General features: G+C 40.5%; 4 protein-coding genes and 1 long non-coding RNA gene across 6 annotated transcripts; 2 read left to right on the forward strand and 3 right to left on the reverse strand.

Moving 5' to 3' along the window:
• Positions 1 to 21,905: 21,905 nt before the first annotated feature.
• LOC120765085 (uncharacterized) lies at positions 21,906 to 38,643 on the reverse strand. Of its 2 annotated transcripts, none has more exons than XR_009208604.1 (5): positions 38,512 to 38,643; positions 36,332 to 36,507; positions 36,115 to 36,212; positions 28,171 to 28,271; positions 21,906 to 22,699 (listed from the first exon to the last, which is right to left on the reverse strand). It is a non-coding gene; the product is annotated as an uncharacterized LOC120765085 (long non-coding RNA). The 2 variants fall into 2 exon arrangements; XR_005704377.2 differs by lacking the exon at positions 21,906 to 22,699 and adding an exon at positions 27,288 to 28,128 and having other exon boundaries at positions 28,228 to 28,271.
• MAP1B (microtubule associated protein 1B) lies at positions 38,341 to 109,278 on the forward strand. Its single transcript, XM_040089376.2, has 7 exons — positions 38,341 to 38,581; positions 43,329 to 43,430; positions 82,354 to 82,436; positions 86,015 to 86,155; positions 93,031 to 99,577; positions 101,700 to 101,938; positions 104,397 to 109,278. The coding sequence occupies exons 1-7, from the start codon at positions 38,404 to 38,406 to the stop codon at positions 104,550 to 104,552; spliced, it is 7,446 nt and encodes a 2,481-aa protein (XP_039945310.1). The 5' UTR covers positions 38,341 to 38,403; the 3' UTR covers positions 104,553 to 109,278.
• An 8,475-nt stretch (positions 109,279 to 117,753) lies between these two features.
• MRPS27 (mitochondrial ribosomal protein S27) lies at positions 117,754 to 160,708 on the reverse strand. Its single transcript, XM_040090285.2, has 11 exons — positions 160,607 to 160,708; positions 158,664 to 158,741; positions 153,078 to 153,148; positions 151,139 to 151,197; positions 129,757 to 129,871; positions 129,177 to 129,255; positions 127,805 to 127,920; positions 126,261 to 126,363; positions 123,920 to 124,062; positions 122,298 to 122,453; positions 117,754 to 118,168 (listed from the first exon to the last, which is right to left on the reverse strand). Exons 1-11 carry the CDS (start codon positions 160,668 to 160,670, stop codon positions 117,929 to 117,931), a joined length of 1,224 nt encoding a protein of 407 aa, XP_039946219.1. The 5' UTR covers positions 160,671 to 160,708; the 3' UTR covers positions 117,754 to 117,928.
• Positions 160,609 to 177,450, forward strand: PTCD2 (pentatricopeptide repeat domain 2). The gene is made up of 10 exons (XM_040090286.2): positions 160,609 to 160,852; positions 163,225 to 163,317; positions 165,368 to 165,497; positions 166,289 to 166,406; positions 166,707 to 166,785; positions 167,906 to 167,997; positions 170,611 to 170,724; positions 172,934 to 173,008; positions 173,724 to 173,837; positions 175,193 to 177,450. The coding sequence occupies exons 1-10, from the start codon at positions 160,669 to 160,671 to the stop codon at positions 175,415 to 175,417; spliced, it is 1,224 nt and encodes a 407-aa protein (XP_039946220.1). The 5' UTR covers positions 160,609 to 160,668; the 3' UTR covers positions 175,418 to 177,450.
• A 28,732-nt stretch (positions 177,451 to 206,182) lies between these two features.
• Positions 206,183 to 224,812, reverse strand: ZNF366 (zinc finger protein 366). Its single transcript, XM_040090256.2, has 5 exons — positions 224,691 to 224,812; positions 222,228 to 223,554; positions 219,937 to 220,128; positions 214,116 to 214,290; positions 206,183 to 212,119 (listed from the first exon to the last, which is right to left on the reverse strand). Exons 2-5 carry the CDS (start codon positions 223,524 to 223,526, stop codon positions 211,584 to 211,586), a joined length of 2,202 nt encoding a protein of 733 aa, XP_039946190.1. The 5' UTR covers positions 223,527 to 223,554; positions 224,691 to 224,812; the 3' UTR covers positions 206,183 to 211,583.
• Positions 224,813 to 240,757: the final 15,945 nt, after the last annotated feature.

Here is a 240,757-nt window from a genome sequence, read left to right on the forward strand (position 1 = left end):
AGAGGGTGCAGAGGACAACCTGCAGCTTTGGGTGAAAGTAAAGTCTTGGTAGCTCTTGCAGAATGAAGCAGATAAAAGCTTGATTTTATCAAGCGCAAGAAGGGCAGCTGGCATCCTGGAGGATGAGGATGCTTTGAGGATGAAGAGGAGCAGGAAAAGATGAACAACCAGCAATACACATGGTGACAGTACTGTTTGTGGATCAGCAAGGATGCTTGAGCCTGTGTGGTGGATCAGGGAGACATGGAGCTGAGGGAGCAGGCTGGATTTGTGGAACAGGTTGTTTTGAGATGGACGCTGGTGTTGAAGGAGTGGAAAACGTCCTGAAAATCTCAAGAAATAATCCTCAAGAAATAATGCTGAATACGTAATTCTATATTCATGCAAATGTCCTAAGAAACACTTGACCAAAAAAAAAAGGCTTTCGCTGTGGGAAAAGAGGGAGCCCAGACAGTGTATCAGAAACTTCTGAAAGAAGTCCTCCATTCCTTTCAGCAGAGAGAAATAAAAGAAAAACCAGGCTCAGGAAGTGGGAGGTGAAAATTTGAACAGAGACGAAGTTCAGTGGGTTTGTGCCATTGAATGATTTGTATCTTCTCAGTTCTATCATGGTGAGGATAATAAAATAGCAATAGGTCACCATTGATTACAGGGAAATGATCGCTGGAAGGTTACATGCACTGTGTTTTTCTTAATGTATCTACTGAGAGCTTGACTGACTCAAGGGATTTTACACATATCAGCATTTTTATGATGTTTTACCTTTTATGTGACAGCTCCATTTCCTATAAAGTCAATGCAAGCAGTTAGTGCTTTTTTCTCTGTAGACACTGAGTTTTGAATCACTGGCCGTCAAACTGGGGCCTGCTGGACTTTTATGTCTTCACCTCTCCTTCCCAATGAGCTGTGGATTGACAGCTGGTTTTGCACTCAGTTTTACTATACCCATCCTTCCTATGCCTGTCCAGTGTGAATTATTCCACAGCCATAAGATGTGGCTACTGAAAATGAAGCTCAAACAGACTGAAGTGGCTTGTGGAAACAAACAGACTGATTTCTCACTTGTGGAAATCAGTTTCTGAATGAGCCCTACCCTTGCACTCCATTCAATGGTGGCAGAACAAATAATAATAAATTTTTAAAAAGAAAAACAAAACAAAACAAAACAAACGAACAAAAAAACCCCCCACACAAAAAAACACCCTAACCAAATGAGCAAACAAAACCCAAACCAACCAAACAAAAAACCCATCAAAATCCCAAACAAACCCCGCCCAACAAAACAAACCCACAACACCAAACAAAGAACCCCAACAAAACAACAAAACAAACAAAAATATAAAAAAGAAAACAAAACAAACCAAACAAAAACAAAACCCAACAAAACAAAACATCTTCCCCCCCAAAAAAAACCCAAGTAAGCAAAAAAACCCAGAAAACCCACACACCCACACACAACAAAACCCAGCTATTTATTGTACAGTGTATTCTAAAAGCAGGAAAAAATATAAATGTCTTATTAAAAGGTATTCTGTGTCTCAGAGGCAATACAAACAGCCATAAGATGTGGTAGTTTCTATAGTGACTGCTTGCTTTCCTTTGAAAGTTTGCTAAGCAATCAGAGAAAACCAGAGCAAGTGGCTGTGCTGCTGTGTAATTATTTCCCCTCATCATCCCCCCCAAAGTACTGAACACACAGCTTTTCTGCCCTCGAATTGGAAATGCCCCTCCCTTATGAAACAGCCTTTGTTGCATGAGAGAAGGGAGGGGTGTCAGGAAGAGCTCAGCGGTGCTGTGGAGAGCAGAATTACTCCTGTTGCTGCCCTGGCCCCTGGCTGGGACCCTCGGTGGGAGCGCTGCCTGTCAGGGATGCCCGGCAGGAATGCCATCCCTTCCCACCACAGCCAGCCAAGGCACTTTACAGAGCTCGGTGATGTAAACAGCACTAGCAGAAGAGCAGAGTTGCACTTGGGCTCCCCCAAAACCTCCGGGCTGTGCCATGAGCTGGTGCAGAGCGCTGTTACAGACCTTGAGAGAGGCATGCATTCTGGTAGTTTCGAGGAAAAAAAAATATTTTTTTTCTATTTCGTTTTTTTTTTTTTTTTCTTTGTTTTCCCCAAGCCCTTTGTTCTCTTCCAGTGTGTTTGCCCTAGTTTAATTTGATGGGCGCTTAACAGCGGCACTTCTCTCTGCTTTGCGGTACGAGCACTGAGTGAAATCATATCCTCGACTCCTCCTGTAAGATTTCAGATTGACTTTTACGAATGCCTGGCTGTAATTCCTAGAGAACGGGGAATCAGAGGCAGGCTCAGCAGAAGTTTAATTCTTTTTCCCCCACAGTGGCTGCTCCTTTATTAGTAGTGTTCCCCTTGATGTCGTCACTCTACACTTCAAGAGCCACCAGACAATTCCCCGTGGCTGATTGACAAGAGGCGAATATAAGCACTTTAGTCATCAGGAAAAAACCCAGACTACTTGGTCTCCAAAGAAATATGACTCACCTGACAGCACAGACTGCAGTAGCACTGGGTTTTACCTCCCTTCTAAAGCAATACTGTTCCAAATATGCCCTGCGTAGTAGAGTAAATAATTCACCAGTGCATGATTTATTTTATTTTTTTCAGCGCTCCTACTTCTTCTGAAATGGTAGTGAGACAATCCTTATTTCCTATCCTTGAGCTTCTCAGTAAAATTCCCCCCTTCTTCCTGAACTCTGGATTTATGGCAAACCTTTTGAGAATTCAGTGCTTAAGACTGAGGCCTGTTGACGAGACCATCAGTCGTGTGACCCTGTTCTCTTGTGTTTAGGGCTTCGTGGCTTTTCTGGGTGAATGCAGTTCATAATTAAAAGCTTGGGAGTTGATTTCATTTGGAGAAGGGCGCTCTGGGTATCAAATCTGTGAATTTGACACGGCTTCTCTTCAAGAACCATAAAAACAAAATGAAATTGCACCAATAATCACAGATAATTAGCACAAAGGTAAAGAATATACTCCAAGGAGCACTCAGAGAAAAACATCTTCATACCTTTGTTAGTGGTTCTTTAAAAAATAAGTTGGCACACTGACTATGAACTGTTCTTGTGATAATTAGTTTCGTTTTTGCTGAATAATGTTCTGGTACTGAAATGGAGTCACAATTATGCTGTGACTTTGGAAGGACAATCATGGTTTTGATGTATTAATATTCTAATATTGAGTAAGACAAAAGCTTTGCAAAGGAAAAAGTGTTATTTCAGGATGAGTTTTTGGCAAAAGAAATACCATCCACATTGTTGTTCTTAACAGATACTGAACTTAGATAATGTTTTAGTTAAAAGAAAAAACATGTGCTAGCAAAGTAGACCTTAACTGCCTTTAAGTTGAGGAGGTTGAGTTTGTGAATGAGATTATGGTCTCAGTAATTCACCTTCAGTCTGACGTGATATTTTGCTTCTGCACCTGTGACAAACCCAGTAGTTCTAGACACACTTCGTAAAGAAACACCATAAATGAACATGGTGTCCACACACAAATACTGAAGAATCAGTGACAAGCTGATAAGAATAGTGGTTGCAGCAGTGCTCCAGAAATTAGGAAAGCCAGTTTTAATGTCTCATTCTGCTATGGGCTGTCTCTGAGACCTTGAACAGACCCTTCAAGCTGGGTCAACATGGAGCGATCTGTGGTACACGGCCTGAGCTGCAGCACTCTCACTGATGTAGCCATCCACATGGAAAGGTCCAAAGTTAGTCTGGCACTAGGTAATTTATATTTGAATGACTTATCACCTTCTCAGTGAGAAATATACCTCGTGGTTAAGAACAATAGTGTTCCATGGCTGAGATTCTCGGTGTTTGTCAAAGGTGACCTCATTTCCTTCTGCGGGATCAGAATCGAGGTAATGCAAGCTGGCTTTGAAAGTCTAGATTTACAATGTCCTTTGAACGTTACTGCTAGCATCAACCGGTTTGTCTGCAACAGCAACAGTAAATGCCATCCACCTTATTTCTCTGATTCCTATATTGTTGTTGTAAGAATGTTGGGGGAATAGAAATAAATAATTTCGTAGAAAAGTTTATCAGTTTACTACCTGGTAGGATTCGTTTACAGACTGTAAGTGGATATGTTAAAGAAGATGTCAGCTGTGTGATTTATTGAAATGTTTATCACCTCAGCTGACTTCACCTGAGCACAGATGTGCTTCTGAGATTTCCATACAGGCTGGAGAGGAGCTTGGAGAAATATTGCAATTTTTTCTTTTTTCTTTTTTTTTTTTTTTTAATGCACAGGCAGGGGTTTTTTTGTGAAATAGCATATTGGTTTTGGAGATTCCCTTTCTGATACATTTGGAGTCTTCTCAGGAGACAAGAGCAGTGGCAGACCTCGCTGCTGTGACTCATGTGACAGCTCTGTAACCCCATGCTTTCCACAACCTGGGAGCGAGCTGCCACTCCAGCATTTTCTGTGCTTGCAAGGAGTTGGATTTCCTGGGTCCTTTCCTCCCAAGCTGCAGCCTGAGTCCCTCTCATGTAGTGTAGTGCTGTCACCCACTAGTCCCAGGCAAATGGTGGGTGGGGTTAGTTTTTCTCTTGCTATTTCACCCTGCCTGTGCTGATTATAAATGCATCTACTTCTACACATAAGGGTGGGGATTCTCCCAAGGTCAAGGGTCTGTTTCATTCCACCCCAGGGTAATGACTCTCCCATTGCATTTTCACCTCTTTTGTGCTTCAATTTTGCACATACAAGTGCTCACTTCCAGTGGAAACTCAGTTACTTCCCTGGAGTAGAACTGAATTTTAAATTGCCTGCAAGATCTTTTCGTCATCTAGAATCCGAAGAAAGATGAATTATAGCAGTATTTTTCAACTTACTGAATACACCTCTGTGTGTCACCCAGTGCAAGTATGGCCTTTCACCAGGGCCAATAAGTCTGCAGCGACCTCACCAGAAGTTCAGATGGGATGCAAAACAGGCAGCACTTTCTTCAGGCAAGGGCAGATGAAGGTTGTATACACTCCCCTGACTGATTTATATCTGACAGCAGGGTGGAGGATTCATTATAAGAGTGCGTTCCTGGGATGCAGGTGAGCTGCTGGGGCCCCTCTGAGGTAATTGCTGTGCCATGTTGTATGTGACTAGAAGAAACCCGAGGGCTAAGAGTCATCAAATGATAAACTGGTAAGAGATAGGAGGCATTGCCACTGCTGTGAATGTGTAGGTTGTAGGATATGGGACCCCCCTGCAGGTGCAAGTACCCACAGGTATCACGTCCCAGAGCTCTCCTTTTTGAAGTATCACAAGAAAATCTGATATTAAAAGAAAAGAAGACAGATAAGAAAAAGAAAATATAAAAAAAAATACGTTATGAAAGAGACACCCAGGATTATAAGATACTCCGGTTGCAAGGACATTTTTCCTCATGCAAGTGGTTAAAATGCCCCATCGAGAAAACAAATTAATTCTTAGGGTCAGAAGACAGGAGAGCAGTAGGAATTTTCTTAGATTAGATGGAAAAATACAACTGAAAACATTCTGGAAACAGAAAAGTAAGTTCCCAAATTCTTAATGAGACATTATTGTCTCAGATGATAATACTGGCAAAAATAGTTGACACAGTGGATTATACTGAATACTGAAGAGTATTTTATAGCTAACTGTTGCTCTCTGTTGATACTTAAATTTTCTTGTCAACAATGCATACTGTTAGGTGTTTGTTTGGAGATATTAAAAGTTCACCCAGACATGCTCCAGGGAAACCTGCTGCCCCTGACCCTGCTGGGATCAGGACAAGGGGGCCTCCAGAGGTGCCAGCCAGTACATAGAATTTCGTGATTTCTTTTTGCCTAATGCTAAAGCTGCTGTTAACTACTCCCATTCCCCCCCTTTCCTTGTCCCCCCCTTCCCAAAATAAACAAATTTGATAGTCACATCTATCTTCTGGGTTTAGTGATCAATTATAAATTAAATAGCAATTTTGAAGAGGGATAAATAGCATTTTAAACTTAACAAAATATAGGGCCTGGAAAGAAAACCAAGGCTGAAAACAGTAGGTTAAAGCAAAAAGACTCAAAATGAGATTACACATTTGTTGAAAAATACATCAGAACATTACAGCACAAAGTCAGGGGAAAGTGACACAGTCCGAGATGGGCCCAGCTGGTAAAGCTGAGGCCAGAGGTTTGGGATTTTAAAGAAAGGCAATGTTCCTGTGTAGACAGAGGGCACCCACTGAGCCCCAGCCATCTGCCTTGTTTGTTGCTACCCCAGCCTTTGAGATGCTGACCTAACTGCTTTGCTCTTTTGATACCTTGGGAAGGCTGAGCTGAAACAGAGACTGGACAGAGCTAGAGAATAAAGCAGGTATTTATTGAAAGGCCTCCAGCATCCACCTTGGGCAGGACAAGAGCCTGACCAGGGCTACACCCAAGGTGGACTAAGGATGGTCACAATGGCTGGGAGGTCATGAGATCTTATATTTTTATAAGTTTTGGTCCATTTGTATTTTGGAGTTTAATTGTCCAGTTACAGCTTCAGGTTTTGAGGTCCCATCCTTCTTGTTCCTGCCTTCAGCCACCATTGTTTGTGCTTTTGGGCCTGAAATCTGTCCTTGGTCTTCAGCAGGAAAAGGATTTGTTTTGCCTCCCTACTCTGTGAAGAGAGCTGACCAGCACTTAATATAAGGCTCAGAGCTGCACCCCTGGGCAGCCCAGAATCTGAAACACAGGAAAGCTGAAACTTACGGCATCACTTTCTCATCAGCTTGTCGGACTGGCCACATCCAGGTGTGGGGAAAAACCCTGATGGCTTGGCACCAAAGATCCAGTACAGGATGACCTGGTTGGTCCTTGAAGCAACAAAACTGCTGTTGGGTGCAGGGGTCTTCCCTCCAGTAAAGGCATCGTTGGCACGGCTGGAGAAAGGAAGGATGAGTCCTTCCATGCCATCCGTTAATGTGAGTTAATTGTACTGCTGCCAACGCTCACTTAGGATTTGTTGTGACTGTATTGTGCCAGATCCTAACCCAGGTGATAAAGGCAACCATGGGTAAAATCAAACATTGCCTTTATTTCAGCATTTTCAGCTGTCAAAAAAAAAAAAAAAAATTGTATGATTCCTCATGGGTAGGTGCTGATTACAGAACGTGCAAAGGGACGGATTGCACAGGATTTCTAAGGAATTTCCTTATTGCTATAGAGGCAAATCCTCATGGAACCATTTCTGAAGTTACTGGAACCAAAGGAGTTGGGGTTAAATATTTAACTTCTTGCTGATGTACTAGTAGTATGTGAGATCTGTCATTTTCCTTGTGCTAAGAATAAAATACAACTGTTGAGGTGGTGAACAGTCTTGATTAAAATCCCACCCTGAAGCAAGTTCCCACACTTGAATTTGGGATTTCTCCCTGTCCAGCCTCTGAAATGTTGCCTGTCCTTTTATCTTTTCTCAGTTTTCCAGGATATTTTGGCTATGTTGGCCAAATGAGAAATGTCTTTGCATGAATCTTATGTATACTAAAAAGAGGCAGAACTGAAGTTCCACTCATTGGAAATAGACCTGGAATAAGTGCTACACAGAATAAAATTTCTGTGATAAGCTGTCCACAGCAATAAATCTAGTGTAGCAGCGTTCCTTGCAATGAGGTTTTGTTGTGACCAGATGTCCATGATAGTGATTTTACAATGAAGAACATGCAGGAAGAGGACAAAAATCAAAAATGGCATTCTGTTATTCTAGATATTTACAAGATATTGTCAAGGAAAAATTATTTGTGGGAATTAAAATCGGAAACACTGAAGCGCATCATTAAATTTTAAAAATCAACGCTAATAAACAGAGGAATGCTAAAAGGGATCGTGCAGGTGATTGATGCAGGCCTGGCACCCCTCAGTTCTATTAATAGAGCAAGATGACTGGTAGACCTGAAACACTCTGCCAATGCCACTTTACGTAACTTGCCAAATCCAGCCCTTCTCTTGCTCTGGCATCTGTGCTTAGTCCAGTAGCCAGAGAGTGGATGCTGCTGCCATGGGAAGAGCAGTGCCAGAGGGTACTCTGAGGACTTGGTGACCACTCCTCCTGCACAGCAAAATGCCCTGCTTCCCCCTGAAGTGGTGGCTGGAAAGTGGAGGGGATGCAGTAAAAGCCCTCGTCCGTTCTGATAGCAAGATTTATTGATCCTCGAGAACATTCCATTTTACAGTGATCTGCCTTTTCCAGTCAATGCAACTTGAATTTGAACCTGGAAACCTTTTCTAGATCGATACAAGCCTGCCCAGAAGTACATCATTTACACAGTAACCAAAAAATAGAGAAAATACAACTTAGGTATTTCAGCTGCAGAGCAAGGAATAATAAATATGCTTTGGAGATGAAGCCCAGTTTTGCTTTGGAGCTGTTTGAGACATCAAGAGGAGATCACAAAACATGCTATAGGCTGCAAATAATCTTGTGTAAGTGCAGACAAAAATTTTGAATGAGAACACCACTGAAAAAAACATCCTTTAAAAAATAATCTACATTGTTCCGGGGGGAAGACAAGCGTTGGTGCTAACAGCACAGCTGAGTTCTGAGAAAGAAATTTCCGCATAAGCGTAAAACATACAAGAAATCCTGCCTGCTACTTACACCTGAACTGCTCTGTGCTAGTGGGCCTGTGTAGGTCACTTGCCAAGTCTCTACCATAAATCCCTTCATGCTCAAGGCTGTAGCTCAGGGTATGAGAGGTAAGGATTCCTGTCCCTTCAAGACAAGTTGTATCATAATGCTTATCATGTTTTGTGGTGTTTTGGTTTTTTTTAGGGAGCGGGGTTTAGATGAGAGTGTTGCCTGAGATGTCACGCAGATTGTGTGCAGTTTTGGTCACCACAATAAAAGAAAGATATTAAGCTCTTGGAGAGCATCCAAAGGAGCATCCTTGTCGGGGGCTCCTTTTGCAGGAGTTTAAATTCCCCGGCATTCAGGTGGTTTTAGAGTCTTTTTTGCCCTCTGCAAAGCTCTGTGCCAAACCGAAGGAAGAGATGGAGTCTTCAGGTTTAGATTTTTCAAGGTTGCATGCTTCATTTATTAGTTCTTATCTTACAATTTTCTCAGTCCAACAAGATGTTTGCCACGGCTTGGACTTCTGACGTCTTCCCCCGAGCTGGGTTGTCCTTATCTTTTATACTAATTGCTACGTATTTATTATTTACTATTTCTCGCCAATGTCTATCACTAATACTAAAAAGGTCATCTCTACTCTGACCCAATCCTCACTAACTACTTTGTGCCAACATCTTGCCCCATTCACTTCAATGCCAAAAATCCCAAACTCACTGTTTTTTCACCCTGTGATATACTAAACTACTATTTTTCACACTCTTGTGGCCTGCAATGCTTCCTGCAGTGCAAGAAGCCTCTCCCATGGACTGAAATCAAATCCAGTGTCTCTCTGAGCTCTGGGCTCTGGGCTGGGGTCCCAGACCCCCCTGCCCAGGTCCCTGACCCTCCAGGGCAACCAAAGGAATGCCCTGGACTCCAACACATCCTGACGATGGTGAAGGGCCTTGGGGGGAACTTGTATGAGGGGCAGGTGAGATCACCTGTCTTTTTCAGCCTGGAGGACACTGAGGGGAGACCTCACTGCAATTACAACCTCCTCACGAGGGGAAGAGCAGGGGCAGGCACTGATCTCTTCTCCGTGGTGACAGTGCCAGGACCCAAGGAAATGGACCAAAGTTGTACCATGGGAGGTTTAGGTTGGATATTAGGAGAAGGCTCTGCACCCAGAGGGTGGCTGAGCACTGGAAGAGGCTCCCCAGGGAAGCAGTAACAGCACCAAGCCTGACTGAGTTCAAGGAGCATTTGGACAGTGCTCTCAGGTACGTGGTGTGGTTCTTGGGGATGGTGCTCTGCAGAACCGAGAGCTGGCCTCGCCAATCCTTGTCAGTCCCTTCCAGTTCAACATATTCTGTGATTCTGTGAAGAATTGTGTAGATTCAACCCTTCAGCACTTAAAGTGGGTTTTATAAAAGAGATGGAGAGGTCTTTGGGTTTTTTTACATGGGCAGATTGTTACAATACAAAGAGGAAATATTTCAAACTAAAATGTTGGAGATTTGGATTAGTTGTTAGGAAATTCTTTACGGTGAATATGGTGAAGCATGGCAACAGGTTGCCCAGAGACATTGTGAGTGCTGCATCCCTGGCAGTGTTCAAGGCCAGGCTGGATGGAGCTCTGAGCACTCTGATCTGCTGGAAGGTGGCCCTTCCCTTGCAGGGCTACTGGGACTAGATGATCTTTAAGGTCCATTCTAACCCAAACCATTCTAAAAATCCCGAGGGCTCCATACTTTAAGTTCAATTCTTTTGTTTCAGCAGGGTTTCCTCTGTCTCCCCACCCCTGCTTAACCTCAATCAGCTGGGTTGCTCAGGGCATCCAGTAAACTCTGGTGAGCATGGATTGTATGTTTTCCCATGGTGCAGCTCTGAGTTGTATGGATGACACATAAATGCCACTTCCTTCCCTGTGATTCTTGATTTTCTTTTCTCCAGAAATGTGTTCCAAACATACTTTCAAGCCCTCAAAACCTTCTAGCTTCAGGTTCAGTAAAGATGCTGTTCTTCTGACCAGTGCCAAGATCATTAGGACTTGTATGGATGACCAGTAATTGGCATACAGCTAGCAGGACAACCTAAGAGCCAATTCGGTAGCCAGGTGTATATAATAAGGCCTGTGCCACTGAATTCTGGCCCATTTTTCATTACCAGCCTTGAAAGATATGCCCACGTAGGGGAAGCCACCTCAAGGTTCCCATTCTGTTGCACCCAGAGGAATGAAGATATCCATCTGTGGTCTGTGATGGGGCAAACTGCACATGACCTTGCCAGGACACACTTGCAGAGCATTTCCAGTGGGGTAGTGGGTAGTAGGCAGAAGATCTGCTTAAGATCTGTGGTTGCCTCCCACAATTTACTTAATCCAGTTTCAGGTTCCACCTAAAACCCTGGAAAACTGTGGAGTCCCCTGAGTGGTGCTCTCAGGTAGAACTTCCTTAGCTCCAAGTCTGGGTGTAAAGAGGCCCTCTTAGGAATATCTGCTGCAATACCTGCAGCAGCAGCATACAAGTAGTCTCATTTTCATCCCATCCTCCCCATGATAAATCCTTCCCTTTGTCAGAGGCGCTGGTGCAAAGCTCTTCCTGCTCCCCTCTGAGCACAAGATGCATGCATTTTTTTGACTAGCGTTCTTCAGGCTGCTGGAAAACAATGCAGATGTAAGATCCTGATTGGCTGGTGTTTAATGAATTGTTGAAATTAGAGCAAAATGGGGTTTTGCTTCTGTTTTGTAACATGCCATGTCCCAGCACTGCAGTGTGGACCTTGCTGCCAAACACTGCTGAGTTCTGGAACTCACCCAGTCCCCATCTGGCTTCTGAAGCACTTCATGCAAGTACCTAGGGCCCACTGAGGAGAACTGTGAGATACTGAGAGCAGTACAGATATGACAAAAATGACAGAAATGCTCAAAAACAGACAACAAAAAAGAAGTATTAGGGAAGCACTGTGAGAGTAATTCCTAACACCTTTTGTTTGTTTGTCTGTTTTTAATTTTGCTGAGCAATCTAAAGGAAAGTTAGGGTCCCCCAGAATAAACTTCTAATCTCAGGCATTTTATAGTTTTCCATCACTACTTTCCCAATACAGCTGCAATGGATTGCAAAGCATTTCACAGATGCCAAGCTCCTGTGATTCAATCCTTTCGTCTGACATCCTGCAAACAAATGGTTCATTTTCAGTAAAGGTCATAAGTTAAAGAGAAACAGCAGAGCTATAAAATGAAAATGTATGCTATCTGAAACACTGTGACAGAAGCAATATAGAGCAGATATTGGTAATGCAATGTAAACATTGGATACAAGTCCAGTAACAAAACCAGAAAAACAGCATTTCAGCCAGAAAAAGCCTGAATGAACTGGAAGTCTGAAAAAGGGTTTTAAGCTTGTCAGCCTCTGTTTTGCCCCAATGGTTTGAAATTGCAGCAGCAGGGGTTCTTGTTTACAAAGGACATCTTTCATCTCCATGCTGCCAGAGACAGTGAAAGGCACCACACACTCTTCTTTTTTTTTTTTTTTTTTTTTTTTTTTTGTCACTTTGAACAGTGAGACAAATCAGAAGGGAAGGTGTAGCAAGTCCCTTTGTGAAAGTAAGGGGGGAATGCTATGGGATAATAGGTAGTGAGCTGAAAATGAGCTTGCAGGCCGCTCTTGACAGAGCCAGACCTGCTGCATTTGTTGCTGCTTTGTGATGGAGCGGCATTTCCCCAGGGAATATCACACGTATGTGTACGCGTGTGTGTGCCCTTGCTTCTCTTATTCAGCTTTCTCAGGAGTAGCCCGCAGACGACAGCTGAAAGGCCCCGGTGAAGATCCTGATTTGTGTCCCAATTTTAATAGGGGGTGCTCACTTGCCAAGGCTAGAGTTTATTTAGGATTTGATCGAGAGGTTACTTGCTGTTTATTAGAAGTTATTTACTGTTTTCTAAAGGTTAGACACGATGATGTGTGCGTTTAGACTCAGCTGAAAAAGTTGAGTGTAGAATTATTAGTTGTCCTTGGTTTGTAGAAGAATGTTGGCAAATCCTCAGTATAACTTCTCCAAATGAATGGTAATTGTGTTTGCTGTGTTTCAGTTGGGATTAGCAATACTTTGTGTTTTCATCCCAAATCAATCTGAATTAGCTTCATTCTCTCAGTGATTAAACAATTGCCTCATTTCAATAGTGCCACTTATTGCGTACATATTGGATGATAACAGAGGCTCTCCCTCATCTCATTTTTGCACATTTCTGCCTCTGAGCCTGTGAGTGGAAAAGGTGGAAAAGACAGCAAGACTCAAACTGGTGTTTGAATCCACGTGTACATTTGCTGAACCTTCCTTTATATCTGTTTTCAGAATTAGCATTTCTGCACGTATGCAAAGGCCAGCCAGGGAGTGTCTGACAATGAACACATGAACCGGAATGGATGAATGAATGAATACCCACTTACATGCAAAAAACCACATCTGTATGTTTCACTTACAGTTTTAAAGGCAGGAGTCTAAAAACCAGTAGTGAAAATAGCATCTTAAGGTAGACAGGAGCAGCAAGAGGATGGAGACAGCCTAATGTGATGACTAAAAAGAGCTGCAGAGCTGTCACAAAACAATAACCACGGTACCAAAGCTGACTTGCACCAGAGTGAGTGATAGCAAAATTGGCATGGGTGGTTCAGTGTGTAATGAATTTCAGGTTTTTAATGCTGCATCAGTGATGGAGTATATTATTACATGGCCAAAGGGGGTTGATGTGAACACTTATTAAGTCTTATGACCCTTCAAGAAAATTCAGTATTAGAGCTGCAACATGCCAAATCTGTCACTGAGGGTTCTGCTAATCTCCCATTGACTTTTGTGGCAGTTTCCCTTTCAAAGCGATGGCAAAAGGCCAAGGGCTCTGAAGAAGGTGGCAATGCCCCAAAAACAATGCAAAAGGAAAAATAAGAAAATTTTGTTACCAGTTGAACTTTAGGCATGTTGGGATTCAAACTGTTCTGCTATCTCTTAATGTGTCTTTGTGAGGCATACTCTTTGAAATACCCCAGCTGTAAGACTCCCCAGAAATGGAAAGTGAGCAAATCAAAGATTCTGGGAGATGACACAAAATACATTGATGGAAAAAGAAATCAGGGCACCAAAATTTAAGTACAATGCTTCTGAAAGGAGAGGGAGGAACATCTGAGAAAACTGCAGAGGGTAGGGCAGGAAATAGGAATCATCCTCGTGCTGCTGCATCCAGGCACTGAATGAAAACTGCCTGGGCAGTGTCTGCTCTGAACTTCTACAAAATCCCTTACGGTGGAAAAAGCTGCAGCATCGGGCTTAAAATCCTCCCTTTGCATTTATTTTGTCTTTGAAGCTTGTCCTGAGATACTAAAGATCTCTTGGTTTTCCAGCCAGTTTCCTATTTCCTTGCACTGCTTCTGAGGGTGTGGCTGATTATTTAAGTGCCCTCTTATCAGCAAATGTTCTCTTTGTGTTAAGTAAACAGACATCAGCTTTATAAAATACAAATTGCTGTATAAATTTTGGTGATTAGAAAGCCATTAGAAAGCACAGACAGAGAGAAAAAAAGTACTTTAAAAAGCTCATTTAGCAAAATGGAAATATTAAAATAATCATTACAAAAGGAGGAGAAGAGGTTTGATCAGTTTTAAAAGTCCCTGACTGACCAAAAACTAATTCTCCCCAGAGAATTCTCTCTCGTATTCTCCCCAGAGCAAACATGCAAAGAAATAGATAGAGGCTGGAAATTACGGTGAAGACACTTAAAAGCGTCTAGTTAGGAAAGAGAACAGAGGGAATAGAGGAAAGTGGTGCTGAGAGGATATGAAAGATGGATTGAACAAAATTTAAAAATCAAACACCAGCCAGAAGAAAATCAAGTCAGTCAGAAGAAAACAGCAGAAATGAGTAGGGTGGCACTTATACAACCTGAGGCTTTCCTGCAGGCAGAGACCATCCAGGAGGCTGCTGGAGCAGACAGGGTGGCCCCTGCAATACATCACAGAGGTCACCAACTTATTTACATGCAGGGGATGAATTCTGCTCCTCTCTGCGGTTAAGTGATGAACAAGGGGACAAGCTCTCACCTGAAACCCACACAGGCCTGTGAAGATATTGTGTCTCCTGCAGCCTTTCAGTTCGAAATATTTCTCCCACCCAGGATTTTGAAGGAGATTTTTTTTTTTTTTTTAGCAATTTTTGTATTTGGAGGAATGCCTTAGGGAGTGAATAATGTCAGGTGCAGGACACCTTTAATTACTTATAACAGAAAAACTGAAAGCAGTATCTTTGTGACCTTATGTTTTGTGGGACCTTTGTGTAGCCAAAAGGGTTCTTGTGGAGTATAAATTAGCATTGAAACATATAGATGGTGTAATTTCTGAAATGTAATAAAAAATAGGGGGATTGAATTATTCAGCTCTGTGCTTTGCTTTTGAAGCTCATTGCAAAGCATCATGTTTGCTTACAATAACCCTAAAGCTATGAAAATGCAAATGGGGAGCTGATGCTCTTGAAGACTATTTATTTTCACTGCTGATCAGCCCAGGCAATTGGAAAAAAACCTGGGTTACCAGGTGTGGTTATCTGCAGGACCCTGAGATCATAACATGCTTGTGATCCTTCCAGCTCATTAAAGTTTTAGAGTTTAGAGGCTGCTTCTCAGTATAGCCTTTATAAAAGCTTGGTGGGGTGATAGAGGCAGGTGGATTGACAAAGAGCAAACTGTTGAGAGAGGAAAAAGTCCTTTCCTCTGGGAGCCAGCTGCCCAAAAAAGCCAAGAAGGCCTAGCTCCTCCTGGGAGAGCAGTGCGAGTCCAGCTCTGAAGCCTGAAAACGGGAGTTGTAGCAATAAGGAAAAGCGGCATAATCTGTTACACTTTTAGTCACCATTTTATTTTAAGCAGCTACTAGAAAATATAATTTGAGGGGTTAGTCAACGCATCTGTTTTCTTCTAATACAAAGCCAAATGAGTAACTCATGCATTACATATAGTAAGACCTAAATCTTCCATTAATCCTGTGAAAATTCTATTTTCCCTAGGGACAAGCAGTTTACTATAATAATTGATAACAAACATGCTGGAACCTGACACTGGATTTCTATTACTCCCTTTCTCTCATGAATGTCCAGATATACACTTTTAATATACCTCTAAAACACTGTTAGTCCTATGAAACTTCTAGGGGTAGATGAATACCTTTAGAAAAATGTGGGGGGTGTGTGTACATTTGTGCCCACATGTAGAGATAGCACATGCACGCAGATAACACACGTTAGTTTCTCTATGTAGCACATATAAAAAAAAAAATGTACATAAAGAACCACAGTGCAAGCGTACAGTGTTTATTTTTAGCATGGCTAAAGCAAAGGCACCCTGATGGGACAGAAAGAGAACCATGAACAAACCGCTGTACAAGAAGCAGGAATCTCATCCACATGCATCAGGCAAATTCTCACCCCTCTGTGAAATACAGTGCTGTCTTAAACATTGCAGGTTAGGAGGAGGCAGATGGTGTGTTCAAGTGAGATTGAACACAGCTAATCTAAATGAACACCCTCTCAAGTTACCCTTGCTTTCTTCTCTTCCTCATGCATCTATTTGTTTAATTCTATTATTGGTGGAAATATGTTGGCCATGCACAGCTCACGCTTTTGTAGGAAGAGCCAAGACGGAGCCAGAGAAGGACATTTTCATCTATGTGAAGTAGTCACCATTGTCTTTCAGATTTCTGCCACATCCACCACCAAATTGTTCACCCTGGAAGTGAGCTAGTGGGTAATGGAACAACACAAATGAATAATGATAATAATCATAAAGTACACCTGAGTGTAAATAAAGAAAAACTGAGTAATTGAACAAGAACGTATTTTTTCCATGTGCTTCTAGCCAGGTGAAAAGTATACAAAGGCTAGTGACCACTGTGTGAGTTTCCCTGCTCTGTGTAGCATGATGTGCTTTTCTCCTACATTAGTAAACCATATTTTCTTTATCCTGGCAGACTTTCTTGAAGACTGGGAAATTAAGAAGCTCTATGATTTTTGTGTGGTTATGAATGTAGGCTGAGTTCCACAACAATTTTTTTATTCCCGGTTCTTTTGCAATAGACGCAATAGATGAACTTTCCCAGATCATGGGGTGGGCAGCATCCCCACAACATTAGACTAGGAACTGGCCTCACACCCTCAAAAAAGCCCCCAGGAAACGCTGCCTGGAAGTGTTAGACTCTCCAATTCCCCCTGACCCCTGAGAGTCTGCAATATATGATGTATCAGGCATCACTTCATGTCATGCCTGGCACTCTGATTTTCACACTGTTGGGAGCTTCAGCATGGTGGGGGGGGAAAAAGGCTGATGTCCAGCCTGGCTGCAGCTGCAGGATGAGTACAAGGGAGCTGCACAGCCACTGGGGTCTCCTGTGCCCCCAGACTTGTGTGGGGCTTGTGTGTATGGATGTGTGGTAACGCAGAGCGTGTTTCCACACCCTCCCCTGCTCAGTCTGCACAACAAAGGACGGGCCTGACTTCAGACACATAGCGACTCACAGGGTGGGGGAAAAGGGATAATCTTGGAAGGCTGCAGAGTAGAAAGTGTCTGACACAGAGGATGATGTGCAGTTGGGAAAAAAGTGAATATAGGACTGCTATTTTTATCTTTAGAATCACACCGGATCTATTATAACTATGTATACTGCGCATAAGATGCAGGCAAATGATCTCAGTTCTGGAGGGCTGGGGTTTTTTTGTTTGTTTGTTTGGGTTGGGTTTGGTTTCTTTGTAAATGAGATGGTTTCTGTGCTACAGAAGCTCCTTTGAAGTTAATCAAACTGTATATAAAAGGCAGGCACACACGTCATTTTAAAACATTATGCTATCCCATATTTACAACATGGAGCAGGCAGGATGCTGATCTCTTCTCTGCCTGGTCACACCCAGAATAACTCCACCAGCTTTGATGTCAGCACATGGCAATGGCTATCTGACAGCCCAGCATGCTCATTTATTCACCATTAGTAGCCATCACCTCCTAATCATTGGTGATGATTCCAAAACATTGTTTAGCCTTAAGAGCAGCCACCCTAGTCAATCCTGTGTCCTTGGGTTCAGGCTTTGAATGTGTGCAGTGCTGTACACCTCTGATGGGATCTCTGTGCCCTCACAGAGCTGCTCTGGCAGCTTCTCATGGGGAGCTGCTCTTGAGTACCCCCTCAGCCCCAGCTGCTCCACCCACACCAGGCTCCCTGGCCCTGCCTGCTCCGGGAGGTGCAACCATCAACAAAGAAAAAGTAAGCACCTGCTGTAGCTGGAACCTCCAGACTGTTGGGTGGGGTTTGTTTTGGAGGGGAGGTTATGCATGGAAATAAGATGGCACTGAGTAGAAGAGGCTCTTTACCAAAGAAGAGATTTAAACATAGCAGACAGCTAGAAGCACGTTATCTTGGTTCAGAAGGCCATTTATTGTCTGAAGCCCCAAAATACTGAGAAGCAGGGATCAGTCAGCTCTCCAGAAATCTCAGAATCCGTTCCGAGCCTGCAAGACCTCCTTTTTAAAAATTCTGGCAGATGGATTTTCTCTGCCCTGTATCCTAGATTTTTCTGAACCTCTTCTGGCAGCTCGGTGTAGTCTCAGAATAGCATCACAAAGTGGAAACTCAGCACTGTTTCTTGTTTCATGAATAAAGATTTGACAAGTGATGTAGATATATAGGATCAAATCCACTCTCATCATGATTCTTTCATGAATTTTCTGACCCAACTGCTGCTAAACTTTGTCTGAGTATGCAATTAAATGATGCCTGCTCAAGGGATGGGATTAGGAAATAAGTATATGTCAGTGCAATGTCTTTTGAAAGCAGTGCCCAGTCTCACACTGATGTGGTTGGCTGTGGACAATAAGACAGTGGCAGTATTTTTTTCTGACAGAAGAAAGACCGCTCTGTAAATTCATTCTGGTGCGTCCAAATGCTCCCCGCCTCCTCTTGCACCCACTGAAAAGCAAGTTCTTTTACATAACTGAATAAATGAAAGATCTGGCCAGTATTTTGGAATCCAAACATTTCATTTATTTTCTATTACTTTAATCCAAACACATGTCACAGAAGCTGTAGTTGCTGTGAATCAGTGTGTTACTACTGAGATATGAAGCATATGTGCCTGTGCCTTGAAAGAAAGCACCACTTTTCTGGAGATGTTTTCATTCTGTGAGTTAAAGAGCTTAAAAAAAAAAAAAAAAAAGGCATTAAATCTAAAAGGTAAACACCATTTATCGGGAAAACACAATATGATCATCCATTCTGACAGCAAAGTGATGTCTCTTATTTATAGGAAAATCACTGTATGCATCCAACATCCAACTTGGTTTTTTATTATTGCATTTCCAGCACTGCCAGCTGAGGCAGGAATGTGAAATCCAGGGAAATGAAGACCTTTGGGTTTTGGCAAACTACATGAAAGGCTTAACTACATTAGTACTGAATAAGGAATCATACCACTGAAGAATCTCCTAATGGGCTCTTTTTCAGTGAAAGAGAACAAGTCCATAAAATAGTAATTAAAGAAATAAGGAAAAAGGACAAATGCTATGGTCTCATCATGGTTCAAATTTATCATGGAAAATGAACAAATTGTCTGTCTTCTTCCTTAAAAGGAAAGGAAAAAAGGTACCCATGAAGGCAGGAGTATGAAAACATTCCTTTCCAGGATCTCAGTTCATAAGAGCATGACTGTTGGGTATAAAAATCAAAATTGCAAGGAGTGTCATGCCACAAACAAGAAATTCTGCCATCAGCAGATAACATTACACCAATGGAGGACAAAATCAAAATGGTCTGGATAGTTTGTTTCAGAGCTGTACTCATGGCATCCATCCAACAACTTCATCATTAGCCAGGATGCAAATTAAAAGGGAGCTGTCAAATATCTTATGGAATCTTAAAGCATCATTTTGTGTAAAAAGTCTGTATCTATACAAGGTAAACTGTATGTCACCTTATTTTTTTTCAAATGTTGAATACCTTTGTACATGTGTATCAAGTACGCAGAGAGCCTTAATCCACATTTTAGCTCATCCATCACTGCCTTTATTGTTGTTGTTGTTGTTGCTGTTGTTGTTGGTTCATTTGAAAAGACGGAATAATTATGAAGGGCTTAAGTGAAAGCAAAATTATCTCCAGGGCATACATCCCTTGTTTGTAACAAAAGGAGGAACAGACTATTTCTTTTATTTATATTGCCACTGTAACACAAATTCTATATTCTGTTCTATAAACGCATTAACAACAGAAATAGGACTAAGGAGATTTTCCATCCTTTTTTTGGATGTGGTGGGGGAAAAGAGTTACAGCTTGAATCCTGTGTCCAGTTTTGGGCCACTGACTGTGAGAAAAGAGGTGCTGGAGGGTGTCCAGGGAAGGGCAGTGAAGCTGGGGAAGGGTCTGGAGCACAAATCCTGTGAGGAGCAGCTGAGGCAGCCGGGGGTTCAGCCTGGGGAAGAGGAGGCTCAGGGTTGGGGTGGGGTGAGAAATGTGACTCACCACACTCTTCCAACCACCTGGAAGGAGGATTCAGGGATGTGAGGGTCAGTCTCTTCTCCGAAGTAACAAGTGATACCACAAGAAGAAACAGCGTCAAGTTTTACCAGGGGAGGTTTAGGTTGTATAACATGAAATATTCCTGCACTGAAAGGGCCGTCAAGCATTGGAACAGGCTGGTAGTGGAGGAGTCACCATCCCTGAAGGTATTTAAGATGTGTAGATGTGGCATTTAGAGAGGGATTTGGTTTAGCTGAGGTTTTCTCAGCATTGGACTTAATCATCCTAAATGTCTTTTTCAACCTAAACTTCTATGATCATTCTCCATTTTCCAGTTTCAGGTGTATTTTTCAGCACGTAGATGTATACTAGTAAATTGCTACTCTGTACACCATGTGTCTCGATTACCAAACACTCTCCTTGGACATATGCTTGGATTATAGATTTACTGTATTACAGATTACACTGGAAAATACAAGTGAGCAAACATGCATCTAAAACAATCTAGAAACCATCTTCCTCATTTATCTAATAAAAACCCATTTCAGTTAATGTCCCTTTGCAATGCCCCTGCCAAACCATTTCCAGCAAAATAATTGCATTGATCACCATGGCATCACTCTTAACTCTCTAATGGATCTGGAAATAGCTCTGGTCCTCATCTACAGATGTGCTTACTCAAGCCAGCAGTAACTGTTTCAGAAACTCAAATCTGTTACTTCACCAAAGCAGACTCTTCATCAAAAGTTAATTCATGGAAGAGATTGCTGTGCTTTGATTAGGAAAAAATAATACCCAGTAACTGATATAATCCAGGATAAGAGATCAGTGTAGAGATATTTTTCCTTCTCTTTTGGGGATGGAAGAGTCCATGACAACACAAAACAAATAAGCTGTATGGCTCTTACTTTCTTTATGTCTTGCCTCTTTTTCCTGATCAATTTGGTGGAATTTGGCATCTAGTTATCTTTTAAGGTCAAGATGCTGCAAGAATGTTATGAAAAAGAGACATTTGGCCCCAGAGTATTCCCAAGTGAAGGTCTGGGGTTTTATGCACTTATTTTTTGGATGGCAGTGCAGAGATTTGACATTTTTCTAGCATGTTGGGGGGATGTGAGGGTCACATGCTGTTGGGGGGCTGTTCCATTCCAAGACAAATTATATTGATGTGTGCATTGTACAGGCTGTGTGCTTCGTCAAGGAGATGTTGTAATGATTCCTTCTGCTCTAGCTGCAATAATCCAAATAAAAGCATTCAGTCTGAAAGTGCATGTGAGATGTGAAGACACATGATATTGGGTTTCAGGGAGTAATACAACAGCATTGGGCTAGAATATCTAATGTAACTGGGGAGTGTGGAAAATTAGACAGTAAACCATTGCCAGTGTGCAGTAAATTACGAAAACTGTTCTAGCTACAGGGAAAACAAGGAACAAACCTTACGATCAAGTTCTGTGAACATTCTTTGTCTCTGTGAATGTTCTTTGTCAAAACTCACGGTTTGAATTACCAGGCATGACTCTTTTTATGGTGACCTTGATGTCAGGATTGCTTTGATTTTTCCAAGGTGTTGAAATAAACAGATAATATTCCTTTCTGCTAGTAACTACAGGGAAGCTCTTAGCTCCTTATATCAGGCTTCTCAAAAATCCCTTTGTCCAAGTTCTGCCATAGAAAGATGACACCGAATTAAAAAAAAAAAAAAAAAAAAAAATTCAAACAAAAACAAACAAACAAACAAAACCAACACACATTTATTTTAGTTTGGTAATCTTTATTCTTTCTTGAAAACTTATGCTAATTATTTTGCTTTTGTTATTTCTGCATCACTCTGAATAGAGTATTTCTGTTCTCAATTTATTTGTGACCTTACCCTTAGCCTGACTTCTATTTTGCCAGCTTGACACTGCTATGTTCAGAAATAACTGGGGGCTACTGTCCAGTCTCAGATCAATACTCTGGTGGAGGCAATAAAAATTACCACTGTTGTAGCACCTCTAAGAGGTTTTTTTTACCGATGCTGAATTACACTTATAGCACTGAAAAGTTACAACATTTGAAAAATCCAAGGGAAATTGCTAAAGATATTGCCTCTTGCAGGAGAAAATCTGTTACTCATAGCAAAGGCTTTTTGTACACCTAGATGCATTCACCTTAGGAGTTCATTTCACAGGGTTGGATATGTGATCTTTGTATGCACACCGATTTTTACTTGGTTCCCGTGTGAAAAATACAGCACAGGAAAAGGAGCTGGGAGACAATGACAGCCCGTAGCTCATCAAATATTTATATTTTTCAAAACTACAAAACCAGTGATTCAGCCCATGGCACATCAGGAAAGAGCTTTTTACACTTTCCAGGCAGTAAGTGGGTGCCAACAGTAACCAGCAGCCGGCGGGGAGGTTCTGAGCATGCCTGGTGGAGAGGCTTATTGTTTTCAAAGCCCAGTTTCTATCTTGAGAGAAGGAGGGAGCCGAGTTGTGCTGCATCACTCTCCTTGCAATCTGTTCTGGAACAACTCCCTGTGCGGTGTGAGGGAGTTCAGCCATCCTCCAGCACTGCCTTCAGATAAGAGAGAGGACTAACGGAGTCTGAGGATTCAAAGCACTACAGCAGGGAAAAAAAAAAAAGAAGTGAAAATATTGATAAGGTTTTAGAATGTGAAGAAGTGGAATTTTGTAACAGATAGTATTCTGTTTTGTACGAGATGCTGGAATGCAATACTAACCTATTTTCATAACAAGGTACGCATTAGAAGTCTCAAGGCCCCCCATTTCTCTGGTCCAAATAAAATGCAAGATAAACAAACAATTGCAAAGGAAATCTTGAATGCTGCTGTTTGGGAAAAGCAATTTTCCTCACCTACATCAAAGAGACTACCCCCTCAGTCTAGCTGAGCTGATTGTTAGCTTTGCTTTATCATCAGTGCTGAGCCTTCAATTGGATGGGGTCCTAGTGCTAAAAGTCTGAAACTTCCAGAGAAGGAGCACACTTGGCAGCAGTTGCTGATGGTATAGCACCTTTCAAGGCAACTTGCTTATAAGCAATCAAAGTGGAAATTTCTTCAGAGCTGGGTGGCACAGACTGTGCTTGTCTTCTGTAATCACCTGCAGAGCTCTGGTTTTAAACCAGCTTCTAAGCCCACCACAACACCAAGGACAGTAAGAACAGCAGGAAAATCTTCATTTGTCCTTTCCCCCCCCCACCCCGTTCTCATACTCTGTTTCATGGAAAACTTCACGGACAGCATTTTCCCTTAGGGGTACAACAGCAAATTAAAATTTAAAGCAGGGGGTTTTGTCTGTGCCCTCCAGTGTTACACATTGTGGCAAAAAACCCCCCGTTTTGAAAACAAAGAGCAGTCAGGTCAGGCTGGCAACAGTGCAGTTACAGACTGCATTTCATTTAAGCTGTCAGGAAAGCAAGAAGCAACACAGCTATTCATGACAGGTCTAAAGCTGGGAAAAGGAGAGTTGTGATAGCTCCACTTATCTTGTCCAGCTCTGCTCTTGGAAACACGGTTCATGAGCCTCTGGTGACAGTGTTTCTACAGAGCTGATGCCCTTTGCCATTTGCCCTTTCACTTTGCTGTCAGGAACTTCCACGAATGAAGCTTACCCAAAGCTTTCTGGTAAGCGTTTTTTTCTAAGATGGAGAGTTTACACTCATTTAAATATACATCCAGACACCCCCCTTACTAACTGTTGCATGGAAGTCTTCCAGGTTTATGATCTCCTAAATATCTTCTGTAAGTTTTTCTCAAACACAACTGATTTAAACGACAGGCTAATACTGTACACCTCCAACCTGTGTATGAGCTCACAAACTCTGCGCCTGCAGCACTCACCTATTTCTCTTGCAGCCCAGATATTGATCAGTTATCCCTCTTTTTTTATTTATTTATGACAGACCCCATGGTCACAGGTGAGAAATCAAATGGCCTCTTCTGTCACCACTGTGGTCCCTCTGCTGTAATCCACCAGACCAAGGCTTGTGCAAGAGCAAACCATTGTTAGACGTCACCTAAACTGGCCTACAGTAAGCCAGGCAACTGAAATTACCATTGCATGTTACAAGTTCCCTTTTGTGTTACAGAAAACGGCAGACGTGTGGAATTTGAGCTCTTTTTCCAGAGGGGTTTCAAAGAGCATGGGGCTGTCATGATCAAGCTGTCTGAATTTTTTATTAATACATTTTCTGAATTTGCATTCTGAAACACTGAGAATGTAGTGCAGAATGACCAGAGGCAGCACTCAAGGCGAAACTGCCCAAAGGCCCTTCACTTATTAAAAACAGAAAATCAATTTTCCTTCAAACGCCCCATTGGACAGTTAAATTTAAACAGAACTCAGCAATAAAACCACTGAACCAGTGACAAAGTGCTCACGCCCTTCTGTTCAGTCACTGTCCTAGTTCCAGCCAGGACAGGGTTAATTTTTGCAGCAGCCAGGAGGGGGCTCATTTGGGAGTTGGGGGTTATTCTAGACTACATCATTGCTGGGGGCAGGGGGAAAGGGACTCTCTTCTGAGGAGAAGGGGCTCTTTCCTGTTGAGGAAGCATGGCAGAGGAACAGTGCGGTACCCATGGAGCCAGAGGGAATAGAGGGAATAGTTGAGTGGCATGGGATAGGAGCTGGATGGAACAGCTGAGGTGGTGTGGCTGTGGGCAGGTCAAGCTCTGCAGTGAGGATTTTGCAAGTGAATCACTCTCTCTTTTGTACACTTCTATTAGTAATATTGCTGCTGTCGGCGTTTGTTTTCTATGTCATGGCTGTTTCCTATAAATTGTTCTCGCCTCAACCTTTCACCTTCTGTTGCCTCCAATCCTCCTGTCCATCCAGGGCAGGAGGAAGGGGAACAAGCAGGAAGCAAGGTGGTCTGGAGAGTCTCAGTGGAAGCACTGAACGGGGGAGTACCATTCCTAAAGGGTGACATGCAACAATGATACTCAGTACACACTAAGAAACAATGAGATGTCATCAGCTGAACAACCAAAACTGCTTCAGCCTTCATGCAAAACTAGTAACTCTAAACTTTCCATGTACAACACAAAATCTAACATGATGAGTTTAAGTTATTTTTTTCAAGTAACTTTCTTCTTTTTTTTTTTGGGCATTTAATTTAGTCCTGAATAGTTCAGCATCCTCTCTTTCCACCATAACAAGTGGAGGGAAAGGGATGCTCCTGCACTGTGCTTCTCAAAGCACTCCAGCAAGGCCTTTGCTCTGAACACCATCTCCTCCTCTTGTGGCAGCACAGGGAACCAAAATTAAGAAGGAATTATTAGGAGTATATTAAAAAAATATAAAATTTCCTTCCTAATTAGAAACCCAGATTTAGTATCTTTTTTAGAGAGTATGATTGTCCCCAATACTCGTGGTGCATTTCCAAAGCTAATTTTTCATGGCTGTTGTTGGGAAACGCTGATGTGTTTGTTATCTAATGTACATGTATGCAACGTCAAGCTGCAATAAAAAAGGACCAATCATCGTGTTCTTAAGGTTGCAATGAAGACAAGAAATCAAGTTTTTGTGGTCTGGACTACAGAAATACTACAAATTTTAACTTGGCAGTATCTTGAAGCTGCAAAACCACACATGAATTATCATCCCAGTAGAACAACTGTGATTTTTGGCTATGACTTCATCATGCCCCAGGTTAGTCCCAGTATGAGAAAAGGCTTGGAAAGGTACACAAATAAATTTGAAAATCAAGAGAATAATCAACTGGACATCAGAGGATGAAGTATCCAGACTGAGGATATCCCGTTTTATGGAAATGGAACCTTTTAAGATCGTTTAACTCATCTGACTGAAAAAATATTATTAAAAAAACCCCGTAAGACTAGAAGCTACTCAGATAAATTCGCACATATTTACAGCTGTGAAATGTTAAGCACATTTACAACACATGGCTCACGCACACCTTACTCCTCAGGCATATCCTATGCCTACACAAAGATGCTTGCTTTTTTCTTCCCCATCCTCCTGCGACCTGAAACACCTGCAGCCAGTCTTGTCTTATAACAACACCCACAGCTGCATTTGGGGCTCTGCCTGCTGACTACGGGCCTGTTGTTCAGCCTTGGGCCATGTGTTCAGCTCCATCAATCACGGAGGCAGAAGCAATATTCACCCCTGGTCATTATCACTTAACTCAATATCAGTTTAGTTACTCAGGAGATGAAACCTCACCGGCGCGATTAGCGCGTGTTAACCGCAGATCTGCGAGCCCATCGGATCCTTCCCTAACACTATCCGTGATAGGTGTAAGAATAATTCTTCCAGGTGGTTCAAAGCAGTTGGCTGAGCGCCTAACAACCCAAGGAGGCATTGTGGGATTGCATAATAAACTACTACTTGTCATGTAGTGTTTTAATTATTGTTATCAGCTTCCAGAATTTCAGTAAACTGGGCGTACTGCATAATGACTTTACACTAAGCCAGGGGCATTGTCTCACAACTAAAACGAGAACTATGCTGCTGTATTTTACTGGATATACTAATATACCAACAGAGTAAACTTTCTATTCTCTCAGGAAAACTTAAAAAAAACAAACCCTGAGTTTAAGGTAGACTTTTCTTCAGCATGCCTGGATCTCAAATACTGTGCGAATGGTAAACTCTCAATATGATAAACTCATTTTCTTAATATTATCACAGCCTGCTTAGAATTTATCTGGATGGACGATAAGGTGACCCCTTAGGTTAGAAGACTGCAGAAGAGATCATCCTCTCGTGTTACATAATTTCACCTTCACTCCCTTGCACATGGACATCTCCCTGCTTTTTCAATCAATGACAGCAAGAGAATAAATGCTTAAGGTAAAAACACTCAAACAACTGAGTAACACTAACAGAAAATTCCTTAAAATCAAGATATGCATGTAGGAAATTGAGCAGAAGAAAACGAATGTACACGAAAGCCCAGAATAAAGACATTTCTTACTTTCACATTCTTGAAGAATTTATATCCTCCTTTTCAAACAGCCTTCCAAAGCCAAGAAAATCAGTGGTTTATAAATGAGAAAACAGAAGAACAATGAAGGCCAAATATATATGCTTTAATATAAATACATCTTTGTGACAAAGGTAAAATACAAGGTTTCCCTTCGCAGGTGAGCTCCTTTCATTCTTTGAGAATTATTAAAGCTTACACTGCACACTAAAATAATACTTTATTAATTTTTACTGCCAGTAGCAGCAGAGGACAAATTCAGTTCTTGGAAGCATAGCTGGTTTTATTCCGGTTTATTTATCATAAAGAGAATTGTTAATTAAATACTCAGTGCAAAATATCACTATAGATTCATCAACTCAAAACAGCCCAGGCTGGCTTTCATTACTTATTAGATTTTGGTGTATGTTTTACTGCTATGCTCAGAAAAAGAAAAAAAAAAAAAGGCAACAAAACAAACAAATCCTGAAAAACACAACCACTGAATGAACCAACAACAAAAAACCCAAGCAAAACAGAACAAAAGCCCTAGGAAAAACTTGTAAATGGGAATTTATGCTGAAGACACTGAAAGACAATTCTCATGGAATGAAAACATTAGTGGCTACCCTGGTCAGAGAGCAAGGCAGCAGCAATTTGGAGATATGTTGGACACCTGTCATTAGTCCTTCTGCACTTTCTGCTGCCATCGTGGATGTACAGGCTAAGCCAACAACGTCACAATGCAGAGATAAAGGGAGGCAGGGGTCTGCAAGCAGTTTTGAGAAATTTCTCCCCAAAGATGTGCAATTCATGAAGATCACAGTGCACTCAGTCCAGAAATGCTTACTCACAAGAGCATTCCCATTAGCTTTTGGCCTGGGACCCAGAGCAGGTTGGCACTGCTTGAGGAGAAGCTGACGGGCAGCGCGCTGTACAGCAATCCTGCAACATGATTCCCTCGCCCTTGTTTTGGACAACCAGTTCTGCTGGTCACAGCAGGGGCTTCTGTGCCCTTTGTAGGTGCAGGGGAATCTTCAGGCGCTCTCTCAGCGCTGTCTCCACGTGCTCTGCTCCATGGGGAACACAGACAACCATGGCTGCAAGAAATCATTCCATTTGTTGTGCACACCTTGACTTACCCTCTGTGCAACGCCCTGGGTCTTGCAGGGCTGCAGGGGAACTGTGCCAGAACCAACCTTCTTCCTTTTCTCCCCCAGATGATGAGTTCCTACGCTGTTACCTGCAAGAAGAGTGCACAGGAAGAGAAGTGATCATATTTAATGTTTGTTTCAATACCTACTGTATCTGTCCAAGTCTATTCCTACTTCATCTCATCCTTTACTTCTGCAATTACTTTCCAATTTGACAATATCATGGTCCTCTTGCTAGCCACCTCTTTGCTCTTATTCCACTCTTCCTCCAATGCCACCAGCCTGAAAGGAGGTACTAATACGTGTTTTAACATTAGGTTGCACAGCATCTGCAGCATCTTTTTCAGCCAAAATAAACATGACTCTTTCTTAATTTCATGTTTTCCTTATTCTGGAACTTTTTCTCCTAAATATATTCCACAGCCTTGATATTTATCCCTTTTATGTGCTAGATGCAAGCAGAACATGGGCTTTGCCTGCCAGCAATTCCATTTGGAGGCAGACTGCCTGGCTGGCCTCCTAACTAGCAAAGCCAATGGCAAAAAAAATCTTACCATCAACCCTGATCATCCTCAAAAAAAAAAAAAAAAAAAAACCCCAAAACCCAAAAAACCATGGACATAAAACCAAAACCCAGGCTTCACAAAATATTTGGAGGAAGAAAATAGTTCCCTGTCCATTTTATAATAACTTCATCAGTGTTCTTTGCACTCATCTCTGTTAGGTTTCACCCCCAGCTGGCAATAAAGCCCCACACACCTGCTCGATCTCTCCCTCACCAGCACAGAATCACAGAATCACAGAATCACAGAATAATGCACAGAATCACAGCACGATGGGGGAGAGAACTGGAAGGGTAAAGGCAAGAAAACTCATGCATTAAGACAATTTAATAGGAAAAGCAAAAGCCTCATGAACAAGCACAGCAAACCAAAAAATTAATTCACTGCTTTCCCTGGCCATGCTGTCGTCAAGAAAAGCAGGGCTCTGTCATGCATAGCAGTGACTTGGGAAGACAAATGTCATGATTTTGAACACACCCTCTTCCTTCATCTCCCCCCAGCTTTATATCCTGAGCATGGTGCCATATGGCCTGGGATATCCCTGTGGTCAGTTGGGGTCAGCCATTCCAGCTGTGTCCCCTCCCGACTCCTTGTACACCCCAGCCCCCTCACTGGTGTGAGGAGCAGAAAAGGCTTCGGCAGGAAGCACTGCTCAACAACAGTGAAAAATCTCTACATTTTCAACACCGTTTTCAGCACAAATCTAAAACACAGCCCCACAGCAGCCACTGTGAAAAAAAATTAACTCTGTCCCTGCCAAAAGCAGCACAGTCTCCCAGACTTTTCTTCCATGAATTCCTCTTCTCAGTACTTTGCACCTAAGGTGGCTTTAGCAGTTTTCTTCTAGATGGAGATTTACTCGTCCTTCTACCACAGCTTTAATTTAGTTTTCTATAAAAGTGGCTCTGGACAGCTGCTTTATGCTCTCCACTGAGTGTGTTACTATCAAATCAGATTGAGACATTAACTGAACCCAAGGAAAATGACGTGACAAAACCAGAAGACTAAGCCTATAGCCTGAGATGTCAAAAAAGCAAGAGATAATCTGAGACTCCTCTTGGAGATAAGCAAATGTTTTCATTGAATGAATCATCCATAATGACTTTGATGCTGTTAAAAATACAATGCATTAATGCAGGAATATAGCAATGAACAATTTTGTGACCCCTGGGTCACAGGGATTTGTTTGAGTGCTTTCTCTCAGTGATGACAAAATCTACTGTGACTGAACCTACTCAACACAAATCCCCCCCAAAAAACACACAGAGCTTGTGCTAAGGATACCCAGATAAATAAAACTGTTCCCTCAATTTATTAATAACCTTATCTCCTATTACAGAGTTGACTCACTGTAGTTTGTGGAACTGGGATTTTCTCGGGGAAATATGAAAAAAATGTTCCGACCATGTATTGCCAAAATACATTGTATTACTCAAAAATGGAGATTACATTCTATCTATGCAATTTATAGCCATGACTTTGCTTGGAAAGGGTATACTCTTTGATGCCTTTTCACAAAACTGAGTGCAATGGCACTTCGTGTTATCCCAGAAACAGCAACATTTCTGTGCTGCTCTGGAAGAAGATATTCCTGCATGTAAAAAGTAGTATATCCAGTTTTACTGGGAGGAGAAAGAGGTTTTTCTTGTATCATTTTCATGATACACACAAGTGTATACTATTGTTGCACATAATGACGATATAATAGCTGCAATCTCGAAAGTATGCCTGCAGGGTGACTGCAGTAAAGTAAGTCATGCTAATACATATCTTGCCTTCCTTGAGCTTTGAAGAATACTGCACCCTTTCAAATTTGGAATTCAAAATGATTTTGGAACCAGCATAAGGAAAAGCTGGGAAAAAAACCCAAACAACCCACAATAAAAGAAGTTCAAGCTACCTTAGGGAAAACTGAATGGAATATTTAATTAGAATCATAGGATAACCTAACTTGGAGTGGACCCACAAAAATCACTGAATCCAACTCCTGACCTGCACAGGACAACCCCAAAAACCAGAATACGAATACCTGGAAAAGAACATTTGAACAAATGCAAAAAAATTACATTCTTTTGTAATGTACTTGGTCATGGATCTAAATTCTTACATTGGAAATCATACTTTTCAGCAATGGCTCTAACACTGTTGCTCTACTGCCTTTGCAAACAATGAGAAAGAACAAAATTTCTCTGTATTTCAGAAATACACCACCACTCTAGAATTACCCAAAGAGGTTATGATGCAACTTCTGGCAAGAAAGTTGCATTATAACCCGACAAAAAACCAGGACAATTTTTAGGAAGAAATCATGGCAGAACCTCTCTATCCCATAGCATGGCTCCAGCTTCACAAGGACTCTTGGCTCACTGCCACGGCAGGACTAAAAGACACACCCTAAGGCACAAAGCAGACACTGATGGTGGACCCTTATATCAGAATGACCAGTGGTGGTGGTCTCTCCCACTACAGAAAAAGGGGCCCTTTAGCAAAATGCTCAGATTACTGAGCTCTCTGGGCACCCCTGCTGTACACGCTCCACTCAAACCTTTCAGTAAATTCTGCAGTGCAACTCTTAGTCAGCACATCCCATCCTACTGCAAAGTACCAATGACTAGGAATGACATTTTAATTTAAAGAGCATCCCTAAATCATCTTTGTGTCAGCCTAATAGCGTGACTCAGGCGGACAAATGAATAAAAACAGAAAACAAAGGAAAGCAAATAAACAAACAAACATGCCAAAATTATGCAAAATCGTACAAATAGTAACACTGCTTTTAAGCAAAAAACAGCAAAGTCCACAAAAGGGGAAAGGAACCAGATGGTCAGTCATGTAGGTGGTCCGAGTGAACAACTCTGGAATTTGTTCTGAGATACATACAAAATTAAGTTAACCATTTCAACCATTTATGCTGTTCGAGTAGCAAGTCCTATTGAAAAAGTACGAGGCTCTGTGTTAGCTGAAACACTTAAAGGATGGGATGATTGCAACAGTAAGACTAAAGGCTACATCAGTAGAATGGCTAAATGCTCTTCAGGCAGTATCAGAGTCACTAACTGTCCTTTTAGGAATGGGACTCAATGCAACTTTCCACATAGCAAGAGCGCTGGAATGAAAGGTGCCACCAAGATCCTTGCACGCACAAAGAGCCCGGGGCAAAGGTGCAAAATGATGCACCACTCTGGCTGCAGCTATGCAATACATGAAACTGCTACAGCCTTGAAGAGTTGTGATGCCTCCAGTGTAGCACCAGGGTCTGTTGGACCTTTCCAGCAGGAAGATGGAGCAGTTCCCCAGATTCTGTGTTCGGAAGCCTGTCAGTGCACCGTGTGAGATGATGCTTGCCATGATTTCTTGCTTCCTACTCTTTGTGCAGTAGCAATTCGTCATTTTCATTGTTGTGTGCTTGAGAGAACAGGACCCTAATGAAATAATAATAATAAGCAATTCTAAATCCGACAGAGCAAGCAGAGCTAGCAGGTAACCTCTGAAAAGTGTTGTAAGGCATGTCTTAAAACTACATGAAAATATTACGTAAAATATCTACCTGCTGTTTGGCTCCCAGAGGCAGCTTTAAACAATTCAGCCTGGAGACAAAACAACCCACCAAAAACAAAAACAAACAAAGACAAAAAACGACTAACCAACAAACCAAAACAAAAAAACACCAACCAACCAACCAACAAAAAACCACCCCCCCCCAAAACAACAACAACAACAACAAAAAACCCACAAAACAAACCCAAAAAACCAACCCACCCTTTTCTTTAGAGCACCTCCAAGTGCTTTTGCCACCTGAGTATCTAGGATGGAGCAGCATGAGGCCAACAGCCCACTGACATTTTTCTCCTTTGTGCCTGTAGCAAGTTAAGGGACTAAGACCTTGGCTGATGGTCCTCCAGCACGGACAGGCTGTGCTGCCAGGGCAGGCAGGTTTTGGGCAGCCTGTGGCCAGGCTGAACACGGGTTTTTGGCAGCCAACAGCCCAGTGCAGGAACTCTCAGCTTCCAGCTGCCCCCAACCAAGCAGATGGCGGTGTACATTTAGGTATTCTAAACCCGTGGCTTGATTTGTCTCCACTCCTAAGCCAAGAGTGAGCTCTAAAACTGGCTTGAAAGGAAGCACATGTGGGATCTCTTGGCCACAGGGTTCTTCAGGCTGGTGTGATAGGAGATAAACTGTATTTTACCCTAGCACCTGAATGAAATTCTCTAACTTGCAGACCTTCAATAAGGATTTAAACCCTGACAAACTCGTCTCCTGACACCCTAACTATATCCCACGTCAACAGACCGACCATTCTCTCTCTTGGTCAGAAGAGTTGACTACTGAGCCCTGAACTCAAAGGATGATCAAAACTACTGCCTGATGTCAACCACTTTGTCTTACCATTGTTTTTGCAGCTGATGATGTTTAATTATCCATCCAGCTTTGTGGTACAATGGGTACCATTGCCTTCAATGCTTTTATTATCATTTATTGCTGAATTTTAAGCATCGTGCTAATTAGTAAACTTGATCCAATTACTTACAACTGTTGTATCTTCCCTTCAACAGTGGAGAAGCAATCATTTTATTTTCATGAAAAGCTACATGTTCTTTTCATAGCAAATGTCAAGATAAAATTATGCAAAATAATTATTTTTGATTTTTCTTTTTAACAGTCCAGTGGAAAATAATTTTCTCTTCATTTAATTCTCACTGCAGCTAAATAAAGTACCTTTTTCTTTTCTTTTTTTTTTTTTTTTTAAATTCTAATTTTTTTTCCATAAAGAAAAAGAGGGGAATTACTCTGATAAAAAATAATTATTTTTTCCACTGGGAACTAAGGCAAAATGTTGGTGTTATTTTTCTCTCACTTCAAGACAGAAAGCTAAAAGTGAGAGAAAATGTTATTTTTAAAAGCAATAGTGTTGCTTTCTTCACTTTTTTTTTTTTTTTTTAATATATATTTAACTTCTCTTTTCTGTGGAGAAAGTGGCAGGAGTGGGAAAGTGGAAGGAGATGAAATACCAGTTGAAATGGATATTTCACAATAAGCAACTAAAAGCTTTTCTCTCCTTTGCAATTTAAAGGGCAATCATTGAAACAGAAGTCATACTGAATGCAGGTCAAGCAATTTTTATTTTCCACATAGTTAAATATAAAGCCTGCCACCTAAAACATAAAGTATTTCCTGAGAGTCTCTCATGGAGTCCAAGCCTCTGTCTGCTCGTGCAGGCACAGCTCTCTCTGGTGACCCTGGCTATTGCCACCATCTCTGCTGCAGGAAGAGCTCCTCTGGCAGTGCCAGCCTGAGGATGTTAGAAATGAGGAGGCATCCCTGCCTAAAAAGTGGGGTAAGGCAGGAGGAGTTGTCTAACCATGGTAGAAATGGTTAACTTAACTTTATATGTATCTCAGAACAAATTCCAGAGTGGCTTCCTCATGAACCACACATCCAGGTGTCGGCAGGGAAAGGCTCATGACTAATCACCCCATGGCCAGCAGCTGCAGGGTGACACTTCTGCTCTGCTGGGGCTAGGGTGACATGCTGGCTGTCCCTCTGCACCTGTGCTGCTGCTGCTGCATGCTCTGCTGAGTTGCCCCAAAGGAACAACGCAGCAAGGAGACTCTGGGAGGTGAAGGCTGGACCACATGGGGATGGTGGAGCTTCTGATTGCAGGAAATGGGGGGGTGAGGTGGAGCAGGGGAGTTGAGAGTGATGGTCACATTGAGAAGGCACCATGTGAGGTACAAAATGATACAGGTATTACCTGCTGTAGAACTGGTTATGTATTCTTGACTTCATCGTGCATCAGAAGTAGCCCAAAACGGTGGTGGTTTACATTCGTGGAGATATTCAAACCCCACTGAACACAGCTCTCAGAAACCTACTCTAAGGCAGGGGAATTAGACAGAACTACTTTCAGAGGCCCCTTCCAACCAGCCATTCTGTGAATCTGTCACCTCATGTCTAGGCCAGCAAATCTCCATCTCTAGAAGTTAGGTCTTCCTGTCTATCCTTAAGAAATCCTACCCACCTGAGGAGCAACCTTCATGACACATTGTGTGATTCTCAGACTGGCCTTTCTCTCAAAGAAGAGAGCCTTCTGAAACACTTCAGTAAAGTTCTTAAATTTAAAAAGTCACAGCAAATCCTGAGTTGGAAGGGATCCACAAGGATCACTGAATTCCAAATCCTGGCCCTGCACAGGACACCTCAAAAATCACACCATGTGCCTGAGAGCGTTGTCCAAACACTCCTTGAACTCTTTCAAGCTTGACGCTGTAACCACTTCCCTGGGGAGCCTGTCCCAGTGCTCAGCCACACTCTGGGTGAAGAACATTTTCCTAATATCCACCTTAAACCTCCCCTAACACAACTCCAGGCCAATTCCCCCGGGTCTTGTCACTGTCCCCACACAGAAGAGATCAGTGTCCCTGCTCTTCCCCTCACAAGGAAAATGTAACTGCAGTGAGGTCTCCCCTCAGTGTCCTGACAATGGGCCAGCCTAAAGGCATGTAAATCACTGAAATTTCATTTAAAATTTGAAGTTTGGACTTCAATGAAACTTGAATATTAGTGTGTAACAAACAGCACTTAAAAAAACACAACATCAAAAAAATACAGCTCCACACGTAATATTTGACCATATTCAACTGTGGCACCTCAGTTTGGTACTGAACATAAAAAAAACAACAAAATCAAACCAAAATAATCAAACCTGCCAGACAGGTGCAGGTCTCAATCACTGTCTCTTTGAAACAGTAAAATATATTCCATAGTCCATGAATGTTGCTGTTTCTTCTACTGAAGGGGTATACCTACGTGATTTAGCTGCAGGTAGGCAGGTACTATCACTCTCAAACAGTATGGGTCACAGGACACTACGTCAACTTTACGCAGCACATCTCCATGTTTCACTCAGCAGTGGACCTGATGCTCCAAACTGCAGGACATAAATTAGCTTCCAGATAAGGAAAGATGACGACAAACAAATCTACCTGACTGAGATACTGACAGGGCAAGCCACAGTGTGAACAGTGGCTATGGAGCTGGGACCCTGCAGCTTCCTCAGAGATAGGTTCAGGAGGATAAAGCACCTTTCTTGTCTGCCTTCCACCTCAGAGGATGCAGCATACGCTCGTGAACGAATGAGGCCAGAGGTTGGCATCCTTTGAAGTGTTCAGTACAAGACTGTTTTTTAACAACGACAACCTCTTGTCCTTAGGGTTTCAATGTGTGACACATCACCCATCACAAGACAGTCTGACTGTAACAGTTCATCTTTTACCATACCATGTTGTAACTGCATGTTATTTCACAGTGCAGCATAAAATAGAGGACTACCTGAGCAGGCTGTTTCAAATGTAACTGTACGACCTACCTTAATGTAAGCATTTTATTTTTCGATAAAATGCATTCTTCTCAGCTCCTACTTTTCAAATTCACAGGCATCTTTCCAGCTATGGATTGTTTCCACTTCTATTAAAATAAGAAAAAGCACATACAGTGACTGGTGTGCATTTCTCTGACTATCACACTTAACCTTCTGTGCTTGTGAGGCAAGGAATTGTTTTACCTTTATATCCAGGAACCTGTACCTGTCTATTCTGCAACCAGTTGGCAAGTCCCCTTGGCAAGCCCCTTCCATGGCTGAGAGCCTAGCTGCTCTTGTTGGTGATTGAAATAAAGGCATATCCCAAAACTGCAGGCTGCAGTGACGGAAGGCAAAGCTGGCTTTCTCCAGTGGGCACCACCTGGCAAGTCTTCAAAGTATCTATAATTAAAATAAATTATCAGGAAGAGGGTCATATAGGAAAAGGACGCAGGGGATGTACGTTACTTCTAAGTAGGCATCTACACCATCCCATGGAAACTGACAGGATTAGCAAGGGAACAGCAAAGTCACAATGGGGCCCAGATGAACAGGGGTATCCAAAGGGCTACATGCTGCACCTCTGAATGCCTTGCAAACCTTAAAACTGCTGCTAGTTCTTCTGAATCCATGTGATTGTATTTGTTTTACCGGCAGTGTCAGCTGCAGTGAAGAATGAGCACTGCTGCTCCTTACCACTGTGTCGTCTCAGCCACCTGACATGGCTGTGGAAACGTTCACCCTCACTCCAAAGCCTTTAGAATGACAGCAGTTAAGAGAAAGTCTACTTAGGATGCAACATCTGAACACCATGTAAGCCAAGACTCTGAGCGCTGTATTTATGCAGAGGAGCTATTCATATCAAAACCACGAGGTGCTACAGACAGACACAACACAATGGACCAGCGCTTAAAATGATCATGTTCTAAACTTTGAGGGTTGAAAATGCAGCCTCTAGGCCAGTAAGACAAAAAAAAAAAACAACTTAGCAGTGACGACCTGAAATGCATGTGAATTAGTCTGCTGTGCCCTGGAATAAAATACAAAGAAGATGAGGCTGATGTACTGGTTCATCCAGGCAAGCACTCTGCTCCCGAGCATTATCCAGCACTGTAAGAAGCTGCAAACATAGGAAGTGTCTTCTCAGTCAGGGACAGGAAGTTATCTTAAAAAACGAGCTATTGAAGTTTATATCCTTTCCTTATGTCACAGTGAAATTTATCCTACATCACTTGAGCCATACAAATAAGAGGCTTAGTGTAAACGAGTGTCTTGCTTATGTCAGTAAAGTGAGAGGAACATCTCAGATTTGACTTCTTTATCCCACATTAGGAGAGAGTAACACAGTCTTCAGAGTTGGCTATCACTGAGCATTGGGATGCCAATACCTCTGAGAAGAGAAATGAAACCTTCGGTTCTGTCATCATTGTCAGTTTTCTGCTATCATTGATCCCTGGAGGTGCTTGAGCCTGGTCAACACTACCTACCAAAGCCCATTTAACTTCTGCAGCTGTGAAGAAGCCGAGAACACAGGTTTCAGCACATTGTCCAAAACCAGCGTTCTGGTGTCATCCATCCATGGGCACTAAACATGAGCAGAAAGGTTATGCGTGAAGTATCTTATTAAATGAACCGCTTTCAGACTTTAAAAGTTAGAAAGAATATTTAAATCGCAGGGCGAGGGTGTGTGCTTCAAGCATGACTCAAATTTTGCTGCAGTGCTACGGCAAGATGTAGGAGAGGACAACAGGCTTTGGGCAGCGGCACCGCTTTTCCACGCGCGTCTGGAGCGCCGCTGGAGCCCCGGCGCCCGTCTTTCCCACACGAGCCCCCCCGGGCTCGCCAGGCCATCACCTGCGGCTCCTCATCGCCCTGTTTCGAGGCCGGGAGCCGGGACGGGCCTGGGGATGCCCGGCGGGCAGGGAGACGCCCGGAAGCGGGCGCGGGGAGCGAGGGCGGCGAGGGGCGCAGGGGTCCGAGAGCCGGGCGCGGGTCGCACCCCTCGGCGTCCCCTCGGGGCGTTGTTCGCCCCCCGCGTCCTTCCTGCTTCCGGGGGCCGCCGCGGGGAGGTTTTGCCGCAGATGACATCAGCCGTGGATGCTGGAAAGGCGGCGGCGGCGGCAGCGCGGAGGATGCGCCGGCTCCCCCCCTTCCTCCTCCTCCTCCTCACCAGGTCCCTGCCCTGCACCGTCTCCGTATAAAAGCGCCGCCGCCTCCCCACCCGCCCTCACTCCCTCCTCGTCGCCTGCGGAGCCGCCGCCGAGCGCTCAGCGCCCCGGAGCCGCGGGGAGGAGGGCGATGGCCACCGTAGTGGTGGAAGTGGACTCGGAGCCCTCCTGCAGCATCCCCAACCCGACCTCCACCTCGCCCAGCCTCTCCCACCGCTTCCTAGACAGCAAGTTTTACCTGCTGGTGGTCGTCGGCGAGCTGGTGACCGAGGAGCACCTGCGGCGGGCCATCGCCAATATCGAGCGAGGTGAGGCGGCGGGAGCCGGGGCGCCGCAAGCCGCGCCGCCACATCCCCTCGCCGGCTCTCTGCCCCTCCCTGGGCGCGGCCGGGAGCCGGGATTGCCGCCCCCCCCCCTCACCCCCGACACCCATCCCGGCCGAGCCGCGGGCTCCGGCTCTTTATTCCCCGCGGGGTGCCGCCCGCAACCTCCCGCCCGCTGGCCTTTCCCCCGGGGGCCGCGGGCGCTGCGGAGAGCCGCAGCCGGCCCCCTCACGCCGCGGCGGGGCGGAGGGGCCGCCTCGGGAGCGCGGCGCCCGCCGCCGAGCCCGTCTGCCCGGAGACACCGGCGGGTGGGCGTGGCACGGTCCGCACTGCGGTCCCGACGGCAGCCCGGGGCGGACAAAGGGCGGCTGGGGAATGGAGGGGCTGGGCTGGGCTGGGCTGGGGCTGCCGCCCGCAGTCCCCCGCCGTCCCCCGGCGCTGCGCAGAGCCGGCGGGGCTCGGGGCGTTTTCCCTCCGGGCGGCAGAGGCTGCGCGGGAGGGAGCGCAGCCGCGCCTTTGTGTCGAAGTTTGGGACTTCTCTGTCGTCTGGGCAGATTTTTCAGGACCCGGGTTCTGCGTACGCGTGTAGGTTCTGCGTTAAAGAAAAGCCGTGCGAGTAAACGAGGCTGTCACCCCGAGCGCTCCAGCCTCGGTATTGTCCGACTGCGGGCTGCTCTGACTCGGCGTTTATTTGTCCTTCTCTTAGGGCGGCGATGCAGGGTGGTATTGCAAGTGAAAAGACAGTTTTATAAGTTTTCGTTGTGGTTTCTGATACAATAGACTGCAGTATATATGCGGAGAGGGGGAAAAAAAATAAAAAACCCAAACAAACAAACAAAAAAAAACCCCAACAAGCTGTTGCGGTATTAGTGGAATAAAGCACAAAAGAAAATTATTGTCGGACGTTACAATTAATTGAATTTAGTAGATACCCGATTTTATAATACGTATTTTTTGTTCTGGGCTGGCGAAAACAAAGATTTCAGGAACTGCCATTGTTAAGAGTGGAGAAGAGATCCCGGAACGGGGAATTGGTAGCAGCCTTGTCATGTAGGTGTGGTTCAGCAGTCCAGCCAGGACTTCATCGGTCTCTATTGTTGCTTTCTCAACCATTGTTGCTTTAGTTGGTTATTTCTCTGAATTGTTTTTCATTACTGCTCGAGGTTAAAGGCATCCTCATCCCAGCTAACCGGTTTCATCATAACCTGTTCATCTTTATTGCTACCATTGTCTCTTGGGGAGAGCTGCTGAGGCAGGTGCTTTGTCATTCAGAGCTTCTTCAGCATTGCACTTCCTTAACTGTTAGAAGAGAACTGGCTGCATTTTAATTAAATTATCAAAGATTATAAAGCAAATTGGTAAAATTTCTTCCCTCAAGACAGCTAATACCGTTCCTCTGAAGAAATGCTCTTCAGTCTCTTCTCGAATCTCCTATTGTACAGTTAGTTGCTGCTGCATAGCTCAGTTGCTGCTATCTCCTGCCACTAAGCATAACACCCACTTACAGGTTTAGGTGTTCAGAGGGAATGTTTTTGCCTTTTATTTCGTCATTTTGGATTAGAAGTCACCTTGCTGCTTCTAGTATCAGACCATCTGAGTGAGATTTTTGCCTGCTAAGAAAACTCCTGGGTGAAATTTTAAGGTACATTGTTCTGGAGGAATACAGCGGGGGTCTTGACTGCTCTATCTACCTGAGGCAATTATGGGTTCAGATAATGTTTTTCTCTTTGGAAAGTCTTCTGTAGTCTGGAAAAAACCACTTCTCGCTGCCTTTATTCTCAGTAGAGCTTTAAATGCATTTTGGTTCTTGATAACTCTGCCTCACTGCCTTCTCTGGTACATCTCCTGAGTACCATCATTGAAAACTGTGGATTCATGCGCCAAACTGCAGAGCAACGTGTCAAAGAAAACATCTGCTGATAGCACATCAGTGGCGTGATGCTACGCAACCTGGTGGAATGCAGAGTCATTTCTTAATATATTGTGGGGAGGGAATGGTGTGGCAAGGCACACTTTCAGTAATTGCATTTTGGATGTGACTTTGCTAAGGGGGCAATCCTCCAACCCACCGTCTACCAAAAGAGAAGAGGGGAGCGAAGAGAAAGCTTCAAGATTTTTCCACTGGTTCAGCAGATGCTTCTGGGTGTGCCCTGCCTGCTGTCTGATTAGTCCTGTGTCTAATGGCATTGCACTCCTAAGACTGCAGAAAGAAAGAAATAGCTTCAGTTCAGCCATGTTTACAGCAATTGCGTCCACACTGCTGATCCATCATTGGATTGACCTTGGATTTTAGGTCTACATTTACCTTTGTTCCGCCCAAAACCTGATATAGTGATATCATTCATTTAAGACATTTTGCTGCTCTATAATGCACGTACATGGCTTTTGCATCCAGATTGCTGAATCATGCAGTTGCAAATTTTGGGTAGTCTACCCAGATTCCAGCTTCAGCTTCCAGGACTGCTGTGTGCATAGGGCCTGCAGGCTTTTCTCCCCTTGACTTTTTCTTTTTCTTTTTTTTTTCCTTTTTTTTTTTCTGTTTTTTTTTTTTTTTTCCTATTTATTTTGTGGTGAGTTCTGTATTTTGAACATCACCTGTCTCAATCAGGCAATGATTGAGCAATCTTGACTACACCTAATCAGAATCTTATCCCTACAGAAAATTAGGATTGCATCTAAAGCAGCTAGGGATGGTGGATGAGTCCTCTCACCAGCATTGAGTCATAGTCCATGTTGTTTAAATGACCTCCAGAAAATGTTGTAGTTTCTCTGCCCAAGGTTGGTGTCATAGGCCAGGGAGCTGTTTGTCTTCAATCTTCTTGAAGTCCAGCGCTCACTCATTCAGTGTGCTTCGGCTTTGTGAAATATGTCAGTTTAATAGTTATTGTTTTCATATGCGCTCTATGTGTATGGTACTATATCATCTTGGTGTTCTTGCTCTCAAATGTTCCAACACCTGGAAGATATTAAAGCCTCTTTAGATGTATTTGCCTGCCAAAACTTGTCCCAAAAATGTACCATATGGCCAGTAGCTTTCCGAGAAGACAAAGTAAGGAGACTTGCAGAAGAGTCTTGCTGCTCGTCCCTCTGAGCAATGATGCATCAGTCGGGAAGTGGAGGTGGCTGGTTATAGCTCAGTTATTTTTCTCAAGTGGTTATGGAACACACAAGCAATACTGTATTTTCAATTTTTTCTAGAGATTCAAATGGCAGCTGCCTAGTTGTTGGTAGCAGGTTACAGTAAGCTTGCCTTTACTTGGATGCTGACAAGGAAAAGCCCTGGATGCATTCTTCTTGCAGAGGCTTCAGGCTTTTGAAATGCAGATGTTCATATTTGCATGGAGGACCTACTCGGAGCTGCAGTGAGAGACTGGCACTGCAGATCTGGTTTCTCTGCTATTCCCTCTTTTCTCCTCATGCTTCATCCCTGCAACATGGCTTCTGCCAGTCTAAGTTCTGACATTTCTGCTGCCTTGAAACAGAAAACGCATATAGTATGGGAACTGGCATTGACAGTAAGATCCACAGCCTGGAACCCTGATGGAGTGACCAGCAGTGTTAATTCTAGACTCATTCTGAGGGGTTGGACACACACCTCTTCAGGCGTCTTGTTGTCAAACCCCAAAGTGATCTAGCCCAATAATTCCATGCAAAGGCTTGGTCATGTGGGGCGGGGCTACCAGACGCTTCCTCACCAGCAATCCATTTTATGTTTGCCAGTTCATTTGTGTAGATGTAGTGATGGTTTTTTAGGACAAAAAAAAAAAAAAAAAAAAAAAAAAAAAGGGTGCAGTCTTGGTTTTCAAAACTGCAGCAGTGCCTGGACTTACTTGAAGTGTTACTGCCTGCTCATTATTTCAAAACTAGAAGATTTTTTGAGAAGAATTTCAAAGCAAAATTATAGAAAAATCTGAAGTATGTGGTTTTTTTGTTTTTTTTTTTTTTTTTTTCCTTCATATTATTAATCAAATCTTATGGAAGAAAACCAGACACTTGTCTTTTGGTTGCAATGAATTTAATTTTTTTTTTTCCTGGTCTAATTTCAGTTCTTAAAAATCTACTTTGGAATAATATATTTTTGGTCATATAAGTGTCAAGTGCCTCACTTTTTAAGTTGCTCGGGGAAAAACAGTAGGGAACAGAGATGTGTGGTTTGATTTTTTTTTTTTTTTTAAAAAGATCAAGCACAGCATTTTCAAATCTCAAAACTAGAGTTCTGACGCTTCATAAATAAATGATTGCTTAAATTTTAATTTAAAATATGGTATGCTTCAAAGATACTGAATGAAGAAGTCAGCAATTTAATACTTTGTATTTAAATATTAATTAGCAACATGCTAGGTGATGCTTTATTTTTCTTCTCAAAAGGGCAGTGTGGCTGAAATGTCCTCTGGGTGATTTGCTCTTCCATTTTTGTAAACCTATATATCGTGATTTTAAAGCCATGTTAGGGACATTGGTAATTTACTGCGAAGTGGCTACTATTGCAGTTCTCAAGCTGGGCCCTTGAAGAATGGTCACCCTTTGGAAAGGCAGATTATCTTTTTCTGATTCCTGTCAGAATCCTTCTGAATGCATTCTGAAAAAAATAGCTGTGTGCTGTGGAAGGAAGCGAGGCTGGGCTTGGAATTTAGAAATATGCAAATAGCTTGAATACAAGTAGAAAAATACTTGGTTAAAACTTCCAGTGCTCGTATGTCAAGCTAGATGTGTTTTGTATTTTGAATTTTAGGAATCCGGTCATGGGACACAAACTTGGTCGAATGCAACCTGGATCAAGAACTGAAACTTTTTGTGTCTCGCCATTCAGCTCGATTCTCTCCTGAAGTTCGAGGTGAGTTTAAGACCAGATCTGCTAAATTACACTCTGAAATTGCCTGGCCCAGTAGTTTTAGGGCCTTTTTAAAGTGAAGAAAACTCACTTTTTGATTGAACAGTTTCTTCATGTAGCACCAGTCCGGCAGTCCAGTGATGGGAGCTTATTGTGGTAGGTAGAGTACACACAAACCAATAACGGGAAAGGTTGGCTCCGTAGTTTGGCAGAGCCAGAACTGATGTCGGAGCTGTTGTACAACTGCAGCTCAAGCCCTGTGTTTCTTCCCAAAGGACTTGGACTTAGTTGTCTTTCTTGGTATTGAGAACGTGAGCTATGGTGAGTCTGCTTTCTCTCACATGAACTTTCTCTGGCTTGTATGAGGAAATCAGAAACATTCAGGGCACATAAGACTAAATCTCTTCACTGCCTTTTCTTCCAAGCCCATTCTTCCTTAAGAGGATTCATTCAATAAAGTGAAACATTTGTTTACGAGTTTTGTGAAGTCTAAAATTTGGGTTTGTTCTGGTTTCGTGAGGTTCAAGCGTTTGGTAAGTTTTCCAAGATCTCGTTATTCTCGATACCATTGCTGGATGAATATGGATGAATTTAATCAGGTTTCTCGTGTGGACATACGTGACCTTTCCAAAGCAGTAGAGGTTTCTGTCTTTGGTAAAATCATTGTGGCCATGTGCACGTTGAGTGCTGTTGCACGGTACAACCTAGTAATGACAAGTGGTAAAAATTCCAGCGTCTGGAGCATCTCTTGGGTGCGGTGAAAAAGGCCTATGACATTTTGTATCATGCCACTAAATCACCTTCCTAAGGTCAGTTTCTATACATTGTTGACAAAGAGACCCTGATGGCTTGCTAGCAGGACAGCATTGACCTGATGGTTTTGAATAATGTACAAAAATGTCTTGTGTAATTAATTTTTTCTTTTTGCAGCATATGTTAAAGCAGTTTTTGCTATATCTCCCTGTATCTAGAGCGTGTAAAGCACTGTCAGACTTAAGAAAAAATTACATACTTCTGTGATTCTTTCTCTGGTTTTAGAACCGACATAACTAATAAAACCATACACAGCATGAAGATTTTTTGAGTAACGACATGTAGCCCCTTATTTATGTGGGTGTAAACTGGAGCTTAGAATACTTGTCTTTAATTTCATTTTAAATGTCATTAAGCCATTTCAACTTCTCAGTGACATTTGTTGTTTTGCTTTACAGAGTGAGAATTTGTATTTAAGAAATGCAAAATGCAGTTTTTGTCCCGTTTTTGACATATCTGTGTTTTACTTTAAAACTTAAAAGATCCTAGGTTGCTCCTGTAGCAAAAAGTATTACACCATTACCAGTATTGTTACTGTCTCTCTTAGACTATTCTAATACCACTGCGTGAATTAAATTAAAACAGATACTCTGCTTTCATATAATAAATAAGATAAGATTGTGCACCTCTTTTGCAGCAGAAAGAATGTAGAATGGTTTAGGGATTTTTCTGTGGGAATTGTATTTTTGATTGATTTTTTCCCCCCTTGTTTGTCTAGACTTCGCTGTTTAATCTGTCATTGTGTTGAATTCCAGCTTAATTGCATGTGACTGGAATTCATCAACATCTCTGACAAGCAGAAATGAATGTGTTTTTCACTACTGCTCAATCTTTAAACAATAAACTGCCGGAATCTGTGTTTAAAGAGCAATGAGGGAGCCTTGAAACTTGAATAAAGGCAATACCAAGGGATGAAGCTATCTCTTTGGACCAACTTCTTGTCTAAAATTTTGTGGAGAATTTGTACCTTCAGAATCCCACTGTACAGATCAGAGAATTATTTTAGTTTCTCTCTGCTGTTCTCTGATGTTGAATTCTGCACGAGGTTCCTTTGTATTTTCTCTGCTGTTTGGCAGAGAGGGGGGCTTTTTTCTTGCCACATTCTAACAAGATTTCAGAACATTTAATTTCTGTTACAGCACCCAAATACTAAATTTTGGGTGTTCAACCACTGAAATGGTCAATTTTGATACTAAAGAGGTGATTGTAAGGACATATTCCTTTATAGTCCCAAACTCAGAAACGGAATTTAGGTAACTAGGTGACCTTGACTTCCAAGGGAAGTATTTATCCAAGGTGATGGGGTTGCCTGTGGAATGTAATTAAACAACCTTTTCTTTTTTTGCAGCCCTTTGAGTCTGGAGTCTCTGTGCAGCTCACACATAGGGACAGTTTACGCTTGAGGAGGGCTCCTGGCTTTGTCAGGCCCGGCTGCTGGCTGACTGAAGCCTGTTTGATTATCATGTTTAATTATGGTAATTGCAGCGCTGGCTCAGTGTATGCTTGTGTGCTTCTCGGAGCAGCTTGAGGATGTGGGCAGCAGCAAAGTGAAGGGTAGGAATCTTTCTGCAAGAGGAAGCTTGGAGGAAACGGGGCCAGTCCTGTCCCTATGCCACACACCTACGATGTCAAAGGAGAGATGTGCAAGAGATTGCCTGTCAAAGTGTTTGTGTGTCTTCACTTAAAGGATTTAAGGTCTGATCCCCCTCTCCGTGTAGTGAATAGCAGTGTGCATACATACTGGTGTGGCAGGGAGCACGGTTAGACCCCAAGGCGTCCTTTGTGCTCTTTTCAAGGGGATGGGTTGTCCCTGCGGTATTTGTGCACGTTGTATTCAGCTGTTGGGCAATTTGTGAGTGTTTTATGATTCCTGAAAAATAAGGTTCAGAATGGAGATGCCAGCAGATCTTTTCTGCTACCTTGTAAAGCAGCTGAGTTAGCAGACTCCTTAATAATAACAGATCTTGGAGAGGTGATGTTGCCAGGTGCTGGTGAAAAATGAGTAACACAACTAATTAAGTGGTTGCCACGACAACAGGCTGCATGACTTTAAAGGGGTACTCCAGTGGTGCCTCTGTTTTCTTTGTCATGCACTGACAACTTCCATCTTATGGTAATGTGAAAAGGACAAAAAAATGCAAACAGTGTACAAGCTGGAAAAGGAAATGTGCATCTGGTAGTGAGGGAGAACAAGTGGAGAGTCTTAGAAAGAGCTCATTTGAAATTGCAGCTGTACCTACCAATCTTTGCTTAATTAACAAGAAAGTTTCAGCTGCACAAAGCAGCGCCACAAAAGACCATGTTTTTGGGTGGGGGAGGGTGAAGCCGTTGAGGGCCCTTCTGTAAGACTTGTGCACTCATATTTTATCCCTCAGTTTCCATCTGGGGACACTTAACTGTTGCATTGGTGCATATTCAAGCCCTTGTCTAGATAAAATCTGTTTTATTTAAGTAGCTCTTCACCCCCAAACTTCTAATAAATCCTGCTCAAGCTATGCACTGTGGCTACTTTGCCCTGTGCTTATCAAGAACATATATGTGTATTTTATATCTGAATAGTACCAGGAGGCCTCCTGTCGCCCATTAGCCGGTGCAGACACCAGCTCCTGGCTTAAGTGAGTTCTTCCTTTCCTGTGCCCAAAGCTTTTTTTTACTGCCAGCCTGCCTGCAGCCAGAGAGGATCTTGGCAAAGTGTAAGACGTGTTTTACTTCCTCTTGGCGGCCACCTGCATCAGTGGGCTTGCCTCCTTCAGGCTTCTTAACAAGTCTTTGCCCTATGATACTGTTGCTATTCCATAAAACCGTAACAACTTCCCTTCTGACAATTACCACTTTGGGACTGCTCATAACCTGTGGAGAATTTTTGGGTCTGGAAATTTTGGTCGCCAATGTGCACAGCTCCATTCTTTGACAAGGTGGTGTCTAGTCCCATTTCCTCTGTCAAAGCAGACCTAAAAACAGTTAACACCATCACACCTAGTAGCTTGCCGTGTGAGCTTGTGGAGAAACTAATGAAGTCCTGAACAGCATGGGGTTTGTGCTGATTTACTTGAAAACTGCCGTTCATCAAAATTCCCCAAGTCAGGACACAGGTACTTGAGCTAAACCTATCATTTGAAATTAAAGAAAGAGAAAAGGGACAAGAAGTCAAGATCAGATTTTTCAGGTGCTATCAGAGTGCCAATAACTGCCTAGGAGTTAATTTTGCTTAAGATCTCAGACAGCCTGGTAGGCACATTCAGGGACATGCTGATGATTCTTCAGGTATTTAGAGGCTGTGATGACTGCTGGAGTAGCTACTGAGTGGAATCATTTTATCTTGTTGTGTGTTTGGAGGGGTTAATTTTAGCTGGCTGCCAGACTGGCGTTGTGTCTGAAAGTATTTGGGCGTTGAAAGAAAGAAAATGGAGGCAGGCTGGAAAAGGTAATTGAGCTGACTCACGCTGCAGTGGCTGCGAGTGGTGTCCCTGCAGGGTGACCTGCAGCTGACAGTGCTCCAGGGCTGCAGCACAAAGCCAGCAGCCCCTGGTCCTCCTCTTAGAGGATGTTGATGGGAACAACTGTGCTGGACCGCTCCTAAGCTTTTTGTGGGGAGATGCTAGGATTTTGGTGGTCCAGGAGAGGATTACAGTGTAATAGCCTGTGTGTTTGGATGCAAGAATCGTCAAAGCCTTCTTTTCTTAGACTATTTAAAATTCCAGAGGTGTGCTAATAAGTCTCTTTATCATCTTTTTTACACCTTCTAAGGTGTTGCACTTACGTGACAATCATTTTGGTATTGACTTCCATTTCTGCTTTTTTTAGGAAAGACCTCAAAGAGAATTAGCATGAATTTGCACTGCTGCCAAAACACGGGTACCTGCTGATGCTAAGCTGTTAGTGTGAATCAGCAAAATTAGTGAAAGGTTATTTTTAAATGCCTTGCATCAAAATTAAATACAGTAAGTTCAATCATCTCTAGAATATCCTGTTTTATGGGAACAGGTTTTGGCTTGTGTGAGGCAGCTACCAGAGGCACAGGATTAAGTTAGTTATGAATAATGATAGAATTTTAACCTAATTATTTAATAGAATTATGAAATTTGAATCCCCATTCCTCTTTGTTAGAATGAAAATAAGCATACCTAATGTATATTCACAAAGGTTACTTTGTTAAGGGTTATAGGATGGAATTATAATTCTTAATATGTTGCTTGTGAGATTCCTCAATCCTTTTTGTAATATTTTGTCCGTGTGGGATTTCTGAAACTGAAAACTGAATACTTTATTTCTGACCTCTGCCCAGTATCATTTACAGATTACTTACCTCTCATCTCTTCCATCATGGATTTATGATAAATGTGTAACCAGGGTATCATGGCCACTTTTTAAATCTAATTCCTTTTTGTCATGTGCAACATTTTTATCAGATGTTGGTTTTTCTTAATTTTGTTAAGACTTACGTACTTTATTTTTGTGGAATTTTTTACTTTCTCATCTAATTTATCAGTTACTTGAGAGAAACATTAACGGTTTTAATTGGACTTTATAATGAGAAGAGACTTGATCCAAAGGCCTCTGAAATAATTGGATTGGATTTTATCTTAGAGGAAGTACTATCTAGGATTTTGAAGTTAGAACAAAGACAAAAGTACCCCATAATTAGCAAAAAAAAAAAAAAAAAAAGTGAACATTTCATCTTCTTTCTTGAAGATACCTTCCTACCACTGTATTCAGAACTAGAACCAAAGTAAGAAGAGTTGAGACACTCCCTTGTCTCCAGACTGAGGGGAATGGGGAGAGACAGGTACAAGAGATCTGTGTGATCCTGGCTGCCAGGAGTATCTCACAGTACATCACAATCCCAGAGCTAAGCACTGCAGTCAGTAATAGTCACAAACAGAAAGCTGGGTAGTTCAAAAGGTGCATGTTTTTGCATCAACCCCCACCCCAGTTGGCCTCACCAAAAAAGACAAGATGGTTAGTTTGGGTTTGTAGGTGCTAGTGGTAATCTCTTCCTAGAGCTGAGAAGAAAAGCAGTGCTCCTGGTGGCCTGGATTTGCAGGTTTTAATCTGTTTATGATTCAAACCCAGTCGCTGGTAAAATAATTTAAAAAAAAAAAAGTGTAAAAAATTGTATAAAAATAACCAATCCGTAAACAAACTTGTGTGAAATTTGATATTGTTTTGGTGGTACGATTTTATGTATTTTAGTACTTGAAAGCTTGTCTGTAATGGTGAGATGAGTTACTGTCCTGTGTCCCTCTGCCCCTGTCTCTGCATAGCTGTGTGTGGGACATTATGCCCATCTATAGCTCTGGAAAGCTTGGGGTTTCATTCAAAACAAGCCATGAACCCCACAAAAGAACCCCCCAGAGCAAAACAACAACAAAAAGGACAACTCTCTTGCAAAAGATTAGCTATATTCTTAGGCTGTATAATCTTTGAGTGATTCTAAGGAGCTGTGCAGACTTTCACCTGGAAGTCAACTACCTGCTGTCAAAGGCTGCCTTTGGAATCTGGACCAACATTATGACACTTGTGGCTCTTCTGGAGAAAAGACTGATCCCAGCTTTGGCTCCCATGTCCCGAGGCATGAGCAAGATTTCCTGGGTCTTGTGAGCTCTTTTTGGTGGATTAAGTATCTCCCCCTAAACCTGAGAGACTGGAAAGAGCAGAAGTACAAAGACCTCATGAGTCCAGATTAAGCTGAATTAATGGGTGAAGGCAAAACCAAAGAAACTACCAAAACCAAACCAACTAGCACAGTGAAGGAAATTGCTCAGCACCTCACATAAATAATAAAATAATGCAAAATAATGCCCAGCCAGTCTCTGATCAGCCCCCACCTTAGTAACTGAGACCTCCACCTTCCTCCTCTACTCTAATTTTTGTTGAACATCAGCTAAGCATGATGTTGTAGACAGGTATTTCTGTTCTGGTCAGATTGTTCTTTGCTGACACCACTGTTGAACTTCTCGAAGGAAAGGGGTTGAAGTTTAACGGAGCCCTAAGAGAGTCCACCCACAGGAGTCTTGCTTCTGATCTTAAGGCTTAGAAACGTCCTGTCATGGGCATGATGGCCCTCAGCATTCTTTCTTAACCTCAGACCATGTCCTGTAGTTTTCCTGGTCTTCTAGAGCTTGCACAGCATTTAGACAAGCTTAAAAAAATTATTTTGTGTGTGGCCAGTACTTTAAATAGATATAGAAAGCAAGCCTTCAAGAGTATCTTGGGATAGGATTTAATGCTTGTCGTGAACTAATAATTTAATGGCGTTGTGCATAATAATTTATATAGTGCTATTGATTTTTTTCAAACCTATCTACTAGCTGCAAAGCTCAAATTCTAAAAGTTCATTAGACACGGAAGATTTAAATATTTTTCAATGCTAATTAGGCTTTTGTACATTTACCATTTCCAAGCAACTTTACATATTTTAATCTGCTGTTTAATATGTTGGAGCTGACATCTGGCACTTCCACATTTTTCTTATTGATCTTGATTTTGAGCAGATGAACATCTGTCAGTGATTGTTAACTCAGTCTAAGCAATAATAAAATTGTATTTAGACCAAAGTCCTTGCTGAATCCCACCAAATCTTACTCCCACATACTGTCCCATGTTTCTGACTGGTTTGCAAAAATGGGACACTCTCAGAAAACACTAGGGCAATATTAGACCAGTTGTTTTTTGTTAGATAGTTTAGGTAACTTGGTTGGTTTTTGGCTGTGGAACTGGACACACTAAAACACTTCATCAATAATCACTGAAGGGAAAAAAAAAAGAAAAAAAAGAGGAAGAGGAGACATTTTCAAACCAGCAGAGGCAGTTCTGAAACCAGCAGAGATGTGGCTTCTGTGGATCTGCCTTGCTGCAGTCCTGTAACAGTCACTGTTCTGTAAGTGGAGTTATCAGACAGGTATTGTCCACTAGTTGTGGTCAAATTGCAAACTGGCTGCAGAAAGCTTGGAATCACAGTTGCTCTAGGTGGGGGCACAATAACAGATTCACTGCTGAGTTTGGGTGGGTTTGGGGTTTTTTTTCAGTTTTTACTGTAGAGATTTAAACTTTCAATGTTCTCACCAAATAGTTAATATAATCTTGAGAATTACTTTTGAGATCCTGTGAAGTGGGAGAATCGCAGAATCATAGAACTTGATGAGTTGGAAGGGAGCTAAAAGGGTCACTGAGTCCAGCTCTTGGCCCTGCACAGGACACCCGAGGAATCGCACACACCGTGTGCCTGAGAGCATCATCCAAACACACTCTGAACCCTTTGAGGCTGGTGCTGTGGCCATGTCCCTGGGGAGCCTCTTCCACTTCTCATTCACTCTCTGTCTGAAAAACCTTTTTCTCACATTCAACCTGAAACTCAACCAAAACTCATCCAACCCCGGCTCAGCTCCCTGCCACTGCCTTGAGTCCTGTCACTAGTCATGAGTGTAAGGAGATCAATGCCTGCCCTCCTGCTTCCCTGTCACAAGAATGTTGAAGACCACAGTGAGGTCTCCCCTCAGTCTCACCTTCTCCAGGCTGAACAGCCACATGTCCTCAGCTGCTCCTCGTATGGCTTTCCCTCCAGAAGAACAAGAAATTACAAGAAATCTCAGTCTTTCAACTCTCTTTGTATTTCCTTGTTATGTATGATGTCCTTTAAATAGTTACTATTCACAAAAGTTAGTCTTTTCCAGTGCAAAATAAAGGTGTAATACTCTTCTGGTTCAAAATCCATTCCCACCGAAGTTTCTACGCAAAATCCATCATATCATGCAGGCTCCTTCATTGAAAAAAACTTGAAATTAGCAGTTGAACAAAAAAAACCCAAAACAAAACAAACCCAAAGCAAACAACTGACAATCCACATCATGTGTCTTAACCTTTCCAATTTTTGGAGGTTGCCTTTACAAGGAATTGTGCTCCCTCATGCTGCTTTTACCAGCAGATGGCATTCTCAGTGACCATGCTCATTGCTGTGCAGTAAAATGATCACATTCTAAAGTCAGTACAAATACTCCTGTAATGTTTTTAAGTATTAGTTCTTAATGTGAGACATATGTTTCTGTTTTTCTCTGAGATCTTGCTTGGAGTTTAAATTTCAGAGACTTCGGCTCTGTTGCCTGTGAAAGATAAATCCTTCAATGTGAAATGAGCTCAGCAAACTTCAAATCTCTCATTGTCAATGAAGGAAAAGCTCAGTCAGGTAAAGAACTTTCTCAGGCTGAAGACCACAGATACTGATCATTTTATGAAAATGTATAACACTAACTCTGCAGAGCTAGTAGGGGAAAAAACCAAGATCATTACCCGCAGCTAGATTTGTACATAAATTAACACATCTCTAGATACAGGTAAGAGAGTCAGCCTGACAGATCATGTATTCTCTGGATTTTCTGGATGTCTCCAATAATCCTGAGCTTCTCCTGTACAGAAGCTGCCCAAGTAGTGCCTCTCTCTCCCTCAGAGCACAGCATGGAATAAAAGACCTGAGACCTAAGCAAGTAGAGTCTGACTCACTTGTCAAATTTAGTGTATCTCAGGTTTTTCCCTGTCTCAGTCTGTGCTATGACTGTCTGTTAGGAATATAGGAGTACAGTAGCAGGTAGTTTGACAAAGCAAATCTGTATTGTCTGTCTAAAAATACTTGTAAGCCTTTGTACAAGTCAAGTCCCAGTGTGGCATTTTTCCTTTCTCAGAGACAGAAAAGGGAAAAAAAAAAAAAAAAATCACAGCTAAGTAACTGTAGAACACATGGTATATCCTAAACCAAGAGACCTGACATTTACTTCTTAATTTTGCCTCTGAGCTATGTAAGGACTGACTGTACCAGTCATACTCAGATGCTGTGGACAACCCATGTTTTGGATTATTCAATTGCAGTAATGTAATAGCATTTAATTCTTTTTGTCTTGCTTCAGCTCTCCATCAAGGCCAAGTGTGGCAGTAGGGAATCTAATGCCAGTGATTTATGCAGTGTGGTCTTCATTAAAATTCAAAATGAGGCCACCAAGTAAGCTTACTTTCTTCAAGTGAGCTAGTAGGATACTAGCCAGATGTTAATGTAAACTCTAAAGAGATCACTCAAATTGATTTGAAAATAACAGTAATAGAAATGAAGAGCTGAGATTAGCCATTTGTGAAATTGTGTTACTCCTTCAGATTTCTGAGTTGTATTAAAAAAAGGACACGTGGAGACCTTTTTAATAAACAGCACCTGCATACATCTGCATGGGCAAAATCTTTCCATATATGCAGATACTGGTAAATGGACAATCGGATGGTTTTCATCTCATTTAATTGTGGTGGAGTAGCAGGGCTCTCAATGCTTACTGAAAGCAGCTCTTTATTACCACTCATTTAAAAAAAAAGAGACAACCCAAACAACAAAAAACCAGAAAATGCCCCAAACCACAGACAGCAGTTTGTCTTATTGTGATTACTAAAACACACTTTGACAAATTCAGCTTTGAATGAGTGTAAATTAAGAGGACTTTTACTGAAAGAGGTCTCTCCAGGTCTACCCTATTACATGTTAAGGCAGCTGTTGAAGAATTGCAGTTTGTAGATACCATCTTCAGAGAGTTTGAGGGAAATGGGAAATAGGAATTGTGGGAACTATGGTTTGTAACAGGTTTCTTCCACTTAAAATAAAGTACAGCAGTTCTCTTCTGTGGTATCCTTGCATGCCTGCATGGTGGTGGAGCTGGCAAAAATTGACTTCTATTTGACTTAAACCTCTGTAGGCAGCTGAGTGTCTCTAAAAAAGTGCAAGCCAATCTGGTGAAGTGCTGCTTGCCATCTTTAACAAAGCTACTTGTCAAGTGGGAGTGAAATGGTTTCAAGTGCTGCCACGTGTCTGTGGAAGTGTGTGTTTTGTGATGGCTAAAACATTTTTGTCCTAAATGTCCTAAATCCAGGAATGCCTATAGGGTAAAAGTTTAAAATGTCATGAGGAAATTAAGTAAATGACATTTTGATTACCCCTCTGAGTCTGGCTTAATGATTGACACAACCTTCAAATCCCGAGGAAAGAGAAGTGGCAAGGAGTTGTCTTCTGCCTTTTGTCACCTCTGTTGAGCCATCCCCCTCCTCTGCATGGCTGCTTATCTCATGGCTGCGGGTTAATTAGAAGAATTTGAGGCTGAGGATGTGGAAGGGAATTTAAATTGCATTTGTATGGATTACGATCTGGTGGAGTTCATTAGCATGCAGGCACAGTTCCTGTGCCTCTCTGCCTCTCTGCCCAGAGCTTGCAACTTGCTGGCATTTCCACACTCCCTCAGATCTGTTGTGCCTTATGGGCCTGGCCCGAATTTTCATATTAGCACAGTTTAATTAGGTGAGGAGAGATTGCTGTGACTCCAGAATGATGTATGGTTATGATAGATCAATATTTATTACAGAGATTTTTTTTTTTTTTTTTCCTTTCAAATAAATGTCTGCTCCGTTGGATGGGTTTGCTCATTCAGAGGCCCTATAGCCATTTAAGAAACAATTAAATCCTCTTTGGTGTGAAGTGGAATATTAAAAAGGATTAACACTGACCATGTATTCTGGCCAGTTTCATCTGCATTCCTCTGCTTTGCTATTCTCATCTGATACGTGGGTTTTGTGGAGGGAGTTGGGTTCAGGGGCTGCTGCCCTTTGCAGCAGTGCAGAGCCTAGTGGGAGGATGTCAGATTGGCTAAAAATTGTCCAGCCCAAATGAAAATATGTAGATATAGAGCAGCTTGCAAGCACTGTGCTGGGAAGAAGTTTCCATAGCAAAATTCCGTTAAATTTATTATGATTATCCAGGTTTGATGTGAAAGGTGAGTATGATATAACTCTGGTATTCTAAATGCTTACATGAGTGGCCAGGTTTACAGAGGCCATCCAATAGATGCCAAATGAGTAGAGCTTGCATGACCAGGTCATTTTCTTTTCATGATTTTTCTTCTCAAATTAATTTTAGTGTTTTCTACAAGGGAAGCAGTTTTCCTTTTGGGAACAAGTTAGAACAATATGCAAATTGTGTTCATTTATGAGCATTCACAAAGGTCCTGAAACAGAAGCCATAAGTCAAAACTTTTTAGCAAAAAAAATCAAGGTGAAAGATTTACAGTTTAGTGCATTTTCCTTATATATGGCTTTATTTAATGTATGTTTGTAATACTCTGTATTAGAAATACATTTCTAATTTTTAGATTTGCATTTCTTGAGTTATGAACTATACAGTAATGTAACTTAGTGGAAGTGTAGCCATTTCCAAAAAACACAGTAAAGATCATAATCATAAAGTTAAAATTATGCTCAAACTGGCAGATACATCTGATTTGACTAGTACACCATACATGAATCTCACTTTTCTTTGGTTTAGCCTTCACATATAAACTGAATTTATAGTAAGTCTTGTGTGTAAAATTTTTCCTTTTGGAAATCACTCAGAAATTCGCACTTGATCCCAATGAAGGCGGGGTCAACCCTTCCATTGTATATTTCTCTTCTCCATAGGTAAATACTTTTGTCTTAAGCTAAGAAAGAATACTTGCGTACCTCTACAGTTTAGAACTATCATCAGGTCAGTCATAGGTCCATTCACTAACATCTAGTAAGAGTTCTCCTTTTAGTGTAACTCCCTTAGAAAATTAAGTGTGCCAAACTTAAAATGTATCATGGTTCCTACGGAAAAAACAAATATTGCAACTCTGCCTGTAATACACAAAAGCAGAAGCTTCCGGTGAAAATCTAATGGCAACATTTATATTTCTTTAGTCAAGAGAAAATATTAAAAGTCATGAGATTTCTATTGCCCGAGAAGGAGAAAATAAATACTGTGCTGTGTTAATCTTTTGGGGTGAAAATGCAACTATGTTGTTACTGTGTTCCTTAAGCATGCCCCAGAGTCGGGGTTTGGTTTTTTTTGACCGATGATGGTGATTCTAAAAGTGTACTTGAATTGTGTTCATTTAATACGGGGAGGGTTAAATGTCTCACCAGTGCCAACACTTTGTCATTGTAATGAAGTGCAGTTCACAAGTGCCTGTAATTACACAGCCTGTGTGCAATCAGCAAGATTTCTAAAGGGAGTCTATCACATCTAAAATAACACTTTCTTCATTGCACAGTCTTAATTTCACCTGACATTTTGCCAGCCAGGGCACAAACTTCCTGCAGAAAGCAGGAGCAGTATCCCTGCTCTCCTTTAGACTAAAGAAGGTGGAAAATTAAGTTATTTCAAATCTGCCTCTAATTATGTTAACAAATTATTACATCATGTAGACGAACCTGCTGTAGATCTTAGATATTTCTTTTATTGTTTTAGCAATTTGCTCTATTTGTTATGCATGAAAAATGTTTTTGATAACCCATGTTGATCGTACTTGCTAATGAACCAATGCCTACAATTATTGCACTTAAGCATATATCTTCAGAGCATACGATGTTAGAGGGTTGCTAATGAGCTCAACAGTAGTTGAAGACACTAATTAATTTGATCAGGGTTATTTTGCCTGCCAAAGTATAGGAGGATGGATGCTGCCACTGGAAAATGCTGGAACATTTAACCTGTGGCTGTGTATATAAGGAAAACAATTGGTTGTCAGTTTCAGAAACACTGGTAATGCAAAATGTTTTTTCAGTTATAAAGACAGTAGCTATTTAGTACCTTACTCAGATCAATTTATTATGAAACAGCATGACACTTTGTGCTGTGAATCTTAATAATGTCCAGAGGCCTTCACATGAAAATTGCTCATTTAATTTTCACTGGATTACTTTTTTCATTTAAACAACAGTAATAATGTGAAGTTAAGCGCACAGCTCAAATAACTTACAAGGGTCCTTTCCCAATATTCTTAACCTAATTTTGAAATATTAATCTTTTTGAAATGCGGCTTCACATGTCAAAGATTAATTTAGTTTTATTTTTTGTGGACCTTATATGGAGAGCTGATTGTTATTTGTTCCCTTAGTCCAGCCAGAGCAGTGTCCTTAACACCAAAGCATATAGGACGTTTTTTAAAGGAAAACTTCTGTCAACCCAGCAGCTTGAAAGAAAGAGGGCAATAAACACAACTTGCACTTTGTCAGTGATTGCCAATGTCCAAAAAAAAAAAAAAAAAGGAAAAAAGGCACCCAGAATAGCACTTAGATCTGTGCGTCTGGAAACCAGACACGTAAAAGATGTACTTTGTCACTGAGATGGATATTGCTAATGGAATTGCCTGTGAGAGCGTGGTCTGCCAGGAAATGAATAGATCAGCTCCAGCACAGCCTCTCGGGCTGCAGACACCGTCCTCTCAGGCAGAGTAGGGGTGATGTGTTAGTGACAGCAGTTCTCAGGGGAGGAACGGTAGAGACGGAGGAATATATCAAGGGGCAGATCAGTGGTGAACAGACAGGCTATAGATGGCTTTTAACCCACCTTCTATGCAATCTCTGGATGTCCCCTCTGGCTATAAAAGAATAAAATGGCATAAAATGGCAGAAATTTACTGTCACTTCTACATGGGCTGAAAGAATGTCCTTGAGTTCCTTAAGGTTTAATTATGTCCAATTCTTGTGGCTGCTGCTGGAAGAAGCCCTGCAGAGGGGAGGGAGCTTTTTTTTTTTTTTTTTTTTCTTTTCTTTTTCTTTCCCTCCCGTTCATTTTCTGCCCATTAGTGTGCTCTTTCCATCAGAATACACCCAGGCACCAATCCATGGGGCTGGAGCTGTGGTTTGGTTAGACCTCTACCTGCTCATACCTTCTGACAGGCTCAAGCATTGAATGAGAATGGCCAAGCCCCTAAGGTGGGGATGGCCAGAGACCCCCTTGGATTTCACAGATGGCAGCTGCTTTCTTGTTCTCTCAGTCGTAAGTACAGAGCACAGAAGCCAAAATAGACACAGGCATCAAAATGAGAACCAAGTTTGCCCACTACTTTTCTGCATTTTCTGATTGGTAACCGTCAAGGTAAGGCTGCAAGGAAAGAGCTCCAGAATCACCATGGGTGTTGCAAAAAAGGCTTGGATTTGTTTCCTGTGCAACTTTGATTTGAGATGGCTTTTGAAACAAGACCGTCCCAAAGTGCTGGACTTGGTACATTCATCCACGCTTCAGCCAGCCCTGGAAGAGAGTGGGTCTAATGCTGACTGAGGGGAGGAGAAGCAGGTGATGTGGGAGACTAGAGGAAGCTTTATTTTCCCTGGTCTTAGTCAAAGGCTCACTGAATTGGCTTTATTCATTACTAGCAAAGACATTTTATTGGTTATATCAAAGTGCAGGGTAACTTGTATTGCCTTAACTTTAGTTTTCTATTTTTTTTTTTCTTAAGCCAGTAAAAAAATTCAACCTAGACTTTTAAAAAGCCCATTATTTCCTTATATCAGCCCAAAGTAAATCTTGCTATCTCCAAAGTAATATGTTTTTTTCCCCTGCAGACAATTCTTATTAATGGCCTATGCTGAAATTCAGACTTGGAAATAGCTTTTGTGTTCCCGTGGAAAGAAAAGAAATGCATTGTATACTTCATGTTACATGTGCTCTCCAAACTTCATTTTGAGGTTAATCAGTACTAAAGGAGAATTCTTGCAAAGCTGGAACCTTTAAAATTTTACCGGGTTAGTGGCTCTTCACTAGTCCGACAACCTCCTCAGATCAGTCATCAGCAGAAAAATACTTGAGGATGGAGAGAGGTCCATCATTATTGTGTTTCTTTATAATTGGGTTGGGGTTTTTTTGTTATCTTGTTCCTTTTTTAGCAGCTCTCTTCTACGGCATGTACCTGATAACTGGGGATATATTGCAGCAAATCTTGGCGTAGTAATGTACTTCAGAACATTAAATAGTCTGTTTAATTACAAACGTATCTGCATTTTTTAACAAAGTAATGAAATGCACAAATATGGAATCTGTCCCCACGTGGGAGACCATATGTGCACAGGAATTCTTAGTTAGCAGTTTATATATGTATGAATAATTTGCATAAATTATATAGAGGCCAAAGTTGATGCGAGACCACTGTGAAAAATTATTTTAGTATTAAATTTCCTTCCTCTTTAATGAAACACACAAGATGTGGAGCCACGCTTTTGTGCCTTATATCAACAGATTTCCATTCTGAATTTCGGTAGAAAGAAAGCTGAGAAAAATGTCATTAATGTCAGAGGAACTCATAGAAGTCCGTGTGTTATCAAATACGACTAGTCAGTGCTGCTGCAAAGGTAATTCTGCTGCTGCCACATTGGTTCTATGGCCCATGTGGTTTTGTGGGCCACAGTGTAGTGCACACTAAGAGAAATTAAGGCTTAGACAAGAGCTGACTTCCCCCACGGAGCATCCAGGTGTGCCCTTGTTCTGGATTCATGGGTCAGGGAGTCAAAGAGCCCCTGGTGTATGTTTGGCCTGTTGGAAACTCTTGTTCTCTTTGTCACACTTGCTTGGATGTGCTCATGGGTTTCTTATGTTACTCCACATCTTTTGAGGGTAGGAAGTATATAATTGTCATAAAAGACCGCTGGATTACTGTAAACGCCAGAACAGGATGATTCACAGGAAAATTTTAAGCTGAGAGGGATAATTTTAAATGAGACTTTGTGTTTCGTTGTATTTATTGAAGAAACAAAAGCAATTTGTGCACCAGAAATGTGACTGAAAGCCAATGTTTTTGTGAACTTTAATGATTAATTTCAAAATGGTACTATAGACTTTTAAATTTCCATACTTTTTTTCCTAAGGGAAGCAAATTACTGTAGTCAAATGATAAGATGCTCAGAACAAGCTTACGAATAAAAACCCTGAAAATGTCGTATTTGTGTCTGAACTCCTGGGCCATTCCTGTAATACGGGTATGACCTAGCTTTGACAGGTATAATACAAATGATCTTAGAATGTCAGATGAATTCTGATTAGAAATATAACCAGATCCCAGGAGGAAATAAAGGAAAACAAAAGGAAATTATATTTGTATCCATTCTGTTGATTTCCTTTGCTAGACCAGTTCACGTATATCTCCATGGATCCAGATGTTGACTTACACTCGTTCCTGCTCCACACAGAAAGCAGAGATGGCAGCTCATGAGAGGCCTTACGTGCAAGCCTTACTTAAACTATTTAATGTATTGTTACAGAAGATAGCCAGGATTTTTAGAAAAATCATGCAGAGATATGATACTGAGTCAACATGAGATAACAATGTAAGAAACTCAGGTAAAGAACTTCAGACTTGAGCTCCAAACCCTTCATCACCTCTGTTGCTCTTCTCTGGAGCTGCTCCACCACCCCAATGTCCTTCTTATAGTGAAGGGTCCAGAACAGAGCACAGGATTTGAGATGCAGCCTCACCAGTGTCCAGTACAGGGGGACAATCCCTGCCCTGCTCCTGCTGGCCACACCATTGCTGGTACAGCCCAGGATGCCACTGGCCTTCTTGGCCCCCTGGGCACTGCTGGCTCCTGTTCAGTCACTGTCACCAGCACCCCCAGCTCCTCTTCCTGTGGGCAGCTTTCCAGCCACTCTGCCTGTGGAGCTGCCTGGGGTTGTTGTGACTAAAACAGAGTACCTGGAAATTTGTCTCGTTGAATCTCACGGCGTTGGCCTCAGCACATCAATCCAGATGTCCAGATATCAAGCCAAAATCCGGATATCTTTGTAGAGCTTTCACACCCTGCAGTGGAGCAAAACACCCATCCACAAACTGACTGAGGGCATCCTCGATCCCCTTGTCCAGATCAGTTACAAGGATATTAAACAGGGCTGGCCCCGGTACTAAGCCCTGGGGAACACCACAGGATGTAACTCCATGCACCACCACTCCTGGGCCGTGCCATACAACTGGTTCTTTACCCCGTGAACAGTGCACCCATCCAAGCCATGAGCTGTCTGTTTCTCCAGAAGAATTCTGTGGGAAATGGTGTCAGAAGATTTGCTGAAGTCCAGGTAGACAACATCCATGTCCTTTCCCTCATCCACTAGGCGGGACACTTTGGAAGAAGATCAGGTTAGACAAGCACGTTCCTTGGGGCACATTCCTTGGTTGGCTCCTTCACCAGCTGTGCCAGGACATTGTCTTCCACACACTCCAGGAACCTCCTAGGCTATTTTGTCTCTGTTCTGTTGCATTTCCAGCAGACATCCATTAATTTGATGTTCCCCACAAGAACAAAGGTCAGTGATTCTCCTAGCTGCTTATGGAATATTTCATCTAATTCTTAATCCTGGCTGGGTAGTCTCTAACAGGCTCTCACCAGGGTATCTGCTCTGTTGGCCTTTCCCCTGATTCTTGCCCGTAAACACTGAACCCTGTTGTGACCATCATTGAACTCAGGATAATCAAAACGCTTCCTAACTTGCAGGGCTACCCAAAAGCCTCACCTTCCTTGCTTATCCCTTCTGCAGTGTTTATGGCCATCCATTGCAGATTTCCAGTTTTGCAGGTTGATTTCAAGGTAATTTTGTAGGACTTGTTGCCTTTTTTCCCCCTCTATTGGCCCTCAAGGCGTCTGAGAACTAGACTAATCACTGGTTGCCAGTAGCACTTGAGAGGGTATTGCAAGAACTTGAGAGATGTCAGAAGCAGCAGTATTCACCCTTAGGGGTAAGAGTATAAGTCTGACCAGGCAGCTTCTTTATATTTAGCAAATCCCTTTTGTCTGGTCTTGTAAAATATTTGTTAGGCATTTATTTTTGTGTCAGTTGATAAGCTCTGTGCGGTACCAAAGGAGATCACAAAAGACAGGCATGAATAAAATCAGACGTGCTAGGAGGTAAGAGAGGGAAGTGAAATAACTTTCCTTTTCATCTTTCACTTGTCCTTAAGTTGTCACTGGATAAGTATCTGATATGATTGGATCTGTCTTCAACAGAAGAAGAGAGCACGAACTAGAGGGTAGTGTTTGTGGACCAAAAAAGGGTGCAAATCTGGGTTCTGGCTTGCATGTACACTTAGAGGAATAAGCTGTGAGAATTTAGAGGTAGTGTTTTAAAATAATTAGCACCTTCGCAAACGTTTTTCCTCAAAATGCATTTTCAACATTAACCTAAGGCACAGTAAAAAGCTAATGCATGGAATGAATAGGTATGGAATCAAGAGATTGTCTTCTGAAATTTTTATAATAACTTCAGTATTATAAAAATTATAACTTTATTAAAATTCTACTACTACATGGTTTGGTCTACTTCTGAACTTCTTACTCAGGTGACGTTCCACGGTCAGAAATTTGGCTGGATCCTATCATTCAAAGATGCAAGTAAACACTTGCTTGTATTTTCATGTTCAGGCCTTTTTTTTCCTTACAGAAATATAGCTATTTTAAATGTGCAGTTTTTTAAACTTTCCCTCTGTCTTCCAGTTTGTCTTCTTAGTCTGATTTGGTTGAGAAGAGCTTGTGTGAGATGGTTAAAAAGGACATACACGTCAGCAGGTGCCTGGACCTAAATTAGCAGAATTAGACCTAGGCCTTTAATTTAACTGGAGTTTAAGCATTCTGCTGAAAATACTGTTTCTTCTTTCCACTGTTTGCAACAGCTCTTAATCCACCTGGTGGTATAATCAGAGAGTTTGTGCTGGGACCAGCACTGTACTCACAGGTTGTAGAACTCAGTCCACAGGGGCTGTTTAGTTACTAAAGACATTCTCAAGCAGAATTTTTTGGGCCTCTTGCTTAAGTCCAGGCTATACATAGGATGTGAACCTGCTGTTGCTGTGCCAATTTACATGAGATGAATCTGTGCCATAGGAGCAATTTCCATGTGATTTGCAATGGGATATGGAGGTATATGAGAGAGGATGAATAATTAGTGTCTGAATTCACAATATTGGATCAAGAACCAAATCAACCAGTCAATCAATTCTTGAAGTCAAAAGAAAATTCACATTGTAGTGCACAGTGAATATATTAATTCATTTAAAATCTGTCAACATTAAGTTTCTTGGGCCTTGCTAATGAGCAAGTTAAAATAGTTTTGGCAGTGTGAAAAATCTTGTGTTTTTATCTTGTAAGATACATTTTCTAGACTGTTGTTTTTAATTAATCCTGTGAGTTTGTGCAGTTCACTGAAGCCAGTGAACTGGCTGTTCAGGAAATGTCTGTTGTCTGAGGGCCAGTTGGATCTGCCTTTATTCTGCAATTTAGGATGTTTCTTTGGTTTGTGGTGTGTGATAGATGGTGCATGAGAAATGTGCACCATCAAATTGTTCCTGTATAAATATTGAAAGAGGAGATTCTGCCCCTCTGCTCCACTCTGGTGAGAACTCACGTGGAGTGCTGCACCCAGCTCTGACATCCTTGGTACAAGAAGGGCATTTCTGGGCAATTTTTGTTTGAACAGCCTTTTGGAAGCAAGTCCAGGGGTGGTCATCAAGATGAGCAGAGGGATAGAAAACCTCCCTTGTGAGCATATGACGGTGGGGAATGGATTCGAATTAAGAGAGAGTAGGTTTAGATTAAATATTGGCAGGAAGTTCTTTGCTGTGAGAGTGGAACAGGTTGCCCAGAGAAGTTGTGGGTGCCCCATCATTGGAGATATTCGAGGCCAGACTGGATGGAGCCCTGAGCACCTGATCTAGTAAAAGGTGTCCCTGCCCATGGCAGAGGGATTGGGAAGAAGTGATCTCTAAGGTTCTTTCAACCCAAACCATTCTATGATTCAATAATCGTACATTCTTCTGTGGTCCTATCATCTTCTCTCCTGTAGTTCTTCTGTTATTTTTATTGCAAATCATGTACAATAGCTGTAACTGGAACGATGATCCGGTTGCATAGCAAGTTATAAAATGCAATTATTTCCTAAAAGCTCATTAAACAACTTTTCAAACAGAAATGTAAGCAGTGAACAGACATTGCCTTGCTTGAAGTGAAGCTGTTTGACGACTTTTTTTCACAGCACCCAGAAAATGTACCAAAAAACTTGCAAATAAATTAGCCAGGGAGATTCTAAGTAGGCAGAAAAAAGTTGCTTCTGGGTAGGAATTAATTTGTGACACACAGACTATTCTGCAAGATGTCAAGAGATGCTCTGTGGACAGAACCTTGATTTTGTGTCTCGTTGAGTCCAAGACACAGTTCCAAGTGCATCCAGACATCCTTGTAAGAGATCTATAAGGAGATGAGGATCTAGAGATCCTTTGAACTTTTGCTACCAAGGACTGTAAGGTGAAGCAGTAACCTTGGTGCTGCCCCTTTCTGCAAAGATTATTTATCTAGCACTGTGTCAGCTCTGTAGAGGGGAGAAAAAGGGAAGCAGTCAGGGGAAGGACTAATGCTGAACTATTTTGTACTAAGGGTGTGCTGAGGAACCCAGAGGTCCATTAGGAAACAGGGTACTCTTGCAATTAGTGTCCCAGCCATCAGCTTTAGAGCCCTGATGTCATAGCCACAGCATCAGTGTGGCCAATTCAAATCCCAGTGCTGCCTTACTGCCCTGCTCACGGGGGAATAGCTGTGGTTCAGGGCTTTTTGTCAGAAATGTTCTTTCGTATTTAGACAAGATATGTATCATTTGGAGCTACAGCAGGGCATGGATGACAGTGCTTCTTGGAAGTAGGGGAGAATGAACAGGATTAAATGTTAGACACTTGAGACTGTTATGGGGTGTTCCCTCTGACTTTCTTGCCTTTCCCATTTTCCTGCAGATTTATAACTGGGCTTATAACTGCCTGCTGTTTCTCTGTTGTATCTGACGCTAGCCTCCTGAGGAAGTTTTCAAATTGTGGATCAATGCAAGTGAGAAATGACCAAAAGGATATGGCAATAGGGCTGAGATAGTTATTAGTCTGGGAACTACAAATCAAAATTCCAGGCAGGAAATGCAGACTTTTACAGCATGTGAAACACAGAGCAGCATAAGGTATTGGAGGAAGAAAATGGAAAGAGTTATTTAGCCTCAATTTCTTTTCTATGACACAATTTTTGGAACCATATTTCAAAGTATTTAAGCTAGGCTTTAATCACATAGGTGATTACCTGTTAAAAACTAGGTTACCACCAGCTGTAGAAGTTTTTAAATTACAATTTTTGACAGATAAGTACTGTTGATCTCACCTGATATGGTACTCTCTATTAGGGACTGAAAACTTAGTCTTACCAAGTTTTCAGTCTTTCAGTATTCCAGCAGCTGATTCAGAATAAAAAAAAAAAAAAAAAAAAAAAAGGCATTAGTTTTCTCTGCAAAACTTCAGTTTGTTTTGTAGTCCATTGCTTCCATTGATCCTCTTTGAAATGCAAATGATGACAGAAACGATAGGGCAGCAGCTGCAGCTGTGAGACATTCACTCCAAATGTAAATGTGGCGCACACCGGGACTAGCCTCCTGTCCTTGTGGCCTTCAGGGGTTTTGTCAGGAATAAAGCAAACAAGTGCTCCCAAGGAGCCCAGGGAGTGAGCTGGGAGGCACACTTGAAGGAAACCAAAGCGCAGTTTTGACCTTTGTTACTGAAAATAGAGATTGCAAAACTGCTCAAAAAACCATATTTTAATTGAAGATGCCCTTTTGATAGAATTCACATTTTGATAAAATGTCTTATTTTTCTTTATGTGCAGGATTTTTCAGATGCAAGCAAACATGTAAAGTCTTAACCTCTATTTTGTTGTGCCCACCCCCCCAACTTCCAAATTGAAACGGTGTAAAAGAATTAATTCCATTTAAAAGCTTTTATTACCAGAAAAGCAGCTTTTTTTTTTTTTTTTCTTTTTTTTTCTTTTTTTTTCCCCATCTAATGTAAGACTGGCTTTATGGGGGACATCTTCACAAAGGTCTCCTACCTTCCCAGGAGATCTGCTTTCCTATTTTCTTCCAAGCCACCAGGATATATCTGCATATATCCAGCAATGGATTGTCTGACTGGTGTTCCCTTCTTGGGTTTATGAACAGGAAAGATTCAAACACTGGAATTAAGTTGCTCAGAGCCAGAATTAAGATATTTTGTGATTCAGAAGGGTTTAGAATTTACTGCCACACAAACTGTGGAGATGTACTGCAGTCCATAATTTAAATGTAAATGAACCTCTTGTTTAATATACTATCCGATGGTGAGATGAGCAATGAATGTTTTCCTTGGAGATGAAAGTAAGAGAAAGAAGGACACTCTAGAAAGTGTAAATATGCATATGGATGAAGAATGGCACATACAGTAAGTCTGATAATAGTGGAGTAGACAGCACCCAGACACTTGGAACGGGTAGGAAAAGTGTGAGCATATTAATGTTGGCATAGATCAACATTCAGAGAAAATGAGAGTGAAGCACTATCTCATAGGTATGTTAATACACTGGAATGTTAATACACAGGAGTCAGACGAGGGAAAAGAGAACTGTAATTAGAACTTAAGGTCAGACCTACTAATTGAATTTTTGCTCGTGAATATATCCTTGCCATGCACTTGGTGTGGATATACAATTCATGTGACTTGAAAACCAACATAGGCTCTGAAGATATAAATGAGCCCTTAATATTTTAAGAACTCTCATCTGACTCAGCTGAATATTGTAAGGTGTTTCTGAGAGTTTCTTGCATTAAATGAAATATGGCAATGCCAATTGAATTCTCAGTATCCCTGAGTAAATGAAAGCAATTAATAGAATTCAAAGGAGAGTTGCTTGTGATGTTTTATAAATACTTTGAAATATGAGCAAACACACTTTGTCTTGATGACATAAAGTAAAAGTCTCCATGCTTTCACCTTGGTGAACAGCAGGGATTTGTGTAAAGTTGCAGGTCAAGATCCAATACTCACAAACAGCAAATAAACTAAATCTATAAACAATGAGAACTACACTAAAGAACATGTGGTTTTGTTTTATAACAACCAGTCCAAGGAGAGTTTGCAAATAAGCATGCCTGTTTCTTTCGTACTTTTTTTTTAATCTTTGGCATATAAAAGAAGAACTTTTCCCTCAGTTGTAAATATAATTTTGGGGGTTTTATTGATGAACAAATCAAATATTATTGTCAGGGTCTAATACTCGTACCAGACAATATCTTTGCTTAGAATTTGATTGGACTCTACCCCATCTTTCATTGCCACCTAAATTAAAAACAAAAGCACAGGCACTCTTTCACATTATTTGGAGAAAAGAGACCAAAGAAGACCTGTTGAAAATCCAGCAATCTTGCTGAGACCCTTGAAATGTGAATTAAGGGATGCTAGGGAAGAGGTCAGAGACATTGATTTGCAATCTAAATCCGATTCATTCCTACCTTGTTAATGATTTCCTAAAGCACTGGAAAGCATGAGTCTGGCCCACCAGGTTTTTTCTGGAAGCGATAGGGAAGTAAATTTACCTCAGCAAATCTGCTGATTGTTGCTGAGGATGGGTCCCAAAACTGGGGAGCAGCCTCCTTGTGGATTCCCAATGTGAACTATCCTGGAGTACCAAAGCCCTCTCTTGTCTGGGTGGTACCTGCTCTCATCAAGGGTGATCTGAATGTGTATCTAAAATCCCCATAACATGCAGATGAGTAAATGGGTCTTCTTCTGCTTCTGTCTTTCTGACTGGGTGCGCACAAGCAGCTTTAGGACAAGCACTGAATGTTTTCAGCACTGCAGTCCTAGTGGAAGTATAAACTTTTTTTTTTTTTTTTTTTTTTTTTTTTTTTTTTTTTAACTTTATCTTTATTATCTGTGTGCAGAGAATATATAAACCTCTTTAGGGAAATATACAATCTCCTACCCCATGCCTGTCAGCAGTCAAATTCAGTTTTAACTTTAGCATTCATAAAAAAATGAATGAAATTTTGCCGAGTGACCTATTAAAAACTGAGTAGCAGCATATGGGATTTAGCCACATGGCTAGGCTTATTTGGAGACAGGCACTGTAACCAATGGCTCTTTTTACAATCACTGGGGATTTGCTTTTTCTGGGTGTTCAAAAATCAGCTGTTTCAGTGCCAGTTCTTTTGCAAATGAGGAAGGTACAGGTTATCTGGGTAGGGTGAGGTTTTCACCAGCCTAGGTAGGATTGTAGGAGTGGGATGTGGAGCACATCCTGTGGCAGAGTGTGAGCCATAAGCTGAATGACAGTGACTTTATGTATCTGCTAGGGGAAAACACAAAACCTGAATAAAAACCCGTACTTTGAAGAAGAGGTCTCCAGAAATGGTATGGCCATTTGGGTGTGACCTTTGGGGCTACAGGGGCTACAGGTGAGAATTCCAGGAGCACATTTCCAGTCTGTACACAGAGGCAAAGGCAAAGCCTGAAGCTTGCTGGGGAGAGGGGTCAAAAATTATTCTAAATCCTCTGATGTAAATAGAGCCTTTATATCTCCACTATCCACTCTGCATTGCTCAAGACATACCACTTAAGTAAATTGTCAGTGTCCTTATGAAATCCCAAGGTGGTTTATGGATACAAGACATCTTTTAGAACACAAGTGAAAGAACTGTATTTTAATTGCAGTCCTCATTGCTGTATGCCTGTATCAGCACATCAGCCCTATTAGAATACTCTCCCAACACATTTAGAGATTTCAGTTCTGACGCTAGAGATGTGTCATCTTGGCAGTCCTTTGCTGGAGGCTACTTGGTGTCAATTGCCAGATGTAATTAGAAATTGAAATTTGTTTAAAAGGTGGGCGATCACCATTCTTTGTGCTTTAACTGTAAGTTTTCTAGGTTTCAGATACAGAAACATGAGTTGCCAGAGGTAATTTTTTTTCACAGCATGATGTGTCATCTGTGTGATGAAACCAGCTTTAATTATTCAGTTGATGCCTGAAAACAGTTGCTTAGTGATTGTGTCCTTTCTGCTCAAATCTGCAGTAAAACTCATTTGTGTGCTAGGTCACTAGCTGTTTTAAGTCAGCATGACCCTGCTGATTTAATTGGTATACACTAAGAAAACCTAGTTAAAAATACCTTTGTGAATTTAATACTTATCTTCTGTAATATTTACAGACAAGACAATGCTGACCAATAAAAGAGATGTATGATGTGTTTTTCAGTATCCTAGTTTCTCTTTTACAGATGTCTTTATTTTCAGTGATGGTTCTCCTGAAGAGTACTTAAAATCAGCCTTGCAGCAATTTTACTTTTGGAAAGGACAAGGTGAAGCTGATCATGTAATCATTTGGTAACTCAAGAAGACAAGCCTACGGGAAGTTTGCCCTGGAAAGCATCACAATATATTAGTTCATAAGTAAAAACCTTTGTATTTGAACCCAAGAGTCTTTAAAAAAACACCTTTTTTTTTTTTTTTCCTCCTTTTTTTTCCCCTCACAAAGCTCTGTCGTTCACGTAAGAATATTCAGACTGAAAATAAAAACACATGGTCTTCTCAGTGGGAGAGAAAGTGTCAGGAGACTAGAGCTATAGCAGCTCTCAGATCAGTCTCCCAGGAAAAGCCTGGTCAGTGCATGTGTTGTGGGAGCAGCTTTCTAGTTACCAGGCACCAGGTGGTCACCTGTGGTTGATCTAAGGAGCAAACACTGCCACAAATGCTATTAGTAGTGTGTAATGAGATTAACTCCCCATAGTATTTGCAATATCCTTGAGTTGTTTTTGTTTTTTGGTTGGGTTTTTTTTGTTTGTTTTTTTTTTGTTTTTTTTGTTTTTTTTTTTAACTGAAGCAGCACAGGGCTGATAACATCCCTTAGTGAAAGAGTTTAATCTTCCATTATTGAATGCACGTAATTCTCATCTGCATTAAGAGGAGTTAAGCATGCACAAAAAGGGGAGAACAAAACTTGGAAGTCTAAGCAATCATAGTATGCTAGATGTTTCCAAGAGTTTCACAAAGGACCAGGCCAAAATTGTATGACTATTCCTACTGGGGAATAAATATTTTCAGACATATGTGTTTTGGAGGCATAAAGGGTGACTAGGGGTTCCAAAATAACAGGATTTAGTAAAAGGTGAGAAGACTAAGCTGCAAGAGATAGAACCTAAGGGCAGAGCTCATATTTAATTAAATGTTTAATTAAATTATTTCTGTGACAGGGTTAGATTTTGCTTTCTTTCGTTTTAATGTAACAAGTTTTGATATGTGCTGAGCATTTTTGTGGGCTCTCTGGAAGTTTGGTGGATCTTTATCTGGTTAGAGAGGACACATTTCTCCACAGCAGTTCTTGCATTAAGTGTTGCAGCAGGTGTGAGTTCTCTAAAAGGTGTGGCTTTTTAAGCAAAAAAGGATCCTCCCATTGCTGCAGGAGTGGTCATCTCCTCCTCAGCTCAGAGGCTGCCTGAACAATTTCTGGGGGCATCTGCTTCTTCTTAAGAAGATTTAACAAGTTACACATTTGAAGATTAAAATAGGTGTTTTCAGAACTAGACCAGTTCCTCACTCATCCTTCTGTAGAGAAGTTGGTTTAGGGAGGGGATACAGGTCCAGAAAAGAAATAAAATCATCCAAACTGATGCTTGACTGGCCTCTGGAATCACTTTGTCATTTAGAGGGCCCGTTTTTGTTGTCACACTTGCTGGTTCATTGATTTCTGCTTACCAAGCCCTCTGGCCTCTGTTGGTGGTATTTTTTTCTTGAATCACTGTTTCTAGTTTATGCATTGCTTTTTGTTGTTACGGTTTCAACCACTGATAAGGGTAATTGGCTTGTGAAATTTTAGAGGTTAGGTATTGAAAGACATTGTATTTGCGACCTAATATTTGAATATGGGTTTGTATTTCCTGGAGATATGTGCTGGCTTTTTTCCCCTCTCCCTGTTTTTAATTATCTAATTAGGGGATAGTATTGTCTTTTGCTGCTTTATAATATTGGTTGTACTTACGCACATCATCCCAAAATTAAAGGCCAAAGACTGGAGGGACTACTTTATGGCTTGTTTTATCTCCAGAAATGAAACCCAGAAGAACGTTCCCTTTGTGCTGAAACAGGTGTGCCTTCTCATTGTCTTCTCCGTAAAATCTAGCATTAATTAATAGCATTTGCCTGCACTGCACACAGCGGCAATCGATTTCATATTACATTTGCAGTTTGTCTGAAACCATCACGGTGAAGAATTACACACATCCAGTAAAGAGTCAGTGGGGGAAGCTGTTTTGAGGCTTTTAAGAGGCTCTCTCTTGTCTCTGCCTTGGGGTGGAACAGTTGCTCTGCTCTTTCAGACCAGGAAGGAGGTTGCAGCTAGAAAGAGACAATGAATTTAATCCAGGAATTGATTAGCAGCACTGTTTGCATGTAAAGCAGAATATAAGCTTTGGGCATGTTTTGCTATAGAGCCATGAAGCTGGGCAGTTGCCAGGGGAAAAGCTGATACCCAGCTCTCATTAAAGGCTTACAAACAGAGCATCTTGTATTTTGTATTGGCTGCAGAGACTCAGGGATATTCCGCAGCTGGTGAATTAGTTGACAGTAATGCTGCATTCAGTAGAATCCCGGTTTCCCAAAATGCACAAAAGCAATCCCAAGTATTAAAAACAATACAACTTTTGTGCTGTAATACAGGTTTGATGATTCTGTGGTTTATTCGGGGAATAGCAATAAAGCTGTGAGATTACTTGAGAAAGAAGAACTTCACAGTTCTTCAAAGAGCATCACTAGGTAAATTATGTTTAGGAGATATTTTGACAAGCAACATAGGGGTTTTCTGGTACAAAATAAACCTTACAGTACGGGGATCAAGGGTGGATTATTAACTGTGGGTTTTTTTCTTGAGAAAATACACTGATTCCCAGACCACAGGAAGGTTCAAACATAAGTAATTCTAAAATACTGCGAAGTAAAGTGTCTCATCTGCAGTGCAAGGCTCCTGGAACAGCCTTAGTGCTTGCAAACAGCACTTGTCATTCATTATTCATGGGCTGCCAAGATGAGGAAATCCTCTCTGATTTGGACTAGGAGGAAGAATAAAAATTGTATCTAAACTGAGACATTTTAATAAACACATGGCAAAGAAAACGTGCTCTAGGGAAAGAATGGATTCCCTATGTGTGAAGCCCTTATAGGTTGTATTGACTTGTCAGATTTTCAACAGGAATGGCAGATGAACTTAAAACTTAATTGCATGTAAGGTAATGATACCAAGACCAGAAATATCCTCCAGAGGATTTTAATTGGAGCTTTGGGTTTGGCTTCAGCTGCCATAGCGATGAAAACCCATTAGTAAGAAGGCTGCAGCAATTTAGAGACATTAACAGAAACCTTCTGAAGTGATCAAAATTCAGATACTTCTCCCTAAGGAGATATGAAAGACCAAAAATGTATTCAGGGGTAGAGGTGTCTGGGAAGAGGAAAGGCAAACTTCTGAAATAAATTTTTTTCTGAAATACTCATTTCAGTATTTATCCCTTTGCAACGCATTTTAAATTTACGTCATCGTTTCCCTGATGCTGCTGTGCTCCATTTTCCTTATAAAAGTGGGAGTTGCGGTGAAGGGCAAGGAAGCATCTGCAGAGTATGCTGCAGAGGGAAGGAAAAAACTTCCCTCCCCTGGCAGTCAGGATGCTGTGGGCTGAACAGCACAGCCAGGCACTGCAGCACAGAGAGGCCAAGTAAAAGGATGTTAAAAAAAAAAAAAAAAGAAAAAAAAAAAGAAAAGAAAAAAGAAAGAGGTTTTAGCAATAGCAGCATTTGAAAGGAAATAAAATAAATTTAACTGAGGTTGTTGGGCATTCTTTTGAAATACAGGAAGGGTCTTGGTTACTTGGTTAAATACCACTAGGGAGAACCATAATTGCTGGTGTTTCCTATCTTTATTTCAAAACCAGATCTTTATAATCTTTTCCATTCCACATTGACCTCAGTTGCAGTATTCCTATGGAGTACACTTGGATTCGAGGTAGATGCTGATGGAGATTGGCACAACTGTACTTTTTTTTTAAGAAGTAGTTAAAATAAATCTGATCGTTTGGTTGGTTGGGTTTGGTTTTTTTCCCATAAAAAGCAGCCTGGGGAAAAGTGCCAAGCATGTTTGGTGCAAAAATCTGCTTAGCTTTTTTAACAGCTCAGTAAACAGTTTTGTCTGTAATGTGAATATTCTGGTCACTTGGCATAACAAAAGACCACATAAGCTTCTGACCAGTCCTGTGAATTATGAAATATGATGTGTTCAATAAACCATGAAGTATGAGATAGGGATGTTGAGAAAGAAGTAGCATTTTTCCCAAATAAGATTTTATTCGGCTATCTGACAGTGGAGATAAGAGAGATACCTTTTCTGAATAACTGACCAAAGTTAAAATAACACATTGCAGGAACTATTTTAAATAAATTACCCTGGGAAATAGTCTGCTCTGCTCAGGATTATTTTAATTCCTGGGTCAAAGATGTTTTCCAGAAGCAAAAGAAGAAATTTTCTTTTCTTTCTAGACAGAGAGGGTTGTGAAAGATGTCTGATGTTGTGCAGGTCTCCTCCCCTCCCTGGTTAGTAGCCCTCCCAAATGCAGTTTTCAGTAGAGGACTTTGACTGACCTTCAGGAGTCACGAGTCAGCTCTGCATTACTGCAGTCTCCCATCGCAGTGTGTGCTGGCTGCCAGTTTCTGTGCAGTGCTAGGGCACTGTGCTGTGCTGCTGAAAAATAAATCTCCACCTCTAGGACCGGTTCTGCAGTTTTGCATCCTAGAGCAATGCTGTTTTCTGTGTAATTAAGATTTAAGGGCCGGAGGGAGATTAATGAGAGACAATGAAAAAAGCCTAAAAATACAGGTTTGACCGTGGTATATATGCCGTTAATTTACTGTCTTGCTCTTAAGAGCTTCTTAAGATTATTACTTCTGTAATCTAGAGATATATAACTCAAGACAAATGCTTACAGAGAACCTCGCGTTTACCTGCCCGCCTGCCTCAATATTGTGACATGCAGAATCTGTGAGAGGAAAAGGTGAAATTGCTTGGCTTTTGCCTGGGTGGTCCAGGACAAATTCCTCACAGGGTTTCACTGGATGTTGTTTTCTGTTGCTGTTTGAAGGTAGGGTTTCAAGGGGTGCAGTGATAGGATTGTTAGTGTTAAATAATATCGGTATCTTAGCAGTCAGGGAAGTAGTTAATGAAAAATTTCAGCTCTGGGAAGTAGCTAATGGGTTCATTAAAAAAAATCTATTATGCATAGCTTAGCTTTATAAGTATTCAGAACTCTCTAAAACATAAAATTGCGATGTACTTGCAGAAGCAAAAGGATTTTCTAGCTACAACACTCTAGTTGGCTTCTAAAGGTTCATGTTTCTGTTTCTATATGACCTTGGAAATTGTTTCCCTATATGTGTTTTATGGGATTAAAATTCTGTCACACTTATCAGATCTGTTCTAAAGATAAAATAAATCGTAGAAGTGGTTGTTTAGAGAGCAGAGTATCTATAGAGTTATATCTGCAAAACCAGTATGTGGAAATATTCTACAGCACAATTAAGATACCTATTTCAGAAAGCCACTCTGAAGCTCTGAATGTTTTGGAGGAAGATCTTAAATTTTAGTTATCTGGAGCATTAATAAGTGCTATATGTTGCCTTGTAAATAATGGAAAATGCTATATAATTCATATAGAAAGAACCAAAGGGCAAACCGGTTTATGAATTGGGCAGTCCTCTAGCATCTCTGCAACTGTGTGTTTCAAGGTTGGAAGAGTGATGATTCGTGAGGGGGATAGTGGCTTCAGGTAAGTGGATTGTTGGTGAAAGCCCATGTCAGACGCTTGAGCTGGAAAGAGCTGTCTTCTCAAAGCTACACTGACTACAGCCATGACGTTGGTTAAGGCAGTTCTCATGACTAGGAGCATTGCATAGCCCTCTAATAAACACCCATCACTCTTTCTTCTCTCTCTGCCCTGATGTAAAACTACTCTGTTCTCAAAACACTCCTTTTTTACCTCTTTCTGTAGTCACAGAAGATAATTTCTCGGAGTAGAATCATAAAGCTGCATGCTCCTTTTGGAAAGTATAATTCCAGCTGTTCCAGTTCAGATTTATGTCCTGTGCTTGCCATCCTCTTGCTGAAACCACAGAGCTGCTAAATACTGGTGTACAAGGCTTCTGGGGTTTGAGCTTTGCTTGTTATGTGAATTGTAAATGACCCAGGTCAGTGGAAGAGCAGAAATTACAGAATTCAGAGACAGCCATGCAAGCCTCACATAGGGAAGCAAATACTACAGCCAGGGATCTGTTGTCTCTACAACTGGTTGGAATACTGTACAGTTTCCCCAGAAAGATGAAATCTTATATATTGGGAATAATTGGTTGTCATGGGATAGATCAGGAATGTTTCATTTCCTCATCCAAAAAGTACTCCAACAATCAAAGGCTGTCACTCATTTCACAATGAGCGTGAATTTCCCACTGGTAGTGAATTTTAGAGCTCCTTAGCAATAACTTGCAGCTGAAGTCATTGAACAAATTGATGCTGTTAACTGACTATTGAATATATTTTTTCTTAGGCAAAGTCAAGGGTAATCCCATTTATTGTGAGCATTGGGTTTCACTACTGTTGCAAGTTCCGCCTATAAACATCAAGTGGGGGGTTTTGGGGTGGGGGGTTTTTTTGTTGTTTTGTTTTGGGTTTTTTTTTTTTAACTCTTACTTTATTGAGGTCTTCAGAAGTATTGGTTTTAAATTTCACTTCTGTCCAGAGACTCGGTGAAATCAGTAGTGAAATCCCTAGGCTACTTGGTTCAGTTTTTGTAGCATATTCCCACTTTTGGGAGATTAATCTATTTTAGTAGGCATTAAAATTATAATATGTAAGCTTTTCTTGTTATTTTACTTTAGACTGATTTGCTTCAGCTTTATTTTTCAGGGTGGACTTGGATTTCTAATGCTTTAGGAGTCCTTCATAGCATCCTGAAACTGTAAATTATCAAGAATCAAGTGAGAAATACCATTTTCTGAGGGTGAGAAATGAGAGTTGAGAGTACTAATTTGCCCAACACCAGCAGATGGGAGTGAAAGGGCAGCAGTTTGCTTCTACTTGATAAATGGCTGTATTTTGACAGCAGATTAGATGTCACACAAAGTTGGCAAGCATGCAAGGAATCAATATTTAGTGTGAAAAGATGATACAATTAGTCTGATTAGTTGATCAACAGCGTGTGAAAAAGGTGATGTAATGTCTTGAATTAACCTGAAGGATATTTCAGGGTGAGTGGTTGCAGAGCAGTGAGGTCCCTGCAGTCACTGAGAGTTCTTCCAACAGCTCCTAGCACAGCTCTGTTCTTCAGTCTGGAAGTATTCGAGATTACAGCTTGAGGCAGAAAATATGAATCCAGCTATGAAAATTAGTGCAAACAGGTCGACTTGCATACTCTCAGTGCTGTCTAAGAGTCCTGAGCAAGGATTGGTGAGCTGGGTTTGTGTACAGTAACTGCAGGCTGAACCTTGCAATCTCTGTTGAGACTGCATGATCATCTGCTGTCTTGCCTCGCACTTTCAGGGCTCTGTTATCATCTGGAGGTATAAACCCAAATGAGATCTGACAGATAAGGACTTAACCAAAAACAAAAATGAAATTGTATGCAATGGGCTTTTACCTCATTGAATAAATGTGAGCTTAAAAATGAAAAAAATACAGTACAGGAGGATGCAGGACATTGCCTCTGAGGACTTGTAGTTAATAAATTGTTCAAAGTCATATATGGGTAGGAAAAATGTTTAACTATCACCAGGCTGCAGCTGAACCAAATGAAACTCAAATATCAGTTCCATTTATGCAGGGAGAGGGAGGAAATAAACTAGAGATTTATGCTTTCTGGAGAGGCACAACACAGTTCAGTATTCCAGCTGATCAGGTGCCAGAAAGATTAACCTAACTTTGCAGAGATAACACATAAGTAATTCCCTATAAAAAGCATGTAACATTAGATATAAATCTGAATCTAACATCATGTCCAGAGCAAAGAGGTTTAAATGACGGCAAGGAAAATAGTCACAGTTTGCAGTTAGTGTCATTCTTCCAAATCTTTGTCTCCATCAGAGGGCTCAGCAATGTTAACTCATTATTAGGTTTGTCCACAGCTGTCTCATTAGCTCAGTATCCTAGCAGGATTTTATTTTCACCTAGAAATGCATAAAATATTCTGATATGTGTACATATATAGCAGTTATTGCTGGAGAAAAAATGATTATACCTTCCTTGCAGACAGCCTAAATTTAAGAAGCCATTGGGCTGAATTGAGCCCCGGAGGCAGTGACTCCGTCTTCTTTGGCATAAATGAAGTTATGCCTGTGTTATGCACACCCCATTGTGTCAGCTAGTTACAAGGCTGAATGTAACAGTCCTGTCCCTGGCATCACCTGCAGGGCTTTCAGACCTTTCCTGGAAGGAGCTTTCTGAAGTCCTGTTCTTGTAAACCAGTGCCTGGATATTAGACACTTCTCCATCAGGTCTGCGTATCATTTTCTTCTTACTTGCAGTTTCAGAACTCTGGAGTTTTACAACATCAGAATTTGCTTTGGTGGCTCTGTAAAATCACTACCTTGCTCAGTGCTAGACACTTACCTATTTCTCCAGCTTTCAGTTTACTTCAGCAGGAAGCTTTGGTACCCCTTTCTCAACAGAGAAGGGGAAGAGGATGGAGTGCTCCATACCATTTATGCAAGATTTCTTCAGATAATTGTTATTCTGCTATAAAAGAGGATCTTGTTCCTTTCTCTATGGTCTGAAATGGTTGTTGCAATGCAGTACCGCCAGGCAGACAGGATATTTGAGGCTGGTCACAATTACAGTATTATTTGACAATTTATACCCATTGATATTTGTATTCAAAACAAGGGAAAATAGATTTATTCAGTTAGTACAAAACGTAGCAACCGTCAGATCTGTTGATAATATAGAACAAACACAAAGACTCTGAAGTTAACGCATCTGGTTCAAGAGGAAAAATTTAAAGTCCACACTAGAAATAGCAGATGAAATAGTGTGCAGTTTGAGGTTGCTTAAAATGCATGAGTTATTAGATTACTGTTGGCTATGCAAAAAGCTCTTTTTTTCCAAAGGAATTTATTGCTTTCAATGTATCATGTGCAAGGGATATGATAACCTCCCAGTAACCTCCATCAGACATGGTAAATCTGAAACAGATTGTAGTTGAGATGATTCTTGAACACCAGTTTTTGCTTCCCAGCACAGTGGTTGGCACGCTCCAATACTGTCTTTCAAGAGTCTAAGCATCCCTTGGAACTTTAGGGATGGATGATTTATGGTTCATTCTGAAGGATTTCTCCCCTCAGTGTCTGGAAATTCCTCCACAAGACCAGCTGGGGGGACCTGGGTGTTGCAGCTGCTTACAAGTGCAGAGCGCTGAGGGTTTCTAGCTGCAGGAGGTCGTTGCATATTCATGGTGTGTGGGAAGTTTCATTAGCCAGGCTTGCACGCTGTGCCATCTGTAAATACCACCCAGCACGGTGGCTGACGCAAGACGGCCCCGCCACGTCTCCTGGCAGTGAAATGAGACTTTGAAGTACTTTGCGATGAAAAATGAGAGATGTGTTTCAAGTTGCCAGCGGAATGAGTGTGAAATACCAGGTCAGGTGTCAGACAGTTTAGCATTTTCAGAGAGAAGGCATACTTCCAGGGAGAATACTCCTCTCACCCTTTCTGCCAAGAGCGACCACAGGAAGGATTTCCCTGCTTCCTCTGCGTTCCCTTTGTGTAGGAACTGTGTTAAAAGGGAGCAGGTGAATGTTGGTGTCTACCTGGAATGACAGGAGAAGCTGGTGGAAACCCCTCTATTGAGTAGCCTGTTACAGCAGGCACACCTGTGGGCTGAGTTGCACAGGCATGCCCAGGAAAAAGTGTGTCAATGGTGATGCTTGGTTAAACAAAACTTGAATGAGGACTTGATTCTTTCCCTTGCCATTCATTTGCATTTTGTGTTTGCACGAAATTTAACGTATAGTCACTGTTAAAAGGGTCCCTCATGTTCATGCTGCTTGGTTGGCCTGAAAAATCGATTGTGTAAGTTAAGAAAACTGTTCTGACACTTTTCTAGGAAGTGTGACTAACACCATCCCCATCTCAACAATCACACAATAAATGTTGTTGATATTTGGATGAGTAGGGGGGCATTAGGATCCTATGGCCATAGAAACTGGGTTGATGAGTGCAATTTTAAGCAATTTTCACATACTGTTTCTCTCTGTTCTTGTTCTGAATCAAACAGCTGCCAGACTCTCTGTTCATATCAGTTTTTAATTTGAAGAAAAAGATGACCACATACTTGGATTTCTTCCAAACACAAATAATATTTATATATTAAAGCCCTTAGAAAGGGCTTTGACTTGCTTCCTAGGAATTATAAGCAGGTAAAATCTATCTACCCAACCACTTCCATGCAGTGTGGAAATTTCTTCCTTTCTTCCTCTGTCAAATCACAGAAATGATCTGTCACGTGTAGAGAGAGGCTGCAGAAATCCAGTAAAGCAGCCCCAGATGCACACAAGTCTCAGGTTCTCCCACTCCCATCTGTAATTCAGTAAGTCACAGTCTCTTGCCAGTTTATGAGGTGCTGTTGCTGCTTTCTGCTCCCACACTGTGGTAGTTAATTTCTGTCTGATAAAACTGTTCCCATGGGAGACTTTCCTTCGTTCCAGCTGAGCTTCTCAGGATACCAATCTGGGCAGCAAGCCCACGTTTCTCTTAAAAAATTGCAAATAGGTTTTTTTTTTCCCGAAGTCTTTCCCGTTTCTCAAGCGGTGACGCTGGGACCGCGTTACTGACATCAGTGAGTATCTGCAAACATCCCAGGTGTTCCATGGGATGGGAGCCCTCACAGTGACTCACCCCTGCCAGTGCTGGGTCCCCACCCTGTGTGGTAATCACTAACACGTTTATGCCGGGGTGTTGGAGAGGGAGGCAGTCACACGTGCATCTCTGGGTGGCCACCGTGTGTGTACGTGGTAAGGCTTAGTCTAGCCCGAAGCAAAGTATGTCAGTGTCACCTGTGGTGGTGCAGAACTGTTTTATTAGGTCTTTATAAGAAGTTTATGTTATGGTTCATTTCACTGTATCCCCAATTCTGTGTCCCTTTTGTGTTGTCTGTATGATAAGGTGTTTTGCGTCAGTCCTCCCACTCCTCGCCTGACTTGTAACATCCCCTCTGGCGCCCAACGTGGGGCACCACGCTCTGTGTCAGCCTTTCAGCCGCTCAGCTCGGAGCTCTGAGCCTCCCTGCTCCTCAGCTCTTGAGCTAATAAACATCTTTTAACCTGCTACGCTGAGAGCCAGACACAGTCACCAGCTACTAAGCAAGAAGTTTCAGTGTCCACTAAAGGGCGGACACTTTTCATTCATTCCTTTCATTTCCTTAATGATAAGATTCAATAAACCCCTCCTAAACTCTTCATTTAAGGGAAATCTGACAAACAGCTAGAATATCAGAGCACAGAACATCTTCTGAAGGAGTCTGCGGTAACAGAGCCATCTGGATTTTTTTTTAATTGACTCTAGCTTTATATGTGCATTTCTGGTAGGCAAGGAAGCAAAATTTTAAAAAGAAATGGAATTGCAAGGGGTAGTATCAGAAGTGGATGTTGCAGAGGAAGTGAGGCCTGCTTTCTTCCCCTTTCATGATATATAATCTGTATCCTTCTTTGAAGAAAGTATAGCAGAAAGAACACATATTAAGAAAACCAGGTTTCTTCAAACGAAGTAGATATTATCCCTAAGTTTCTAGGCACTGTCATGCACAAAAGAATAGACTACAACCCCATCTCACATTTTACTTGAGAACACTATTTTCCTTCTCCATCGCTTTCCATCATTTGGTTGTAAGCTCACATGCTTATAAATGTGGAGATTCCCCAGAGCAACAGCAGCGGAGGCAGCACGGTGGGAGTCCAGGGGGTGAGGAGGAGGAGCAGGAATGCGGGACTGGTGCAGGCAGGTCAGAGAGGAAGGAAGAGGACATCGCTGGGGCTGATGCCGTAGGAAGGCTGATCTGAAACAGAGACTGGACAGAGCTAGAGAATAAAGCACGTATTTATTGAAAGGTCTCTAGGGTACACCGTAGGCAGGGCAGGGCCGGATCAGGGTTACAACCAAGGTGGAATAAATTGGTCACAAAATGGACAAACGGTCACGAGGTCTTACATTTTTATAAGTTTTGGTCCATTTGCATATTGGGGTTTAATTGTCCAGTTACAGCTTCAGGTTGTGAGGTCTCGTCCTTCTTGTTCCTCCTTTCATCCCACCATTGTTTGTGCTTTTGGGCCTGAACGTTGTCCTTGGTCTTCAGCAGGAAAAGGATTTGTTTTGTGTTCCTGCGCTGTGAAGGGAGCTCGCCAGCACTTAATATAAGGCTCAGAACTGCACCCCTGGGCAGCACAGAATCTGAAACACATGAAAGATAAAACTTAAGGCATCAGGGCAGGTCGGGCAGCACCGAGCCTGCCCCAGCCAGGGACACTGTGGGAATGGCTGGCCGCCCTTCCTCTCACACGATGCTCTCAGGCATGTGGAGCTCCTTTCAGCCTGACTGTCCTCAGCCTTGTTAATTTATGTCTCTTTACAGGGGAGGTTTTTCTGAGTTGGCAAATAGGTCTGTGTCCCGTACTCCCTTTTAAGCCTAATTAATTATTTTAATTGATTAATATTGCGCCAAGAAGTTTGCTCAGAAGGGACAGCTCTTCTGGTTTTTTAGACTAATTACCAGTCTGGGTTTCTGAACGACAATTAATCTCGCTGCTGTTCTCACAGAAAGAGACCCTGATAAGAACTTGCCAATTAACATAAGGGGGGAAAAAAAAAAAATCAACAGTCCTGTTTTGTTTTTCTGGCATTCACTCCCACTCAGATGGATATCACTATTAAATACAGAGACAGACTAAGTATGAAAGCCAGTAACGAGGCTGCTCCAAACTTGCCCAGACTTTACTAATTCAGGATCTAGATGTTGTTTGTATGCCCTGTCACACTTGTTGCTTGACATTGCTTGCTACGGCTTTTGTAAGCAGGAGTGAGATAAAGTAGGGCAGCATGGCAAGTGCCTAACCACCCCCATGGGGAACTTTTTGCAGTGTCCCAGTGTTAATACCAGGGAAGGCTGAAGGGAGTGTTTTGGCAGCGTGGGTTCTAGTTTTCTCTTGGTTTGTCAGGGCCGGATGCTCAGCTGATGATGGTTAGTTACTCCATCACGTGCACCAGCTCTGTGAGGCCAAGGTGAGTTGTGGGTACCCCTTTGGCCAGAGGGCTGCCACACAGAAATATCACACATGAGGCAGCAAACTCATGGAAAGTCCTGGTTTTTACCTGGTGATGGTTGAATTTAGTTTTTCTTTTTTCCTCTCTGCACTTGCAGGTCAGAAGATTCTTCACCACAGAAGTGATGTCTTGGAGACCGTAGTCCTCATCAACCCCTCAGATGAAGCAGTTAGTACTGAGGTAAGTAGGAAATGCTTTGTTGGGCGTGTCGTAAAAGCTCCATTAAGTGGACATGATGAGGGCACTGAAGCAGATGTAGTTGAGGTGATTGTGGAGCATCAGTCGCTGCCTGCCAGCTTAGAGACTGACAAACTAAAATACTATTTTTCAAAGTCTTAGCAGATGCTGAGAGCAGGTCCTGACTGTGAATGAAAGGGTATATTTGGAATAAATATAATGAAAAATGTCACCCATCCCTTGATCTTTTCCCTGGATTCCCAGACTCCTGACAAATTGTCAGAAGCATAGGACAGAAACACGCCTCTGATCCCATCATTCCTTTTCTCATAATGCATCAAATTCTCTTCTTGATGGAGTGGAGGCAGCTGTAGTTACGCTGCCTCCGCTTTTCTTTTGCTTTGCCATGGTTTGGTAGCTCTAAATGCTTATTTTACGTATGAAGAAGGTGTCTGAAGGTGCCTAGGGGCAAATTTGGCTCTGAGAGGAATTGCCAGCTGTGTGGTGGTGACTCTAGATTGATCTCTGTCCTTCAAAAAACATGTGACATGATTAGTGAACCCTGGGGAGTGCCCATGAGAGGACTGCCAATTCCTTGTGAGCTCAGTAGAGTCGAAGAACTGAATGTATTGCTCAAAGACAAAAGTGATTTATTTAGCTAGTGAGACTGAAGGTTGAAATAATAGGGACAATTGCACTGCTGGTCTGTGCTGGGAAGCACTGCCACAGTCTCATTTCTTTTGGGAGATGAAGCGATACTGCTGGTGGTCACTGGTGAAAAAACTATTTTGCTGCCGATTGCTAAATGTTGCCGAACACAAACAGAAGAAGGGACTCCAAAAAAAATGAAATTTCTGAACCTGAAGAAGTTTAAAAACCACCTTAGCCAATGGGAACTTACTAAAATACGGTGCATGAAAATCTCATTACAAGCCATTATAGGTGTTTGGTAAGGACAAGGGAGTCAGCAGGACAGCAGCTCTATGCATTCATTTTGAGTAAAAAGCCATCAAGTGTGTGCATGTGTGAAGAGATGAAAAGCTGACAAATGCAGGGAAGTGCTATTTCTGTTATTTGTCATTCTTTTGATGGATTACTGCATGGAAGAACATGATCATTTGTGATCACTCGTTAATGATTTCTGAATCCTGGGCTTTCTGCTTTGCCTCTGGAAGATGTTTGGCTGTGTTACTGTAAATTTCATCTCACAAGACTGTGGGAGGCGATCTTGACTTCACTTTCATCCTGCCAAACTGGTCACAGTCAGGCAGACGAGATTTAACTTGGCTGGCTGAGCAAGGCTCTGAATAGACACAATTCAGAAAGAGACGATCAGAAAGAGGTGGCAGAATTAAATTAGAGGTCGGAGTACACATTCTCTCTTCACTATGGCAAATAGAAAACTTAATTTCATATATCAGAGATTTCCAGGGTGCATCTGGGGGAGACAGAGATGTATCATGAAGCTCTGACTTCACCAGAGGGGGAACTGGAATCTGTTTACTCAGGGAAGAAAACAAAATGCACAAAGGAACAAAAACGAAACCAAAGTAAAACAACAGCAAAAACAGAAAACCAAGCCAAACAAACAAAGAGAAAGAAATTCAATATACTTGCTAACCTGGCTGTTAATAGCATTACCTGGGTGGCAGTCCACACATGATTGTGCCCAAAACTCCTGTCGTGTTCTGTCAAATGCCAAACACCTCCCATAAGAAAGAGGCCCAAAGGGGGAGAATTGTTTTTTCCAGAAGAGAACTGCTATGAACATTTACTTCCTTTTTGGAAGGCCCCACTCCGTTGCTTTAATGTTCTTGTGACTGCACCATGGGTTAGGGAAGCCACTGACGTGCTGATCAGGTCCCTGTTCACGCTCCACCTTAAAGTCTATTTTGACTGAGCTTACATCTTGCTGTGCACTCCATTCAACCAGTTTTGAACTTACAACCAACAGTTGAACTGAATGGAATCATCACCCTGCAGTATTTATTCTAAAATTGAGTGGTCTTGAAATCGGGAGACAAATTTCTGGTAGTCCCTCAAAAAACCTTATTTGTACCCAGACACAGAATTTGTGTGTCTCTTAAGGTCTTCCATGTGTACACATTATGATCTGTAACCTGCAAATATCTGTTTACTTACTTTCTTGGCGTAGTTTGCTAACTCTACAGAATGCTCTTTGTTGTCAATTAATAAAGTAGGTTGAAGGGGAATTATATGACAGTCACATGTCAATGAATTCACAAGTCAGGAAGTAGTTTTACTGTTGGAAAACCTGATGAGTTTACACACAAGTTGTCAGACTGATGAGCGCTGCTGGCAGCAACAAAAGAAAACTTAGAAGAGGAAGCCAGTTCTGATACGGTTTTAATAGAATGAAAACAGAGAGGATTTGAGCAATGCAAATCAGACAAATGTTTGCGCTTATCTATATTTTTGTCTAGGATAGAAATAGATACACTTCATACATCATATTTCTGAATTTATAATTATTTAGTGCAATTAGTGGCAGACCAGCATTAGTCCTACATTTAATTAAAGGAACTTCCTGCTTCTCTGTATCAGGATCACTTATTTAATTAAATAACAGTGAAGACATGGTAGAGCTGGGATCTTCTTTAACATATATACTCTCCAGTGTGTGTTTTCTGGTTGTACTGGAAACGTGAGTTGTTCAGCAGAGATTCAGGTTAAGCCTTCCTGGCTCAGCCTCTGGGATTCTCAAGAGTTATTTAGAAAAATTGATTGCTTAACAATCAATATAAGCCTTGGAAAGAATGTCTTGCTAGGAGAGCTGAGTTGATTGTGTCATCTCCATGGAGATGGAGCTTGGATGCAGTATCATGTGGAGTTGTCCCAGATGGAGTCTGCTCATTTGCTCAATTAGTTTAGTATGTGGATAGCCTTGTTCTGGAATCACTGTTCTGGTTCGGTTTAATTCTTCCTTAATAGAGGAATTAGTGCTTTTGAAATTCATAGCTTATCATAGACTGGGTTCGTTTTTCAGTGGTGGGGAAGACTTTTGAAGGATTTGCAAAGCATTTATTCAACCGTAAAGAATCTTACACAGGTTTTGTTTAGTTTTGTTCCTAAATTTAGAATATATATGGCTTTCTCTTAGCATGCATCCCCCTAGGGAGTGGTAAACAAGAATAATTACTATCTGTAGTGAGGGTCAAGTAAAGTAACAATCATGTACTCTTAAATAGTTTACCAAGGTTGTCCTGATACAATTCTGTAAAAGTATACCAAGAGCTATACTACAAATAAGTTTGTTGTTAAAAAAAATATTTCCTCGTTCAAGTTGTATTCTGTTCTGCTCCTTGCTGTTTAATCCATGTCATTAGTGTGGGTTGTTCTTCAGACCTTCTTTTTAATTGCATCTTCCCCCTCCTTTTTTTACTCGTGTTTCCTCCTTTCTCAATGTCTTTTGTAAACAGCACTGTAACTCCGTGGTGTCTTGGGAGTCCTGTTCCAGAGACTGGTTTTAAATTAGGAGAGATAACCTGTGTGCTCCCGATGGACCTTTGAAACACATCGTTACTCCCATTATTGATGCGCTTCTCTTTTCTTCATTCTAGGTGCGCTTAATGATCACAGATGCTGCAAGGCACAAGCTCCTCGTTCTAACTGGACAGTGCTTTGAAAACACTGGAGAGCTCATCCTTCAGTCAGGGTCCTTTTCCTTCCAGAACTTCATTGAGATCTTCACGGATCAAGAGGTATGTTTAGAAAAGTGTCTTCCGTGCAGTGTTACGTGCTGGCAGAGATTCCTAGAAGACTAAAAGTGGCTCTCTGTCTTAGAGAGAACTGGTTGGAGTTACCACAGGCAGCCCGGTGTTGCTGATCTTTATTCTTCATTATAGGCTTTCTTGCAAAACATTTATTTCTATCACTTTGGATTTCATGTAAATTGCCTAAGAAAATAAGTATTAATTTGGGAGAATAAATTGCAGCTTTCAGAAAGAGAAAATCAGGGAACCCTCGACAATGGAAGGAGAGAGTGCTATGTTTAAAATACACAGGTTGTTAGTCTAAGGTGCACATACAGAGCAGTGAAAGGGAACTTGACACCATGTTCTTGTCTGCGGCCAATTAGCAAGTGGCATTAATAAGACAGAGGGTGGCTGTTAGAATAACACCATCTACCTGCTTAACTTTTTTATGGTGGTGTCTACAATACGGCCAGTGAATCTGTAAAACTTGTGGTTTTTACATACCAAAAAGATAAGCACAAAATAAACCAGTATTTAATGCCATTTGTTTCACGACTTGTTACTTTGCTCTCTTCCTTAATGCATTGTGTCTGAAAGCTCCCACAGGGCAGAAATCCATAGTAAACAAACTGTCATTCTTAATTTGGCTGCCATGCAAACGATATATTTAAATAAACTGTATGGCTGCATCCATACGAATTTAGTCTCCACTATTAATTAGGAGCATATCAGTAAACTGAGATATGAAAGTTCAGCACTGAAATAGCATAGTTTGCGTGAGCTCCAGTTTGACCTTATTGTATCCGTATGATCTGTCCTCAAAGCCTCTTTCTTCAGCAAATGGTTGGGGAAAGAGCTGGATTCCCGCTCTCTGGGACAGTCCTGGCACTTAAAATTCACTGGCACTTCTCAGAGTTACTTTCCTATGAAATTACAAACTCAAGTTCCTTATGTCTCCGTCTAATTAGCAACACATAATTACTACGTGCAAAACTAGGGGCGAATGCTACCCATTACCATTGGGAAACAAAATTTTTGCTTGGACAGTGGAAGGATGGGGGTTGGCCATGAGTTGCAGGTGCTGTGGGATTGCTGCAGTAGTGGGTGTTCAGGGCACACTCCCGTGGGCTGTGAGTAAGGCTCATTTGGCTCATCTCTGTGGCTGGCAGTGTGGTCACCAGCCAGCTGGCGTGGCTCTCAGCGAGTGTTGGCTCCCAGCCTATTGTTTCTGAAGCCTCGGGGTCTCAGTGTGTCTGCAAGCTTTCACAAAACCAAAGAAAGATCACGTTTGCCATACTGCAGTTCATGCGTGCAGCGTTTTTTAAAAAGTTGGAAAAAAAAGAAAAAATTAGGAAAAAGGGTCTAGAAAAAGTGGTTAGTGGTTTTCTATGTGTTGATGAGATGAAAGAATTACTGTGCTGTCCTGATCCTAGTGGACTTGGCAGTGGCAGGTTTACAGTTGGACTCAATGATCTTAAGGGTCTTTTGCAACCTAAGCAACTCTGTGATTCCATAACCCTGTAAGGTGGGAGTAAGGCTTTCTGGCCTCCGCCCATTTTTACTTCACTGGGCCAAACCTGAACTAAGGTCAAGAAATGTGCTTGCAAATAAGTAAATACACTTTGGGAGATACTTGTATAAAAGTCTAATTCAGAAATCAATCTCTAGCTTGCAGACCTCTCTTCAGGCAAAGCCTGAAAGCAGGATTTTCAATTTCTCCTATTTGGGAAGTTGTAAAATGTCACTTTCCCCTGCTGCTTTCAACAACAGCTAGAACAGGAAAATTTTTCTTTGTACCTTTGTGATTCAGGGTAGGAAGCAATAATTGCATTTTCTCTCAGCAGCCAATTTACTGTTTGTCTTCAATAGCATTGGCACATTTAAAACTTAAGCATTCCTCAACAGATGTCTCTCAATGTTTAAAAAGACATTCAGGTTTACAGGTACATCTCTTTGCTCACACAATGGGTTTGAATTTGGAGAAGAGAAGGAATGGCTACATCTTTGTGTTGTGACACTGTCTGTCCCTAGTGTCACCATTTGAAATTCAAATCCATTGATACTTTTTCTGAGGTATGGCTGAACTTGCTATTCCTAGCAGTTACAATCTGTGCCTGGAACAAACTTTCTTTAATTTTTCATTAGCCTGGGCTTCCAGTGGCTTAAAACTGTCTGCATTATGCATGACAACTTTAAGGAGCAAAAAAGTCAGAATTTAGAAGTATCAAGCAGAAATTCAAATACGGTATAATATAAACTGGAGAGGACTCACCCCAAACCTTGACACAGTATTATCATTAGCCTAGTATGTAATCACATGATTTTTTTTTTTTTTTTTAAATCTAGACAGAAAATCAGCCCTTTATGAGAGACACTCTGTACTCCAGTTTTATTTCCTTATGTATGCAATAGACTTTGATTTATTTATTCAGAGGAAATTATTTTTTATTACATTTGGCTTTTCCTAATAATGTGTTTTCAACCCTGGTCAGAGACATGTCGTGAGGCATATTCGTGAAATTCTAAATCCATTTTAAAGCTGTCATCCCTGCTGCCCCTCTTTTCTTAATTCTGTAATAAATAACAGCAATTGTTCCCCTATTGTCCTTATCTTTCAGCCTTTTCTCCATTTATTCTTTCTGCTTAGTTTTTTCATTTGCTGTCATTCAGACAGGGCCATGTCTGACATATGGGTGAGATTTATTTATATTCCTGTCAAATGGTTTAGATACTTAGTAACAATGATACAGGAAGGTAGAAAATATTTATTTGGGGCTTTATTTATCTCTTGGTTGGACTGTTTTGTTTTGTTTTGTTTTGTTTTTTTATAACAGCCACTTCATCTTTATTGAGTTCTGTGTTTGGTAAATGCTAAAAATAAGTTACATGACACAAAGAAAAAGGCAAGACCTACACACAGAGAGGCCCATAGAGATCTAACACAATCAAACATCATTAATCTTTTATACATTCATTTCCTCTGTTGATACAGCTTGTGGTCCAAGAATTTCCAATTATTCAGCTGCAGTGTTATCTACATCATCCTTATAAAAACTGTTCTTAAAGTTTGAACTGACAGCTGAGTCTTTTCAAAGGAGGTTATGGTATTTTGGATGATGATGTGCGGGCGTGTTTCCCACTCACCTTTTATATCTGAATTTCTTCTTCATAGAATTTTGGTGGTCTCTTTGTTAAGGGCAAATAGAACAGAAATGAGCTACATTTAACTGAATTGTCAGTTAAAAAAATTTAAATCAAAGTACCTGTGGAACTGGGATAAGGTAAAATGTATCATACTTTTTCATGTTTGTGTACTTATCTGGGACCATTAAGTACTGTTTTTTAGTTCAGAACCCTGGAATGGAAAACAGCTCTTCGTACTGTGGCATGGAAATTTGTATTTTCTGTGCCTTTATTGCAGCACTTGGTTTTGGTACTAGAATGTTAACTAATACTGTCAAAATTAATGGAATTACTCTAGTTTTCAAATTTTGTGGTCCATGAATTTTAAATCAAACTAGTGACCAGACCATTTTTATCGCTATATATTTTTTTTGTGATCTTTCTTTGGCTCTGGGCCATGGAATCTCAAAAGTAGAAAACTTAGAATCACAGACTCATGGAATTGTTAAGTTGGAAAAGACAAATTCACAGAATTGTTTGGGTTGGAAAAGATCTCAGAGATCATTGAGTCCAACTCTTACCCAACACTGCCAAATTCAACACCAAACTGTGCCCAGGCACCACCACATCTACACATCTTAAATACCTGTAGGGATGGTGACTCGACCACTTCCCTGGGCAGCCTGCTTCAGTGTTTGACAACCCATCTGGGGAAGAAATTTTCCCTCACACCCAATCTGAGCTTCCTCTGGTGCAATTCGAGACCATTTCTTGTCATCCTGACATTTGTTACTTGTGAGAAGAAACCAAGTCCCCACCTGGCTACAGCCTCCTTTCAGGCAGTTGCAGAGAGCAATAAGATCCCCCTGAGCCTCCTTTTTTCTGGCTAAACCACCTCAGCCACTCCTTGTCAGACTGGTGCTTCAGGCCCTTTACCAGCCCTCTTGCCTTTCACTTGACATGCTCAAGCACCTCAGTGTCTTCCTTGGAGAGAGGAGCCCAAAAACTTACGGCTGTTTCCATTTCTGAAGTATTAACTCATTTCTAAATCACAGATTCACAGAATCGTTAGGGTTAGAAGGGACGTCTGGAGATTATCCAGTCAAAACCCCCTGCCAGGGCAGGGTCACCCAGAGCAGTTGACACAGGAACACATCAAAGTGGATTTTGAATATCTGGGCAGCCTGTTCCCGTGCTCTGCCATCCTCAACATAAAGAAGTTCTTCCTCATTTTGAAGTGGAACTTGTGTTTTAGCTTATGGCCATTGCTCCTTGTCCTGTCACTGGCCACCACCAAAAAGAGTCTGTCACCATCCTCTTGACACCTGCCTTTGAGATATTTAATATGTATTGACAAGAACCCCCTCTCTGGACTAAACAGGCCCAGCTCCCACATTCTCACCTCCTAAGAGAGATGTTCCAGTCCCCTCATCATCTCTGTGGCTTCTGCTGGACCCTCTGTAGCTCTTTGTCTTTCATGATCTGTGGAGACCAGAACTGAACACTGCACCCCAGATGTGGTCTCACTTAAGGCTGAGTAGAGATCATCTCCCTCAACCTGGTGGCTACGCTCTTCCTGATAGAAGGAGTGGTGCTGGCTTTTCAGGGATGGTATCCCCTAGGGATACAATTGACCATCTTGGCCACAGGGCCACATTGCTGGCGTACAGTCAACTTGTCATCCACCAAGATTCTCAGGTCGTTCTCTGCAGAGCTGCTTCCCAGCAGTTCAGCCCCTAGCCTGTTACTGGTACTTGGGGTTACACCTCCACAGGTGCAGAACCCTCTATTTGCCTTTGTTGAACCTTATTCTCTGAACCCAGTTCTCCAGCCTTTTGAGGCCGTGCTGAATGGCAGCCCAGCCTTCGGGTGTATCAGCCACAGTGTCATCAGCAAATTTGCAGGGTCCATTCCATTCCCTCGTTCAGGTTGTTGATAGTTTGACTCTGGCTGGATTCTCCTCAGCTGATCAGAGCTCTCTGAGCTCTGCCATTCAGCCAGTCCTTGGTCCACCTCATTGTCCATTCCCATCTCCTGAGCTTTCTTCTGAGGATGTTATGGGAGATGGTGTCCACAGCCTTGCTGAAGTGGAGGCAGAAAACATCCACTGCTCTCCCCTCACTGACCCAATCTGCCTGGCCATCACAGAAGGCTGTTAGGTTGGTCAGCATGATTTCCCCTTGGGGAGCCTTTGCTGACTGCTCCCAATGAGCTTCATTTCTTTTATTTTCGTGGTGATGACCTCCAGAATGACCTGTTCCATCACCTTTCAAGGGGCAGAAGTGAGGCTCACTGGCCAGTAGTTTCCTGGGTCCCTTTTCTTGCCCTTTTTGGAGACAGGAGTAACACTGACTTTCCTCCAGTCATCAGTCATCATCCACCTCTCCTTTTCTCCTTGAATTTTCGAAGAGTGCTTTAGCAACATCCGCCAGCTACCTCAGCACCTGTGAGTGTGTCTCACCAGGACCATTGGACTTGTGAATGTTAAGTCTGCCCAGCTGATCTCTAATGCAACTCCCTGCAACTGAGAAAACTCTTCCCTTCTCCAGCCTCCCTTATCTCCAAGGTCTGAGGGCTGGCCTCAGCAGTAAAGACTGAGGCAAAGAAGGCATTCAGTAATTTCACCTTCTCTAAGACTCCCTTGACCAGAACACCGGTCTGATTTATCAGTGACCCCACATTTTCCTTAATCTTCTTTTGGCTGCTGATGTACTTGCAGAAGTCCTTCTTGTTGTCCTTGACAGCCTTTACCAGACTCAATTCTAGATGGGCACTTGATCTTCCTTGTTACATCCCCGCGTGTTCTGACAGTGTTCCTATAGTCCTTCCATAGTCCTGTGCCTTTTTCCAAATCCCAGAGATTTCTTTGTTCCATTTGAGATTTGCTAGAAGCTCCCTGGTTCTCCATGCAGGTCTCCTGACCCCTTTGGCTGTTTTGTTGCTCATGGGTATACACTGGTCTTGAGATGGAAGGAAGGATTCTTGAATACTGTATTTTCTAGAACCCTAAACCCTGGGATTCCTCCAAGTAGTCGTTGAAGAGGTCTAAGCTCAAGATTCTAGTCCTGGCTTACTGCTTTACTTCCTCCTCACAGGATTCTGAGTTCCACCATCTCATGGTCACTGTTCTGAAAAAACCTTCCTGCAGCCAATCCTGATAAATCTGGGAGCAATACTGACTTTTCAGGGGACAGCCCACAGAAAGACCTGCACAAACAGTGGTGTGGTGGAATGTATCCCATGAGAGAAGGAGAAAGGACGGCAGCTGCCCATGGGAGGATGCTGGCCTCCTCTGTTGCAGTTGCTCTCTGACTGTTAAGAGCTTGTACTTTGTCCTTTAGATACTTGACTCTCTCTTCTGGATGGACTGGACCCGCAGGGAGACTCATGAGCCCGTGGCAGTCATACGGTGGCAGCTCAGTCTGCAGTATCCCCTCATACCCTCTCAGTGCAATAGTTAGTAACATCCTTAATATAAAGTATGGAGGAAGGAAGGGGAAGCCTTTTATCCTGCTGTCCTTTGGGTAGTACTGGCCAGAAATAAGAATAATAAAAATACTTTTGTATTTTAAAAAGTACGGCAATAAACTAATTGTGATACCAGGTTACTTTAGCGTCTAGGGTGGGGACTGACCAGTGCAGAGCCAAATGAAAAAGGTTTTATCTATCTGATCAGGAAATACTCTGTGTTGACATTACTTGTCATTTAAAAAATGAATTTGTTTGTATCTTCTTGTGTTCTTGTTTTATAACCCTAGATCGGTGAATTGTTGAGCACTACACACCCTGCCAACAAAGCCAGTCTAACTCTTTTCTGCCCTGAGGAAGGGGACTGGAAGAATTCCAACCTTGACAGACACAACCTTCAAGACTTTATTAACATTAAACTCAACTCAGCTTCCATATTGCCCGAGATGGAAGGACTCTCTGAATTCACAGAGTATCTGTCAGAATCAGTAGAAGTGCCATCACCTTTTGACATTTTGGAACCTCCAACCTCAGGAGGTTTCTTGAAGCTCTCCAAACCCTGCTGTTACATTTTCCCAGGGGGAAGAGGAGACTCTGCATTGTTCGCAGTGAATGGATTCAATATGCTTATCAATGGAGGATCTGAAAGAAAATCTTGTTTTTGGAAACTTATCCGGCACTTGGACAGGGTAGATTCCATCCTGCTCACTCACATTGGAGATGACAATCTGCCAGGAATCAATAGCATGCTTCAGAGAAAGATAGCTGAACTAGAAGAGGAACAGTCTCAAGGGTCTACTACCAACAGTGACTGGATGAAAAACCTGATCTCACCTGATTTAGGAGTTGTGTTCCTTAATGTACCTGAGAACCTGAAGAACCTGGATCCTAATTTTAGAGGAAAAAGGAGTGTGGAAGAAGCTTGTTTTACTCTCCAGTATTTAAATAAATTGTCTATGAAACCAGAACCTCTCTTCAGAAATACAGGAAATACCATTGACCCTATCATTTTATTTGAGAAAATGGGAGTAGGCAAACTTGAGATGTATGTGCTTAATCCTGTCAAAAATAGCAAAGAGATGCAATATTTTATGCAGCAGTGGAGCGGTACTAACAGAGATAAAGCTGAATTCCTGCTACCAAATGGCCAAGAACTAGACATTCCATTATCCTACTTCACCTCTGTCTCATCCCTCATCGTGTGGCATCCTGCTAATCCTGCTGAAAAAATAATCCGAGTTCTCTTTCCTGGGAACAGCACACAGTACAATATTCTAGAGGGGCTAGAAAAGCTCAAACACTTAGACTTCCTTAAACAACCAATGGTTACACAAAAAGACCTAACTGGGAACATTGCTAGTCCAGCTGTGAAACAAGCAAAATTGAAACAACGAACAGACAGCAAGGAGAGCCTGAAGCCTGCTGCAAAGACACCACCAAATAAGCCTGTCAGAAAGGAATCTAAAGAAGAAACACCAGAGCCTGTGAAAGCTAGTCCGGTACCAGAAAAGCCTCAGAAGATGGAAAGCAAAGAAAAAGTTCCAGTTAAAAAAGAAAAACCAGCAAAAGTAGAGACCAAGCCAGTAACAGTCGAAAAAGACATGGCAAATAAGGAAGAACAACTAGTGAAATATGAAATTGTTGAAAAACAAAGTACAGATGTAAAACCAAAAATGTCAAAGGAGAAGACAGTGAAAAAGGAAGTCAAAGCAAAACCTGAAGAAAAGAAAGAGGACAAAGAAAAGCCAAAGAAAGAGGTTTCTAAAAGAGAGGAGAAAACACCCATCAAAAAAGAGGAAAAACCAAAAAAAGAAGAGATCAAGAAAGAAGTTAAAAAGGAGGTGAAAAAGGAAGAGAAGAAGGAAACTAAGAAGGAAATCAAGAAAGAAGCTTCAACAAAAGAAGCTAAAAAAGAAGCTAAAAAAGAAGAGAAGAAGGAAATCAAGAAGGAAGACAAAGAAGCCAAAAAGGACATCAAGAAGACACCTAAAGAAACAAAGAAGACAGCTACTCCTTCAAGTGAAGCCAAAAAGCCAGCAGCAAAGCCTAAACCACAAAAGAAGGAGGAACCTGCTAAAAAAGAAGCAGTACCTGCTGGAAAGCCAAAGGAAAAAGGGAAAGTTAAAAGTGTGAAGAAGGACCTCAAAGTAAGTGGAGCACAAGCCGCCCTTGCAGCAGTTGGTGCCACAGCTGTAGCAGCTGCAGAAATTACAGCTGGTGGAAAGGAGCTTGAAGCAGAGAGATCCCTTATGTCTTCACCAGAGGATTTAACAAAGGATTTTGAGGAGTTAAAAGCTGAAGAAGTAGAAACAATAAAAGAAACAAAATCTCAAGTTGCACTTATAACAGATGATCTTAAACTCACTGGCACTGTACAAAAAGATGCCTTTGAAGTACAAAAAGAAAAATTGGATAATGAAGGACCTGCCGAGTCATCCGATGAAGGCATAACTACCACAGAGGCTGAGGGTGAGTGTGAACAGACACCTGAAGAATTGGAACCTGTGGAGAAACACAAGGTTGATGACAATGAAAAGTTTGAAGATGAGGGAACTGGCTTGGAAGAATCATCGGAAGCAGATTATGAAGAAAAGGCAGAGACAGAAGAAGCTGAAGAGCGAGATGAAAATGAAGTAGAGAAAACACGATTGGATGCCACAAAACCATATATGGAAGAATCACAAAAACTTGCAGGTGGCTCAGAAAACATAATGACTCATGTAGATGCCAACATTAAAGATGAAAAGTATATTGAAAAGGCAGATTATGAAGCATCCGATGAACGAGCTGAAGAAGACAGGGAGGAAGCAATAGAAAAGGCAGAAACTGAAGAGACTGAGGAAGATGAAGAAGACAAAGCAGAAGACATCAGAGATGAGGAAGAAACTGAAAAAACAGAAGCTGAAGAAGATTATGTGATGGCGGTGGTTGACAAAGCTGCAGAATCTGGTGAAGCCGAGGATAAGTATGGCTTACTTGCAATTACACCAACTAAATGCTCAGAGTCTCAGTCTCCAGTGATTGAGCCAGCTTCTTCTATCCATGATGAGACACTACCTGGTGGTTCAGAAAGTGAAGCCACTGTTTCTGATGAAGAAAATAGAGAAGATCAGCCTGAGGAGTTCACTGCTACTTCAGGCTACACACAGTCCACCATTGAAATATCCAGTGAACCAACTCCAATGGATGAAATGTCAACACCCCGAGATGTCATGAGTGATGAAACTAACAATGAGGAGAGCGAGTCACCCTCTCAGGAGTATGTGAACATTACCAAGTATGAGACATCGCTGTACTCCCAAGAGTTCAGCAGAGCTAAACTTTCTCCACTTCCAGATGCTTTTAATGGAGTATCTGAAGGATCCAAAACAGATGCCACAGAAGGTAAGGATTATAATGCCTCAGCTTCCACCATCTCACCACCTTCTTCATTAGAGGAAGACAAATTCTGCAAATCTGCATTCCAAGATGTGTACCGGCAAAGAGAAAGTGAAATCCAAGGCACTGACAAACTAGAAATCAAAGAACCCTATCAAGAAGATGGTGGAAAATATAGTTCAGCAAAGAGCCCAGCTGACAGCTTGTCCCCTCCATCACCTGTTGCCAAAACACCACTGAGTGAACGCAGTGTGAACTTTTCGCTCACTCCCAATGAGATCAGGGTTCCTTCTGAGTCTGTCCCCACTGCTAAATTGCCTGATGTACACCAAGAAGTTGCTGAAGAGCACTGTGCAAGCCCTGAAGATAAAACATTAGAAGTAGCATCTCCCTCACAGTCTGCTGCTGGTAGTGCTGGCCACACACCTTATTATCAGTCTCCCACGGATGAGAAGTCCAGTCAGCTTCCCTCCGAAACCAGTGAAAAGTCAACAGAAGGTCCTGTCAGCTTTGAGTTCAGTGAAGTCAAAGATGAGTCTGCAAAATGCAGAATAAGCCCTATGGATGAGCCTGTGCCAGATTCAGAATCTCCCATTGAAAAGGTTCTCTCGCCTCTGCGGAGTCCGCCACTGATAGGTTCAGAGACCACTTACGATACATTTTTGAGTGCTGATTTGAAGTCTCCCACCAGAGATTATGGAAGTCCTTCCAAGGGAAAACCTGGAAAAGACAAATCACCTGTTCAGATGAGCCCAGCTTCTGAAGCAAGCTCTGTAGGCCTCTTCCAAGAAAAACAAGATGAAAAAAGCATGGAATTTATGGCAATTAAGGAAAGCTTCAGCCTGGAACGGAAGATGGAGGATACAGAACCCAGCAGCTCCCAGTCTTCACTGGTCTTGGATGAGCGGAAGTTAGCGAGTGATCTCTCACCGACTCAAATAGACATCAGTCAGTTTGGTTCTTTAAAAGAAGACACCAAAATGTCAATTTCTGAAGGCACCGTCTCTGACAAGTCTGCAACTCCCGTTGATGAGGTTGTTGCAGAAGACACCTATTCCCATATAGAAGGAGTAGCTTCTGTCTCTACAGCATCTGTTGCCACTAGTTCATTTCCAGAACCAACTACTGATGATGTATCTCCTTCTTTGCATGCTGAGGTTGGTTCTCCCCACTCTACTGAAGTCGATGATTCCCTTTCAGTGTCAGTTGTACAAACACCGACAACTTTTCAGGAAACAGAAATGTCTCCATCTAAAGAAGAGTGCCCAAGGCCTATGTCAATTTCTCCACCAGACTTTTCACCTAAAACTGCAAAATCAAGAACACCAGTGCTTGATCACAGATCTCCTGAGCAGTCAGCTATGTCAGTAGAATATGGTCGGGAGTCACCTGAGCAGTCTTTAGCAATGGATTTTAGTAGGCAGTCTCCAGAATATCCTGCTGTAGGCAGTAGCATACATCATATATCTGAAAATGGACCAACGGAAGTAGATTATAGCCCTTCAGATATACAGGAATCTCCTTTTGCACGGAAGATTTCGCCAGTGGAACAGTCATCTTACTCTCAAGAGAAAGATATTTCAGAAATTATTTCAGTTTCTCAAATTGAAGCGTCATCGTCAACTTCATCAGCTCATACACCTTCCCAGGTAGCTTCACCACTGCCAGACGAAACTTTTTCAGGTGGTGTTCCACCCAGAGAGATGTCACTGCATTCTTGTTTTACCTCAGAAAAGGTGCAGAGCCTAGGAGAAAAGCTGTCACCAAAATCTGACCTATCTCCGTTAACTCCAAGGGAATCTTCTCCCCTGTATTCTCCTACTTTTCCAGATTCACCTCCTGCAATCACAGAAGCAGTGTCATCTAGTCACACACCTTTGTTGTCACAGCAAGTGTCTTCTGTCAAAGCCTTTGGTTATCAGGAATCCTTATCAAAGCACAGTCCAGAACCTTTACTTAGCCCAGATAAAGAAGATTCAGAGAAAAGCAGCAGGTCACCAGAAGAACTTAGTTATTCGTATGAGGCCAGAGAGAAAACCACTAGGTCGCCAGAAAATATTAGCTATTCCTATGAGGCAGATGGAAAATCTTCTAGATCACCTCAAGCCATGGATTTTTCCTATGAGACAAGCAGAAAAACTACTAGGTCTCCTGAGACCACAGATTATTCCTATGAGAAAACCAGGAGCACTACCAGGTCACCCGAGGGTACAGACTATTCATATGAGATAATTGCAAAAAACATGAGTTCATCTGAGGTCACAGATTATTCTTATCAGATAACAGGGAAAACTGCCAGGTCACCAGGGGCCACAGATTATTCCTATGAGACAGCTGGGAAAACCACCAAATCGCCTGAAGTCACTGATTATTCCTATGAATTAACTGGGAATGCTACCAGATCACCCGATACTATGGGTTACTCCTATGAGACAACAAGGAAAACCTCTAAGTCACCAGAAGCTGTTGGCTACTGCTATGAGACAATTGGGAGGACCACCAGGTCATCAGAGGCCATGACTTACTCTTATGAGACAACTGGGAAAGCCTCCAGTTCACCTGAAGCCACAGATTACTCATTTGAGACAGCTGGGAGAGCCACCCCTGGGAGGTCACCTGAAGCTGCCAGCTATTCCTATGAAGCAAGTGCACATTTTACTCCAAGTAAATCGTTAGCAGAATCCCGTCAAGATGTTGACTTATGCCTCGTGTCCTCTTGTGAGTACAAACATCCCAAAACTGAACTTTCACCCTCATTTATCAACCCAAATCCCCTTGAGTGGTTTGCAAGTGAAGAACAGTCTCAAGATCAGGAGAAGCCACTGACTCAGTCTGGGGGAGCTCAGCCTCCCTCTGGGGGAAAGCAGCAAGGGCGGCAGTGTGATGAAACCCCTCCCACATCTGTGAGTGAGTCTGCCCCATCTCAAACTGATTCAGATGTTCCCCCGGAGACTGAGGAATGCCCTTCCATCACTGCAGATGCTAACATTGACTCAGAAGATGAATCAGAAACCATTCCAACCGACAAGACAATTACGTACAAACACATTGACCCACCACCTGTCCCGATGCAGGATCGTAGTCCTTCCCCCAGGCACCCTGATGTCACCATGGTTGATCCAGAGGCTCTGCCAGTTGAACAGAATTTAGGCAAGCCTTTGAAGAAGGACCTCAAAGAAAAGACAAAGACAAAAAAGCAGAGTCCAAAGACCAAGTCGTCTTCTCCTGTTAAAAAAAGCGATGGTAAATCGAAGCAAGTGGCTTCACCAAAGCCAGCTACTAAAGAATCTTTAGACAAAATCTCCAGAACAGCTTCTCCAAAAAAGAAGGAATCTGTGGAGAAGGCAACCAAAAATATCTCTAGTCCAGAGGTAAAGTCTCGAGTGGAAGAGAAAGATAAGGATACCAAGAATGCAGCAAATACAACAACATCCAAGTCAGCAAAGACTGCAACCACAGGTAAAGATAAATAGCAATGCCATAAGTGTTACAATTTTCTTAGTTGCTGCACTGTAGTTTGCTGTTACATCAGCTGAGAGTGTGGTTTGTGGCATATCCTCAAAGAAGTTCAGGTTTTTAGTATATATCCAACATGTAAATGCCACATTTAAATGCACAAAATTCACTAGTTTTACTTCTATAATCTGAGATAATTGATGTCAGTTTGCCCAGAGAGTACATAAAATAGAAATAATTTAATACAAGCTGTCTAAACAGTTAAACACCTTATAGAACTGAAAGTATCACTGCTGTAGGTGAAGTAAAATCAATAGCAAAGTGAACCCCTTAATTAATTGTGAAAAATAAGTATATACAATTCTCTTTAACATAAATTAATACAATTCAATATCGTGGGACACAAAGTCACTGTATGATGTTCTTACTACTTTGATGGATTGATTTTAAAAGCAGCATTTAAAATATTTAACATTAGTAAAAGTATTTTGAATGAACTAAGAATGTACATCATATAATCCAGTCTTATGCCGTTAGTGATGACTAAACAAACAGAAAGTTAATGTAATTTTGAATGTCTGTTGTACATTCTAAGTAACAATAAAATGTGAATTAGATTACTGAAGGAAGTATTGCACTAATCTGTTGTTTCTGGCAGACCTTGTTAGGGACTATTTGGGGGATACTTTGATTTTTCTTCTGTGAGGACTGGTGTTTTGTTGAACACTTCTTTACAAGGAGCAGTTCTAGGATTCAGCACAAACCAACCAACATTCAAATGTCCTTAGCTTCCCCATTTTTGCTAGTCCACTGTTCCTTTCTCACTCCATCATTTGCATCTCTCTGTTAAAAGATGCATCTCAAAGCAGCAATGTAGTTATTCGTGCTGCGCATTTCTGCAGCACTTCAGCTGTATATTAAAGTCATTAGACATATTTCTCAAGTATGTGCTGGAATAATTAGTTATGATGTAAAATTGTAAAAATGTAGCAAAAAGTATCTTAGTCAGTGTTGGTGTTCACAATTAAAAAAGAAATCAGAGATTTTTATTTTTTTTTTTATCATCAAAGATGATAAAATATTTTGTAACAAAACCAATAGCAGAAACTCTCTAAATCAGGAAATCTTATCACTTCATTTGGCATTTTGCCCTGTGGTTAAGTGCCAGGAGATGCTAGACAACTGTAAGGGAGTTTGCTGCCCTTACACTGTTTGACCCTAAATTGATCATATTGCTCAGATAATTGTTTACCAAGCTTAATCAACATGAGAAAGTTAATGAATCATAAACGTTGATCATCTGGGTAAAATTACTGGCTGAAGCCAGATTTGTAGTTTATACCATGACTCAGTTTAGAGCAAAAGATGCAAGTTTTTTGTGTAATATTTTTAATGTGCTTACGTGTTGCAATTCATTTTGACTGAAGCTCTTCTTCTTAGAACAAGTATATATACAATGCACAGCAGCAAAGAAACATTTCCCCTTACTTTTTGCAATAAATGGCTCATTTCTGTATGCAAATAAGGATACAGCAGGCAGGCAAATACTTGCCTCTGTTCCCTGAATTGCTTTCCAACTTTCTCCTTCCAAGTTTCTCCTTGACCCTCTTTGTGCTTGCATGTAGTAGCTTCCTGATTCATCTGTAAGGCAGCCTGAGCATATCAATTGCTATCATGACTGTCTAGGTACCTCGGATTTCAGGACTGCTTCAGATTTTCATGGCTTCCTGTGTGATACTAGATTTTATAATAATTCATACATTAGACTTTCAGGAAGCTGCACTTCTTCATCAGGAAAATAATACCACCATTTACTGAATGGTAATTAGTAATCACAGCGCTGCATAGTAATTGTTGGATAATAATAATATATTACTGGAAAAGGTTCAGCCAAATTTTTGTTGCATGGTAGTGATTTTTTTATGGTATTACATAGTTCCAGTTTTTCAGGTTTTTCCTCCCATTACAATCATAATTGGGGTACAACAAAGCTCTAACTTGTCATTATATGTAGGTGGGTAATTCCATAATTAGATACATCTCACCTCAGTGGTTATAACAGTAATTAATAAATGCATGCTTTTAACCAGCCTCTCATATATTCTTTTGTTGTTTGATTTCAAAGGACCTGGGAATACTAAGGTGGCAAAATCTACAGCAGTGCCTCCAGGACCTCCAGTGTATTTGGATCTGGTGTACATTCCCAACCACAGCAATAGCAAGAATGTTGATGCTGAGTTTTTCAAGAGGGTGCGGTCATCCTACTATGTGGTGAGCGGGAATGATGCTGCAGCCGAGGAACCAAGCAGGGCTGTTCTGGACTCCCTGCTGGAGGGCAAGGCACAGTGGGAGAGTAACATGCAGGTAGGCTCTACACTCCTATCTCAACCTGGAAATCTAAACTCTCTTACCTGTGAGAAACTTGAGCACCTCTGGAGTGGATGGTGGCTGCCAGAGCTTGGGGCCCTGTATTGCTCTGAAAGACAGGTGTTCGGCAAGGAAGGCAGAAACTTCCCTTGGAATGGAAAATATGACACCAACCCCGCCTCCAAATTATTATAACTTTGAAATTAAGGGGCTGCCAGGCAAAGATACGGGAAGAGAAATAACAGTTCTTTATTAACATATATAACAAGGCCAGGAAACAACAACAACGGCGACAACAACAAACAGAAGAAAGTAACCCCAGAAAACCCAATGAGCAGTCCCTTCCCTGCTCTTTAAGCACTTTCCCCTTCGGTGCAGTTCCGGTCACAGCCAGCAGGGGTGCTGCTGGCTCCCGGCTGGGCAGGGCGGGTGCAGTGATTCCCCCGCGGCTGCAGGGGGCGCTGTGGGGCGGGCACAGGGAGCACACGGCAATGGCGGCTCGGCCCAGACGGGAAGGGATGGAGGAGAGGCCTTGCTTCACAAACCCCCTGGGGCAGCCTGTGAAAAATGAGGTTCACTTCCTTGGTAAAATTTAAAGTTTAAAATTTAAAAAGTTTAATAAAAAAGACAAGGAGACAGAAGAGCAAAATACTGCTGAGTGCTAGGCATTCAGCCAAGAGCTCAGGGCTAACTCAGAAAACATTTCTTTAAATGCCTCAGCATGTTGTATATTCATAGAAATTTATGCATTATTCAAACATTCCTTTGAGTTTAGACGTTCTCTTGGTTTCAGCCTCCCCTCCCCAGACCTGCCCTCATTCCATCTTGCAGATCAATCATTTTTATTTCTCCTTGTGGCTCCATCCTGCAGATTAAAGCTCCTTGCATCCCACTCCCTGATAACAGAGGATCAACAAATTCTTCCTTTGGGGTTCTGTGGTCTTTCACCATTACCTTCATCCAGATAGGATAATCCAAGAATGTGGGGACATTCCTGATTATCTGTACCATTCTCTGTGTTAGCTACATGAACAAAAAAGCATTTTACACATCACGCTATAGCCCAAGGAATAAATAAATAAATAAATAAATAAATAAATAAATAAATAAATAAATATATCACACTACTATTTCTAGCTCCTGTTAATAGCAGAAATAAAAGAAACTATATTCATACAGCAAAGTTTTCTAACAACATACATCTAACATTCATTTTAACATTTGTGAAAAGCCAGTAATACAATATGTACTTATAAGAAGCCGATCCCGATGCCCCGGCAGGACTCTGAGGAGCACCAAGCTGGAAAGGCAGGAATGAGCAAATGAGATGTACTGCCCTGGCAGCCCAGCTCCCCGAGGCAGCAGAGAGAGACTCCCTTGGAGGGGGAAGGGTCTCAGGGATGCCAGGGTGTCCCTGAGGCACCCCAGGAGATGGCGAAGGGTCCCCTGTCTGGTGAGGTACGGTCTTGATAAGGTCCCAGTGCGATTGCCGCTCTTAGGAGCAGAGCCCCACTCAGGGCAGAAGGCAGCAGGAGACAGAGCCCTGCTGTGGTGGTGAATTCTTCCTGCAGCGACTGCAGACTCTCTCCCTTCCAAACGATGAGAGGAAAGAGAAACCTGGGACCTGAGCCCAACATCTTTTCCCCAGACCAGTTCTCCCAGTATCTCTGCCATTCCCAGAGAGTTCCCCAGGTACTGAGAGTAACTAGCTGTACTATTCCCCTGAGGTGTAGCAACTTCTTTTGCCTCTCTAAAGTACCTGGTCTTTATTGAGTCCTAGCAACACATATGGGAGAAAATTCCCTGAGAGAAAGAAACAAAAGGAAGAATACTAAACCACAGCAGGTGCCGAGGCTGGGCACCAAGGAAACCACTGATGATATGTGTTGCACAGAGCTGCTGCACTCAGCTGCTCCCGTATCTCTGGCCCTTCAAACCAGTTCCTGGTTTTTAAAACAGTTGAGAACTAGCTTATAGGACCAGTTGACTGTTTCATAAATTTACTAGACCACATATATGATCTGAGTTGAGCATTGTTGCTGTTTTAAGTAGGGAAGAAATAACTCACACTTTATAGAGTAATTACACGCATTTGGAAACGTAATGTGCCTTTCTGTTATGATGAATAAGTAAACAAAATATTTACCTATAATCTGAAGAGTTATCAGTGCAGATTACAACCTGATACTTCTCTTGAAAGCAGAATCTCAGCACCATACAAAACCAACTCTTTTTTTTTTTTAATAAACTACTTATTTGCAGTCATTCTACCTTATCTATGTGCTGATTTCCTTTTATCCATCAATTTATTCAAGTATTTAAATTCAAGTATTGCATAGAAATCCACTCTTTCCAAAAGGGAAACATACTTGTTGGCTGGGGCTTCTTGAAATGACATTTTGCATATCAACTGTTTCTGTGGTCCATTCAACGGGACTTTTATTTTGTGTTGCAGGTGACTTTAATCCCAACCCATGACTCAGAAGTGATGAGGGAATGGTATCAAGAGACCCATGAGAAGCAGCAGGATCTCAACATCATGGTTTTGGCAAGCAGCAGCACTGTTGTCATGCAAGATGAATCTTTTCCTGCATGCAAGATTGAACTGTAAGAACGAGACCACGCATCACAAGATTAAACTCTTGTTTCCAGAAATTCTTCAGTTTGAAAACACCTTTTCTGAAAATTCAACTCATCTATTTCAACTGCTGAACTATATATCTGCCAAATGCTATACTGTGTCACAGTGATGCAAGTCACTAATATTTTTCAGTCTTTGTTGGTTGCTAGGGGAAATAACAGTCTTCCCATAGTAGAGTACAACTTACTGCGAAAATACAGATCCAGTTGCATCGCCACTGAACATTTTGAAACCATGCAGTAGCAACCCCAACTGACTTTTGCCAGATAGAGGCATTTGCCCTCTAAAGAAAAAAAAAAAAAAAACAAAAAAAAAAAAAAAAAAAAAGAAAAAAAAAAAAAGAAAGAGAGAGAGGGGTAGGAGGAGAAAGTAGTAAATTATTAGGTCTGCATTAGTCTCATGGCAATAGGTGTATCGCTTACTACAGCCTGCTTATGTTCTCACATGAAAAGAAAGTTTTAAATTTTTATCAATATGAGCTATCACTATGGGGATCCTTTTTTTAAAGAATTAAGTTAGCTCAAAAATAAAAAGAAAGAGAACATGGCTAGGAAGGGATGTATGACCTAATCACTCATCAGCAGCTTTCCACTTTAATTTGAGCTCTGCATACTGACACACTGTAACAATCATAGGCCAGATATGCATGTAGTCTGCACCCCATCCAGAAGTCTAAAACTTTTCTTACAACATGCAGAATTGTTCATCTAAGGAATGCTTCCAGCGAAAGCCCACTCACTCCAGCCAGAACTGACCAGTCCACATGCTTGAACACCCATGTCCACTGTTGATAACTGAAGCAAAATACCAAAGCAGTCGGGAGTACATACAGTAGACAAGTTGCCTTAGAAAGTGACTTGAATGTACAAATAAATTTGATGCACTTATTTTTTAATGCTGAGACAGCAAATTTATAAAACATCTGTGTAGGATCATAGTTACACCGGTAAAGAGGTGTGAGTGTGCATGTGTGGCATTAGGAACTTATCTGACTGGTCAAATGGTTTGGTGCTATGAATTGCATATATTAGTTATGTGAACACTTCATTGATGCACCTGGACAGCTCAACCAGGCAAGATGAGCTTTTTCTTTGAAGGCTCCTTTTGTACTGTGGAAGCAAGATTGAAGTGGTGTCCAGTATCAGAGTTACAAAACTTAGTGAAACATTCAGAATGATGGAAAACACCTGTGAGCCTGTACAGTATTCAGCCTTCCTTTGTCTTACCTGATTTTATTTGTTTAATTTAAGGGTGAACATGGGAACAAATGTACAGAAGCCTTCCTTTTTAGTGCTGCGTGAACTTTTAATACATGATCTTTAACAAACATTTTCATTTACAGGTAAATGCAAAGAAAAATTTTTCAGGTGAAGACTTTTTTTTAGTAGCTTTGTAAGATAAATGAGTAGTGTTGTTTAAGATTCTAGTGAGAATGGATATTGAGGTAAAATTTATTGAAAACAGTCAACTGTCAATATCTTTTTGGCAGAGGGATATGGAAAGATGCTCTCATTGTAAAATTATTCTGTTGATGATGACAAAAAATGGGATTTGAGAAATTGATTGCCCAGTACTTAAAAGGTTGTAACCTACATTCTCAACGCTCATGAGATCTTGAAAAAGGATAGAACAAGCAATAAGCTAAAATAAATCCCTTTTCTTTCCTTTTCCTTCCTGTCCTTTGCCTTTTCTTCCCCTTGCCTTTCATCTTTCCTCCATGTTTTACTGTCCTTTCCTTGCTTTTTCCCTTCCCTTCCCTTCCCTTCCCTTCCCTTCCCTTCCCTTCCCTTCCCTTCCCTTCCCTTCCCTTCCCTTCCCTTCCCTTCCCTTCCCTTCCCTTCCCTTCCCTTCCCTTCCCTTCCCTTCCCTTCCCTTCCCTTCCCTTCCCTTCCCTTCCCTTCCCTTCCCTTCCCTTCCCTTCCCTTCCCTTCCCTTCCCTTCCCTTCCCTTCCCTTCCCTTCCCTTCCCATCCCATCCCATCCCATCCCTTCCCGCACTTTCCTGCACCTTCCCTTCCCGCCCCTTCCCTTCCCGCCCCTTCCCTTCCTGCACCTTCCCGCACCTTCCTTTCCCTAGACTGCTTGCAGAGGAGCAGCACCACTGCTCTGTGATTTAAGACAGTTTGGATTTTTTAGTCTCTGAAGTTTTTCCCCAATTAAAAAAAACCTTGTTGTATTGCAGAAGGTCAGCTAATCTGAATTTAAGAAGGTGTAAAGGCCTCCAGCATGGACTTAACGTGCTGGTTGTACGAATCACCATTATGGCTGGTATTAAGTTTTACAATGTAGTGAACTATGACCTCATTTTATTTTCTCTACTTATAATTTATTTCAATTTTACATTGTTAGGATATTTTTGTTTAATAGGTGTACGATTGCACTCCTAATTTTTATGAGGGTTTTTTAATACTGGTTTAGGGTCTTGTAAATGTGGGCTTCTCGTGCCCATTTAATGCTGTGAATTACTGTTTGTCAGTGGTTGAGGTTTTGAGTTTCTTTTTAATGTCCTCTTTTTTTTTTTTTTTTTTTTTTTTTTTTTAGGTTTCTCTAGCAATGCTGATTTATTTATTGCTATACCTTTTAAGTAGTTGAGAATAACTCAGAGTGACTATGGCACAAAAGACAGATGGAAATGTATTGTGAAAACAAGCATGTTTGCTGGGCTCCTGTCATTCACTTAAAAATGCTTTTGTAATACGTAGTCTATGAAGATATTGGCAAAATTTTTGGCAGAATAGTTGTACTATTTCTACAATTCTTTCTGATTTGTCTACTTTGTTATATAGGTCAGAATTCGAACCTTTTGAGTGGGTGGGAACAGATTTTCTGATTTTCTGACAACACCTGAAATGGTTTGTATCTCTGCTTTGGTAGAAAATTGTTTTAAGTACAGCAGTGGTCTTGTGATTAATCTCACTTATGCCACTTACTCCTTTGAATCAGGAGCAATTTCACTACTGTCAGGGAAGTTACAGTCATCTGATCCTACTGTAAATTAAATTGGAATCAAGCCTTAAATATGCCCAAGCAAGTTTATGATGGCTGAAGCATTTGTTTTACTTCTGAAATAATAATGATAATTAGACAGTTGCAGTTAACCTTAACATGTGCATTTGCTTTTTTTTTTTTTTTTTTTTTTGCTGCTACAAGCATATTAAAACCCTGGTCTGGCTATTCTCAGGTGTTGTAATGCCTGTTCCATCCACTCCCTTCCAAATGGCAATGGCACCTAGATGCAACACAGCGATGAGCTCCTCCATTGGCTCCTCTTGCCCTTAATGACTTTCCTGCCTGTGGAACTAATCTACCTGTGCTAATCCTAGTACTACACAACTAGCTTAGTGTAACAGTCATCAAAATGTACTGTGTACATTAACGATGAGTGCTGTTGATCAGCATAGATTTCTAGGAGCATGGTTTGTTATTGATTACTCTAATTGTAAAGATTCAATATCTGAGTGCAAAGAACACTCCATTTCAATGATGGTATTACCCATAACAGCATTCCCAGTCATGATCTTTATGCTATTAATATAATGCTTCATATAATTAAATGAAGAATTAACTTTGGGGATCCCATCCCACTCTTGAACTTGGATAGGGCCTCTCTTGCATGCCTTTTCAAAGTCCTGAGGTGGGCCTGACTCATTGACCTCTATTTTCACCCCATCTTTCATAGAAATCACTTTTGATTTTTTTTTACTTATTTTACATACTGTGGTGAATGGAGATAACTGTGTATATGAATGTTGGGGTTTTTTTAATTGTCTATGATAGCTTATGCATTTTAGGAGAGTTCTGGTACTCTTTTACTAAGATTTAATAAATTTGTTAATTGAATTTTCAATCCCTCCCAACATAAGCAAATGAGCTCCAAAGAGCACTTGCTGTGCATTTGGAACATTTCTGTCATGCGCTTCTCTTTGTTCATCTGTCGCCAGAGGTTCTTGCTCAGTAATAATGTTTTTGAGAGAAATAGTAATTTTCTTGGTCTGGATTTACTAGAATATGAAGAAATATAATGTTTACACTTGAAAGAAAAGCTTTCATCTTTTCACTTAATAATTGAACAAAATACTAAAATCAACTAGGGGTAAGCATTTCTTAGAATGCAATTATATTACTCACCTAGTTTAAAAATATTTGCTATTTAAAAATTAAAAAAAAAAAACAAAACAACTTGTTTGTTGTGACTTTACAAAAAAAAAAACCTAAAAAAAATGAGTGACTAAATAAAACAACAGCATAAAATCTAGAAAGAAAAGAAAAATTAAGAAGCAGTTTCTCTCTACTAGGCTAAGAGCTCCAGATAGCAGGAGCTACCTCTTCAAGACTGGGCTGTAATCTCAATGTAAAAGACAAAATCTGAAATATGCTTTCACGCATTTGCATGCAGCCATTATCTTCCAAACTATGGAAAGAAAGTCTTGTGGCTGGCTGAGAAGCACCTCACACACCTCCTCTCTCTTGTTCTGAATGGTGTTTGTGTCAGTCTGCAGCTGTGTATGGTATTATGTCTTATAATCCTGCATCACCTTCTATTCTATCCAGTCATATCTAATGTAGAAAATTAGTTTCCAGTGAAAGTAATATGTAGTGCTTTTATGATATTTGTGTGCAATATCCCCTCTTCCATTGAGGATATTTGATGTAAAGGAATCAAACTCAGTTCCACAATAAAATACAAAAGTGATAAAGTGGTGTGGACATGTTTCTTGTCTTTGTGTATGTATGTATTTTTAAGTTCTCCCTTTCTCTTAGTCATGATTACCTAGTATATGGGGTTTTTTTTTTCCCTGAAGATCAGTGATTGTTTGGATGCCAGAAAAAAACCAATCTCTTTAGGAACAGGAAAATAAATGTGGAAGGATACTTTTATATTGTGGTGTAAGATATTACCATGATATACCATGACATGGCTTCTCTTCGTGTTCTCATTTCTGTATTCCTCAGCAGAATGAGAAAACACCTCATTTTCAGTAAGTACGCAGCCAGTGATGATGCCAAATAAAGTTACATCAAAAAGCCCACCCTGAGGTCTTTTCCAAAGCTGTAGCAGTTCAACAAGAGTGTGCAGCTTGTCTCCACATAAGAGACCCTTCCTGGAACATCACTGCCCATTCATCTTGATTAGAGGGAACAGAGCATTTGGGGAAGCTGAGCCCTCAGTTAAGTTTTTTTACTCCATAAATGTTAGAATTCCTCTACTGCTGTTGAGAGATGCTGTAAGATCAGGCTTTCTGCCTTTCTAGTTGCTTGCTGCTGCAATGCCTGCTGTACTGAGGTGCAGCAGTCAATGGTAATGGCATGAAAGCAGGGAAAGGCTAGGGCAGCAAAATGCAAGGGCTGCTCACTCCCAGGAGAAGCAGAGGTCCTGTGAGATTTCCTTCACCCCCAGACAGCACTCTTCTTTTGCAGGCCCTTATTCATCTACGAAGTCCAAGGGGTTTTTTGTAGCTTCTTACGACAGTAAGAAATGCTGTACTTGGCTTGAATGGGGCTGAGCGTGGTGAAATAGAGAAAAATTATTGCTAGATGAGGGAAGTCAAGTGCTGCAAATCTTAGACCCTAAGTATAGTTCTGCATATGTGTACATCAAGGTTTCCTAAGCCATTGTGGTAGAGTAACTGATGCTACTTAAAATATATTAAAATGATTGTGCACAGGAGAGTAGGACAAGCTTCAATCCCAGTTCTTTACTTGTAGCTGCATAGGAAAGTTCTGGATTTGCATAGGTGTAACAGGGGCCAGGCCAACCTGGTGTGTGGTGTTTGGCTTGCTACTTCTAGATGCCACTTGAAAGTTGCTTTCTTCAACACAGCTCAACAAATTCAATCAGCTTATGAGTTATTTCAGATTCCATGGGAGCATGATGCTTCCTCAGATCTTTTCAGTCTGTCAGAAATGGAGGATGTGTCTTCTGGCATCCTAGACCAGTGCACTGTTCATTCTCAATTTCTAGTGTTCTGTGGATGGGAGGAAATTAGCTTTTCATTGTTCCCAGGATGTGGCAAAAAAGAGGTGTTGAGGGGTCTCTGATTAACAGCTAGTGACATGCCATAGATCCAACTTGTGCCCAACATTGCAACACAACTTCTTGGCTTTCTAGAGCATCTCTAGGCCCGTAAGCATTGCCATGTTCTTCATTCAGCAAGCAGTTTTTGACCACTGCTGTTGCAGTCACTGCTCCTCTTCCACAGACATCACTAGCCCACACTAGCATGTACCATCCTCTGTTGTGCTGTGTGTGCTGCCTTTGACACCGTCTCCCACAGCACACTCCTGGAAAGGATGGCAGCCCACAGCTTGGACGGGTGCACCCTTTGCTATGAACTGGCTGGATCCCAGGCCCAGGGAGTGGTGGTGAATGGTGCTGCATCCAGCTGTGCTCTAGTGGTGTCCCACAGGGATCAGTGTTGGGCCCAGTTCTGCTCAGTATTTTTACTGAAGAGGGGATAAAGTCTACCAAGATCAAATTTGCAGATGATACCAAGCTGCGAGTGAGTTGGAGGGTAGGAGGGCTCTGCAGAAGGACCTGGACAGTAGCCAAAAATATGAGGTTTAACAAGACCAAGTTCTGGGTCCTGCACTTTGGCCACAACAACACCAGGCAGAGCTACAGGCTGGGGATGGTGTTGCTGGACAGTGCCCAGGCAGAAAGGGACCTGGGGGTGCTGGTGACAGGGACTGAACATGAGCCAGCAGTGCCCAGGTGGCCAAGAAGGCCAATGGCATCCTGGGCTGTGCCAGCAATGGTGTGGCCAGCAGGAGCAGGGCAGGGATTGTCCCCCTGTACTCAGCACTAGTGAGGCTGCATCTCAAATCTGTGTTCAGTTTTGGGCCCCTCACTCCAAGAAAGACATTGAGGTACTGGAGCACGTCCAGAGAAGGTCAACAAGGCTGGTGAAGGGTCTGGAGCACAAGTCCTGTACGGAGCAGAGTATGTTTGCTCCTGAGGCAGCTGAGGTTTTTTAGCCTGGAGGAGGAGGCGGCTCAGGGGTGACCTGATCCCTCTCTACAACTCCCTGAAAGGAGGCTGCAGCCAGATGGGGGTTGGGCTCTTTTCCCAGGCAACCAGTGACAGGCCAAGAGGACACAGTCCTAAGCTGCATCAGGGAGGTTTAGGTTGGACATTAAAAGGCATTTCTTCACATAAGAGGAATTTCGGCATTGGAATACCGAGTCACTGTCCCTGGAGGTGTTAAAAAAAGACTGGATGTGGCACATAGTGCCATTGTCTAGTGGACAAGGTGGTGTTAAGTCATCTTTAGATTTGCTAATCTCAAAAGCCTATTTCTCAAATCTTTTCCAGCCTAATTAGTTCTGTGATTCTGTGATTCTGTGATTCTGTGATTCTGTGATTCTGTGATTCTGTGATTCTGTGATTCTGTGATTCCGTGATTCTAATTCAGCCCAAAACCTACCAATGCTGACTGCCCTCATGATACCAGATTTGCTGGTTTTTGACTGTTACGTTCAGCATCATTTTTACAAGATAAAACATCCAGAGGAAAACTACAGAACTAAATCAGCAGGCGCTATAGTCTGCACAATCATTTTTTACTGGTCCTCATGGATCCCTACCACCTGATGTAGCTGCTTCTCTGCACTTCAACAGTTCCAGCATTACCAACCCCAGTACAAATTGTTGAAAAGGTGGAGGTTGACTGGCACCTGATGCCAGCTTCACTGCCAAAACAATTGTATGCCGTGATTTACACATCATACTGCAGTTTGGTCCATCACCTATGCTTGTGAATCACACAGAAAAGATAATTGAAATATCTGGAGTTTGTGCCCTAATACAAACAAATAACCTATAACCTAACAAATAACCCTAACCCTAGCAACACCTATATGCACTAGAGTTGCTTCCTCTATACCTGCAAAAGTCCAGAAAATGTTGACTGAACTTTTACAAACCTCATGTTATTTTACCTCAGGTCACCTGTGTTACTTTCTAACAGCTGAAGGTAAACTGAACCCCTGAGCCAATTAATACTTAATATGAACCCTCTTCAAGAGAGCAGGTCAGTATACCCAGAGTTTACTGTTTCCAAAGATGGAATTATACCAGCAGTTACCCTGTGTAAGGATCAGGACAGGCTTAAAATCCCGTATCACTTAAGGGAGGAATTGTCAAGATTGGCAATAAGCAAGGTATATTGAAAGCTGAATTTTGTCCTGTGCTTGTCATTGGGGCTCTAATTCTAAAGTTATTTCTGTACCTGAGCATTTGCCATTTGGAATGGGTAGAGTGGGCTTGAGTTCATCAGAAAGGTTTAAGAGTAGCAAGACTCAGTACTATGCAGTTGCTAGCTGAGTTCAGTGACAATTTTGATTTCTGTGGGGACACTCATCTAGAGTATGTTGCAGTTTTCTACCATGTTTAGCATCTAAAATTACTTTTGAATTAATGCTTTGTCACTAATTTTGACCTATATTTCATTCTCCATGGTTGTCTTTTGAAAGAGTCAGTCCCAAGTTCAGGTTTTCAGTAGTACAGCAGTAGTTTCTCTTCTACAGTTAAAAAGACTTTTCCTCATCTCAACAGTTCATATTATTAAATTTCTGGAAAGGTACATTTAACTTTACTCTCCACAGATGTGCTCAAATATTCAAATATACTTTGCAGGGCTGAACTGTAGTTTGTACATAAACTGACCCAGGAACCTCAGCCAAAGTGGATGCTGTTTAGCGGACCAGATCTTGCAATCAGTAGTGCAATTCCCTTTCGTAACTGCTGACTTCAGCTTCCCGAGGAGGCAGGGAAAGAGAGGACACTTGCTAGTATGTGCCCCAGGCTGTCTTCTGTCTGTCTCAACAGCACAGTTATAACTGCTCAGGTCAGAAATCCCCTCGTACCAGCCAACCTTCACCCAAAGCTGGCAAGCGTCTTTCTCCTAGTCCTACAGTTTAAGGGTGACCAGAGAACCCTGGGATGGGCAGGCAAGCAACTGGGACAGGCCACTTAGGGAGAGAACAGGTGCTTGACACCAGCACTGTGTGTAGGACACAGCATATGACCAGACCTGAAAGCATCTTGTAATCTCATCTTGGTAAGGTCAGGTGTTACCATAAATAAGGCCCATCTGTGCAAGGCTTCTGGCAACATTTACTTGAGCTGCAATGGTATAAATATGTAATTTTCTTCTTGTGAATAATGGATAATGACCTTCAGTGCTTTGCTGGAACTGTTCTGCCAGTAACACTCAAGGGAGGAAGAGTTACGTATTTGCTTGCCTCAGCAGCAGCGTATTTGGTGTGTGCCATGGGTTTGAATTGGCATGCTGCTTTTTCTTCTCTTAAGAGCAGTCAAATTCTTACCAACACACCAAGCAGGCCTTGCCTTTGTATTGGCCTCTGTTTCTTTTGGCTGATATTGTTGAAGGGTCTCTCACAGACTTGGGAAAACATGGGAGAGCTGTTAACACTGTTCGGCATGTACAAGTCTGGGAATGCTGTACCACTCACACTGCCACCGTCAGGTATTATTTGGGCTGCTCTCACAGCTCAGTGACTATGCATGGCAGTGTACTACTGCTTATAGCAGTGGGAGATTTCCCCCTACCTTTAGCTATAAAAACACCAGGAGCGTGAGTAGGGAAATTATTCAAAAACTTGCACAAAGATGCACTCCTGTGATTTAGAAATATACTGACAAAGGAGAAACTGCAATAGCTTTAATCCTAATCACAGCTGTAGCCAAACGAAAACAGGATGTGAAGGAACGTTTCTAGGAGAGGTGTTCCAAAAATATGAGCTAGTGTTACTACTATGAAAGAATTTGGTCTGTCCCATCCAAGATATATTTAGCCAGTCCTATTCACATATAGAAAGGTCTAGACAGCTGTCTGAAGCAGGACAACAAGAACTAGAAATGCTTCAAAAAGCCTGAGAGCATACTAGTGAGAAAGTGCTCATTGGGTTGTGAGCTTGCATCAAACATCAAATCAAAGTAGCACAGAGCAGGGCTGGAAGAACTCAAGAGCTTTTTGTGTTTGTAGAGCACAAAGCTATTTTTTTTAATATGCATATATATATGTATCCGTCCACATTCTTCCCTTAGCACCAGAGCTCTCATTTAAGCAGCAGCAGATCAAAAGCGGCTGTATGACTTCCCTTCCCCTCCTTCTAAATGTGGACAGCTGCATCACAGCAGGCGATGGCGAACACTGCAGAGCACACATGGCTGCAGGCATCTGGACAGAAGGGCTTTTGACTACTTGAGGCCCGGTTTCACTCCTAGGTGCTGCTTCAAACTTCTGTTTTTAAGAGAAATTCAGCACGCAGGTAAAAAACAGGTTCTGTGTGCAATGTGATTTAGGCAAGGGGGCAAATAATCAAGATTTCCTGGAGTGGGGAGGAGAAAAATAGGTAAGTTAGGCCAAGTTAGTTGACATGCTGTTGATTTTTCACACTCTTGCATTCGGTACAGAGCTACTGTATGTGTCTTCCTGGGGAAGATGAGCATATACCTGAACAGCACTGGTCTCTGAATTAGCTTGTCTCCCTATTTATCTTACTGTTGACCTTCCTTAAAGCCAGCAGGTAGGAGAGAGCACCAAAGAGGAGAGTACCTTCCTCTTCTCCCTCAAGCTTCATTTGCTAATACAAGTTTTGAGCATCTTGAGATTCAGCTGTCTCCATGGTCCTCAAACCTCAGGGTTCCCAAGCACTTGATACCCCTAAGCTGCTTGCACTACTGAGATGTGGATGCAGGGCAAAGACATGGCTAGCCTCCTTGGAGAAGGAAAACAAATAAATGTGAGATGATACACAGCAGAACCTTGAAGGGAATCACAGGTGAGATCAAAAAGGAAGCAACGAGGATTGCTGGAGAATTCAGGAGGATGCAGGTACACGTATTGGACATGTAAGGATTTGCTAGGTGTGAGAACAGTTTGGCTAGACAAAACATTAGAAAAGGGTTGCAACTGAGACCATGGTGAAACCTTTGGTGGGGAGCAGCAGGACAGTAGCCACTGGACCATGGAGAAATACTTAGCTAGGGCCTAAGGTGAAGAAGGTCCCTGGTGTGCAGTTGGTCCAGCTGGTCAAAGTGTCAAAAGTGGCTTCTCACTGAGGGCGACACTGAGGAGCCAGATAAATGAGAGGGCTTGGCTTTTGGCGGATGTCACAATCAATCTGGATCCTGTGCTGCAGGTCTTGGGTTTGGTGTCTTTCATCTGGCCCCATGAATCTGATTTGCTGCCTGCAAACCATTTTGCTAAGACACCCCCTTCTCCCAAGGGCAGAGGGGGATATGGGAGGAGACTGGGGGAAAGGCAGAGAAAGGTTGTATCTACTGGTTTAAGTTTATGCTTTGAACTGCGGTCAGAGGATTCCAACCCACATGCCTGGAATAAAACAAAGAAGCAACCTGTAATATTCATTAACAGGCTACTCAGAGCTCACAGGAGGATTTTTCTCACCCCCTTACTCTATAATAGTTAAGTCTAAATAAATTGAAAGGGAGGGTAGTTGCGGGGGAAGGGAAGGCAGCCCTGTGAGACAGCGGGGACACAGCAGCTGGCAGCTTGCTGGAGCTCAATTAGCATTAGCAGCCTGGCGTATCTACCAGCAGGCTCAGGGAGGGAGGGTGGAGGCGCCCCCAGAAACAGGCTCCTTGTGCTGCCAAGAGGCCAACAATAACCAAGGAGAAATGTGTAAAATTTTAGTGTAGTGAAGATCCCAAGAGCTGATGCCTGTAGAAAGAAGCTGATACAGGAATCAGGATGCAGGACTGATTTCAAAACCCTTGGAGCCACAGCCCATGTTCTGAAACTAAAGAACTGAAATGCATGGTCAGGGCACTGCATTCTCCTCTGTCTCAATTAGGAGTGACTATGACCTCTTTAAAGCCACCAGTTTTAAGGAAATTGTTCCTAACAGTGTATTTGGCCTTCCACCCTTCCTTGAGGCTCCCTAACTTCACCTAGTAATCAGAAAGCATTTAGACCAAGAAAGAGAATTCTCAAGTTTTCCAGGAAACTCCACTGCTCCACTTGCTCCACAAGCCACAAAATGATCCACTTACCTGGCGGGAAACAGCACTCTCTTACTGCTCTACAGGAGAAACTACAGGACTTGCTGACAAGATGGGGTTAAGGACCTTAGTATCAAGTTTCTTGGACATGAAAGAGCAATCAGGCTCTGAGTGCGTTTGCTGGGAATTTCATGAAAGGTATCTGGTGTATTTCATATATGCTTTCCTACACTTAAAACAAGTTCACAGGTCTGCAGCATGTTCTCATTGAATTTACAGTGGATTTGTGGTGTGAGTTTTATCACTGCAAACCTAGACAAGATGCACAATAAAACTCGAAATGCTTATTTAGACCCTGTGGTGAAGCACAGTGAGACAACAGTGCTGTTGCCTTAACAAAGACAGGGCTGTTGCTCAGGTCTTCCTATTTTAAAGGACCTTGTCCCACTATGCAGTCCAAAAAGTTGCTGGCTGCAGCTGACAAGATTCAGTGGGAATATATGAAGGGATGGACGCTGATGCATCACAACCACAATAAATGCACTATGATTCTTCCCTCCCTCGCCATCTCCTTGTGCTCTTGTGAATAGCTACATTGTTTTACTGATCTGAAGAATGGGGCATGGGACCGTGAAGGGAATTAGGTCAAAAAAACTCATGAAGCAGTGCCCAGAATATAAAAGGAAAGTGCACTGCAGTATGAGGCTCCTTGGTGTGTGTCGAGGTGATTACACTAGGTAATTTCTCTAGTGACTAGAAATGAAGCAAAGCAGCACCAGTAAATGCAGAAATTTCTAACATCCTTACAGTAAAGACACATCTGAATATTAAGTGCTAACTCACTAGGCTGAAACTCTCCACAGTTTTAAAACAGCCTAAAGTTAGGCTTCCAACTCCATGCATAGTAGCTTGAATTTTCCAAATGGGTTGGGAAAAAGAAAAAAACCCCAATCAATGTATGTTAATCCTCTTAGTGTCTGCAGTTTAGAGTAGCAAAGGCATTCTTTCCTGTGAGAAATCCCTACTGAAACAACTTGTATTTGAAATTCTTCCCTTTTCTTTTGTTCCTTCCACCCTCTAGACCTCTCATCATAGGCAAGCAACTCCTTATGCCTTTGTTTCTTTGTGTTGTCTCTATCCCATCTCTTGCCTGGCCGACGGTAGAAGGAAAACACATCATATATACAGGACAAAGATTTCTAAACCACATGTGCTTTACTTCAGGAATCAGACAGAATGGGATGCTTAATTTTGTCAGCAGTCACACTTGCAGCATGATTGAAGTGAAATATTAATAAAGGTGAGTACTTCAGTTCGCTGACAGAGGAATGCATACCACTGCACTTCTAGTTCCAGTACTAAGCAGATGCTTTAGCTAGCTTCCGAGTTTCCATTTCCTGCTTAGCCTGTTCTCTCATCTCTCTTTCTCTCTCTGTCAGAAGTGCTTGTAGCTCTTCCCACTGCTTCAGGTTCTGCTCATATTTTGCAATGTCTTCTGCTTCACATTCCGGCATTTTTTCCTTGGCAAGTTGGGTGGTCAGGGTTAACAGGCTTTCAGATTCGATCTTGCCAAGTGAATGCAGTTTGGAGTACAGCTCCTGTCAGAAAAACAGATTTGGTAGGGAGTGTCAAGGAGAAAGCCAGTGAATCACAAAACAAACAAAATCAGACACAAAATAGTTCTCTACAACTGACATATCACTGGATAATAATAACAATAATAATAACAACAACAATAATAAATTTATTTATTTGCTTTTTTATTTTTATTATTGCTGCTGCTATACAGGCCAGGTAACTATCACAGAAAACTGTTTCAACTGTGGTAGTTGCTACCATTTCTTGAAATGCTAACCTCTAGAGTATTCATCTTTCTAGCAATAAAACTGAACCAATGAAATTTAATTTTCCTTAACTACTCAGATTCTCTTCTTTTTCCAAGTTCAGTTATCTGGTATTAACAAAGATCAGCTGACCAGTCAACCACAATATATATAATTTAGACACTTTGGGTTTGTGTCTTGCCTCAAAACCAACAGCGTTATTTCATCCACACTGCCTGCATCAGCATCCCTCCCAAGAGGTGCAAGTCACTTCAAATGTTCTAACAGCATACTAAGTAACTCCCATAATTTTTCTTCCCAGCTTGCTGTGTCTGAGGCGTGACTACACTTCCATGGATTATACAACGCTGTTAAAGCAAGGGATATTTCATCATACTAAAACAGAGCAGAGCCTCAGTAAGGAACTCCAGTTTTTTTTCTTAAGCTTTACTTATCTAGATGTCCTACAGCATATAGTGTTAATTCACTTAAAAGGATGAATCATCCAGTGATACTGTTTATGGCTTTCTGTAATCTTTAGCCTGATGGCTCCTTAACATTCTGATTAATTGTCTTGAAAGTGCAGATAGACAACCAAGGAGAAGATGATACAGGACTGGAAAATTCTTTATCCCTTGTTCACTCATTAGGTAAAAACACATTTTCCCAACTCTTCTTTTAAATAAAAGATTTTACTCAGCCCAGCACTTGCAAAATTGTTTAAAGTAAGTGTGTGTTCTAATGAAAGGTACATCCGTATTTTCTTCATTTGAGTGAAAACTTGTTTTGCATTGCAGTACAGTGGAAAGAAGATGTGGGGACTTGTTCTCCAAACCAAATGGCAGTTCTAGAGCCATGTACATAATCCAGACTTCCAGTTATCACTGGAAGTTTATGCACTGTGCTGGTGGCTCACAGTGTTCCTCTTACCTGAGCTCACCCTGGCAATAATCTGCAAATGCATGTCTCCTCAGCTCCTGTCTGGAGGTTCGGCTTTGTTCCTAGGCAGGAAACTATTTAATGTCCCCTCTGAGGCTTCTCCACATTTTATCTCCCTTAGCCTACAGAACTGCAGGCTTTGTTGTACTTTACCTTGGAGGTCTAAACTGGACAGACAGCAAATTAAAGACTCTTTAAAATGCTAGACATGCAGGTCTGAGGGACTAGTGTACTTGGTTCTGGTTTCTGGTGGTTTTTTGTTGGTTTTTTTTTGGGGGGGATAAAGAATGAAGACAAAGTCAATGTTGCTAATGGACTGAAATCAAACTCAATAAATGTATTTAGGTGTATTAGTCTCTATTTTGTTTGAGATGTCAGTAAATACACAAGGCAGCAGTGAGAAAACTGAAGAGACTGTCTAAGCTTGGGTTTGGGGAAGAAATTTGACAACTATGATCGCAGATTACTTACGTATTAGTTTAAATGTAACTAGCTTAGATCATTCACGCTGTTCCTATTAAACTCTACCAAGGATGCGCTCGAGAGGGCTGAACTTAAACACAGGAAACTGAAATACAGAAAGGCAACAAACTGTAAACTAGCAGGTCTTGTCTCCTAAGCCATTACTGGTATCACTGGTATCCTGGAATACTTCCTGCTCTTCTCTTATACACTCAAAATACTATTCAGGAAAGCAACAGGCCATATGTACCACAGGTACCTAAAGGGCATTCTTAAATGATTAAATCAACAATTTTATAAGCAGTCTCCAGGGCTTCTGCACACAGACGGCTTAGGGAAGAAGGTGCATTGCTTTTGGAGAATGTGTTCCCAGCATTTATGTGATAAAATGTTTGCTGTCTACTGATCACTGACACAGATGGAACGAATTGCAAGAACACTATAGTGAGCAGTGAGCCTCAGCATACAGGATCTGAAAACAGGTAATTACAACACAAAAGAGTGTCAGAGTCTAACAGCTTTTTCTGTAAAGAGCCAAATGCCCTCAGGTCCTCTTTGTTTTACTGCAAGCAAAGGATAAGTATCTAGATCTGCTAGACTTTCATGCCTTTTTCAGGTACTTTACAAATGGTTGCTCTGAAGGTTGCTGAGACACAGAGGCCATTCGAAGGACTACCACAGAGGAACATGTGCATCTCTAGAGCAAAACCACATGCTTTTCCTTGCATTCTGAGGTGTATGATTTGTGAAACAGAACTGGGAGTGCAGGAGGCAGAAGCAATTGGTTTTGAGCTCAAGGAGAAAGACGTACCGGCTAATTAGTGCAGGGCTGAACAAAGTGCAATTGAATTGTTTTCAGCAGCAGAAGTGCAAACCCTCTGCTGGGGTTACACAGAAGGGGCAGATGGTCTGTGCTGGGACAGCAGCTGGGAACGCACACATCACCAGGTTGACCCAGAGCTGCCACCTTCCCTCACACTTGTATAGATTTCTAGTGCACTACTCTATCCTGTGAAAAACACCTGTAAGTGTTCCAGGGCTCAGCTGGGAAGAGCTGCTAATGCTGGCCTAATGGACTTGAGAGAAGAATCCAGGAACTCCTTCAGGCTTCACTGAAATGGCATTCTAACTCAAGAGCTCCTTTTCTCATTCACATAACCAGAAATTTTGGCTTATTACTGGTGGATGCCTCGAAGTCACATGGTGGCTATGTCTGTCTCCTATCCAGACTTTTCTGGTCAGATTTTAAACATTGGCACTAGTTTTTGGGCCAAAAATCACTCACTGCCACACCAGAGAATGCCTGAATTGGGATTGATTATGGAATTTGTGGAAAGGTTGAGCTGAGAAGAAAACTACATTCTTGGCACTCATTCCCAATTTGATATTCAGACCTCATTTTGATCACTCTACATTATTTTCTTCAAGACTAGACAATAGATACACAATAAGAGATACATAAAAAGTCTCACTCCCTCCTTCAGAGAACACTTGTGTTTACCTAATTCACTGTAATTCATCCAGGCATTAATTGCCATATGGTGAGCACCCACTGATTCCCAAACACTTCAGTTAAAAAGTTTTAACTCCCTACAACACAAGTTCAGTACTTAAAGACTAGTGGCAAAGTTATGTAAGTAAAAATTAAAGCAAGGAGGAGTGTGTGTGTGTGTGTGTGTGTGTGTGTGAGCTAAAACCACAGAATACTTGTCTTTTAACTTCTGAAATTTCTTTAGAACAGTCTGTATCCAGCACAACTGCCCAAGGTCACAGCCATCTAGCAGAAACAATGGAAACTGATGGGCTATGGAAAGAGCACTGCTCCTGCAACTGTAAGCCAGGTAAGTTTCAACCTGAAGTAGTAGATTTTTACCACAGCACAAATTAGAGATGAAAAAATAATCTCATTTAGCTAATTTATAGCTATGAGATGACCAAATAAAATACACTTACTATAAAGATATGCCCTAAAGAACAGCTTTCTATGTTTCTTAATGTTATCATCAGCATGAAGATCTAAAGGTAAAAGGAAGGTGATGTGAACCTGACTTAATTCTCCAGTCTGAAGGTACAAGATACAATATTCCTACATAATTATAATGTACACAAATGAACAACAAATTCAGGTAGTCTCACACCCATTACAATTTATTTTAATGAGCAAGAACCCACACAAGGTCAGATAATAAGTCTCTAGTGACAGGCCACTTTTGCAAACAGGACTGGAGTTATCATTTTGATGTATGAAAAGTGAAGGTAAAATTCCAGCAGACAGACAAAAGACAAGTGGCCTTGAGCTTTTACGTCTTTGTAGGCCGCTGCTTCCTGTTCGGAGAAGTGAAAATGTAAGGTGACATTAGTTTCAAAAATGCCAGACAGAACTCCTGATGCGCTGAAGGTGTGTCAGTCTACCAGCCACAGTAAGTCAGCATCTGCATTTTCTAGTATGTACCACAGAGATCTACCACAGCTTAGAGTATTTAGGTAAGTTAAACTGTCTTACCTTGAATTGACTGTAGTACTCAGGTACTTTAGACTGCTCTGTTTCTTCTGACTCTGCACCTTGCGACTTCTGTTCTAATTTCTTGCCCTCCTCACCAGATTCTGGATCGGGTTTGGCTTCAAGGACAGACTGCAGAATGGTCTCCAAGGCATCAATCTGAACCATCACATTTGTCATGGTTAGCATCAAGAGTTTGGAAATACAATCTAAGTAACACAGCTGCCATAATTCAAACATCTTCATGAATTTCCTTGTATTTTGAGATGACTTCTGTATATGCTAAAGAGAAAACCAAATTCTAAAAGGAAATGCGACAATCTTGGAAGAATTTTGTACTGTGCTTGGGATCTTGTAGTGTGTGGCTCTCAGTCCATGCATTGCTTTTTGGGCTCCACTAATGGATATATACAGAGATGTAGCATTAGTAAAGAATCAGCAAAAACCTTCTTTTACAAGTTCTTAATTATTCACTGAACGAAGTGAGAGGTACCTCTATACAGACAGCATTTCTAGGTATTTAATAGCATTTACTATTTCTAGAGTATCAAGACAGATGGGATATTCTACGGACCTACTCTACCAGAGAGAGATACAGCCTTGTTTCAACACCAGGATGTCCATCTGCAACCAGAGCAAGATGAGGAGCTCCTTAATTTGTCTAGGGTTTGTGTGCAGAAAAAAAATCACAAGTGTATTAAGCTGAGTTCTTCAGACTTGAAGAAAGAAAGATACTTTCAAAACCACACACCTGAAGATGGTGGAAGTCACAGATGTGACCTGTCTTGATTGTCCAGTATTACAGAGAAGCTTCAGAAAACAGGCAATAGGTAGGAGTCACTGCAGAGCAGTGCCCTGGACTTTTGTTTGTCGGGAGACTGCAAGTTTGGAAGTGACATGAGCAAAAAGGAGGCTCCCATCATCAGGGACACCTTCAGGAAAAGGTATTAAGAGGCGGGAAGACCTCAGTGACTATGCTCCAGCCCATGGGGTTGTGGCACACTAAAGTTACTCCTAAGCTGTCTGATTCCAGGATCAGCCTGATTCCCCACAGCACTCCTAAACCCCAAGTCCCTTAGTTAGTGCCGACCTCATGGACTGAACCTATCCATCCTCCCTGACTGAGGGCAGTACAAACCTTCTAGAAACCACTCTAGACTGTCAGCTTTTTGGACCTGTACCACTCAGGCCATCATCTGGGGGTACAGAACACATACAATTGGCCACGAGAGCAAGAAGATGTGATAGTTTACCCTTACTGCTAAGAAATATGTCCATGAGCGGTTTCAAAACCTTGAGAAACAAAGGTGTTTTCCCTTCCCTGCAGACATGTTTCCCTGTGACACAGACACAGGTGTCTCTAAAGGGAGGGCAAGGCTTAGAAAACATACTTAAATGGTCTGTGGCAGTAACACACTCATTGCCAAGGACATGCCAGTAGACATTATCACCGGCTCATCAACTTAAGCAGTGATTCTGTTCTAAACACTACTTCTCCTGTCTTGTAGAGGCCTCTGAAGTTTGCAAGCATCTTTTCATTAACAGGCGCAGAATTCACAGGCTTTACTCAAGTTCCTTTTACGTGAAATTCCCCTTGTTCAGTGGGTTATAGCCTTAATACTTACAGCCTCTTTACAGATTTTGATGTCCCCCGACAATGAAGCCACATTCTCCATCACTTGCAAGGCTCTGTTCAAATATCCAGGTGTCCACATCAGTGGCATCAGATTGTATACAGCTCTTAATCCTTTTGTCAACTCCACCTTACCTGTGATATAAAAACACTTCACTGTTAGTGCTTCAACATCTGAAAGTAACGGAACATGTACAGGTTGGCTCTGGTTTCTAGCAGTGACAGCAAGTGTCTAGGTTTCCATGGTAAAAACAACACACTTCTACAAAGTTGCTCTGCTAGAACTTCCATTGTCTTATTTTATTAAGGTGCCTTCTTTTTGCTCAACTTCATCTACTTATGTGCATGTTTCTGGTACCTCCCCACTCCCTCACCCAGAAATTTTGCCCAGATGGAAATCAGAGTAAGCAGCCAGGTTTTCTGGCTGTCTGGCTTTTTAACAGCAGCTTGTAGAAGGATGCCTGAAGATCTCAGACAAATGTCTTCTTGGCTTTCAGCTGACTGTGGAGCGTGTGCACTAAATCTGATTCTCCAGATTTACCTCTGTGGCCTCTAGGGTTTATTCACCCGTAACAGCACATGTTATGGCTAAGCTCTCAGCTTACTGCCCCTGTTTCTGCTGTCTCCCCCACATAAGAGAAAATACAGGACACCTGTTAAAAAGGAAGTTTGGTTCTCGATATAAGACAATCTATGCAACAATGCACTCACTGATTTTAGCAGGACCTGTAATGGACTGCATCACTTAACAATGTGGCTTTTCTTCTGACAGCAACTACTTAAATTAATTATTAATGAAACTTAACGAAACTCCTGCATAATAGAGGAAATGCACATCACATGCTAGTTGATGCAATTTTTCAATGATTGTGATTCTTGGGCTTTGATTTTGTTATTGTTAGCATAACAGATAATACCTCTTCAAGAGTAGCTTACAGGAGTTGTCCAAGCTTCAATCCAATTTGCACTCTGGCTATTATGATACAAAACTATGAAAGACACCTTCTTTACATAGAAGAGAACAGTTTAGGAAAATCAAGGTGATAAGAGCACCGACAAAGCCTGTGGACCATGGCTAAATTAAAATAGCTGAGGTGCTTGAGGCCACTCTGTGCCCGTAGACATCTTTTACTCTCTCAGAGGTCAGTTCCATTAGTGTTGGCAAGACTTTGGAATATGTGACATAACAGTAAATGGCTTAACAGTAAATGGCTTTTGATCCACTGAATGTCAATGTCATGGACCAAGCACTATTGCTCTCAGACAAGAGTGAAGTGCATTTTTGAAATACAGCCACTACTCTACCAACCTATATGACATTTAAAACTCTCCAAACTGAATGCCAATTGGACAGCAAAGTCCCTGTTTGTACCAGTATCTCCACTGAATTACAAACTATGGCACTATGAAAAATCCTGCTGTCAAATTAGTTTTCACATTTATCCCCCTTTTTGACTGAAAATGAGTTTTTTGTTTTACAGTCATGATAAATACAAATCAGCATCCTAATTCTGCCACTACACATCACCTTTTGAGGTGACATTTGAAGAACAAATTCACTTTTTATTACCCTCAATAATGCAGTAATGAAACAAAAATTTACTAAAAAATGGTGACTACTTATTTTCTAGTAAATAATAATTTTGTAGAGAAGAACAAAGCCAATCTGCATTATATTGCACTATAGATTCAGAGGACATTACAGAATTGTTTGCCCATTTCCCTTTCCTTCAATTCTGAATGTAGTTTCATCTAGCTTCTCTTTAATACTATACATCAAGTTATTAACAGATTAACTTATTAATAGATACAGGATAAAGGCACTGCTATCTGCTGTTCACAACCCCAACATTCATCTTATAGTGACTAGTAGAAGTTTTAAACATAGTGCTTTCCAGGCTGTGCTCTCCCATCTCATAAGGTTTAAAGATTATCTTAAGATAGTAATTTAGCAAAGGAGCCTGTTGTCTATAACATTACAATGTGTGTCATAGAAATCTGTACTTTAGGGTATTTTTTAAAAGTTGTTGGTCAACCAACAAACCAATCCCACTGTTAAGAATATCTTCTCTCTTTCACCATCTAATCCAAACCTGCAGAGAGCCCCGAAATTGATTCTGAAGCTGTCTGATTAACCAAATTCAAATCAGTTCTACCCTCCAGGCCTACAAAACAGGTTCACTTGTAACTCTGAAATTGTCCTACTACTATTTCTTTTTTTTTTTTTTTTCTTTGCCTTCTCCTTGATTGCATTTTAGTAAAGCAAAGATGCCAATTTAATTCAGCCACTGAAGACAAGAGGGGAAAGCTGACAATGAGGTAGGTGAACTTACCAAGGAATGCATAGCCATAGAGCTGGGAACTGAAACCCACGGTGTTATTTTGCTTTAGACCCGTAAGCAATAGTGATGCTCCAATATTTTTCTCCTCTTCCCACTGTAAATAATGTATCAAAATATAAGTAAGTGTCCCTTAACAAACACAAATATAAAATGGCAGCAAAGACAGCATGCATGACTTTCATCACATCTTAGCAATAAAGAATCATTAAACATGTCCAGTGTTCAGTTACAGTATATCTGTCCGGAGGAACAGTACAAATTGTACTGAGGAACAACCCTCTTTGCAGAAAACTGTAAAATACGAGTGGTTGAAATTTTGCAAGAAAGTTCTCCTTACTATGTCTACCCTCACCCCTTAAACCAAACACAGAAAACTGGTGCTGAGCATTATGAGGTGCTGAATGGTATTTTGAACAGTGTAAACAAATAAAAGTATTAGTTCTTTGTTGTGTTTGAATGGGATCACTTCAAAATGCATATTAAGTCACAGAATACAAATAAGCTTGCCTTAAATATGTCTTATGTTCACACCACCCCTGCTTGCACATTCAGCTTTCACGAAACACTACACATACTGACAAATGCTTATCTCTGCAGCACGGATATGGAAACATGGAAAAACACAATGGAAAAATGAGATGTTTATCCCTTTGCTTTTCACATACAAGTGACTAAGCATACTCGATTTCTAGGGAATTAAGAAAATATCCAGTAGAGTAAAGGCACTTTTCTCTTCTTTGGTGAGAACTCAAATTACAACCCAGCTGGGTAATACCTGAAGGCACCTGTAAATGCATTTTGGAAGATGCTTCATGTAACACAGATGGAGGCTTCAAGCATTTGCCATACAGATGACAACATGCTATTGAAGGCTTGTGCCAAACTACATTAAAAATAGCTTCCTACAGAGATCATGGCAGAGTCCTTTACTGACTGAACTCCTTCTGCAAAGGCAGAATAATGTAAGTTCCAAGACCCTGAAGGTCATTTTCGCCTTAAGCAAGCAAGCTGTAAATAATAAACCCGTAATCCTTGGAGACAGGAGAAATGTAACAAATTTAATCTTAAAACAGATATGTAATAAGAAGCAGTACACCTAAAGCCAAATGGGATACTAAAAAAGCTCGTAAAAATTTATAATTCTGCAACATCACCATTATCAAGCTCTAATGGTGATCAGTATTCAGCACAGATGACACTTCTTTTCTGGTGGTAATTGATAGAGTCTGCTTAGAATTGAAGTATCAATTCACATCCTTCAAAAGGGCATACATTCCATCTGAAAATCCCTACATACCCTCCCTTTCAGAGAAAGGAGCAAATGGGGTGACAATGGTTTTCATACTCGGTTGTTTCCTTTTACCCTTTATTTCTTTCTTCTGCAGTTGCAAAAATAAAGAGAAAATGAAGCATTTTTTTTCCCCCAGGTAAACTTAGGGGAAATAAAATATGTTAATGATTGAATGTCTAACTGACTGCACCACAGCACTTGGAAGCAGAGGCTCTGTGTATTATTCTGAGTGTGGTCAGCTTACCGTATGTTCAGACTTGGCTGCCAGGTACTGGTATAAAACATAGAGAGAAAGAAGCTGTGTTGATAGTTCATCAAAACTTTCTTGGAGCATGATCTCTGTTACTATTGACATAGCATCTGTGGAGGAAAATGATACTTAATCAGCATAGGTTCCAATACGTATCTTCCTTTTGCACCCACTCATGTTCACTGACAGTTAATTGCTGTAGAAGGCTTTGAAATAGTTTAAGAAAAAGTTAAACATTTCTTTAAACTAGAATACACATATAGAAAGTGTATTCCTTATTCCTTTAGGTTGCTCAAACATACTGCAAGAATGAAGAATGGATTGAACAGCACAAAACTACAGCCAAGGAGCTCTCAAAATCATCTTAGTTCTATACACTTCAGTTGGCCCTTCTTTCCTCAGCTCTTCAATCATTTAAAAAAAAAAAATATATATTTCTTTGTTCCTGTGTTTTGATTACAAACAAGAGAAGACTGGCTTAACTTCACTAGCCTTAGGGTGACAGGAGAGTACAAAGGAGCAGAAATGTTGTCACAGATCACCCACAGTGGTCTCTCTATTCAGCAAGCAATGCTCTAGTGGAGCTCTACATGGAATTCCAGTGACACTCCCTGTCAGGAAGAACAGTTTGTAAAAAGGCCTTCGGTTTCACACAGAAAAGAAATACGGATAAAATATGGGGGAATTAAAAAATGGAGAGGGTGTGCCTCAAAATAAAAAAAATACATGTATTAATTTATTGTTTGGCAAAATCTTTCAGTTCCTTTCAGGTATCTGTTTTGTAAGAGCTTTAAGCAAAAGAAAGCTTACTACAAGTTTACAGTACTAGAAAACCTGAAGTGAAATTAAAACCAGTCAACAAAATTAATATCTGTCATCAAACATGAGAGGATTACTCATCCAAACACAGTGAATAATGAAAGGTAGCCCCAGTATGACAATTCAGCATAGCTGGCTTGCTCCACTGACAGGCAGAAAGCCAACGCAAATAGTTTAGATACATAGCTTTCTGAACAGCTAAATGTAGGGAACACAAATACCAACACACATTTTGATTCTGCTAATACTCTAATTAATTGTCCCTAGTAAGTCCTATCTTACCATTAGCACGTATGTCAGAGTTGTAACTGAAGATGATGGTTTACACTTGCACTAGGATTAGTAACAGTAGAAACTGTGAATCATACAAGTTTCAAAACTATAAAACGAATAAAATCCCAACAAAAATGAGACAAAAATACTTCAGGGGAAGGTGAAGTTGTGTTTTATGATGAATTCAGAAAAAATATGGCTGCAAGTTTTTAGTTCAGAGAAAAGCTCTGTTAATATAAGAGCATACATGCAGTATTGGTATGCATTTTCTTACCTTCATATTTCTTCTGCTTTATAAAGCAATCCAACAAAATATTGAACGTAAAATTATCTGGAAAAATTCCATACTGAACCTGAAGAAGCAAAAAAAGTTCAGTGTGCAAATGTGCTGTTCAAATCTTCCCAAGCACAGTGCTGCACATACCAGAAACAGCAGAACCACAACACTGCACACTTATGCAACGTACAGTCAAGCAACACAAGAGATTAGCATGGCTCCAGTGATGTAGGCCCTCCACCTTCTGATGCACTGGATATTTTTTAACATTTTATCTGAGCCTTTCGGACCAGGAAGGCCCTGCCTATCATGTTATTATGCCTTACCTGCATTTAACATGTTTTGAACACCAATGCTATTTAAAACCAAAAAGCTTTCTGAGAAAAGAAAGGATTTTAAAGTTGTAAAAAGGCTATCACTAAAATTCAAGTGCAACAGTAATTTGTACTTAGAGGAAGAAATCTGAACTCAAAACCACAGCCTACATGACCTGGCTGCAACAGGAATTCCTGTCAAGCCACACTTGAATGAAAAAGCTGGAAAAATATATTAATCTCTCTTCCTTGGTAAAGCTTACCTTGTTTTGTATTGTGTATAAGGCTTTATCTTGAGCGCCATATTTTAAGCACTGCCTGATCCAGCTGTGAATGGTCCAGTCTCTCAAGTACCAAGAATTTGGGCTATGGCGAAACCTAAAGATGAAAACAAGTTCTGGTGACAATATGACTCTGCTATCACAAATTCCGTAATCAACCAGCTATGATTTTCCAAATTTCACCATTCATGAAGTCAGATATAAATTTCTCCATGTTTGACTTTGCAGTCAATAACTGCTCTCTAACGGAGCTCCAGATAGCCCTTTCAAGTAAGAAGAACAAAACTCTGACAGATTAATAATATGTACAAAGGGGAATCTGACCTTTTCAAAAATACATAATATTTAAACTTCTGACTTTCCAGAAAGCCTACTGCTTTTTTCCTGAAAAAAAATACCAAAAAATAACAGTTTGGTGTATTTGTGAAGGCCAACTGAGACTGGTATAAATGCTGTAGTATTTTTTTACCTTGTCCTTTTGATTGTGTAAGATTGTATGACATTTTTATGTATAATATTGCTGATCTTGTCAAAGAGCTACAACTGATGTCATCAGCAAGTATCAGAATGACATCAAAATATAACTGCATGTGAAACTTTGGAGTTTGTGTAATCTCTTGTCTCTCACCCTCTCTAAATCATGCCTCACTTCACCAGTTAAGAATTCATTATGCTTCAGCACAGGTCCTCCCTGGGCTGCTGCATGCTCCATTTGCCTTAGAAATGCTTTATCAGTGAGGCTTACCTCATGCACGGGGGAAACTCTGCTGGAAAGCCTTTCCCTGCCCCTCTGCACTGGCTTAATCTATTCTGAGACACCTCATACCGTGACTTCAGCAGTCTTCCAATGCAACCCACTCTAGTGCTCAACCAATTAGTAAAATTAAATAGTTTTATTTTAATTTCATCCTTATTCAGACACATGCACCTTGCTCCATGTTTGAAGGAATGGTGACAAAAAGCACGTGGAACTTCAGCTTTGGCAAACACTCAAACATCAGTTAAAAGTTCAGTGGTAGGAGCTGCTGCCTCGGTCCTGAGCTGAATTTCACGCCCCCATGTGAAGAGATGCAAGCAGTCTTTCTCAATTCAAATGAAAACTGATCTCAGTCCCCAACACAGAAGTGACTGCCACTTTCTGTAAAGAACACCAATGCCTGAGCTGGGCTCATGTGCAGATGCTCGCAGCCCCAAGCCAAGCTGCAGCACCATTTAGAGGCTGGGTTGGCTCTTCCATTCGAGTGAGCATGCTTTCCAGAACGTTTACAGATTAATGTGGCCACCAACCCTCCTTCCCCCTCAGTAAATCTCTTGTCTATCGCTGAGGGCTACACAGATGACCAAGCCTGGAAAAGTACTGCAGCCTAGACAGACTTCAGAACAATAAAGACAGCTAAACAACTACAGTCTAAATATATATTTTTGTAAGTGGCATATGAAATCTCCCCATTAAATCAGAATTCAATAGAAAAATAAAAGCATGCTTTTAATATTAAATTATAGGCATCCATTCTGTTGCTATAGTTGTTTTCCCTTTTCTTCTCTCTGGAGTTCAGATACTGAGAGGAGCAAGAATGTATATTTGCTTTCATTAAAGTCCTGTGTCACAAACAAATGCTTTTGGGAAGTATCAATTACAGGAATTTGGATTTAATCATATTTTGATGAAAAAATTATCTAATTGCTAGACTCTTTCACCAGCCATTTAACAAGGGTCAAGGTGGAACACCAGCGCTCAATAGTAATGCTGCCAACATCTTTTAAAGTTTCATTAAATGGTTTATATAGTTTCACAGGTAGAAAACAACAGACCTGTCTTTCAAAAATGCTCTCAAATACTTTGGCTTTCTACTGATATGGTCTTTGCAAATGAAAAGCAAGTATTCAGAAAACAACATACACACACACACCGCCCCCACCCCCCGCCAAGCCAGCTGATTTTAATGCGTTTGAATATTCAACTTTTTTCACAGGTCTATTTATTCTCTTGAGTATACCACAGTGAGAGAGAGCACTCCAATACTTCCTGCACCTTGGGACTGCTAAAGCTTTCTGTAATAAAAGCTTCCAGCTTTCAAAGCAAAATTGGACTTGGACAGCAAAATGCCTGACAGGGATGCAATATGGCCTAGAAACAGAATGAAGCTGATCCTCAATCAATACTCATTGCTGGAATCAATATGCACAAAATCCAGACGCATGTTATAAAAATTTGTAAAAAATCTGCACATCAGCTTTTATAGGGCTGGGAATGATTTTTGCATGTGTTGTGTGTGTGTATATGATAACCACAGGATCTTTCAGATACAATTACTGCACGTAAGTTACTACTAAGATTTATATGCTGATCTTTATGCTTAGATCAGGTCTTGCCTGTCCTAGGTGCCATGCAAATGAAAAGCAAAGAGCTTCTCAATGAAGTAATTTTCTAGTTAATTCTAACGATTAATTACAAGTCAGTTGCATGGGAACGAAGAGAGGGGACTGGTGCATGAATGCAATATATATGCATGTAAAACATCCCTCAACACTAGACACTTTCATTAATCCATGATGTGGTAGGAGAATTGGAAATGAAACAACTATTCGGCAATCCTTAATTGTTTCTCATCCATATAATGCTGGGATAAGCTCTGTCTCTATTGTACCAGCTGAGAAGAGAAACCAACATAGTATCTGGTTTTCACAGTTAACCTAGACAAATCAACCAAATGTTGTGGCAGGCACTTGTGTTTGAAATGGAATCAGGAAAAAGAGGAGGTTGCTCATCATTTTGACAAGCATTAACATCCTCCTCCTTCTCTTTATCCACCAAACAGGATACAATTAAGCAAGGCAATATGTTCAGGGACAGATGAAAAGACAGAAGGAAGTTAAAACTACAGAAAAAAGAGGATTCTGAATGAATTAAATAAAGGAAGCCTCTAGCAACTGCTGTGTGTTTAATGGAAAGACCAGAAGGTTATCTTACAGATGCCTGGTGCTGAAACTCATTTTTCTGAGAACTAATAAAAACCTGAGAAGCCCAAGATTCTTATAATGCGTTCAGAAAAGACAAGAAGCGACTGTAACAGTATTAGAGAAGCTCTCTGTTGGTACACTTTAATGTTAATGGCTAAAGAATCAATATGGTCAACCTTCCAGTCATTGAACTGAGAACATCTGCCTCCACAGGGAATAAAAACAGAAATATGTGTAATACAGGGAGATCCTGAAAATATCAAGGTCATTGTGAATCTAACAGCACACAATGAAATACTCTAGAATTCTCTTTATTTTTAAAAGTACTCCAAATTATGCAGTCCAGAAACTTGATTTTCACTAAGTTGCTTTGTACTTGCAAAATGATTGTAACTTGGAAGAGCTACAAGGAGTGTACAGCCTCAGTACAAGGCACCCAGAACATTTTTAGCCAAGCAAGTATGCCCTCTTGCTCACAAATAGGCCAGCACATTGGGCTACATTGTCAGTTTTTTAAGTCACTGCATAAAGCCTGACTGCTCATTATTTTCAACACTGCTGGGGTACTCATGCTGTGTGAAAGAAACCAAACAATAAAAAAGTTTAACAGATGCTGAGAGTGCTTCATGGGGTGCAGTACTACTACAGCAAGCATGACTTATTTATATTGGTGCCCTCACACACTGCAGGAAAGCTGAATTCCTGCCCTACTCATTGATTTCAATCTTGCAATCTAGCTGCTTTTGCACAGCCTGTCTTCTCAAGGGAAATAATGCAGCAAACCTGAGAGCAAACAGAACCACCCCTTGTTGCTCAGCATTCTTTTCCCTACGTTGATACAGGGGCCTTCATTGCTTTGGGGACAGTCACAAATGAGGAAGATGGTGAAGGAAAATTTGCTGCATGACAGAAGAGAAAGTGCTGCGGAAGTACACATACCATGAGGAAGAGCTCTGCTCCTCCTGGTGGTATAGAGGGGAAGCCAGCTCCCCATATCGGTTCCCATTCTCTGTTGTTCACAAGTTCCATTTTGTATTCTGTGGCTTTCTTAAGGTCCAGTCCAATGACTGGTACTCCCAGAAGCTATCCTTGTGCAAGACACTATTTTTTCTCTTCCCCATTCTCCCCTGATCTGTGAAAAAGAAAGAAGAGACCCCTCCTTTCTCCACCTTTACCTGACCTAATGAGAAAGCATCTTGCAATGATCCACACACACCCTACACTTCCGATCTCTCATACTTCTTTTAGAACTAGAGAGAAACATGGGTCTGCATGTTCATATACTTTCAAAAGGCAGGGAGAGTTCCAGATTTTTCTCATCCACTTAAAACTCTACAAAGTCCCAATGCAAAATGTAGAGAGACTTAAAATGAATAAATATAGTAGGAAATGTCTCTGCAAACCAGGAAGAAGCTATCTCAATGGAATAAATCCAAAGCAACTCCATATTTTACATGAGTCATACAGGGCTGAGAAGCATCTTAGCAATGCCTTGTTTTTGTTCTTCCCAGGCACATTTTTTTCAGCTACAGTGCATAATGATCAAATGGATTCCAGGCAGGCTTAGCTTGGAAACTGGAAGGCTGTCACCCAAAACTCTCCCTTTGTTTGTCATTTCAAGCCACAAGCCTCGGGGAAAATCATCTACATTTTAAATGGACCCAGAGGCATCGCTTATACATCAGTGTCAAAGAAAACAATCCTGGAAAAGCAATCGTTATTGACAGAAATTTCCTTTTAAACAAGAACAGAACTTTATTTTTCCGTCTCTTCTTTGTCTGCCATTTTAGTCGTTACCTTTTTTTTTGATAAATCCTTCAAAAATGTCACGTGTAAACCTACCAGTCCTATAGGTGTAGGCATTAACTGCCTACACTCAAAAACAGAGGGAACACACTGCTTTTGTGGTAAAATAAAAAATTAAAGTAGTATGTGTACTATAAGAAATCGATTATCAAAAGCAGTAATAGGTCAGGTTAAAAAATTAGATATGACAACTGTAACAGAGCATAGTCTAAGGCTGAGGTAGAAGCTTACACAATCAGACTCCCTGAAAAAAACCAAAAAACACATTCAGGCCCTATTCTATTTTAGTTTTTATTGACTTTCCCCATCCTTTATTTTGAACTAATTAAACTTGACTCCTTTGATGCTAAAATTAATCCTTCAAATTAAGCTCTCTCCACCTCCACGTGAATTCATATTTCATGCACAACGTTTTTTGCACAAGATTTGCGCAGAGCTCTTACACCACTGATGCATGTCAGATGATGACCCCAAAACAAACCTAAATTATCAGATACAGAGAAACTACAGTACAGAACCACAGCATCAAGGCTGAGCAGGAGACTTGAAGGCTATTTTTAGTATCATCTCTTGTCTCATATTATACCCACATGCAGCTTTTATTCCTGTTCAACTGAATGTTGCAAGTTCACCTTTTTCTTAACCCTTAAGCTTAGTAATAAGACTAGGTTTGGAAAAGGGGATATTTTGGCTAAAAGCTACTATACAGTTATATAGGAAGACTAGGAATATCACCTGGGTAACCCTCTTCTTCCAACAACTGAAGGGAGAAAATTCACTATTCAGTAGTTTCAGGGTAACTATTGCATTGCTCAAAACTACATTAATGCATAGAAAGCTTCACAAAGTCTCTTTCTAACAATAACTATCACATTACATTCACCATATAGCAGTTAGGATGTCATTTATTCCTTACTGACCTAAGTATTTTGACAGTTTTTAACTCAGTAACAGATGACAAACTGAATTTCTGATACAACAAGCATTTCTGCCCATTGTTGTCAGACTCTTATCACTAAGTGCTCTTCCTCCTTTTGATGAACTGAAGACATTTTAGAGAGTAAAACATAAGAAACAAGCCTTATTACATTAAAAGAAAAAACAACACGATCAAAGAGTTGCAAAATCCTAGATAAATTTTATAAATTTCAAGATAAAGTATGAATGGAAAAGCAGTTTACCCCAGCATGAAAGAAATACTTTGTTTATACATAAATAGACATAAGAGCCATCACAAAATAGCATTACAACAGATAAGGAGCCTATGGCAAAGTTTGAAGCAATTTATTGGTATTCTTGGTATTGCAATATTTTAAACAACTACTGGTATTCCTGAAAAGTATCTGAATGATTTATCAATCCTTCCATCCAAAGGCAGTCAACATTACAGAACTGCAGTAGAGCTGGTCTCCCAGCTTTCTGCCACCAGGATCCACCAAGCAGTCTTGAAACCTCCTTGAAATATTTGCAAAGCACAAGGCAGCAATCCTGCAGACAGCCTGCTTATTATCCCACAGGCTCACCTTAAGTGCCTCAAACTTTTATTTTAATTAGTTCAGACAGAAAAAGCAAAGCCAAGGCTCAAACAACATACACTCAGCACACTCTTTGTCCCTGGGAAAACTCTTCGAGGCTGCTAAACGTGTTTCCTAAAAATCTGTAGTCATGTAGATTCAAAGCACTTCAGAATTATGCATTTACAGGCAGAATTCCAATGGAAGTTCACTTCTAAGAACATGAACTAGTCTGTGTCAGTTTGGCTGAACATGCTCTGTATGCCTAACCTAAAATAGGATGGCATCAGCCACAGGCCTTTTCCAGCTAGAAACTAAAGACCTTAGCATTTAAAAATCCAGTTACAACACAATTCCTTGTTCTAGGTTAAAGGGAAGGTCACCAGCAAGCTCACTAGGAATGGACATTTGGGGATCCTCAGCATGACTTGTAAGTGAAAGAACACTGCTACCAAGAAAAGGTGGTGATGCCTGCTTTCATTTCATGAAGAAACTGAATTTTTTACATTCAGTTTTATTTCAAATGCAACCTATGAATAAAGCAACCCCCCTTTTCAACTTAACAAAATCATGAGGTGAACTGCAATGAAGGAAACCAAATAAACAGATTTTTGAGTACAGTACTTATATTTTTCTCTTCCTCCCAGGATAATAGTTGCCCACCACCCTTCACCTCTCCCACTCCTTTTAAAAAAAGATAATCAGGAAAAAGCCAGTTTTCTTCTCACACACATGAAGAATCTATACTATTTTCACCATAAAGATGAAATTCACTTAAAGAGCAACAATTAAGAAGAAAAGGTTGTGTCATAATAACAGTAATAACCATAACAAAAAGCCCAAACTATTGACTGTAAAGGACAAAGCTCTCTGTGACAAATACTTCTAGACTTACAATTGAAATGATTGGTTTTGAATATAAATGTCACTAACATTGTATAAGAAACTACCACAGGCTGAGAAAATACACAGGGAATGATGAAGTGAGCTGTTGCTATAGTGATTCTGATAAGATTCTCTCAAGTGCCTTTCCTTGTCCCCATGCAACCATAATAAAGTCTAATTTAAAACCAACTCTTCCACTAATTATATCTTTTTCCGGTATCCTGGCATACAAAACCAGACAAATTAAGAACCATACAAGATACTACATTTCTTGTTTCAGGGAATTTTTTTTATTCTCAGCAATTTCAAAGTGCATCAGGATAAAACTTGCTGTTTTAAAGCTCAACAAAGGGTCAGTTCTGCTGGATTGTTTAACTTGGATCTCTGAAAACTGATTAACACAAGGCTGTAAAAAAGAAACATATCAGTAAAGCATTGACTTGACTGTTGCCACTTTACTAACTCACCTACTTGTGACTGCTTCAGCAAATTAAACCTCTCTAAAAGCTAGCACACAAGTTATCAACTTATTTCAAAAATGAAAAAAAATGATTGCCATAGCCTGCTTGCAATTTCTAGTTACTCTTACCATCTTTGTAGCCCATTCACTTTGCCAAGTGACTGCCCACTAAAGGCTGACAAAGCTTCCATCAGAAAGGTAGCTCCCATTAGCTTTATTTCGAAATTAAGTTTAAATTCTTTTGTATACCAAGCAGTACTTACGTAAAGGACTTTCTTCAACCACAGACAACTTTATGTCATTTGAGGGACTAAATTGCTTTAAAGCTCATTAGGCTTAATTTTAAAAAAATAAATGACTACAGATGTTTTAGAAAACCTCCATCTCTAAGCTACCAACTGCGGCAGGGATGTTACAGTGAAACTTGCTTTCCAGTAACTACTAACCAAGCCAGATAAAGATGTAGCACCAAGGGCTTTCCATGCAGACAAAACAGTGACTCTAAGTTCTGTGATAATTCAGTGTAAGAGGGAAGCCCATTGACGTGTTTCTGCCTTTTAGCACTAAGCCTAAACTATGACAGAATACCCCTTTCATGCCATATTAAATAGGTATACTTCATGCATATGCATAAAAACTGCTGTCAAGAAAAGCAAATTATGACTTCTTGAATTTATGGCAGGAAAAAAATCTCAGCCTTTAACTAGACATTGCTATAATTGTATTTGCAAACAGCAACTTTTTAAAAATGCCTAATATTCAGTGTAAATTTAACCTGGGGCAAAATTGATGTAATTTTGTTAGAGAACTAACTCACTCAGAGCTGCAGTCTCTATTATAACTATGACTCAAATTCTTTATGGTTCACAAAACAGCTCCCAGAAACACATCATACATTAGCTTCAAACTACTGTAACATTACACCAACTGACATAACCCTTGACACTTTTCAGTTTGATCACAGCTGAACTTGCACAGATCATAAATGATGTATTTCTGTCTTGACTATGTCAAAGGCTGCGATACAGAAGTGTACAAGCCACACTGTTTATTCTGCAGAATTACTCAGTTTTATACCACACGCAACCAGCACAAAAAGAGGTGATGGGAAGACAGTGCTTCAGGAATACAAATACTGAATGGATCTCAGTAACCAACTTAAGCAGGGGAAGAGTCAAACCTTGCATTTGCTGCCAAAAACACTTCACAAACTGGATTTGCACAGTTCAGCTTTCACCTTTTCAGATTTGCTGCCACAGGCACACAATTCAAGTTAGCCGAATTTTGACCTAATACCTGTGCTCTTTACATTTTTCACTGCTACAATGTGATGTCCTTGTGCATTTCTCTCCTTCTGTGCCCCATGAGTGAAGGGGAGGCAGACAAGAAGGCTTTCATATTAAATGTAAATGCCTAAAAAGAGGACAAAACCCCTGATATCTGCATTTTCAGCCACAGTCACTGTCAAAAAGACAACCATTCCCAAAAGGTCAACCATTGGTGAACAGGCAGATCTTGACTACCAGACAGTTCATCATTATACTGTTTACTTTTCATATCATGTCTCAGTGACCAACGCTTACTGGTATTTATTTTTTCTTCCAACCACACATTTGCCTAGTAAAAATACTTTTAGCAACGAGGAACAAGAAATGCTCAAGCCCTTTACACATTTTCAACTCTTCTCTAACCACAGTACCCAATCACAGTACTTCCGAGGCATCTAGTTAGCGTACCTCCTAGTAGGTCTAACTTCTGAGACCAGCGAGACCAAAATGTCCTTTGCCTCACTGCATACGTCAATCTCAAGGAAAAGCAAGTACACCAAGAATAAACCTGCCAAACTGGACTTAGTACGGCATTTTGTACGGCAGCTTGAAATTTGTGGGCTCTTACCAGTTATGTGATTGTTTTATTCTTTTCAGAAAAAGACTGCAGTCAGATCTCTTATTTAAAGAGACAGCAGGTACCTCTCCTTAAGTACTGCATGTACTGTAGGACAAATGCTCCCTTGCGTAGGTAGCAGCAAGCTGCACAGTAAAATGAGGTCATGCTACCCAGAACAGGCAGAGGATTTCATAATGCAAAAAGGTATTTTGCTGTTTCTCCCCTTTTGAGACAGGAAGACAGACAAGATTGGTAATTATAAATATAGTGGCCACAGCACCAAGCCTGCCGAAGTCCAGTAAGCATTTGGACAATGCTCTCAGGCACACGGGGTGATTCCTGGGATGTCCTGTGCAGAGCCCAACAACGCAGCAACCTGACTGATCCCTTCAAACAGCATATTCTATGATAACTCACTAATGCTTTTGGCTCTGCTAACGACTAGTCCACAATGCAAGGCCAGGATGACTTGCTACTCTGCCCTTTTACAGTGGCCTACTCAGACCACGTATTCAGGCTCTAAATGGACATTTACAGCACCAGTGCCCCAAGACATGGTACAGAGACCTTATACATGTCATGTTACCCACTGCACAGGAGAACAGAGGAGACAGAAGAGCAGGAGCAACACTTCAACTATGTGCTGCACGCCTTTCAGTCTGGCTTTATTTCTCCAGTGCATCATGACTTTCCAAACAACACAACAGTATGTTACGTGAGAAGAACCTGCTGCTTTATGGCTTAATCTGGGTAAGGAAAACCACAAAAAGAAGTAGTCACTGGAGGACAGCAACTTCAATGAAGATTAAAAAAAAAAAAAAAAATCCTTTTGCAGGTAAAGTGGACTGTACCACTCCTGCTGCACATGCTCTGCTGTCATGCTCTCGCAGTAGCTGCTACACCTTGTCCACCCCCAGTCAGACACATGAGCAGTCAGTCTGGTCTGTCGACTTTGGCACAGGCAGTGTAGACAAGGGGGAGGGAGATGCTGCCCATTTTACACCCAGCTGTCAGCTGCCAGCGGCCATCTATTTAGCTTGTAGCTCGATATAGTCCAGCTCTGCTCACTCCCTAGTTGAACTCTGAAGAAAGGAGTATTTTTCCCCCTTTTTAAATGAAAACAGTCGTTACAGAGGAGAGAGCAGAATAAGTATTAACATAAAGAGGCTCACCATAAAAGTTGAGTTTGGAGATTAAAGGCAGCTTTATATCCACACCAATTCTTGAAAAACAGATTATTACTCATAAAGGTGAAAATCTGCTTGCAAATCCAGAAGTCAGGATTTGTGTGCTTTCAGCCTGACAAGTTCTAGACTGAAAGAGTAGAGTGAGGGAGGAAATCCCCAAAATCCTTGTTCACTTTTCAGCACAAGAAAGGAATTATTATTGGGTCTACATTTACAGCTGAGCAAACAGGCATTTCTACCAGCTGCTCTCTTCTACACACCTTCCCAATTTTTACATTAATTCCAAGAAAGGATTCCTTGTTGCTGCTTAAATGCTCCCTAAACTAGATCCTGGGTCTAATCCTCACCTGGTCCAAAGAGAAAACACACAGTTCTTCCAAGCTACCAGGGACCTGCCTCAATCAGCTGAAGACCTAGCACACCACACATGCACATGATCATTAATTAGATGAAAGCTGAGAGGCAAGACCAACCCCAGCACCTTTCAAGGATGTGCAGTACAGCATCCAACAGAGATGCATCAGTGGTGAAGATGGAAACCAACAGCTGAAAGCAGCCACAGCATTATTTCTGAAACTACAAACTCTACATTTAACTGAGTCCCTCAGGCTTTCAAACTGATGGGGCAACGGAGAGACTGAGAGACAGCTGAAAAGCCTGGGCACATTCTCCTTCAGCAACAGGGGCACATCAGGATTTTTAGCAAACAGGTAAGGGGATAAAATCAGCTGACAAAAGAGGTTTAGACTTCTATCGAAGCTTTTTCCAAACCCATACTGTTCTTTCACCCCACAATGACCTCCACAAAAAGCACAAAAGAAAGTTAAGGAAGGGACTATTCAGAGATGAGTCAACATAATTAGGAACCAAGGATTTACCAAGTAATCTCAGAAACAGAAAGAGGTAACAGGAACTATGACAGAAGGAATTGTTGCAGGTAGCTCAGCAGAGTGCTTGGTACAGAGAAGCACAGAAAATGCAACTGGACTCATTCCAGCAGACAATACAGATACATTTTCTGGAGCACACAGCTTTAAAAACAGCTCACTATTAAAGCAGCATTTAAACAACAACAAAAAAAACCCCAACCAACCAAGCAAGCAGCTGACCAAGCAACCAACATAGCTAGCAACCAATAAGAAAGTAAGCACCCTGAATGACTATTTTGTTGGGGTTTTTTTTAAATTTTGCTACTGAACATCTTATATTCAGAAATTTGCATCCTAACTTCCCTTTTCTGCTAAACAATAAGAGTAATAACCAATAAGAATAATGTCCTTTGCTTATCTACTGATTCAGTATTTCTCTATTCAATTACAGCAAAGCTTTGTTTTGTGGGTCTGTCTGCAATCAAGCTTCTGCCCTTAGGGAGAAGACTCTTCCACAGGCACAAATGTTTATGCAGAATTAAGCCAATATACAAGCTGAATAAATGTAGGCACTTTTGTTCTGCACTCTAATCTTTTTGGACTTTTCTGAAGATGGAATTATTTAGAAAAAAACTGAACCACTGAAATAGAGTAACATATAGACCTTTCAAATCTATTTTTTACTGGGGCCAAAAAGAAATCTAGAGGCTGCTGGAAATAATTACATCATTTTCTAAATGGCTTGATAACTGAATGCTGATGTAACATTTTCAGTCCTACAAAAGCATAAACATCAATATTTTTTAAAATAAAAAGGCAGCTACTTGAAAATTAACATGCCCAGTAATTTATAAGCTAAAGAAAGATGCATGCAAATGTGAACCTACCTCCTCCCCATCATAATAGTTTTCATCTGGTTATAAAACCATTTCGTCTAAAATGGAGTATAAAAGAACAAAGTAAGATCAGATCTATAACTGTAGTATATTACTCCATCTCTTAACGTGGTCATCTTAAATGTTCTTTCCATTTCCAAAGGCTTTACCTTCTGGAACTTATATCCCACCTGCTACTACATACTGTGCAGCAAGACCACAAACAGTCTGAGCACAACAGATTGTACTGGATCCACTCTATCATATTATTAAGCTGAACATCTTCACCATTACCAACAAAGCATAGAACACTTTTCTTGAATATGAAAATAGTAAGATGGTGTAGTCACTTTTTTATGTGCTTAATCAGACCACAGTCATCTTAGAAGTCTGTGAAATAAACCAATATTTTATGGAACAATTATTTAAAACTAAGATCATATGGACTTTTCATTAGATATAGTAAAATAAAGGGATGTCCTCACTGAAATACTGCATAAGCCTTGTATTTCATACGTTGGCTGCAGCGTGACAGGATAAAATATCTTAATGCCTTTGTCCTTCTCTCCATCAATCTACCCTACAAACTAACACACAACTCGCCATCATTCAACCATATTGGCAGCTTTCTTAACAAGTGTGGTGCAGGATAGGAATTCTCAGGCACTGGAATGTTGGAGATGCTTTGGTCCCAGGCCTGCTTCCATGCAACCTGCAAGAACATATACTGTTACCACAGTAGAAAACCAAAAATGTCATGAAGCTGCTTGCATAGGTTTTACTAGCACTCACATTAGTCTCCTGAAAAAAAATCTTTCCTCAAACATTTTAAAGAAAAAAAATATAGAAAACCAGACAGACATCCCTTCCCATGTTAAATGACCATGTGATATGCCCTGGAGTGTTTCAAAACATTTCACATTTTTAGTCGATGTCAAGTCCCACTTTCTTATTAGCCTTCCTTCAATTACAAGTCAGATTATAAGAAAAAAATACAAAGTAAATCCTGGTAAGTGGGTAAACTTTATAGGATGTACGTTTAACCCAAGATGTATTTTAAACACAACAGCTGCGGCAGGCTATGCAACTCGTATTTCCCAGATTGAGGACATTTGAAAGCTGACACTTTTTACTGCATATCTTCAGCTCCTAACTTGTTTTTTCCATAATAAAATTAACACAATAGAGGCTATAAATACTCATCCTGATCTTAAAAATCAATTTTTAATAAACTTGTTTTCATCAGAAGCTCATCCACAGCTGCTTGCAGAATCCATTTAAGACAGCAAGACCCTGATTCACCCCTTGGAAAACCTTTGCCACCTTTAATGGCAAAATTTAAAAAACAAAATAACATCTCAACTTGCCTCAAAAACTACTTTTATTTTTCCTTTACTACTGATTACAGGAAAAGAAACTTGATCACTGTCTTTTCTAAGCCATTTTCTGCCTGGTCTGGAAAGCCTTTTGACTTTGTACTTGGCCATCTGTTTATGGCATTTAAACTGTATGCTGGTTGCAGTAGCACAAAAACTTGAATTTCCAAAAGTATAGGATAAAAGCTCTCCCATTTTTAGCCTATTTTATTATTTCATATGTGCTGTGTAAGAATAGATGAAGTTAAAATGGCTACCCCACAACCTTACGCTACTCAGCACTACAATTCTGTAAATTAAAGCAAGCCAAAAAAATCAACAGTTCCTCTTAAAAAAAAATAAAGCAGATCACATGCCCTGCAAATAAAAATCTGCATTAAACATATTTGTTTCCTGAAGAAACATACATTGTACAGCTAGCTTTATAAGCAGCATAACAAAAACTAGAGAAGGTTACTAGTTAAGCAACTGAAAGCAGAATTTTTAATAACTACCGCCCCTTCTACAGCTGTAGACATAATATACTGCTTACTCTTCTATGTTATGTTTAGTTGAGCTCAAAAATGAGTAATATGTGACTCAAAATAGCACCACATCTAAATTACAACAGGAATAAAAACTAGCACCTACAAATACATACAGAGAATCTTTTTTCACCAAACAAAAATGTTTCTTAAATTGCTACATTCGAAATAGAAAACATGTTCGAAATGCTTTCCATCTTGTATTTAATACAATTAATGTTTACATACTCATTAAAATGTGAACATTTGCAGAAAAGTAATACTTTCACTTAAGGTTCTTTCTCAAAGGTAGCTGTCCACATTGGAAAAATAGCATTCTGGTAAACATTTATCTCTTCTTTTTGAAGAAAATCAAATATATAAAACAAAGCTGTAAAGAAATACCTGTAAACCATAGAAGTATCTACACAAGACTGTCTCTTTGCTCAGTAAGAAAATTCCAAAGTTCCAAATTGAGTTCAGTCCTTCCAACAAAATGAAACTTTTTCGCAAAACTTGTTTTCTGCTGCCAGAAAACAGCGGTAAAGCCTTCTTTAAGAAGATAATTTAAATTATAAATATGAAACATTATTAAAATATTTTACTTGAATTAAGGTTTCTTGCTTGCTGATTTAAACTAAGACCAAGTCAACAATTCAAATAATTCTAATTCTAATCAACATACTTGCAATACGACAGCTCTGGTCTACAGCATGTCAAGATTATTCCATAACAAGTTGATAGTAACAAGTAGTTCCTAGTTGTTTTTTCTGCTGTATTTATCTTGATCCAAAAAGGAAATACATACTTGCACCATGAAGAAGACTTATTTAGGTTGATGGATACAATAACCACAAAGTTAACAGTTTCTAAGGAAGGGACCATGGTAGCTCTGGTAATGGTTGAAAGCCGAATAAAAAATCATGGGTTTATGCTGGTAGCTGCCACTTTCAACATAACTCAAAAAGAAAAGACTGCTGTACCATTTAACAATACTTAGAAAAGCTAAAGGAAAGAAACTCAGTAAAAACATTAACTTCATATAGGGTTTTTTTGTTTGGGTTTTTTTTCTATTAACATTAAGACTGGCTTTGACTGCTGCTGCTGCTCAGAGCTGTAGCAGAACCAGGAATTCCTTTCAGCAGAAGCTAGATGGAGTTAACTCTCCAGTATATCTTTACAATTATTACTCATATTAGTCATTAACTAAAGAACTAAAGCTGGCAAAGGAACAGATCTTAGCTTGTCTTGTTTTAAATTCCGAAGCTTATAAAAGGTTTTAGTCTGTGCTGGCCGTTTGTATCCATACAAACAGCTCGCTCTCTACATTTACGGCTGCACTTAACCTCTGTCTCGACTTTCAGTGTTTCTAAAACATAATACAAGATCTGCCTCCAGACAGGCTTTTTGCTGATGCAGGTGTTTCCTAAACAACTTCTGGAATGCCACTGGATATAGCAAAATTAACCTTTAAAGATGAGTATGGGTCAAACTCTGAGACAAAATTTCCCTTTCTCCTTCAATAGATGAGTCCAACAGTTGAGATCTGGTCACAATGGACTTTAAAGTATTTCCAGTAGAAGAAGCTACTAGACAGAAAGCTCTTGAGCGGTTGGCAAGAAGCATGTTGGGTGAAAGATGTGGAAATTTTGCTAATACTTTGTTTCTCCAAGAATTGGAAGAAAAGCCTGTCCTCCATACTAAACGCAAAATGTATCTACACGGAATGCAGACCAAGTAACTTCTGTCAATTTCTGAATCTGACTGGCTTTGTCTTTCTATTGACTCCAGAAATATTGTAGATGAGGAGGAGGACAGATTACCCCCAATACTGATATCACAGCATTCTGTCTGTAGAACAATCCTTCTTTTCCTCTTGGATTAAATATAAAGCTTTTAAAATCCAAAAGCTTATCTTTCTAGCACTGGCAACGCACACACACAAAAATGAGTGTTGATGAAAAGCCTTCCAACTTTCTGTGCTTTTATATGCGGTGCCTAGAAAATTCTTTACCAGTTTCTGCCAAGTTTAAAGAAAACTATATACACAAAAGGACAGATGAACTTTGAAAAGCAGATGACTGAAAATACATGTATTACAGCAGAAGCCCCTTCTGAATGCTCTTCAATGTTTTATCTTTATTGATGGTTCTACCGCACTTCATAGCATGTTACACTGAGCACACCAAGTCTGATGTGGTTACAAGATAAGGCTCTGGGTTCTGAAACCTATTTACTGATGGTTTTTTCCAAAGATTCAGAGAGTTCAGACTGTGACAAACCACAAATAGGTGAACACAACAGTGAAACTGTGAAAGATTAGAGGGCGATTAAGAACGTGTGCCCCTCTGTGCAGAAATGAGTGAATGAGGGAGCCAGAAGCACAGTGGAGTCCCTACAGCCGGAACACCTACACCTGACAGCACTGGCTTGCATAGTGAGCAGTATTCCTTCACATAAAGCAGCATCACACACTGCAACCACAGTGGAACAGCACTAAACACTGGTATTTCTGTCACTCACATGACAATAAGTAAATATTCTAATTAAGTAAATCTCTCTGGTGCTTCCCCTTCCTTTTGCCTCCCTACCTTCTGAAGAGCTGCTCAAATCTTTTGCAAATTAATTATTTTGGAGCACCCAGCCTAGGCAGGTGTCCAAACCGGTAGCACATACCATTCTGCCAACAAAGTGTATTTTCTCTTCAGATGCTTCCACCACTTCTCAATATCATTCCAAAATGTAACTGCATAACTTGAATAGCAAGCAGCTATTTCCAACTAACTTATTTTTATACCCTTTTTTTTAAAGCCATATACTTCTCTGGAGGCATTAAAAACCATGATTTATCAGTTAATGAAGTTTATTTCACCTACAGCCTTAAGAGAATGAAAACATCTCAAAGGAAGAATTAAATATGTTATAGGACTGTGTCTACCTCTCTTCTATTTGTGCTGGAACAGGTTAATGGTATTCATTATGCACTGTAGATTTACATACAGAAACAAAATACCATACTAGTGAGAATGAATGCCATGCAAATATCATTCAGAAATACACTTTTTTTGGTCCATTGTGAAAACTTATTACAAATAATACTTTAGAGTAAAAACATTTTCAGACACTAAGACACTTGACTGGCATGAAAGTAAAAGTGCAACTTCTGCACCCACAGAAATGACATATAGAGAGTGCAGGGGAAACTTATTTTGCATGTAATGTTGTCCTAAGCAGTGACACACAGATATTATTAAGAAAAAGCACAATTTCATAGTGCAGAGAACACAGCCACAAAATTATTTAAAGGCCTCAAAACTGTAACTTACTACCATCCAACCTAAACAATACTATGATTCTATAAAAGACAGTACATCTAAGAGTAACTTCTAATCATTTGCTATTGTTCCATTTTGTGATTATACTCAAGTACAGAGCCCAGGTAATAAATCCTGTATCCTGCGGGAACAGCTCTGTTTTCAAAAAATTATCAATCACAGAAAGATAATAAAAAGATCTAGGCAGATTGTGCAAGAGTTTGCAGAGCACATGCACATACAAACAAGAGCACATGCACATACAAACACATTTTCCAGAACTGTGTATACTTTTTTCTACATGGTGGGTCATGGGTCTAATGCAATTAAAAATTCTCTAGAGGAATCTCAACACAAAACAACAACAACAAAAAAAAAAACCAACAACAACAACAACAGAAAAAAACCACCACAACACACCATACCCAAAAAAACCCCAACTTCAGCAATTCTTTTCACATACATTGAAAAATCTTTGTTGGCATAAAATCTACATACAAAATCAGCAGTTCAGACCCACAAAACCTCTCTTCATTATGCTAATGTTTCAATCATATGAAAAACACCCTGATGTGTGAAATAGTGACATCTCAGTGAGACAGGACAAAGTACAGCGAACTGCAGATCTTTGATCTGGATGAAAGTGCTCTGCATTCTGATGAGAATTTTTGTTGGGATCCTAGGAGATGAAAGGATTTTTTAAAAGTCTGACAGTTAACAGAGGGGGGGAGGTATTCAGAAGAAAACAAAAAGAGGAGCACTGAAAGCAGATGACATCATGCCTCAAACTCGCCTTTACCATCTTACTGACATGTTCCACAATGTAGCATAGCAGTTTCCACCACAGCTATTCTTGAGAGCTCAAGATCCTCTGTGGAGACAGTATGGCTGGAGATCTACTGCTTTAAAAGGATAGGTCTAAATATAACACATATATTTTATTTTGGGATCCTAAATGCATTATGGTAACGCTCCAGAATACTACTTTTTGAAACTATGTTCTGCCTCACATTATAGATGGAAAGTCTCTAGTCTACAAAGCTAACAACTACAATATCTGTCACTCCCATCTCCAGGAAAACCCCACACTGCAAGCATGGAAGTGCCATTGCTTCCCTCCGATTCTTCCCACAGGCAGTTTGCCTTTTGTACCAGGAACATCTTCCAACCTTGCAGGGGCCTTGGAACTGATTACCCTTCCCCTCAGGTTCCCAGAGGCTCCAAACACTGGGGAGAGGTACCAAATTCCCCTCTTTATACTCTACAAGCAGCTAAAGGGAAAACCAGAGGACTCTGGGAGCATTCTGATTAATTATGTTCAGGCAAATGCACATACAGTCAACTTACCAGGCCATGTACATAACATTTGTTTGCAATGGATTTGAACACCTTGGAAGACATAAAACACAAAAAACGGACATAAACCAGTTTTTCTCTGATACTGTCTTTCTCCTGTTCAGAAGTTTCACCTCCTTAAATAAAGGAAAAATCATATTTGAAACTTTCACATGAAGGCAGAAAAAGAGAGATTTCCTGCCAAAGCTTCTCTGCTTCTTAACTTTCCCTCTCTACCACCTTCATTTTCATGGTATGGCCATTTACACAAGACATTTTTCTGTGTCAAACATCCTCACAGCTGAAAAGATGTTTTATAACATCTTTATAAAAATGTCTTTCATTTCATGTCTCCAGCCTAAGCACAAAATGTAAACGGTCTTGCAAATACCCACATCTACTATATCCTGAAGCTAGAATAGTTATTTTCATTTGACAGAGAAAATGCTGTTATAATCAGGATTTTTACATGAATTATAGACCTCTCTACACTGTTTCATTACCTGAATACACGTACATTTTGGGAACAGTTTAATGGATCAATGCTGGAATGAAGTCTCCTTGAAAACTGATGCTAATATCACCAAAAGACAGCATTTTGCAATACCAAAGCAAAGCAGAATCACAGGGACACACAGAAGAAAAATTCCAGCCAGAGCATGTCGGACAAGCCATATGACACATCAATACCTTTCTATTCTCTCCATATGGACTACTAAAATCTGCATCAATGACAAATTATTATATTCCATATGCACACAGGATACTCTAACCAACCCTAGTGGCATTTTATCTTAGGAAAATAGTAAACAACCATGATTGGTTTTGAACTGTAACTCTCTCTACTAGAATTTGTTCTTAAGGATTGAAATCCCATGTTTTTACTTGAGATACTAACCAGACACATATTAAGAACAAGAAGGATATTTACATATCAGAGATTCCCATAATATTCTCTCCCTCTTACTATGGACCATTTTTTATGCTTCTTTTTGTCACACTTTCTGATTTTTTTCAAGAAGAAAAAACCGGTAAGATACATTACAAACACCTCACTATTGGGATTTTGAGACTTAGCAATTAAAACTACCCCACTTTCCTTTGCATGCCAGGGAAGTCAGAGGTCTCTTGGAGTCGCTGACCTTAGAGGGCCTGACTCCATCATGATGAGAGGACTTAAGGACACGTGGCATAATGCATTTGAGAATGTTACTAAAAGGTACTAGAGGGCTTGCATTTAACTGGCTCTACCTTCTCCTGTTTTCCTATCTGTTGTTGCAGCATGGAAAACTGATTTCTGACCACAGATTCTCAAAAGATTAGTGATACCTTGATCAAAAGGAATGAAAACTCCACTAACCTCCCCTCTGTGAGAGATTCTTCTTCCTACTTTTATTTTTAAACTACAGGATATTGCTAGTATTAACCCATTTCTATTGTTTCCACTTTGAAGTTCCAAGGGTTGGATACTGTCCCAATAGTAGCACAGAATCAGGAATCTGAAGTGTAATGTAGTCATTTACTTAAAACTGTGTATATACTTAAACCAGCTATCCAGAAAACACCTTAATTAAAAAAACCCCAATCATTATTATCTACAAATAACAATCTGACATGATTTCTAAGGATGCTCTCTCATGCACTTTGACAGGATGTGTCACTTTCTCCATCACAAAACTTAGTTCTCAAAATGTGTGTGCAACCATCATAAAAGAACTAATTTATTCTAGTGATCAGCAATAATTGCTACTCTCTTAAAGTCAATATTGAGAAGTATTGACATGAAGCAAGCAAGCATTAAACCTGACACCACCAGAAAAGGTACCCTGTACACTTCAATCAACCGAAAAATAGTTGCTGAAAACCCTAATAACCCATGCATAAAGTGAACTACACAGCTTATCTGGGAAACATACAAGTACTAAGGGGATAATTGCCACAGGATGCCCACTTTCATTCTTTGTGTTCTAAGGAAACAAGCTTCCTTAACCTACACTTAGACAACCAAGTATCATGTAGCCAATTTAGATAAATAATGAGATAACAGAAAAAAGTATCAGAAGTAAAAACTGTTAACACACATGACTTCTTGTAATTTCAGCAGTCTCTAACATAAACCACAGCTGGAGGTTGCATTAGCTGCTAGCTAAGTGTATCAGATTAACAAGTTTGACAGGAGACAATGCTAGAGGTCCAGAGAAGGGCAGCCATAACCATGGAGAAGCTGGCAAGAAAGCCCTTGGCTGTGAGCTGTTAAGACAAGTAGATGTGCATGCTTTGCAAGAGAGAAATCAAAGTCAAGAAGCTGGAAAGGGTCAGTCCTCAAAGGACAAGACTTCATGGTATTTACTCGTATGACTCAAAGTTCACGTTGCGGGGATAAGATGCTTACTTGTAAAGGTAGTATTCGGCTTGATCCACCTCTTCTCGTGAAGAAATGTTGTCAACAAACTGATTAAAAAGTAAGAAATAAAAGCTTAAAAAGGGCGCACTGACATGAAGCATATTAGAAAAAAATGCAATAGCAAAATACATTTGTCTGGCATATTTAGCTGTCTGACAGTAATGGAATTCTTAACATCTCTGCTTGCTCCTAATTCTACTTTCTTCTAGACTGCTAAAACTTAAATCTTTTTAAACTGAGACAACTCCCTTCCTTAATTCTGAGAAATTTTATGCATCTTGAAAGCCATCTAAGGATTCAACACCTATAGCTCAGTATCAGTATGTAAAAATATCAGTATTTTTGCTGTCCCTCTAATTTTTTTGCTCTTTAATCATACCCTTTATTTTAAGCATATATTCATCTCCTTACATTTTTGCTACAATTTTGAGTGAGTCTTGACATGTCTCATTGCTTTTTCCAAAAAATATTCTTTCCCCTATACTTTGCCTATTCATACTATATATTCTGAAGCACAGGGACAGCATAATTTTCTATTTCACTATACTTATAAATAATGGTAAGAAAAAAATCACTCTCCCATGCTGTACAGCACAACTGTCCTCTCATTTACAACCATGTCTTCTTACAGAACACCCAGGGCTATCAATTACTTAAATACAAGCCAAATTTACAACCATACTTTGTCTTCTGGTAACAGTGAATCCCATTTTCCTGTGTATTTTACTAACATAAGCAAAAAGGTGCTGGAACACTACAGCATCTTTATAATATATTTAGTTCAGAAAAATAAACATGTTCTCAAGGTCAGTACTTCACTTGACCCTAAGCCTAAGCTAAAAACAATAATTTCAGCTGACTGGTATTTGGTCTCCCATTTCTTAATTCTCTTTGCATGCTGTATCCATAGAGATCTCACCTTCTGAACATGGCAATAGCATACCTGTGTGCTTTACCTATGTTTCAGAAAGTAAGAATCTGATGTTAGCTTCAGGTATTGGAAAGTGGGGCTGTTTGACAATCTGAAAATGCCATTTCTCCAGGGAGGTCAGCCCAAAGCAGGAAAGGAAAAAAACTGATCCCTAAAAAGGAGAGGAACACCCATTTCCCTCGTGGACATTGTCTCAGAAGCGACCGTCAAGAATGCTTGATCTGTAAATGCTTGCTTTTGTAACTGAACAAAGCATTCTGTGACTCCTCAGTTAGTGGTGCAAATTATCCTAATTAGTGATATTACTAATTAGGGATATTACTGAGATAACTCAGCTTCTCTGGATAATTTTGAAGACTGAAATTATTTTGTTTTTCTTTTTAAACAAATGGCATATTTATTCTCCTTCTTCATTACAATATCTCTACTTCTCCCCCTTTCTAGATTAACCCATCTAGAGGATGGAACTGGTTACTAATTCCAGTAAAAATAATGGCTCTGTTTAACCCATGTCAGCATTTGTTCTGCCTCAGTCTGCTGCAACAACAGAAAGCTATAAAAGCAAAATACGTCCACCTCCGCTTCACTCTGAAAGAAGCCTGGAACTGGAGGAAGACAGACAGTGCAGTGTACTAATTTAATGCATTCCCTGAGCAGCCACAGGATGGTTCTTATACAGAACCTGAGGAGGTTTTAAAGCTTTCACAAGAACAGAAACCATACGAAGGCAGGAAACACATATTAGGGAAATACACAACCCAGTAACAGTGAGGCCTGATTTAAAAAAAAAAGTTCTGCTTCCAAGACCCTATAGTTTAGGTACCAACTAATGAGTACAAAGTATCAGTTAAACAGTTTTATGTAGCAAATACCAAGATATTTATTCCTAATTCCTGAATTCCTAACAGAAGTGGTATCATTTATCAACTCTCAGCTCACTACACAGGCATTCCATAGTCACTTCTACCAGTTTATGATTGGGATTTATTTCCTTACCCGGGCTACTGTCAAAGAGCTGACAGGCAGTTTTCTTTCATAGGTTCTGTCCATTAAGTGGGCTAAGTCAGCTGGAGAAAGCAGAAAAAGCATGTGTTTAATCAACTGGCACAACAGGAAAATCTGCAGACTCATCATATAACCTAGAATAGAACCTACGTCCACGAAATAAAATTCTGGGTTCTTAACATCCCATTTTAAAATTATATGAAAATAGTACTTTCAGTTATTGTTGAACACTTCATGAGAAAATAATACAAGAGAAAGTTCTCAACACGATGATCTTTAGATTATTAGAAAATAAAAGGAAAAAAACCCCTAATCTATAAAGTGCTGGATGAAATTAGTATAATTAATATAAGTCATCTAAAACAAAAAATTAGCCGATGTCCTTAAAATTTGCACCTGCTTTCAAGCCTAGCATATGCTGGACAGTACTTTAGGTATGGATTTTTATTTTACAGCAAAACAAGGAGACACAGAAACATGTGGTACCATACTGATAAACCTTACAGTCACAAACCACAATCCAAAGAAATCCTGTTTATCAAATGGGGCACTGTGCCAGTAATTAAGTAAGTTTTACAGCATTCTGCTTCAGCAGTCCTATAACAATATTAATCTGATCATGCAGGAGTTTAAACTTCTGACTGTCAAACAGGCAGCCAGCCTATGCATTTAATGAATTACCTGGAAGTTAAATTTATTTAATTTCGAGTTTTAGTTTTGTACTGTTCCTGGAAAATAAAGATTACTCGGATAGACTAAGCTGCTCAACATATGCTTAATGTCATGTTTGACCACAAACTGATGATAACAAATCTACAAACATTAGAGACTTCAATCATACTCTTTCTTGCTATTCTCCTCCATACTGAGGACCAGAAATCTAACACATTCCTCCGGCAGCATTTGTAACCCACTTCCTCTTTTGCAATTGTTACTCAGTGATTCACTCTTTTGACACCTCTCAGTAAGGCCCGCTGGCCATCCCTGGCAAGCTGATGGGTTGGCTCATTTTACAAATCATTTTCCAAAAAGGTCAACCACACCTGCCTCCACACCTGTCAGTGAAATGTGAGGTAAGCAGAAATTCCAGCACTACAGCAGAAGGGACTAACCCTCCTACTCTTGCAAAGTTGTCAGGGGCAGGAAATGGCACTTCATCAGTAACATGCTCTGTCTCTGAGGGATGCTGTCCACAAAACAAGTGACACCGCTATTTATTACTTTAAAAACACCTGTATCACACTGGAGGGTACAGTTTTAATTTAAAAAGTGACTTTCATTGCTTCTCTGACCTTATAGGTAATCTATCAAATTACAGCACATGTATGAAGTTTTCGGTAAAATGATAGAGCCCTGACTTGGAATAAAACAGCTGACTCCTAGTCTGCACAATGCTGCTGTCTGCCACATAGCAGTGTTCCTTGTTTACATAATAACTTTCCTCCTGAGGAGTTCTTCAAAACACAAAATGAGCATTTATACTCTGGCAGAGGGAAGGCAAACTTTTCATGACCATGAAAAACTTTGTGGCAAAGTTAGTAAGGCCAGTATCAGCTCCTACAAAAAAACCAGCGCAAGACGCTGAGGTGATGTGGGCTACCAAGGCCATGATATACCAAATAACCACCAAAAAAAATAGATGTAATTTTTTTTTTAATGGTAAAGAAATTTATATGGGAATCCTTGCAAGGACTGCCTATAAGTGCCTTTGACTCCGTATTACCCATCTCTCCAGAAGTCACAAAGGTGACAATGGAGCACATGGGTAAAGGCATAGGAAGCATTCCCAGTAGTGCTAGAAGTTAGAGTAGGGATGCTGCGACCAGCTCAGCTTATCCAGATCAAAGCACCAGCTAAGTTCTCACCTTAGTAAAGTCAACTGTCATCCACCATTCCTTATCTCCACTTTGAAACAAGTGTTTGCTTCAAAATCTGGTATCTTTGATGATAATGTGGACCTGGGACTCAGAGTTCATTTATCAATTCCAGAACTGTTTTTGTTATGCATCACCCTCCCAAAAGTAGAAGGTGAACCCTACAACCATTTTGGGCCACACTCAAGCCCTGAGCTTGGCATTTCTTTTGCCTAGGTGCTCATGAAGATGAAGAGCCCACTCTAGAAAACAGACTACTTTGGTAGAATATAAACCAAATGAATACAATGCCATGAATACGAGATCACAAAACTGTTAGTCATTATACGACAGCATCCCGAGAGATTTCACACAAAGAATTTTAATGACTGACCTTTATTGCTCTCTACAAAGCTGAAACTCTCCATCAGACCTACAGTATGGAAAGCACTTATCTATGAACTCCATATAAAATTAAACATCTATCATCTCCAGTGTAAGACAAACAACAAAATGAGGGCTGATTAAATCAAAAAGAATAGTAGAAAAATTAAGATAATGGGAAATTTACCTCTGTTTTCACACAGGTTGCTATTTCTGCAGTAGTAGCATTACAGGAATTAATGAGTATTTTCCTAGCTTGTTTTCTGTGAACACCTAAAACAAGACTTTTTTCCCAAATTCATAATTTGAAATAATTCAGCCACCTTTTGTAAATCAAGTTGGCTCCGTAAGTTGCGATTCCATAATCAAGATTAAAGTTTCTTCTTAATCCTGACAGCAGTACTAGAATGCAAGCATGCAAATGCCCAAGTGCCTCAACACAGTTGGTGAGAAAACCTGAGTGCTTACATTGGTGTATAAACCAAACCAATATTTTAACGGCCAAATCAAAATTCTATGTACATTTTAACAGATACATATTGGAAATGCTTTTATCTGACTCATGAAACATGACTAGTCTATACAGTCTCTCATATATATAGCCTAAAAACACATTTCTACAAGAATAACTTGATAAATTTAATTTCCCTAAAAATGTATTACTTCATATTCAAGAATTAACAAAATTAATGAAACAAACCATAAATGCAGGTTATTTAATTTCAGGCCATGACTTCACAGAGGACTCTGTGACACTAATATATGAAATATCATATTCACCTTTATTTTCACTTGTTCACAGAAATTCAATGTCTTTTTGCCTGCAACAGGGTGGTTGAGGACAATGACTCGGAAAATACTGCCCCTGACCTTCCAAGTCAGTGGTTATGACTGCCAGTTTGGTGGCCTAGGGAATCATCACAGTTTCAGTTGGATTCACAGTGCGTACCTATCCACAAAATGTAGCCACGTCAACAAGTAGCACAGCATCAGTAAGAGGCACATTTGGCCACCATATAAGATCACTTTTGTTCTACTTATAGCCTTGTATTCTAAAAAGTGGTTCATTCAAGACAGAGTTCTGTTCCAGTGGAGGGAAATGATGATACAACTGAGATGCAGAGTTTACATGTCCTGGAAGTGATGGGCAGAGCTAATACCTTAATTCACAGGCTAACTAGTGCTATAAAGAGAGCCTTGCTTTATTTTAAAGACCCCAGTAAAATAGAAAGGCTGAGGCAAGTAGTTTACCTTACAAATTTATTTGTTCCACATTTATCTCTATTCCCACACAACTGGAAAGAACAGCTCTGTACTGAGCAAGGCTTTGAATGGAAATTATTCATGTCTGTAAGACCAGCACTGCCACCTGGTGTTGCAGATAAGCCAATTTAGGTACCGTGAATACCAAAAAAAAAAGAAATCTCCTGTCTCACCTGCATTCTGCCATCCCCTGGGATTTTGGTTTCCTTGGTATTTCATTTTTAAGAATTGGAATCAACAGTACTTCTAGTCAGGTATCTTCCTACCAACAAGCAATTTGCAAATTCCCAATTAACACATTCTCAATTCTTATCTTCTTGAACAAAAGCATTTCGGCGCACAAAACACCGTCTTGCTCTTTCCCATACATTTTTCAGTAGTGAAGTTCGTTAAACTCATTCATACCTGGATTCTAAACTGAGGTTACAGAGAAGACAATAAAGCATGTTTTCCATGGACACAGTAAATGAGTTTGTGTCTGAGACAGCACATCATTGCAGCAGAGAAATGGAACTGACTTTAAATCAAAAAATGCTTCTTTTTCCTTTAAAAGTACCCTCACCACACAGTTTTGCATAACAACAGTTCTGAAACAACGTTTGAAATACACAAATAAAAGAGCATTTCCTCAGCACAAGGAACTCACTCTAGCTATAATCACCAGTTAGTACAGACAAGACTCTGTGTGAAACCATACAATTGACAGCTACAGAGCAGACGTCTGCAGGGCTGTCTCTTCTCTGAAAATGCTAATACAGCTGACACCGTGTTAACTTGTTTTCTCTCTTCTGTGAACACAAAATGAAAATGCAAAGCAGTTCTCTGAAAATCATGGAATAGACATCTGCTTTGGCTCAAGACCATCAGCAGAGGAGCAGCAAGAACTGTGCCTGCCAAACAGTCACAGAAGGTCTTGCCAGGCCTGGAGAAAGCCAAACACGGACTGCACCAACACAACGTTTTCTACTACTATGGATTTCTATCGGCTATGATATTTGTCAAAATAAGACTCCATTTTCACCTGGAGGTGACTAATTCAAATGTATCCCAGGGCACAAATCTGCGGCTCCAGCCCAAAATACACTGCATGAGCAGTCCTATTGACAGCAAAGTGTAACAAGGTATTAACAGTCTCTGCAGGATCCAAGGTACAGACATGAGGACCCACTGGCTGTCTCTCATCAGTACATGTTGACAATTCCCACCTAAATGCCCACAGCAAATAAAAGAAAACAAACTAGTGCATAAAAAACACCAGTCTGATCATTTTGTCAGTCCTCCTGCCTGACAAAACCCCCTGGCTTTCACCTGATGATTCTTCTTTCAGCCTCATAATCTGTGCTGCAAGTAACAACCACAGTTCAGGGGCCCAGTAATGAAAACGAACTATGAATAAGGAGTCTCATAAAGCACCTGTGGTACAAAATAATATATTAAAAAAAAATCCATCTTTAGCCCGGAAAAATGCTTTGCAAGACACTTTGTATTTAATGTAATCAGCAAAAAGACAGTGAAATGTCATTTCAAATGTAATCTAAGCAAATAATTTAGCTATAAAATTTGCACAGTAGATCTCAGTATCATATGCAGATACAGTTTAACATATAACTTCTTGAAAATAAAGGTTAGCTTCATTCCCCACCCCGCTCTAAAAATCCCATAATTCAAGAAGATACTGCAAAACCCTGAGGAAAATTTCCTCTTTAAAAATGTCTTTAAACATGATTGTCCTGTAATACTTATAAAATAGCTTTTTTTTCACACTGCAGTACTGTTAAAACAATGTCAATGAAGACATCAGTCAGAGACAGTGATACACTCCGAATTTTGTGGAAGAATCAGCTCATAGAAACTGAACATTAAGTAAACATGAAAATTCTAACCTGTTTCTGTACTACGGCTTTAAATGCATATGACAAATTTTTAACATGCTGAGCACTTTTTGACATAGAAACTCAGAAGCCTATTGTTTCACACCCTTTTTTATTTTGAAGGACTTATGAGGTAATGTAACCAAAAATGAGATCAGGTTGCAATTAATTAAACAAAGTGGAGACAAGAAACAAATTTTTCTCACCCAGATTATGCTCCTCTTTTTTTCTCGTTTCCCATTTTGAGCTATCCACATAGGCTGAAGAAAGAAGAGATCTTCGACCTAAGGAAGAGAGAAATCACTATGGAAGCTAGGATGCTTACACAGCTCTAAACAAACATTTTATTAGGTACCACCTCTTTCTGTCATGGGATGCATTAAACTGTCTTTATGTCAGTAGCTACTAAAGTAAAAATCCAGATTCTTTATATGTGGATCAGCTACTACACTGTAATATTTAAAACTGAAAAGCTTTCCCCAAAAGCTCTTTTTCAGCATGAAATAAGTATTTTCACACCTAAACTCCGTATTTAAGAAAACAGCAAATTCGTAAAGGTAGGGGAAAAGAAAACCCTCAACAATAAAAGCAGCTTCTTTGTGTACACAAACCTTTTTCATCAAATATTAGCAATTAGCTAAATGTAGGTTAAAAACATAAACAAGCAAACCAAAAAAAACAGCTACACACAAACAGGCTTTTCTGTTGTTGCTGTATGGTTATTATTTCCATCTATAAAAGCATGTCTCACTGAAAATACTTTAATTTTTTTAATCTCCATTCTTCCATTTCCTATGAACTGCAGACTCACTGAAATATTTTTGAAACCTTTTCCACCAAAGCTTTGTACCATCAAAACTGTTCAAGATACTTTGCTAGCTTTTGAAATAAAACAGAAAATGCTTCAGCTGGAAGAATTTGTGTATCAGTCATAGACGAGGAGGTCTTGAAAAAGCATGAGGAACACCTGGGTAAAATTTGGAGGAAGAAGATACAGAAATACATAGAGAAGGTTGCAGGAAGTAACAATATGAAACAAGAATAATATTAAAAATAGGCACTACAATGCTACACAGAAGTCTTAGCAACTACTTCAAAGCCTTTATCTAAATATCTATCTGCCAGCACCAAAAGTTTGATTTTGGTTGTGAAGCAATTTTTCCTTCTTACGACCTTTCTGACAAGCAATTACATCACACACATCCAGCACTGAACACCTCAGGAAACTATCATCAAAAAGGTTCAGAACAACAGAATTCCGCAGCCAGACTTCAAAAATACGTACAATACCAAACAGAAAAGAAAATTATTTTTTTTTTTAAAAAAATATATTTCCGGTGGTTGGTGGTGTTTGTTTAGCAGTCCTTTTCGTTACGTTGATTAAAAAAAAGGCACACTCAAGATTCGAGGCGTTTGGTGCGGCGGGTTTGGGGTCTTTCACTGTCGTTTTTTTTTCCCTTCAGCATAAACAAGAAGTCATTCATTCACTCATTCACTCCCTAGCCACTTGCAAGCAGGAGGCTGGCTTTGCAGGGCTATTTTCGGCAGCACACACAGGCCCTGCGGGCGCTGCGCTGAGGGGCGCCCAGGCCAGGCCCAGAGCCAGCGCGGCTCTCCCGGGCTCCCAGGACGGAGCACAGGGAAACGCCTGCTCGGCGAGGGCGGAAGGCGCAGCGGCCGCCACACACACACGCTGCACCCAGCGTTACTGGGCTCAGCTCTTCCCGAAGGTCACATTTTGGGCTTTTCCAAAGCGTCAGCCGCGGTGACGGCTCCGGTACCAGTTTTGCTGCACCCGCACTGCCGCGGGCTTGGCGGCCTCCAGTAGAATTCCGCGTGGCTTTCCCCAACCCAAATAGACAGGTCCTACCACGTCGAGCTATGAAACCGGCATAGGGGATTACCAATTAAAAAAAAAAAAAAAAAAAAAAAAAAAAAAAAAAAAAAAAAAAAATTTGCGAACAGTCCCCTGCACTGCATACTAGCCTTTAAACTAGCTATCTACAACACCACACGTGCACACAGAGAGGGAAAGGCGACTGAAATCCCTACGCCGCACCCCGTCCCTGCTCATGCTCCCCACTGCAGCCGCCAGCGGCAACCGCGACGGCCAGCGCCGCGCCCCCCGCCCCGCCAGCAGCGCACCGACCTGGGGCCGCGCCGAGGGCGCTCCCGCCGCGGAGCACGGCGCGCCGGAGCACGGGGGCGGCCATGGCGCCGAGGCCGGAGGAGGCGGGCGGCGGCGAAGGGGAGGCTGCGAGCGCCCCGCCCCGCGGGCCCGGCCGTGAGATGGCGGCGGTGCTGGCGGGCGGCTCCGGGCGGGCGGTGCGGGAGGCGGCGCGGCGCTCGGCGGTCCGCCCGCCCGCCCCGGGCGGCTGGGGCTGCGCGCCCGCAGGTACCGCGGGTTGAGCGGCGGGGGTGGGCGCCGGGATGCTCGGCCGGGGCTGGGGGCTGCCCGTCGGCTGGGGAGCTACGGGAGTACTACAGCTCCCGGCAGGCCCGGGCGCCGGTGCCGGCTCTGTGCCTGACGGGAGTTGTAGTTCCTGCGCGGATGCCCGGCTCGGCGCGGAGTGTTGTGGTGGGGTGCGCCGCGCTTGTGCGCTGCGGTGGACAGGCCGAGGTGGCGTGGGAGAGATGCCCCGCGGGGAGAGTCGGCCTCACAGAATCGGTGAAGTAATCACATAATGGCCTGGGTTGTGAAGGGACCTTAAATATCATACCCTGCGAGCCCCGTGCCATGGGGGCCCCTTTCACTCAGAGCCCCATCCAGCCCGGCCCGGCGCATGTCCAGGAATGCTAGATCCACAGCTTCTCTAAGCGGCTTATTCCACCGTCTCACCACCCCTCCCAGTAAAGAATTTCTTCCTCATATCGTACCTAAACCTATTCTCTAATCAACGCCTTTGACTCTAGTCGAAGGCCGTTCCCACGTGTCCTAGCTCTACATGCCCTTGTGTATGTTCCATTCCAGCTGTCTTGTAGGCCCACTGAAAAGCTGTAATAAGGTCGGTCACCCCAGAGGTCAGTGCTAGTCAGCATATCCCCTGCTCGCTGCTGTCGGGATATGTCATTTAAAACAAACAAGTAAACATGCAGCTTCATAAATGTGTATTTATTCTGGGAGGACGACGGTCTTACCCAGACCCTGGGATTCAGGGATAAGGAAAAAGGGTCACATGGAAAAGAGGTTTATGGCAAAGGGCTAGTCCCTGTCTGGGCTTCTGGCCTGCTGTGTCAGCAGTGCTGAAAGTTTGGCTCAGGTTACATCTCTGTTGTACCCCTCAGAGACATGGAGCCCCTCTCTCTGACTGGTGCTCTGCCCATCCCCTTCTGGGGCTGGCCATATAGAAGGGTGCAGTTTGCCTGATCCTAAGCAGAGTGGTTGTTTGAGTTCTCTGGGACAGCCTACAGCACCTGCACATGCCAGCTCTCATATCCATCGCTCTCCTTTTTCCTTTGTTTTCTGTAACTGTAAGGTATCAATCTAAGGAAGCAGTACAATTCAGCAAATTGAATTCAAGAAGGATAAAATTTTGCTGCCCTACTCTCTGTTGTTGACGCTGGGTGTCCGTGATGCGTGGTGTGCTAGTCCCATCCCAGGCACCAGCATGATTTCTGCGTCAACTTTGGAAAGGCCCACGACAAGGATGGTCTTTCAGCGCTAGATCAGCAGAGGTCTGTGGGAAGGAAATGGCTGTGTGTTGCAGGTCAATTTCACGCTGAATGAAATGTATTTGTTTGCCCATCGGAACTGTTTCAATTAAATTTAATGGATAAATGTGGCATTTAATGGATTTTTTTCTTCAGGTTTTATGAAGCGTGTCATTTTCATGCTTCACTTGCTTAGAAAACAAGTGTTTTTATTTACATGGCCAGTTACGTTTTCCTAGAGATATGCAGAATGAGAACAAGCAATCTAGCTCAGTTCAATACTTTTTTCTGTCCTTTCACAATTCGAATAATCCTTTGTAAGCCAAACCCCTAAAATACCAGATTGTAACAATGTAAGCTGTTATTGCAACTCTGTTACAAAATCAGTAGTTGCAAATAAAAATCCTCTGGACACCTGTTTTTGTGACAGCGAAATCTTGTCAAATAGCTTTTGCATGATGCTTGTTTTAAAGCAGCTTGCAACACAGTACAGTTTAAGTCAGCACCCAGAGTCAATTTTGACATTCTAGACTCAATGACTGTCTCACCTCTGGTGTCTATACTGCAGCAGAACTTTATTAAGTGTCCCAAGGGTTATTACAATCCAAATAATACCCTTGTTGTTGTTTATAAATTAAAAAAAATAAGCTTTTTGTGTCTTTCTACTGCATTTGGAGCTGGCAGAATGATTCATTTAATAGTAGCAAGGACAGCACTTGTGGGGTAAGCGAGTTGTGCCACTAGGGAATTGTGGAAAACAAAGAAAAACAAAATGAATCTGTAGAAAAGTATAAAGGAGGGGGCAGGAATTTTGTGCAGAATATTTTTGTACCATGGCTTAGTGGAGAGGAATGTAGCCTCCAGTTTTTCTTTTGCACATCCAATGACTAGATACTTATTCATTCATCCTTGTACATGTACGCTCTGAAAAGCTGTGACATATTATTTGGGCTCTTTTGTCACTGATGTGAATAACTGCAGTTTTTGCAATCTGTTTTTTAGTGTCATGCCCCAATGGTCTGGCATCACACTGTTGTCAGTAATTCATTGAATCTGTACAATTAAATCATGCAGTGTAGCATAAAACTCGGCCTTGCTCTTTTTTTCTTATGGCAGGGAAGCGGTATCTCCTAACAGAAGAACATATAAAGTTACAAGAATTTCAGCAGATGAAAGTGGCAATTAGAAATGAGCTTCATGGCAGTAAAGGTAGGGATACCACTTATTTCATAGCCACCACTTTAGCATGAGTCTTAGGAAACAAACAGCCAAAGTCATAATAATATGACACCAATTGACCTCATTCGAAGAAAGAAATCATGTCTTTCTCTTGCAAATATTTTGTACTTAACATTATTGGAAGATCTAAGGCTTTGTAGAATGAAATGTATTAGTTATGCTGTGTTGAGAATATGTGTTGAGAGGCTTTCATATGTGTAAGGTGTTTATGTATATATCTGAAATGTTTGTGCCCTCACTTTTCCAGCTTTGTTAGATAGTCTAATGGAAAACACTGTTTCAGTCTACAAATCTTACTTCAAGTACAATATCAGCACAGAAAATTAACACAAAGCTATACAGTTACCTTACTATCCAGAAAAGGGCTTTCACAGTATTTTTTTTTTTTTAAATTTGCTCCCCAGATTTGTTAGCATATTTTTTTAGATTTTTTTTTTTTGCCTAATGTGAGTTATCAGTTGTACGCCCCATTCCAAATTATATATGCTACTCAGAATATGAAAAACAAATTCATATTTTCCAAATTAATGTGGAAGCAGGATCAGTGGATTCTTCCAGATTTTGTCATGCTACTTAAAATGTATACGAATTCCTTTCTTTAAGAAACATAAATATATACATAAAGCTGCTGGGATAATGATATATTGTAGTTTATTCATCCTGAATTTGGGAAACATTGAATTTACTGCTGTCTATAACTGAAATTGAATTTACGGGGTCTATAATTCCTGCTAAAGCAAGTTATTAGAAGCCAAATATTTTGCTTTATAGATCACGGTTACTTTCTGGTTTTGTGCAAACTGTATCCTTTGAAAACCAGTGAAAATATTGTTCCAAGCACCTATTTGTCTGTATATGTTCACAGTTTCTGGATCGAGTGTTTGACTTTATACTTGAAAGGTGAAGAGAAGTAATCATGGCTAGTAATACTTGATTTAGAAAGTTTAGGGAAAAGCATTAATGGCTGTTATACAGAATATAAAAATATCTATTATTTATTGTTGTTATAAGGGAAGTATTGACTACAATTATTTTACAGTAGTTATAGTAGTTATACTGTTAGCTACAGCAGCTATACAGTTAGCTAGAATAATGTAAATACAGGTCAGGTCCCAAATATTTTTGAAATTTCTGCACATCACAACCATTATATATGCATACTTGTACATATGCATTCATCTGGCTTCACAGACTTCAGTTCTGCACCTCAGTTTTGAGTAAGGACTTGTATTTGCATGTTGCAACAGATTTGTCTTAAGCAACTGTACAGGTTATTCTCTGGGATGCCTACTTTGCACATCTTGTGGAGGTTACTAACTTGGGAAGAGCAGTGACCCAGCAACTGCTACAAAAAAGTTCATTTCCCAGCCCAAAATGGCGGCAGCGCCATGAGAGGAATGGAGTTGCAAGGTGGTATATGTGATTTTAATCTTGTGTATATCTGAGAGGCTTGAAATTACTAACTGAAGGGCTAGTCTTTGTGCTTGCTTTGTCATAAGAAAATGTGCTGGATAGAGAACACTCTCTTTTGGAGCAGAAGGGTAGCATCTCCAAGTTTATGACTATTTAAAGAAATAGATAAATTACATATGAAAGTCACCAGCTGTGAAGGAATTTAAGTCTTCTGTATGAACAGTATTGAGCAGAAGTTCTTGTGGTCATTTGAATGCTGAGTGGAAATGGTTTTGTTTGCTTGCTTGCTTTTTAGAAAAAGAACATAAAATGTCACAAAACTTTGTTCCCAGTTAAAACTTTTGCATTACTTGATGTGCTCTGTAGCATTTATAGTGAAATTAAGTTCACAGTAAGCATCTCCTTGGTTTTCTAATTCTGATGTGACTTCATGTCAGAAGTCTAAGCATTGTCTAAGCATTGGCATGCTTAGAAGTTTTATGCAGTTTTCTTGGTGGAAAAAAAAAAATACTTCTGTTTCATTGAGTCTCCATGTTTTAGGTACCAGGTATGTAACTCAGGTAATGGAATCACCCATAGACTGTTGCTGTATGTGTTCTATTTCCAGATCAATATTTTAAAAACATTAAAGAAAAACTAAGGAAAAATGGAATAATTCTCAGGAATGAATTAAAAAATTTGCTGCATTTATGTCAGACTTCATCTGATGTGGAGCTAGCCAGAAAAGTTATTTACAGGTATTTTTAACAATCCAGGTAACACCCTTTTCTGTATTCTTCTTTTTGCTTTTATTAGATCATCCCAGGTTATATCTGCAGTTGAGGTCTTGCCCTAATACAGTTGCAATATGCATAGTTAATCCCTTAATTTAAGGCTGTATTTTTATTTAAATACTTTGGCTCTTCCAACCCTTCAGAGACCCTCAGGTCAAAGGAGAGTTAAGCTGTGGGAGCAAAGTGGTGTCCTATGGTATGGAGAACCAGAGAGAAAAATTTATCCTAGAGCTGTGAGGCAGAGGTGTTCTGGGATGTTCCAACAAAGACATGCCTGGTTATAAAGTGGCCTGCAACCAGTAGTCGATCGCAGGAGGTTTTGTGAATGGAGGCTTCTCAGCAAATAGGATACAGGGACTATACAGAAAAAAATGAAATGTTTTATCTTTTTGTTGAGGTATTTTAGCAGCTACTGCTGCTAAAATAAACTGCTGTATCTTCATTTGCTGTTGTTCCATGAATACAAGGTGAAGTTGCTTGGAATTTTGAAGGCAAAGACCGATTCTATTATTTATCCAATGAGGGTTACTTTATTGGTAATAAAAGAGATTATTTATTGCCAGTTAATTTATTTGCTTGATCAAAACAATAATTTTCCTTAAAATTAATTTCCTGTTATCTATATATCTTTGGCTGGTGCAGCTAGGAAAATGTGCCTCTGTCATTGCACCTACATATCTTGTTGTCTATTTAAAGCTGTTCTCCTCTGGCAAATTCCATGCCTTGTGTGATTAAATTTTTAATCTTTCCCATAGGTACCATGAACAGAATGGAATCACAGCCTTACATAATTTTAAATTTGGGCCACTTTTTATGAGGCTGTGTTACGAGCTAGACCTTGAAAGACCAGCAGTAGAACTTATCAAAGATCAGGTAATTCCCCTATATATATATATATGTATATACACACACACACACACACACACATATATTGTTCTTACTATTAGTCAAATACGAGTAATGGTGTGCTACATGAGCCTTGCATGAGCTGATAGACTTGAAGATGTGTTGCGGTAACAAGGATGTCTATGACATAAGTGTAGGTGTGCAGATTACATGGGTTTTATTTTAACACAGTAGTTAAAAGTAAATTAAATGTTCATTTGATTGGTAACTTTATTGGTAACTCCTCACTGTCCTGACTTTTTTATACTTGCTCTATTTTCTCTCCAGAATTTGCGTGGTTTTTTCTCAGACAGTACATCATTCCATATTTTGATGACTATGTTGTTTAAAAAGGGCCATTTTGAAAGTAAGTACAGTATTTGCTAAGGCAAATCAATTTTGAGGAGGATGCTCCTCACTGTAAGTGGTGGTGGGGGTGTGTGTTTATATTTATATTTGCTGATTGACTATGGTTTTAGATGGCCAAACATAATGTAAATAACTGTAGATGTGAATAAGTTGCACTGTAGTGTGTAATAAAAATGGAAGGGTCTATTTGTTTCATACTTCCCATAGAATTCTTGCAAATCAAGTTCCACAGAACTCTTGTTATCCAAGAGAGCTTTTTCCCCATGCCCTCTTCACTAAAGTGTTACTTTTCTTTGCTTGGTAATTTCCCATAGCATTTTTTTATTTCTCTATTCAAAATCTGGGTTTTGTGAGCTTTGGAATATTAATTTCATCAACATTTTTCTTCTCCATTCTGCATTTGTGTCAGAGCAAGGATGAGGACCTTTTTTCCAAAACCAGACTATTCTTCTCTTTGTTTGTCTTACTTGTGTCTTTACACAGAATGGCTACTGCAATGTAGAAGTCCAGTGCTTCAAATCAGTTTGTCTTTTTGTGAAGGCAAGGAGGAATCATCTGACCTAACTTAAAAGACTTTCCATGAGAAAACCTTAAAGCTTTTCAAGCAAATCCCTTTATTTGATATTTGTTGAACACATAGTGTCTAGTCTCCTAATATTTGACAAATTTAAGTCCAGCAGTTGTCCTGAAAGTTGAGACTGAGCCACTGTAAGAGAAACCTAGATCAGCACCTAAATGCAGCATTGTGGAATGGACCATGTGAGTTATTGAGGAGATGCTTTGTAGTTTGCCTGCAGTGGTGGAAGCTTTCTGGACAGTTAAGAACAATGAGGGTAGCTTTGTCAAGTATAGAGATTTTAGTTTTAGATTTTCATATAAAAATAATAGAAGAATAAGGCCATGTGCTAGTGTAAACTGAAAACCTCCTCGCTAAATTGGAAGAGATCCAAATGACTCTGCGTTAAACTTTTTGAATTTTTCAAACAGACTTCAGTTTACATTCATATTTTAAAATAAACTTATGGAACTCATACCTTATTGAATTGTTTCTTCTTTTCAGTTATGAGAGGTACAGCCTGAAATTTATGATGTGAGTAACACTAATATATTTTTGATAGGTGCTTTGGAAGTTCTGGTAGAAATGAAAAAACAAGGGATACCTTTCAACAAAGAAACCTATCTACTTGCAGTTGCAATATGCTATAAACTGGTAAGTATTATGAATGCTTGAAATGCCTTCCCTATCTCTTTTTTTTTTTTTTTTTTTTTAGATTTTAAATTTTAAATTTTGGCATTTGTTTGGGTTTCCATGTTTTCCCTGTCATGATTTTGTATCTAGTGCAAGTACTTTAAACATTTGTAAGTCCTAAGGTGCTTCATCATACGTGATATCGTGTACATACATCTTTTCCCATACAAAATAACGTCACAAAGTAAATCTCTAAAAAGTTGCATGGACATGAACATTAAGGAACAAATTCAGTACAGCCTTTGATTACCTTAGAGTATGCTTTCTCTATGATGTTTTCATCTCTTCAGACAATACTCTGTGTGTCAGCCTCAGTATTGGTTTTATAGTCTCATTTCCTTAATGATATGTTCTGTTTGCCAGACATCCCCCATTCATTTCTCCCCTCCCCCTACAAGCAGTCTTGAACCATTGCTGTAATTGTACATGAATTTGACAAGGAATAGAGTTGTAATCTGCTCCCTACATGCCTGATGAAAATGTACAGCTGAATGGAGAAAAGAAACATAAATTAATGCCTTTAAATGCACAGGCAGCTTTTTGAGCTTACATGTATGTTTATCTCAAAGAAAAAGAGCTTGAGGTAAGGTAAGGAACTAGAATATATCAGTTCTATGAATGTTTTCTTAGAACTGTTTCCCTTTCATAGCAAAGTGAAATCCCTGAACTTTTTTATTTTGATCTTCCTCTCCAGATTTGAGTCAGTTCTGCAGTTTGAAATTTTAATGTGAACCTTTCCCAAACTCATTTGGAAATGTATTCCATTTCCACATCTTTTATAAAGACACTAGTTGGGTCAAAAAATTGTACCACTAGACTAAACTTCCTCAGGTTTCTCAGTTAACTTAACCATACAGTGAAACTGAGTGCATATGTGATGACAAGGAGTTAGCCTAAAATGGTACCTCAGCAGTAGTTTATGTATTTTTTCTGAAATTCTCAGTTCTAATTAATTAAGCTGACTTCAGGTCTGCTGTAGCTTCTTTCCTAAAGTCTTTACAAGTTTTTTTTTACGTGGCCTGCAGTTAGAACACCAGGATCCAAGGCATGTGCAACTGGAATAGGTTCCCTACTTCTGGCCCTACATATATTGTCAATAAAGAATCCTGCCCATTATTACCATTGATAAAAGGAGAGGAGGAGATAATTCTACACTGTCTCCTGGTTGGATTGAATAGTCACAATAGATTTGTGGGCCTTTTTCACTTTTATAAAATACTGTTAGTGAGGGAATAAGCTGTAGTAATCCTTTATGCACTAAAGAGGATTAGGTGAAGCTCTTTTAAAAGCTTAATCTGTTGATTCATCTCTTAGGAGGAGGAGGAGGAGAAAACGTGAAGCTCAAACTTCCTTTTTCTCATGATGCAAGATAAGACATGCCAGAAAAAAATCTTGAAACAAAGTATCTTCAAGATGGAGTACTCAAATAATACAATTAACAATACTGGTAACATTGAAAGCTTCACTGGATTTTTACCATTCTTGGTTTCTTTTGAATAACCTTGCCAGGGACTAGTACAGAAAAAATGTACAAGGCCTAACGCTCAGATTATTTCCAGTGGATAAACAAAGGAATTAATGTTTAATCTTTGCACAGAGGTATTTTTGAGGTCAACTCTTAAAACACTTCTAGGATGGTTTAAGTCGCCACAAGGCACTACCATACTCTGAGGTAACAGATGGTCTTTCTTTTAGTGCAGAAAAGAGCTATATGCCTTTGATGATAACAAAGCATTTATGTAATAATAATCAATTCTGGTGGTCCAAATGTTTCTAAATTTTCAAGGAACGTATTTTAAACCGTATTTTGCAGGAATGACACTTTGAATACTAGGAACAGAAATCAGCACCAAATCTGAGGACTCTTATCCATATTGGTGGTACCAATTGTTACAAAACCTTCCTGCTGCCAGCTTTTAGGTTTGACAGATGCTATTTTATTAGGGATCCAATCAGTTCCACTCATAATTTCCAGTGTTAGCAGCATTGGTTTGGATAGTTGATCGTTTGGGAAGTAGCAGACTAATTGCCTTTTACTATCACCTGTTGGGAATTCCCAGCAATAATGGAAGTATTCTGTGCTGGAAAAAGGCAAATATCTAAGCTGTGGTATTAGAATATATAGTTTATTAGTTTATTATAGTATATTAATTTTTTTCAAAAATTAATCCTTAAGAGAGGTTAAAAATGGCTGAATTTTCGAATTTGCATCTACACAGGTTTCTTTATTGGAATGGTACTTTTTCATTCAAAGCTTAGAAAGTATTGATTTTCTGTAACTATCTAATATAGCTTTTAGAATAAAGTAACAACAAAAATTAATCTTCCTTCCTGATTTAGAAATTATTTAAATTATTTGAAAGGTCTCCTGTGACCTCTGTTACTTTGAGTATCATATTTTGATGTTGTGTTTCTCAAAAAATGATGCACAGAATCTGCTTGCTTGGGTTCATATTGCCTTTGTGATTGTACAGTATGTTGACTTCTGAATACCTTCTGAATATGGTTGCAGCTGCTTATAGTCCTTTCATAACCAGAATAACAAGCACAACTTCCTCTGATATTTTTATGCAGGGCAACCCTGAGTCTGCCAAAATCTCTGTGAGGCTGCTTGAAGAGGCACAGCTGAAAGGTGACACGTTACCACTGCGAGCATACTGCTTTGCAATGGCAACTGCTCTCAAGCAGGTACAGTCTCTTTGTTTACAGTTGTGCCTGGGTCTCTAGAGAGAGAGAGATACTCTCTAGTTTTGTTGTAGACAGGTAGTGAAAGGAAGCTAACATGGAGAAAGCATAATGATGTAATAGCTTCAAGTACTGGAACTTTTAGGCTCCTGGAACAGGAGCATTATAGACAACGCTAACACAAATTGAATATGGACGATGAATATTTCTACATCTAAACATATGTCTTGATTCTGATACACAAGTATTTTGTGACAGTACCATCAAGAATATTAAAAAAATATGGTTAGGCCAACAGGTTAGGTGTCACCATGGATCTACTCCTGTGGATACTGCTATGGAAATGTCTTGGTTTAGAAAGACAGTTGTCTCCCAAGGAAAGCTAGAGCCTCCCTTGGAATGCAGAATGTAAACTCACTTCCCTCCAAATTATTATAATTTTGCAATTAGGGGCTTTCAGGCAAAGATATGGGAATAGGAGTAACAGTTCTTTACTGAGAATATGAAAAAAAAAAAAGGAAAATACAAATGTAACAGTACAAAAAAAACCCCCAAGCAACCGAGCAAACAAAAATCCTGGAAAAAACCCTGACAGAGTCAGGGATACAACCTGGCACCCTGTTGGTCAGGGTGTTGGAAGCAGTCCAAATAATCCTCCTGGAGTAAGAGATGTGGTTCTCTGGAGTAGAGATGGTCCTGTAGAAAATCCAGTGGTGGTGAGATGGGTCCAGTCTTCCTCTGGGAATGCAGTGGAAAAACAGGATCCCTTGTGTCCTTCAGTCCCAGTTTTTATCTAGCTGGGAACATTTGGCTCCTCCCCCACTGTGTGGAGCATCTCACAATGGGATGATGGAATGTGTCATGTCATTGGTGGGCCCTAATGGCCCATTATCAGAAGTTGTCCCCCTGAAGGATGGAGGGGTGGTGACAGAGATAAGAAACACTGCCCCACCTGGTTCTAATTGCTGGGCCATTATCAGAAGGCATCTGCCTCCCTCCACCCTGGAAGGGTGAGAGAAGGATAAAACATCTCCCAAAAACCAGCTCTCAACAGATGAAATAGAATATACATTGTTAGGTTACATAACCTAAGTCAGGTAATTAGTGGTAATTTCCTTTAAATAGAGTTAAAATGATAATTTAAGGTATTTGCACAATGATCTCTTTTAAATATTTGTCTTGGGAGGCAGACTCAAACGCTTTGATGTGTATTTCCCTACTGCCAGGGGGGTGAACTTTCTCCACTTGTTTATGCCTGGGGAGGTTTTGCTATACCTCATATGCCTCAGTACTGATATGAAGAGGCTCTGAGGCAGCACAGGGTGAAAAATGGAGCAGGAGAATAACTGTTAGGAAATTCCAAACTTTGTAATAAAGTTTGGATTTCCTCTGCCATTAATTTGTGTATACAGGTTAGGTATGTCCTGAACCTTCTCTGTTCCATGTTAAAACAGAGGTCAGAGATGCTGGAAGTGCTATAAATTCGATCTAACTCACAAATTTAAATTAATGGAGTAGAATTGTTAAACGTTTCTATGTACTTTGTGGTCTATGTGGTCTTTTTTGCTCTGTCTCTGTGAATGGAGACACTGAAAAATAGTGTAATTGAAATAAATTTATTCATGTGTACAATGGCATGATAAAGTTCTTGTCTTGCAAATGGAATAATGCTCCACATTATATTTAATTGTTCATTAAGCTGAATGAATTTTGACAGCACTTCTTGCTGTAAGTAAGATGTTTCTTGATCCCAAGTAGTATTTCTTGGTCTAGTAAATGTCAGTGCAACATTTACTTTCTGTACAAATCAATTGATGACATAGATACAGTACTGTAAATGTGTATGTCCAAAAGGTTGGAAGGGCTGGGCAGGATAAATATACAGAGTAACACATGCTGCACTTCATTACTCTGACGTGTTGAACACGTGTGTGTAAACCTTCCATCTTTTAGGTGATCTCATGCTTAATGGTGGTTGCACATGACAAACACACACAGAGTACTAAAGAGCCAGATGACATGGGAACTCCAGCATGGGGTATTCCTTTTGCAAGCTGGGTGCTGTTTGGTGCCCATGAGTCTTGGTAAAAGGGTTCTAGATGCTGCTTTGTGATTTATTGGAAAGGTGTGAAGGACAGTTGTTTTTCTTTGGTTGTGCAAGTTTTTGACAGATGTATGACTATTTTTTTTATTATTTGTGATTTCTTCCCAGAACGATGTAGAGCAAGCCAAATTGTATTGTTCCCAGATAATGAGAAACGAGAACAAACTATACAGTAATCTTAAAGTAAGTATGTTACACTGGCCAATAAACTCCCAAGTGCAAAGTGACAGCAGACCCGCCTCTTACTAGCACAGTCGTGTGTTGGTAGCGTTGCTGAGCTTGTTTGTGAGCCAACAGACTTCTTTTAGTTGGATGACTTACATTTTGAACTCAATTTCCACCCTACATTTTAAAATTACTTCCTACCATAGGTGAGAATGTAAATGCTACATCTGTGAGCATAGATCCATGAACAATTTCTGGTTATGATTTTTGCTTTCTACCTCCAAAAGATTTTAAAACCAAGCTCTAAATAAGTGCTCTGCTCACTTCAGGCCTACTTCAGCCCTACAAACCGTGTCCACATGTGTACATACAACGATTTTTTCTTTAGTTGTGCAGTCTACAATCTGAGAGAAAGTCTGCATGTGCCATGTAAGTGGCCTCTGAACTATGGTAAAGTCCACTTTATTCAAGAGCAGGTAGTGCAGCTCCATCAGAGGAGCTCTACCTCAAGCCTCACCCTTCCTTTCCAGGTTCCAGTTGGTAAAAAACCCCAAACATTTGAGGAAATGATCATTCCATCTCTTTCTTTGCAATGGATGGATTTTCCTCAGTGCACCATCTGGAAATATATTTTGCCCTGCTTTGCTTCATGTCCTCATTGAACACTTTTGTAAAAATTTGCATTCTTACGATATGTACTATTTGTGTGGTATGTTTTTACTTCATTTTTAAGGTCCTTGTCCAGCTCAGATCTGGTTTGCTAAAACAAGTAATAAATACATTAGAGGAAGCAGTGGAAGTAGATACTCCTCCCTTTGTGAAAAGAACTGAGTTTTCTGAGCAGGTGGTGAGTATACAGTGATGAGAGAGTGTTCATGGTACTGGGCTGAGCCATGACAGTGGTGGTTCACCTACAGAACTGCAGGTGCCTGAGTTTGCCCTGCTGTGGTTGTTTGGGTTCTGATGCATTCCAATGCCAAAGCAGCTGACTGGCTTCCTCTGCTCTTGGACAAAACACTTAGCTGTACGCTTCATTTTTTATCGTGGATCTTGCTTCTAGACGCTCATATTTCAACTGAATGTAGATGACATTTTCTCTAGTGGCATTAAATAATTTAATCCCTTGCCTCCTGTGCTATTTTCATTTCATTTGAAATGAGAATAAAGTTTCTGGTAACAGTGATATTGTTAGGTTGATAGCATGTGAAAGACCTATGATGCCATACAAGGAAATGTGAGATGGGAAATAGTAGCTTTTGCTATTTAGCTATATTTTACTGTGAAAGCTGTTTTTTACAGTCTTGAACAATAAGAAGGCTTCCTTCAGAGCACATATGTAGCCTTTCTCAATTTGTCAGCATTGCTACTGCTTTTCCTAATGCTTATTTAGTATAGTCATTTTGGATGTGCCAATAGAGCAAGACATTTAAGACTGCTGTCTTTCACTGCTGCCTATTAAACAAAATTAATAACTAACATGCAAAATAATAAATATTAGGAGAAGGGGAGGGCCAACCTTTGAAAACATTGCCTGTATATATTAACTGCTATATTGGAAAGAAATTCTTTAAGCAGCATTTTATTTTATAAAGTCATTGCAATAAATGTTGCAATACTTGTAGCAAACAAGTATTTGACTTTGTTTGGGAAATTTTTAACTGCCAAAAGAAGACTAAGCTTTAGTCTTAACTGTCCCCTTCCACAAAAGTTTATTGATAATAATATTTTTTTAAGGCATTTACTTAACACTTGAGCTCATACTCCTGTGCATGGCAAACAGAATTTCTCAGTCTTCTATAGTCTGAATTTTATGGAGACATTTATGGAGACACATAATAATAATTAGAATTGTGCTGATCTGAAAAGTAGATTCCAGGAAGCAATTATGTTTCCTGGATTTAAAAGGAAAATAATTTTGTTTGTCTGTACTAGGACTGAAAATAGGATTGTAAAACTTTGAGGAAGTTTTAAATCTAATAAACTCTCTTTAGTAGATAACCAGTGCCGCTCCACCATTTTGTGGTGATGCACAATGTATTCTTCATAAAATCCTCATCTTATGAGTCATTGCCTTAGCCACCTATCTTACACTGTGTATTTTTTTTTTTTTTTTACTATGAGTTACTGCTTTTCTTCAGTGTGGTGGTAGAATGAGAACTCCACTTGCTGAACTTTAACAATCTGTCATTTTCTCTTCTTTAGCTGGCTACAGTCAGGGAAAAGATGGAAGAGAACCCTGACCTTTCTGTCAAATTAGGAAATATTTGTACGAAACTACAAGCTTCAGGACAGATAACCATGTGCACACTGGAAGACATGCTTTTCCAGATTCCTAGTTCAAAGAAGACCACTACAAAGCTTTTAAATCGGAAACAATCGGGCTATCAGGGTGCCTATCCACTTTGGTCAAATCTGTTGTTAGAATAGATCAGTATTTGATGCCAAACTGAACTGTTGATAGCATCTCTTATAATCCAAGTTCAAATAAAATGCCTTTTCTTTTTTTACACAGTGAGCAGTTTTAAGTTGTTCGTATAAAATTTCATTTTAAATACAGATCGTGTAGGTTCCATGTTTCAATTTTGATCCTGAAAACAAGGTGCAACAGTGGGTATTTGTGTGTTGTTCAGAAATGGGAGTGATAAAAAGGTTTGACTTTTTCCTTAGGCTCTTGTACCAGGATTTTCCTATGCTAAATATTGTGGAAGTGAATGGATGGAAGCAAGCAAAGTAGTATGAGTATCTGACCTGACTTATGTAGTTCATGAGAATAAAATTTGGTCTTCATCAGATAGAATGTTCTAACTGAAAGGATGGAGGCAGGCAGATGAAAGAGCATGGAAGTGCCTGAACTGTTAATTCAAAGCCTGTAGACCTCAAGAGAATTAGGGGGGGAAGCAAGCATCTTTTGTTCACTTTAATATCTTTTTCTTCTAAGGAAATATATTAGTCATTTTTTCATATCAACTGGAATCATGGAAATGCCATGGGAATTAACATGGTAGCCAAGTGGTCACTTTCTCACTTGAAGGAGATTCCTGATTAAAAATCACGCCCTGAGCGAGTGACTTCACAAATTGCTTCCTTGTAATTTTCTGATACTAAGATTCCCAGGATAAACTAATCCTGATGAAAATTTGCTACTAAGTTATAAAAGGTTTTTTAGAGCAATTATGATCACATTTTTAGCTACAATTACATCATCTGAAGTGTTTACCTATTTTTTGATTGAAGAAAAAGTAAAAAGAATCTTCACTTTGTCTAGCTTTAATGACTCTTGATCAAATGTGCTTTAATGACTCTAGCAATAAAAAGCTGTTTGTCCTGTATACCCAAGAATCTGAACTCATTAACCATCTGGAATAGAAGGAGTTGTAAACAGATGTACCTTGGCTAGTATTCTTGTGCCTTTGGGTGCCTTTGCATGTGAAATGATGAACATGTTGGTAAGAGAACTTGGCAGCCTTGTGAGCACAAGACTAGGTGGAACTCAGCTGGTACTTGCCAAGTTGGGCTGCATTATCTCTCCTCTCCCTTATGTTTATTTATTTTGTCTCTGCTCCACTCAAGAGAATGTCAGAATTCAGTGTATATTTTCTGTGTATAAATATCTGCATCTGTGTCACTGAAGCCAGTGAGACACAGGAGAAACAAGAACCCATCCATGCTTCAAAACAAATGTGGCTACAGCCAGTGGGATGTTTCCTTCTGAAGCTCTAACTCTGTAAATTATTTCTTTTGTCACATTGTGTCCTGTTAATATTTAAAATGTACAAAAACTGTTACAAAGTAGATGGAATTTCCTGTGAGTGAAAAATAATTTGAAGTGTGTATCACATTTCTATGAATCGTGTGTATCCTTTTTATGATAGGTGACATAGAGTACTGTATACATTAATTTAAGAAGACAGCTATAACTTTTTCTGTAATATTGTGTAGTATGTAATTCCACTTGTAATTTTCCCTTCGTTGAAAAATCTTTCAACATTTCCAATACTATGTGGACCCTTGAGAAATTCCCAATCTTTTCTCCACAAATAAATTTGATAAGAGATTTGTAAAGGCTGCTTGCAGTGTGGCAAGGATTAGTGGCAAAAAATTTAAAGGAATTAATTGCTATTCAGTTTACTCTGTTTTTATGGACAAGAAAACCATCTGGTGTTGTCCAGTATAATCGGGACAACCGTTCAGTGTTAAAAGTGTATAAATGCCACGTTTTTAAAGGCCATCAAAGACAGTTTGACCCATTTAGCCTTACATAGCAAATACGTAAGATCAGTTCTGTTTATTTTCCTATCTTGGCAGTTTAAAACTTGTAGTAATTGCAAGTTGTTGTATCTTAGAACTGTGCATGTGTGCTTATTCATTCTAATCAGAATTGTTTAGGTTCCTATCTAAGGCTGTATCCTACCTGCAACTGAAGCAATCATAATTTCTATTAAAATTGTCATTATACCTGATGTTTTGCATTCTTTTTTCTCTTGACTACTTGTTTTCTTGAGGTTTATTTACTCAGGAATATTAAGTTGATTTTTTTTTTTAAGAAATAACATCTTTATCTTGAGAAGGAAAGGTGATGCACTTACTTCAATAGAAGAAAGCAGGGACTTAATATTAAAGGATAGGTTCAAAGAAACATACAAAATCCAGACAATTAAAATTAGAATATTGACTGTTGCTCTAGAAGTGTTGAAGAAGACTGCTTACATTTTCCCTTAGGGTAAAAAAAAAAAAAAAAAAAAAAAAAAAAAAAAAAAATAAACTAAAAAAAAAAAAAAAAAAAAAAAAGCTGGGGGAAATAAGCAAGTTCTAATATTTATGCAACTGTGTTGTATATACGAGTCCCAGAGGCTGTCACTTGGGTAATCTTGGATTTGGGTGATTATTTATGGATTCATCTTTTGGTGCATCAAGATTGTAAGCACACTGGCTTTTGTGTTGAAGAGTCTCCAGTCTGATGCTTAGTTGCATATACTTAAGTGGTGTTGACACCTGGTATCCCAGCACCCAAGATCAGGACCCCAAACTTATCTAAAGATAAGCAAATACTTATGGGTTTTGCTGGATTAGATTGGCTGGAATGTCAAGGGCTGAGATGCTAGACAGCTCTCGTGAAGACAGCCTCTGAGAATAGGATGTACACTGTCACTGCAGTTAATACTCAGTTTTCATCAATGATGAACCTTCAGCTTAAAGATAAGTCAACATTCTTTAAACCAATTAACTTTTTTTTTTAAAAAGAATCTGAAAAAAACCAAAGGCATTTACATTTCAAAGTGATTTGCTGCATTTTTTTCTCTAGGTTTCACAGCAAGAGATTCTGTAGGAATTGCGGCTTAAAGTTTCATGTGTTGTAAGTATCTGTGGTGAGCTGGGGTATTCTTGCGTGCAAAAGGATTGCTCTTTGTCATACTCAAATGTTCCTCCCCCAGTAAAATGAAACGTGAGTTTTGTGCATGTCCTTGCGCTGCAGCAGCCTTTTGGAACAGTGATCAGGAGACAGCAGGTGGCGTTTCTTGACCGTAATCTCCTGCCAACGTTGCTTCCAGGGATGGCCTGCAGTGTCACTTATGTAAGGGCAGGGCAGAATGGATGGTTTGTCCAATGTTTAATGTGTTTAATGTGTTTCCGTTTAAAACAGAAAATCCAGGCAACAGAAAGCTGCCTCGAATTGTTGGTAGTGGTTGGCAGTGACTGCAAACCTAGAGATTTACAGCACTTTGAAACTTACAGCATTTATTGAAATAACTTGTGTCAATGATCACTGCACAATGTTTACAGTATTCTGTGGAAATCCTAATCAGTGATCTAGTTGACGGGCTGTTGGTGTTGCTTCTTTTACACCAATGACAATTATAAATTCTTACATTGCTGTACCTTTAAGAGAAAGTTGGACCCCTTTTCTGATTTGAATTTTAAAAGCATTCATTTTTACATTCAGAAAGGATCTGGATTGTGTGCAGTCTTCAAAGGACTGACATCCTGCTTCTGCTTTCTCCATGAGCTTTTTTTTTTTCATATTTCTTTCCACAAACACCTTGAGGCTTGGTGAGGAAGTTTCACCTTTTTTTGTGCTTCTCTCAAGTTGATCTTCAACACAATAAGAAGGAAGGTGAAAGTCTTAGTCATTGCAGGAGAGCTCAGGAATGCTTCCAGGACTCATGAAGAGCATTCACATATTTAATGAACCTTCGAAAAAACTTTAAATAACTTGAAACAAAGATTTGTTAGAAGCTTCCAACAGTATAGAAAGGAGGCAGACCTACCGTGCATAGGTCTAAGGTTACACAACTTTGTTTTTCTTTTGGGCTTTCTTTCAAGGTTGCTTCAGGTTTGTGTCCTTCTGAAAATTTTTGATTGTGAAATAAGAGACTTGTTTGTTTTTAAACTACATCTGTTTTGGCTCCTTGCATGCCCTTCTACTGTCACATTCTCCTTAGAAAATGTTTTTAAAAGAAGATGTCATTCACCACCTTCATCTTCTGTTTCTTTTAACCTGCTGCATATGAACAGCATTTTGAACTCAGCAAATGTCTGGTTGCTTACTTGCAGACTACTTTTTAAGTAATTTCATTTTCATCAGAATGATAAATTTAAGCAGCAAGATGAACGAGGGAGACTTAAAACTGCTTCTGGTACTACGAGTCCCATGTTTTGCAATGTGAAATATAATGCAGTTTTCTTACCTACCTTTGCTTGTGCTATTGAAGATACCCAGCTGTAGGCCTTCAGGGGCTTTTGTTGTGTCTGGATCTCCTAATAATTCATCAGCATTTGCAGTAAGAGCCAAGATAGTCTAACTTCAATTCCCTAAGTGGAGATGCTGGTTTTTTCCAAGTACAGATGCTCTAACTGCAAACCCTTGTGCATGGTACCAGTAAGTAAAGTCAGCTTCAAAGTTCTTGTGCCAAGCAGCAACTCAAAATAAATGCAGGAGCACTGATATTAGCGGAAAGTTCAGTTAAGGGCCATGTGCACAGATCAGATGTATGGGATCCAAGTCAGCTGGGCCTGAACCTTGCATGAAGGATAAAAGCCCTCTGTTACTTAAAGTTAGTTAAAGGGGACTCCTTCCTATGGAGATAAAGGCAGTAATCCAGGAGCCACTCTGGAAGGTGCAGAGGTGCTGCCCAGGCTTGTTTATCCTTTGGATTTTTACCCTTTTCTGATCTTCCATGTGGGCACCTGCAATGCTACTGTGTGCAACCTGGAGTGCATTAAGGATGGGTACACTTGAGAGGAGGGTAAAGGGCAAGTGAAACAGATGATGTCTGTCAGATCCTGACCAGGAGAGAGGGAAAAGTCTGTGGACTAACTGTGACAGTGTCAAAGATTGGCTGCATGACTGGTCCCAAGGATGGGCCTTTGGCTTCTGTGAGCACAGGCACAGCAAGAAATGGTGGTTGGGTTGGGGTATGCTTGACAAAGGGGGTCTTTGCACATGAGGTATGCCAGGAAGGGTTACCACAACAGGGAGAGAACTGAGGGCACAAGAGAGAAATGTGGCAGCTGAATGTGGCAAAACAGCATGACAGAGAAGGCTCTCTCACTTCCCTGCAAAAGCAGTGCGACTTGGGACCCATCTCGAATGCTTGTACACAAATCTGCGAGCGTAAGGAATAAGCAGGAGGATAATGTATACACAACTATAGATCTAAGACCTTGTTAGGTGTTGTGTTTTATCTTCTTTTTGCCAGGGTCAGGATTAAAGGCACGAGATGGTATTTTGTGTTCGGACTCAGATGTTTATTAATTCTTACCTATAGTACAGTCTCACAAACCGTGAGTTCTGCAGCACTTCTAGCTAACAAAGAAAAAATGGAGCCTCTCTTCTCTCTCTACAAGGCCTTTTAAGGATAAACTGTCCAATTAAGAAATTATACCTAAATTATTTTTACTTTTAATCCAATAATCAACCACCCATGGCCCTCAATGAGGACTTTTCTATCCAATTACAAAGTACCACCCAAATCCATGAAGAAGAAGGTGAAAGAAGAACTTAGCCTCCACCCTAAATCCTCCATCTTGCTTTATATATATATTACTATACTCTAAAACCTTAAACTCTAAATTTTCCACCATGTGATATTATACACTTCTATTCAAACTACACACCCATAATCCCAGCGCTATCACTCAATTCTGGAAGGCTTTTCCAAGGCCTCCAGTCAAATGCAGTGTTTTCTTGGGTGTCAGGGCCTGTCAGCACAGAAAGTCTGGAATTCTCAGTGCCCAGGGCTCCAACAGTTAGGATCATGGTGATGTGGTAGGATAGCTCTCATGACTATGCTGCAGTGGAGGGATGCAGAAAAGACAGGGTGGGTAAGGATGGCAGAGGGGAGGCTGAGCCCTGTATAAAGCAGGTGCATGGATTTTGCCTTGTGACAGGTGATGAGTGAATAGGGAGCTTTTGGGTGGGGGTCAGAGGACACACGGACACAGGGATGCTTCAGTCATTGTCTGCTGCATCCCGCCTGATAAAGAAAGGGTGTGCACACACACACACACACAGGTGAAACATTCTTTAAGCAGCTGGAGAGTGTCTCAGTCACAGACCTTAGTTTCTATCTGGGCCTTAGTCATCCTGCAGGAAGGACAGCATAGCTGGACACAGTCAGTCTGGGAGATTTCTGGAATGTACTGAGAGTAGTATCTTGGTGCGTGTGACAGAGGAATGGGAAGATGCTCTCTTGGACCTATGACTCATTAATGCACAATTGCTGGAGACTTAAAGGGCAGCATTGTTTGCTGCGGTAACAATGATTCTTGTGGAGTCAAAAGTGTGAAGTTTAAGATCCTGAGAGGAATGATCTAGATCCAAAACTTCAGAACGGTAGGTTTGGGCATGTTCAGAGATTTACCTCCAGGTTCCTGTAGGAAACTACCCTGGAAGGAATATGTCTGGGGTGATCTGGTTCATCTTCAGAGGCAACACTCTCAGAGCACTGGAATGACCTGTCTCGATGTGTATAAAGTCAAGCAGGCTGGCAAAGGGCCAAAATGAATACAGAGCTCCTGACTGCGTGCAAACACAAAAAAGTAGCGCACAGAAGGTGGAAGCAGGGTAGGCTATCAAGGAGGAGTGCAAAGACTTTGCCTGTGCATTCAGAAGTGGAGTCAGGAAAACCAAAGGTTAGTTGCACTTGAAGCTAGCAAAGAATGTGAAGGGTGGGAAGAAAGGTCTTTTCTGAGGGTATTGGCAGCAAAAGAAATCTTGAGGAGAGTGTGACCCTACTGGTCAGTGGGACAGGGGAACAAGTGATAAATGACAGGGAGAAGACTGAGGCACCCTGCCTTTTTCCACCAAGTTGTCAGAGGAAAAAAAGGCTGAGAGAAATGTGTTTGCTCAGCCTTAAGAAGAGAAGGCTTTGAGAAAACCTTATTTCTGTCTGCAGGATCCTGATCAGATGAGAAAGAGATGGTGGAGCTAGACTGTTTTCAGAAATGCTGATAGGATTGGGCACAATGGCCACAAGTTGAAACATGGGACATTCTGGTCAGGTACTGGGATAAAAGAAGTTATCATAAGAACGATCAAATACTGAAAGCGTTTCCCCAAAGAGGATGTAAAATCTGTATTCTTGGAGGCCTTCAAAGCTCAGCTGGAATGTGGACATAGCCCTAAGAAACTTGACCTTATTAGACCGGCTCTGAGCTGGGATTTGGAGGTCCATTTCAAACTGAATTGTTCTGTTATATACCTGGATGACCTGCTGACTATCCTGTCTTGTGAGAAACAATGGAAGTTTTCATATTCCCAGAACACCATGATGTAGCTGTCTTCTACACAACTGTACAGAAAAGGTTCTCTTTTTAGTCTCTTTGATATTGAGACTGGTGATTACCTATGCTGGTCCCAATGCTCACTTGAAGTGTCAGGGTTATGAGTTACCGTGGAAATTCTGGACTCAAACCTGGCCTCTCTGTGGCCCCTTTTCTACCCAGAATATAGCAGTGCAAATTCTCAAATCATATGACAACCCTGTGCTCTACAAATAGTCATGGTGATAGCTAGTCTGGCTAATTCCACCACAAGGGGATGTATACTTGCAGGAGCCAGCCCCTGCGTGCACTTCAGCACCTGGCCCAGAAAAGAAATTGCCATCTTGATTTACATGAAGGTGGTTTTTCCAAGTTTTTTGTTCTAGATAGACTGGAAGTTGAACTTTTTGTGTCCTGTTTCCTAAGTGGTAAGCTAGTCCTTGTTTTGAGTTTCTATGCAATTGAGGGAAGTTTGTGGAGTCTCACTCCTGCTGACCTGTGTGAGATGCTTGAAGAGAGATTGGGGCCTCAATCGTATCCAGCAGAAACTGCAACATCAAAATGAAATATAAAATCACCAGTCTTGTGGCTGCCAGGAAATTCAGGCTAGCAAATTATCCCATTTGCTTTAGGAAGTGGGTATATCTTGTAGCAGGAGACTTGGCAGCACCAATCTTGATGGAAAATTTTAGAAAAGACTATTGCAAAAGATAACTTAATAGTAACACTTGAAACAGCCGAGTGAGAATTCCCATGGTTTTACCCCAGGCAGCAGCCAAGCCCCACACAGCTGCTCCCTCACTCCGCCACCAGAGAGATCAGGGAGATGATTGGAAGTATGAAAGCTGTAAAACTCATGGGCTGAGAAAAAGACAGTTTAATAGGGAAAGCAAAGGCTGTGGACACAAGCAAAGCAAACCAAGGAATCTACTCACTGCTTCCCATGGGCATGTGTTGCCGTGACATTCTCCTGGAGAACAGGGCCTCATGACGCAAAGGGATACTGGGGAAGGCAAATGCCACCCCTCCAGGTGTGCCCCCATTCCTCCTTCTTCTTCCCACTCTATGCATTGAGCTCGGTGCCACATGGTCTGGAATATCCCTTTGGTCAGCTGGGGTCACCTGTCCTGGCTGTGTCTCCTCCCAGGCACCCCCAGTCCCCTCCCCATGTGGCAGTACCAAAAGCAGGAAAAGCCTTGGCTCTGTGCAAGCCCTGCTCAGCAGTGACAAAAACATCTCTGTATCATCAGCCCCGAGTTCAGCACAAATCCAAAACACAGCCCCATTCCAGCCACTGAGATGAGAATTCTACTTCAGCCCAAACCAGTGCACCTAGTAAAATCTCCCTTGCAATTATTCCATCCATAAGTACTTGCAAATGCTCTAACACTTCTTTCAGCTTTATAAATAGTAAAAAAATCTTGCTCTGGATGGCAAGATTTTAAATTTTGTTGTTGTTGCTGATTTAACTTTTAGGAAGAATGGTCCTGCAGTCCTTTCATCCATCCTGTGCTGCAGAACTGGAGACAGAGAGTCCAGCATAACTTGTTACAACAGGAGAGAGAATCCGTTCACAAATTCACTTTACATAATTAAAAAAGTCCTGAGTTTATGCTTAAACATGAGCAAAATAGTTTAGGAAACTTCTCATCCTCCTTCTCTATAATGCCATCACTTGGGGAGGGGTAAAGGGAAGGGAGGAATAAAAAGGAGAAATAAAAGGCAGAGACATTATTAAGAACTTCTTCTTTATGTCTGAAGCTTTATCAGTTCTCACATCAGAATGACAGAAAAAGAGAACTGTGATGGAGAAAGGATGATACATCTACAGAATTGCCATAGTGGTTAGGTACTTTCAGGGGAAATTCAGACCACAAAATTTGCTCTGCTGCACTTTTACTACCCTTTGGAAGAGTTTAAGATTTGTAAGCATTGGCAAATAAAAACTTTGAAAAATTTTTTACAAAATGCTAAGAAAAGCATATGCTTGAATTTAGGAAAGAACCTGCAGTGTCTGTTACCCTAATGCAGCACTTTCTGGACAGTCACACAGATGAAAACATCAGCATGCCAAATCTCAGGCCTGAGAGTTTACACCACATGCACTTTTGCATGGGCTCCACTGGTTGGACTGCAAGGCATTTCTCCCTTGAGTTGTCCTGTATCTTTATCTTCCGTGCATTTCCAGGCAAAGTAGTTTCCTATCTTGAAGAATGTGATGGGAAGCACCTTGTAATATTTACATTACCAAAGTTTTCGATTTTTCCTTTTTTTACCTGTGTTTGTAACTATCTTAGTGATGCCTCTATTTTGATTTTTTTTTTTTTTCTTTTTTTTCTTTTTCCTTGCAAACTAAGCACTGAACTGTAGAGTAACTTACAATGGGAGAGATCTCTGGAGGTCACCTTGTCCTACCCCCCATTACATATTAGCAGAGAATAGCATGAAATATCATCAGAGAAAGGAAATTAAAAGCCTTGCCTGTGCGATGTAGCCATGTAGCTCCCTCTTTTACCAGCAAAACAAGCCTTGTTCTTTCATTTTACTCCTTTTAAGAAGCAGATATTTTCAGTTAGCTCTCTTGCTTTGCACATGATTACAGGTATCTCTTGTTCTTGCCTACCCCTAAAATGACTGTGAGTGTTATTAAGTATGGGCTGAGAACCACTCCAAATTAGAGCTTGCAATGGTAACTACCTTTCATTGTTTTGTCCCTAAGTTGGGGTGCCTAAAAGAATCCTGTGATCTCCAGAGAGTGAAGTGAAGAGCTGTTTTTGCGCTGACAGGTGATTTTAAGTAACTCGCTGCTGCTCCATTCTATTCTGTCCACAGACTATTTCTCACCTACTGGGTAAATACAAACAGTCACCTTCTGCTAAGGTAAGTTCCTTACAAAAAGTAGTACACAGCTTGAAGCCCCATATACTTCATTAACTTTCTTTTGCTATTTACGCTATTCTTTTAAAATATCTTTTCCTTAGTGTCAGAGCATATGTGCAACTTCCTGAACCAATACTTCCTATTCCCTGGTGGAATACTTACATGGTTAGCCACGTTCTTTCCTTTAAGTCCTAGGGGCTGGAGTGTTCATGAAGTTTTTCCAAAGGATATTTGTCTGATGAGCTTTTCCCAGATCCTGATGACATATCTAGAAATGTCCAGATCACAAAAAGGCTTTTCATGCTGCCAAAATAACAGCAATAAGAAGCAATATCCAGCATGGCTCTGATTGTTCCTGTGTGAGAGTAGGTTATAAGGCTTATAAGTTGTACTGTTCTTGCTATGCTGTCTCTTATTCACTCTGGTTTGGATGTTTCTCTCCCAGTCTGAGCAGTCAGATGTTTGCTCCAGTCCCCAGCTGACATATCAGAGTGTTTCTTTTCTCTCGTGCTCACATATGGAGCCAGGTGTGATTTTGTTCCTCCATTGTGCTGTGCTTGGTCATGTTGCTGCCCTGTAATCTAGCAAGAGGTCCAAAACTGTGTTCAGTTTCCCTGTTATCATGCATGTTGCTGTAATGCTTGTTTGCCTAGAGGCTTAAAAGCTGAAAGTCTTCCTGTTAGCTGCAGGGAATATTTTACACCTGTGGTTTTTGTCTTTCAAATATTCAAGGCCATTTCTATAAATAGTAGGTCAGGCCATTAGTGTGTGCTTTGAGCAAGAGTGCTCCTGTAATTAGTCTAGACATTTATGGAGGCAGCCTGGGAGCAGCAAGTTAGGGTCATGCTGTTCTGTTCTTCTGTTCGGTTTCTTAATATTTCTGGTCTTAAACTTGCACACTCAGAAAGGAGACCCACAAAAACAGGGTGTTGGGGGAGAGGAAACAAGACCTGCTTCTCCATGGCAGAAGAAAAGGACATCACTGTGCGTTTACTTCATCAGAGCTGTTTTCCTATCCTGGTTGCAGTCACAATTCCTGATGTGAATCACGGTAAATAAAAGAAATGAGTAAGGCCAATAATAAATCATCTAGTTTGTATTATGCCAAGAATGTTTCCCATTTCTTTCAACACCCATGATTCCCTGTTAAATAGCCCAGTATGCTTCCAAAAATATACATGTATAAAAGGAAACACATTGAAAATTATTGTAATGCTGAATAATTGAATCAGGTCTACTATGCACTACCTTAGAAAATTTCCTGTGGATAGCATGAGAGACTGCCATCTCTCTGATTTGAGTGCAAGTAGAGTTGTATTCTCAAAACGATGCTGCGACCATAACCAAAAACTCATGTGAGAACAGAAATCTGTTCCTCAGAGATAATTTGGCCATCCTGATTCCTCAGCTTCTAGCCAGAAACACCGAGGGTCTAAGGAGTAACAGTCATGTAAAGGGACTATTCCATGTGTCTTATGGACAAATACATACTTATAACCAAAATGTTGATATTTGCCTCAGTTTTAAAGAGACTGTCCCTGGAAATTTAGGGACAGAATTTCAGATACTGTTTCACATGGATTTTCTACGCTGCCTGGCAGCTCAGAAAATTGAACAAGGTAAGGTGTCCCAGAAGTCAGACACTTCAGACTGGATGCCTTCCTTAAAATTGTCTCTGGTAGTTTTGGCTGGCAGCTATATGGCATCTTGGTGACTTCCTGCTGTGAAATTAGTAAAAAGATTTTGTCAGTCAAGTCATAGTCAAGTCACTCGAAGTGAACCTAACCAGAGTGGTTTACTTCACAAACCCTTCCTTTGTACCAGAAATATGTGTGTGTTAGAAGGATGGGAAGCGTCTTGTATTTTTCCTACATACCTTGTAAATCCAAAGATTCTGAAATCTTGACAATTAATTTGAAAACTCCCATAAAACACATATTATCTTGAAATAAATCTAATTTTGTATTACAGTATCTCAGGTTACTTCATTCAGATAAATGAAGCACCTGGACTTTTGCAGAAACTCAAGACAATATGAAAGTCTGACCCATTGGTGTAAATTACTATGTGCCACTTTGTTTCATTTCAGCTCTGATTACTCCTGCTATAAGAGAATTTTTCACTGGGTTCCAGCACCAAGCACCCAGTTTGTAGACCTTGTAAATGGGTTTAAAAGGCCAGGTCAGCAAATGTTATTATTTAAACAATAAGCAGAAGCTTAATACATGAAAATGCTTCCTGTTTCTCTAAATGACCTTTAGGGGACAAATGGAATTATAAAGCAGGGAATATCAGATATTTGTTAAAGCTGCCTTTCTGAGTAATATAGACAAATTCAATCCAGAAGCATAGAAAAATACACAGCAGATTTGCAATTTATTGCACAAACCTAATTTTGACCTGGTCTAACCTAAGTTATTTTCCTCATTGTGTGAGTCAATAATAAATGCTGCTCCTTTTTTTTTTTTTTTTTTTTTTTTTTTTAAGATTCATGCCTCATCACTGGCAAGGTTATTTTGGTATGCCCTGTCCTTCAAGGAAGCAGTTCCCCCTGTATTGATCTTTTATCTCTGCACACAGATCTGTCTCTCTCTGTTGGGGCAGTGTTATTGCTCAGCACACGTCTCCTGCTCTGCCAGGTAAGAGAAGAGGCAGAGACTTTCACCTTGCTACAGAGGGATCTTTCTTCCTGCATTTTCGCAACTGCAGCTGCTGCTGCTTGTAGCTGCAGCCATTCTTTATTGCCTCTTGTTCCTGTACATGTAGGGTCTGAATTGAAACACTGAATAAAAAATTTTTACAGCAAAACAGTGGTAAAGGTGTCTTGCTACATCTGGAACCATCTACGTCTTTTTTTTGCAAAGCTAGGGCTGGACTGTGATTAACTCTACTGTTGGATTCATATGTTTGAAAACGAGTAAGGCCAAAGGGCTTTCTGAGTAAAAAAATGTTCTGCTTGCATACTCCACTGAAGCCAGCTGGTGCTTTGTGCACTTCCTCTCCTTTATGATGAATGTGACACTGGTCTTCTGGCATAGAACATCTTTTTGTCTGCGTAAACTTTACGCTGTGGTTGTAGGCTATAAATTTCGGCAGCATGGACAGAAACTGGGCAAATCCACAGAACGGTATTTTGCTGTTTCATGGGACCAGGTAATTGCATCTGCATTTCAAAATATGGTAAATGAAATAATGTGAGATCAGCTCACAGTATTTCAAAGCATTTACATCTGGAATCAGACTTGGCAATACAGATATCATCATCATGCAGAATCAGCAAAAGCAAAAGGCAAAATGGAGGGAAGACAGGGCAAGAATTTTTCAAACAATGAAGAAAGGGCTGTATCTCAAAATCCTCTATGTCACATACAAAGAGACCAGTTAAAGCAAACTGTATGTACACAGGAGAAACTTCCTTCAGCTGGGGACCCAAAGAGCAAGCGCTGGTTATACTGGATATTCCACAGAACAAAATCTATTCATATAGTGAAAAAAAACAAAACAAAACAACCCACCTTCCTGAAAGGAACAACAACAACAAACAGATAAACCCCCAAACAAAACAACAAACAAACATGAAAAAAACAAACAAACAAACAACAAAACCCCTGCCACAAACAAAACCCCCAATAAACCAACCCCCCAAAAACTAGGAGAAAATGTTTCATCTAGGTAATAGTTACCTAAAATTTACTGTCTATTTATTTTATTCATTTCATAAATAAAAACAATTCTTTACATACTTTGGATGTAAGGAGGAATGTAATTAATATTTCTGATGCGTTAGGACAACTGCAAGTTTGTCATTGACCCAGTAGGCGCGGTTTAGCTACGTCCAATTCCTTGCCGTATTTTAGGTGATGTGTTGGGTTTGCATGGCCTGATGGTGATGCACAGGGTTCGGTAGCAGGTGGGCCACAGAGGTGGCTTCTGTGAGAAGCTGCCAGAAGCTTCCACCATGTCTGGCAGAGCCGCTCCAGGATGGCTCCAAAGATGGATGTGCCACTGGCAGAGGCTGGGCCAGTTAGAAATGGTGCTAGCTTCTCTGTGATATCAGATTTAAAAAGAAAGGGAAAAGCTGTTGTATTTGCACAGTTGTAATTGCAGCCAGAGAAGAGCAGAGTGAAAACGTGTGAGAATAACTCTGGGGACACGGAGGTCGGGGAAGAAGGAGGGGCAGGAGATGTCCCAGGTGCCAAGATTCCCCTGCAGCCCATGGTGCAGCCCATGGAGATCCATGGGGAAGGCAGAGATCCACCTGCAGCCCATGGAGGAGCCCAGGCTGGAGCAGAGGGATGCCTGAGAGGAGGCTGTGAGCCTGTGGGAGACCCATGGAGAGAGGGGCCCTGCTCCCAGGCTGGAGCAGCCTGTCCTTGAAGGATTGCACCCCCTGGAGCAGTCTGGGGAGGACTGTTGCCCCTGGGATGGAGAAGTTCATGGAGATCTGTCTCCCATGGAGGGACCCCACAGTGCAGCAGAGGAAGGGCTCCTCTCCCTGAGCAGTGGCAGAAGCCCTGGGTCAGGAACTGACCACAGCCCCCATTCCCTCTCTCCTTGTGCCCTGGGGTAGGAGCTGGAGCTGGGAAGGAGGGAGGGGTGGGGGGAAGGTGGTTTTAAGGGTTTATTTTACTTCTCATTATCCTGCTCTGATTTTTTTAGTAATGAATTCACTTAATATCTCTGAGTTGAGCCTGTTTTGCCTGTGATGGTATTTGGATCTTTCCCAGTCCTTACCTCAACCCATGGACCTTTCATTAAGTTTTCTCTCCTCTGGGCAGTTTGCAGAGGGGAGAGAGTGAGTGAGGGGCTTTGGTGTGTGCCTGGCACCAGCATCAACCCACAAGAGGTACTTTCAGCATGATTCTTCTCTCTCTCAACCCCTGTACAAAAATATTGCTGTTATGGATACCTTGCAGGTAAATACAAACTCTGGTTTGTATTTATTGAATACCTGCTGAATTCTGTACTGCATTTGCTGATAGAACAGGCATCTATTGGCTGCAATAAACTTGTAAGTACTTAGAAGATGATCTGCTTAAACCCCACTGCTGCTTTTGCAATTTAAGCTTAGTTTCAGCTATCAGAAGACAGGAAACACATTCTTGTGTAAAAGCTTTTGTTCACAAAATTAATATTTTTCTCAGTGTGACGCTGATAAAATAAAAATATGCCCTCTATCATTTAGAGCATGAGACATTTACTCTAAAGAACTTCATAAACTGTTATTCTAGCAAAGTGATTGCATTTTTCGAACAGTTTCAAGCTGCAATGAAAATACAGAATAATGCTAGAAATCATTTATGCATGGTTTTAAAGACACCCCAGAGGTTATAGTGACCTTCATCCATCCACCTCTACACATAAATGAACAATTAGAAGAATTTTGTGGTTAAATATATTTACTTCTTTTGACTCAAAATAAACGTATAACCAAAATGCTAAATAATAATAATAAAAAAAAATATTCCCATTGTATGTGCTAAACACGATGGCCTTTTCTATTCTGAATACGTTATACTGTTTTCTATGGGTGTCCAAAATTTGGTGTCCATGGTTTTCATCAGCCAGGAGTCAAATATTAGATGAGCAATACTGTACTTTGAAAAACTCCTGAAATGTCTGAAAAATGCTCACATGCTGTACGAACACATTCCAGTGTACAAAACTGAAACTTTTCTTCACTAAATGCAGAATCAGAAAGTCAGAGTTCTCTGTTCTTGCACTTTGTCTCTTCAACAGGACTAAAACCAGACCTTAATACATCACCTTAGTTACAAAAGTTTCATCACGGAAGGAATGATGCTCTTAATGCTCCCTCCAAGATCTTGCATCATTGTATGAAAATGTTATTTTTCCAACTTATTTAGGATGCTCAGCTAGGAAGCCTGGTGTCATACGGAATCTGCAGCTTGTCCTGAGAGGAGCTGATGTTCTCCCTCACATTTGCTACAAGGGTGACTAGAGATGCCTTAGACCCCACAATAAAAAAGTTTAGCCATTACAATAACTTTGTACTAATGCTTTAAAAACTATTTTTTTGGAACTTGTGCTCTTAAAATTATTCCTGCGTTGTGTGTGATTGGAGGGAATGTAGTTTCCATCAGAATAAGCAGCTGTGCAATATAAATAGTCATCCTTTTCCAATTAAGAGGCAGACTGACACCAAGACACATTGACATCTCCATGCTAAGTCATTTATTATTTGTGCAGATTTCCAATATACATTAATGGAATTTCCTTGACGAGGAGCCCACTGTGGATCTTCTTACTTTTCCCAGATGGAAGAACAATAGCAGGAAGGAGAAATATGTGCGCATTATTTAAACTGAGGAAGGGACAGGTGCAAAATTAAGTGATTTTTTTAGCTGAATAGCACAAAATGTTTACACAAATTCAAATGGGAACTACCTAGTTATGTGTTAATAAGGGATTTGCAAGAACTGATGTCATGCAAGGATGACACAGGAGCTAGAATTCTAATAATTTTTCTGCAAATTTCAAGGAAGTAAGTGCAACATCCTGAGAAAAAATGCAAAGGAGATTTGTTGGAGTCCATCAGTCATTCGTGAGGTCACGTGGTTGTTGGACATATCACAAAACTGTATTAACTTTTGTAAATCTGCGTTGGTCTCCTTTATTAGGGATTTGTAAGGAAATAAATGGATCTTCCACACTGTTTGATGTGTTTTACAACAACAGCAATACTGAGAATAATAATTATTATTATATTTTATATAAAACATAACTAAATAATATTATATTATGAAATAAAAATAGCAATAAAATATTAAATTTATAGAATTATTATATAATAATATAATAATTTCACCATTATATATTATGAACTATTATTATGATGATTTAATTATTATAGTTTGTTGTTATTGTTATTGATATTATTATTATTATTAATATTGGGTATTCAAACATATACTTGAGATATTTATTTGAATAACTGCTGCAAAAGTTTCACTAATAGTTTAAAGGCAGACATTTTATTAGGAGTGGTGTGGGGCATTAAAAAAAGGCACATAAGTGTCATCAGTTCTGTCTTTACTTTTAAAGGACATGACTTAATTTTCAACTAGGTTCTAGAGACTCACCACACCTAGCCTCAGACAACAGATTGAAAATATTTTCTGGCTAAACAGATCTTTGTCAGAAAACTAAATTTTTTAATGAATATTTTCCCCAAGTATGTTCTGTCTTCCACGAAGAAAAATTAACCCTTATTTTGGGCAAATAATGGAATTCCTATAAATCAGTAAAAGTTTTCATTCTGGTTGAAGTTTACTGTATTTCAGCTGGAATTAAAGACCTCTTTTCTGATTAATATCTTTGCAAACTGTTATCTCTCAGCCATGATTAAACAGTATCTTCTATCACACATCTTGGCTTTGCAAACACAAAAAAAATGTCTTTCTTTTCAGAAGAGAAGAATAAATAGTGCCTTCCCAGAGGCTTCAGGCAGCCAAGAAACCTAGCCAGTAAAGAAAAATAGCATTCTGACAGAAAAATATGTTTCATATCCATGTTGAACCAACTTGCAGGAGCCATAAGACAGCGAGTGCAGGTCTCCTTTCATGGGCCCCTGTCCTTCCGTTTACCCTTTTCACATTTCTTGAGATTTCAGACAGCACTGTGCCAAGTGGACAGCAGAAACCAGAAGCTTTAACTGCATATAAGCAGGAGGGTACAAACTAGAAAAGAAATTAAAATAAACAGGAGAAAATCAAGAGAACAAAATTAATCTTTAGCAGCTCAAAGGTCCCTGCTGTAATGAGACAGCTGCACCACAATTTGCAAAGCTTTTGACATGATCTCCCGTGGTGTCCCAAGGTGGTGAGCTAGAGATTGGATGTGCAGATGGTGTCAAGTACATGGAAAACTGGCATGTGATTGCAGGACTCGAGGGCTGTGTGACCGTCAGTACAGATGAATCCATACTGGTTCCTCACTGTGTCTTCTTAGGGAACCCATATGAGACCCATCCTGCTTAAAGTCTCCGTTAATGACCTGGATTATCCTAAATTACCCCACAGCAAGCCTGCCAGGGGTATCAAGCCAGGGCGTGGCAGATATGCTGGAGGGCATGCTGAAAAGAAGCTGGAATTCTCAAGAGCCTGTAGAAATGAGGTGTCAGGAACCTCAGAGTGTTTAGCAAGAACAAGTCCAAAGCCCTAGTGCAACACTGCAGAGAGTGGGATGAGTGGTTGGAAGTTATCTTCAGTGGAGCCAAAGCCAAACCCGTCATGGAAGTGCACAGTGACAGGACTGGAGGGAACAGGAACAAACCAGAACACAGGAGTAAGAAACTGTTTTCACTGGAGAATTCCACTGCATTGGAACAGATTCCTCCGAGAGACGGTGGAGTTTTCATCCCTGGCATCTTCAGGCACCTGATCTAGCCGGATCCATTTTGAAAAAGATGTTGGTTGAGATGACCTCCAGAGTTCCCTTCCAACCCCACTCCTCCTGTGATTCTCCAACTCCATAAATACTGTGTTCTCTTCAGATGCTGAAATTATTAATACAACAAATCTATTTTCTTTTGTCAGTCAGAAAACTGGTAGTTTCCATGGTAACAAGGGGAATTCCTATGTCTCAATTTTTCCCACTAGTTAGATTAATTCCTATACTTTAGGAAGATCTAAGAGAAGGTGAAGGAATTCCTGATTACCGCAGGATTATCTCTTTTTTCACCATGCTGTTTCTTTATCAAATGGGTATTTTGGAAGACAACGTTCAGTAAAGTGTCTGCATGAGGCTGTTGGTGCCAGTAAAACGTGTGGAGAGACCTTTTACCATCTGCTTATTGCACAAAAGTAGCTATAGAAAAGGAAATTACTCTTATCTCTTTTACGAGTTTCATTAACAACCTCTCATGTAAGAAAAATTCAACATTAAATTATTATTACCAGAAAAATATACACCATAAAGAAGGCAGTGAAGTTATATTCCTAGTTTTAAAGGTATTATTAAGAACCAACAAACTGTTAAATGTTTTACATTACTTGCTTGGAAAAGGAGTAATTAGGTTTTATATATCCACTGAAATCCCTCGTTCTGTTTCTCTGATTTTGTGTTGCTTTTTAGAACATATTTAGAGCAATCACAACATGTGATTTAGAACCATACTCAGTTTCAGCAGCGTCTGCAGTGCTGTAAAACTAAGTCTTTTTACTATTTACCTTAATAGTTCTCAGATTGCATCCCACATAGTTGCAAAAAGGGAAACATCAGCTATATTTACAATGTCAAGAAAGACAACTTTTTTTTTTCCTTAAGCTTTCATCTTGTTTGCTCCCTTAAAAGCACTAAAAATGAATTGAAAAGAATTTCCTGGGGAAAACCCTGAAACACTTAGATAAAATAGAAGGAAATGACAGTGAAAGAGAATGACAGACCTGTGTGTCATGGATGGGGGTGGGAGACTCCAAATTATGAAGCAGAGGGTAAGAAGTGAAGTCTTTCTTCATAGTCAGTGGCTTAAAAGTCATGACATTATTAATCATTCGTATAGGACAAGAAATGTGCATGGCTCTGTGCTGCGAAAGATAAACAAATAGAAGGATCTGTCATGGGTTTACATTTTAAAGGAAGGGGAAAAGTCAAAGGAACACAGTACTGTACATGTAACCATCACAGCTTTTAAGTTTTAGAGAACAGTTGAAGTTTTTGTAAGATCAGGAGTAGCTACAATTGAAAATTGCTTTCTGAGTAACTTCTATCCAAAAAAAAAAAAAAAAAAAGTTGTTTGAAATCAATCTGTTTCTCTCTTGCAAAGCTATACTGGCTCCAGTGAAAACATCTGCAGTCAGAAAGATTTTTAATTCAGAAAATCTTCAGACTGAATTTTGGAATCTATTCTGGGGAAAAAAAAAAAAAAAAAGAAAAAAGAAAAAAAAAGTTACTTGATGTCATTAATTTATATTACATAAGTAACCTAAGCTGCGCTCATAGATGTTTCTGGGCACCAAACAGAAACACCAGTAGCTCTTTATTTGTAGTGTAGTGTGTGACGTAGATTTGCACGGTACTGAAACATTTTGTGGACCAGAAGTTCATATATCTGCTACAAACTTTTATCCAGGTAAGTTGGGTACTCACTAGGAAGAGTCTCCTTGCACAACCAGCAGAGGGATGTGATGTGTGTGTCTGTTCTCTCTGAGAATGAATCACAGGAACAGGGAGAGTAGATTTGGAGGCTAAGACAACTACTGCCGTCCATTTGCTGAAAAGGAACCCTAGAAAACTTGAGCTCAGAAAGCATTTTCTGAGGCAATGTTTCGAATTACTTTTCAGTTATACTAATGATTTCAGCTGGCTTTTAATGGTTTCAGCTTACTCATGCCCCTTTCCCACTGATGAATTAACTAACTCTCCAATTTGATTCTTGGACTGGGCTAGCTAGGGATATGCATCGCTTCCAAGCAGCCAAGCATTTACTAAATTGGAGTGGTTTTGACTCTCAGCCATTGCTGCTAAGAGCAGTTTTGGCAAATGGGTTGTATTGTTATACCTTCTGGTTTGTGTATCATCAGCTGGAGTAATTTTCAGAATAATGCTGAATGCTTATTACATACTGCTTCAAGCATGTCAGTATATATTAGTGTTACACCGAGTGGACATTTCATTTCACAGGAGTCACAGAGGTTTAGACACAAAAGATGACACCCAGAGGTGTGAAACACAATTAATTTTAAAGTACCTAAGGCAAGCTGCTTTCAACCTTATTGTGTACTGTTTCTAAGAATCATAATTTTTGTCTAGTTTAATTCACATTCAAGGGGAATTTAATCAAGTCCTACTCACAGTACTGTGGCATTTAATTATCTAAATCTGTAAGAATGCTCCTATTTACATATGTTCTTGTATATAGTTCATATTCATCTTCTCAATGAAGAGTTAAACTCCTGCATACGTAAATTTGTTTCCTAACAAATACAACACTTCTAGGTTAAATGATGCTGGTAACTATCAGGGTTCATAATCTGACATGTTGCTGGTTCTCAAACCTCGGTACAGCAGGCTGGTAGACTCCCATATAAATCTCACCAAGAAAATTATCAGATACCTTTCTGTTTAGCAAGGGATAAAACAGTAGAAATGGCTATCCGAGTCACAAGCAAGGTTTTAAGGAAACCTGGTCTGTACCAGTCAAAAAGCTTTATTTGGGACATTCTGCAAGCACAGATGACTGGTTGAGACCAGATCATAAAGGTGCATATGTGTAAATGTGACGTGAATCTAACAAAAATGCAGTCAAAAAAGAGCCAGAACCAACCAAGGAAGTACCAGAAGGATGGATGGTCCTGGAAAAGATCCAGAGTGGGAGAGAATGTTCTAATTTTGTACAGAATACTGGCTTAAAACAGATTTGATTTTCTGAACAAAGAAGCTGCCTCCCTTTGCTTGTCCCTACTATATTCAAAGAGAGAGAATTTTATGTATTTTTTTTGTAAACACACACCCTCAATCGCAAACTTTACAGATTTAACATGTTTTATGTAAAGACTCTTGGCTGAAAGCAGATACATACACCTCAGGGTACTTGACGTCTGATTCAAAGCTATTGCTTTTCTAAAGTCCACTGCCTTTTCAAACTCTCCTCCTCAGCTTTTTTTTTACACAGTTACAAGTCAGTATTTATCCTAGGCAGAAAAAAGTAGGCAATTCAAGGACCTAAATGAAACTTGTTTTTTTCTCCATGCATACTGTGCATTGACATAAATAGCAGAACACGTCACTGTATCTTTCTCTCCCTGCAGTGCTCCCCAGTGATGTCAAGCACGCCTCCAGAAAGGCATAGAATCATAGAACCTATATTGGAAAAGACCTTTTAGATCATCGAGTCATAACACTGCCAAGTCCACCACTAAAATGCGTCCCTCGGTGCTGTGCCTACATATCCTTTAAACACCCCCAGGGTGGTGACTCAACCACTTCCTGTGCAGGCGAGTCCACACTTGACAACCCTTTCTGTGAGCAAATTTTTCATAATACCCAATCTAAACCTTCCCTGGAGCAACCTGGGTACTACTTCTCTTAGTCTAGTATTTGGAAGAAGAAGATTATCCCCATCAGACTACAACCTCCTTGCAATAGTTGCAGAGAGTAATAATGCTCTCCAGAGCTTCCTTTTCTCCAGTCTAAGCAGCCCCAGCTCCCTCAACCACTCTTTAGAGGAGTTGTGCTCCAGACCTTTCAAGAGCTTTGTTGCCCTTCTCTGGATGCACTCCATCATCCTGACGTTTTTCTTGTCATGAAGGACCCAAAACTGGATTTGAGGTGCATCCTCACCATTGCCGAGTACAGGGGGACAATCCCTGCCCTGCTCCTGCTGGCCACACCATTGCTGGCACAGCCCAGGATGCCATTGGCCTTCTTGGCCACCTGGGCACTGCTGGCTCCTGTTCAGTCCCTGTCACCAGCACCCCCAGCTCCTTTTCCTGTGGGCAGCTTTCCAGCCACTCTGCCCCAGCCTGTGGAGCTGCCTGGGGTTGTTGTGACCCAAGGGCAGGACCCAGCCCTGGGCCTTGTTGAACCTCACACCATCGGCCTCAGCCCATGATCCAGCCTGTGCAGATCCCTCTGCAGAGCCTTCCTGAACTCCACCAGATCAGCACTCCCACCCAGACTGGAGTCATCTGCAAAGTGACCGAGTTGATTGGCAAACACAGTATTCATCCCTGAGGAAGCTCCCTAGGTGCTGGTCTGGACTGTTTCAAGACAGTGTCACCTATATCCTACTGTGAAACTTAGTGAGAATATCCCCTGCCTTAATTCACCTTTCAGTTTTCCAGGAAAACTGGTGGAAACTGGTGGAAATGATCAGCAAGAGGTAAAAGATTCTTATGGGGTCTTGACTCAAAACCACCATGATCACAACGATAAAGCAACTCTGACAGAAAGTTATTCTGCCAAAAGTATTATATTCTTCTATGAATACTCTTAGTTCATTCTTGTTGTGGATTTCTTATCTCTCTGGATTAGGCAAATAGAGTACAGTACAGAGCCTATAGTTGGATATTACAAACTCCAAATTATTCTAATTTCCTTAGTCTTTCTTATCAGTGGCTTTGATTTCCAGTTGCTCAATGGAATAGTAAAAAATTTAAGCGTTAGGGTATAGGCTGTAACAGGGGGTTTTTTGTTTCAGTTGGAGACTAAAATAAGGGCTCCTCCTTTTTTTCCTGCTGCTCCTCCAAGCTTCTCCTCCCCCTTCAGGTAAGGACCTAAGGAGACCCTTATTCAAACACAGGGCTTATATTGATGTCATGATGCTTTTCAGATGGAACAGATACTCTTTCTAACTTGCTGTCTTCCCAGAAGAATACTGATACCAGCTCAAGTGACAAGACTAGTGAAACCCATTTGTGAAACCCATGGCAGACTTTTCTTTAACAGGATTAGGAGTTTCCATGCAATCAAACTCTGCAGTGGCATCTTGAATTCCTGTTTTGGTTACCACATTTCATGATCCATTTTTTCCCAGGGGTTTACAGGTCATGAATTTACATCTGAATATGGAGTAAGTGCTTTCTCTAGGAGCTGTTACAATGATTCTCTATTGCTAGAACTCACTTTTGTCTATTCTGTTTTGCCATGGGTAATGATAGTTTTTTTTTCTCCTGGCTAGCACAATAAAGCTGAAGTAAAGCCTTGGGTCAAGACCCATATTTTATAGGGTCAAATTGTTCTTTATCTAGCTCAGCATCTTTGACTACACTGCTGCTCAGGCAGAAGAAGAAGGAAGCTTGCATGTCAGGAAGATTGCTTCCTATTGCAGCACGAATAGCCCAACTGGTAGCAAGTTGGCTGTGTGCCATTAAAAATTGAACAGCCAAGTCAAACTGGGTCAGGTTTACACTTTACCAGGGTAATGCTGTCTAGTCAGACACCAGCACAGGAACATTTTCTGATCAGAGTCTCCTCAGCTACGGGAGAAGGAAGAGAGAGCAAAGGAAGCCTGGCTGTCAGAAAACTTATTTTATCTTCTATTGTAAATACACCACTGGCAGCTGGTCAGGCATTCAAAGTTGAAAGGTCTACTGGCACCTGTTTTAGGTACATCCCTTCCTCAGTAATGGGCTGAAAATGTAAGCTGCTGAGAGCAGTCTCAACTGAGAGCTAAATCTGTTTTCCATCTGAGCTGCGGGGTTGACTATGTTGTCTAGTAAGTTCTGCCTGCATGCCTTGCCTAAGGACGAACAGCTCAGGTTGGTATCATCATTGCCATTGGATGAGGTGACCGCTGCTCTGGCTATCAGGCCCAATCTGCTGCCCATTAAAAGACAGGAGGCAGACCTGAGATGCTGTTCAAAGGTGCTGAACTGTCTCCATGTAGTCCTCTTTACTCTCACACGTGTTACACCTGGCTCATGGCAAAGCAAGTTCAGTTCTGAAAGTCAATTCAACTTTCCCATAGATCACGGTTTTAAAATTTACCCTTTAAAAAGCAACATTAATAGAACGGCTGAAGACCAGAAGGGAATTAAAATTTACATTTAGACATGGAGATTGCAGCCCCATCCACCTCAAATATCAAGCTACTGTTACTTTCTCACACAGTGGACCTTAACACGCTTTGGAGCAGCATGCAGTTTTGCTCTATATTTGGTCATACAGTCTGACTAACATTACCGCCCACGGCTTCCCACTTGTTAAGAAGATGTGCCAGGAGCAGCTGCCTGGAGGAAAGAATAAGCAAAAGGAAGATAGAGCAGAAGGGGGAAAAAGATTGCTAGAAGAGACAGCTGGTGGAACTTGAGGCGAGTGACTCCTCTCACAAAGGCGAGCTCCGTAACAACTACATGTACAACCGAAAAGGACATTATTCAGATTGTATAATCAAACACAAAAAGGCTAGCTGAAATAAAGGCTTGAGGAGGTGGACGAGAGATTGGTTCAAATGTCTCCACCAGTGTAGAAAGAACAGAGCTCACACACTCAGTGAGGGAGGTCAGCCAGATACCTTGCTGAGGGAGCAGCGAGATGGACAGAGGCATTCAGGAGGGCTAAAGGGAAGAGGTTCTGTCTCCCCAGAGCTCAGAGCTAAAGCTGAGGGTGTGCTATGTTTGCTTTACAGACGCTGGAAACCCATAAGAGTAAAATGAGAAAAGGAGCGCAAGGACTGGATATCCTTGTCAGATGGTTGCTGAAGGTGTTATGAGAATGGCTTGTAGCCTGCAGTGGTGAAAGACCCGAGAAAATGGAGGTAGAGCTAAGTGAAGAGAGGAGCTAGAAGATGGGAAACACACAGCTGTGTCTCAGTTATGACTGCATTTTTCTCCCAGCTGAGCTATGGGGCTGGTTTTCAGCCTAATTGACTTCTCCTGAGTGTATTCATGCTCTCCGGAAAGGCACATTGCCTAAAATAATTTTAGCCAGTGTACAGAGTGGGTCTAATCAAGACCCTGCCTCTTGAATCCACTCAGACTGAGCTTTATGGGAGGAATTGTAGGTGCTGACTAGTGGTAGCCATGGCATACAGATATAGCTCTGTTTTGTACACCTTTTCAATCCTTTTTTTTCCCTAGAGCAAAGCTGACCCCAATTTAGCTGTGTGCCCCAGGGCAACCCTGACTACTTTCTCCCTGGGAGCCACAGGGTCTGGAGCTTGTGACCCTCTGTCAGTGGGGAAAAAGCCTCATGTCTCTCCCAAGAACGTGGTTGCAATGGCTTGTAAGCCACAAGACCAAGATAAAAAGGTTTTGTGCTGTAACCAGCTTGTAAAATGCAGGAGACTCCTTGGCTGGAGGGGATAGGGCTACAGGGTGAGGAAGATGTGGTTCTTCTGATGGCCGTGCCTCCAGGCATCCTCCTGTGTAACTGAATCAGAAAGTGGCAGGAGGCTCAGAACTGAGAAAATACAATATAGGGGAAAAAAAAAGAAAAGAAAAGAAAAGAAAAGAAAAGAAAAGAAAAGAAAAGAAAAGAAAAGAAAAGAAAAGAAAAGAAAAGAAAAGAAAAGAAAAGAAAAGAAAAGAAAAGAAAAGAAAAGAAAAGAAAAGAAAAGAAAAGAAAAGAAAAGAAAAGAAAAGAAAAGAAAAGAAAAGAAAAGAAAAAAGAGGCAGAGTACGTCTTGAAAATCTACATATTTAATTAGAGGGTTTTGGAGGGCTTTCAGTTTTGACCAGTGTAGGTAGGACAGCTTTCTTCCTGATGGGTAACTAGGCCTTGTCCTCGTGTTAACAACATAAAGCAGCTCTAAAACGAAAGAAATTTTAGGGATGTTTACTATACAGTTTAGAAGGGATTTAATATTGGTAAGAGTACTATTTTATTAATCATGTAGACCTCCAAAATGGTTATGCTATCTTTCCCCGCTGTCCTAATTCTTTTTGCATGATTCATGGCTATCTGGGACAAGACTTGAAGGTGAAAAGTTGAAGAAGCTTGAAAATAAAAAATCAAAATGTGGAAATTTTCTAATGTACAAGCAGTTGCTCCTCTCCTTTAGACAAGACTGTAATTGAGGTGCTTGAGCTGCAGAGACGAGAATCACAGAACCACAGAATCCCAGAGTCAGTGGGTTGGAAGAGACCTTCAAGATCATCAAGTCCAACCAGAAATGGCTCTGCAGCAAGTGTTCTCACAGATCATCCTGACCATTTAGAATCTCTTGTAGAAAGGTGACTGGCGGTCTAAGCACTAGGGTCCTAAGGAGTTAATGAGAACAAGTAAATGAAAAGAGAAGAAAGTTCTTTTTTCGATTAAAAAAAAAAAAAAAAAAGGAGCAGAAGAATAATAAAATATGTTTTGCTATTTTGTCACTATCTGTCAAAAACATATGCAATTAAACTTTCACTTTCCTCTGTATGCATAATAGGATCTACACAAAAATTGGCTCTACATGAAAGTTTAAAAATGCACAATTAAAGCCCTAGAATAAAATAGGACTGTAAGTGTCCAACAGGAATGGGTAGTAACAGGGTTTCATGTTGTACGGGTATTGGATCTGCTGGCACAAGTCAGGTAGGAAGACCACTGATGTCACTGCTGAAATCAGGAGTGCTAGTGCATGTCCTCATCAGATGTTCACCACGGAGACAGGTCCAACTACTTAAAATATTTCTGTCTTACAGCTGCACGTTGCAGAAGAGCAGGTGGAACAGGCAGCACAAACGTTCCTCATCCCCTTCGGAGTGAAATTAGGCAGGCTCGCTCCACCTGGGGATAATACATTTAAAACGAAGTAGCTGCAGTGTAACGGGTGACGTTTGCACGGCGCTCCCTCCTGATCCGCGCTGCCAGCTGGCTGGGGGTGGTTCCTCCCGCGGCGTGCCGCTAACAAACACGCGTGAGCCGCTGTGGTCGTGAGCAAACCCAGACATTTCTGTAGGAAACGTTCCTACAGCGGAATTAGTTTTGCTGGCATCTGTGGTGGCGCAGAACTGTTTTATTAGATTTTTGTAAGAAGTTTTTGTTATGGTGCGTTTCACTGTATCCCCAATTCTGTATCCCTTTTGTGTTGTCTGTATAATAAGGTGTTTTGTGTCAATCATCCCATACCTCACATGATATGTAACATCCCTTCTGCCCCAACCCCCCTCTCTGGGGCAGCTTGCCTATCACTCCTGGGGTCCCTCCCGGATTGTGAAATCTCCGGGAGAGGGCTTCAGGTGATAGGTAGCCTGGGGGAAATTCCTTTGGCTCTGGATTTTAGTGGTCTGAAGCTTGGGGGTGGGCACACCTTGTTACCCCCTGAATCCCCTGATTTGTTGTCTTTTTGTATCCTCCCTGGGACCCTCCCCCGCTTATAGGGGGTGGGAGGGAGGAGAAAACTCTCTCAGCCACTGGGTTCTCAGCCTGGAATCTCTCAGCTGCTGGGTTCTCAGCCTGGAAGCTCTCAGCCGCTGGGTTCTCAGCCTGGAAGCTCTCAGCCGCTCGCCTCGGAGCTTGGAGATCTCTGCTAATAAACATCCTTTAACCTGCTAAGCTGAGAGCCAGCCTTTTCTCTTCTGCTGCTGTTGACTGTCACCTTTGGGTCCAGCTGCCAAGCTGAGAAGCCAAAACGAACTGGAAACTTTGTGTCTGTGTTGACCCGAGCTAGCTGGGGGTCAGCTCCCACCCGGAGCGGGGACACAACCGGACATAGGCATCTAGTCTTGACTGTTCAGGTGAAGTCCGCCTCATACAATCCTTTTAGAACCTTCTGTGTGGCAGCTTTAGTAAATACTCTCATTAGGGAATGGCGTTTAATGCTTCCGACCAAAGACCAAGCTTCCAGTCAGTGTCTGCTCGCACGTTTATCAGTCCTGTATGATTTTGGAGGCGTCTGATCTTGGTGCTGCTCTCACAGGCCTCCAGGATAGATTGGATCAGGCACAATGCTTGTTTAAATTTTAGTATAACTTACTTCACAGCAAGACTGCACCACTGTTGTCAGTTGCCATTATATTTATGTTGCTGGCTAGCTTTATAGCCTGATTTTGAAAAATCATCTCGAACTTTGAAATGAATGGAAAAGATCATGATTTATTGTTTCTAAAAAAGTCTTGTAATTTGTAGTAGAAATTCTGTAAACAATAAAGCAACTTGCAGAATTTCCTTGCAACGTATCACTCTGTATCGATAAATATTGTTCTGAGTTTGTATCTGCCGCTTACCTTGTATAACTGTATTTCTTTAAGAGACATTTCTTTAAGAGACATTTATGTGACACCTTCTCTGACATTTTTAGACAGTTCCTATCTCCATTAATTTCATAACAGTTCTCCACGAGGTGGAAATACATTTCCAATTTTCGCACAACTCCATCATTGTCAGTTTTACTGCAAGCCATTTTTTAGTTGGCTAATTAGCATCTAGAACACAATTTATTCCTCAGTGATTTTCCATTCAGAAGTGTAAGGCATTTAAGTACTGAAAAAAAATGCAGTACGATCACAGAATCCCAAATCCAAAAGCACAAGCTAACATTCACTGCTGATGTAAATTGATAAAGGTCTATTGAATAAAATGTTCCCAGTACAAGAAATATGTCAGCACAGGAAATAATTCAGTAAAGGGAAAGCCTGGCTTCGTACAAATTAAGTAATTTCTGTGATGGGATAGATTTAATGTATTTTCTCAGAGAGGGTAATCAAAATGATGGGACACCAGAAGACATTCATAATGTATCTCTTCTCTATTCAGCTGTACTTTCATTACAGGCAATCATTAGGAAAATCTGTGCTATGTGATTCATCATACAGCATACACCATTATATCACACATTATCCTATACAGAAGCAGCATGAGAAGTGTGTTTCATCATTTGCAAATGCTGAAATCACTGAGGTCCTACATGAGTTATTTGATCGGATTTTCACTTTATGAACCAGAGGGCAAATACATTTAGATGTACCACACTGCATGAGCCTAGGAGTGTATTAATGGGACAAATTTGGTGAGAGATTGTATATTAATTTGGCTGTCTCCATACCTTTAGGTACTCTGGGCCTTTCAACATGTCACTAGTGCCACAGAAATGCCCCTGGGAGCATTTGAGAGGCTCTCTTTCTCATCTACTTAATTTCTGATAGTTTGAAAATGTAAGTGAAAACTTAAATGAACATTGGTCAGTTTTGAACTAAGCTTAAGAGCAAGTTTGTGAAACATATCAAACATATATTTTTATAAATCATATTTTTGTGACTGCCAAAGGAGAAGCTTCGAGATCCACTGATATTGAGTCACATGGGAATGAACTAGGTCACTCTGCTATCATATATCAACATATCCTCAGGTAGAGGTAGTCTGTAATCCCAATAGTAGTTGTTACCTATCATCAAAGCATCAGGGAAAACAAAAGAAAATGAGGAAGAGAACAAAGGCTTAGTTCTGGTGGGGTTTTTTTTTGCCTCCAGTATGTTTTTCTAGTGTTTGCATAAGTTTTCTTCCACTTTTTAAGGCATATACATCTGAGAATTAGAAAGAGAATATCTATCTTTTTTTTATTATTTATGTTATACAAACATTCCAGTTGCTTTCTCTATGCTCAAAAAGTTTGAAATGCTCTCTGTGAAGTCTGGTGATGCCAATTCAATCAGGATCTCATTTAAACAAACAAATTCAAGAGGTTATTTGGTATTTAAAAGTGTCCCTTTCCTTTAGAAAAAGTATCATTAAGTCTCTTATTCCAATCTTCTGCTTATTCCCTAAGTATAATGATATTTCTATTTTCTTAACTTCAATCTTACCTTACCGCTGGTTGTTTTACCCTCTCTTTTTACATGATGCAGTTCTTCAAAAAATCTCTGAGAAAAAGATCTTTTTCTCTTAGCTTGTCTGAAGCCAAGCTGACAAATACCGTAATGACTCCAGAGCATTTTTAATGTCCTCTGCGTCTTCTGTAATGGTAAAATTATCTCTCTGCCTTAGAGGACATGGCAGCTCTTCTGCTCTTGTCTTCTAACTAGCCCTCCATCATTGAATTAGCATTTTCTTTGCAAGAATCACTCTACAGTGGTGCCCAGTGAGGAATGACCTTGTCAGACCAAATATAAAATACCTAGAATGCCAAGAACTCCATATCCATTTCAATACAAAGTACATCAGCTTCTCCAGTACATATTTATTTGCTTAAATTAATACAATACATCATACATAGTTTTGCTATTGAGATAGAAAGCCAGAAACTGAAGATTCACATATAGTTGGTTCACTTCATGAGCTGTGGCTTTAAATAGGAACACAATGTTCTAAGTGAAATAAATATGCACCATATTATTTGCAAAATCTGTTAGGAGTACAAAATGTTAGCTCTGTTACATCTTGTTCAGCTAAGCAGACATGACATTTTCAAAACTGTTAATAATCATTAAAACTTCTAGGAATAATAAATACGGTACTTATATTACTTCTTAACTGTACACTCAAAACAGCAGAGTCCAGCAGCACCATATGAAGAGAGAAATCAAAAGATAGGTAGTAGAAAAACACAGAGTTGTAAAAAGGTGGGTGCATTATGTGGTCTTTCCAGTAACTTGTTTTACAGGAAACAGCACAAGATAAACTTTATTCATGATATTATCATAAAGTATTTTATACTTTGAGCTTCTGAGCACCTGTCTTTGCTGTCGCAAGCTGAAGGCTGTCTGGCAGCCAGGAAAACTCAGTTTCACAAGGAGATGGCTCAGTCCTCGTGGCCAGACTGAAAACACCTTGTTCCAGGGTCACGTACAACTTTGCTTTCCCTGTAAATGCGTCGCCTCTCTTCACCCTTAAACCTTACTTGCCCAGATTTTGGCTTTTCCTCCACTTACTCCGTACTCCAGCATGTCTTGCAGAACTCTCCCTGCTGCCATTAACATCAGAAAAGCCTCTAATTTAACAAACCACATGCCTTCACTTGCCCAAACTCATTATGATAGGGCAAATTTATCTTTCCTCAACCTGACTCCTGGAATCATCTCAGCTGTGCAAGTTTGTAGCCATTCTTATTTGTTGTAATGCTCTCTGAAAGGATGAAACAAGGCTGCATAAACAATGCAGGGAAATGGTACAGATGTGTTTTTATATAGAGGTGGTAGAGACTGGGCTTTAGTTTCATGTGCCCCATAAAGTGAAAACCCAAATAACAGTGAATAATAGTAAGATAAATATTTTTTTTTTTCCAGGACATAGCTAGAAGACAATAGATAAACTCACATTAGGAATGAGAAAAAGAAGAAAATATATCCCCCAATGTCCAGGACACAGGCAATGTCTCTATTGGACTTCTGAGCCTCTACACAAGGCAAAATAAGGAAGCTAATCCCTTGAAAATTACAAATGGGAAATAGCTTCATTATGAGAGCAAATTTCTCTAAAGCATTTTCAAAGCTATTAAAAAGCAAAGGCTGTTACTGTCTGTTCCCAAAGCGGTGCCAATGTAAATAGTGTGAAAATAACTTATGTTTGAAAAGCAAGGTGCTTCACAATAAAGGCTGTTATTTCACTTTTAATTTGTCCCTTGAGGCCCCTAAGACACCATAACAAGTGTTTTAGACCCATTTGCACAATGTTCTACAGGAGGGAGGACTGTCATCCCCTAACCACTTTGCTTGGGTCACTTGGCACTGTCTTCTTGCCTCAGAAACAATTTTGTTTGTAATTTCTCTTACTGATACTTTACAGTTTTAGATGAGTTTTTTACTATTCTAACAAGAATTAAACTTATGTGTTTGAGAATTAGCTTAGTATGACTTTGTGACTGGGCAGAATCTCAATGTCTCATTGTGAAAAAATATTCTGCTTACTAGAAAGAATGCGATGAAAAGGGGTTCATGTTGTGAATGACTTGCAAAGAGACTTGCTAGTCTGGGACTGGTTTCCATCTGTCTGTATGTGTGTATCTGTCAGGTGTTTCTGGTCCAGTGAGAACTGCAGCTGTAGAAGTGGGTAAATTGATTGCAGTGAGTGTGGTTGAAGGAGCTTGGATTAACCATTTAGACAACCCAGAACTGTCTGCAGTGATTTCCTTTCCTAAGGACACACCTGGCACACTCTCCTACAAGGCTGGAAAGGAAACTCTGGACCGAGTGCTTCCAGTAGACAAAGTTTTTGCAACTGCAGAATCACATAATCACAGAAACATTCAGGTAAGAAAATACCTCTAAAATCATTAAGTCCAACCTTTGACCAATCACCGCCTGGTCAATTAGACTAAGTGCCACATCCAGTCATTTCTTTAACACCTCCAGGGATGTTGTCTGGCTTGTTGCCCTTCTCTGGACATGCTCCAGCACTTCCATGTTTTTTTTGGAGTGAAAGGCCAAAAATTGGACACAGGATTTGAGGTGTGGCCCCAACAGTGCCCAGCACATGGGGACAATCCCTGCCCTGCTGCCATTGCTGGCACAGCCCAGGATGCCATTGGCCTTCTTGGCCACCTGGGCACTGCTGGCTCCTGTTCAGTCCCTGTCACCAGCACCCCCAGCTCCTTTTCCTGTGGGCAGCTTTCCAGCCACTCTGCCCCAGCCTGTGGAGCTGCCTGGGGTTGTTGTGACCCAAGGGCAGGACCCAGCCCTGGGCCTTGTTGAACCTCACAGCATCGGCCTCAGCCCATGATCCAGCCTGTGCAGATCCCTCTGCAGAGCCTTCCTGAACTCCAGCAGATCAACACTCCCACCCAGACTGGTGTCACCTGTGAGCAGACCGAGGCTGCGCTCAATCCCCTCATCCAGGTGATTAATCAGGATGTCACACAGGGCTGGATCCCGTACTGACCCCTGAGGAGCACCGCTGGTGGCTGCCTGCTGACTGCCCTTTTCTCCACTCACCACCACTCTCTGGGCCCAGCCTTATGGACAGGTTTTTACCCAAATGAAGAGTTCATCTGCTCGAGCCATGAGCTGCCAGCTTTTCCAGGAGGATGCCATGGGAGATAGTATCAAAAGCTTTGCTGAAGCCCAGGTGGAATACATCCTTTGATATTAGTGGCTGGGAGCTGAACTCCGCTGAAAATATCTCCTTTGCTCCATTTGTCTGGACTGCAATTGATACGTAATACTTTGTTTCTTTCTTAATGAGAGTTGTCTGGCTGTCCCATAACACTCTCCAATTAACAGACGAGACTTTGCAATGGAAAGGCTGTGTACTTTCCCGTTTTAGACACCACAGGAGTGAAGGACTTGCTAAACTCCCACCACCTGCATGATCACCTTTCTAGAAACTGCCAAGAGATTCCTGATTCCTTGCTTGTTCTTCTTATGGTGGGAGCTAATATATCTGGAAAGGTGGAGCAAACTGATCTTGAACCATGCATGGTTGGAAACCACACGACCAAGAGGGAGGTAATTCTAAGGGTTAGTGACTCCCAGCTCTTGGTTGCATCCCTGCTCACATGGGAGATCTGTCTGGCAGAGACAAGCTAATGCCAAGAAGTAAACTGAAGTTGTTTCCTTTTCTGAGGGGCCATCTACTAGACCATGCTGAATTTCTACCTGATCATTTCCCCTATAGTCTAAGAAAGGGTACAGTTTCACTTGTTATTCAAAAATTTTTCTAATTTTTTTGCTTAACCACAGTCTTCCTTGAAAGAAAAACGGCTCCTTTTTCAATAGGCATTGTCTTACAGCTAAAGCAAGGAAGAGGAATGTTTATGACAGAACAGTTCATCCCTGAAGAAACATGACTAGGTACCTCTAAAATACACCTCACTTTCAAAGACTTTTTACATTCTAGGCTTACAGTGACCTATCTTCCACTTCAATGTGGCAGAATTTTTTTTTTATTTAAAAATAGATGCACATCAGACATAGAGTTAATTTAGAAGATTAAGTCACCTGAATGTGACTCTTTCTTTTATCAACTTTTTCTGCATTAATTTCTGCATGTGTTACGCAACATTTGAGCCTTGAAAAAGGAAAACACTGCCAACAGCCTTGGACTACACAAATCCAGTTTTATATGAGGAATGAGGAATTTGCCCTGCGCCTGCTGATTAACTGGTAGGTGTGAGGATCATTAACTTGCAAGGTGTGTGTTTTCTTACAGGGGCAGAGAGCTGCAGCTGTATGACTTGTTTTAGCAAGCCATAGGTAGATAACTATATTTAATTACAACTTGCTGTATAGAGAGCACGATTGCAACACATTTCAAATCAAAAACTTGGCAAGTAAGTGAAGAAGGTGGTGATATTTGAAAGAGATGTACCACACACATGGATTTTAACCTGTTGAGCTGGGTTGTCTGAAGGACATAGGACAAGTTTTATGATTAATTTAATTTTTTTATTTCCATGTGAGCAAGAGGATGGTTCAGGGCTTTTTGCCTTTCTTGAAGATGCAGGAACTAATATGCTGTTCAAAGTATTCATGCAATTAAATGTTTAATGGAATATGCTTTTTTCAGGTTTGTTATAGACTTAAAACTGTATGGGAATCAGAGAATGAAAAGCTGAGTTTGACTCCATAAAAACAGCATGAGTGAAATTTGGCTGAAAGGGCTGCAGCTCACTGATCAGGTCTAATAAGAGAAGATTTCTGACCCCGGTAAGAGGAAGGTCTTCCTCTGTGAGGTACTGCTCATTCCATAAGGATGATTCTTACATTCTGAAACAAAATCGGATCTGTGTATTTCAAAATTGTCCTTACTAGTCATGGTAAACTGAAGAGATAAATGGCAAAGCTGCATAATTTTTTCATTTAAGTGACTCATACTGAGTTACATGTAACTATGGTAAGATTGTGAATGCTGCATGCTGATGCACCCTAGTAAATGTATTGGTCTGAGCAGGCAGTAGAAAAAAAAATGTCAACACAATCTATGCTATTTCACTTCAAGAGTTTCTGAATACTCCCATACTGGCTGAAACACTGCAAAACATGAACATTCCTTGTGCCAGAGGATTAGCTTTTGTTATGAATTCCACTCCTTTCAAAGCCTTACAGAACTGTCCTTTACTGCCTCCCAAGACATTAGTATTTCTTAATGATTTGTTTCCCATTTCTCATTGTAAGTAGTTGAACTAAGAGTCACTTCAGTAATTAAAAGTATTTGGACGGTGTTAGTTCTGAATGTTGACAGCATTTTCATGCATGCCATGTTTAATAGTACTCTGGTTTATAATGTGAAATATTTTGTATTCTCAGATATTTTGAGATATGGTTAGAAGTGTTCATATATATTTAGTCAGATAATAAATCAGATGCTAAAGTATGTTGCTTTCTGCTAAGTAGAAAATTGCATGTAAGTATCTATCCCCATATAATAGGAAGTAAACTTCTGTACCCAACCCATTGTCTGTTATACATTAAATGGATAAATATAAAACTGTTATTTTTCAATATCTATTTCATTTCTTGGTGACCTCAAGCTGCTTTATTCTTGTAATGTATGTGTTTTACCCTAAATTATTTTTAATAATTTGGCTTATTTATTTCTAAATACTACTACAGACTTCCAGGCTTTAGTAGCTTACAATTCGTGTTAAAAATCTGTCTGGTTACCATTTTCCAGCTGTTTTGAAATGTCCATTTTAAATGCCTATAAGCATTGTTTGTTTTTCCATTTTTCTTTCCAGCAATTCCTTCAAACTCTTGTTCCTGTGCTTGAAATACAAGTAATCAGAGAGAGAGTGACCAAGTCTGGCCTTTTCAAAGGACCTAAAGCTGAGATGTTCTTTGTTGTTTGCAAGCTCTCCCTCTCCACGTCTCTCCTCTTTGTCTGAATTTCCTATTCTCTTCCCCAGTCCTCCCTCACTTGACACCTCTTCCTTCTCACTGCAGTAGGACTCTCTGAAGTCCTTCATCATGCACTCAGGCTTGCCAGAGAGATCTTGAGCCATGTACAGCTTGCTGTCATCATGATGGTACATGGCAGGGCTGTACCGCTCTGCCTCGTAGCAGTTGTCTTCCTCCTCTTCCTGGCACGAGCTCCCCTTGGCACTCTCGCCATCAGAATGAAATGAGATTCCCTTCCCTTGGCCTTTCTGGGAAAGATCAAATGGCTCTTCCTGTTCCAAGCTTCTCAAGACATTTGTCTGGGACAGAGCAATCCTTCCTCTTCCAAAGCCTTGTAGTGGATTGAGGGGAGGAGAAAAGGAAAAAAAATTATACATAGGAAATTTTACTACTTGATACATGGCTAAGAAACAAAATCTGAGGTGTCTTTGTATTTCATATTTTACTTTTGTCTTTCATCCATCTATCTCCAAGTTGTTCGCTATTTATATCTCGTGGCATCTCCTTCAAGATGCTGCAAAAAGGAGTGCTGTTGTATACACTTCACAGCCAGGTTAGGACACACGAAACAATGTTTTGTACAGCCAGACTGTGGATGATGCAGCTGGGAAGAAAAATGAAATGGTCTGGACTTTTGTAAACTGAGTTCAGACAATCAACCTACTCACTTCCTCCTTCTTATTCTTCTTTTTTTTTTTTTTTTTAAGAAATCTTGGATCTAAAGCATCACAGTCCATAATCCAAGTCCCAAGATTTGTATCTTATTTTTCAGAGGAGTGGGAGAGACTAAAATCCTGGAAATGTGTTTGTTCTTTGGACACTTTGGTTCAAAGTTAATACTTTAAAAATGGAAGGACAACAGTCTCAACAGTCTATGACTCTCCTCAATTTTTCCCCTTTCATACACTTTAGTTCTGTTGATTAAGAAATAAACTCAGTTGATCCAACAAACTTCAGTTAATTGAGAAACAATCAACTGAAAATCTCTGTGCACTAGATAGTGCTTCAGGTTGAGGAAATCATTATAAACAAATGGTGATTTTGAGCAATGCATATAAATATGCATCTAATCCTGGATCTGGTTTGTCTTAGTATTTGTCCCTCTTGCTGGAAATACAGATTATCCAAGAGGTATCTGTAGACTCAAATATGCTCCAAATATCATTGGGATGTATTTAAAAGAATTCGGATACTGCAGGCATGGACCAGCCTCGTTAAGGACTAGTGACAGTACAAGGTGAGGATTTCACCCAAGAGCAAATACCTATGGAAGTCACTATTTTACTTGCTTTTGTTTTCTTTGTTTTTTATTTTCCCCTCAGTAATTGAATCCAGTTTCTGATGGATCTGTGCAGTCTCACTAGATACCAGACATTATTTTGGAACAAGGTGTATTTGTTAAAATGATTCATAAACAGGCATCAGACCTCACAAATTTTCTTGTGTCTGAAAAGCCTCAAGGGCTGCAGAATCCCTGTGCAACGAAAACTCCTAGGAGATCTCCAACTACAAGCAATCATCTAACAAGCATGATACTGTAGATTTACAGGAAAAGCACACATTTCGTTAGCCATTAGGATCTTCCAAAATTTTACACCAAATGTCATTAGAGTAAGGGTTTTACACACATGATAAGCCGCCCTAAATCTTGAATATGAGGAACACCAAGACATCTTGCCCATTAAAGAATTATATTTCTGTGAAATCTCAAAAAACATGTATTGGATACCCAAACCCTCAAAAATTCTCTCTAATTCCCCCACTTCTTTAGATAGCATTGATCCGTGTACATGAGGATGACTTCAGGAAGTGTATGTGGTAGATGGCAGACAGGAAATATTTTGCAGGGTGCCCTGGGTAGTTAAAAATCCTTATACTGTGGGGCTTATACTTTGAGGAGTGGCCCCTCCTGTTCATGCGCTTCCTTGTAAATGGGACCTTGAGCCTATGCCCTTCACCTGACACCAGCTATGCCAATACAGTACAGAATGACTGCCACAGCTCCTGGATGTAGACCCATTGAGGATTCCACCCCTGTTCCAGACCAGAATCCAATAAGCAGTGAGAAAGGACCATAAGCATCCTTTCAGATTTTCTTTTTCTGTCAGTTTGGGATTAATTTATGATTTATTTTGGACATGTAACACTGATATGTAATGCTATAGTAATACAGCTAATAACAGCTTCACAGGCTTATGGGATTCTATCCCTTGCAATAGCATTAGATCTGTGGCACTGGTTTGTGGATCTGTAGTACAAAGACCATTTGTGTTTACCGATATGCATATTCAGATCTCACTGAGAGTAATCTTGCTGAAAATTATTACCTTGAGAGTGAAATCCTCTTTCCATGACCCCATGTTTGACTTTCATGTGCCTGGTGAGGTTCCCCTTCAAGGTGAATTTGCTGGGACAGTAGAGGCACTTAAATGGCTTACTGTCTGAGTGCAAGTGCATGTGTCCCATTAAATTGTGCATTCTGTTAAACTCCTTTCCACACAGCTGTAAAAATGGTAAAAATAAAAATTATTAGTTTGAAGCAGTAATTTCAATGACAACATTTTTAAAGGGAATAGGACCTAGACTTTTCAACTTAAAGCCTGGCAGGTTTTGACTGCAATATGTTTTTCAAAGTCCCAGGCAAAAATCCTGCAGGCAAAAATATATGGTTGAGTGTCTAAGGCATTCTGAACTGCTGACATTTTTTTTTAATATGGTTGACCATCATACATAGTCAAGGATTCCTCAAAAGCAGTCAACGTTGTTGTAAGGAGGTCTTAAGGGAGTAATCTGGAAGGCTCTTAACTTGAATGAGATTCAAAATACAAGTTTCTGCCCTGGTGAACCATTCCATTTGTAGTTTATACATTTAGCCTTTAATCAAGAACAATGTCAAGCGGAAATGGAATTATAAAATAAAATAAATTAAAGGTTTCTGCAAAACAGTCAAGCAAAATATTACTTCTCTTTAAATGGAAATGAAATGGCTGCATATTTTGCTTAAAGTTAGAAAAAGCAATTCCTTACTTTTCCGTGTTTCTTACTCGCTCCTTTTTTCCCTGATTCTTCTATCATTTGTTTATCAACTCCAGTGTTTCAGAGTCTCTGGTGAATAAGCTGCAATTTAAACTGTCGTGAGGCTGCAAGAATGACTCAGCTTTCCCTGAAGTATGTTCCTGCCAGCTCAAGCCATTGATCGTGCAGTTTTGCCTTTGATGGAACAATGAGGGTGGGGTTTATTCATTTTTGTTTATTTAGATGGGTCCTTTTGTAGTCTGGACTCTTATGAATTCTTAAGACCTGAGAGTTTGACATCACAGGCATCCAGTCTTACTTGTCTTCTGGTCTTTCCTTATCAGGATTTATAATTTTATTCACATTCAAGTGGCTGTTTCCATCCTCCACAAACTTCTGTGCTTGTTTTCTACTTTTTTTTCTTTTTCCCCCTGACTTGTTTTACCATTGGATTTTAATTTTTTTTAATTATTCTTATTACTATATGAACCAGAGTCACCATTAATGAGTAACTGAAACCTTTATCTAGCAGAGTAACCATCTGGCAGACAAATACTAAATAGAAATTACTAAGACTCCATCATATTTTTTTATATAATCTGAATTACAATTTTATTTATTTGGATATTAGAGAAGAACTGGTACAGAACTTGTAGATGTGAATTCAGAAAGTCATCACCTGGAATATCTGGATGAAATGTAGATAATGAAAGGATACTTGGAGAAAAAATACAGTATGCTTTGTGTTTTAAGCCCTCTCTTGGGGGATAATTGAATTCGTTCATTAATAAAAAAATAACCAAGTGTACTGTTTAAAAATAAAAAACTATGACTGAGTTAGTGCTGTAAAAAGAAAGAGTCTGAAAACCTTCACTTGCTTTATAAAAATTATTTACTTCAGCAGCATATGTATTTTTTGTGTTTATCTGTCTGTGATTTTAGCAAAAAAATTTGTCAGCAAAGTGTTAGACAAGACCATTGGTAGGAAAAAAAAAGAATAGCCACTGAAAGTGAATAATTAATTTTTAAAAGTAAGTTAGCAGTTTCCAAGGGTCGTCCATCCACTGAGGAAAGAATATTTCACCTTCAAAGAAAGTTAATATGCAGTATTATTTACACACAGAGAAAGGATGGAACCACAAAATAGCTCAGAAAGTGCTGGGAGGAAACAGACTCTTGTCTGCTACTGAGAGTACTGATGAGCACAGAGAATTTGCAAGGAGTAACAGCAGTAAGAGCAGCTGAATGTATCCTGACAGCTGCTGGAACCACCTGTAGCATGTTGAGATTACTCTTGCTAGGACAATGTCAACAATAATATCTCTCTAACACCTCTTTGCTGAAGGCTTCTGGTTAATCTGCTTGATTGTGGCTGACGTATGTTATCACCAGAACTTGCTTTCCTAGAGCTAGGTCATCTCTGTCTGAACTGGTAACCAAGGAAAATGGTGTTGAGTAGATGACTGACTTCAGTACTGCATGCAAACCCTTATCTTTATAGAGTCTTGAGTATTAAAATTGATTTAGGAGGAGCATTTCATTGCTTTCTGTCAAGGCAATATTTGTTTCTTTTTCTCTATACTGAAAAGATGGGGACTTGGTAAATCATAGTTCTTTAAAGCATAAAAGTTCTGATAAGTTTTCCACTTCCGGGAGTCAGGCACATTTTAGAGACGTGTAATGCGTTCTTGTCCTGAAATCTCCTCTGAGGACATGAGGAAATGGTACTAGAGTGCAGAGGTGTGGCAGGAAAATTAAAGAAATGCAGATAGGAAAATTGTTTTTCAGAACGATGGGTCTCTGTGGCATAATCTCTGTTTTACCAGTCATTTCAAAAAGGCACGAGACACCTTCCAGATGGATATCTATGATCCAGACATAAAAGGAATGAGGTTTCTCATTCATATGCTGGAAGACTGCACCTCCAACCTATCTGGAATACACAGCTAATGCTCAAGGAAGAGCCTGAGTCTGCAGATCAAACTAGAAGATTGTACAAGATTTTCTTTCTCTCTGACATGACAGCCTTGTGAGCGCTGATGAGCAGAGTGTGAAAGACGACCCCAAAACAGTTGCATGGGAGGAGCTCCAGCAGAACCCATCACAGTGCACCACAGCACTCAAGGAGATGAGAAGTTTATGCAAAGGAACTTGTGATATCAAGAACAACACAGTTTTCTTGTAGACTTTCCGTCAGGCTGTCTACTTTAGACAAAATATAATTAAAGTCTTGAAGAGAACACCTCAGCTGCAAGTCTGCTGAACAGACTTTGTTGCACTGGTTGGGGAAATGGACTTCAGTATAGTTCGCTGGAAAAGTCTACATTAGTTCTACCCTTAATTTTGTCCTCCTAAGCCAGCATGTGAAGTATCTCCTTCTAGATTTGTCACCTGTTTCTTCTCAAAGTACTTCTCTCTCACATTTTCTTTGATTTCACTCCTGTTTAAAACATATATTTTTAGATGGGGTGAAAAGCTGTGCTCAAAACACTTGTTGCATATATTTGTCTGGGCTGAAGAAAAATCCATTGCATCCTTTTATGCAGGTCTGAAACATCGACTACTTTAGCACTAAAAGCAGCAGTAAATTTCATGGAGCCTTTCTCTACAAATCCGAATTAGTGCTGTTGCACCAGTTGGTGGAATACCTTCACAACCCTTCAGGTTTTGTTCCTTAAAGAGAAATAAACAAGACAAGAAGGGCTCAGGGCTTTAAACACTACAGACAAGTTCACTCCTCGGAGGAAAATCAGAGATCCAGGCTGCAGCTGGATGAGGAAACAGAAGGGACAACTATTTGCTGTGCCCTCACTTCTGATAGTATGTGCTTAGCTGTGATTAGACACATAGGAAAGCTCATGTTTTCTTTTGCTGTGAGAAAAAGGTAAAGAAAACCACTGCATGTGGTGAAGTATAAAGGCTACTGCTGTGCTCTCTTTCCCTTGCATTCTTCTTCTTTTTTTTTTTTTCTTCAGAAGAAGGGTGTTCCTTTCCTCAAAGAAAGAAGGAGAGGGAGAATGACTGTAAACTGTCCAAAAGGACCGTGAGAAAACAGGAAGCTTTGAAAAGTACAAGAGAAAGCAAGATGAAATCTATTTGCAGGCAGTTCCCCGGGGACATGTGAGCCATTGTTAAGCAGGCTGTTCATACAGCTATATCCTTCCTTCTGCTGAGGAGGAGCTTGGTGCCAAAAGGCTGCTATCTGGTCATTGCCTTAACCCTCCGAGTACCAGCCAGGAATATTTGCTTTCAAGAGTCTTTGAGGGCTCTGTCAGAGAGGTAATGTTAGGATGTTCCTAATGCAAAAAAGCAATTCCTGAATCTGCCTCTGCTTATTGTTGCAATCTTCACTATAAGGGGCTCTGATGTGGATTCATACCCCTTCAGCCATATGAGAAACAGATCCACTGTGCTCCCTTGTTTCTTTCCTCATAGGAACACTGGGTGGGGACAGAAAAATAAAAAAAAAATAAGAAAAACAGGTGTTCCTGTAGAGCTTTTGTTACTGTCTGGAAAACATACTGGTGATACTCCGTTTCCCAGTCCCAACTACTGCCCTCTCCAAGTTTCAATGGTCTGTCATCATCAAACACTGAGCTGGACACAACCTTACAGCTAAACTGCACGTATCCAAAAAGTCATGTGGATCCACATACTGCACCCACAAAATCTGATCCAAAAATTGAATTTCTTTTCTGAAGTTGGAGGAGTCAGAGGAGGACTTCATCCAAATGGGAACAAAAAGGCAGGTTTGCATATGTTCTCAAAGAATTAAAACCTCCACCAGACCTGACATGTTACACTCTAAGAATTTCAGTAAAATAATTTTTTATCAACATAGAATAATGTAAGCACTACTACACAAAATACTATTTTCATGAGACATAAATTTTAAAAAAAAAAAACACTGAAGTTGGAAGACTTTGCTGCTAGTTTTCAAAAATAATTTTTTTTTAAGTTAACAAAGCTAAATTATGAAGTCAGAAAGATTTGTTTTGACATTTTCTCACTAAAACTAGCACTGAATATCATATATTCCTATGATATTTTGAAAGTCTACATTTTTTCAAGGCAGAATAATTCCATTGAAAAATTTTCATCCATCTCTGCATTTTCATGAAATGTTCCTTTTAGGAACATATTCAATACCATAAAGATGTAGGATGGAAGAATTCTAGAAATTGCTTCCAAATCAGTCTTCAGTTACTCATGCACAAGCTGGATAATATGCCCCCCTCTGTATTTACAGCCATTTTAAAACAAATTAAAGTGGGGAAAAAATGTACAACCTTTGGCTTCACAAGGTATGATTATAGTAATGAATCAGATAAGCAGCAAAAGAACATACATAGCATCCAATACTGACTAAGAATATAGATATGAGTAATTCATAAGAAATATATTAGAAGTAAACAGGGTCAATGAAATCTAAAAGGTTTATGGGGAGGGAGAAGAAGAGAGGATGGAAAGGGAATGTCAGCCTCCAGTGCTGGGGGAAGCAGCAACCTGGAATTTGCACGGGGTTGTAGAAAGGCCAGGTTGTCTCAGAGGCTCTTTTGTATCCATACTGATATGCTGCCCTGAATTTCAATCTGGTAATCACACTTGGACCATTCAAATCCCTTCTGTAATTTTATTCTGCTGTGGGTTTTTCTGACTCCTTTCTCGAACTGTTGCATAGCATCACTGTGTGAAGTTTTGGCTGCTGCCTTTCCATGATCCTCTGCAGGGTCCATGGCTTGATTTCTGACTGATTTTTGTCAGTATTTCAAGCTACTAAGCATTAAACTTCTGTTTGGATGGTTGTACTAAGCAAAGTTCAGATGTGTTTATTGTCCTAAAACCTCTGTGGCCCTTAAACAATCACAAGGCAAAAAACCCCCAAAACTGCGTGAGGATGAATGATGTTGAAGGGAAAGGGAGTAAAGCACAAGTATTTACCTCCATTATTTTGTGCTACATCAGCAGAACGATAAAAATAAAGAAAGAAAATCAGACTGGTTTATGCTAACTTTTGAATGCAACTGCAGCATGTGTCAGCAAGTTTTGTTTTTCTAATTCTACCATATCATAAGATGATAACATCAGAGAAATACATTGTAGGTTAATGCCTCTGCCAGCAAACGCACTTACCTTGCATTTAAAGGGTTTGACATCAGAGTGAACAATCATGTGGGCCTTGAGAGTCTGCTTTTGCACAAAGCTCTTGAAGCACAAATGGCATTGATAGGCTCTGATATTGGTGTGGATCAGGACATGTCGTTTCATGTTGGCCAGCAGGGTAAACTCCCGGCCGCAAATTCCACACTTGTGCTCTTTCACACCCTGAAAGAAAAGAAAAAAATTCTGTAGATGGAAGTTTTTCTAGGTAATTTAGTCATCAGTACAGCAGCTTATGAATTATTCATTCTGCATTAGCAAAGTTGATAATAAATTATTTATTTTTTAACATTTTTCAAGGTACTTATGTATTTTCTCCTGACAAATTCTTACAAGCTTCTGAGAATCAGAGAAGTAAAACAAAATGTAAGCTTAAGGAAATCATGAAGTCTGTTTACAAATCAATCAGATATAATCAGTGTCAGAGCTTCCCTCTCCTGCTCTGCTGCTTAAGTCAAGAATTGATCAAACGTATAAAATTACTGACCAGGGATAAAAGCCCACAAATTAAAAGACTAAAGTAGTACTTGCCTTTAATAATTGAATGTGACTGGATTATGAAAAAGGCACAGCTCTATTTTGAAGACAATTACGGAAAATAATCAAAGTAACTGAGAGTAGTCAAGAAATATCACCCAAAAAGATTATACATCTTACATTTATTGCAGAGAGGAAAACATGTTTATTCTTAGTGGGGTTTCCAGTAACAGAAATGGAATGATTTCATTTTAAATGAGGTTTACAGAACATTTATATCACTTTTTATGCTATCCACTCAATTAACTTCTGCATAATTCAATACTCTTGACCACTGGTGTGGTCTGTCAGCTTCTCAAACAGTGGTTTAAATACTATGAAAATCAAAGAATTTGCTGCTAAACAGCTTAAGAGTTAAACTTGTTGAAGGCAATAAGGATTTACTAGTGAGGTGCTGAGAGCAATTACCCCTTCCACAGGCTTTCTTTAAGAAGATGTGAAATTATTTACAGAGGTTTTCAAAGTTAATTACAAAACTAAAACTGAACATCATCAGCAGTTTCAAGTGTCTGCTCATCTGATATGAGGCTGTATTTACTTGCTAAGTACTATAAATTATATTCACAGCTGAATCCACCTGCGGCTGTGGACAAAGAGGTAGAAGTTCTCAGGCTCAGGGGCATTTCGTTTCCTGTGACAAAAAAAACCTACCAAGTCTTCAATTAGTGGAATCTTGCATGGTAAATCCAAAGACCAGGGAATCTCCAAAAAGAACAGAAATTATAAGCATGAAGCAGAAAAGAAAAAGCGAATGCAGAAGTAGAGGTTGTCTGGTTTTCAAAGAATATGTGACTATAAGACTCAAGTGCTGTAGCTTTCTGTGTTTTTAATGCTTTTCAGGTAAAAGCCAAAATTCAAATGTTAAGGGAAAAATATGCAAATCTGGAAGCAACCTTTTTTTTAAAGTGAAAGGGTTTGACTTGCTTTATTATTTTTGTAAAAATGGATAGTCAATTTCAGAGATTATTGAATAGAGCAATTACATTGTTCCTATTTTTGGAAGCAATCTTTTCGGAAACATTCCAAAGCTTTCCCCTACCCTAGCCTGACTCTGCTGTCCCCACTGTCAGCAGTGGCAAGACTGCCACTTGATATGAATTGGCTGTGATTATGATCCTGCTCGTCCATTTCTATTAACTGGCATTCCGGATAACATATGCACAAAGGGGAAATTTTCTTAGCATTATTTTATTTTTTAAATGTCTCATTATAACGATTCCTTAAAATCTGATGAGTAATAACTTTTTTTTTTTTTTTTTTTTTTTTTTTTTTTTTTTTTTTTTTTTTTTTTTTTTTTTTTTTTTTTTTTTTGCCGCAGTCCACTACAAACCCATGTGCTTCATAATTAAGTGAACAAAGTATCAGAGCCGGCTTTAAGTTAAAAAATCTTTTAAAATCTTGGGATTGGGAGCTGGTTATACAGCTCTGCAAAATTTTACAGAAGGTTATTCTGAAAAAAAACCCCAGGAAACAGAGAGATGTAATTCCAGTTTGGGAAAGTGATACAGGGGTTTAATCAAATTCCTGCTTATGACAAAGTGGGGCTTGCATGTCATCTTTAGGCTGACGAAGACATCTGGCTGACGCAACAGCCAGCAGTGCTGGGGTTCCTGCGTGAGCCTCTGCAGCTGCCAAGAGGCATATTTCCGAGGAGGTACCTATATTAATCTTTATTAGCCTGGATTATCATCGTGCTATCTTCAGATGCAAGGCGAGAGCCAGCTTACCTTGTGAGTCAGGGAGTGTTGCTTCAGGTGGTGGGGCTGCACAAACTCCATGCCACATTCAGTGCAGATGTACGGGCGGATGTCTTTGTGCTTCATCATGTGGTTTTGCAGCTGACTTGGGTACTGGAAGGTCTTATCACACTCGGTGCAATTGTACTGTATAGGGCCACGGTGGGTGGTCAGGTGTCTCTTCAGCTGGGCCAGAGTTGGAAAGTCCAGACCACACTCCACACAAATGTTCTCTCGTCCGCTCTCGTGCTTAGACTCATGTGCTTTCAGCTCACTGGGGTAGGCAAAACCCCTGCCGCAGATCCTGCAGTTGTAAGGTTTGATGTCACTGTGCTGCATCATGTGTCTCTTAAGGTGGCTGGTCTGGGTGAAAGCCTTGTGGCACACCTGGCACTTGTGCGGCCGAGTGCCCTGGTGCGTCAACATGTGCGTGTGCAAGTGGCTGAGCTGCTTGAAAAGCTTGCCACACCGGGTGCAAGCATGCGGCTTAATGCCGCTGTGACCCAAGATATGGGTGACCAAATTGTACTTGGATGTGTAGGACTTCTCGCACATGGGACATTGCCAGCGTTTCTGTTCGCCCCCCACATCAACATAGTAGCTGTCATCTATCTGAAGGTTGACGTCTACTCTTTCCACTTTCTGCTTGTTTTCACCACTTTCTCTTACTTCAGCCCTCCTGAAGGGTGGTTCTGGGGGTCTTTTCATTTGAAAAGGGTTCCTGAAATGAAAGTTTGGTGGTACAATGAAAGGAAACATTAAGCCAGGGTGGACTTTAGGATAATAAGGGTAAGGAGCCTGCATGAATGGTGGGCTACTGGACCATGCCATGTTAGGCTTCACCGGTTCTTGCTTAATGGGTTTGGCTCCAAAATGCTCCAGAGTTCTGTAGAATTGAAAACCAAAGTTGCAGAGGTCAATCATCTGGGAACTGTACTTGGGCTGAGCTGGTTGTTGGAACACCAAGGGGAGACTTGAAGACCCTATGTCATTGTGATCTTCAGGCCTCTCTGGTGATGATGAGGAGTCCTCAAGGGTGATGGGAGGAGGCACTTTTGTTGGCATGCTCTTGCGTTTACGAGACCCTCCTTCCAAGGACCCTTGTAATGCTTCTATGTTTTCAAGAGGAGAAGGACCATAGCGGAAATGTGAGAGGTGTGTTCTGAATTCTTCATCAAATTGAGTTGCTCTGTGTGGCTTTGTAATGGGGCTGAGCGGCTGCAGGCAGCGGGAGAAGGGAGAGGCTTGGGCATTTTCCACATTAAAACTTGTTTCTTCGTTCTTCATCATATTCAATTTTCTTCTGTGGCCCAAATTCCTTAAAATAAGCAAAAGAAACCCTAAGTCTGCTTATTTCTTCCTGTTCTTCTGATTTTAACAATCTAGTGACCATTTTATTGTTTTGAAGGTTGTTGGGTTTTTAAAATAAATACAACTAAGGATTTCTTAGTTCCGTATGAGACAAAGGCCTTTTGAAGCAGAATTAACTTTGAAAGTGAAAAACAAAAAAAAGCTCTGGTCTTCCTGCATCAGATTTGACCCACACAACATTTATACAACATAAACACTCTGTACTGTGACACACTACGTCACAGATTAATCAGTATGGCAATTTTTCTGCCTAATTTAATTCAGTCTGTCTGTGGGCAAAATTCTGTCCTTGGCTGTGCATGAGCAGGCTCTAGAAATTGGCGGTGCATCTAAAGGATATGGCAATACAAACAATAATATGCACATTTATTATGGTTGTGACATGAAAAGCCAGAGCCAAAAAACGTTAAACTTCTTTGTATCATTAACATGTGCTGCTGTGAGAGAAAACAATGGCCAAGTGATCTGAGGACACTGTGTACCATCAGGTTTTGCGCCATGTTTCCTGGCTACTCGCACTTTGTATTGTAATAAGAAGGCGGAGATTAATTTATTTTCTTTGTTTTAATCATAGAGATATTTGCCTGGCAGACCTGGGGGAGGAAAGACATTTGACAACTCTCCAAATTACATTCAGTTTAATGGGGTTTATCTAAGATTTTTTTGTTTGTTTGTTTGTTTGTTTCTAAACAGGTGGGCAAAATCATCACTATAAAACTAAATATAGAACTGATGTCAACAAAACTCCTGGGACTCCAGAGTAACTGACACCTAAAACTGCTCTGAGTATATCTGATGATACAGTGTAATGAGAGAGACTAATAATTTTTTTCTGACAAAATTTTATGTTCCACTGATCCTATGGGGAACTTCATCTGAATGTGTGCTTCATCTAAAACATTGGTTATAAATTTTGGTTCATCTTAAATCATGCTTCTACTTTTTTTCTTCTCCTTCTAGAGTCATAGAATCAGAAGACTTTCATTAAAAAAGACCTTTAAGATCCTCCAGTTCAGCCATTAACAGCCAAATCCACCACAACAACATGTCCGTAAGTACCACATCTACACATCTTTTAAATACCTCCAAGGATGGTGACTCAATCACTTCTGTGGGCAGCCTGGTTCTGTTCTTGACCACCTTTTCTGTGAAGAGGTTTTCCCCCTGGAACAACTTGAGGCCATTTCCTCTCGTCCTGTCACTTGTTACCTGGGAGAAGAGGCAAATAAACACCCACCTGGTTACAACCTCCTTTCAGGCAGTTGTAGAGAGGGATAATGTTACCCTGAAGCTCCTTTTCTCCAGGCTAAACAATCCCAGTTCCCTCAGACACTTATTACAAGTCTTGTGCTCCAGACCCTTCCCCAGCTCTGTTGCCCTTCTCTGGACACACTCCAGCACTTCCATAACTTTCTTGGAGTGAGGGGCCCAGAACAGAACACAGGATTTGAGGTGTGGCCTCACCAGTGTCCAGTACAGGAGGACAATCCCTGCCCTGCTCCTGCTGGCCACACCATTGCTGGCACAGCCCAGGATGCCACTGGCCTTCTTGGCCACCTGGGCACTGCTGGCTCCTGTTCAGTCCCTGTCACCAGCACCCCCAGCTCCTTTTCCTGTGGGCAGCTTTCCAGCCACTCTGCCCCAGCCTGTGGAGCTGCCTGGGGTTGTTGTGACCCAAGGGCAGGACCCAGCCCTGGGCCTTGTTGAACCTCACACCATCGGCCTCAGCCCATGATCCAGCCTGTGCAGATCCCTCTGCAGAGCCTTCCTGAACTCCAGCAGATCAGCACTCCCACCCAGACTGGTGTCATCCACAAACTTAGCGAGGGTATACTTGATCCCCACATTCATCAATAAAGATATTAAACAGAACTGTTGCCAGTACTGAGCCCTGGGGAACACCACTGGTGACCAGCTGGATGCAACTCCATTCACTATCATTCTCTGGGCCAGGGCATCCTGACACTTTTTTTTTTTACATGGTAAACAGTGCACCCATGAAGCCATGAGCTGCCTGTTTCTCCAGCAGAATGCTGTGGGAAATGGTGTGAGAAGCTTTGCTGAAGTCCAGGAAGACAGAATACATAGCTTTTCCCTCTTCCACTAAGCAAGTCAGGGAAGGAGTTCCTGTTGTGGGAGTAGGACTTGCCTTTCATGAACCCATGCTGGCTGAGCCTGATCTCCTGCTGAGTCGTTCTGTACGTGCTATGCGATGACACTCAGGATGAGCTGCTCCACAACCCTCCTTCCAACCCTTCTTCTAGGTGGGAGTCATATTTCCCAACCTCCAGTCATCTGGGGTCTCCTCAGACATCCGGGAGTGCTGGTAAATCATGGAAAGTAGCTCAGTGAGCACTTTCCCCTTCTCCCTTGGTACCCTTGGGTGGATCCCATCAGTCCCACGGACCTGTGCAGGTCTAAGCGTTGTAGCAGGTTGCTGACAGTTTCCCCTTGGATTATGGGGGATTCATTTGGTTCCTTGACTCTGTCTTCCAGCTCAGAGGCCTGAGCACCCTGAGAACACCTGGACTGACTATGTAAGACTGAAGCAAAGAAGACTCAAAGTACCTCAGCCTTTTCTTCACCATTTGATGCTAAGTTTCACCCCACATCCAACAGAGAATGAAGATTCTCCTTGGCCAGCTTTTTGGTGTGGACGTACACACAGAAACTTTTTGTGTTTTTTTTTTTTTTTTTTGTGGCAGTAGCTGGATTAAGTTCAAGTTGGGATTTGGCCTCTCCAGTTTTCTCTCTGATAAGTTTGTGACATTCTTGCAGCCCTCCTGAGGGATGCCCTCGCATGAATGTGTCTGTTTGTGTGCATGTATCCAGCCAACCAGGCAGAGGTTAGGCTGGAAAACTAGACACATTTTCCCTCTATCATCTCTGACAAGTTGATTCTATTTATACCATCATTCTTGGAAATGCTGGGTGGGGAGCATGAAGGTGAGTGGAGCACTAAATACATTCCAATTTCTATTTCAGGAAGCTCCATGCTGGATAAGCCTTCTTCTAAAGATAGATGAAAGCACATCTCTGTGACCTAGTTAGGCAGTGGGCAAGAGAAGGCATCTTAAAAAACTTTCTGCAAACAGAGTGTTTCCTTCTAATAATGTAGACTGAGTAATTACCTTTGAGATAAAAGTGTGAAGCTAAAGGCTCAGTGACAAAACTCTAAGATGGAAAGTTTAGACAAAAGGATCAAACAACTCACAAGGAAGGAGGACTAACTGAAGGAAAAATCAAAGGCTATCTAAACTTATGACGCAAAATCCACATTGGATAGAGGGAAGAGGTAAAATAATTGCTTGCAACTTGGACAAATATCTCATAATTTTACCATGATATTACTTTCAGTCACTAGTGCACTGACTGGAAATAGTTCACATATATATATATATATGCAATATCAATTCAAATAATCATGGAATATGATTATTCCCTGATTTGGAAGGGACCCACAAGTATCATCCAAGTCCAGCTCCTGGCCCTGCACAGGACACCCTCAAGCATTACTCCATGTACCTGAGAGTGTTGTCCAAATACTTCCTGAACTCTGTCAGACTCAGTGCTGTGACCACTTCCCCTGGGAGCCTCTTCCTGTGCCCAACCTCCATCTGAGTGAAACATTTTTTCTTGATATTCAAACCAAATATCCCCTGACTCTGTATCAGGCTGTTTCCTCTATTCCTGTCACCAAAGTGAAGAGATTTGAACCTTCTCTGCCTCTTCCCCTCATGAGGAATCTGTAGACTGCAATGAGATCTCCCCTCAGTCTCCTTTTCTCCAAGCTGAACAGGACAAATGACCTCGGCTGCCCCTCACATGGAATCCCCTCAAGGCCCTTCACCATCTTCATTTATATTCTTTATGTAACGTGGTACCCAAAACTGCACACTATGACTATGTGCATGCATACTTATACATGTAATATATGTGTGTATGTTCCATTAGAGAAAATTTTTACTGGGTATGCATCCTAATGCTTCCTTGTCACACTAGCTCCTTGGTCAAAATAAGGAACAGTTAGATCTTGAAAACTCTTTGGGTAAAAAGGTTTGGCCTAAAGAGGAAAAAGGTAAAGAGAATCCTCCAAATATTGAAAAATTCTCTTTCAAATTCAATTTCTTTCCAAAAGGGAAAAAAAAAAAAAAAAAAGGCTTTTAAAAATCCTTTTTAGAAAAATAAACTCACATAATTTGAACATAGATCAACTAGATCAAAATCTTATAGATAAAAATCTTTCCTATAAAGTATGTGCCTCAAATATCTTTCAACCTCGTGTCTCATTTTTCCCCAGCAAAAAGGGTATAAAATTCATTGGAAAGCCCACTGCAACTGAGAACCCAGCCATGTTATTTACAGGTTTTGTTGGATTGTTAAAGTGCTGCCAAAAATACACAGAAATGACAGTAAGTTGTTTCTAATTGCTCACTAGTTTTTTGGCTGCCTGTTACTATCTTCTTCCACACGCAGTTTTGTGCGAAGTTTCACTCCTTCTGGAACCCAGAGCTGTAGAACTCCTTGAAATTACTAGCAAGAAACTATTTCCTTGCACCACTAACCTTTGAATGCTTTCACTGAGCACATGGGCTTATTCCACTGGCCACAGGTACAGGCACCACAGGACCAATCCTACAAGGCAAAGTGTCCATAGTCAGCAGCCAGCACAACCAGAGACGTGCTGCGTAATGCAACACAAGGGGACCTAAAGGAAAGGGGAAGTCTAAATATGGATCACCTTCTTGGTTTTTCTCCCCCTGAAATCTCCATGATATATATACATTAATTATTTCTTCTCTCGTTCTGGTGACAAAGCCTTGCTAACTTGAATGGAGGCATGATATTAACCATGTCCAGAACTTAATTCCACAAAGACATGACTTCTGAGGAAACCATGGAAGAGACAACAGGTTTGACCCCAATGCAAAATATACTTAGGGAACAGTTCCTTGTTCTTTAAATAACTTCAGCAGAGAACTTTAAAGTTTTAGTACACAGTACACTTTTTTCTACCTGGCTCTGAAGTACCAGATGCCATTTTTATACTCAACAACAAATAAGGCAGGGAAATAGTTTGGATTTGAAATTTTTTGGCACTATTTTAATATTTATTCTTATTTAAATATTTTTATATTCAAATTTCTCCTGAGGACCTTTTGTGTTTCTTATATAACAACTTAAAAACTCCTTTTCTTCTGTAGATCTTATTATTTAAAATGTGATGCTATGTAATGTGATTCTAAAAACATTGGGTGTTCATAAAAATTCTAGCTTTTATCAATGATATATAAGCTATTAGATTTTGAAAACCTGTTCTGGAAACTCACTGAGACAGGTATTTCCATGCTGTATTGGTCCTTAAACATAAGACCCCCCACTTAACTAAGCACTCCACACTTTAATTCTGCAGAAGAGACAAGTATCCTCAAATTTTATTTCTTTATGTAAATGGAAATACAGTATTTTGAAGAATAGAACCGCAAACTCTTCCTGTTCAAAACAAGAAATAACTGCTACATAGATATTTGTTGAGGAATTTCTGAAACAGAATATCTATGCAGCAGCTAATAATCTTGTTAAATTCCATGAAGGAGGAAGAGAGTTCAATGCAGAATATAAATCACCATTTACTTTCTCATGTCCACTCATTTCTAAGACAAAGTATTAAAGAAAGTATGCAAATGATGTTATTCACTCTACAAGCAAATACTTTGTTACAGTCTCCATTTAATACCCAGTACTGGAGTCAACAGCAAATTTTCCTAAGAATTCAGTGGAATGAATATTCTGCCTCCTGGATGAAAGTACTTTCTGTCTATAGACTAATAATATGTCCAGCCATATAAATGGGAGACTAAATTGCTCAAATTTAAACTCTGACTACAACTCTTTTGATTTTTGTCCTGGGCAACACAATCATAAAGCCATAAATAAGGCTGAGTGAAAGAAGTATGACAAAGGCAAATGGGTTATTTTATTTTATTAGGAGGTTTGCGCTTATGTTTGCTCTTTCAGAAGAAGGTGAAACAGACAAAAGTGGAGGAAGTCTAAAGGGGACCAAATTGGTCAAACCGCTTCTCTTCTCTGGAAGAGAAATTCCATGTTTAATTGAACACATAGGACTGCAGAAACCATGCCCTGTAAGAGCGCAATTCTGCTCTCCTTTTGAGGCCTGAAATATCGCCCTCTGCAAGCAAAGAATTAAAACTAATAGCTGTTTCTTTGGGATGTGGGAAGGATTACTGACAAATTCAACACCATTATGTTTCTTGAGCTAAAGCTGAGCAGTTGGTGAGCTTCAGCTTTATTGAACAACCATCTGGGTTTTGTTCAATCACTGATTCTTGTCAACCGTTATGGTAGTGATAATTATCATTATTTTAATAGGTTTAATGAGCTCTCAGTCTGCTCTTCCAAATATGTTTTGGTTTTAAATGTATTCAGTTATACAGCTGTTGAACCAAGCAGCAAATTACTTACAGTTTTCTCTCATCTGCTATTTATGCAAAACTTGCATCTGTCTGAGGATCTGACTGAGGCATTTTATTTTTAATTCTGATTGAATTCATTTCATTTCAGCAGTGAAGTGCTCCCTATTGAATCTAAACTGTGTTAACTTATTTGTCAAACTGAAAATGCCAAGAACACCTGTACTAAGGTGAAAATATCCATTGCTGGTACCAGTATTTTTGGGTAGTATACATCTGATCACTCCTTACAATTTTCCCTGCTATTCTCCTTCAATGAAAGCATGGATCCCTCTAGGCAGAACATAACAAAACATGTCCAAGGCCACCCCAGAAGTTCTCTAAAATCAGCGTCAAACCTACCATCCTATTCTTTAGAGATGCCAGTGCAAGGTGTAATCTCCATCCATGTTCTGGAATAAATAATCACATTTCAAGCAGAGCATTTTCAAAAATAGACCCTACTGACATATATGGAGTGTAGGCTAATAATTCAATCCGAGTATATAAACTGTGTGCATATTATGTGTAAGTCTATATTAAGACACCCAAGTGTGTCTTCACGTTTCTATGCTACTATATTTGAAGCTAACCTAAAAGATTATTTATGTTTTAAATGAAAAGAACACTTCTTCTGCCATAGTGTGGAGCTGTGAGGGGACAAAAATTTGAACTACCTTGTGAAGTTTGGACTACCTTGTAAAAATAAATATGGATTTACAGAAAATATTCAAAATCAATGAGTGCAGATGCTGATGAGGAGACACAGATATAGTGGAAGCTTTTAGAAAAACAAACCTGAGCTGGGAATAAGAGTAATTTAGTTTAGTCAAATCCTTTTCACTTTCCACTTCTACAAACTCCCGTTTTCTCAGTCTCACATACATGTAAACCCAGTGTCAAATGAAGTCCATGATTTAACCATTTGCTTAATTGTCTAAGGAGATAAAGTTTCTTGTCCCATGCCTTTTACAAGGGATATGTCTGCTTAAGTGTAGAGCACTATCAAGATCTTCTTCCTTTTTTGGATTACTATCACTAATAGAACTGGAATTGGAAATAAGCAAACAATTGTTCATGAACATGATCTGGAATGACTGAAAATGAGAAGTGGACCAGATCAGGTTTTTTCTTCCTACATCAATATGATAGTACTAAGAAGATCACCGTCTTTTCACTTCTCCCTGGGAAATTACCTTCATCTGCTGGTAGTAGGCTTCAGGATAAAACTTCTTCTTTCCATTAACAAATGTGGGGCTTTTTTCTCAGTGAATGTTTGGTAAAAGAAAAGTTATAACCTTTGTAATTCTTCATAGGACTAATCAGAACTCACTAAGGCCTGTGGGAACTCTTCCAACGACATCTGAAAGTACTTCTCACAGTTTGCCTTATTATTTGTTATGGGTTCTGCTGCCCAATGAGATAGGAACCTATGTATTCTTCAACCAAATAAAAAAAAATACTTATATCTTCAGAACGCATGTCAGCAGGTGGAAACCTTTGCAGACAAGCTTAATGAATATCAGAGAAAGTTAGTTAAAAAATCTGACAGCTTGACATGACTCAGTAAACAGATACAACAAGTAATGAACTTTTAAGGATAACTTATTCATTAAATTATTTTTTCTTTTATTTGTTTTTTTGGTGTCATCCTAGCTTCATGTTTGAAGTTGAGTCATTTTAGATACTCCTTCTGGTCTAAGAGCTCCATATCCCACACAGCTGCATTAATATTGTCTGGGAGATGTCACGAATACAAAGAAATGGGTCTTCTCACAGGAAACTGTGCAGTAGAAACAGTCTCCCTGCAATGTCTTTGCTTCTCCCAATTTTTAATATTTTAACTTGCCTTTTTTTTTTTTTTTTTGTATATTAGCTGAGAAATGAAGGATTTTAACATACCCATTTGCCTGCACTGACTATAGTCTTTGAAACAGTCTCAGATTTCTGTGTGACTTGTATTCATTTGTTTCATTGTTTGTATTCATTTTTAGAGAGCAAGACACGATGAGCACTTTCACAGGAGTACAGTTACTTTGGTATTTTTTGGTATTACAATAGAGAAAATGCCTTAGAATAGTATCAAAAGGATACACATTCTCTTTTCCATAACTAATAGATTATTTTAAATTTAATAATTACTGAAAGTATTAAACTAGATTTCCTCTGCTGAAAGTCTGGGGCAGTCCCACAGTGCAGCCTGCCAAAGCTGGGGCACTGTTTGTGTCATCAGATGCATTTATAGGGTTTATGGCATAATTCACTTTTCCATGTTTGCATTGATTAGGTTTAAACCACAAATCAGTTGACAGATGCTGTAGTGAGGTAGCTGCAGATATATTTCTTCTCTCTAGTGTGAGTGCTTAGCTGTCAGTTTAGCAAAATGGTTTGCTATCCCTCTCATTGCTTTTATGTGTGCTCTGTCTTTATTCTAGGGACACCTTTGCTATCATTTTCTCTACTCTTCCCTCTCCTAACGAGGGAGTGGGTGAGGTTGACAGAGCAGCGTGTCTGGGTTACCCACAGATCATCAGCCCTGGGGGCTTACTGGCAATGCCTCTAGGAGTACTTAGCCCTGTGGATCTCTCTTGGCATTTCAGGTTATGAATGAAGTAGTTTTTTAATACAGTTTAGGCTGCTGTTTTGGTTCTTCATTTTTCTTTTTCTTATCCTCCTTTCTCCTTTTTGTTTTCTTTTTTCCTTCCTCTTTATGAGTTTTCTTAGTTCTTCTCTTACGCGTTCTTCCCTCTTCACTTCTGTATTCCATCTGTTGTTCACTCCCTCTCTACTTCTCTATTCTGTTTGCTAAAGCGATCAGCAACACAGAGACAACCTGCACAATGAAATTAACATTAAGTAAACAGACTCTGAGGCTTTAGCTGTTTTACAAAGTCACCCCAAACCACAGCTACACATGGTGGGAGCCTGCAAGGCACAGCAAATGATACGGTCTAAAAGTGTCTAAGAGGGCCAAGATTTTATGTCCTCAGCTGAACATCTCCATCTCCCTGACTTGCTGATATTAATGTGGAATTCAAAGGTGCTTTGGAGTGCAGGGGAGAGGGAACAGCTGTTTGCTGGCAGACCTCTGGGTCCACAGTGCAGCCCCAGCCCATCCCTGCCCACAGCAGGGTGGACTCTGGCCCCACCTCTTGCCTTTCGCTGTTCCTCCACAAAAACCTGCCAAGTGTAGCTGAGAGGAAACAGAGCCTCTGGTGAGACGCAGGAGGATGTAAAACCAGGCATGTCAGCTCAGGATATCAGTGTAGCTAACCCAAGACACTGGTCTTGAGAAGAATGCAAGAAACAGGAAGGCACATTATGTCAACTTTCCAGCCTCATCTTCAGGCATCTTAAAAAACTTCCTGCAAAACAGATTGTAACCTGGAGTTACACCTGGGAGGAGTCCAGACTCCATAGGGTTGGAGTCTGCAGCCCCTAACAATCACATCTGACTTCCCTATGCTCCCTGCCCCTTGGCACCTGCACTTTTATTTAGTCTAAAGGCCCAGCTCCAGCAAAAGGAGACCAAAGTCACCAGCACAGGCTTAGCTAGGGTGCTCCCCTAAGAGGTTAGAAATGTGGTCCAAACCCTTTGGGAAGCAAATTATTCAGTCTCCCATCTTGTGGCAGTTGTATTTTCCCCCAAATTTGATGTTGTCAGTGTGTATTCAGTTACATGTAAGTATTCTTACAGGACACGGCTCCTGAGAGCATTTGGGCACAGGTATCCTGAGTTTTCAGACCCTGCTCAAAGCTCAGGGCTGACAAGATCAGGTTGGCTGTGAAGGTGACATTTGCAGCACATGCAGTAGAAGAGTTTCAAATGTGCGAAGTGTAACTGGTGCCAGCAGACGGGGTGAAAATGCAATTTGATCCTGCCCTCAGTAAACATTGGAAGTAATGAGGGATTGGTCAGCTCAATTAATTACTCAATTAAACAATTCTCATCCTAAGCAGCCAGCTTAATTCCCTCTCTGACATCATCTGTGTTGTACTGAAATAATTATGGAATATCTGGGGTGTAGCTGAGAACAAGATTTGGGATTAAGACTGCTGTGAGGTGATGACAATTAGACAAATTTCTTCCTTTTCTTAAGTGGATAAGGAGATCTCATGTCACAGGCTGGAACCAAGGATGTGTCCCTGCCTTCATAAAGTATGTGGAGTCCCTTTAATCACTGTTTATAGAAGTCCTATCACTCCATCCCTGTTTCCTGTCTATCCCATACTGCCACTGCCAATTAGTACATTTTTGGCACTGTAGGAATCTTATGTGTTAAATAGTTTTCCTCTGGAAAATTATCAAATACCATCCATGAAGCTTCAGGATATTTTTTTTTCTCTCCATACATACATAAAAAGAGACAGGGTGAACAGAAGAACAAATGAATAATATCAATATTAAGAAGGATTTTGTAGCAAAATAGCAACATTTGATGGAGTGTAGAGTCCTTCAAGAACACTTTGGGCATAATCTTTCCACCTACAGTGCACAATCATTAAACACTATAAACAGAACAGAGAGGGTTTGAGCGGTTATTTTGAGAAAAGTAACAGTTATGAAGAAAATCCAAAATTGGAATGATCAAAAAAGCAAGCTCTTCCATAACCCTTGTGCTGTCCTACTTGAGCTGTTATTTTGAAAGCAAACCTTTCACTGCCATTCATGACGTTTAAAAAGGAAATACATTGAGCTTTTCTTCCTACTGTAATCCCAGTGTCCTTATCACCTATATGGGGGCCAGAGAGATGGTCTGCTCCCCTGCCCTCTCTTTGTTGTCTTAAAGGGTAGCTAAGGGCCACCTTCAGCTTGTCCAGCTTGGTTCTTCAGGCCAGCCAGATGCAGTCAAAGGCACCTTATAGGCATCTCATGAACCTCAAAAAAGAAGGGACCAGATAACATGTGCACACACGACTGGAAAAGGGCCAAAGAAGAAGAGGATTGTAGGGATGGGATTTCGTAAAAAGAATTCCAAAACAGATCAAGTTTTAATTGAAGGCTTCTGGGTTTCTTTAAACATGGAAGAATATTGTTAGTCCTCAGCAGGACCATTGCTTTTTGTATTTCTTTTGTGCTCAATTCCCTGTTTCACACAATCCGCAACTCATAGCGAAAGTGAAGGTTGTTAAAGCGGTGGGTACCATGTGTTTCAGTGAGACATGTTATATCCTTCAAGAACTGAAAGAAGAGGATTTCACCCACAAAGTGACAGAAGTCAGCGCATATTTATGTGTGTGTATGTGTATGTGAGTGCATTTATAAAAACCTATCTGCTACCAAACGCTTCTCTTGGTGCCCATTTATTAAAAGTAATTACCAGATAATGCTTTCCTATTAATTTAGGAAAGATGAATAAACTTTATTTCAGCTGAAGACAGAGCAGATTTCTTGCTGGAAAAGCTGCTTGGCTGTAAAGACTGATTAATCCTTATTAACCTCTATTACTCACTCATAATTAACCTGGCTTAGTAATGACTTAGATATTTCCCTCTGAACCTAAGTACAACAGAAAACACAGTAAAGGAATTAGACAAATCAGTGCTTTTCTTAGGACACCACTGTGTTTATTTTGTTGAGACCCAACCAGAAAAAAAAAAAAAAAAAAAAAAAAAAAAAAAAAAAAAAAAAAAAAAAAAATCATATCACTAAGAGAGCATTTAAAAAGTCTCTTAAGGCAAATTGCTGAGGCATTGGAAGGAGCTTCTTTTGGTATATCTGCATTGTGAGTAGGGAGGTCTGCTTTCCAAACTGCCAGGGCATAAAACCCCTGTTAAATCTTTGAAACTGTGCTGAATATGCATTTATTGTCCAGAAAAATTATTGCTTGCACATGCATCTCACAATTTCATTCAAAGAGGGTTCATTTTAAAAAAAATCATTTATTTCATTTGAAGAGAAATGTGTTTACTTCTTCATTTTCAGCACAGAATGGCACTTTTGTCTGATCATATGAAGAACCTGCAAGAAGTAATTCAAGATAGCTTCCTCTCTGCCTTTGCCCTTCACTTGTGGTGCCAAACCTGAACCTTGTCCTTGACTGAACAAAAATATACTTTTTCTCTCTGTTCCCCAAAACACATCCTGTGTATTGCTCTTAATGTTTTTGTTAACTTGTAGAAAGTTTTAAAAATAAGCAGTTGCCAAAACTACAGAAAATCTGAAATTCAAAAAAATTTTATCTTGCTTCTACAATTTTCATCAATTAGAAAACAAAATCCTTTTGTCAATATGGGGAAAAAATACTTGAGGTTGATTATTTTAAACTGAAACATATTTAAAATGTTCGTTTTACAAAATTCAATAAACTAGCATATTGAGTGGGAAAGACAGCTCAGACTTTGCCAAGTATCACCAGCAGATATTGGAACAGATGCTAGAATCACAAATAAATATGCAATTACTTTTTGGAAAAAAAAAAAAAAAAGAAAAGAAAAGAAAAGAAAAGAAAAGAAAAAAAGAGAGAGAGAGAGAGAGAGAGAAGAAAATCAACAAATCAACATCATTTGAAACCTGAAATTCTGAACATTTCCCAAACCACTCTGGTACTAATCCTTCACCATGAGTGATGACAAAGTCTTGCTCTAGATACTAACTCAGTTCAGATTTTCATCACAAGGAAAAGGAAACAAAAACCCCCCTCAAACCACTGTGACTCTACAGTATGACAAAGAATGGTCACCTAGCATTACAAGATGAAGTTCTGTGAGAAATCACCTTATGTATTAATATAACTGTCTCTACCAATCCCTGCCCACACCTCCACAACCCCACCCCTAATCATTCTACCCCAGACCTTTTCCCTGGAAAAAAAACCCAAGAAATCACATACAAAAACCTGGAAAAATTAATTGGAATGATTTCTGTCTTTTTGAAGGAAAAGCTCCAAAGTAAGGCTCTGGTCTGAACATGGGAACATTATCTAGTGAATTTGTCATGACTTACTGTCCTAATCAAATTCACTGCCTTCCAGTGGGAGCCTGTTCATTGTCTTTTAGCAGGAAACAAACTACTCAAAATTCTTGCAGCAAGTCATTAGGGTGAGCCCTGAGTCCTGGTCATTGTCCTGCAGAATCCAATGATTGCAGTTCAACTGCATTCTTTACCTGTGGCTGAATGTTTAAGTGAGGTTCACTTTCTGTGGGATGTGAAAAAATCTGTTAATGTGTTTGGAATCAAAGATTGGTATTTCCATTTTTCTGGCAGAGGAAAGAGGAGCTGGTGAGCCCCATTTCTCTGATACACGTGACTCCTTCTGTGACATCCCAACAAAATCTGCCTACAGACACAAAATTCTCCCAGAAACCTTGGTGACTTCATATTGTGAGTGCAGCATTATGCAGGAAAACTGTTTGATAACATTCATAACTTGTGTGATTCCTTGCTCTGTGCTTATACAGAAAAAAATATTTTCCTGCTCATTTATAAATGGATGGGCTTAATTTCTGTTGAACCTATGAATAAACTGTTGTCAGCTTGCTCTTCCAGGAGGTCCTCTACAGTTTTCTGGAATTCCTATCACAGCACAATGGTGTTGGACAAATACAGGATGATCTTCACAGCTTCAGAAATCTGCACTAAGGAACTGACCCAGCGTGGGCTGTTGCCTACCAGATGCTTCAAAGAGCTTCTGCTGTTCCTTAGTAGCTGACAGATGCTCTAAAAACAGGTGATTCCTTCCCTTTCCACCTCCTGATATTGTTTTCATTACACATGTACTCTAAATACTTTTAAGAATAAAGCAGGCTAGTAGAAAAATATTATGCTAACTGGAAGTATTGTATGACAGATGCCCCCTTTTCAAATAATGCCATCAAACAATTTTTATCTGGAGCTGAAACACCAAGCTGAAACACTACATGCTTTAGAAAGCAGCTCAGAGAAACAACTAAACCTGAAATAGTCACAGCATTCCAACACACCCATCCTGGGTAACTTTCAATTTGGTTTAAATCCAGTATATTGCATGCTGGTAAGAGCACATATTCTTTCCAATTTACAAAGTCTTTAGTGGCAGATCCAGCACAGAGCCCACCACGACACAGGAAATTTTCATCACTGCAAAACAGTTACACTGCAACCCTGAAATGGGAAGACTGAAGTACACGTGGCTCTTTCACAACCAGGAGTAGCAACAAAAGAATTAAAAGGAAGACTGGAAATCATCTCGTCCTTCCCAGCCAACACACTTGTGGCTCATCAGAGGGGCTGGTGTCAGAACAGGAAGGGGCAAAGCTTCTCTCCCAGAGCCACCACAACTGGTCCTCCATTCCCATCCTGGATTCTTGCTTGCAGGGAAATTAGGAGATGCCTGTTCTTCATCAGGCCTCCAGACAAAGGAATGTGTGGGTGACGCCTACTTGCTGCGCATTAGCATCCCTACTACTAGAGCATCATCAAAGGAAAACAGTTAAAAATGTATGCTCCTTCTCACAGCCTTGCTTTCAATTTCAGATTGCTGTCTCTTAGCAAAAGGTATTATCAGTGCAGGGAACTCTCACTTTTAGTAATTAAACCGACCTTCAACTTCGTATTTTTTTCAGTTTTCTCTGAATTCTAGTGCCTCTAATGGGCATATGCAGATGAAAAGTTGGGTGTTTCCAGGTTTAGTTTTTTGAAGTCTGACAAGGGAAAAATAGGTTTTCAGAAAATACGCTTTTTACCCCAAGATTTTTCATTTAAAGAAAATTAATTCTTGCAAAGGAAAATATGTTAGTGTTTTAGCTTTCATGGTAGAGGAGGAAGAAAGGGAAGAGAAATTAAAAATGGGGTGGTATTTTCATCCTACATTTAAGTAATTAATAACTTTTTTTTTCCCCCTAACATAAAAAGCAGGAAATTAGAAATGAAAGTTAAAAAAAAAAAAAAAATACAATTATACACATAATTCCTTCCCATAACCTCCAGAGCACAAAAATATTTTCTTTTACTACATGATTACTTAACTTAATTACTACCAGTGACATTACAATTTTTTACAGTACATTAAGAATTGTTGGTTGAGAAAGAAAATTATGTGTTTCACATATCAAGAGCAGAGTAATATGTATAAAGCCATTTGTTTTACAGAAGCAAGTCAAAAAGTTTTTACACTTGAAAGGAACTAAACTGAACATTAAGTAATACTTTTCACTGGATCATTGGTATTTTAGAAGTCAAGCAAGAAGGACTAGTCCCTGCCAGGTAGATATAAACAACACAATGCATGTTTTAAATAACTGCTGGGGATTAACTTAGGCCTCTTCACTGGACAAAAATCTGAATATCATTTATGAAATGTATTTTTACAGCAATGTAAAACTGTAAAACTGCAGTCTCAATTTCAGAATAGCAAATTCTCAGAAAAGGTGTAATTTCAAAGGCTTTGCATTATTTGTGTCTCTTTAATTCTTTCTTCTCCACTGCATTCCTCCCTTTTTAGTGATCTTTTGAGACTGTAAACCAGAAAATGGAAAATTACTGCGCTTAAGAAAAAAGTAACTATTTGGTTTTAATAGGTGGTTTGCTTTTAAAAAATTGTTGGGTTATAAAATTAGTCCATCAAACAAATGAATAATTTGACAACCATCTGTAGCAGGCTCACAGCACTTATAAGGTCTGTTTAAAGGAGAAATTTGATTGGATCACTTAGTACTGAAGAACATGCACTGGTGTTCAAAAATTATGGATCATTTTTTATCAACAACTGAGTAAGATGTTGCTTTTCACACCTTTGATTTGCGTCCTTTAACCGCAGCCACAGAAAATCCCTACTACCTTATGCAGCTTTTACTGCTTTTGTTTCTCGTGGTGCCATCCTGCTGACGTGTCCAGAAGAGTGGAGCAGCCCACTCAGAAATATTTCTGCACCATGGAATCTTTACAATTTCAAAGACTGAAAACAACCTGAGTGCTGTCTGAGATCCATGCTCTCCTGTCTCAGTGTGTGGGGCTGGTCTTGGGTTGTTTCCATGACTCGCCTCCTCACGCTTATCTTGTTCTAAATCCTGTATTTCTCCCTGGCACTACTAGGAACAGCACCTCAGAGACACAACACTACATTTATCTGTGAGATGCACATCATGTCTTTCAAACCACCACTACCTGCTCTGCACCCAGATGCTACTAAAACAAGGCTCTTGTTGGTGCACTTGTTTGTGAAAGTGAAAAACCATTAAAAAAAAAAACCAACAAACAAACAAAAAAAAATTAAAAAACAAACAAACAAAACCCCCAAACAAATTAAAATTAAAAAAAAAAAAAAACACCCACACAACAACCACCACCTCCTTGAGATTCAAAGCTTCAAATTATCTCCTGGTCAAAAATGTACACTAGACACGCAAAGATGTTAATAGGAATGCAACTCAGTGTTACTATTCTGTATCCAGAAAGTCTCAATAGTTTGCACCAATAAAGAAACTGGTCTTAAATATTGAAAGGCAGTTGACATTTACAGAAAGACTTCACTTAACCTCTATGCTTTTTGAACCAGACCTGTTCACTTGTACTTCCACGGGCTACAAATGTTTTCTGTAACCTCTCTGCCTTTACTGGTGCTAGCTTAATTTTTCTATTTCCAAACAAAAGCAACATTCTTCTATATTTTATTTCATTATAATTGAGAACACATCAAAAGGAAATAATGGGTTTAAATAATTCTCTGAGGAAATACACTGACAATTTACTCATTTATGTTA

This window comes from Hirundo rustica, chromosome Z (genome assembly GCF_015227805.2).
Source record: "Hirundo rustica isolate bHirRus1 chromosome Z, bHirRus1.pri.v3, whole genome shotgun sequence".
Lineage (NCBI taxonomy): Eukaryota > Metazoa > Chordata > Aves > Passeriformes > Hirundinidae > Hirundo > Hirundo rustica.

Coding starts and splice junctions, on each gene's coding strand:
- MAP1B (XM_040089376.2), top strand. CDS start 38,404: ATGGCCACCGTAGTGGTGGAAGTGGACTCGGAGCCCTCCTGCAGCATC. Junction 43,431..82,353: donor ATTCTCTCCTGAAGTTCGAG/GTGAGTTTAAGA, acceptor CTGCACTTGCAG/GTCAGAAGATTCTTCACCAC. Junction 86,156..93,030: donor AGATCTTCACGGATCAAGAG/GTATGTTTAGAA, acceptor TTATAACCCTAG/ATCGGTGAATTGTTGAGCAC.
- PTCD2 (XM_040090286.2), top strand. CDS start 160,669: ATGGCGCCGAGGCCGGAGGAGGCGGGCGGCGGCGAAGGGGAGGCTGCG. Junction 166,407..166,706: donor TAGAACTTATCAAAGATCAG/GTAATTCCCCTA, acceptor TTTTCTCTCCAG/AATTTGCGTGGTTTTTTCTC. Junction 170,725..172,933: donor TGGCAACTGCTCTCAAGCAG/GTACAGTCTCTT, acceptor ATTTCTTCCCAG/AACGATGTAGAGCAAGCCAA.
- MRPS27 (XM_040090285.2), bottom strand. CDS start 160,670: ATGGCCGCCCCCGTGCTCCGGCGCGCCGTGCTCCGCGGCGGGAGCGCC. Junction 122,454..123,919: donor TCAAAATCTGTAAAGAGGCT/GTAAGTATTAAG, acceptor GTGATGGTTCAG/ATTGATGCCTTGGAGACCAT. Junction 118,169..122,297: donor AGTACTACAGTCAATTCAAG/GTAAGACAGTTT, acceptor TTTTTCTGACAG/GAGCTGTACTCCAAACTGCA.
- ZNF366 (XM_040090256.2), bottom strand. CDS start 223,526: ATGATGAAGAACGAAGAAACAAGTTTTAATGTGGAAAATGCCCAAGCC. Junction 220,129..222,227: donor AACACTCCCTGACTCACAAG/GTAAGCTGGCTC, acceptor CTTTTCTTTCAG/GGTGTGAAAGAGCACAAGTG. Junction 214,291..219,936: donor TCAAACCCTTTAAATGCAAG/GTAAGTGCGTTT, acceptor CCATTTTTACAG/CTGTGTGGAAAGGAGTTTAA.